Source organism: Mobula hypostoma, chromosome 9 (genome assembly GCF_963921235.1).
Source record: "Mobula hypostoma chromosome 9, sMobHyp1.1, whole genome shotgun sequence".
NCBI lineage: Eukaryota > Metazoa > Chordata > Chondrichthyes > Myliobatiformes > Myliobatidae > Mobula > Mobula hypostoma.
The window spans coordinates 47602623-47814239 of NC_086105.1; the positions used below are offsets into that span (position 1 = coordinate 47602623).

The 211617-nt window shown below is 40.1% G+C and overlaps 2 protein-coding genes across 10 annotated transcripts; both read right to left on the reverse strand.

The window, feature by feature from the left end:
• Positions 1-252: 252 nt before the first annotated feature.
• ipo8 (importin 8) lies at positions 253-134514 on the reverse strand. Of its 3 annotated transcripts, none has more exons than XM_063058236.1 (25): positions 134356-134514; positions 92399-92480; positions 90376-90532; positions 85701-85859; positions 79479-79635; positions 76732-76821; positions 74865-74959; positions 61014-61098; positions 56118-56252; positions 55441-55540; positions 54935-55011; positions 54195-54311; positions 52917-53006; positions 48469-48634; positions 46932-47092; positions 39934-40059; positions 38004-38070; positions 33805-33930; positions 20180-20277; positions 19008-19103; positions 13629-13849; positions 10899-11104; positions 9206-9418; positions 8395-8511; positions 254-2867 (listed from the first exon to the last, which is right to left on the reverse strand). In XM_063058236.1, exons 1-25 carry the CDS (start codon positions 134437-134439, stop codon positions 2770-2772), a joined length of 3123 nt encoding a protein of 1040 aa, XP_062914306.1. In that variant the 5' UTR covers positions 134440-134514; the 3' UTR covers positions 254-2769. The 3 variants fall into 3 exon arrangements, with proteins under 3 accessions (XP_062914308.1, XP_062914306.1, XP_062914307.1); XM_063058237.1 differs by having other exon boundaries at positions 90376-90581; positions 134356-134386; XM_063058238.1 differs by lacking the exons at positions 74865-74959; positions 76732-76821; positions 79479-79635 and having other exon boundaries at positions 253-2867.
• A 19410-nt stretch (positions 134515-153924) lies between these two features.
• Positions 153925-208751, reverse strand: caprin2 (caprin family member 2). Of its 7 annotated transcripts, none has more exons than XM_063058244.1 (20): positions 208355-208751; positions 207237-207296; positions 200476-200562; positions 199483-199721; positions 198851-198933; positions 198556-198705; positions 195622-195668; positions 192806-193174; positions 192688-192729; positions 190951-191082; positions 189195-189276; positions 187120-187169; positions 186556-186663; positions 180658-180771; positions 178624-178704; positions 176583-176769; positions 176197-176382; positions 165439-165533; positions 160589-160655; positions 153925-154820 (listed from the first exon to the last, which is right to left on the reverse strand). In XM_063058244.1, exons 1-20 carry the CDS (start codon positions 208553-208555, stop codon positions 154234-154236), a joined length of 2967 nt encoding a protein of 988 aa, XP_062914314.1. In that variant the 5' UTR covers positions 208556-208751; the 3' UTR covers positions 153925-154233. The 7 variants fall into 7 exon arrangements, with proteins under 7 accessions (XP_062914314.1, XP_062914310.1, XP_062914313.1 ...); XM_063058240.1 differs by having other exon boundaries at positions 178570-178704; XM_063058243.1 differs by having other exon boundaries at positions 178624-178707; positions 208355-208750.
• Positions 208752-211617: the final 2866 nt, after the last annotated feature.

The window sequence follows — 211617 nt, forward strand, 5'->3', positions numbered from 1 at the left end:
CTGGCACAACCTGAGGTGCAGGACTACATGATGAGGGAATAGTGAAGACTGCCAGAGAAATGCCACAGTTTGGGATCCTCTCATTGCTGGCCCTCTGAAATAGTTTCTCAGGCATATTGCTAATGAAATGTTTGGCAATGAAAACCTTATACCCTGTTAACAATGTGAATGTAGTAAGTAAATACGAGGATTGCACGTTGAAGGATGACAGATGGATGTCCTGTATTATACATTTGCAATTTTACAAATAAAGTATCTTTGGGGGAAAAAGTAAATTATTTGCTCAGTAATGCTACAAAGTAGCTTCATTTAACCGAAGAGGTTGAGTTCTAACTGCTGAATAAAGACACCAGTTATGTTTTGACATTCAAAATTGGTTTCTTTAATAGCTGCTACTGAGTAATCCACTGTTAGGCCATTCAATTAAATAATGTACCATGACAGGTCAGTAATACAAATCAAGAATAATGAATTCTCGATAAGCACTTTTGGCCATTGACAACTACATACACACCTCATACAGAAGTCTTTGGGAGCCAACATTTTGAACATTTAAGGAAGTGCATCAGTCAATCAAAGTCTCACAGGAGTGTATTAATTACATAAGAAGAAAATGAGCAGCTGTGATAATTTATTATCCATCTCTGATAATTACATGTTTCATGTTTAGTTATGTTCAACTCAATTTCAGGAACATTACCTATAATTTCACACTACGCAGTGCCTTCTTTTTTGCTTTTATTTTATACTGTCAATTGATCTCCGTTAGCACAGATCAACAAGGCTGTTTTCTCTTCAATCAACAATTCTCTTTATTTTCATATTTTCTTATGAAGCAGAAAGAGGCCAGTAAGCCCATCAAGCCTCCGGTCTCTCAGAACTATCCCATCAGTCCCATTTTTCCACTGTAAGATACTCTTTTTCACTTGCCTGCCAATTCACCCCAACTCTAAATGCAGAAGAAAAACCAATCTAGACCCATTCCTAGTGCCAACCACAGATCACCCGACACACACTTAACCAGAAACCAAGATGAACTTTTCTTAAAACTTTGGTGAAATTTCAAGAAACCAGGAAGTAGAAATACAATTATGCACTGTGCAAGTACAACAGAAATTGCTGTTTCATTATAAAAAACGTAAAATGGAAGGAAAACATATATGACAGCATTCCATAATACATTGTTTGAATTTAATGAGAGACAATGCAAATCAACCCAGGCTTTGAATAATTTGGAAAGACAAAAATGCTGCATCAATAACTCTGAAGATTTGTGATTTAATACTTTCTATATGATGCCTAGCTCAAGGTGGATAGTAATGTCAACAAGCAAAATAAAGCAAATTTGCTTCACTGCATCAAGTCTGATTTGTCTTAACTAAACTAAATAACCCACAATGTACAAGGTTTCAGCTTGGATACGTTCATGAATACTCTAATGGGGTAATTATTTTCAGAATCAGCATACGTTTGAAGCCCATTGTATTCTGACTTCTCATCACATACTTCCTTGATTTTCACCTTTGTTGAATACTTCTGATCTTGAGAAATTGGATTTACTGGAGTTTCTGAGTTTAATCATTGTTGATTACTTTCTAAAAAGTTGGAAGAAAATTTATATTGAAATTATTCAATCACCTTTAAGATTCAGAACTAATCTATCATAACTGCATGAATTCATGTGTAACCATTCCATTGGCAATTTCCTTCATACTGCATACCACAGACCTCAGATTCTTAAAATAAAAACATAAAATTCTGGAAAGAATCAGGTCAGGCAGCATCTACGGTTAAAGAAACAGAGTTAATGTTTCCTTTCTCTTTGCTTACTTGAAGCTTCACAATGACATGCACCATATCAATGGTCACTAAGTTTCAAAACAAAATGCATTTGGACAAATATGTGCTCAACCAAAGGCTTTATTGAGGCATCTAACAGCTGAGAATGAAAGCTCACAAGCTCTCTCAAAGAACTGATGTAAAAGTACAGTAACCAGTGGTGACAACTGTTTTACTTGGTTGGGCATTCATTCGATACTTTATATAACATAAACAAGAAAATAATTTGCATCCTAAAATCTAAAGTTCTCCTGAATTCTATTCAATAGTTAAACATACTGCCAGAAAATTGATAATTTTCCACTGTGCACAGTGATTAAAATCTGCCTCCCCTTTCAGATAAAAGGAATTGTTAGTGTCCTCCAAGTCTGAGTTGTGAATTTCCACTTTTCTAAAGTTGCAATTTCTTTAATTTTAGGCTACCACTGCCATCATAAACCACAGAAACCTAGAGGTTTATACCAAGGATAAATATTTTAAATGTTAAAATAGTTACCACACAGAAATTTAAAAATAGCAGAGCTGGAATAAACAGATTTTGTTTTAAATCTCTGGTAAATATTTAAAAAAATGGTTACTTTTCTTTAAAATCATGCTACTTCTTTCCAAACTAAAATCTGAGGCAATCGACGTGCGACAGAAGGCACTATGTATCTGTATTAACCCGTCAAATGCTTGTGTATTGGGAACCTGAGAGGTGGTGGCCAACCAAACCTTTCTCCATACTGCCTGCAGAGGGGGGAGGGCAGATGATTTTCACTCAGTTTGAGAGAAAAGTAAAGAAACTGACAAAACTCTCAAATGATAATTGAGTGGAGATCCAGCGCTGGAAGAGTTCGACTCTAATCCCGAAGGTCTCTCAACAGCTTCCATAATGATGGATGAAAGATTTTTCTCCATGATGCCCTGAATTTTAAGAAAATGCCATGTTCAGTTGCCCCCTGGAGTTGCTCCAAAACTGAACATTGTTGGGACTGGTGTAGTCATGTCAAACTTGTAGCCACCTTGTCCTTCAATTTTCTTGGATTCTAAGAAAGAATAAAAGAAAGTCATTGCCATACAGCACAGAAACAGGTCCTTTGGCCCATCAGCAGCTCCAATCATGAAACATCTACTTACACTAATCCTACATTCATCCTATTTTTCATTCTCTTTCCATTCCCATCAACTCCCCTCAGATTCCAGCACATCAACACACATGGGGAAATTTACAGTGGTCAGTTCACCTTACAACCCACTCATACTTGGGATGTAGGAGGAAATGTGTAACAAATGGAGAATACAGTTTTCTTACAAAATGTCACTGTGAACATTGCATTGGTCTAGACTTAAAACCATATGCACAAAAAGAATATAATCATTCAAAAAGATTTCACGGTTTGATTCAGTCTACTTTTAATGGCAGTCTGAAACATCACAAATCCACATCATCAGCACGTCCACTGTTTGCTTAATGGTGAGTAATCTCAGCCTACAGTTTGCCTCCAATAAATGTGTATAAAATAGATAAGCTCATGTATGTTGCTTACTTTTAACCTTGGATACCCCCAATGTGTAATCAAAGAAACTGAAGAAGAAAATTTTTAAAATTTAGTCATTTAAAGGATTGCACATTGATCTACAAACTACTGCAATGGAAGTTTTCTAAGCTGTTGTTAGTGATATCTAAAATAATTACATTTGAATTTCCTATGGTCTTTCATAACCCATTTCTTAAAAATTGAAAGTGCATAACATGAACTAGCTTCATAATACAATTTTAAAATAATTTATTTTCTGCAATTTCCAAGATATTACCCCTTTCTAGAAAAAATAGAAACATACAACACAATACAGGCCCTTCGGCCCACGAAGCTGTGTCGAACATGTCCCTACGTTAGAACTACCTAGGCTTTACCCATAGCCCTCTATTTTTCTAAGCTCCATGTAGCCATCCAGGAGTCTCTTAAAAGACCCTATCGTTTCCACCACCGCCAGCAGCCCATTCCACGCAGTCACCACTCTCTGCGTAAAAAACTTAACCCCGGCATCTCCTCTGTACCTACTTCCAAGCACCTTAAAACTATGCCCTCTCGTGCTAGCCATTTCAGCCCTGGGGAAAAGCCTCTGACTATCCACACAATCAATGCCTCTCATCATCTTATACACCTCTATCAGGTCACCTCTCATCCTCCGTCACTCCAAGGAGAAAAGGCCGAGTTCACTCAACCTATTCTCATAAGGCATGCTCCCCAATCCTTGTAAATATCCTCTGCACCCTTTCTATGGTTTCCATGTCCTTCCTGTAGTGAGGTGACCAGAACTGAGCACAGTACTCCAAGTGGAGTCTGATCAGGGTCCTATATAGCTGCAACATTACCTCTCGGCTCTTAAACTCAATCCCACGATTGATGAAGGCCAATGTACCGTATGTCTTCTTAACCACAGACTCAACCTGCGTAACAGCTTTGAGTGTCCTATGGACTCGGACCCCAAGATCCCTCTGATCCTCCACACTGCCAAGAGCCTTACCACAGCTCCTCCCATGGAGGGTCAGACACCCTGAGCTAATAGACTGGTCCTGGACTTATTTTCCATCTGGCATAGTTTGCATTTTAGTGTTTGATTGTTGGGGTTTTATGTATTGCTATATTTACGCTCTATTCTTGGTTGGTGCGGCTGTAACGAAACCAAATTTCCCTCAGGATTAATAAAGTATATCTATCTATCTATCTATCTATTAATACTATATTGACATCATATTTGACCTACCAAAATGAACCACCTCACACATCTGGGTTGAACTTCATCTGCCACTTCTCAGCCCAGTTTTGCATCCTATCAATGTCCCGCTGTAACCTCTGACAGCCCTCCACACTATCTGCAACACCCCCAACCTTTGTGTCATTGGGAAATTTACTAACCCATCCCTCCACTTCCTCATCCAGGTCATTTATAAAAATCACAAAGAGCAGGGGTCCCAGAACAGATTCCTGAGGCACACCACTGGTCACCGACCTCCATGCAGAATATGACTCATCAACAACCACTCTTTGCCTTCTGTGGGTAAGCCAGTTCTGGATCCACAAAGCTATGTCCCTTTGGATCCCATGCCTCCTTACTTTCTCAATAAGCCTTGCATGGGTACCTTATCAAATGCCTTGCTAAAATCCATATATACTACATTTACGGCTTGACCTTCATCAATGTGCTTAGTCACATCCTCAAAAAATTCAATCAGGCTCATAAGGCACGACCTGCCTTTGACAAAGCCATGCTGACTAATCATATTATGCCTCTCCAAATGTTCATAAATCCTGCCTCTTAGGATCTCCTCCATCAGCTTACCAACCACTGAAGTAAGACTCACTGGCCTATAATTTCCTGGGCTATCCCTATTCCCTTTCTTGAATAAGGGAACAACATCCACAACCCTCCAATCTTCCGGAACCTCTCCCGGCCTCAATGATGATGCATCACAGAACACTACAGCACAGAAACAGGCCCTTTGGCCCATCTAGTCTATGCCAAACCAATAATCTGCCTTGTCCCGGTGATCTGCACTCGGATCATAGCCCTCTCATCCATGTATCAATACAAATTCCTCTTAAATGTTGAAATCAAACTTGCATCCATCTCTTGCGCTGTCAGCTCATTCCACACTCTCACCACCCTGAGTTCCCCTCATGCTCCCCGTAAACTTTTCACCTTTCATCCTTAACGCATAACCACTTGTTGTATCCGCACCCACGCTCAGTGGGAACAGCCTGCTTGCATTTACCTTATTTATACCCCTCATAATTTTGTATACCTCTATCAAAACTCCCAACAATCTTCTACATTCTAGGGAATAAAGTCCTAACTTATTCAACCTTTCCCTATAACTCAGGTCCTCAAATCCCAGCCACATCCTTGTCAATTTTCTCCGTACTCTTTCAATCTTATTTACATCTTTCCTGTAGGTAGGTGACCAAATACTCCAAAGTAGGCTTACTAAAGTCTTCTACAATTTCAACATAACACCCCAACTCCTGTACTCAATATATTGATTTATGAAGGCCAATGTGCCAAAAGCATTCTTCACAACCTTCTCTACCCGTGACATCACTTTCAAGTAATTACGGATCTGTATTCCCACATTGCTCTGTTCTACTGCATTCCTCAGTACCCTACTGCTCACCATGTAAGACCCACCCTAGGTGGTCCTCCCAAAATGCAACACCTCACACTTGTCTGCATTAAGTTCCACCTACCATTTTCTAGCCCATCTTTCTAGCTTGTCCAGATCCAGTGTATGGCTTACACTTGCTTTCCAGACTCAGCAGGGGAGTCAAGATGATTTTTTTTTAAGTCATCAAGTAATGATTTATTTGAAACATAAAATGAAGATGTGTTTCTAGATTTGCTTCCAGCTGTGTTTCATCGGGTCTATCCTACCTCTCTGTCATTAGTACTATGAAGTGGGAGTCAAGATGATTGTAAATAATTGTGTCATAGGATTTGGAATACAATATATAAGTTAAAGAGAATTGTTGACATTTGTTTTAAGGCATCTAGATGAAACTTAAGAGTTTACACAAAAGTCAAAGGAAGAGAAATGCAGGACTTTGCTTGGTGTTTTCCCACCAGGATTGCACACACTTTCTATAGAACATTGTGTAAAATGCTTGCCTTGCTATGAAAATTGCATGAACTAAATCTTTCACATCAAACCTTTCCTGTCATTTTAACATTAAGGATGCAATAAATATTTAAGAATAATGCTCGTCAATGTGTGAAGATCAGACAGATTCAAAAAAAGTATTCTGGCTACTATCACAATAAAAGACACAAGAATGTCAGTAACTCGTGCTATTACTGTCAATCCTTTCCTCAGAAAAAGATACTCTGAACCAAATTTTGCAAAAATCAAAGCAAAGAAAACAAGGCGGCTGTTAAGAAAATTAAGCTGCACAATGCAAGTCTACTTTAGTTTCATTTGAATACCAGCCCTGCTCTCTTTAATGTTCAAAGTGCAAAGCACATTTATTATCAAAGTATGTATACCATACACAACCTTGAGATTCATTTTCTTGCAGACAGCCACAAAACAAAGAAACAGAATAGAATCCACAAAAAAACCCACACAATAAAAACCATCAAACATCCAATATGCGATAAAAAGAACAAATCATGCAAACAATTAAGAAGTGAATAAATAACACTCAGCACAGGATCCGCAGAGACCCAAAAGTGAGTCCACAGCCGTGGAGCCAGTTCAGCCCTAAGGCAAGTGCAGCCAGTCAAGATTACTGCACCTCACAACTGTTGGTAGTAGCGAGAAGAGTGGGAGATTGGTCAGATGCAGGCAGATGGGACAGGCTCAGGTCCTGGATGACCCGGAGTAGTGAGCTGATCAGCCGTTTGTCCTCCATCCTCAGCGTGACGCCTTAATCTTTTTAATCTGGCTCAGTGCTTAAATCAGCTTGAACATCAGTTCGTTTTCACTCTTGCGCTGGGCTCCACCTCTTCAATTCTGCCTGAAGCTTCAATCTGGTCTGAAGTCTGTACCAGCAATGGCCGACATGGCTGTAACTGCATTCTCACAAATCCAGTTCACCAATTCCTTCAGAATGCCGCAAAAAGGCCAGATCATTCAGATGGTTCAAAAGCACAACTCCCAAGGAGAAAATACAGGATTACGGTGATCGCAGTCCAAAAAAACTATATTTAGAATAGTTAGTAATTTTGTTAGCTGCCAGTAAAATGTTGCTGTATATCACCAGCGCCATCTTCTGTTTCAAATCTCACATTTCACATACTTATTATTTTCACTGATGCTGGATATTAACTTGCAGGCTAAATTTTCGGTCATGACATGGCAAATTTGTTAGAAACAGCATACAATTTCTTTATGGATGAAGCAAGCATATAGAAAAGTTGAGGCTAGTAGACAGTTTTAAGGGGAAGTTATACTATAGGGTAATATGGATGACAGATGATATACATTGTTCATAATAGAAACTATTAAGAGTTGTAGTGTTTACTTTAAGAGACAGTCAGTGTAAGACGTAATAATGTCAGTGTAAGGCGACCGCTTTTGGTTTGTTAGTAATGAAAGTACAGGGCTACGGCTTTTATTAAGCACATAAAACAACTCTTGCATGTTTTATTCACAAAATCCTACGATAAAACCATGACAGAAAACAAAATGGGTGCCTGTTGGTAGGGAAATATACTCATGTGGAATACAACTAGTGATAAGTCACGGGGATATTTTTGTTCTATATACTCAAGTTTCAACTTTTTGTTCAAAACTAAAATGCAATTTGAGCAATTTTGCTGCATGTGGCAGAGGCATGCACATTAATTTAAATTAATAATTTGAATGCTTCCAATGAATAATTTGAACTAAAAATATATATGTTATAATATTGGTTCCGCTGATATTCAGAGGACATGCCAGTCCCCTAGTGACATCAACAGGTGAATACCAGTACTGCAGGTAAGATAAAGCGAGGAATATGCCAAAATCTGAACATATTCACTGGTGCCGTTTCCACTTAAAGAATATTGACCCGTATGTTTAGCACTAACCTGCTGCATTTTTCCTCTGTTCTGTCAGCGTGAAGATCTCCTGCAACTGTTTCTTCTGGTCCTCACTCAAAGGGGCAGTGAGAGTTTGGTACCAGGCAGCATCCACACTCTGTATTCCTTAACAGAAAGCAACCCCAGAAAGTAGAGCACAGAAATCTTACATGTCTGTAAATGCACCTTTCTAAGACTGCAATGCATACATTGACACAATACAAGTTAGTACTGTTATACATACATCGCTTAACGTTTTCAAAAGGGAAGTCAACTACTGAAATTGTTTTAAATTGTTCTATCCTATTTCTAAGCCATTCAAATTTTAATGGAATGGACCAACAAAATGTGATTTTCTGCAGAAACACAGAATCACCATATTTTGCAAATATTGGGTCTTTATTTCCCTTTTTCTCAGTAGCACTACAGTGTCAGCTGTATAGAGGTATGATGGAAATGGCAACGTACTTGCTACTGTAACTGTTCCCTCTGAATTCCTCTGTGACAACATTTAAATAATGAAAATATCACAGTATCATTGCTTACAGGCATTTGTGTAACAGTGATGTCTTCAGTTCTTGAAATGTCAGTCATTACCCTTACAGACAATAGACCTTGAGCTTTTATTTTTACTTATGTTGGATTGATCTGGTATCCTGACCCAAGAAAATAATCCACAATAGTTCAAAATAGTTTAGAAATAATCTATAAGTTTATATATATTAACTTTCATACTTAAATAAATTATACAATTAAATGGTTATTAAAGAAACCAGTTTCAATATTGGCATATGGATGTGTGCATTGAATGCAAACATACTTAATAGAGCAGATGTAAAAATCTGATATTCATCAACATTGCTATCTTCATCTAAAGGCGTCGAGAAACCTTCCAGAGCAGTTTCTTCTAACCCATCTTCATCCCATTCATCATCATCGTCATCATCATCTTCCTCTGTCTGGTGTTGCTCCAGCATATCCAGGTACTGCTGACCTGCCTCGCGAATGTCATCTTCATCACTCGGAATCTCTTCTGAAATTGAAAACTCCTTTTTAAGAAAGAAAATATATTTATCTAATGCCTATTTTTGGAATAATTGAACCGGATATGAAAATATTAATACAAGAGCTTTTTGATAAAGACTTCAACCAATTGCTCAGCCATTAAACTACAAAGCAGCCTTTAATGAGATCCAAATTTTGTTTCCTAATTTTTATGACTGATCTCGGCCGGGGGTGTGGGGAAGAGAGTGACTGAGACGAATCGAGTTGAGTTGAGTTGCGTGAGAGTGGGGGAGTGGGGAGAGGGGGAGAGTGAGAGAGAGAGAGCGAGAACGAACAGCTCGTGTGTGAAACTTTTGCACAGTACTGTAATAATCCATGTGGAGCGGAGAGTGAGTTTATAAATCAGGCAAGAGCAAAGTATGTTGGGAATGGTGAGAGTGGGCGCTCTCAATACACACACACACACACACACACACAACACAATTGCACAGGACTGTATGAAAGAAATATTTCACAGTTCACCAGCCTTATTAGAAAGTAAATAGCTTTTGGCATCTTTTTCTTTTAGTTTGATGCCATGCCTTTCAGTCTCACTACCATTACTTGTTTAAAGCTTATGCCCAAATCCTGTCAAAACTATAAAACAATTCTATTTCCTGTAAGCTTCTGCCTCTCCAAAGTGAAGCTATTGAACAACTCCGGATACAAAGCACAGTGTGGATGTAACTGTATTATCAATTTTAGCTGCATTCCTCCCAGCCAATGCAAACAATTGTATATTAACTTGTAGCCTAATGCACAACATACCAGAGAAAACAAACTCGTGTGGAACTGTCACCTACCAGTCAACTCTTAGGAAGTAGGAAGAAAATTTGTAAGGAAATTTGATCAACTACACTCAGTGGCTACTTTATTAGTTACCTCCTGTACCTAATAAAGTGGTCACGGAGTGTATGTCTGTGGTCTTCTGCTGCTGTTGTCTGTAGACTTCAAAGTTCAACATGTTGTGCACACAGAGATGCTCTTCTGCATACTATTGTTGGAATGCGTGATTATTTGAGTTACAGTCGCCTTCCTGTCAGCCTGAACTAGTCTGACCTCTCTCATTAACAAGGCATTTTCATCTGCAGAACTGCTCCTTGCTGGATGCCTTTTGTTTTTCACACCATACTCTGTAAGCTCTAGATATTTTTGTTCCTGAAAATCCCAAAAGGTCAGCAGTTTCTGAGACACTCAAACCACCACATCTAGCATCAACAATCATTCCACAGTCAAAGTCACTGAGATCACAGTTCTTCCCCATTCTTATGTTTGGTCTCAACCTCTTGATCATGTCTGCATGCTTTCATGCACTGAGCTGCTGCCACATGATCAGCTGATGTGTTATATACATTAATGAGGTCTACAGGTGTACCTAATAAAGTGGCTACTGAGTGTACATTAGCATGAAATCACAGAAGAGTCAAGGTTCAGTGGAAAACTAAATGCATAGTTTGAAAAGGACAAACCATTTTCTTCAGCATCCTCGTTTTCCTCTTCACCATTCTCGTTCTGCTCATTGGTAACTTTGCTTGCATAGGCTCGCTTGAGGCCAAGAAAGAGGAGTAGTAATGAGGGCAGAATTTGAGCAGCTACAGCATCCACTGCTTCAGGTCTGTTTTGCATTTCCATTAGTGTGCTTAGACCAATAATACAGACTTTCCGATCATGAAGCCTAGCAATAAAAGAGTAATTATGTCAGAACTTTTAACCAGTTCTAGTAAACATAACACATCTTGCATTCAAATTTGTTTAGATTAATATTACTGAAAGGAATCAAAGAATGAAAAAAAAGAGGGCAATGAATTCTCTGGTACCAAAGTCTTCTGATCCTCAATTTTAGTTATTTTATTTATTTATTTAGCGATACAGCATGGAAAGGCCCTTCTGGCCCACTGAGCCACACCACCCAGCACCCATCGATTTAACCCTAGCCTAATCACAGGAAATTTTACAATGACCTATGAACCCACTAACTGGTACATCTCTGGACTGTGGGAGAAAACCAGAGCACACAAACACACACGGGAAGAAAATACGAACTCCTCAAAGATGGCACCAGAATTGAACTCCAACATTGTAGAAGCGTTGTGCTATTAGCTCCGCTACGTGGTGCCCTTTTAATTATAATAGTGACATATCATAATTAAAGACTGTCAAAAATTAGATTAGATTAGATTATGAGGACACGCAGTCCTCTTTTATTGTCATTTAGTAATGCATGCATTAAGAAATGATACAATGTTTTTCCAGAATGATATCACAGAAACACATGACAAACCAACTGAAAAACTGACAAAAACCATATAATTATGACATATAGTTACAGCAGCGCAAAGCAATACCATAATTTGATAAGAACAGACCATGGGCACGGTAAAAGTCTCAAATTAACTATGATAGAATCAATATAAAATAATTTCTAGCATCTGCAGAATCTCTGGTATTTATAAAATAATTTTCTTGGTTTGCACTGAAGATAAATAAAAGCATGAATAGCCCAATCGATCCATTGAGCCTGTTCCATCTTTTAATAATATCATTGCTGATATTCCACCTTACTTAATTAGAGTGGAACTACCAGTATAGGGATCAAAACACTGCAAATATATAAATCTGAAATACCACGTGGCTTACTCCTGATTAATATACTAAACACCCAAACTTAAGAATAGTATATTTCAAAAACACAGTATGGTTAAGAAACAAATATTCCAGCAGCCTTAACTATGATGACTGTTGAGGGTTTGTTAAAAGTCACAACTGAACCTGAAGTTCATTGACTTTCCAAGCTAACCTTCACCTTGCCATTATTGGCACTCTGACAGACACTCTAATCACCCAAGTCATCCATTCTGTTCATTTCTTTCAGTTGCACAGAATTCATGAACATCATGGGAACCCCAATTGCTAAGCCCAGGCGAATTATGAGAGGTCATGTCTCCAGGCCCCAAAGGATTTGTAGGAGAGTCTGTTTCATTGCAGTCATTTAAAGAATTGCACAATACACAAAGGTATCTGCTGTATTTTTTAAACAAACATATTTTTCTTTTTTTCTCCTTTACTTAAAAACATGCCCTGGACCATCTCCTAGCTTTCTCTGCTTAAGTCTCAATATCTGCTTTTGCCATAGCAATCATTTCTCTACCTCAACAATAATTCCTGTAGATCTACGACGAAAACAAATGTGAGGCATATTTTCTGCATGGATCTGCAGAAATCTGTTGGCAGATGCACCTGTAAGTGAGCAGTTCCAGGCTGCAGCACAATTATCAAAGTTTCTTTCATAACTATCAGACAGCAGGGTGCCTTCCAGCCATTGGCCATAGGACACTTGGTAGACCCCTCCAGGAGTCCAACAGGACAACACAGGTGCCCACAGCTTTTCCAGTTCCCAAGCAGGAGACAATGTGTCGTCAGAGCTTGATTTACCCGGTGCAGGTACAAAGGTCTCATTGAAATCAATGGAAGTAATTAGCTGTTGGGATAAAAGTCAAGTAGGATTAGGATTAGTGTGAAACAGAGGTAGGAGTAGATGATTCAGCCTTTAAGCCTGCTCTGCCATTCAATATAATCCATTATCTCCATATTATATTCTCACTCTCTCTCCATATCATATGATTCCTTTTGTTAGGCATCTATCTTCTTCAGTATATTCAGTGACCTGCATGCTTTGCTGTCTTTTAATTTTTAAAAGCTTTCTGTCATAACTATAATTTTTCAACTGTATTCCATAATGGGAGATTTTGAAACATCCTTAGTACCAAAGAGCCACAAACATTCAATGTAAATGTGAATTCTGGCAGCCAGAACCTAGAGCCTATTTCCATAGCCAACAAACCCATTCCAGCAGATTTGATGGCTGTCTGTGCTGTCTTGGGCCTCACCAGCAATAAGGCCAATCAGCAGATAACTGCACCACAGGCCACTTTGAAAGAAGCAGCTTGGTCACAAGTGCAAGCCACCTGTGATCTCTTGCAACTGTCCATCTGCCTCAATTTATCAATGACTTGCATGTCCTTTCCACACTGAGATGTTAAACATTGCAATTTCTTTAACTGTAAGTTTACTAATGCATCTTGTGCAAATGCATATTACATTGAGAAAATGTTTACAAAATCTACGACATTGGCCTCTGAGTGCTCAATCTCATGTTGGGATTTGAGAAGGGTCCGTAATGAAGTACCTTGATCACTTACCCAAGAAAACAATCTGTGTCATTCATCCACTGATTAATAAACTGTGCTGTGATTGGCTCTGCACTGTGCGAAAAGCGAATGTTTTCCAAGGTATTCACAAGCAGCATGGGGCTGTAATAAAGTGCTGCAATGGCCACCTGGAGACACATGGTCCGAAGTTCACTTGTTTTAACTCCACGCGTTAATCGTTCCAGGACTGCTTCAACGAACAAGGGAATACACTAATGAGGGAAAAAAACAGCTATTTATAGGCCCAGAAATCAGGGTATTCAAAGTCAATTTTTTTCATGGTCTGGGCATCACTAGCAAGACCAACGTTCATTCCCATCTCTATATACCCTTGAATAGTAACTGACAAGCTCCTTCCCAAACTGATGCAATCCTTCCATTGGAGAAACTTCCAGACCAGTCGGCAAGAGAATTTAGGGTTTAGACCAGGTAATGATGAAGTAATTGTGATCCATTTCCAGGGCTGAAGGATGCGTGACTCAGCAGGGATTCTCTGAATGGTTTGTATGGACTGCTGTGGATTACAATGAGCTTGGATGTGAAACTGTCAATGACAACTTGACAATGACATAGCCTTCAGCCATTGTGAAGAAAATAACTGATCAGGGTGTGGAATAGGTGGCTAGTTGGGCAGACCCAGTTGAAAATGATTTTTATCACACACCTGACTTCTACCTTGAAGATATTGGAAAGACTTCAGAGCATCAGGAGAGAAGTCATTTGCTGCTGGATGCCCAACATCAGATCTGCTCTTCAATCATTTTTTTTTATATACAAAGTGGTTCCTTTGAGCTTCTGTACAATGACGACTCTCAGGATATTCATCGTTTGGGGCTTGGCAATAAAAATATATGCCAAGGAGAGGGAGTTGGCTTTTTTCTTATCTAGAAGTCAACATGATTCATTTATAAACAGGAGAAAATCTGCAGATACTGGAAATCCGAGCAACACACACAAAATGTTGGAAGGACTCAGCAGGCTAGGCAGCATCTATGGAAAAGAGTACAGTCGATGTTTTAGGTCAAATACCCTTCGGCAGGACTGGCGAAAAAAAACAGGAGTAGATTTAAAAGGTGAGGGAGGGGAGAGAGAAACACAAGGTGATAGGTGAAACCTGAAGAGGGAGGGATGAAGTAAAGAGCTGGGAAGTTGATTGGTGAAAGAGACAGAAGACCATGGAAGAAAGAAAAGGGGGAGGATCACCATAGGGAGGCAATAGGCAGGCAAAGAGATAAGGTGAGAGAAGGAAAAGGGGATGGCAAATGATGGAGAGGTAGGGCAGGGAACATTACCGGAAGTTTGAGGAATCGATGTTCATGTCATCCAGCAGGAGGCTACCCAAACGAAATATAAGGTGTTGCTCCTCCAACAGTGGCCTCATCACAACAGTGGAGGAAGCCATGGATGGACATATCGGAATGGGAATGGGAAGTGGAATTAGAATGGGTGGCTACTGGGAGATCCCACTTTATCTGGCCGACAGAGCACAGGTGCTCATCGAAGTGATCTCCCATTCTATGTAAGATCTTACCGATATACAGGAGGCCAAATTGGGAGCACTGGACACAGTAGATGATTCCAACAGACTCACATATGAAGTGTCGCCTTAACTGGAAGGACTGTTTTGGGCCCTGAATGGTAGTGACAGAGGAGGTGTAGGGGTAGGGTGGCACTTGTTCTGCTTGCAAGGATAAGTGCCAGGAGAGAGATCAGTGGAGAGGGACGAATGGACAAAAGAGTCGCATAGGGAACAATCCCTGTGGAAAGCAGAAAGTGGGGGGGGGGCGGTGGAGGGAAAGATGTACTTGGTGGTGGGATCCTGTTGGAAATGGCGGAAGTTTCAGAGGATTATATACTGGACGCAGAGGTTGGTGGGGTTGGGGGTTGTAGGTGAGGACAAGAGGTACCCTATCCCTCGTAGGGTGGAGGGAGGAAGGGGTAAGGTAGATGTGCGTGAAAAGGAAGAGATGCGGTTGAGGGTAGCATTGACGGTGGAGGAAGGGAAGCCCCTTTCTTTGAAAAAGGAGTGTTCTAGAATGAAAAGCCTCATCCTGAGAGCAGATGCAGTGGAGACAAAGTAATTGAGAGAAGGGGATAGCGTTTTTACAAGTAACAGGGTGGGAAGAGATATAGTCCAGGTAGTTGTGAGAGTCTGTGGGTTTATAATAGACTTCAGTGGATATGCTGTCTCCAGAGGTAAAAAAAGTAAGATCGAGAAAGGGGAGGGAAGTGTCGGAAATGAACCAAGTAAATTTGAGGGCAGGGTGGAAGTTGGGACAATATTCATTTTCTATGTTGCTCTGCCAAGCATTGTGGATGTGCTACGTTGGCACCAGAAAGTATGGCGACACTTGTGGGCTGCCCTAGTACATCCCTAGGTTGTGATGGTTGTTCACACAAATGATGCATTTCACTGTACGTTTTCATCAATATATGATAAATAAATCTGAATCTGAATTTTATTGTGGCACAAATAGTACTTGCCACTGATGCCTGAATGTGTTTTGATTGCTCCTCATGAAGGTATTTGCTGAGAGGAATGAATGGAATAGAACATGGTGCGATCCTCAGCTATCACCTCCACCTCTAACATTATGATGGAAGGTATGTCTTGAAGGTAAATGAAGATGGATACCACCCTGAGGGGCTCCTGGAACAATATCCAAGGGCTGGAATGATTGACATCCAACAACCAAAATCATTTTATTATATGCAGTTACAATCTGTTTCTTGCACGATGTCCATTAACTTCAGCTTCACAGAAGTCACTAATGCCTTATTAGGTCATATACTGTCTTGCTCTGAAGGACCGCCCATCACACAACAATTCAGTACTTTGATCCACATTTAGACCAGTCGGTGATGAGGTCTACAGCTCAGTGTTTGAAGCAAAATACAAACAGCAAGCAAGAGACTGAAGAGTATATTCAATTAACAAGTTCCACGACACATGCCGGTGATAATAAACCTGATTCTGATTCTGAATTCAGCCTATTGAATTTCCAAGTCAGAATCCTGTCAGTATTTAATAGTCCATCACCCTTTATATGATGACACTTGGCAGGAATATAGAACTTTCATCTGATTTGTTGGTTGTGGGCTCTCATTAATGCATTGTTTTTGCTGTTTAGTAGGCATATGCTCCTATGTTGCAGCTTCATGAGGCAGACACTTCATTTTTGGGTGCACCAATGCTGCTGCCAGCAAGTTTTCATTCTTTATTGAACAAGAGTTTGATTTACCTCAGTGTTAATAGGTGGATAAGGGACATGCCAGTTTACAAGGTTACAATACATGGTGAAGCTATATACTTCTGCTGGTTATAATGGTCTAGAGTTCCAGGATGCTGTCAAATCTGTTTTGAGGCTATAATGAACTGTAGTTCCCCAACAACATAAACAAGGATGTCCTGGGTGAGAAGAGAGAACTTTGACTCCAAAAACACAAAGTAGTGATCATTTCTACCAGTACTATCATGGACAAATGGTTCTACCCCACATAGACTGATGATTTTGTTTTCCAGTGGCAGTAACAAAATCTATTTCTGAACCAAGTCTTCGCTAAGCTTTTTGTGTCTACCTGAACTTGTAATGGAACATAAGGATAATGACGCACCTGAACAGATTGTAATAAAGCATGGATATAATGGCCCACTTGAACAGATTATAATGGAGCATGAGGATAATGGCCCACCTGAACAGATTGTAATGGCCCACCCGAACAGATTGTAATGGAGCACGAGGATAATGGCCCACCTGAATAGATTGTAATGGACCATGGGGATAATGGCCCACCTGAACAGCTTGTAATGGAGCATGGGGATAATGGCCCACCTGACAGACTGTAATGGAGCATGGGGATAATGACACACATTATGAACAATTGAATAGAATATTGGATTACAATTTCTGTGATGCAATGAAACATTGAGCTCCCATTACAAGGTTTGATGACTAAGTGTAAAGACTAATGTAATACAAAAATGTTTCCACTTTAATTTTTAATCTGCTGAGATAGCTCCCAGCCAATTCAGCCGTGAGAGTACTTTCAGTGTCAGTACCCAGGAGAGAGAAAAATACCCTTTCTAATCTCCATTTCTTCTCGAAAATGTATATGTAGATGTCAAGTAAATGGAGGATTTGCTTCAAATGCAATTTCTTTTGCCGTCAGATATTCTGCTGACACAGACTTGCACATGACAGGGTCACCATTTGACAGAGGTACCTATGGAAATTCAAGTAACTGCTCTTGAACCAACACAGAAGGGAAGATAGAACAATAAATGCAGGAAAAAAATCCAAAGTAAAATCAACAGTGATACAGCAACAGATTACTGAGTAGAACATCTCTGAAACCTAATGGGCATTATGGATTACAGCAGTGTTTAGAAGATAGGTTCAGAGCACTTGCACTGTTAATGGCAAACAACATTTCAGGAAGGGAGTGTAGTGGTGCAAGATTGACAAACAAGCTAAGTTTAGAGCAAGAGTTGAAATCTTAAATCAAAAGCATATAGAATGATGCAGAGATGTGACTTGCACACTGAATCAATTAGTTTTCAACTAACAGTCATAAGAGCTGCAACTTAAGGTAAATCATGAGGAAAAAGGTTGCAAATTTTACAAACAGACGAAGTCAATTTCATATGAATGCAAAAATGGCTCCCTGCATCTTGAGAACACATGCTGTTGAAGGGCTGAAACACAACTCAAATTCTATTTATACATGCTCATATAGTCACAAATCTTCAAATGTTCTGTCTTGAAACATTTTTTAAGAGCAGAACAATGCATTTTGAAGAAATCAGACTATCACAGCTGAATCATAATTAGTTGTTTACTCACACCATCTAAATTCCGGTTCTGAATTGGATGCAGTGAACAAGTTAAGAGTATCGTCAAGACAGTTAAGCAACATTTACAAGAAAAAGCAGGTTAAACTTGGTTCAGGGCAGCAGGCAGGCCCTTTGTACTATCTTCAGTCCAAGCACATAGTGCATGAGTCAAGATATTTGTGAATACATTATAACAACCAGACAGGGTATTGTACAAAACTGTGGTCCTCACGGACTCTGTGACACTGAATGCCATGGGTGCATGGACAGGGAAACTATTTTTTGTATGAGGATACAAATGAATTACTAGAATACAAGCCTGTTCAGCTTGTTACACACAAACATGCTGATCTTGTGCTAAAGAAACCCATGACTAAATTAATCATCTCCATAATTTATGGGAAGTTTGAGTCCATCTAAAAGAAGCTGATCAAACCTCTGCAATGAGATACTGACTGGCCAGTCACTTTGGCCTCCTGTTTTTGAAATTCAATCATTTTATCATAAGATGAATGTAAGTAGCTCTGTTGTATTACCTGATCGATGCCTTTTCCCTGACACTGAAGAATGATCACTTCAAGCAGCTTTGCAGCATGGCACTCTGCATCTTCTCCTGCATCCCCTGTCAGGACCTAGAAATGCAACAACAGTTATCAGTTTTCTGAAAGGACATCACATAGAACAGTATTGCATAGGAACGGGCTCTTTGGCCCAGAATGTCTGACTAATGAAATTAGTATCAACTGCCCACCAAACCAATTCCATCTGCTTACACAAAGTCCATATCCTTCCATATAGTTCACATTCACGTGTCCATTTAAGCACCTCTAGAACACCCATATTGTTGTTTGCCTCCGCCATCACACCAGGCACCCACAACTCTCTGTGTAAAAAAACTTGCCCGGCACGTCAACTTTGAATTTATCCCCTCTACCTGAATGCATGACCTTCGGTATTAGACACTTCAAACCTGGGAAAAAGATACTGGCTGTCTACTCTGTCTAAGCTTCATAATCTTATAAACCTCTATCAGATCTCATTTTAGCCTCTGCCGTCCCAGAGAAAACAAACCAAGATTGCCCAATATCTCCTCATAGCACATGCCCTCTAATCCACGCAGCATCTTGGTAAACCTCTTCTGCACTCTTTCTTCATTTGTTTTATATAAGAAGGAGGCATTTCCCACCTCCACTTTATATTCCATAACATATAGAATTTTGGACATTGACAAGCAATCCTCAATTTACATAATACTTCTTTGATACTCTGAGATTCAATCAGACCCGGTAATTACTCGCTTTCTGTCCTGTTAATTCTCCAGCACTATTTTAATCAGTATGAATGTCTTTTAATTCATCCTTTTCCACAGCTTTTTAGAAGTGCTATTTTTATGGGATATTAAGCTAAGATTATCTGTTCAGGTAGACATAAAAGATTCTGTGGCAGTAATGAGGAGAAAGCAGCTCTGTATATTCAGTGACTAACATTTATCCCTACAGCAACTTCACCAATGACTAAATGGTCATTAATCTTACTGCTATTATGTAATCTCTCTGTAAATTGGCTCTTGTCTGCTCATACCTTACAATAACGACTAGAGTTCAAAAGTAATTAATTGGCCATGAAGCACTTTGCAATGCTTTACAAAGTGAAAACAACTACAAAAAAAAAGATCTTTCTTCAGGATTACCCGGTTTTACTAACTTACCTTTTTACACAAGTTATATATGATCTCCACATTTTTAGGATTAGACAGAAAAGCATCTGTGTCTACAGTCACATAATTATGCAAGAGAGGCATCATGTCTGAAAAACAAAATGATCAGAATTTCTATGAGTGTTTTACATAGTGGCTGTATTTGTTCTTATTTTGTTAGCTCTACACAATACTGTCCAGTTCTCATCTGAACACACAATATCCTTCACCACCTGTGTTTTTTAAGCATATGGTGAATTACAAATTTCTTCACTATTGAGCAATAAGACCATACGACCATAAGACAAAGGAGCAGAAGTCAGCCATTTGGCCCATCGAGTCTGCTCCGCCATTTTATCATGAGCTGATCCATTCTCCCATTTAGTCCCACTCCCCCGCCTTCTCACTATAACCTTTGATGCCCTGGCTACTCAGATACCTATCAGTCTCTGCCTTAAATACACCCAATGACTTGGCCTCCACCGCAAGAAATTCCATAGATTCACCACCCTCTGACTAAAAAAATTTCTTCGCATCTTTGTTCTGAATGGGCGCCCTTCAATCCTTAAGTCATGCCCTCTCGTATTAGACTCCCCCATCATGGGAAACAACTTTGCCACATACACTCTGTCCATGCCTTTCAACATTTGAAATGTTTCTATGAAGTCTCCCCTCATTCTTCTAAACTCCAAGAAATACAGTCCAAGAGCGGACAAACATTCCTCATATGTTAACCCACTCATTCCCAGAAACATTCTAGTGAATCTTCTCTATACCCTCTCCAACGTCAGCACATCCTTTCTTAAGTAAGGAGACCACAACTGCCCACAGTACTCCAAGTGAGGTCTCACCAGTGCCTTATACAGTCTCAACATCACATCCCTGCTCCTATACTCTATTCCTCTAGAAATGAATGCCAACATTGCATTCGCCTTCTTCACCACCGACTCAACCTGGAGGTTAACCTTAAGGGTATCCTGTACGAGGACTCCCAAGTCCTGCTGCATCTCAGAATTTTGAATTCTTTCCCCATTTAAATAATAGTCCGCCTGTTTATTTCTTCTGCCAAAGTGCATAACCATACACTTTCCAACATTGTATTTCACTTGCCACTTCTTTGCCCATTCTTCCAATCTATCCAAGTCTCTCTGCAGACTCACCATTTCCTCAGCACTACCGGCCCCTCCACCTATCTTCGTATCGTCAGCAAACTTAGCCACAAAGCCATCTATTCCATAATCCAAATCGTTGATGTACAATGTAAAAAGAAACGGCCCCAACATGGACCCCTGTGGAACACCACTGGTAACCGGCAGCCAACCAGAATAGGATCCCTTTATTCCCACTCTCTGTTTCCTGCCAATCAGCCAACGCTCTATCCACGTATGTAACTTTCCTGTAATTCCATGGGCTCGTATCTTGTTAAGTAGCCTCATGTGTGGCACCTTGTCAAAGGCCTTCTGAAAATCCAAATATACAACATCCACTGCATCTCCCTTGTCTAGCCTACTTGTAATTTCCTCAAAAAATTATAATAGGTTTGTCAGGCAGGATTTTCCTTTAAGGAATCCATGCTGAGTTCTACCTATCTTGTCATATGCCCCCAGGTACTCTGTAACCTCATCCTTGACAATCGACTCCAACAATTTCCCAACCACTGATATCAAGCTAACAGGTCTATAATTTCCTATTTGCTTCCTTGTCCCCTTCTTAAATAGCGGAGTGACATTTGCAATCTTCCAGTCCTCCGGAACGACTTCAAGTCCTTTCCACTGGGAAAACCCAAGTGACAGTCTTCAGAAATACATTACCAATTGGCAAACACAATCATTCTCCAAACTCCACCAATGACAAATCTTTTTTTTAAATATGGGTCAACTGATCTAACTAACACAAGAAATTCTGCAGATGCTGGAAATCCAAAGCAACATATACAAAGTGCTGGAGGAGCTCAGGATGTCAGGCAGCATCTATGGAAATGAATAAACAATTGACGTTTTGGGCTGTGACCCTTCTTCAGGAATAGGATGGAATCATCAACTGTTTATTCATTTCCATAAATGATGCCTGATCTAACTAACTGTTAGCTTGCATAATAATAGTATGAACAATCACTGACACTTTGTGGTCATATTTCCACTAATATTTCAACTAATACTGTGACAAACAATACTGTTCTAAAATCTCAAACAACAGGAATTCTGCAGATGCTGGAAACTCAAGCAACACACATCAAAGTTGCTGGTGAACGCAGCAGGCCAGACAGCATCTCTAGGAAGAGGTACAGTCGACGTTTCAGGCCGAGACCCTTCGTCAGGACTGTTTAAAAATCTCCTGTGCCAAACTACAGGGGGGGGGGGGCAGAGAATATCCTGGGCCTGATTTTGATAGGAGTCTGGCAGAATGGCCTATCACAATGCATTTGTAATTATGTCAATAGAGGGAATACAGTGAAAATTCACCAGATTGAATCTTGGGATGGCAAATTCATCAACTGGGATGATAACTCTTTTCAGTTTAGGTTGATCAGAAATAATCTCATTGGAACATAAAATTCTTTTTTTTTGTTTTTTTTTAATTTTATTTTTATTTGGATAAGGAGTTCACAATTATCATGTACTTTTTTCACACATATAACCTTTTCCATTTTTTTATATGTATAAAACTACAATTATTTATACATTCTTAAGTACACATTGAGATGATATAAAAGCAAAATAAACATTTAAATAGATAATTATGTACTGTGGTAAATCTAACCTATTAGGCTAAGTAATGAAATTAGTTGTTAACAAAAATGGTAATAATAGTTTCCATACAACCCTTCTGGACCATTTCCACTGGTCCAAAATGTTGCATACAAGCCTATATACCAACCATTGTAGGTGTTTATATCCCAATTTGTTCGTGCTTGTTCCTGCCCGCAGACATAATTATCCAATCCCTATGTACTTATTTACTTAATTTTTTCATTTTTTTTTATCCCTTTCCCAAATCTTTCCCTTTACTTGTGTTAATTCTCTATTTTCCAAAAAAACACAACAACAAACATTTAGACTAGGGGTGCTTACGTTAGCAATATTACTGTGTTGATGAGAAGAGCAATATAAATCATTGGGAGAGTCATCTAAAGTCTGCTCGCATTGGGGTTATATATTCAATCCATTTATTCCAGATTTGATAAAATGTTTCTTTTTGCGTTCTCAGGGAGTAGGTCAACTTTTCCATTTTAAATATTTCCAAGATAATTTCGTACCAATCTTCTAATGTAGGTGTTATTGGATTTAGCCATTTTCTAGTGATTGATTTCTTACTTGCCGCTAAGAGGGCCTGCAGCAACTTTATATCTTCCTTCTGTTCAAGGAACAATACATGCCCCAAATAGAGCGTCTCAAAGTTCAGAGGTATCTGGGACCTAAGTACCTTAACTAATGTTCTATGAATACCTTCCCAAAATAGACTTAATTTAGGGCAATCCCAGAAAATATGAAAATGATTTGCCTCCTTAGAGCCGCACCTTCTCCAACACATCACATTTGTATCTTTATATTTTTCCTGATATGGGGTCTTGAAGTATCTTATAATGTTTTTCCAACAATGTTCTCTCCAAGTCAAAGAATTAGTCGAGGACCATTGAAAGCTGCAGATTTCCCCCCAAGCCTCCTCTGAAAGTACCAACCCCGCTTCTTTCTCCCACTTCTCTTTAATATACAGCCTATTTACATTTTTAGCATGGGAGAGTGCATTATATAGGCGAGAAACTGATTTACTAGGTATTGAACTGCAAGCCGAATTCAGAATCTTGAAAAATTCTAATTCTACTGTTGATAGGTCTGTATATCTACAACTCTGGTTAACATAGTTTCGTATTTGAAGGTACCTAAAAAAGTCATTATGTTCTAGGCCATGTTTGTCCTGCAGGATCTGGAAACTTTGTAATACTCTTTTATCTATAAATGAGAGGTAGGTTGTAAGACCTTTCTTTATCCATAGCTCAAATCTTTTATCTCCTCTGTTGGGAAGGAATTCGGTATCATATGCACACCATCTAAAGAGTTTTAGCATGTTATTAATTCCACATGAATTAACCACCTTCTGCCATACTTTTAATGTAAGATTTATCCAAGCATTATTTAATTTTTCCAACTGGGCCATCAATCCTTTGTCAGCTATTGAGGCCTGAAGAGGAAAACTGTCAACTAATCCAAATTCTATTTCCTTCCATCTAGCCTTATATTCCCTATTACACCAATATAACAGAGGGGTTATCTGTGAGGCATAAAAATAATTTCTCAGGCAAGGAAGAACCATACCTCCTCTTTCCTTCCCTAACTGTAAAGTGTTATATCGAATTCTAGGTTTCCTTCCTTGCCAAATGAAGCGGGAAATCCATTTGTCCCATTCCCTGAATTGATTATCATCCACCTCCACTGGTAAAGTACGGAAAAGATATAATAACCGAGGAAGAATATTCATTTTTATAGTATTTATCCTTGAATTTAAACTTAAAAAGGGGATAAGATTCCATCTATGCATATCTGCTTTTATCTCTGAGATTAATGGCCCATAATTTACCTGTGACAGTGTTGAAAGATCCTTCGGCAGGGTTATTCCTAAATATTTTAATGATTTAGCTTCCCACTTAAGATCGTATGTATCCTGCAATTTTTTGGATGGTGTATAATTTAGGGACATAACCTGCGTTTTCTTTACATTTATTTTATAACCTGATATTTTCCCAAAGTCATCCAACAGTGTAAACAATCCTATAAATGATTTTTCTGGTTCACTCAGATAGACCAAAACATCATCTGCGAATAACGCCACTTTCTGTTCAATCCCTGCCACCTTGATACCTTTTACGATTTCGCTCTGTCTTATTAGTTGGGCAAGTGGTTCAATATATAGCGCAAAAAGGAGAGGAGAAATTGGGCATCCCTGTCTAGTGCCTCTCTCTAAAATGAGGGAGTCAGAGAGGTCCCCATTTATCTTAATTCGGGCTGTTGGGCTGTCATACAGAGTCTGAATTACTTTAATAAACCTTTCTTGAAAGCCGAATCTTCCTAACACTCTGTATAGGAATGCCCAACTAACCGAATCAAAAGCTTTCTCAGCGTCCAATCCTACTACCATTGTCTCTGTCTCGTTCTTATTAACCTGTTCTAATATGTGCAGAGTTCTCCTTATGTTGTCCTGTGTTTGTCTTTGTTGAATAAATCCAGTCTGGTCTAAATGGATTAGGCCAGATAAAAGCTTTTCCAATCTACGCGCTAATATAGATGTAAATAGTTTGTAATCTAAATTAAGAACACTAATTGGCCGATAATTGCCACATTCTAGTTTATCTTTACCCTCTTTAGGAATAACTGAAATAATCGCTTCTCTCCAGGAAGGTGGAGTTTCTCCTCTCTGCAAGATCCAATTAAAGGTGTTAAGTAGTAATGGGGCTAACTGTGTCTTCAGGGACTTGTACCACTCTGAGGTAAACCCATCAGAAGGACTTTCCAGCCTTTAACCTAGAGATGGCCACGTTCAGTTCTTTGACAGTTACTGGTTCTAATAAACTTTCATTTTGTAAATCTGTAAGTTTAGGTAGATCTAAAAAATTCAATACACTGTCTATATAGGGCTCATTGGGGGCCCGGGGTTGGGAGTACAGCTCTCGATAATACGTTTCAAAACTCTGTTGAATTTTCCCTATTGTACTCTCCACAAGCTTTGTCTTTGGATTCTTTATTTTATGAATTGTATTGTCTGCTTGTTGTTTTCGTAATTTATATGCTAATAATCTAGCTGATTTACCTCCTACTTCATAATTCTTTTGTCTCAGGTAAAGAAAATTTCTTTGAGTTTCCAACGTATAAATATCATCAATTTCACTTTGCAATTTCCTAATTTCCTGTTTTCGATTTGAATTACTTTTGTTGCTATCTCCAACTTGAAGTTGTTTTAATTTTCCTTGAAGGTCTGCTAATTTTTGTGCATTGATTTTTTTCATGTGAGTAGTAATGGAAATAATTTTCCCTCTCAGTACAGCTTTCAATGTATCCCATAAAATCACTGGTGATGTTTCTCCCGTGTCATTGTCTAGATATTCTTTGATTTCTCCCCTTAATCTCTCCATTACTTTTGGGTTATTAAGTATATGTGAGTTTAGCCTCCATAGTGTTTTCCTCATTTTCCTTTCCAGGATTAGAGACATAGAGACTGGGCTATGATCCGACAGATCAATTGTTGCAATATTACAGTTTTTTATCCTGAGTCTATCTGTATTAAAGATAAAGAAATAGTCTATCCTTGAATAGGCTGAATGAGGGAAAAGAGTAATATGTATAATCTTTACTAGTAGGGTGTAATTCCCTCCAGACATCTATAATTCCCAACTCCTCCATCAATGAATTCACTTTCCGAGTCAGAGGTTTATTCTGAGTAACTATTCTTGAAGAATCTAATATAGGATTTAATCTAATATTAAAATCCCCTCCACAAATTACTACCCCTCGAGAACTGACCATTAGGTCAAAAATGTGTCTATAAAATGACCATTCACTACTTGGAGGAGCATAAACATTCAGCAATGTTATTTCTGTACCTTCTATTCTTCCTGTGATTTTTACAAACCGTCCTTCTTTGTCTCTAGTCTCTGAAATATGTTCATAATTAAGAGTACTTGATATTAAAGTAGCTACCCCTCTTTTGTGACTCAATTTATATGATGAATAAAATACATGCTTATAGCCCATTCTTTTTAATTTTCCATGTTCAGATTGGCTCATATGTGTTTCCTGGAGGAAAGCTATTTGTGCCCTCTCTTTTTTCAATTTAGACATAATCTTATTTCTTTTAATTGGATTCAAAACCCCATTAACATTATAGGAAATTATTTTTACCAATTCAGTTTGCATTTTTCTCTAGTAGAAAAAAAGCACTCTCCTTTTCTAACCAAACAGTAAGCAATCCCTTCTCAACAGTAAACCAAGACATATAACCACACCCTAGACATTTCTGAACGTATAACATTTGAAAATTTTCCCCAACTTCCCACAGTGAGGCCTGAGCACCGACCCGCCTCAGTTCAGAGGGATAACCTCTATCTTCACCCTGTGTTAGAGGGCCCTCAGCAGTTTGAATAATCATAGAGAATTTTCTCCTATTTATGTCTCGACCATATTGCTATCATTCAAGTTATTCCGCCTAGATTATTTTCAATTACCAGTTTTCATTTTACTTTTAAGTCCGATTTACTCTTTTCAGTCATTTCTCTTAATTAATCTTATTCTCTGTACATTCACGTCTGAATATTTGCAGCTTTTCCTTGTAGTTTGACACTCTGGTTCGAGTGGAGCGTCCTCGCCCCACTAACTGCCACGACTTCTGCCGAATCCTCTCCAGTAGCGACTCCGGTTGGGTGATAACTTTAATAGGTAGTCCCCGGTCCGCCAGGTCCGACGTTACCTCCTCCACCGTAGCGTAAGTTTTTGTCCCTTCGTCGTAAAAGACTCTCAGCCGAGCTGGATACAGGGTCTGGAATCTGATGTTGTTTTCCTTCAGGACTCTCCGTGTTTCCGTATATTCCTTCCGTCTGGCAAGAATCCCCGGTGCGTAGTCGTGGTCTAAACTGATTTTACAGTTGTTCCACATGAACCCTTTCTTTTGCCATGCTCTTTTAAGCACCTCTTCCTTCGTTCTGTAACTGAGAAATCTGATCAGAATCGATCTGGGCTGGGCGCCTGCCGGAGGCTGTGGTGCCACTGCGCGGTGAGCCCTTTCTATCTGTAGGTCTTTTGCGGCCGGTATATCAAGGTTCTCTCTAAGCAGCTTCTCCACGAAGGGAATCATCAATCCGGGTTTACCTTCGGTTCCTTCGGGAACTCCGTAGATCCTCACATTTTCCCTTCTCGAGCGGCCTTCTTGATCTATTAGTTTCCACTGGAGTTGGTCTTGTAGCTTCAGCATTTCTGCTATCACTTCCTCGGCATTTTGTAGCTTCTCTTCAATTCCAACAATCCTCGCTTCGGCTTCATCTATCCGCGAGTTAGTTTTTAATATTTCTCCTTTAATATCTTCCAGCTGTTTGCTGTTATCTTGTCGGAACTCGCGAATCTCTCCGAGAATCAAAGACAGTGTCACCGATTCCCCCTCATTATCTCCGTCCTGGCTTGCCGTGGGAGAGCTAGGCCCTTCGCCTTGCTGCATCTCTTTATGTTTATCAGCCTTCGAAGCGGACTTTTTATTCTTGTTCTTAGACATCATCCTTGCCCCTTTTATTAATATAGTTATGCAATATTAAGTATTTGTCTAAATTCGATTTTGGGGCAGTTTACCTTCTTTTTTGTCGAGAGACCTTTTCCTTACGCCGCCATTCCCTTGATGACCCGGAAGTCCCCCCGGAACATAAAATTCTAATGGAGTATGCAGGTAAATACAACTGCAATATTTAAAATTTTCAACGTTTGCTTTTCCTCAGTTTATTGATAAGGAACTAAAGACAGGGCATTCAGCAAGATTTATTGTTTGCTAAAGACACAAATTATATACTTGTTGTTAAATTACTATTTGTGAAAGACTGATGTTCACAAAATTGTCTGCTGCATTTTGTATAACATAACAATAAATGTTGAAGCTCTGGTGTATGCAATTTGGGCTCCTTCCACGCTACATGCGGCCACTAACCCTGTATGAAGTTCCAGTCTCGAAGGTGGAAAAGCTGGAGAGACGTTTCAGCTCATATGTAAGGAAGTGGCTTGGCCTTCCCAGGTGCCTCAGCAGCATAGGGCTCTACAGCAAAGAAGTCCTAGAGCTACTAATTTCCAGTCTTTCAGAGGAGTACAAGTGTGCCAAAGTAAGACATGGAGATGATGTTAACAGAGGCGAGTGATCCATCTGTAGCACAAGCTGCCCACATCCTGGATACTGGGAGGAAATGGACTCCATCAGAAGCAGCCGAGCAAGCAAAGGCAGCACTCGAGCACAGGGACATCGTGGGGCGAGTGCAGCAAGGGGGGGAACGGTCTTGGCCTTGGGGACAGTACACCAGCCTGGAACAAGGCTGCTCCGTCTCAGAGACACAGGCTCGTGACGCAGGAGATACGTCGGTAAGGTGCGCAAAGGCCACCGCTCAGGCAAGGCAAGGGCAATGGATGAGATGGGAGGGAGTGGAGAAAAGAAAGGTCTCCTGGAAGAAGCTGTGGGAGACGGGGACATTCAGAGCGAGCTTCACCATCAGGGCTGCCTACAATGTCTTGCCATCTTCCATGAATCTCAGCCAATGGTATGAAAAGGTATGCTCTCGCTGCCCAACTTCAGCTACACTAAAACACATTCTGGTGGGCTGCAAGACCAGCCTTACTCAAGGCCGATTCACCTGGCAGCACAACCAGGTGCTACGGTGTCTTGCAGCAGTGCTGGAAAGTTGGCGGATGAGCGTCAGTGCTCTTCCTCCCCCTTCATCCCGCTGGCCGTTAGCAGCATTTGTCCGGGAAGGTGAGGGTCAAGCCAGACTCGACACATTGAGACCAAACCATTGGAAATTAATCAATTTCCCCCGGGATCAATAAAGTATGACTATGACTATGAAACACCGGGCGGCTAGGCGGGGCACGTGATTGGAAGATGGTGGCAGACTTAGGCCAGAGGCTCTGCTTCCCAACTGAAATCACGGACACCAACCTCAGAGCAGACCTTGTGCTATGGTCGGCCTCACTCCATCTCGTTTACATCATCGAGCTTACAGTGCCTTGGGAGGATGCAGTGGAGGAGGCCTACGAGCGCAAGAAGCTGAGGTATGCTGAGCTTGGAGCTGATGCGCAACAACGAGGCTGGAAAGCAAGGGTCCGACCGGTCGAAGGAGACTGCAAAGGATTTGTAGCCACATCAACATCAAGGCTACTCCGGGAGTTGGGAGTTCAAGGGAAGACACACTGACAAGCAGTCAAAGACCTCTCCAGAGCTGCTGAAAAGGGTAGTCAATGGCTCTGGATGAAGGGAAAGGATTCCATCTGGGCCCCCTCGTGAGTGAAGGGCATCTAGGGGGTGAGCCTGGGATGCCGGGATTCACTGCTGAACCCTCTGGAGGTGTCGTGGGCCTATCAGCGAAACACTGAGGAAAGACGGCACCCACTTAATAACCCAGAAGATGCCACCACTCACTTGGCCACCCCACAGAGTCTAGGCAGCATGTCTCAGGAGTGCAAATAAGGGATAGTAACACCTAGTCCTACATAACATACCTTCATTCTTTGCAATCTATTTTGAATGTGCTGAAAGAGATTAAATAATGCCATATTAATCGTGCATTTCCAAAGTCATTTCAGTGCATTTTAATACATTTTTATCTTCTAGTAAGATAGGAAAAAATAGTGAATTACTTTGAAAAAATTCTGACATATCATCAATTGCGTTTAAGGAAACAAGGTTTTAAACGTCCTATACCAACCATCTTGCTGGCAAATGTGCAGTTTCTGATGAATAAAATCAATGATCTCAGAGCTAGGGTGCTGGGTGCTGTGTCCCTAGTTTCACGGAATCCAGGTTAATCCCTTCCATACCGGATGCAGCAATTCAGATTGACGGGTTTACTACACACCGTCAGGACAGATCTATAGAGTCTCTCAAAAGCAGCAGTGGTGGAGTATGCCTCATGATCAACTCTTCTTGGTGGACAAATATATCAGTGCTGTCCCAATTCTGCTCACCAGACATGGAATATCTAGCAGTTAAGTGCCGTCCTTTTTACCTACCACGGGAGTCCTCAGAGGTCATTTTGGTAGTGGTATACATTCCACCTCAGGCCAATATCAATCAGGCTTTAGATAATCTGAACAATGGGATCAACATGCAAGAAACAGTGCATCCTAACGCCTTCACCATTGTTTTGGGAAATGTTAGCCAGGCCAGTCTGAAAAAAATCACTAAGCAACTACCATCAACAGATCATTTGCAATACTTGAGGAAGCAATACACTGCGCCATTGCTACACCACTATCAAGAATGCCTACTGTGCTATTCCACACCCTCACTTCGGGAAGTCTGATCACCTGGCTATACTTCTACTCTCTGAAGATTTTACTTGCTTTAGCTTTCGGTCCAATGGTACATTTCCTTTTAGCTGACAAACACAATTTTTCCAATTGTTCAACACTAGTTTAATATTTTAGCTAACCACCATAATCATGATGCTCTTTTCAGGTTATCTGGAAATGTATACATTCGTGAGAGTGGAAAGAAGGCAAGGAGAGGGGAACCATGGTTGGGAAAAGGGGAAGGAAGAGGAGAGGAGCAGGAAGCACCAGAGTGACATTCTGTAGTGATCAATAAACCAATTGTTTGGAATCAACTGACCTTGCCTGGTGTCTCAGGGCTGAGTGTGTCTGCACCCGCACTACCCCCTACCCTTGGCACTCGCTCTCTGCCACCTGTTCCACACCCTTCCTGCAGTAATCCATGCTCCTTATTCCCAATACCCTTTGCTCCCGCCAGATCTACAAACTTGCTATCCACTCCACGTTCACACATACAGTACTGTGCAAAGGTCTTGGGCATCCTAGCTATATATATGTGCCTAAGACTTGTGCACAGTACTGTCATTAACTGACTTTAAATTACTCTTCTGCATGCTGAGATTTGTGTTTTTCTCTAGATTATTAGTCCAGGCCTGTAGTCCAGTAACATAATCATTCTATATATATAAAAAACCTATCAGATATGATAGATATTTCATTCAGAATGATATTTCATTCTCAATAACTGTCTGCAGTCTCTTACAAATGATACAAATTATTGAAATATATATTTAAGCATATCTGATGGGTTTTTTATATATATATAAAATGATTATGTTACTGGACTACAGGCCTGGACTAATAATCTAGAGAAAAACACAAATCTCAGCATGCAGAAGAGTAATTTAAAGTCAGTTAATGACAGTACTGTGCACAAGTCTTAGGCACATATATATAGCTAGGATGCCCAAGACCTTTGCACAGTACTGTATGTGTGAACGTGGAGTGGATAGCAAGTTTGTAAATCTGGCGGGAGCAAAGGGTATTGGGAATAAGGAGCATGGATTATTGCAGGAAGGGTGTAGAACAGGTGGCAGAGAGTGAGTGCCAAGGGTAGGGGGTAGCGCGGGTGCAGACACACTCAGCCCTGAGACACCAGGCAAGGTCAGTTGATTCCAAACAATTGGTTTATTGATCACTACAGAATGTCATTCTGGTGCTTCCTGCTCCTCTCCTCTTCCTTCCCCTTTTCCCAACCATGGTTCCCCTCTCCTTGCCTCCTTTCCACTCTCACTCTGAGACCCATACCAGAATTAGGTTTATCATCACTGATATATGTCATAAAACTTGTTTTGTTTTGCGGCAGCAGTACATAAAATTGGTGCAAAAGTCTTAGGCATTCTAGCAATTAATATGTGCCCAAGACTTTTGCACAGTACTGTAAATAATCAGGAATAAAAAGTTAGTATTGGTATTGCTGACTATAAAACTTGGATTATGTGAGTGGCTGTCGGTCACTAGTGGTGTCCCACAGGGGTCATTGTTGGGACCGCTTCTTTTAACGTTATATATGAATGATTTGGATGATAGAATTGATGGCTTTGTGGTCAAGTTTGCGGACAATACGAAGATAGGTGGAGAGGGAGGTAGTGTTAAGGATGCAAGGCGGCTGCAAAAGGACTTGGAAAGATTGGGAGAATGGGCAAAGAAGTGGCAGGTGGAAGTTTGTGGTAGAAAGAATAAGAGGATAGAATATTTACTAAATAGGGAGAAAATTCAAAAATCCAAAGTGCAAAGGACTTGGGATTCCCTGTGCAGGATTTCCTAAAGGTTAACTTGCAGGTTGAGTCAATGGTGAGGAAGGCAAGTACAACGTTAGCATTCATTTTGAGAGGACTAGAAAAGAAAAAGAAACAATTATATAAAGCTGAGGCTTTATAATGCACTGATGAAGCCTCACTTGAAGTATTATGAACAGTTTTGGGCCCCTTATCTAAGGAAGGATGTACTGACATTGGAGAGGGTTCAATTGAGATTCACGAAAATTATTCCAGGAATGAAAGGGTTATCATAGGATTACCCTTGATGGATCTGGGCCTGTACTTACTGGAAATTAAAAGAACAATGGGGGATCTCATTGAAACCTATTGAACATTGAAAGGTCTATCTAGAGTGGATGTGAAGAGGATGTTTCCTATAGCAGAGGAGGCTTGGACCAGAGGGCACAGTCTTTGATTATAAGGTGTCTATTTCAAATGGAAATGAAGAGGAATTTCTTTAGCCAGAGGGCAACGTATCTATGGAATTTGTTGCCACAGTCAGCTGTGGACGCCAGGGTGAAGGCTGATAGGTTCTTGATTAATTATGGCATGAAAGGTTACAGGAGAAGGCAGAGAAAGGGCTCGTGAGGGAAATGGATCAACCATGATGAAATGGCAGAGTAGGCTCGATGGGCCGAATGCTCTAATTCTGCTGCTATGTCTTATGGTCTAAGTGGAAGCATTACGTCACTTTGAGAGTGAATTTGCTATTATCAGGATTCAATTGTATTGGATGTCTTCAAATTATGTTTACAGTCATGTTTTTCATTGCAATGCGTCACCTTTTTTAAAAAGACAAAGGAATAACTGGCAATACCTGTAAAGTACTCAAAGCAGTCTTGCTGAAGAACTTCATAAAGAACACCTAGAAGTTGCCACATATTAGGAGAGATTACTTGGCACGTTAAACTGTATGCTAGAGACAAAACCTCTTCATAGAATTCTGGAACAGAAAAAAAAGCAGACATTATGTCTTAACAAACATCATACAGAGGAAAATGTAATGTACAGGTACCTATTAATGAAAATAATTTAACAACAAAGTGAAATTACAACAAAATTTTGGATGGTTTCATACTACCAATATAGGAATATAAAAATGAAAATTAATAAGCAGCCTAACAATCACTTAATAATGTGTCACTGAATCAGAAAGCTTTTGTAGAATAGTTGCAGGTAAACTGAAAAGGTCAATGTTAATATTACTAGTTGAGGTTGTGGTATCACCTTCATTTTACTCAGAACAAAATTTGAGTTGAATCTTCAGTATAATACCAGGAAGCACAAATCATTAGAGAGTTAATGTCTCGATAAATAGGAGTTTAGCACAGGTGCTTTTGTTATCCCAATATTCCAGTGTGTAGGGCCAGAGAAATGGCATCCACCATGGACCTATTAAGGTGGTAGACAAATTGCAAAGAGTCGAAGGGAGGCTGGAGTTGAAGAATGCCATCACCAGCCTCTTGAAGCACTTCATGGTGATGGATGTCAGAGCCAGCAAATGATAGTCATTAAGACACGTTACTTTATTTTGCCTCAAGTTCTGGGCAATCAATAACAAATTAAAAGAGAATGGTCTAAAAGCTAATTTGTTTCCAAGTTTCAGCATTAAAACAGCACCATATACCGTACTTTAGTCATTGTCTAAACACCATATACTTTCCAATCACAATCCAATTACAAAATATCATGACATTTTTTCCCCCTAAATACTTGCAAAGGAATTTAAGACACTTGCTGGCATTTAACACACAATTGTATTCTCAACAAGACCTCAGCTCTTAATAAGACCTAGGACCAGTGCAGTAGGGAATTCTGTGGAAAATACCCCAAGAGAGAGAAAGGGAAGGCAGTGAACCCTTCATTTCACAGGATGTGAATCAGAAATTTTAACGCAAGACATCAACACAGAGTAAGTGATTCTTTGGATCAGGGAGCCAAGAGACCAACTGTGAGGTATGCATGGCAGGAAATGGCACCTGAACTGACCTCCATGAGTAACATGGAGCAATGCACAAAGAAGAAGCAAAACTCCACAAAATACATCGTTGAGATTTGTCACTGAGATAGTTTTTGGAAAATATTCATTCAGCAATCTGTTGGTCTCCCTCTTGCCGTGGAAAGGGTGACATCTCTTTGTCACTTGTTAGTGAGAAAGAGCCTGTGGCATGTCAAAGTGCTGGACTGTATACGGACTGTAGTTTTTTGTTGGGAGTTCAGATCACAGACTCTCTGGGGGCTTGCTATTGCTGGCTTGGTGGATGGTGGGCATTGATGCTTCCTGCTAGACAAGGTGAGGGGGGGAGGTTAATACTTTGCTGCTGCATATGTGTAGGAGGGGATGGGGGCCTTTAGGATTCTAACGTTTTTCTGACATTTATTCTTTGGGGTTTTTTTTCCTGTTTCATGAATGTCTGCAAAGAGAAGAATTTCAGGTTGTATGCTATATACATTCTTTGATATTAGATGGAACCATTGAAGTAAATAGTGCAAAAAGGAATAATAAGGTAGTGTTAATGGGTTCATGGACAATCCAGAAATATAATGGCGAAGGGGATATATGGTGACATTTTGCAAGCAACTCACAAAACTACTAGATATACTTTTTTTGAACTATGATCGCTGCAAGCTGCAGCTTGTAATTTCCCTTTAAGAAGCATACTTTACAACAATCTAAATGAACTAATGATTTTAGGATCTCTTGAAGGACTCAGCAAACTTGGCTCTCAGGAATACAGTTACAACACCTTCAAGCAGACAAAGTTCAGCCATCACCAGAAGAGTGGGTGAGATGGCTGGGATGGATTTCAAGCCAGATTAGAGCGTTAAGGCCTGAAAGTAGAAAATGAACTGGTATTCAGCCCTACTGCCCTGTGCCAGCCACCTGAGCCTGTCCTGTCTGCCTCCATTTGACCTATCTCCCTCTCTTCTCAGTGCTAACTCTGATGGAAGCTGCAAGTGTCTTGGGTCCCATGCTGCCAGTTTCGGGATCAGTTATTGCCCTGCAGCTATCGGGCTGCTGGACTGGCTTCACTCGCCTCAACGTTGAACTGACTCACTTTCGGGGACTCTACAGCACATGTTCATTGTATTATTAATTTATTTTTTAATTATCTGTACGATTTGTCCTGTTTTGCATATTGCATGTTTGTCAATTTTTGTTATGTGTGGTGCTTTGTCGATTCTATTGTATTTCTTTGTTTTCTTGCAAGTGTCTGCAAGAAAATGAATCTCATGGTTGTACATGGTATACATATTTTGATAAATTTACTTTGAACTATGAGCTTTGAAGAGGAAGAAACTGTTCCTAAATCATTGTGCAAGGGTCTTCAGGCTCCTATGCCTATTCCCCAAAGGTAACAAGAAGAGGGCCTATCCTGGAAGGTGAGAACCCTTAATAACGGATGCCGCCTTCTCCAGACACTGCCTCCTCATGACGACCTTGATGATGGAGAGGGCTATGCCCATGGTGGAGTCTGCAAGCCATTGCAACCTCTTGTGATTCAGTGCATTGGAGCCTCCGTATCAAGCTGTAATGATACCATTAGAATGTTCTCCACTGTACATATATGGAAATTTGTAGAAGTCGTTAGTGACATTTAAAAAACTCCTAATGATGGTTTGCCTTCTTCACAATTGCATCGATGTTTTGGCCCCAGGATAGATTTCCTAGATGTTGACACCCAGGGTCTTGAAGCAGCTCATGGATCAAGCTGTTAATGGATACTGGTATGTGTTCTCCCGACTTTCCCTTCCCGAAGTCCACAGTGCTGACATTGAGTGCAAGGTAATTTTGTGATATTACTCAACCAAATGATTTATCTTACTCCTCATTGCCATCTGAGATTTTACCAACAACAGTGGTGTTTATCAGTGAATTTATAGATCGTGCTTTCAGTTATGCTTAGTCGCACAGTCATAAGAGAAGAGAAAGTAGAGTAGTGAGTATCCTTGAGGTCCACCTATATTGATAGTTAGTGATGAGGAGATGTTACTACTTGTCTGCACTGACTGTAGTCTCCCAATAAGGAAGTCACAGAGGGAGGTACAGGTTTTTGAGTTAGGTCGTTAAGTGCTGAGGAAATGAGAGTGTTGAATGCTGAGCTACAAATGATAAATAGTAGCCTGACGTGTCTTGTTGTTGTCTAAGTGCTCCAAATCAGATTGGAGAACCATTGAGATTGTGTCCACTCCATGCCTATTATGGTGAAAGAGAAATTGCAGCAGGTTCCAGGTCCTTGCTCAGATTGGAGTGAATTCTAACTATAACCAAACTCTCTAGGCACTTCATTGCGGTATGTATGAGTGTTGCAGCTCACCCTGCTCTTCTTTGGCCCTGGTTTGAAATCTGACCTTTTGAAGGAGGAGACACCCCAGACAGCAGCAGTGAGAGGTTGAAGATGTCCAATCCCTTCAGTAAAACAGAGAAAATCAAGCATCCACTAATGGGTCTAAATCCTTACGCCCTACCGAACAGAATTTAAGAAGCATCTTTCCCACAGGAAGTAGCAGTTTAAGAAAGTGGATAATTACAATTTTTGCAATGACTTATCATGATGAAAAGTAAACGGTGACCCTACCAATGATGTCTGCAACTTAAGACATGAATAAATAAGAATTTCCAGAGAGATATGAAACAATGAGGAAATAGTTCTCACATTTCTCTATAGGAAAATATATTCATTTGTGCAGTCCTGAAATAAACACTACAGTAAAAACAGATTTCCTGATAATCCTTAATCATTTATCTCAATGCCATTTGTGTAAGTATGCTGTGTGCAAACTGACTTTTGCTGTTTCTTCTCTTACAACAATGACCAGACTTTGCAGAGCCAATTCATTGGATATCGAATGTAGATATAGAGTTATTTATGAACGTCACTATATGTATGAAAGTTCCCTTTTAAATATTCTATTCATGTTCACAGGCTGAGAATTACAAACACTTGTACAGCTTTGCCAAGGCCTTATTTTGATTTCATCTGTAAAAGAGTGAAAACAGAGTTTACACTGTACCTATTACATGTTTCTGAAGTACTAGTCCAATGACCTGCAAACAGATCCCCTCGAGCTGCTGTGTAATCTAGAGAATGGGGAGGAAATGGAGGGAAAAATGCTTAGTGTTACTCTGGTACCTAAACAGGTGAGCAAACAACAGTGCTATTTACTCAATATTGCTGCCAGAAGTTTAAAGATCCAAATCAAGTCAAACTCTTCAAAGATAGAAATGAAATTTCCCAAATAATGCAACTTGTTTTATTATGAATCCTTAAGTTCTTTAAGAGAATAAAAGCCTCCTCCATCAATTAGGATGTATGTAGCACCTGAGTTGTAACACAAAAACAGTTTGCATAATCAACTAATTAACAAAATCTCCTGCAGCATGTGTTTGTTAAAATTATTAAACAGCTAGAAATTTATCAATGAGGACTGATAGAGATACATAGAAATCTACAGCACATTACAGGCCCTTCGGCCCACAATGTTGTGCCGACCATATAACCTACTCTAGAAAAAAGAAATACAAAGTCAATCATATAGACTAGCTTATAAAGTCAAGTTCCTCAGTGCATTAACTGAATGCATATTAAGAATCAGGTACAATCAATATCAAAGTTCATTAGTCAACAAAAAACACTTCTCTTGAAAATTTTCCTCTTTCTATTTTATAAAATAATCTCTGGTTCATTCACTTTTATCACAAAATGCTAGAAAGCAGGCTAGATACTAGGTCACATTCTGGCCTCTCTGTAATGTGTAGTTGGGAAGGTTGAGGAGGGGTGGGGAATGGAGGCTGGGCAGGGAAAAAAAAATGAAAAAGTGCCTTTGCATCTTTAAACTCAGTAGCATAAAGCCTGAGTAAACATATCAAAGGGAACTGACAGCAGAAAGATATCTGCTGCAGAGAAAAGCAAAGTCCTGTAAGTGAACCCAATTGTGCTTTTGTTTTGGAGACAAATTGGTAGATTCATTTTATCTTTCTATGGAACAGCCGTAAGTATTTTTGCACGGAAAAAACTCAGAACCAGCTGTGAAATGGCACTATCTATCAATGAGCATCCAATATGTCACTGAGATTGACATTATTTTGATGGAAACAATCAGGCCTCTGAGCTTGATTATTTCCTTCCAGTCAGTGACACTGTTTTAAAGGTGGTTAATACCTACACCTTTACATTTATTCTCACTCTGAATTTCAACATATGTTCTGAGTGTCATTTCAAATCACCCACTTCAGTACTTTTTGAATTGGTTTGAAGGACATTTGACCTAAAATATTAATTCCCATTTTTCTCATTTTATAGATGCTGCCTGCATGTTATCTCCAGAAGTTCCTGTTTTTATTTCAGATTTCCAGCTCCTGAAGCTTTTGAACTTCCCCTGATATGTCCTTTGTTTCTCTTAATAGGTACAGAGGGGATGTCAGGGGTAAGTTGTTTTTTTTTTTACGCAGAGAGTGGTGAGTGCATGGAATGGGCTGCTGGCGATGGTGGTGGACACAGTTACAATAGGGTCTTTTAAGAGACTCCTGGATAGATACATGGAGCTTAGAAAAATAGAGGGCTATGGATAACCCTAGGTAATTTCCAAAGTAAGTATATGTTCGGCACAGCATTGTGGGCCGAAGGGCCTATATTGTGCTGTAGGTTTCCTGTGTTCTATATTCTAATTCCCCATTCCCAAGCAGCATACTTCCACTCCCAGTTCACTAAAGTTTGTCCTGCAAAATGTCCTGTCCCTTCTAAACAAGCATCAACCCCAGCTACACTACCAGTGATTCTTTTCAACTTACCCTTCTAAACAAATGTGCCCCAGATATGCTTCCGTTGTTGGAAGGATATTGAAAACGTGTTTTGGTGCGTGGGCTTTTGTTTGGCCAATGTGATGAAGCTAAACTTCTCAAGATTACATGCTCTTAAAGAAAATTCCTCGTGAAGTCACTGACCTCCTTGTGATCTTCCACTACAGTCAAAATGGTGTCTATCGTGTTCAGGATGCCCATTGCCATTACAGTTTTGTCCTCAACTTCTTCATAAGCATCACTCTGAAGGACTTTGCTGAATGTCATTGCCTGGGAAGGAAAATAACAAGCCTTGTTTTAACATTTACAAATTTACTCTGATCAATTTGTTTGGAAACATGCAAGCACCCATGCTATTTAATAAAGATTTAAAAGAACGCTTATTTCAGTGTATTTTATATATTAAATATAGCAAGAATAATGCCAAAGGGCAGGAGGAATACCTTAAACTAATTAATACAAATTCAGGAATGAGGGTTCTCAATAAAGCCTGAGCTGAACACAGATGCTGCCTTTAACCCATTGCTCTAACCACAGTGGGGGGGAGATATACTGACACGTATATACCTCCCCTCCCCCTTCCACAGCTCTCTAAAAGCAACCTCATTAATAAACCTTTGGTGCCTATTCTAATATCTCTTTTGATCTGGTATCAATGATTTTCTAACCATGGTCTTGCATTTACTACCTTGCATGGGAACATAAGAAACTGCTGGAAGTTGTGGATCCACCACAAAACATCACAGCACACCCCTCCTCACCACTGGTAGTATCTACAGGTTGTGCTGACACAAGAAGGCAAAATGTATCAAAGATCTCTTCCAACCCCTATCAAGGCCATGCCATCTACTCACAGCTATCAATGAGCAGGAGGTACAGAAGCCTGAAGTCTCACACCACTAGTTTCAAGAACAGCTATTTCTCTTCAAGCATTCATTCTCCTCTTGAACCAATTGGTACAACCCCAATCACTATACTTTAACAAACCTATGACCACAGATCATTTTGCACTAAAATGAATCTTTCTTGTCATAATCGTGTACTTTCTTGTACAGAATTGTTTATTATGTATGTTCAATTTATTGGCTTCCTATGAGTGCTGTTTTATAATGCTACGTGTCTGTGATGCTGCTGCAACTAAGTTTTTCCACTGCGCTTATATGACAATAACTTGACTTTGACTAAAACCCTGAAAGAAATATAAATTGTCGTGACTATGTTTATTGAAAGCTTTTCAGGAATGAAGCAATTTCACCTCATTTAAATGTGGATTAAAAAGTGGTCAAAGATCTGAGGGATGTCTTCAGGAATTATTAAATGGTAGTGTGAATTGCTAATTGGATTGATACCATATGCAAAGGAGGGTTTGAATTTTATATGGGTCTCCAACAGATCATCTTTCAGAGTCTGAGCATTTTATGAGAAAAGTGCCTGAAGATAACTGTATTCAAGCTGCCAGTTGGGTAACCAGTAAAGTGACATCTTAAGTGCTTTGCTGCCCTCAAAAGTTCCACAGGGATCAGGTCACTTAAATTCAGATGTAGTGGTGTCAATACAACAATCTCATGCATTGTAAAACTGTTTCTCAGTGGAACCAAAGCTCACTTTTTGTTGATGTTTCTCCCTCATTCTTCTTTTTAATATATATATGATGTGGGGTGGTCCCAGTTCAGAATAAACAGTAGCCCCTGCTCCAAGTGAACTGTGTGCAAATGCCTCACTCATTCAAAGAGTCACAATATTGAAATGTGTAAAAGCCACATGAGAAGCAGCTCAGGTGTTGTGTGTTGGCCACCATGACGTGAGAAATTCATAGCTACATCTTAACAATCCAAACACATTACATCTGGATACGTGGTGGGCCTTACATTTTTCTAGTTGTGTTTATTCAAACTAAGAAATACACACAAATGGATAATCATTCTGATGAAGTAACATTTCTGTTATGTTGAAAGGAGAATCAATATGCAAGTGATTTCCATAGTTATGTACACATCTCCTATATCTGCGATAATATATTATCCATCTTAAATCCTGAATTAGTTTGTACAACTCGATTTAGTAGATGCACGTTCATCTCAGAATCCAAATTTTGTGGGCACAAACCTAACCCCAGAAATTTTATGGATAATCTAGATAACACATCAGTGCATTATTGTTCAGGGCTATTTGAGATGCCACTTTATCATATAAGGGCATACAGTATTCTGAGGATGTCAGTCTTTTACAGACTTATGTAGTCCAAAGAGACTATTAGAAGAGGTGCAGGAAACATTGCTCCACCCGATTAAGATGTTGTTGTTCTTTTCCGCGCCTTGTGGTGTATTGGGTGGCAACCTTGTGGTTTCTTTAGCACTTTTGTCTGTTTTTACAAGGCTGAGTTGCTAGCTCGATGCTCAACCCAGCACGGATGGAAAGTGTGCAAGGAACCAGCTGGATTTGAACCCAAGACCACTTGCCTCCAAGTCCAGTGTGGATGCCATACACCACCAGCCAGCTACCCCTATCAAGGAGTAGTTGTTAATTTACTGAAATTGTAATCTTGCGAATTACAAAATGTTTAATAACATACTAGCTTACCTAAAGAGAGTGTTTCACCTACAAAGTGCTTTAATACATTTCCTTCTTTACTTTCCATTAGGACAAGTATTCTGATCAATGACATCAGATCACAGAATCAAAACTGTTACAGTACAGAAGAGGTCATTCATCCTATTGAGTCTATATAGCAGCTAGAAGAGCAATCTGGTCAGTCCCATTCCCTATAGCACTACTGCATGAGAGTTTATAATTTATTTATTCCTAATTTTATTCTGAATCTATCAGAGATTATTTTTTTTTGGAAGGAATTCCAGAAGAAACAGGAATAAGGATGTACATGCTAACATTTGAGGTTGGGAAAGTTTAAGAATAAGAAAGATAATCAAATAAACAAAAACGGGAAAGAACTGAAGAAAGTCTCAACTATCTGCTCCATGTGCATTTTAATTTGGAGTATGGGATATTAATGACAAAAAGTGTTGCAATAAAGTTCAAAATGACCACAGATGGGCAATAAAAGACACATTTATGGAGCACCCTTTTGATCTTGGAGTATCCTAAGCACTCTATATCCAGGAATATTATTGAAATACGCTGCTGTAGCAATCTAAATGATAAAGCAATATTTTGGAACACATGAATAGCAAAAACACAATGACCAGATAATGTTATTTTAGTAAAGGAGGACACCGGACACAACTTCCTTCTTCAAAATAATGCCATGGGATCTAATCTTACACAATAAGGAACAAAAACAGAGAGTGAGAACAAAGGAAAAGAGGGACAGATAAATAGCAACATGAGTAGGATACAGTGAGAGCCAACAGCAAGAATAAGGGAGTGGAAAAAAAATAAGATACACCACACAAAAGTATATAGGAAAAAAGAATGGCTGTCTGATTCACATTAGCCCACGGGAAATGGCTGGCTGGTGGGTCACTACTGAGTGTTTTTGTTTTTAACCTCCATTCATTTCAGTTCAGTGGATTAATCTAATAACTAAAGATGTGTGGCTGGGCATCTCAATTGCAAAGAATTTGCATTCTGTGTCAAGTAGGAACTCTGCAATGTTTCCAAGTCCTGGACAACTACAGGTAGTTGAAGTGTCATCAGACAAAGGAGCTCAGGCTCTGGGTTTTGAAGCTGATATCACCACAGCTTGTCTATGAGGTCAAATAACATGGTTAAGGAGATGATCACCCTAGAACTCAAGAGAATGCAGGTTTAGAGAAAATGAGTGAGTGCTACACAGACAAAGAACAGGAAGAAAGTGAAGAAATCGGTATTCAATTTTAAATACCGATAGGGCAAAGTTGTTTCCCTGGAGAATGCAGGCAGTCTTAAAAACACAGCACCATACTGATACAGCAAGCAGAGGGAGGGAAAGACCAAAAGAGGAATAGCTTTTTGAAGTTCTATAATTAAGGGGCAGACAAGTGTTTCTGCAGTCATAAATACAATTCAAACATGGTATGCTACCCACTTGATGCTAGAGAAAAGGATATTTTTGACTGCTTTCTGGTCATCCCAGATAAGCAATCAAAGGTTGTAATCCATACTGATATCCATAAACTAAATAGTAAATCAGATTAGATTCTACAGGAAGATTTTCAGGAAAGAGCTTAAGAAGTAATGTATCAAAGAAATGAGCATAGAAATAAGAGGATAGTACGGATGAACCCACATGGATGGAAAAATCATACAAGATTAATTGTTTTAGATTCCTGTAGAAGGTGAGATCTGTAGAGGCTACAAGAGTTGCTGAAGCCAATATTCTTGGTGGCTGATTTGCTACAGTTTTTGGATAAGGTTTAAAATAACATCAGAGAGGTATAGGAAGTCAAACATAGATTCAAAAAGGAGAAGAGCAGAAAGCTGGAAGGGAGGAAACTGGTGACAGAATTTGGATGATAGATCAGAAACCTGGCTGTGACTCCTGGTATATACCAATTGCAAAGAGTAACCAAAATAAGGTAAATAACTTGAAAGCTTAGATGGATGTTTGGAAGTATAAACGCAAAGAGATTCAGTAGGTGCTGGAAATCCTGAGCAACACACATAAAATACTGGAGGAACTCAATAGGTCAGCCAGCATCTATGTAGAGGAATAAACATTCGGCATTTCAGGCAGAGACCTTTCATCAATCATGAGTTCGTGTGTGTGTGTGTGTGTGTGTGTGTGTGTGTGTGTGTGTGTGTGAGTGAGTGAGTGAGTGAGTGAGTGAGTGAGTGAGTGAGTGAGGAGGGGGGGTGTGTGCGAGCATGCGCACGCTGTTTGAAAGTATGTTATTTAGCCATTAACTAAACATGACTAACAGCAACTTAATAGATAAGATGATTAAAAGGAGGGTGGGAAGAGGTGGCAAAATTGGTTAAGAAACATTAACAACAATGATAAGGAATATGTCATAACTATTAAGAAATACATTAAACTAAATAATTAAGATAGGGTAAACACTACTGGAAGTTTACAGCTGGCTTCAAAGTAATTGAAAGGAGATAGGAGAGCAAATTTCTAACGTGCAATAACAAGAATACAGTAGTAGTGAGAGACATCCATTACCAGATGTTTAAGTTCCTGTACATTTAGGAGAACTCTGTTGGCCATTATGCAGGGGAAGGTTACCAGGTCAAAAAGTGAATATCAAAGGTTGACTAGAAATTGCTACCCGAAGGTAAGACAATCACTATACATTAAGGTGCTTTAAGGGAAATGTAATACAAAGGGAAGTGTTATGTGACGCAGAGAGTTTAGTTCTTCAGAAAGCCAAGTACAGGTAAAATTAAAATAGAGATTAGGTGTGCCCTAGAACGTAAAAGATTGAGGGGAGACTTAATAGAGGTATACAAAATTATGAGGGGTAGAGAGAGTTAAATACAAGCAGGCTTTTTCCACTGAGGTTGAGTGAGACTACAACTGGAGGGCATGGGTATAGGGTGAAATGTGAAATGTTTAAGGGGAACATGAGGGGAAGCTTCTTCACTCAAGAGGGTGGTGAGAGTATGGAATGAGCTGCCAGTGAAAGTGGTGGATGTGATTTCAATTTCAACATTTGAGTTTGGATAGGTACATGGATGGAAAGGGTATGGAGGGCTGTGGTCTGGGGGCAAGGAAGAGGCAGCTTAAATGGTTTGGCAAAGACTAGATGGGCCAACGAGCCTGTATCTATGCTCTAGGTTTCTTTGACTTCTATGACTCTAAATGAGGGCTTGAATAAAAAGAGCTAAAATCAAAGAAAATCCGAAGATTTATATGTATAGACAAATAAGAGACTAAATAAAAGCTGGACCTATTAGAGGCAAACATTTTCTTTAGTAATGTTCCAAATGAACACTTTGAAGACATGTTTACAAAGGAATAAAAAAGGTCAATGCCAACACCATAGTGAAATAAAGAGTATGAAATATTAGATGGGATAACCATTGTAAGAAAGTATGTATGAAGAAATAAGCATTTTTGAAAATGGACAGATCATTAGACATTGGTGAAATATATATCCCAGGGTAATGGAATTTAAAAAAATGGAGGATGTAATTTTCATTTCATCAATCCTCCCAAATACAGTGTGCCAAAGTATTGGAAGATTGATTACGCTATACCATTATTTAAAAAGAGAGGAAGAAGAAACCAAGTGAATGCTGATCAGATGGTTTATGTTCAATGGTGGAAAAAATATTGGAACCAATTCTGGAACTTTTAGCTCATCATACCAATTTACTTCTTGAATTTAGAAAGGCACAGATCAATTAATTAATTTATCTTTCCATTGACGCCTGCTGATTTGCTGAGTGTTTCCTGCATTTTCTGCTTTATTTCTTTCAGTTTTCCAGTATCTGCAGAGTTATTAGAAGGAAATATTTGACTAACCAGAATGATGACTGACGAGGGTAGCATACTTGATGTAATCTATATGAATTTAGCATTACTATTAACAAGCTCTAATATGATGGGCTGGTCAACGAAGTAAAACCATGCAGGATCAAAGGAGTGGCAAATTGAGTACCAAATTAACCCACTGTTCGGATGTAATGGTAGTACGTTTGTGAATAGATCACTTTTACTAGTAGATTTCCAACAGACATTCTTCGTCTCTTATCTTTCATTGTATATATTATTGAATCAAAAAAATGTAACAAACATGGTGAAGAAGCCTGCAGATGTAAATAACTGGCCATATTATTAATAGAGAGAGGAAAGCTTCAAACTGCAAGGAGAGATAGATGATTGAGTGACATCAAAAGTGGTGAACAGAAAGGATACAAAGGACTAAAATATTTCAGCTATGACAAATGGCTTCCTTCTGTGTTGCATATCTTCTGTGATATCTAGCTAAGAGGATAAAAACACATCCTCAGTTTAACTCATCTAATATATGGCATCATACATAGTGCAGTCGTGGTTCACCGGGAACATCAACCTGGGTTGTGTGTTCAATTTTCAGGACTAAAACAGGAACCCATACTCTTTAGACTAAGAGTGAAGACTACCATTGCTTGGTCATATAGTTTTTTTCCTAAAGCGTCAAAGTTGCTCAATGAAAAGATCAAGACACTGGACTCACACTGTTACAAACAAATCCCAGTTTCCAGTAAATACTTACCAAATGTTGTGTCATATCAACAGCAATTGTAGTCATCTCCTCACTGTATTCACATATCATCTTCTGAATGACATTAGTGAGATCATCATTCTCAGTTTCGCGGACCACATGGAGCAGCTCCTGCATCACTGGTCGAACTGATGGCTTTATATATTGTTTAGCTGTGGAATACATATTAGTGTGCAAGCTTCAAAATGCCTAGCTGGCTTTTTCTTCCCCACCCCCTGCTCCAAGCAGAAATTGTTGCACTTTTTTCCATTTAGATCAACTGGATTGCATAATTTTCTGAAGACTTAGGCCAGCAGGAAGAAATATATGTAGGGCAAGAAGAGCTTCCCCAAGTAAACCATTTATTTCATACCCACTCTCAATACAGCAATCTTGAATGAGAATCTACATTTCATTACCAAGTGGAAGCTCAAGAAGAAAGCACAATTTATATTTTTAGCTTGTGTTTATCACAAATATATTCTAATCTTACTCAGAGCAGTTAGCTCAAAGCAGTGCCAGCTATACAGTCCAACAGGACAATTCCAAATGATTATGTCCAATACATTTTGAGACAATTAATCTGCCCAAGTAGCTCCTTCCCAAGTGAAAGAGAGAGCACAGGGGGCCAGCAATGTTAAGTCTTCTACTTAGTTCCCTTGCCCACCTCCATTTACCACAAGCTTCTTTCATTGCTGTGTTTGTCTTGTAATATTTACCCCAATTCCTTCTGACGAGAGAGCCATGTTCCAATCAGTGGATGGAAAGGCCCACATGAGGCCGTGACGGCACTTTGCTTCTTATGCCATTTGTATACTGATTTGCCAAGCCCAACACTACAGGAAACAGCAATCTCAGTGCTCGTAAGAATAAACAACAGAAAGACAGCACAGTATTTATATTTGTATGTGATGTATATTTAGAAATACAGCATAGAAACAAGCCCTTCCAGTCCAATGAGCCCATGCTGCCCAATTACACCCATATGACCAATTAATCTACTAACCCACACGTGTTTGGAATGTGCGAGGAAACCAAAACACCAGGAGGAAACCCACATTGTTATGGGAAAATGTAGTACACAAGCTCCTCACAACAGCAGAATTGAACCCAGGTCACTGGCGCTAACCACTATACTCCATACCGCTCACCACCCCCGTACCTCTGATGTTACTTGTGTTTTGCATTTTTTTGCTGGTTGGAATGGAATAAGGATCCTCTGTCCTTTTAAACTTCAGCCACAGCACTGAGTCTGATTACTCTGTCATACTTTCTATCAAGGTGACTCTGAACAGGATGCAACAGTATAGCAACACTGCCCAAATTATAAGACTCCAATATACTTTTAAATACAGAAACTGGAAATTAATTTAATCAGGTTACAGTGTTGTTATAAAGCTTTTTTTTACTTGGCATCAAGAAAAAAGCAGCAGTCTGATTTATATGGAATCCAATATAAGGTCAAGGAGATGACAGACGACATATAAAGGCATTAAATAATTCAAGAATCACAGGAAGTATTTGAGTGAAAGTTCTCACTTAAACTCACCATGATCTTGATTACTTATATATGACTGAAGAGCTATGGCAGCTTCAACTTTGACTGGCATCTCTTTATCTTCAATTAAACTCTTCTTCACCAACTCAACTGCATTTCTTAAGTTGAGGTCATTTGTGAACTTCAGTTTGCAAAATGAATGAAGAACCCAACATGCCTAAAATCCAAAGTGAGAAACAATAATCAGCTTTATTAGAGAATGAATACATTGTATTTTAAAAGAAAAATGCTTGTAGTTTGCTCATTTTGGAACAAAGGATTTGAAGATAGTGGTAGTCTATAAAAGTGGTAGTGTTTTTCCAGAATACCCCAAGAAAACATAATATATTTTATTCAGTCTCCTCATCCACAGCTGTCAAGGATGTTAAAGGTGAAATACTTTCCTGCAAAGAAGTTTTGCAGAACTGGTCATTAAGCATTGCATCTTCAATTCAACAGAGACTACTTCCTGAACTTATATAAAGTAAGCTTTCAATAAAATGTGTCCTCGTAACCATCTCCCAGCTCTTCAGAACTTTCAAAATTCAGAGGCAGATAGCTGAATTCTACTACAGCATTTGAACAACAAGTTACATGGCATATGCCAGTGATATTAAACATGATTCTGAACTGTTATTGCTCAAACTATTATCAGAGATTAAGTTGCTTCAAGTCACATGAAGGTTTATACTGTTAAGGTTTAGAAATAAATCTTTCCAAAGACTTTAGAATATTACATTGAAAAAAATAGGGCATATCCACTGCACTTTGAGGCAATAAACTGATTGACATATGGATTATGAAGATGGGTAAAGTACACATTTACTATATAACCATCACATCTTACAAAATTGTCAAGAATTCACCCTAAAATAGTGGATTTTAAATCAGTGGACTCCAGTGAATTGGGACACATCAGGACCAGTACATTTTGGCCCAATTAAGCAGCTGCCCTAATTAGCCAAAATTTCATGGAAATGGTTAAAAAGGTATTATAAAAGACAAACTAAGTAATAAATTATGTATCTAAATGAAATAAAGGACAAATTACAATACAACCTCTAACACCACAGTATCATAAAACTGATTATTACTTCCTAATAGTTATCTTTGGAGGAATTCATCCAGTGTACACCATGAACAAAATTAGTGCAGATATCTAGTGCAGATAACTGACTGCATTCATACAATGCTATCGTCAATTGCATCCTCCAAATCTTCATTTTCATTGTAACATTCAAGATGCTTACCCATACCTTCAACTTTTTGGAATTCCTGACTTGTTGAAGTCCTGAAATAATTCAATTTTCATTCCTGGCCATTTCTGGCATCTCCAACCTTGAAGGTTTGAAACCGCATTGAGCAAAACAGTTCTGAATTGTCTTACTGCTTACTTCTCACCAACTCTCAGTGACAAAAATCACTACTTTTTGAACACAAGCACACACACCGACATTGTTTAAAAACTGTTTGCTCTAAGCATGCTGTAGCATCTAATGGCCACACCAGTGAGTGCAAGATTGACACAAATTAGAAGCTGTTTGGCAACAGTCTCCTGTCCCAATTAAATGGCATATTAACCAAAATAAATAAAGGAAATCTGACAAATTTCTCAATTAGGCTTTATTCTTTTAGAGTTGTCTCAAGTAACCGGCTGTCCTGATTAACCAATGGCCAAATTAGCTGCAATCCACTGTAGTTACATCACTCTTCACATTGCAAGACACTAACTTGTTAAAGATTTTTGAAAAATAATGGCAATAATTCACGTTAAGTGTTTAATAAAAGGAGTAGTTCTGATTATAAAAATGTGCCATATGTACTTAATCTGGTCAGGGATATGTGCATAGTTTAACTGCAGCAAGGTAAAGTTTATAGAAGGCCTCCTGCATGAAAAATATCATATCTCACTGTAAATAACTGATCACAGTATTTACAAATGTAATTTTTCAGACAATTACAAATAACTTAATTAAAAGACCAAGCATGATACTCTATATAATGATAACACATATTTTTGAGATTTATTGCCTTGAACTTTATAGACCACAACAGTAAGAAGTGTATAGCAATTTGGTGAGACCACTTATTTATGGGCAGATAAAAAGGCCTCTGAAGTAATCAGCAATGCTTCACTCAATTAATTCCTGAGATGAAAAGGTTGTTGTCAGAGGAAAGATAGAGTAAACTGCCATATGCTCTCTGGATGAGTAAAATTTTATTGCCCACATCTACATTAACCTTTTGAATTCGTTCTTACATATGCTGTCAAGCTTAAAAGCAGAGGTGTACAGAGTCTGGTGCTAAGATGGAGGAACAGTAGGAATCAGGCAGCAAAATGGAATAGAGGCCTAAAAACAGATCAGCTGCAACCTCATTGAAACAGAGTTGTAAAGGCTACTTCCACTCCCATTTCATGTGTACTTAAATCGCATACCTTTAAGTAGTTACCCTGGCAATTCATGTCAGACTAATATGGCCCAATGAGCTAATTTTGATTACTTCAATGCTCAGAAAAAAAAATCTGCATTTTGCTAACTGGCCTCGAATGGCCTCCAATAGATAACATCTCCTATGACATAGTAAAAGTTTGTCTTGAACACTTACAAAAAAAAATGCATCAAAAGGTCAAGTTTTATCTGAGAATATTTCCATATATCTACCATCTGACACTTGTTTCAGTGTTTAATTAAAATGGATATTAACTTTAATGCTATCATTGGATTTCCTATCTATTTTCAAATCTTTCAACTAGCTGACTACAAGTTAGCCACTTCTAGCTCTCCAAGACTGTTCCATGTTTGCTGAAGGGAGGGTCACACCAGGACTCCATGCACAGTACTTTGCCATTGCTACACTTGCTGATGGGCACTCCCATCAACTGTAGATATGCAGTATTTTCAAATCACACAACTTACATCCCATCAGTCCAAAAAGGGAGAGACAACAGATGGCACCTCTTCTTTTAAAAAGTGTTTAGGTGCTTTTATATCAGTAAGCTTTATCTATGAGAAAAGATTGGATGCACAAGGATTTTTTTTCCAAAGAAAGAAAACTGAAGAAAGGCATTAAAATTTTACATTAAGATGGTATAAGTTACAAGGCACCTAGCCAGAGACAACATTCAGCAGCGGAGTTACATCACAGAGTGTGGGCATGTGGCCAAGTGGTTAAGGCATTCGACTAGCGATCTGAAGGTCGTGAGTTCGAGCCCCAGCCGAGGCGGCGTGTTGTGTCCTTGAGCAAGGCACTTAATCACACAGTGCTCTGCAACGACACTGGTGCCAAGTTGTATGGATCCTAATGCCCCTCCCTTGGACAACATTGGTATCATGGAGAGGGAAGACTTGCAGCATGGGCAACTGCTGGTCTTCAATACAACCTTGCTCAGGCCTGCGCTCTGGAGAGTGAAGACTTTCCAGGCGCAGATCTATGGTCTCGCAAGACTAACGGATGCCTTTACATCACAGAGCAAAATATATTTTTAAATCGAGGAAGAGGGGGAAGGTAAGCAATCTTCCTCTCCCCCAGGGTGGTGAAGGTCTGAAAATCCCAGTCAAGAAGCTCAACACCATCCAGGACAAACTAACCAGATGAACAGGAATTCCACAACATTTGCAGGATAACTAAGTGGCTGTCCACCCAGTCTCAGCCAAGTTCCAAATATATCAGGACCACACAGACATTTGAACAATATTAAATGACAGAGTGGAAAATGTTCAACTGGACACAAGTTAAAAAAACAACACACAAACACGTAAGTGAACTGGAAAGGTATTATTTTGATTTTGATAGACAGTCCTTTCTGCAGAACTGATGCCAAGATCTGACAGGAAATCAGAAGCATTAGAAGATAACATAAGTGATGGTTTCAGAATAATAGTGCCTCCATGAAAGGAAACAGCATGGGAAACTGCAAAGAACGTAGTAAAGGAATCCACCCAGCATGACAATTAAGAACAGTAGCATTCTGGTTTTAAACACTGAACAAGAAAACTAGTCTTGACTTCTCTGCATATAGAATTTAAAACTCAGGAATTAAAGATTTCCTTAAATTGCTAATACATGATTTATAAAATTTACATATGCGTCTTTTGAATTAGGCACCTTACAGAGGTAACAACCCTTTATACCTTCCAGTATTAATAGGAGAAGGTATTGGCCATATTCCTAGCTTCAACATTCCTTAATAAGATCATGCCTGATCTGACATTGGTCTAAATTTCACTTTCTTGCCTGGCATATTTCATGCTTGATTGCCTAAAAGTTTTCACGTCGTTCAGCTTCAAAGAAATCTCTGTGCTAACCACTCTTTAAAGATGCTGGAAGACATAGCTACTTTTGATGCAGGTCCTTTGAAGTTTCTCCAGTTTATATGTGTGGATCATATTATTTCAAGAGAACAACGTAGAGAGGAAAGAGAAGATTAATAATTACAGTGACATAATATATGGCCTTACCCTCGCTCGTAGATAGCCCAACTCAGAGTTAAAGAGTGGAAATACATAGCTCTGAAGCATCAATTCCATTTGTCCCTTGTATATATTTTTCTGTTGGTTTAAGCACAAGCTTAGTTTACTAGATGAGGGGAAAAAGCACAATAATTTGAGATAATTGTGAGAAGAACATTACAAAGACTGAAATTGGTTGGCTTGTATTATATATGACCTTACATATTTAAAATCTAGGCTTAAAAATAACGTTGAACAAATGAACCATATGAACCATTCTCCAAAATGAGTTTAAAAATCTTAAGATGCATCTGATGGGCATGAACACACACTACGAAATACATGATGAAGCTGGCTATAAGAGTAGCAACTGATGTAGCCAACAAGTGTAGAATGAGTTTTTCAAAACTGCAATAGATAGTGGATGGCTGGGCAAAATCTCGGGAGCTGTACATTTTATTGAGCAGTGTTAGTACTGAGTAGCCTACGTCAGTGATGAGCAAAAAGACATAATTTTCATTGTTCAAAAAAAAATACAGTTTAAAATTGGAATTTATGTGAGAGGATACAATATGCGTTCCTAATGCTAGACATCATTATTAACAGTTCAATGGTAACATCTGGCTGCAATTAATTACTTATATATACTCATGTCCGAAACCAAGTCTAACAAAAACCAAACTGGATGCACACAATTTTTCTGTTGTGGATCAAGAGGATCTCAAAAATTAAAAAAGATCAGGCACACTCACCAAGATAGGAAGAAGTAAGGGATCACCTTGGAATTTGACACAATGCATCCAAATGTTACTTCAGGGATAATATTACCAATGCTTATGAGCAATTATTTACCTTTTTCTTGTCTAAATAATAATATTCCCAACTTGTCTAAAATACTGAAACCAGGGGGAATCTTCAGACAACATGATTCGAACAAAGCAGTGAAGGCTACAGATATTTGTTCAGGAAAATAGCTGCCAAGGTCACTCGCACCTCCCACAAATATAACGCGTGCATTTTGGTAAATGTCATGGAATTTACAGAAACTTGATCGCAGAAGAAGGCCATCTGCCCCAATATATCTGCAGCAGCTCCATGAAGAACTGCCCTCAGCTCTGTCCCCTAGTGTGGTACTTGTGGAGTCCAATTCTTTTTCTAAAAGAAAACAGCTAACTCAGCACAGGCTGGGCCCTAAATCTCCAAACTTCTGAAGACAACAATACAGTCTTGTACTGCCTATGCCATCAAAGGAAGTTCTGTACGATGCTCTACAATTGTTCAACTTACTTTTAGCAGAATATCTGCAAGGGACCCAATTACATGTAGTGCTCCATCCTTCTTGCGAGGATCTCCACTTGGGTTTGTCAAGATCTGGTAACAAAAGCTCATCATCTTTGGCAAAACCTACAGAAATCAAACCAGTCGAATCAAATCAAAAATCAATCAAATCAGTCTCATTGTACAAGTTTTTTCATCAGCTGCAGGCAAATATGAAATGTTTGTTTGACAAAGTACAATCCCACCACACCCCAAACTCTAATTCTTTACTTGCCCTTCATAAATTTCACTCAGCTTCTTCATTGCCAGCAAATAGCAAGTTGCATATTATAATAATCCATTCAAGGTATCTGCCTTTCTATATTGGGTGAAATGCTTTAATAATTATGATTATTGCTACAAAATATGTATTGAGCTATAAAGAACCCCGCTGCAGATCCTGAAATTGGCAGTTTCATAACACTTATGTAAAGTTCCTGATGTAAACACTTGAAGTTGCTAATGTGTTGATGAATGTTGTGCAGTACCCTGCTACCAATGTAACTTATGGTACAGAAATGACAGTCAGTCTTGGCAGATGAGGAAGAAATCCAGGCTAATTACATTGTTAATTACATCAGTATGTCTAACTTTCAGAATACAGGTCAAGGCATCAGAAACTGACACTATTTGTTTTCGTCAGAAACACACAAAAGTTTGACAGCTACAAATTTGATCTGAATTAGAGCACAGAGGAGGTTTTTCCTCACCTCCTTTCTCTTCTTGGCTGCAGTGTAAAGGAAATTCTGAGCTGCAATGGTTGGAGAGACATGGTCCTCAAATACATCTGAAAAATATTTCAATATTACCAATAATCAACTGCTTTATTCACATATAGTAAGTAACAACTAATGGTATATGGGCCAAGTATAGCAACTAGCTGATTTTATATGGCTACAAAATTAAATACAATATAATAATTTTCTTCTTAGAACAATAGACAGTGATTAGAAGTCACTGAAGATATGCAATAGGACAGTCAGTATCAGAATTTTCATGTTCTGAGTTCTGATGCAAGGTTTTTAACCTAAACTCTTGTGTTTTCTCTCTTCAGAGGTAACCTGGCCTACTGAGTATTTCTGGAATTTTCCATTTTTTAGTACCTGTAGGTTTTTTTTGCTTTGTATAGAAATTACTGTCAGATTCTCGCTAAAGTTAATAACACACAAGAAAATCTATGAAACAATCAAAACCAGTGATATTTCGTGGAGCTCACCAAATTTCATCCGAATGTACTCATATGGATCCTCCTGCCAGAGCTCCTCATCTTCATCTTTGTAACACATCAGAGGGAAGACCACTTCTTCAGAAATGCTCTGTTTTAATAGTAAGTTAGTGGAGGAGAAAGAGTGAAAGAACACAAGAGGGTCAGAGAAAAAGTAAGAATTTTGGGGGGATAAGTTTCAGGAGCATGCATACATTTAAAAGTGACCAATAGATCAAGACTTACAACCGCTAATGTGCAGTCAAATGATCAAAATTAATGAATAGGTTAAAGAAAGACAAGCCAAGAAGAATAAATACCAAGTTATATTTCTGCTTTGCATTACTGCAAAAGAAACCTTTCCATTAAGATCATGGCTCAGACTGAGTCAATTTTTAAGTTTGGAAGGATGATTTTGGAGACAGACAGGAGAATTTGAAGTCAAGTTAGTGTTTAGGGACAGGGACTTGGGGGAGTCAGAGGTCAGGTCTCCCCTCCAGGCTGGAAGTCGAGCGATGTGGACAGGTAATGAAGGATTTCCAGAGTCCAGGCTTCTGCTCTGTACTCGTAGTCCAGCAATGTGGACATGGGATAAAGGCCAGCTGGAGTCCAGGCCTCCACACGACATTCAAAGGCTAATGATGTGGACGGTGATGAAAGCAGGCAAGTTAAACTCAAAGGATGCTTACCTGAATGTGGGGCTTTATTTGTTTCCATGTGAGAGAGTGATTAACACCTTGGTTCAGATAGTTAAGGATTTGTTGCAGCACACGAGGCGCAACATATTGTTTCTGACGGTGCTGATCCACCAATTTCAGCAACACCTATGAAAACAGAATACAACTAATGTCCTGAAGACCATCAACTGGATATGGGAATGTGAAAACACAAGCATTATTTTCACTTCAATTGTTTCCAGAGCTTTAGTCTAACAAAATGTGTTGCACTGCTGAAACATTTGAAAATTCCTAAGCTTTTTTAAGTCTCAATAGTTGTCTGCAGTCTTGGTCTGAATATTATTATCAGCAGAAAGTGTCACTATCAAATCTCATGGTCCAATGAGTAACGCTTTCGTACAAAATCATACGGACCAGAATTTTGCAGAGGAGTCAATGACCACAGAACTCTGGGATTAGGATGAACAAGAAATTGTTCTAAAAGCTATTCAGGGAGCTTCATTTGGACAACATCCAAGAACAGATTTGGGCTTGATTCTGATTGCTCATATAGTTGAATAATTGCAAACGCTTAGGCCTTGATTTTAAATTTTTGTCAGCAGACATAAAGCATATATTTTTTTACTGAGAATTTCTGACCGATTCTGAATATCCTTACGTAAAGTGTGCTTGGTCATTTGGCACTGTGCTGCAGGGTCAAAAAACAGTTGAAACAACAGAACTTTAGTAATTGTACTGTGCCACTAAACAGGACATTGAACTAAATGGTAGATTTCCGTAGATAAATCCAATTCTTTGATGCTATCATTGGATATTGTCTTATTTGACTTACAACGACGGAGGATGGAAAGCAACACACATGGTGGGGAGGTGCATGTTGAGAAACAATTAACTGAATAATGTTACATGACATAAACTGCTATGCATTTCACAATAAATTGGTTAAACCCCGAGGTAAGATGTTGTCCAAGAGAAAGTTCAAGTTATTGTACATATACTGGATAGCCAATACCTTGTGCCAATATTTATATTATGGTCTGGCTACATTGCCCATCTTTAATGAATAGCAAGGTCCTACATCAACTCTGCTTGCCATAAAAGGCAAGATTTCTTGGTGGCCACTAAGCCACTAATTACAACTTGATTTCTCATTCCAACATGTTGGTCAATGGCATTCCCTACTACCATGATAAGGTCACACTCGGGCTGGAGAAGCAACACTTCATATTTAGTGGTGTAGGCGCCAACCTGATGGCTTGAGCATCAATTATCAATGTCTCAAACCTGGTTATTTCCATCCCCCCCAACTTATTTCTCTCTTTCTACATTCTCCATTCTGGTTCCCTCCTCACCACCTCCTCTTCTCCTTACCTGCCCATCACCTCCTTCTGATATTGCTTCTCCCTCCTTTTCTCCCATGGTCCACTCTTCTGTCCTATCACATTCCTTCTTCTTTAGCTCTTCACGTTTTCTACATGTCACCTCCCAGCTTCTTACTTTATCTCCCCCTCCTCCACTCCCCCACCCCTTCACTTGGTCTCACTTATCACCTGTTAGCTTGTACTTTTTCCCTTCCCACACCATCTTGCTCTGGCTTCTTCCCTCTTCCTGACAAAGGGGTCTTGACCCAAAGTGTCAACTATTCATTTCCCTCCATAGATGCTGCCTGACCTGCTGAGTTTTCCAGCACTTTGTGTGCACTGCTCAATATTTACAGCATCTGCAGAGTCTCTTGTGTATATAAAAGATTCTCTGGAATGGAATTACTTGAAAAATGTTGAACCTATAACCTGTTGAATAGATGAGGGATTGTAAAAACTGTCAATTCTACTCAAAATGAATACAGTGAGCAGCTGTTAATGTTATGTTAAACTTACACCCCAGTAAAAGACCATTTGGTCAAGTCACACATTCCATTTCACACTCCTTCATTCTCTCCCCATCATCCAAATCCATGATCTTACTATATTCCTTGTATTCTGTACTACATTCAGATGTATTTTTTGGTCACCGCCAAGAAAAGAAAACATCTTCACTGCACTTATCCTACCAAGTGACCTGTAGGCTTTCTCTTTTCAAGAAAATTTTGTTCATGGATTTACCCTCTTAGTTTATGGCAACTTTAAGTCTTCTTTCAATTTAATTTTTTATATTCTGTACATGAATGGAGCTTCACAAACTTGAACCCAAGTCTGGGCCAAGCTGTTCCAAGACAAGGCATTCATTATATTCAAGCCATACACAATAGATCTACAGAGAGCGGCAGGAATATCACCCACAGAATATCATCCAGTACACATCTGTCCAACTGTTGCTCATTTTTTAAAGCAATATGTAAAAAAGTTGAACAACAGAGCTTTACTACACAAGGTCATTTTATCCCAAAAGCAAATGATCTGTTCATTCAGGATACCTGATGCACCGTAAGGATGCTCCAATGCCACAACTCATTTGCAATAGAATAGCTTCATGCACTGTGACCACTCAGGCATGAAACTGTGTAACCTGTGCACTGGTTGGAGTCTCTATGCATAAACAAAGCACATCACCATGAACATCAATCACGTCAGCCGTTGTTGCAAAATACAGCAGAACAGCAGGGTGCTAAACCTGGAGAACTTTTCCTGGGTGTTTGATTTCGCAATCAACTCAGAGCAATGGAAACCAAAAATATAAAACAGGGGCTTATGTAAATTACTTATCACTGTGCTTTTGATCGACTTCCATTTACAATTATTTATCTATGACAACAGTGTGTCAATTTATATAATGCTTTAGCATTAAAAGACAAACCAAAATGATTCACAAGAATGTTATCAAACTAAGGTACAGATGTCCAGAAGGTTGTTTAGAATGGCAGATTGAAAGAGATGTCTATGACAAAGAAAGGACCCGAGAACTCCAAGGATACTCCAGAGAGCATGGAAGTAGTGATGCAAAATGTGATCATTAATACAGAGTTCTGATGATGAGGCAGTGTGGTCATATGAAAAAGTATCACTACATTATATACCGGAAGTGCACTGTGAGTGGTAAGTGTAAAGGAGTTGGGTGCTTACTATTCTGGTTAACAACAGATGGTGCAATCCGGGTCATATTACAATCGAGGAACGTGTTTGTAGACCGGATATTGAACTTTTTACTGTTGGACTTCGGCCACATTCCACCGTGATACAACACTTGGTGGCACGGGAGATCGTTCCTGCCTGTGGCCATTGAACGTGCAGCTCCTCCTGTAGACGGTCAGACACCCTGAGCCAATAGACTGGTCCTGGACTTATTTCCCATCTGGCATAGTTTGCATTTTGTTGTTTGTTTGTGGTTTTTGTATTGCTATATTTACGCTCTATTCTTGGTTGGTGCGGCTGTAACGAAACCAAATTTCCCTCGGGATTAATAAAGTATATCTATCTATCTATCTTCTTTCCTGACACCAACTCCTCCCCTTCTGACTCTGCCGAATAACTTTTTTACCCAACTGTAGGTGTTTGACCACCTGTAATACTTTAACCCTTGGAGTTTTCTCCTCTGCCTTTGGCCTGCTGATAATTTGTGAATTGCAATGCTCCATTTGCATACATGCATTTGAAGGCCAAGGTTATACACTCTAGAATATCCTTAGAGCTCTCTGCTTCTCTTTTGTCTTAAGATGTCCCTTTCAACCTACCACTGTCAACAAGTTTTTGGTCATCTGTACTTGTATTCTTCTATCCCTTGGTTTAATAACACTCTTATGTATCATTTTGGCCTGCCTTGCAAGCTCAAGTGCCAACAGAATGGGCTTTACTATTTCCTCACAAGGAAATCAAGTGATAAAATGAATCTTAAAATGTATTAATTCAGGGTTGCATACCAGGGTAATAAATGTTTTATTTGAAGGCATATTTAAACAAATTGCAGTTGACAAGAATAAAAATGTTGTGCACCACAGCAAAGGCATTTTGCTCACAACCTTTTCTTAATATGATACTCAACCCGCAGCTTCCTGTGAGCTGCAGATCCAGGCTATGGAAGAAGGCAGAGACATTATGGTTGGCTGGGGTGGAGGGGAGTGTGAAGGAAATTCTTACGATTCACAATTCTGAGATCATCATCCCCAGATCTAAATATTTTGAATAAAGGAAACAACTGCTCAGATCTGCCCTGTTAAGCCCACTACGAGATCCATGCCCAGTGAATAGAAGAGGCATTTATTACTCACATGTATTTATTTTCCCTTTGCAAAAGAGACTAACATACCAGTTACTTGCCAATCAGGTAATGGCAAACAACATACTTGAACACAATTAAACAACGTTTATACACTTAATGAAGATTTCATTTTTAACAAGCTTCCTAATGGTCATGTGGATAAACGCATAAAACAGTGTGACATTTGCTCAACTGACAACTTGCAAGTCTAGGTGAGAAGATTATGATGTTAAACTATAAAGAAGAGGTTAAGTGCAATGTAAAGTACCATTTAAATATAGTACGGTGGGAATGCTGCATTGTGAACAAGTGTGCACCTTCAGATAAACATAAAAATTAGTTCCACTCAAAGTGAAACATAGTGTTTGCTATTAACTGAAGAACAAGCCAGTTCTCTTTATGACCTGGTCAACAATTCCTGTCACAACTAATGGCACTGACGCAGGTTAATAGATCACTTATTGCATAACTTTTTATGACAGGATGCTAACATAGAATTGCTGCTGTGCTTTCCTACATAACAGCCACTGCATTCCGGAAATTATTTGAGGCTCAAGTACTTCGGGGCACAACAAGGGCTCATGGAGAACGCAACTATTATTTTCCTGTTTAATGCAGGTGGTGGCTCAATGATGCAAAAGTGGTGGCAATGTACCAATTCTGCAAAGCCTATAATGAACTTTAAAATCAATTTCAAAGCACTCATTGTGTTCTTACCTGCTGAATGCCTACAGCATATGTTGTAAAGAAGAATTCTGAAAACTCAGTGTACTCTTTTGTTACATTTCCAGGACTTCCATACCTGCAGAGAAAGCAGTATTAAAAAATAATGGTCAAATTACAAAAAAAAAAAATGAATAGGCAAAGATTCTGTTGGTTGCATTTACCCCTTATGTGAACATCAATCAATGTTTTAGAGGTCAATGCAATTTTGCAATGAAACTTATGGAATTACTTCTGAGGTACTGCAGCACAATCATTCAGCAGAACTTACATCTTTTATACGACGATGATCAGAAAAAGCAGAAGCCCTGTGGCAGTCATTTTATCATTCTGACATAATCTATTGGTGAGTAAAGCAATATTGGTCAAAAAGTGTAATTTATCGCTTCCCATTTACTCAGGGGAAATTATTTGGGGAAAGACCCATAAATGTCATCAGATAATGAACTGGAAAATATTTACTCCACTTGTGAGAAATTTTATTGAGGCCTTTACACATGTTGCTTTATATTGGAAGATATTAAAAGGGAACCTATGGCTAACTAACCCTCAGTACAGCCAATGGAAATCACTGACCTTCACTCAGGATCTTCCTCAATCAACAATTTTGGACTGAGAGCTTACACCACATGGAATCCCTTCTATTGTTTACCATCCGTTCCACAAATATTAGATATTAAAAACAGTTAGTTTTTCAGTGCTAGTACAATGAAATAAAAACGAACAACCAAAGTACATGTGCACAGTATTTTTTGGCAGTTTGCCTTTTTTTGCCCATTGGTTGTTTTTCTGTCTTTTGTGTGTAGTTTTTCCATTGGTTTTCTTGTATTTCCCTGTTCTACTTTGAATGTATGCAAGAAAATGAATCTCAAAGTAATATATGGTGACATATACGTACTTTGACAAACTTTGAAACCATCAATCATAAATCTGTTTTAATCTTTAAAGTACATGTTCATCAGGTGTTAATAATATTTCGTCAAATTCCTTCCTCCACTTAAATGCAATCCACATTTCTCCTTACGAGTGTGGTCCCCAATTCTCTGTAGATTATGAAAAATCATAGGCATTGCAGAAATTAGGGGTTTTTTTGTATGCCTAACAACCACTCCCATTTCAACAACTTATCATCTTATTATTTCTTCACTTTTTATTAATGAACTAGTTGATAGGTATAATTATCAGTGAAGATAATTCCATGTCTATGAAGTTGGTGAGACAAGCATCTTCAAAAGCAGTAGGATCACACAATACAGTATGCAGCTGAGGCATGCATACCAGACAAATCCCAAGTCAAGTCAGATCTTGTGTACAGTCAACTGATCTCAGTAGGAGTGAAAGCAAATACGCTCTAAATTATTCAGATGTAAATTAGCAATTCCTACTACAGATCACTCTTCAATGGCCATCACATATATACAAATTGGAAGAGGAATGCTTCAGCTATAACTCATTCTGTGCTCATGAAGGTAAATGGCAACCATCAACAATCTACTAAAACTGTTACAGTATTTGGGTAAAGTGCCTTAGAAAGTATCAGTCCACAAGGTGGCGTGCTCTAACAAACAAAAATCAATATTGTCAGAAGGTCAAGGAAAAGTCTAGAGGAGACTTTTTTTTGAAAATAAAAATATAAGCTTCTTCAAACATGCTTGACCAATCAGCAAGGTTATGATCGATTTTCAGCCTCCCCCACTTCCCTTCACGTTTATAGCACCTTTGGATCTTCTCTATATTCCAAAGGGAGGAGGAAAAGACTGCCACCAACCGCTATCAACGGCTCATAGACGCACACACAGGTGCAACAAAGAGTTTGCCTACTGTGAAGCAAATCAAGAAGAGCCAGATCTCGAAACATCCTGACATCGTTGCAGCAAGAAGTGCGGTCAATGCTTGTCATGCCAAACTTAGAAGGAGTGGAACAGAAGACCTAAGAGACAAGTTCAAGACGGCAAAGAGTCTCTTTGTCACCTACAACCGACTGAAGGAAGAGGAACTAGCTGAGAAGATTAGAGAGGCAGAGGCTGCTAATGAAGACAAGCAGCATGGAGAAGCATTTCGCCTAGTCAACAAGATCAGCAGACAGAAGAAGTCCCCATCAGGTCAAGTAAGTAGTAAAACAGCAGAGTACCGTGTCCAGACATGGTTTACCCACTTTAAGAACCTTCTGGGAAGCCCTCCAATGATCATAGAAGAAGAAGAGGACATACCCACAATACTAACGCAAGTCGACATCGATGACGGCCCATTCACCACTGAGGAACTGAAGGCAGCCAAATATGCACTCAAACAGGGCAGGAGCGCTGGACCAGATGGGATATCACCAGATATCCTGAAGAACTGCAACCTGGACGACATCTTGCTGGACATATCTAATATGGCACTGATGAAAGGCGACAAACCCCAGAACAGTGGTCACTCTCAAACATTATCCCAGTCCTCAAGTCTTTCTTTTTAAATCTTTTTATTGAATAAGTATACAAAAAGGTAAGCCATATAGGCACTAATACAGTGTTAGAATACAATAAAATTACAGGAGATATTAATACAAATTTTAAAAAATGATACAAACAATGTAATTTAAACATAACATAATAAGGTAACATAATAGTATACTAATTTATATATATATATATCTCAATAGAGAAAAGGAAAAAAAAACCCCCAAAAAAAACCCACCGTGCAACTAAACTAAAAGCAAAGCAAAGCAATGGGCTAACTTGGAACCAAGTAGAGTTAAAGAACTTAAAATCATGTCCTCAAACCCGACCTCCATTAAAAACAGTAAAAAAAAACAAGAAGGGACAATAAATATGGAGTAAAAAAAAGAGAAGAAAAAAAATTACATTAAATGAAAATATTGAATAAAAGATCTCCAGGTCTGTTCAAATTTAAGTGAGGAATCATAGAGATTGCTTCTAATTTTCTCCAAATTCAAGCATAATATCGTCTGAGAGAACCAAAAAAAGGTAGTTGGAGCATTAAGCTCTTTCCAATGTTGTAAGATACATCTTTTCGCCATTAAAGTAAGAAATGCAATCATTCTACAGGCTGAAGGAGAAAGATTACTGGAAATTTTAGGTAATCCAAAGATAGCAGTAATAGGGTGAGGGGAGATATCTATATTCAATACCTTTAAGATAATATTAAAAATGTCTCTCCAAAAAGTTTCCAGAGTAGGACAAGACCAAAACATATGAGTTAAAGAGGCTATCTGCCCCGGACATCTATCACAAAAAGGATTAATATGAGAATAAAAACCAGCTAATTTATCTTTGGACATATGTGCTCTATGAACAACTTTAAATTGAATTAGGGAATGTTTAGCACAGATAGAGGAAGTATTGACTAATTGTAAAATCTGCCCCCAGTCATCCACGGAAATGATAGAACCCAATTCCTGTTCCCAATCTACCCTAATCTTATCAAATGGAGCTTTCCTAAGTTTCATAATAATATTATAAATCATAGCCGATGCACCTTTCTGACATGGATTAAGGTTAATTATAGTATCTAAAATATATGTAGGAGGAAGCATTGGAAAGGAAGAAAGTATAGTACTTAGGAAATTTCTAACTTGTAGATATCTAAAAAAATGTATTCTTGATAAATTATATTTATTAGGTAATTGTTCAAAAGACATAAGGGAACCATCTAAAAATAAATCCAAAAACCGTGAAATACCCTTAGTCTTCCAAATTTGAAAAGCACAATCTGTGAGAGAGGGAGGAAAAAATGTTACCTAAAATAGGAATCGCTAGCCCAAATTGGTTAAGATCAAAAAATTTTCTGAATTGAAACCAAATACGTAAGGTATATTTAACTATCGGGTTAGAGACCTGTTTAAGGCGTTTCAAATCAAAAGGAAGAGAGGAACCTAAAATAGAGCCAAGTGTATAGCCCTGAACAGATTGTAATTCCATTGCTACCCATTTAGGAATGGATAGTATATCCTGGTCAAGTAACCAAAATTTCATATGTCGAATATTAACTGCCCAATAATAGAATCTAAAGTTAGGTAATGCTAAACCTCCATCTCTCTTAGCTTTCTGTAAATGTATTTTACCCAGTCTCGGGTTTTTATTTTGCCAAATAAATGAAGAAATTTTTGAGTCAACTTTATCAAAAAAAGATTTTGGAACAAAAATCGGTAATGTCTGAAATATATATAAAAATTTTGGCAGAAAAAAACATCTTAACTGCATTAATACGACCAATCAAAGTTAAATAGAATGGAAACCATTTAGATGAAAGTTGAATAATACGGTCAATTAAGGGTAAAAAAATTAATCTTAAATAAATCTTTGTGTTTACAAGTAATTTTAATCCCAAGATATGAAAAATAATTATTAATCAATTTAAACCGAAAGTTATGATATAAGGGAAGTTGTTTATTAATCAGGAAAAGTTCACTCTTACTAAGATTTAATTTATAACCTGAAAAAATACTAAATTGTGCTAATAAATCTAAAACAGCAGGGATGGATTTTTGAGGATTAGAAATATATAGAAGTAAGTCATCAGCATAGAGTGATATTTTATGGGATTTTAAGCCCCGAGTTATCCCAGTAATATTTGGAAATTCTCGAATGGCAATTGCAAGAGGTTCTAATGCAATATCAAATAATAAAGGACTAAGAGGACAACCTTGTCGAGTACCTCGAAAAAGAGGGAAAAAAGGTGAGCTTAAAGAGTTAGTACGGACCGAGGCCACAAGAGAATGATACAACAGTTTGATCCAGGATATAAATTTCGAGCTAAAATTAAACATTTCAAGCACCTTAAATAAGTAAGGCCATTCTACTCTATCAAAAGCTTTCTCAGCATCTAAAGAGATAACACACTCAGGAACATTTTGTGAGGGGGTATAAACAATATTTAACAGTGTGCGAATGTTATAAAAAGAGTAACGACCTTTAATAAAACCCGTTTGGTCTTCCGAAATAATAAAAGGAAGTACTTTTTCTAATCTGTTTGCTAATAATTTAGAAAAAATTTTAGAATCAACATTTAATAAAGATATTGGTCTATAAGATGCACATTGAGCAGGATCGTTATCCTTCTTTAATATTAGAGAGATTGACGCTCTATTGAAAGATTCGGGAAGTTTACCAAGTTTTAATGAAGCCTCGAAAACCCTACAGAACCAAGGGATTAATAAAGGTGCAAAACATTTATAAAATTCTGCGGTAAACCCATCAGGGCCAGGAGCTTTCCCCAGGTTCATAGAGGAAATAACATTCTTAATCTCATCAGTGGTAATAGCAGTATCTAGCATAGAAGACATATCCTGTGAAATCTCAGGGAAATCTAGGTTATCTAAAAAATCATTCATATATTTAGAGTCTCGAGAAGATTCTGATTGATATAAGGAAGAATAAAAATCAAAGAAGGTTTGATTAATCCCCGCATGATCAAGTATCAGTCGATCATTTTGATTATAAATCTGATTAATTTGAGATTTAGCATAATTAGACTTCAATTGGTTAGCCAACAGTTTGCCAATTTTGTCACTGTGTACATAAAATTCACTTCTTGTTTTCTTTAATTGGTTTACAATCGAGGACGAAAGTAATAAACTGTGTTCCATTTGAAGTTCAGTTCTTTGTTTATATAACTCCTCAGAGGGAGCTGTAACATATTTCTTATCAATTTCCTTAATCTTGTCTACAATTACCAACTCCTCCTGCTTCAGCTTCTTCCTCAAAGCAGCAGAATACGAGATAATCTGACCACGAATATAAGCTTTAAAAGTATCCCAAAAAATGTTCATAGAAATATCCTCTGTATAGTTGATTGTAAAAAAAAGATCAATCTGTTCATTCATAAAGTTAACAAAGTCCGAGTCCTGAAGCAACAGCGAATTAAAACGCCATTGTCTATTATTTTGTGTATTGGCCTGAATTTTAATAGAAAGCTTAAGTGGAGCATGATCCGAAATGGTTATAGAGTCATAATCACATTTAATCACTGAAGAAATAAGACGAGAGTCAATAAAGAAATAATCAATTCTTGAATAGGAATGGTGAACATGTGAAAAAAAAGAAAAATCTTTTTCCTGAGGATGCAAAAAACGCCAAATGTCCGTCGACCCAGAATCAGAGAGGAATGAATTAATCAAAGTTGCAGATTTATTAGGTAAGGTCCGTAGAGGAGTCGAACAGTCCAAAGCTGGAGATAAACAGGTATTAAGATCTCCGCCCCAGATCAATGAAAACTCATTCAAATTCGGGAACTGATTGAATAATGATTTATAAAATTCCGGACAGTCCATATTGGGAGCATAAACATTAACCAAAACTACCTTTTTATTAAATAGTAGACCACTAACCAGTAGAAATCTACCATTCGGATCAGAGATAATATCATGTTGTATAAAAGTAACTGAGGAGTCTATAAAAATAGAGACGCCTCAAATCTTAGCGTTAGAGCTCGAATGAAACTGTTGTCCCTTCCAGAATTTAAAAAAATGTAGTTTGTCCCCCCTCCGCACATGGGTCTCTTGCAAAAATAGAATTTGTGCTTTAAGCCTCCGGAACACTTTATAAACTTTTTTCCTTTTAATAGGATGGTTAAGACCATTAGTATTCCAGGAGACAAAATTAATAATAGACTCCATAAACCCTAAAGTCAACCCACAAAAAGGAGGATTGACAATAGGCTCGACCCACGAACCCGGAAAGGGAACAGCACAAATGAGATACCGGGGAGGAGAACGCAACCAATACTTCAATAGTGTAAATAGCCCAAGAAAAAAAATAAAACATGAAGCCCCTCCCACCACCTCCCACCCCATGACCCCAAGGCTAAATCTAAAACAGACCAGCCGAAAAGAAGCAAGCACTAAAATTACCCCCATGACTTCTGATAGACGCTCACTAAAAAAAAGTGTAAATATAAAAAAGATCAGCTAGTTATAAAACCCAGTCCTCAAGTCTGGATCCCTCACGAAGACAGGTAACTACCACAGTATCAGCTTGACCTGTATCTTAGCAAAGCTATACAATCAGATGATCTTGAACAGGATTCGCACCGCCACTGACCCTAATTTGAGATTCAATCAGAATGGTTTTCGGCAAAAGCGCACAACAGTAATGCAAATACTTGCTCTCCATAGAATTATCCAGGAAGTCAAGAAGAACAACCTACCAGCCGTGCTTACTTTCATCGATTTTCACAAAGCTTTTGACTCCATTCACTGAGGTGAAATGCTGAAGATTCTGAAAGCTTACGGAGTGCCAGACCATCTACTTAGAGCAACACAGTCCAGCTATACCAAAACCATGGCGAAAATTGTATCACCAGACGGAGAAACAGCAATGTTTGAGCTCCTAGCTGGTGTGCTGCAAGGAGACACTCTGGCACCCTACATCTTTATAATCGCCCTTGATTACGCTCTACGTCAAGCTACCAAAGATCATGACAAGCTTGGTTTTACCATAGAACCAGGACTAACCAAAACGGTCAGACCAGTTACGCTCACAGGTCTCGATTTTGCAGATGACATAGTCCTGCTCTCTGACCAGATGGAGGAAGCACAGCAGCTACTGACAAAAGTGGAAATTGAGTGCAATGAAGTTGGACTTCACCTAAACGCTAAAAAGACAGAGTACATGGCGTTTAACTGCAACGAAGGTACTCTCAAGACCTTAAAGAATGATACCATTAAGAAAGCCTTTGACTTCAAGTACCTCGGGTCAAGAATGATGAATTTGGAGAAGGACATAAAGATACGGAAGGCGCTGGCATGGAGGGCTATGAACGACATGAAGGAAATCTGGAAGTCGTATCTGACCAGGGGGCTTAAAAAGAGGATCTTCTTAGCAGTCATAGAGTCCATTCTCACGTACGGATGTGAGACGTGGACACTCACCAAGACTATGCAAAAGTCTCTAGATGGTTGCTACACACGAATGCTCTGGATGGCTCTTGACATGAGTTGGCAACAACACATGACGAACGTCGAGCTCTATGACGACCTACCGATGCTCATCACTAAAATCAAGGTGAGAAGACTGCAACTAGCAGGGCACTGTCTACGCCACCCCGAGCTACCTGCCAGCCTAGTCATCATATGGGAGCCCGAGCATGGGAGGATGAACCCTGGGAACCTTCCCAAGACTATAGTCAACATGCTCCTAGAAGACAGCGGCGCGGCTAACGTAGATGAACTAAACACACTGATGAGGGAGAGGGAAAAGTGGAGAGCCCGTCATCGTGCCCGACGCCAGCCCCCTAGGCCTAAGTCGATGTAGTAGTAGTAGTAGTAGTAGTATATTCTAAAGTATATTCACAATCTTCTAGGGTACAGAATCTTAAAAATTTGCAATACAGGTTTCCCCCGCCATCCGAAGGTACAGTGTTCCTATGAAACGGTCTGTAAGCCAAAATGTCGTAAAGCGAAGAAGCAATTACCATTTATTAATACGGGAAAATTTTGTGAGCGTTTGCAGACACCCAAAAATAACCTACCAAATCATGCCAAATAACACATAAAACCTAAAATAACAGTAACATATAGTAAAAGCAGGAATGATATGATAAATACACAGCCTATATAAAGTAGAAATACCTCTCTACAACGATTGCCTGCACAGATCTCCGTAGCAAAAATCCCACGCAAGCGCTCTCGGCAGAAAATCTCACGCAAGCGTTATTGGCATAAACGCGCTCTCCAGTAACCTTTAAACTATGAAGCTGCCAAATCTACCAAATAACACGTAAAAATACACAGCCTATATAAAGTAGAAATATTGTATGTACAGTGTAGTATCACTTACCGGAATTGGGAAAACAGCGCCGAGCACACTGATGATGGTGTGTTAGACTGAGTCGTCGCAGGCTGGGTAATGCAGTGGCCCCCACCCTCCAGGCCGCCGACCCGATACATTGCCGCGAAGGACGCAGCGGTAGCCGGGAGGTACACAGCACATCGTTAAGAAAAAAGCCGAAATAAACATGCTAATTAATTAGGTGCTGCCCAGCACGTAAATGTCAGTGCAGATCAGAGGCGATTGCCGATTGCATCGCCTCTGATCTGGGCCGACAATTACGTACTAGGCAGCACCTAATTAATTAGCATGTTTATTTCGGCCTTTTATCTTAAAGATGTGCTGTGTGCCTCCCGGCTACCGCTGCGTTCTTCACTAATCGGTTCGGTATCTGTCTGGGGCCCAGGTGTTGGGGTGGTGGGACACGGGGGTGTCATCTCATCGTCGATCAGGGCAGGCAGCTCATCTTCTCCTATGACTGCCCGCCTCGATGTCAAAGGTCGAGGTTCGTCGTCTGCTGTGGAAGGCTTGCTTGACTGCTGAGCCTTGCGCATTTTTCTATCATACAGTTGTTTGTAAGCACTCAAACCATCCTGCAAATATCCCCTAAACCTATGTACCCTTTCAAAATTAAAGTCGTACTTTATCATTGCAGTGAAAATCTCACGCAGTTGCTTCACTTTCTGCATTCAGTTTCGATAGTTATCCTTTCCTCTTCCAATTGCACCAGCTCTTCATCTATCAGTTCTTGGTCATGGGATGCCAAAACCTCTTCAACATCATCTTCGTCAACTTCCACAAGCCAAACTCACTTTGTCCTTGCTTCGTTCACCACGATCGAAACGCTTAATAATGTCTAGTCTTATGCTAAGTATAACACCCTTACTCTTGCAGGCTTTTCCGACACCTTAGAACTCATCTTGCTAAAGGCTGCTCAATGTAACGTGTTTAAGCAATGCCGTTCCCAATCCAGGGCAGAGCGGCTGCTCGGGGCGCGCGCTGCCTTTCTTCGTAACAGTGAAAACAGCTTCTGAAAGCGGGGGACACCTGTACTCTGGGCAATCAATTTTTCCTCATTGTAGTTCTATAATCTACCTGGTCTGAAAAGAATTTCTTCCCTGTCAGAACATTGAATAAAATTGGATGCAACTGAAAACTTGAAGATTGAGAATTATCACTGAAGTATTCAACTTTTTAATCACAGGACCATCCACCATCCCAGTTATCAATGTACAGTGCATTCATTCAAAGGCAAGTATATCCTGCCTTATTTATAGAGGAAAAATGCACACAATACTTAAAGAGGGATCACACCAAAGTTCTGTAAATCTCAGCAAAATTTCCTTTTGTACTCTGACCCCTTTGCAATCAGTGCTAACATGTCAAACACCTTCCTAGTTGTTTCCTATTAATGTGTTTCTTTCTGCATCTTACAGACTAGCTCACTTAACTTTTTTTTTTACCAATACTCTGTCCCTGCTAATATGTTTTCCCCAACTCCACAAGCCTTCATTTGATGCAACAACCTTTTACAACATTCACTGGTTCTTACTTTATTTTCACCATTCCCACTACTCTGTAAGCAGAGGCTGATAAAAATGTAAGCTATTTCAAAAGCAGTTTGTCTTTTAAAAACATCCTGATTCAGCATATTTACATAATTTTCTAGCTCCCCAGTTACTACTTCCTCAATGATTGCTTTCAATGCTTTGCCAATAGGTATCAGCCCAACTGGACTACATTACTGTGCAAAAATCTCAGGAATCCTAGCTATAACTACATACAAACGTTTGTTTTTTATATCTGCCTATCTATCTATATATATATAACACCTATGCACAGTACTGTACATTTTCTCTCCGAAAACATTCCGTTCTCTTCCACTTTGGCTGCATTTATTGTGCCTTCTTCACTGATGATAGATACAAGATATTTGTTCAATGCCTTAGGCATTTGTTTGTTCATGGTATTTTGCTTCACAATGGATTTTGTATCTGTTAGGAACTTTGAAGTATTTCATTAAAACTTTTGACATTTTCCTACTGGTAACCTCAATCTAATTTATTAATCTAATGCCTATTTGTGTCTCTTTAGAACTGGATATAAAATTCTACCATCTACAGAATCCCGTAAACAATGAGTTTACTAATTTGATTTGCCTGAAATCTAAGAATGTTAAGATTATCAATAATTTTGTAGCCTACCACTATTGAAAAAAATTCAAGAAGATCTTGACAAATGGATGATACTACCAATAACATTTGTAGGTAGAGTCAATGTTGTAAAAATGAATATATTTCCGAGATTACAGTATTTGGTTCAAACATTACCAATACAATTGCCACAGAAATTTTTTCAAGAGTTAAATAAATCTGTGAGAAAATTTCTTTGGAAAGGTAAAATGTCAAGAATATCATTGAAAAAACTGACATGTATATTTAGGTTAGGAGGGTTACAACTTCCAAACTTTAAAAATTACTATAAAGCAAATCAACTTAGATTTATTGCATCTTTTTTCGATGATCAAAAACCAGCATGGATTAAAATAGAACTAGACAAGATAGGAGAAAATAAACCTGAAGATTTTATATATAAATGGGAATCTAAATGGATACGGGAAAAGAAAGAATCTCCTATATTAACACACTTGATTGATCTATGGAATAAGATAAATGTTGATAAGGAAACACAGAAATCTCTATTAGCAAGGAGACCTTTGTTTCAAAATAGACTTATTCCTTTTACAATGGACAATCAACTTTTATATAATTGGTACCAAAAAGGGATTAAATTTATAGGAGATTATTTTGAGCGAGGTATATTGATGTCATTTGAACAATTAAAGGATAAATATAAAATATCTAATAATACTTTCTTTTGTTACTTTCAGTTAAGGGCTTACTTAATAGGTAAACTGGGTCAAACAATGTTTTTGCCAAAAGCTAATGAAATTGAAATTTTAATTCAAAAAGGGAAAATTAAAAAATTTATTTCTTGGATGTATAATTTGATTCAAGAACAGACAGTTAAACAAGGAACCCATAAGTCAAAGCAAAAATGGGAAACAGATCTGAATATTAATATTGATGAAATAAATTGGTCAAGACTTTGTCTGGACAGTATGACAAATGCAATAAATGTTCGACTTAGACTAGTACAATATAATTTTTTACACCAATTATATATTACGCCACAAAAAATAAATAGATTAAATTCAAATCTATCTGATAAATGTTTTCAGTGTAATCAAGAAATTGGTACTTTTTTGCATTCTACTTGGTCTTGTTTTAAAATTCAACCCTTTTGGATAAATTTAAGAGTCTTATTAGAACAAATTACTGGAATTCAACTTCCACATAACCCTGTATTATTTCTATTAGGTGATACTGAAGGGATAAAACCGAAACTTAAATTGAATAAATATCAGAAAGAATTTATAAAAATTGCATTGGCAGTAGCTAAGAAGACTATAGCAGTTACTTGGAAATCTGATTCGTGTTTAAGTATGGATCGTTGGAATAATGAAATGGCTAGTTCTGTTCCACTTGAAAAAATTACTTATAATTTAAGAGATAATTATGTAACATTCTTGAATATTTGGCGCCCTTATTTACAAAAGATAGGATGTCATATTTAAGTGCTCCGACAAAGAATTTGGTTACTTGGGGAAAGTAACGAATAATTATACCAAATTTATTTTGAATCCCATGGAGCGTGTGGAAACCTTCCAATACCCAGGCGGCTCTTTTTTTTTCTCTTTCTTTCTTTTAGGTAGGACTATATATATGGGGGGGGAGGGTTAAGGGGAGGGGGGGTGGGTAGATTTTATCTTTTCATGTATTCTTTTTGAAAATTTAATAAAAATTATATTTAAAAAAATAGTAATTTTGTAGCCATGGACGTGAGTTTTGATCAAATTCTTACTAAAAACAAGAAGGAAATAACTATTAACAGATACAAATCAAAATCCTGGAGAGAAATGTCATGGATTCCACGCCAATGCCCCATGTACCTGGCCTCTCTTGGACTCCATCCTATCACAGACATTCCTTTTGTTCTCACCACTCTTCACTTCATAGCATCTCTGCTTCCTAATTTGAGTTAGTTATGATGATATGTCCTCAATTTGAAACATAAACTGTTTTTGTCTCTTCACAGACTCTGCCTGATTTGCTGAGTATTTCCACTATTTTCTATTTTTAATTCAGATACTCAGCAGCTAGTTTTTTTGCTTTTTGATTACAGGCACTGGTTTTATTTCAGTGATGGGTTGGTTCATCATTTGCAATGCAATTAACCTACACATTGAGATGTTAACATGGGATTTCAACATGGTTTTGAAACAGAGGTCCCATCTCATCAACTTGATCAAATCCTTTAATGAAATCAGATGGTGGATTCCGGTGAATACTGAATACCTAGTCAAGGATGTGTACCTGGAATTTCAAGAAACCTTTAACAAATTACTATTTAAAAAGGATTGGGCAAGTTGCCATGGCAATAACGTGAAATTGAGCAATGAAAACTGACATGAGGTTAAGCTTGAATCATATTAAAATTGTATAAGGTTTGCATTTATAAAGGTTATCCTATGATACCATATCTCCTCTGATTCACAACCGCTATAAAGAAGAAATTTTTTAACAAAGGTTTCAGTGACCACTTGGAGATCTCTGTATCACCTTCATGGGAAGGAATTTTTGTGAGTTACTTCCTTAACTTAATTAAAGGTGTTTTGCTCACTTAATATCAGGATTAGTATGAATGCAGGGATGGGGAATGATGGCAATGGTGTGTTGGTTATTACCCGCTGGACTGGTGAAATGCTGCAGGGGAAATCAATAAAAACTTTCCTTTGTCATTGGTTTGGTTGAAACAAAATTATTGACATTTTAATAGGGGCATCATCAACACAGGTTCAAAATAACAAAGCAAAATACTTGACTGGCACTTGAAAAACATCTCTCCTGGAGCAACCTATTATGTCAGAACACAGAGTCAAAAACATTATGACCTCCTGTTATTGATGGTCTGACCAACTTGACACTTAATTCTCTTGGGATTTACACAATACCTTTCAAAAAGTCTTGTAACCAAGTGCAAAGCCCACTTCTTACACTTCCACCATACCAGTTCAGGCCTGTCATCTTCATCCACTTGCAAGGTTTCCTGAAAATTTGAAGAACCAGTTAAAATGTTCGTCCCATCTGCTGTACTGCACATAACATATTGCACTTTTCTCTGCTCTGGTTTGCAGATCAGCCAGACTGGGCTAGGATGGTGGATTCCCTGAAGGGCATTAACAAACCTGACGGATTTATTTTACAAACAACACACATAAAAGTTGCTGGTGAACGCAGCAGGCCAGGCAGCATCTCTAGGAAGAGGTGCAGTCGACGTTTCAGGCCGAGATCCTTCGTCAGGACTAACTGAAGGAAGAGTGAGTAAGGGATTTGAAAGTTGGAGGGGGAGGGGGAGATCCAAAATGATAGGAGAAGACAGGAGGGGGAGGGATAGAGCCAAGAGCTGGACAGGTGATAGGCAAAAGGGGATACGAGAGGATCATGGACAGGAGGTCCGGCAAGAAAGACGGGGGGGAGGGGGGACCCAGAGGATGGGCAAGAGGTATATTCAGAGGGACAGAGGGAGAAAAAGGAGAGTGAGAGAAAGAATGTGTGTATAAAAATAAGTAACAGATGGGGTACGAGGGGGAGGTGGGGCATCAGCGGAAGTTAGAGAAGTCGATGTTCATGCCATCAGGTTGGAGGCTACCCAGACGGAATATAAGGTGTTGTTCCTCCAACCTGAGTGTGGCTTCATCTTTACAGTAGAGGAGGCCGTGGATAGACATGTCAGAATGGGAATGGGATGTGGAATTAAAATGTGTGGCCACTGGGAGATCCTGCTTTCTCTGGTGGACAGAGCGTAGATGTTCAGCAAAGCGGTCTCCCAGTCTGCGTCGGGTCTCGCCAATATATAAAAGGCCACATCGGGAGCACCGGACGCAGTATATCACCCCAGTCGACTCACAGGTGAAGTGTTGCCTCACCTGGAAGGACTGTTTGGGGCCCTGAATGGTGGTAAGGGAGGAAGTGTAAGGGCATGTGTAGCACTTGTTCCGCTTACACGGATAAGTGCCAGGAGGGAGATCAGTGGGGAAGGATGGGGGGATTTATTTTACCATCACTAAGTAGAGCTTTTTTTAAAATTAAATTTCAGATTTATTTATTGATGAATTTAAAGACCTCAGATCTCATTCCAGGTTTTCAACTCTTCATAGTCATGGGTACTATTTTTGTAACTAATCTTGAAGAGACAATGGTAATTTTGGGTGTTATAAAAAGTATATCTTGTAAGTGGTTAAGTGGTTTATCAAATTCAGTGAAAAGGCAGTCAGATTTAGTACCTATAATTTGTAACCACAGTGATATCTTATATTTGCATGGAAATTATCTAGACTAAAAAGAAGTCTGTTAATCGTCTTCGTATCAGGATTATGCCAAGAGACAAAAAGATGGATAGGTCAAATGAAAGTTGGATAAAGACACACACAACTTTAAGAGAACAACAGATAATTAAAGGCAACTGCAAATAAGGAAGGCATTGTAGCATAGTGGTTAGCGTAACACCAGCAACAAGATTCAATTCTGCTGGAGTCTGTACAAAGTTTGTACGTTTTCCCCACAACCGCATGGATTTCCTCTGGGTGGTCCGACTTCCTCCCACATTCCAAAAACATACAGGTTAGTCAGTTAATTGGTCATATTGGTGCAATAGGACGATGTGGGCTCATTGAGCCAGAAAGGCCCGCTATCGTTCTGTATTTCTCAATAAATAAATAAGGAAAGAAGACTTAGAGTAAGGTTTTCTCCCCACAACCTTTCCAATGAAATACAAACACATTCAATGCAACAAAATAAACTTGTTAGAAGTACACTTACAGGAGGTACATCACGGTCAATAATTGTCCTGAATATCTCCATCCATTGAGTCATGGTTTGTTTATTTACCAGTTGCAGTGGTAGTGCATACTAGAAAGGAGAAGCAAGAAAAAATGACCTAAGAGAAAAAGATCTCTAAAGAAAAGAGAAATGCCAAGAAATTGTCAATTAAAAACACAGTCCATTCCCTTAATGTAGTTCATGGTTACTAAGTGTAGCATGGCAGCACAGTGGTTAGCACAACACTTTATAGTACTAGCAATTCCTGTCCACAGCCTATAAGGAGTTTGTATGTTCTCTCCATGACACGGGTTTCCTCTGGGTGCTCAGATTCCTCCCAAGGTCCAAAGATATACCAGTTGCTAGGTTAATTAGTCACTGTAAATCGCCCCATGATTAGACCAAGGTTAAATTGAGGATTGTTGGGTAGCGTGGCTCGAAGGTCTGAAAGGGCCTATTCCGCACTGTATCACAATAAATGAATAAAATAATAAAGTGGTTTAGCAGGCTCACTCAAAATGCTGAAGATTCAAACGATTTGAAGTAATTGAATGATCCGAAGGATATATAAACCCCATTTCCAGAAAAGTTGGGATATTTTCCAAAACACAATAAAAACAAAAATCTGTGATATGTTAATTCACGTGAACCTTTATTTAACTGACAGAAGTACAAAGAAAAGATTTTCAATAGTTTTACTGACCAACTTAATTGTATTTTGTAAATATAAACAAATTTAGAATTTGTTGGCTGCAACACACTCAAGAAAAGTTGGGACAGAGTTAAAATAAGATTGAAAAATGCACAGAAAAGTCATGCTACTGTGACAATTATCGCCACCTGGGCTCGGGAGTACTTTGGAAAACCATTGACACTCAACACAGTCCGTCGCTGCATCCAGAAATGCAACTTGAAACTGTATTACGCAAGGCGGAAGCCATACATCAACTCTATGCAGAAATGCCGGCGAGTTCTCTGGGCCCGAGCTCATCTCAGATGGACCGAAAGACTGTGGAACCGTGTGCTGTGGTCAGATGAGTCCACATTTCAGTTAGTTTTCGGAAAAAACGGGCGTCGAGTTCTCCGTGCCAAAGATGAAAACGACCATCCAGATTGTTATCAGCGAAAGGTGCAAAAGCTAGCATCTGTGACGGTATGGGGGTGCATCAGTGCCCACGGCATGGGTGAGTTGCATGTATGTGAAGGTACCATTGACTCTGAGGCGTATATTGGGATTTTAGAGAGACATATGTTGCCATCAAGGTGACGTCTCTTCCCGGGACGTCCATGCTTATTTCAGCAGGACAATGCCAGACCACATTCTGCACGGGCTACAACAGCGTGGCTTTGTAGACACAGAGTGCGTGTGCTTGACTGGCCTGCTGCCAGTCCAGATCTATCTCCTATTGAAAATGTATGGTGCGTCATGAAGAGGAGAATCAGACAATGGAGACCACGGACTGTTGAGCAGCTGAAGTCTTATATCAAGCAAGAATGGACAAAATTTCCAATTACAAATCTACTACAATTAGTATCCTCAGTTCCAAAATGATTAAAAAGTGTTATTAAAAGGAAAGGTGATGTAACACAATGGTAAACATGCCTCTGTCCCAACTTTTGTTGAGTGTGTTGCAGCCATCAAATTCTAAATTTGTGTATGTTTACAAAATACAATTAAGTTGGTCAATAAAACTATTGAAAATCTTTTCTTTGTACTTTTGTCAGTTAAATAAAGGTTCACGTGAATTAACATATCACAGATTTTTGTTTTTATTGCATTTTGGAAAATATCCCGACTTTTCTGGAAATGGGGTTTGTACATCTTAACGATGGGAATGGAAAACGTCCTTAGAAAATCTGTTTGTCTATTCCTACCCAAAGAGAAACTTCTCCTGCCACTCAGCTAGGGGTAATTTCCAGTGGTCAATTAAGCTAGCAGCATATCTCTAAGCTATTAGGGAAACTGGAGCACCAGTCATCATCAAGTAAACATGCAGCTGCTGAAATCAGAATGAAACCCGGATTACTGGAGTTTGTGCCAGCAGTACTCGTGAAAGTAGTAATGTTGCTAAATCATAACACACTAAAAGTGCTGTACTCTACCTCACCTCAAAAAGATAAAGTTGAATTCTGCAAAGCTTCACGAAATTGAATAGGTACAAAGATAAATCAAAAGAGGCATAAACACTGCATCAGCATTCCAGTGGACAAGGATGCGCTTGTGTTTAAATCAGCCATCAACCTACAATGTTCAGGCAATGCAAGATGACAAACTTGGGCAAGTACCTATGCATTAGCAAAGGTCAAAGCCTTTCAAGGGAAAGAAACACTTGCAACTCAGTTGTCCTTCATAACATCAAGATGTCAAAAAGTGTTTCTCAGGCAGGTACTTTTGAAATAGGTCTGGCTTATCTGACTTCCCAAAAGATCATTTGGGTTTAAGACAAACTGATAACATGGTTACTGTTATTCATGTCAATATTTTACTTCCAGAAACTGTACATTCAACTTAAAATTGCAAACTGCCATGATAGGATTTGTTCCCTGACTTATTGAGCTCTTTTGTACTTCTTGCACAGTAACGCAGCCACTATGCTACTGAAACTCGCTGGATCTGATAACTCAGCAATCCATTTCCTAACCTTTAAACTAGTTCTGTTTGCATAAACTAACCTATTAAATGAAGATAGAGAAGGTACCTTAGATATTTAGACATACAACTTTATTGTCTTAGATGGTGTTCATACCTGAACAAGGGCATAGAAGATTTTTAGGATCTGTTTCTGGATCAACACTGAAAATTGGGTTGAGTCAGGCAAAAGTTGAATAATTTTGTGCTGAATCCGTGGTAAAAATATTTGCATCGCTGCTATCAGAGGATCTCGCTCCTCTGCCTTCTTGAACCTGAAATAATATATCAGAATTCTCAATAATTTGAGCCTACTCTCAACAAATGCAAGCTGCAGAGAAAAAAGTTCATTTGATGTAGTTGACTACAGGCTTGGATAAAGTTTCAGGATATGCAAGCAGCTGGAGGAGGTAGTAGAAGCAGATAAAATTACAATGTTAAGAAGGCTTTTAGACAGGTATTTGGCTAGTTAAGGCATAGAAGTATATGGGTCTAATGCAGGCAAATGTGATTAAAGTAGATAGGCATCAGGGTCAGCACAGTCAAAATAGGAGCCATTTCTGTGCTGAACAACTGTATCATTCTTTGAACCTTTAGGGATAACAAACCAATCTATTCAATTACCTTTTAGGATGACTTGTAAAACAGAAAAAACAAAATAATTTTTGAGCACTACAATCAGTAACACTATACACATCACATATCAAAGCATCAAGATTTAGAAAAAATTATAAAGTGACATATTATAGCATTTGAAAACTGACCGGAGGTTAGAAGGGGAAAATAAAGCTCTCTGGCTTAAATATTCACAGTACATCAATAGATAAACATCTGAGCATTTGCAAGCATTTTTCTCTGACAAGTTAAATTTCAACTAATCTTAGCTCTTGCAGTTAAATGCAGCAATTTGTATTGTAACCTTAAAATGGCATTGGTCAGGGTAATAAGCCCGCACTTTGACAGCACTATAGTGGTACAAATTAAAAATTTAGATAAGTTATTCACTGTCAGTAGATTTACAAGAGGGGAAAAAAGTGAATAATATGAAAGAAAGTGGCCTTTTGATTCCTTAGGTACTGGAATCACTATCAAGGGAGGTGAGTTCTGTACAAACCAGAAAGATTGTAAGACTACTGTTGTGAGGAGTTTGTTTTGGGGAGGTAGCATGAACAAAGGAGCTTTGCAGTGCTTTGTGGTATGTCATTCAATCCAAAGAAGTAAGGTCAATAAACAGATAAACAGAGTCCAGATTGATGCACTGATTTGCAAAATAGCTGTGAAAGAAACGTTGCTTAAAGGACAGCAGAATCCTACGTCAATATTTATGTTTAAAGTTTTCAGATGAGACAGGAGGCATAAAAGTCAGCAGGAAAGATTCAAAACCAATGAATAAAGAAACAACGCTGTGCAACAGGATGATATGCTTGGGATTGGCAATTAGGACTTTAGGTGATATGAAGATCAAAACAAACACAGACATCCCACCCTGCAAAAGCTCATTTCAGGGAGGGAGCACCCTACCATTTCAGGGAGGTAGCACCCCCGCCCCCCGCAACCCCATATCACCCCTCCCCCCCTCCCCGGTTGACCTCCAAGGATGTATGTAATACTTTGTTTGGTGATTTTGTCTAATCTGTAAACCAAGTTGGGTATATGCAGAAAATGTGACATTAAAATATGTACTTATATTATTATATTATCATGTTTATTCTATTACAACTTTAAGCAAGTCCACAGGAAGTTTGGCCTCATCAAGTAAGACAGGGGTCCCCAACCTTTTTCGCACTGCGGACTGGTTTCATATTGACAATATTCTTGCGGACCGGCCAACCGGGGGGGGTGGGGTAGGGTTGCCAACGTTCAAGAGTAGCAGTCAAATACGTTGGGTTTACCCTGAGAAAGACTACAATGACCATGAAGCCTTGCGTGGGTACCAGTGCGCATGCATTTGCGTGCCGATTTCCTAAAAGTTGTTTTTGCCGATTCTGTTGGCGGCGGCGGCGGGGTGGTATGTTAATCACGACTGGAATATAGGTAATAAGTGGCTAATACACTCAATTTCATTTCTAAAAGGGTTTATCTAATGAATTTAATATTAAACACACAGCGCATATTTTCCTCGCATGAATATAGCGATAAGACAATTATCAGGGGAGGACAGGGGAGCTTGAAGTGTTGAACAAACTTCCAGTAGAAGTGGTAGAGACAGGTTTGATATCATCATTTAAAGAAAAATTGGATGGGTATATGGACAGGAAAGGAATGGAGAGTTATGGGCTGAGTACAGGTCGGTGGCACTAGGTGAGACTAGCATTCGGCACGGACTAGAAGGGGCGAGATCGCCTGTTTCCGTGCTGTAATTGTTACATGGTTATATAAGTCACTTATAATAGCATCATAACATTTTAAGTAACGTTTGGATATCAAACACATAGCGCATATTTTCCTCGTATGAACATATAAAATCATTGCAATGCACCAATATCGCTGAATCAGTGGAAGCCCTGGGCTTGTTTTCCTGCAACAAGATGGTCCTATCGAGGGGTGATGGGAGACAGTGATACTCAAAGGGGGTTCCTTATGTCCAGTCTATTCCGCAATTTAGTTTTCGTTGCATTCACTGCAGAGATATGTTGGAAATGGAAGCAACGTTTTCAGTGCTTTCCTGACTATCTCAGGATATTCAGCCTTGACTTTGATCCGGAATGACGGCAGAGATGTTATGCCAAACATACTTTTCAGCCCGCCGTCATTTGCAAGCTTGAGGAGTTGATCTCCTTCCCACGCTGACATGGATGACGCGCGGGTAATGACCTCGCGTGCGTTCAAGCTCAACAGTGGGCGTGACAGGGAATGAGGAAAGATGCAGCTGACTCCTATCGCCAAATCATATCGTTTCCTCGCGACCCGGTAGCGCATGCCTTACGGCCCGGTGGTTGGGGACCGCTGAAGTAGGACATCAATAGTGTAGCTCCTTAGCAGCCAGCCAGCTAGTTTAAATAACGTTAGCTATGCTAATGAACAAATGATACCTGTTAAACTCACCCCAACATGTCTTTTACATTTTAACCCACCATGGGCAATAGAAAAGTCACTGTTGCAAACAGTGCAGCGAGCAACACTGTCATTATTTTTGAGTTCAACGGTAAAGCCCGCCCACAGAGAAAACTGATAGGTCTACTTAGCAGGGGTCCGCAATCGTTTTTGCACCGCAGACCGGTTTAATATTGACAATATTCTTGCGGACCAGCCGACCGGGGGCGGGGGTGTTAATCACAACCGGAATATAGGTGATAAGTCAATCGCATCATAACATTTTAAGTAACGTTTGGATATTAAACACACAGCGCATACTTTCCCCGTATGAACATATAAAATCATTGCAACACACCAATATCGCTGAATCACTGGGAGCCCTGGGCTTGTTTTCCTGCAACAACACGGTCCTTTCGAGGGGTGATGGGAGACAGCGATACTCGAAGGGGGTTCCTTATGTCCAGTCTATTCAGCAATTCAGTTTTCGTTGCATTCATTGCAGAAAACTCTGCTTCATAGAGATATGTTGGAAATGGAAGCAACGTTTTCAGTGCTTCTGTGGCTATCTCAGGATACTCAGCCTTGTCTTTGATCCAGAATACCGGCAGAGATGTTATGTCAAACATACTTTTCAGCCCACCATCATTTGCAAACTCGAGGAGTTGATCTTTCTCCTGCGCTGACATGGATGATTCACCGGGGACATTCACAAATGCGTCACGGACCCATTCCTTTGCACGTCTTGGGTCACTGATGACCTCGCGTGCGTTAAAATTCAACAGTGTGTGACAGGGAATGAGGAAAGGCGCAGCTGACTCATATCGTTTCATATCGCCAAATCATATTGTTTCCTCACAGCCCGGTGGTTGGGGGCCACTCTTAGCACGAAGAGAGACCAATCAGAATGCTTGCTGTCCCTCTCCTTCTCCCGCTCAAAAAAACCTATTTCCGGGATATTGTATATAATTTCCAGGCGTCAGGGAGCCACTATCAATATGCGGGAGACCCCCAGAACTTCAGGGAGAGGTGGGATGTCTGCAAACAAGCATTCACACTTCTGAGTACAAAAACAAAGGGGAACAGAAGAGAAAGCACACATCTCAAATATATGTTTGTAATGGTAGGAAACCAACTGCACGAATATTAACTCCGACCATCATTTGCTAATCTACTCATGTTATGGGTGAGGTCCAAAAGAACTTTACCTTCTAGTGGGGATAAAATTAGAATATAGGAGAGGAATGAGAGGCTAAAGTATTAGTGCAGGAGGAGCTGGCTTAAGATTTTTGGCTCACTGAGATTTCTTCTGGGGCAGGGTGACCTGTAAAAGAAGCATGGATTGCATCAGGACTGGAGAGGGACCAATACCCTTGACGAGGTTTGCTAGTGCTGCATGGTAGACCAGTGAGGCAGATCCAGAACGGCAGTACAACAGGTGGGGAGGGTGACTCATATGCAGAAAATAGAACAGGCAAGTCTAGTTGGAAGCGTGGGGAGAGACAGGAAGGGAAGTATGAGAAGACTGCTGGCATTTACTTTAATGTAGGAGTTTTATAGGTAGGAAGAATGAGCTGAAAGCATGGATCAGTGCATGGAGTTAAGATATTGTTACAATCACAGAAATGTGGATGCGGGAACAGGAGGATAATGTATAGTAGTTTCAGGCATAACGGGTTTGCAAAAAAGCAGAGGGTGTCGCAATGCAGATCAAAGACAGCATTATGTTAGTACTCAGGGAGGATATCCTGGAGCAACCAGCAAATAATTTATATGGGTAAAATTCAGGAACAAGAAATGGGCAGTCACATTGATGGGGCTGTTTATAGGCCTCCCAATAATTCACAGGAATTTGAAGAACAGATATGATGGGAGATTGCAGAAGGGTTTTTAAAAAATACAGTAGAACAACCACAAGCAAGAGAAAATCTGCAAAAGCTGGAAATCCAGGCAACCCACACAAAATGCTGGAGGAACTCAGCAGGCCTAACGAAGAGTCTCAGCCTGAAATGCCGACTTTTCCATAGCTGTAGATTGGCCTGTAGAATTGTTCCAGCATTTTGTGTGGGCTATAGTAGTACGGCATTTAACTTTCCCTATACTGATTGGGATTGCCTTAGTGTAAGAAAAGAATTCATAAAGTGTATTCAGGAAAGTTTTAGAGTAGATGTAGAGTCCTACTTGGGGGGGGGGAGGGGGGGGCCTTGTGTGACCTTATCTCAGGGATAGGCAAGTGGTTGACATGTCAGTTGATGAATCCTATGGAAATTTACTGAAAAAGATAAGAATTGGTTCTTGAGTTCAGGCCCAAACTGGGGGAGGTAGATTTCCACCATGTAAGGCAGACCCTAGGAAAGGTAGATTGCGAGTAGCTGCTGAAGAGGAAAACCAACATCTGATCATTGCGAGGTGTTCAAAGAAGAGATGGTAAAAGTTCAGAGTTATATATGCCTGGATGAGGCAAAGATGTCATGTTTAAGGAATCCTCTTGGTTGATGAAGAATATTGAAGGTTGGGAAAGAGGGAAGTGGCACATTAATAACTCAGAAGAAGAAAGAAGTGCTAGAAATACTGGGGACATTAGGGTGGATAAATCCCGAGGTATCTATCTCAGGATACTATGGAAAGTGGATGCTATGGGCACTATAGCTTTATTTGATATTTCATGTTTTCCTGCCATTCAGAAGTACACTAACCAAAAAGAGGGTAAGTAATTACGTACCACAAATCACTTCACAAGACCAGACTGACCACTGCTAAAGTACAACTCAACCTTCCCCAGCTAGGTAGCATCCATTATCTTGAATCCTCTCACGCTCCTAATTTATCATAGACTGCTCTTGCCTCTATCAAAACCTCAGATCATTACTTCTCTCAGTTATTTTGTCTCATATAATTAATCATCTGCAGTGTCACTGGAAGTCCATTTGTAACTCTGATTTGCTTCGGGGAAAATGCTGCAAGATCCTGCTCCACATGGGTCTTACAACTGACATTACAGAAGGGATTTAAAAAAATGACACAAGTATTTCATTAGGTACGGCATTTTATAGTTTGGATTATTTGTTTATACATAGCTGTTCAAAGTAATATTACATTGTAAATCAAACTGTTATACGCAAAAGCAATGGCTTCATCATCTATTTTCCAGACATCAGCTCTACTTCTTTCAAAATATGGTTTTGCATCAAGGTTCTATCACAACAGCTTTCATACTTGCCCATTCACTCAAGCCCACTTTTATTTCATCACCTTTTAAACTTACAGTCATCATGTTCAGAAAAGCACACACGCAATAGATACTCACTCATAGGTCCTGACCAGCTGGTACAGACACATCAGGCTGCCAAGCCAGCTTGCATTATTTGGAGATTGCAGGAAAAAGCCAATTTTGTCCACCACCGCCGTCCAGCGTCCAGGAAAGTCATATTTGATTATGGCACGAAGACACACAGCCAGCTGAGTCCTTCATAAATGACATTCATATGCAATTAGTCAATTTTCTGTGAAGTAGAAACCTTGTAACTGTATGTATGAGATACTTAAGAGTATTCAAGGAAGCACTGTGCATCTAAGTGGAAAATAATCAGCAACATAATGCAAGATCAAAGTTTCCACACTACACAAGTAAATCAGTCTAATTCTGAGTTCAGTGAGGGTCAAGATGTTAGTGCTGGTTAATGAATCTTCTTTTATTCTTAGTGCCTCCTCACGGTACTATGGGAGGATGAGGAGTTATGACAAATAGCAAAATCAGGAGAGAGAGAAAGGTCAGAAATTATTAGAAGACGTCTTCTTTCACCACTGACTCATATTGACATCAGAATTAATGAAAGAACGGGATTACTCCAATTTTCCAAATTGATGTGTTACAAGGGACTAATTCATCAACTTTCAGACGAGCAGCACTGCAAGTCTCAGGTTCTATAGGGGCAGCAATTCTCTTCATTAATTCAGAAAATAGTACAGTTATATTCCTTAAGCGTCTTGGCCTGAAACAACTGTTTATATTACTCTACAGATGCAGCCTGATCCGAGGAGTTCCTCTAGCATTTTGTGTGTGTGTGTGTGCGCATATGTGTGCTTACCCTTCATGCATTTATCTGTCTCATTAATTAAAGATTTTTGTCTCTACTGTACTAACTTGGTGTCTGCTTGTTGGGAGTGGTGATTGCTTGCTATGAATAAATTCTGCTCAAGATATACTAATTATTCCTTTCCAACTGCTCTTACACTGGAATTCAATAAAAAAAATACAAGATCAATAAGAAATACAAGATCAATGAGAAGTAGATCCATAATAAAGGGACAGTTTTTTAAAGACCTGGTATTCTTTTGGAAATTAAAACAACAAATTATATTCCATCCATACTAACCTGCTTATTGTTTAATGCCTGAGAAAATAGTATTTTGTAAACTTATCAGTAAGAAAGTGGGTTATATTAAAAAAAAATTTCATTTCATCTTAATTAGGAGGGGGCATGGAATTCCTTAAGTACACAAATAAAAATTCCCCTGAAGTCCCAGATAGAAGTGATCTGCAGTGAATGTTTCTAATAGTGGAAATGTCTAGGACCAGATGGTACAGCCTCAGAATGGGACATTCCTTTAGAACAGAGATAAAGAGGAACTTCTTTAGCCGGGGGTAGCGAATCTTTGGAATTTTGGAATTCATTGTCACAGATGGCTATGGAGGTTATGTTATAAGATCATAAGACCTTAAGTTATTCAGCATATGTAAAGCATAAGTTGATAGGTGATTGATTTGTAAGGACATCAAATATGAGGAGAAGGCAGGAAAATAGGATTCAGAGGAAAGATAAATCAACCATGATTTAAATGGCAGAGTACACTCGATGGGCTGCGCGGCCCAATACCGCTCCGATGTCTAATGGTTTACGGTCTAAGTGGTACCTAAAAGAGTCTCTTTTCCTAATGCTTAAGTTGTCCAGATAAGAAACTCACTTCAGCTCTTCTTGCTGGGTTTGGGAAGGGCGGGGGTGTGCATGGGGGAAAAAGAATGATTCCCATCTTTCTGGCATGAAAAAATAAAGAGGGAGAAGATCCTTCAAAACAGAATTAGAAAAACAGTCAAATATTAATACTAAATTGCTGAAGGAATCCAGAAGCACCACCCCCAACACCTTAATTAAATAAAGTAGGATAATCCACTAATATCAGTGATCTTGTAGACCTTTATATTATGCGTCAGCTTATAGGTAAATTACTTAAATTGAATGCATGAGCAATCACTGCTCTGGAAACTATTTAGCTTCATCTCACAAAGCATTCTTTAGACTGCCACCTGACAATTGAAGAACTAAATATATGATAAAGACTATAAAAATATATATGCAGACATATTACAACCCTAGGTCAAACAAGCAGATACATGGCAACAGGATGTTAACAGAGGTTAAATGGCACAAAATAAATATTAGTACAAAATGTCAGAGACACTCTTCAGGCCAGGTCACATTATAGAAAGGGAAATAGAGCTAGCACTTTAAACCACAGATCGATCCTTCAGCTGAGCTGGGAAAAAGATAAAATAAGATATTTTTAAATTACATATGTGAGAGGAGTGGATACGACAATAGGAATATCTGCGATAGGAAGAGGCCATGTGAAATGAAAGTACTGGAGCAGTTACAGGCTGATCCTACTTCACTGTCTGTGTTGTGTGTGGCTAATAGCTTTGCCCAGGCACATGCCCAGCAGGTCAGGCTGTACAAGCCAAAAGAAAAAAAAAATCACAGGTATATGATTCCTACTCAAAAGGGAGCTGGATAGGTATCTGAAAGAAGAATTTGCAGAGCTGTGAGAAGGAAGAATTAGACTAAGTGGACTGGTCTTACACAGAGCCAAATGGACATTGGGCAACAAAACCTCATTCCATGCTGTGAGTCTTTTTCAGATTCCTTGTATCCACAGGAATTTGCTAGAGGTTTTTGTGCTTTTGACACATTAAGTTTTCTTGATTTAACTTCAGATAAAAAATATGCAATGTATCAAAGTAGAACATCAGAATAATTTAATGACTACATTAGCATTTTGACAGATTTTTCCATTCCAATCAACATCAACATAGAAATATTTATCAAATAAATAAAAAGGAATTCAAATGACCTTTGTCCATCTGATTAAAACTACTGTATTATTTTGAATGACGTTGATAATCCACAACTATTGGTTGCTATTGTAAATGTTCCAGGCAGAAAACTAAAGATAACTGACATGGATGTGGAAGAAGTATTATCATGAAACCAGTATTCTCATAGGTGTCTTTTTTCTCCGCCCCCCCCCCCCCCGCCAGGCTACTCTCCCCACCAAGATTTACATAGAAATAAACCATTTGGTACAAACTTGTCCTGTTTCTTTAACCTCCTTGTATGTCCATGAATCATAATTTAAGTTCATATATTCCTTTGCTCCTGTTTCCTCAAATGACTCATTTAGCCTAATAACCCTTAATAAATTTCTATTCATTAATTTTGTCAGAGAGAAGGTTGCAAGAGTGCTAGAAAACACTTTTCAAGTGTCTCTTGCTTTCTGTTCTAAATAGCTTAGAATCAATCTGCAATTAATTCATCTCAATGCATTCATCCTCATGCACCAGAAATCATCCATTTCTTCCTAATCTTAAACTGCCAAACAACCCCACTCTTTGAATAAAATAGTTTGAAATTATTCTTTCTGTTTTGACACATTAAGTGAAATTTTAGTGAATCAGACACTAAAATTCCACAGGAGGTAGATTATGTATGCTTCACTGGAAAAATGACTTTAATTGGATCAGCTAAGGAAGAGAAGGAGTCAAAACTAGACATCACATTAAGTCTACAGCCAGGTTGAACTGTAGACTCCTTAGAGATCAGTGACCCCATAATAAAGGCTATGGTTCATGCAATATAAGCTGAATTACTGAAGTCCTTCGAGAAAAAGCAGAATCTGTTTCTGGTGGAAAAAGAGATCATATTGTGCCAAAGTTAAACCTGGATGTAAAGCAGGTTTAGATGAGTTTTGATTAAAGAACAAAAATGGAGTTTTTCGAATTTGAGAGTCCCGGATTATCCAGCATTTTATTTGGCATTCCACCTCTCCTAAAAATAATTATAAGTTGGAAAATAAAACTTCTAAGGAAAAACAGTACTTATCAAAAGTAACATACATCAAAGTTGCTGGTGAACGCAGCAGACCAAGCAGCATCTATAGGAAGAGGCGCAGTCGACGTTTCAGGCCGAGACCCTTCGTCAGTTAGTCCTGACGAAGGGTCTTGGCCTGAAACGTCGACTGCGCCTCTTCCTATAGATGCTGCTTGGCCTGCTGCGTTCACCAGCAACTTTGATGTATGTTGCTTGAATTTCCAGCATCTGCAGAATTCCTGTTGTTTGCTTATCAAAAGTAGGTGGTCTTTTCTTCTAGATTTTCATACTGTCTGAATATTCTTCATTTAGAATGGAATCACTGTATTCCAATTATTGCCCCACCAAGGTTTTATAATGCTTTAATAATACTTCCCATGTTTTATATTTAGTATGCAATGCCATGATGACAGTAACATCCGATTTCACTGTTGCCTTGACAATTCAAATACCATTCATTCTAGCTCAATAATTAAATCACATCAAACAGAACAGGACAGAGGTCTTGTAAGCATTGTTATCCACATGCAGTTACTTTCTGAAGACTCCTTTCTCACTCTTTCTCCAGTGCCTCTCTAGAATGTTTTTTTTTAAACCTGCTTGTTCCCTAATGGAACAATCTACTTGCTCCTTATGTGGTGCTCTGTTAAAGGCTATCTGAATATCCTTAAACATATCATCCACTACATTTACCTTGCATCTCCCCAGTCTTCACATATATTACCCAATCACTGACAATACATATTGTGTTTTCTTCTCTGTTAGCAGGTAACTTGGCCTTTCATATTGGTAGATAGCAACTATGAATTTTATTGTTTGTTGTTTCTAATTATGTACCTGATTAGATCAGGCGACTGAATAATCCCCTCCACAATGTTGTCACGAATCTTCTGTCGATCATTTTCATGTATGTTGAAAGGCAACATAGCTTCCCCAGGAGGAGCTTCACGATCTGGCCAGTACTGTGTCACCATATTCTTCATGTAGATTGCGGCTATACATTGATTTAAAGGAAAACGAGAAGCTGAGTTTGAAGAATGGATCTACAAACAAAATATTTTTAGTGTGTTAAATTGAAATCAAATGGAAGCTAAAGTTAAGATGGCTGAGTTATAAGAATTTGGTCTCACATATAATTTCTTATACTTCAAGCATTTTTATAACAAGTTGTTAAAACAGAATGATTAAGAGCTTTCATGGATCCATATTTTTCAGAATAAACAAGCCAATATATTTATCACATTTGCCTTCATAGCTTAGGACAGAGAAGACTAGAACAGGGACATTATGTTGCAACTTTACAAATCAGTAGTCCAGCCTCATTCGGAATTCTGTCACCACATTACTGGAAAGACATAACTGATCTGGAGAGAGTGCAGAGGAGATTCCTTAAGATATTGCATGGATTGGAAGAATTTATTTATGGAGAAAGAATGGATAGCCTGAGCTTTGTTCTGCGGAGGAAAGGCGGCTTGGGGGTTTCCTGATAAAGGTGTATAAGATTTTGAGAGATATCAATAGGGTAAACCACAAAGAATGATTGATACCTGGAACTTGTGTCCACCAGAGGTACGGAATCAGATATTCTTACTACATTTAAGAGGTATTCAGATATGTTATAGGCAAGGTATAGAAAGATACAGTCCCAATACAGGCAAATGTGATTAGTGTAGATGAGTAAAAAGGTTGGTATGGAAATGGTGGGCAAAAGGCCCATTTCTGTGCTAAAAACTTGGTCATTGTCTTGCCTAGACTATTATCTCATGCACTGAAACACTAAATAGACTCAGTCACCTCCATTAGGCAAGCCAGTCTGACACTAGACTCTCCTAGGAATTCTGAAATGGGGAAGAGACAAGCATTTAGAAGAGGAAAGCATTCATGGATTTTATCAAAATAATCTTGAAAATTCCTTTCCACCATCCCTTGGGAATTCCTGACCCATAATCACTCAAGAGGGAAGGAACATTCAGGATGGCACTGAGAACTATCAGACCATGTGCCATCAGGAACAGCCAAAAATCTTGTGAAAAATAGAGGAAATATATCACTTCCCAAACTATCAAACTGCCAAGCACCTCCTGCCCCAAGTAAGTCTTACATTAGCGTCATCAGTTACCTTGGACTAACAAAAGCAGAGCAACCTTAATTCCAAGAAGAAAAGGTTGCCAAATGGTAGGTTCTTTGTGGTCATCATTTTCAAAATCTCTGCCTTTCTCTCCATTCACCCACATTCCAACAAGAAACCAACACCCCAACAACTAACTACTCCTTGTAGGTAATTGAGGTATAATGCTTAGTCAATCCACAATGCATCCGCCCTCTCACTCCTTGGTATTCTCATATTGTAATATTTTACATTGGGCTCAGCAAAAAAAAATGTTCCATTACAGTTTTGCAGTGAAACTAATCCCATAATTATCCTCTTTAAAACTCCTTAATATCTCTTAAGAAAAGTGACAGTATGTTTTCTGCTACTACAAGAGTATCCATTAGCAGAAATGAGTTTTTCCTACAAATTCTTTTGTATTTTGGTGATAACAATGCACTCCCGGAACAGATCTAATTATGATCAAATGTTATTGATGGGATGGTGAATCTGTAACATTCACTGTAGGGCTACAGTGCCTCTGTCACTGGGTTCATTTGATGTAGGGATCAATGGATTTCTGGATATTAAGAGAATTAAGGGATATGGTGACAGTGAAGGGAGATAGTGACAGCAAAAGGCAATGGAACAGAGATAGCAGATTAGCCATGATCTGGATAATAGCAGAGTAGATTTGATAATCCATGTGGCCTACTCCTTATTATGTATGTTTTCAGCTTCATATTTTAGGAAAAGATGCCCCGAACTCACCGGCTTGTCTAACTGGAAATTCAACCTGATCAGATACAATGATTTGAAGTAACGTGGGAGCAAAGTTTATGATCTTGTAAGACTGCAAAACAAAAAAACAGAAATTAAGTTGTGTAAATGTCAAGTCAATTTTATTACACTTCACCAGAAACAGACACTTTGCAAATTACACATCTTTGAAATAACTAGCTGTATTTTCAAAATGAAGTCTGTGCATTAAAATACGGAACAGTTCATCCTGCTTCTTTTCCAAGGCCATCACAACTCGAATCCTTTTTAACTACTTCAGGACTGTTGAGTCCTTCTACGCAGCCAGCAAACAGCAGTGTAACAGACAATATATTAAATAAACCAAATTGCAACTGGTGCAGATCAAAAATATGGTACATACTGTGGGTGAATGATGAGTTACTAAATTCAACAGCAAGTTCCTTGAACTTGCTGGTCACTGAGACTGGCTGCATTTAGGTTTGCAAATAGTAAATAAATTCAGAAGGTATTCATCTGAAGTCTGTCAAGTCTGCCTTAAATATTTGAGTGAAATTTTAATTTCATATAATAGAATTTTATGTTCATCTCTTGTTAAGAAATTAGCTGAACTTCATGAACACTGGCGGGAGCAAGTTCTCCAATTGGCATAAGATAACAAGTAGCATCCCGCAAGGATCTATATTGGGATGTCAACTCATCAACCTAAAAATTATCAATTCAGAGAATATAGAAAGCCATTAATCCAAACTGAACCTGTACACAAAGATTGAGAACACTGTAATCAGTATAGATGGACGCATGAAATTGCAACAATGTATTAACAATTCGATCAAGTTGTGTCAAGTGGAATTCTAAGTGAAGCTAAAGGAGAGTTTCTCACTGGACCGAAAGAACAATGAAAAAGTATTTTCTGATGAAACATCAAATACAGTGGAGCTCCAAAGAAGCTTAAAGACCCATGTATGTAGATTAATGAAATATTATGAACATGTTCACAAAATCATAAAAATTTAGGTTGCAAATAAGTACTACATTCCCTGAAATTTAGAAGATTAAAAAATGAGGTAGCAGAACAAGCTTGAAGTGCTGAATGGCATACACAAGTTCTCAAGTTCTACTTACCATCTGTAAACTGATTGTCAGAGTAATAAGCAAACTCATGATGACAAGGGGCAACTCAACACATCCAAGATCACCCCCTCAGGACATCAAGTTTCCAATCATAACAACAAAAAACTTGAGGGCATAGATTTATGGTGAAAGAGATGTTTAAAGGAGATCCGAGAGGTAATTTTTTAAATTTCTCTGTAGAGAGTATTTGGTTCCGGAATGAGCTGCCAGAGGTGGTGGTGGAGGTAGGATACTAACAACATTTAAGAGGCATCCGGACATGTACTTGAATATACAAAGAAACAAAAGCAAGTGAGATGAATACAGGCAGGCAGAAATACAGTGGGCTGGAGAGCCTGCCTCTATGCTGTACATGTGATATCCATTTCCGTTCAACAATCACACCCTGTTGCTATGATTAAGTCAAACTTCACAACAGAGCATAAGGAAGGCACTCTGATTCTGTATACCCTAAACCAGCAATATTATTGGCTGGCTGTGACATGGAGGCCAAATGAAAAACCGTGTTTGAAATATACCTGTATTTTACATCTTCGCATATTTTCGATCATCAAACTTTGCAATTTAACAAGATTTATACTCTCTAATATTAAGTATATTTAACATAATAATCAGAGTTTTATTTCTACTGAATTAAAGAATATAGTTAAATAAATATTATTTTGTTATTACATCACAGTTTACTGAATCTGAAAATTCATGGAGAGATTCTGCAGTTGCTGGTAATTCACAGTAACACACACTAAATGCTGGAGGAACTCAGCAGATCAGGCAGCGTCGACGGAAATGAATAAAGTCAACATTTCAGGCCCTTCATCAGGAAACGTCAACTGTTCATTCGTTTCCATAGATACTGCTTGACCTGCTGAGTTCCTCCAGCACTTTGAGTGTTACTGAGTCTGATTAATTATTACAGTCTTGAATTACTTTTCTCTATTGTTATTTCTTTTAGTAAAATGATTGACTCTTTTGAAAACAACCTGAATAGTCTTCAGCTTTGACATCATACTTGCCTATCTGATGGACAAGTAATTATTATGTGCATGTTGCTGCATTCATTCAGCAAAAAATATCTACTGACAAAAAGTGAAAATGCACTGTTAATGACTCAAACCCTGAAATATGTGTCTAATTTCTATCCAGTAGCTTTGGACTGGAGACTGACTGAAAAAAATGCAGAGTGGTCATCATTACGGGTAAGAGAAGAACTAAGACCTCTGCTTAAATTATCCACTTTCCTGTTGCACCAGGAAAATGTAAATATTTCCCAACCTGCCTCAATTTCTCTCCATTGCTATTGATTCCAGTTGGCATCTGATCATGCTGAAATAGTCCCAATACTTACAACCATACCCTGGCACTCAACTAAATGAACATTTTTAAATTTAAATCAGGGTGGGAAATGCTTGCAAGCTACACAATCAAGGTGATAATAGAACAAGTAGATAATAGAACAGCTACTCCTTTACTTGCATCTTCAGAAAAAGTTCTATTTCCATCCTTAATATCTCTATTTTTCCCTCTCGGGGTTCTTTTGAAGACCCTGACCTGGAGTTACACGCTGACTTCAGTTCTTTGCAGGAATGGGACCAGCTCTTGGGGTTTCACGACTGGCCTTTATTCGATATGCCAAGGATGCAGCCTAAGAGATCAGCTTGCCTTCGGAGTTCCGGGATCTCGTGGCTCTGGAGACGGGCGGACTGAAGGTCAGTGTCTGGGCAGATCGGTGTGTCGTGGGAGATGGAAGATCTCCGGCTGTGTGCCCAGAGACCCGAGATCTTTGGGCACAGAGCTCAGAAGAAGCGACACAACTGACTTTTAACATAGTAAATCAGCAAGTTGTTTGTTATACTTCCCCTCTTGCTGTGAAAGAGAGATACCTCTTTCTCCCTTATTAGGGAGAGAGAGAGCCTGTGGTATGTCGTATACTGGGTGAACGAGTAGTCTTTGGGGTGCTACAAGTTTGTGTCTGTGCTGTTGCTTTGTTGCACACTTGAGTGCTCAGTGGTGGGTGCCGATGCTTCTATTTTGCTGGTGGGGGGGGGTCGTTGCTTTGCTGCTGTTTACGCGTGGAAGGGGAAGCTGGGGGGCTGTGGGGTTCTAACATTTAACTGTCATTCATTCTTTAGGGCACCCCTCTGTTTTTGTGGATGGTTGTGAGGAAAAAAAGCATTTCAGAAAGTATATTGTATACATTTCTCTGACACTAAACGTACCTTTGAAAGTAATGATCCTAACCTCTGCGTATAACATAGTGCTGACTGAGAGTCTAAGCTCTGAAGGGGATGCAGAGAAGCTCCAGTGTGATTTGGGCAGTTGAGGGAGTATTCAAATACATAGCAAATTTAATACAATGTGGATAAAGATGTAATGCTGAAGCCAAGATGTACAATTAGAACAACAATAGACTGGTAAAGAGGGAGGTGTAATAGGACTTCTAAGTTTTTGTACAGCAGTTTATGAAAATATTAACATGGAGATGCAACAGGCAACTAAGTAAGCAAATGGTATGTTGGCATTCATTGCAACTGGATTAAAGGAGCCATAGTGAGACACACAATAAGTTTTGTGTGCGGTTTTGGTTTCTTTATCCGAGGAAGGATGTTCTTACTGTGGAGGGAATACAACAAAGCTTCACCAAACCAATTCCTGGAATGGCGTTGGTTGTATCTATAATTCCTAGAGGTCAGAAGAATGAGAAGGAATCTCACGGAAACCCATAAAATTCTAACAGGACTCTTAAGTCCATATGCCCAAGAAGGTGGGAGGGTGAGGAGGGGGAATTCAATACTGGGGGGTCACAGCCAAGGATAAGCAGTAAATACTGTAAAACTGTAATGATAAATTTCCTCATCACAGTGGTTAATGAGTGGAATTTTCTACCACAGAAAGTAATTGAAGCCATTAAATATTTTCATGGAAGACTAAGTTATTAGAGCTAATAAGAATAAGGGATAGGATGTGGGAGTGAAAACAGAAACATGGTACTGTCTGGATTACCAGCTGGGATCATAATAAATGACAGAGCAAGCATGAAAGACCAAGCTCCTAATTTCTATGTTTCTATGTTCTATTTCCAACTGAAAATGAATGGGTTTGATCTAGAACTCAATCGTTGGCCAATATCCACATACCTTGTACAGAGACATTAAGATCTAGTGTATCACACTAACTTAGGGCAGCTGACTTGAAAGATACCCTACCTTCCCTGAGAAAAAGGGAAGGATTACCCACTCTATTATTTTAGAAATGTTTCCTTCAAAGATCAAAGTAAATTTATTATCAAGGTACATATATGTCACCATATACAACCCTGAGATTCCTTTTCTTATGGGTATACTTAATAAGTACATAAAATAGTAATAACCATAATGGAATCAATGAAATTCTACTCCAATTATATGCTCAATCGGTGTGCAAATAAATAAGCAATAAATATTGAGAACATAAGATAAAGAATCCTTGAAAGTGAGTCCATAGGTTGTTGGAACATTTGAATGATGGGGCAAGTGGAATTGAGAGAAGTTATCCCCTTTGGTTCAACAGCCTGATGGTTGAGGGGTAACAACTGTTCCTGAAACTGGTGTTGTGAGTCCTGAGGCCCCTGGACCTTTTTCCTGGTGGTAGCAGTGAGAAGAGAGCATGACCTAGGAGGTGGGGTCTCTGATGATGTATGCTGCTTTCTGCAACAAAGTTTAATGTAGATGTACTCAATGGTTAGGAGGGCTTCACCCATGATAGACTGGGCTAAATCCACTACTTTTTGCAGTATTTTCTATTCAAGGACATTGGTGTTTCCATACCAGGCTATGATGCAGCGAGTTAATATACTCTCCACCACACATCTATAGAAGCTTGTCAAAGTTTTAGAAGTCGTGTCAAATCTTTGCAAACTTCTAAGGAAGCAGAGGCACTGCTGTGCTTTTTTCGTAATTGTACTTACATGTTAGGCCCAGGTCAGGTCCTCCAAAATGGTATCACAGAGGATTTTAAAGTTGCTGATCTTCTCCACCTTTGATCCTCCAATAAAGAATGGCTTATGGGCCACTGGTTTCCTCCTCATGAAGTCAATAATCAGCTCCTTGGTATGCTGACATTGAGTAAGAGGTTGTTGGTGCAGCACCACTAGGTCATACCTTCAATCTCCCTCCTAAATACTGATTCGTCACTACCTTTGATTTGGCCAATGATGGTGGCATCGTCAGCAAACTTGAATATGACATTGGAGCTGTGCTTAGCCACACAGTCATAAGTGTAAAGTGAGTACAGCAAAGGGCTAAGCACACAACCTTGTGGTGCACCTCTGCTGATGAAGATGGTGGAGGAGATTTTGTTGCCAATCTGAACTGACAGGGGCCTGCAAGTGAGGAAATCAAAGATACAGTTGCACAAGGAGTTATGAGGCCAAGGTCTTTAAGCTTATTGATTAGTTTTGAGTACTGAATGCCAAGCAGTAGATAAAGAGCATCCTGATGTATGCATCTTTGCTGTCCAGATGTTCGAGGGTTGAGTGAAGAGTCAATGAGATTGCATCTGCTGTGGACCCGTTGCTCCAGCAGGCAAAATGGAGTGGATTCAAGCCATTTCTCAGGCAGGAGTTGATATGTATCATTACCAACCTCTCAAAACACTTCATCACTTTGGATATAAGTGCCATGGGGCGATAGACATCGAGGCAGGTTATCACGTTCTTCTTAGGCATCAGTATAAGTGAAGTCTGCTTGAAGCAGATGGGTACCTCAGACTGCCAAAGCAAGAGGTTAAAGATCTCAGTAAAAGTTCCAGCCAGTTGATCAGCACAAGTCTTAAAATACTTGGCCAGGTATCCAGTCTGGGATGGATACTTTTGGTGGGTTCGCACGTTGGTCTCAGAAGACTTAAATCACAGGATCATTGGGGCCTGTGGAAGATCATGATGGTTCCTCTATATTTTGAAGTTCAAAGTGAGCACAGAAGGCATTGCGCTCATCTGGAAGCAAAGGCCTGTTGTTGCCCATGTCGCTTGATTTTACTTTATAAGAGGTGTAGAATTTGAGTGCTGCCGCAACTGTTGACTACCTTCGTTGTTTCAAATTTAGTCCAGAATTGCCACTTTGCCCATAAGATGGCTTTCTGGAGATCGTACCTGGACCTATTGTAACTTTCCTGGTCACCGGGCTTGAATGCCTCTGACCTAGCCCTCAGCAGATTGTGGATCTTATGGTTCATCCAGAGCTTCTGGTTGGGGAAAACTGAATGATTTTGTGGGGTCACGCTCGTCTACAACTGTCTTAGTAAATTCAGTGACAACCATGGTATATTCATTCAGATCCACAGATGAGTTCTTGAATACAGCCTGATCCACCGTATTGAAGAAATCCCGTAACCACTCCTCTGTCTCCTATGACTACCTCATTGTTGTCCTAATCTCTGAAACTTTATTGTTTAGCCTCTGCCTGTATGCAGGTAGGAAAGGATAGCCAATTGATCAGAGTTACTGAATTGCGGTCTGGGCATGGAACAGCAAACAATTCTTATCCAAGTATAACAGTGGTCTAGTGTGTTGGGACCTCTGATGCTACAGGTTATATGCTGCTGACAATTGAGCACGGTTTTCTTCAGACAAGTATGGTTGAAGTCCCTGACTATGATTTGAAATGTGTTGGGGTGGACTGTTTCTAGTTTGGAGACAACATCATGCAGTATCTCAAGTGCTTGATTATAGTCAGTCATTGGTGGTGCGTAAACTGCAGTAAGGATTATGGAGAAGCCCCTAGGTAAATAGAATGGACAGCATTTGACTATTAGGTGTTCAAAGTTGGGGGAACACCAGTTGGACAAAACAGCCACATTGGAGCACCACGAAGAGTTTATCATGAAACACTTCCACCATTTGCCTTTCTTTGTACCATCAAAGATGGTTCCTTTAGGTTGTCATAGCCAGGGAAGGTAATGAGGTATGCCTCCACTACCTATTAACTGCTCTCAATAGTGTATGCCTCAAATAGCCTCTGACAACCACGTATAACTCCTGGCCTTTACATGTGGCTTAGCTACTCAGCCTGGCAGAACCAATTCTATTGACAGGAGAAGGGGCAAAGGTGGGTTACTGGTGCCTTAAAGCCAGTTGCTTTGGGCAGCTAGCGCTTGTGAACCATGGTGAGCAGCTCATCCTGGGAGAAAGAAAACTCTGAACTCAAACCTCCACTGCCTTGCAGCCATACGCACTCATGGCATCCCTAAGGCAGTCCTACGCTGAGTTCAACGCTGACTAGCAACTCCTACAACACCACTGGTGCAAATCTGTATCAGTCTGCCATTCCTTTGGATTCATCAGCCGTGCAGAGAGGAGGAACCTGCTGGCTCGCCATATCATTGCTCCAGCTTGCATATCACGTAGACAGCTAGGGCACAATATGCCACGGTCAACCCCTACCAACTGAAAGCTTCAACAAAGATCTAGAAACAAACTGAAAGATGCTCAAGATGATGTTGGAGAATGAAGACTCTTTGTGTGCAGCTCCGAAGGGAATCATCAAATCTTCCTGTTTCGGACTACTACAGCAGAAATCTACAGTCACAATTATATGTACAGTACTTCAGTTATCATTGTTTTAAGAAGATGCTTTTTAAAAAATCTATCACTCTTCAAATTCAGCAGATTCCAAACTGCAGATCACCAAGTAGTGAGAGTGGTTTCCCTTCAGAAAACAAAATCAACAGGCTGACCGCAGTAAAAATGGAAACACAGCACCCCAAGGTTCCCATTCCTTTCCATCCTCCTGGCTAATGTACAGTCTCTGGTAAATAAAATTGAAGACTTCCTAGCAAGATTGCAGTATCAGAGGGACGTCATGGACTACTGTGTACTTGGCCTTCCCCCAGCACTCCAGACATAGCGCTTCTTCAGCCTGAGGGCTTCAACTTCCACTGCATGGAACAGACAAAGACATCAGATAGAGGCAAGAGGTGGTGGCATTTGCTACATGATTAACTCATCATGACAGATCTGTCTCAGTCCTCTCCCCCAACCTGCAGCATCAACAGCAGTCAAGTGTCATCCATTCTATCTGCTGTCATCCTAGATGCAGTGTACGTTCCACACCTGATCAGTGTCAGGGAGGCACTGGAGAAGCTGAGAACTCCGGGTACAACTACGGAAGGCTATCTTCAGAGTGGAAAAGCCATTCCGGGTGAAGTTAGAAACAAAATCCGATGCGTACAAACTATGGTAGGGTGTGCAGGCTATAACTTCTTACAATATGAAACCTAAATGACTGTGATGCTTCAGTCTCTGAGGAGCTGAACAAAACTGTACCTGTGTGAATCCCTGCAGCATCTGGTGACCCTGTGATCTCTGTCTCGGAGGCCGAAATTATAACACCTTTCAAGAGGGTGAGGTCTCACAAGGTATCAGGCCCTGATGGTGTATCTGGCACAGCACTAAAAACCCGTGTCAACCAACAGGTTGTAATGTTCACAAACATCTTCAATCTCTCACTGCTGCAGTCAGAGGATCCCATCTGCATCAAAAGGCCATTAATTTTACCGGTGCCCAACAAATCTGTAGAGAAATCGCAGACTGTTGCAAGATACATAAGGTTATTACAGTAAATGATTTTAACTTTCCACGTATTGACTGGGGCTCCAATACTGTAAAAGGTCTAGATGGGACAGAGTTTGTCAAATGTGTTCAGGAAAGTTTCCTTAATCAGTACAAAGAAGTCTTAACAAGATACTTGATCGCTTATTAGGGAATGAGACGGGGAGGTGACAGAAGCTTGTGTCCAGTGATCATAGTGCCACTAGTTTCAAAGGAAATATAGGAAAAGATAGGTCTGGTCTGCAGGTAGAGATTATAAATAGGAGAAAGGCCAACTTTGATAGTACAGGTGTCCCCCGCTTTTCGAACGTTCGCGTTACGAAACCTCACTGTTATGAAAGACCAACATTAGTACCCTGTTTTCGCTTTCAGAAGGTGTTTTCACTGTTACAAAAAAAAAATCAGTGCGCGAAAAAATCAGTGCGCGCCCCGAGCAGCCGCTCACCCCGGATTCGGAACGGCATTGCTTTAACATGAACCTGTGAGCAGCCGTTAGCAAGATGAGTTCTAAGGTATCGGAAAAGCCTAAAAGAGCTCGTAAGGGTGTTACACTTAGTGTAAAACTAGACATAATTAAGCGTTTCGATTGTGGTGAACGAAGTAAGGACAACATAGTTTGGCTTGTGGAAGCTGATGAACAGGATGTTGAAGCAACACACATCAAAGTTGCTGGTGAACACAGCAGGCCAGGCAGCATCTCTAGGAAGAGGTACAGTCGACATTTTGGGCCGAGACCCTTCGTCAGGACTGTTGAAGAGGTTTTGGCATCCCATCACCAAGAACTGACAGATGAAGAGCTGATGCAATTGGAAGAAAAAAGGATAACAATCGAAACTGAATGAGTAATGATAAAGTACGACTTAAATTTTGAAAGGGTACGTAGGTTTAGGGGATATTTGCAGGATGGTTTGAGTCCCTACAAAGAACTGTGTGATAGGAAAAAGCGCGAGGCTCAGCAGTCAAGCAAGCCTTCCACATCAGCCGCCCCAGTGTCCCACCACCCTAACCCCCAGGCCACGGACAGATACTGATTCGTGGAGAATGCAACGATAGCCGGGAGGCACACAGCACATCTTTCAAGAAAAAAGCTGAAATAAACATGCTAATTAATTAGGTGCTGCCTGACACATAAATGTCAGCCCAGAACAGAGACGACTTAATCGGAAATCGGCACTGATCTGGGCCAACAATTACGTGTCGGGCGGCACGTAATTAATTAGCATGTTTGTTTTGGCTTTTTTCTTAAAGATGTGCTGGGTGCCTTCCGGCTACCACTGGGCCCCTGAATGCTTCATGGCAATGTGTCGCTCGGCGGCCTGGAGGGTGGGGGCCACTGCACCACCCAAATTCCGGCTCAGCCTAACACACCATCATCAGTGTGCTCGGCGCTGTCTTCCCAATTCCCGTAAGTGATACTACACTGTACATACATTATTTCTATTTTATATAGGCTGTGCATTTTTACGTGTTATTTGGTATGATTTGGCAGCTTCATAGTTTAAGGATTACTGGAGAGCGCTTGCACCGTGTTTTTGCCAACAGCGCTTGCGTGAGATTTTCTGCCGACGGCGCTTGCGTGAGATTTTCGCTACGGAGAATGGTTCTGTAATGATTGTGGAAAAGTATTTCTACTTTATACAGGCTGTGCATTTATCATATCATTCCTGCTTTTACTATATGTTACTGTTATTTTCGGTTTTATGTGTTATTTGGCATGATTTGGTAGGTTATTTTTGGGTCTGTGAACGCTCACTAGTTTTTCCCATATAAATAAATGGTAATTGCTTCTTCGCTTTACGACATTTCGGCTTACGAACCGTTTCATAGGAACGCTCTACCTTCCGATGGCGGGAGAAAGCTGTATCAGAAAGGATCGGGCAAGTGTGAACTGGGACAGACTGTTTCCCGGCAAAGGTGTACTTGGAAGTGGGAGGCCTTCAAAAGTGAAATTTTGAGAGTACAAAGATCGAATAAAAGATAAAGATAACATGTGAAGGGATTTTTGGTTTTCAAAAGATATTGAGGCCCTGTTTAAGAAAACAGGAGGTGCACAGCAGGTATAGGCAGGTAGGACAAATGAGGTACTTACTTTGTATAAGACAAGCAAGAGAACACTTAAAGAAATCAGGATGGCTAAAAGGAAGAATGAAGGTTCCCCTACAGACAACATGAAGATTCTATAGATATGTTAAGAACAATAGATTGCAAGGGAAAAAATATTGTTCCTCTGAAAAATCAGAATGGTAATCTATGCGTGGAGCCATAAGACTTAGGAGACATCTTAAATTGGCTGTTTGCAGCTGCACTTACTTGTGAGGCAGTCACAGAGTCTATAGAAGAGAGACCAAGCAGCAGTGAGGTCGTAGACCCCATACCGATTACAGAGGAGGAGAAGTTTGCTGTCTGAGGCAAATTAGGATGGATGAATCTCAGGGCCTGACAAAGTGCTCCCTCAGACCCTGTGGGAGGCAAGTGCAGAAACTGCAGTGGCCCTAGCAGGAATTTAAATCATCCTCAGCTACCATGGTGTACCGTGGATTGAGGATAGAAACATAGAAACATAGAAAATAGGTGCCGGAGTAGGCCATTCGGCCCTTCGAGCCTGCACCGCCATTTATTATGATCATGGCTGATCATCCAACTCAGAACCCCGCCCCAGCCTTCCCTCCATACCCCCTGATCCCCATAGCCACAAGGGCCATATCTAACTCCCTCTTAAATATAGCCAATGAACTGGCCTCAACTGTTTCCTGTGGCAGAGAATTCCACAGATTCACCACTCTCTGTGTGAACAAGTTTTTCCTAATCTCGGTCCTAAAAGGCTTCCCCTTTATCCTCAAACTGTGACCCCTTGTTCTGGACTTCCCCAACATCGGGAACAATCTTCCTGCATCTAGCCTGTCCAATCCCTTTAGGATTTTATACGTTTCAATCAGATCCCCCCTCAATCTTCTAAATTCCAACGAGTACAAGCCCAGTTCGTCCAGTCTTTCTTCATATGAAAGTCCTGCCATCCCAGGAATCAATCTGGTGAACCTTCTTTGTACTCCCTCTATGGCAAGGATGTCTTTCCTCAGATTAGGGGACCAAAACTGCATACAATACTCCAGGTGTGGTCTCACCAAGGCCTTGTACAACTGCAGCAGTACCTCCCTGCTCCTGTACTCGAATCCTCTCGCTGTAAATGCCAGCATACCATTCGCCTTTTTCACCGCCTGCTGTACCTGCATGCCCACTTTCAATGACTGGTGTATAATGACACCCAGGTCTCGTTGCACCTCCCCTTTTCCTAATCGGCCACCATTCAGATAATAATCTGTTTTCCTGTTTTTGCCACCAAAGTGGGTAACTTCACATTTATCCACATTAAATTGCATCTGCCATGAATTTGCCCACTCACCCAACCTATCCAAGTCACTCTGCATCCTCTTAGCATCCTCCTCACAGCTAACACTGCCACCCAGCTTCGTGTCATCCGCAAACTTGGAGATGCTGCATTTAATTCCCTCATCCAAGTCATTAATATATATTGTAAACAACTGGGGTCCCAGCACTGAGCCTTGCGGTACCCCACTAGTCACCACCTGCCATTCTGAAAAGGTCCCGTTTATTCCCACTCTTTGCTTCCTGTCTGCTAACCAATTCTCCATCCACATCAATATCTTACCCCCAATACCGTGTGCTTTAAGTTTGCACACTAATCTCCTGTGTGGGACCTTGTCAAAAGCCTTTTGAAAATCCAAATATACCACATCCACTGGTTCTCCCCTATCCACTCTGCTAGTTACATCCTCAAAAAATTCTATGAGATTCGTCAGACATGATTTTCCTTTCACAAATCCATGCTGACTTTGTCCGATGATTTCACCGCTTTCCAAATGTGCTGTTATCACATCTTTGACAACTGACTCCAGCAGTTTCCCCACCACCGATGTTAGGCTAACTGGTCTATAATTCCCCGGTTTCTCTCTCCCTCCTTTTTTAAAAAGTGGGGTTACATTAGCCACCCTCCAATCCTCAGGAACTAGTCCAGAATCTAACGAGTTTTGAAAAATTATCACTAATGCATCCACTATTTCTTGGGCTACTTCCCTAAGCACTCTAGGATGCAGACCATCTGGCCCTGGGGATTTATCTGCCTTCAATCCCTTCAATTTACTTAACACCACTTCCCTACTAACATGTATTTCGCTCAGTTCCTCCATCTCACTGGACCCTCTGTCCCCTACTATTTCTGGAAGATTATTTATGTCCTCCTTAGTGAAGACAGAACCAAAGTAATTATTCAATTGGTCTGCCATGTCCTTGCTCCCCATAATCAATTCACCTGTTTCTGTCTGTAGGGGACCTACATTTGTCTTTACCAGTCTTTTCCTTTTTACATATCTATAAAAGCTTTTACAGTCAGTTTTTATGTTCCCTGCCAGTTTTCTCTCATAATCTTTTTTCCCCTTCCTAATTAAGCCCTTTGTCCTCCTCTGCTGAACTCTGAATTTCTCCCAGTCCTCAGGTGAGCCACTTTCTCTGGCTAATTTGTATGCTTCTTCTTTGGAATTGATACTATCCCTAATTTCTCTTGTCGGCCATGGGTGCACTACCTTCCTTGATTTATTCTTTTGCCAAACTGGGATGAATTGTTGTAGTTCATCCATGCAACCTTTAAATGCTTGCCATTGCATATCCACCGTCAATCCTTTAAGTGTCATTTGCCAGTCTATCTTAGCTAATTCACGTCTCATACCTTCAAAGTTACCCCTCTTTAAGTTCAGAACCTTTGTTTCTGAATTAACTATGTCACTCTCCATCTTAATGAAGAATTCCACCATATTATGGTCACTCTTACCCAAGGGGCCTCTCACGACAAGATTGCTAATTAACCCTTCCTCATTGCTCAAAACCCAGTCCAGAATAGCCTGCTCTCTAGTTGGTTCCTCGACATGTTGGCTCAAAAAACCATCCCGCATACATTCCAAGAAATCCTCTTCCTCAGCACCTTTACCAATTTGGTTCACCCAATCTACATGTAGATTGAAGTCACCCATTATAACTGCTGTTCCTTTATTGCACACATTTCTAATTTCCTGTTTAATACCATCTCCGACCTCACTACTACTGTTAGGTGGCCTGTACACAACTCTCACCAGCGTCTTCTGCCCCTTAGTGTTACGCAGCTCTACCCATATCGATTCCACATCTTCCCGGCTTATGTCCTTCCTTTCTATTGCGTTAATCTCTTCTTTAACCAGCAACGCCACCCCACCTCCCCTTCCTTCATGTCTATCCCTCCTGAATATTGAATATCCCTGAACGTTGAGCTCCCATCCTTGGTCACCCTGGAGCCATGTCTCTGTGATCCCAATTATATCATAATCATTAATAACAATCTGCACTTTCAATTCATCCACCTTATTACGAATGCTCCCTGCATTGACACACAAAGCCTTCAGGCGCTCTTTTACAACTCTCTTAGCCCATATACAATTATGTTGAAAAGTGGCCCTTTTTAATGCTTGCCCTGGATTTGTCGGCCTGCCACTTTTACTTTTCTCCTTAGTACTTTTTGCTTCTACCCTCACTTTACACCCCTCTGTCTCTCTGCACTGGTTCCCATCCCCCTGTTATGAACTAACCTCCTCACGGCTAGCTTCTTTAATTTGATTCCCACCCCCCAACCATTCTAGTTTAAAGTCACCTCAGTAGCCCTCGCTAATCTCCCTGCCAGGATATTGGTCCCCCTAGGATTCAAGTGTAACCCGTCCTTTTTGAGGATAGCTAACAATGTTGTGCTGTTCAAGAAAGGCTCTAAAAATAAACCAGGAAATCATACACATGAACTCATTAGGGATAGTCAGAATGGCTTTGTACATGGTAGTTAATGTCTAACCAAAATTACAGAGTTTTTCGAAGAAGTTACCAGGAACATTGATGAAGGCAAGGCAGTGGATGTTGCCTGCATGGACTTTAGTAAGGTATTTGACAAGGTCCCACTGCGAGGTTGGTCAAGAAGGTTCAGTTGATTGGCATTCAAGATGAGGTAGTAAATTAGATTAGACCTTGGCTTTGTGGGAGAAGCCAGAGAATAGTAGTAGACGGTTACCTCTCTGACTGGAGGCCGATGACTAGTGGAGTGCCGCAGTGATCAGTGCTGGGTCCATTGTTGTTTGTCATCTATACTAATGATCTGGATGATAATGTGGTTAACTGGGTCAGCAAATTTGCGGATGATATCAAAATTATGGGTGTAGTGGAGAGCGAAGCAGGCTATAAGAGTTTGCAACGGGATCTGGACCAACTGGAAAAATGGCCTGAAAAATGGAGAATTGTTAGAAGTAGTCAGGGTGGCTCATAACAAAATTATGAGGGCTATAGATAGGGTAAATGCAAGCAGGCATTTTCCACTGAGGTTGAGTGGGACTACAACTAAGTCATAGGTTAAGGGTGAAAAGTTTAGGGGGAACATGAGGGGAAACTTCTTCACTCAGAGGGTCGTGAGAGTGTAGAACCTGCTGCCAGCACAAGTGGTGCATACGAGCTCGATTTCAACAACACTTAAGAGAATTTCAGGTAGGTATATGGATGGCAGGGATATGGATGCTATGGTCCAGGTCCATGGGACTAGGCAGTTTAAATGATTTCAGCATGGATTAGATGGGCCAAAGTGTCTGCTTCTAATGCTGTACTTTTCTCTAACTCTATAACTGTAAGAGCAAAGTGAGCTGCCTCAATTATCACCCAGTAGCATTCACATATATTGTGATGAAATGCTTTGAGAGTTGTTACGGCTAGAATTAACTCCTGCCTGAGCAAGGACCAGGACCCATTGCAATTTGCCTATCACCACAACAAGTCCACAACAGATGCAATTTCACTGGCTCGCCACTCGGCCTTGGACTACTTGGACAGCAACAATATCAATGTCAGGCTGCAGTTTGTTGATTACAACTCAGCTTTTAACACCACATCTCCTCAATACTAATCAGCAAGTTTCAAAACTTGGGCATCTGTACCGCATGTGCAACTAGGGTCTTAGCTTCCTCATCTAGAGACCACAATCAGCCCGGATTGGAAATAACACCTCCTCCTCGCTGACAATTAGCACAGGCACACCTCAAGGATGCATGCTTAGCCCAACGCTGCTTCTCTCTCTGCTCCCATAACTGTGAGACTATGCACAACTCAAATACCATCTATAAGTTCACTGATGACACAACTGGTTATTGGCAGAATCTTAGAAGGTCACAAGCAGGCATACAGAAGTGACACAGATCAGCTGGTTGATTGGTGCTGCAACATCAACGTTGCACTCAACATCAGTAAAACCTAGATATTGATTGTGGACTTCAAGAAGGGGAAATTGGGAGAACACACAGCCATTCTTCCCTCTAAGCTGTGTGGGCAGACAGCTGAGCAGTAACTGAAATGCTCCCATGCATTTAGCCGTTGTTGCTACACAGATGAAATTATCTTTTATATAATGTTAATATTAAAGTGCCACACATTTTTCAGGCCATGTAAAATTTCCTGCTCAGAACAATGGTTGGTATGCGCAACTGTAAAAGGAATTAGAGAAAATGTTACACACAGTAGTTCTCATCAAGGGGCGAACAGTGGAAAGGGTGAGCAGCTCCAAGTTCCTGGGTGTCACTATCTCTGAAGACCTATCCAGGGCCCAACATACTGATGCAACCACAAAGGCTGCATGCCAACAGCTACATTCCATTGGGAGTTTGAGGAGATTTTGTATGTCACCAAAGACTCTGGCAAATTTCTACAGATGTACCATGGACAGCATTCTGACTGGTTGCACCGCCATCTGGTAAGGAGGCACCAATACATACGATTGGAAAAGCCTGCAGAGTCATGTAATCTCAACCAGCTCCAACATGACCATCATCAAGAACATCTTCAAAAGGCAATGACATAAGAAAGTAGCATCCATCCAAAAGGGCTCTTACCATCCAGGGTCTAATCTCACTACTACCGTCAATGGTGTAATGGATCCTGAAGGTACACACTCAACATTTTAGGAATAGCTTCTTCCTTGCCACCACCAAATTTCAGAATGGTCCATAAATCCATGCACACAACCTCACCAAGTTGCAATATTTATTTATTGTTTTATATATTCTCATTGTAATTAATATTTATGTATTACACTGTATTGCTGCCACAAAACAACAAATTTCATGACCCATGTCAGTGATAATAAACCTGATTCTAATTCTGAACAGGGCACCATCATTTTTAAAGTACAAAAGATAAATCACTCAAGAAACAAGAGTGAACAAAACTGTGTTGTCAACTTTAAACACTTTTCTCATGAATTGAACAACTTTCATTATTTCAGAGATTTACTTAACCTGAAAGTTAAGAGGAGACAAAGTAACTTCAGTTTAAATACTTCCAATGTAAATTCATCAGTAGCACGAATCTGGCAAAGTACATTCCTCCTTCACAAACCAGATAATTATCTTAACTCAACATTGAGGCAATTAGCAAACCTACTAGAAATATTACTTGATGTGTTCCATCTGGACGTTGATCAAGAAACTCCTGTTGACCAACTATTACTAATCATCACCGAAGTTTCTTGCTTTATAAGTATAGATGGCAAGTTATCCAGTGTAATTCAACCAATGCAGAGAATTCATGGAATGCATTCATTACTACAGTTGAGACAGGACAGCTTTAGCAACGTCCTTCCTCAAATACTCATTAGTTCCACTAGGGCACAATCCATCTACAAAGAAATAAAAATTCCCTAAGCAACTTAGAATTCATTCCAAACAGCATAAATAATGCCTGAAAGCACCTCATCAATCTAATTGCACAAGTGCATATGAGAAAGATAACATCCACCATCAAGGAACCCTACCATCCAGGCCATGCTGTCTTCTCACTGCTACCATTGGGCAGGAGGTATAGATAGATAGATAGATAGATAGATAGATAGATAGATAGATATACTTTATTGATCCCAAGGGAAATTGGGTGTTGTTACAGCCACACCAACCAAGAATAGAGCATAAATATAGGAATACAAAAACCACAAACAATCAAACAACACAATGCGAACTATGCCAGATGGAAAAAAGTCCAGGAGCAGTCTATTGGCTCAGGGTGTCTGATCCTCTATGGGAGGAGCTGCAAGTTCGATGGCCACAGGCAGGAACGACCTCCCATGCCGCCCAGTGTTGAATCTTAGTGGAATGTGGCCAAAGTCCAACAGTAAAAAGTTCAATATCCGGTCTACAAATACGTTCCTCGATCGTAATATGACCCGGATTGCACCATCTGTTGTTAACCAGAACAGTAAGCACCCAACTCCTTTACGCCTACCGCTCTCAGTGCACTTCCGGTCAGTCGGAACGGTCTGGAAGCCGTCCATGGAGAAGTTTTGATCGGGTATGTCCTCGTGTAGCCCCGTTCCAGTGAAACAAATAACACTGCACTCCCGAAACGTTCTCTGACGCCTGGCTAGCGCCGTGAACTCGTCCATTTTATTACCCACCGAACTCCCCTTCTCCATAAGTCTCTGCTGTCTCGACCCAGTCCTCTTTCCTCGACTTTGTGATCCCCCTCTGCATCCTGTGTGTGTTTTCCTCCAGATTTCAGCAGGGGTGTCCGCCGCTCTGCTCGCTAAACCAGCCGGCATTAGCGCAAGCAGCTGGTTCCTGGAATGAACAATGCGATCATGCTTCTGTCCCGCGTGTCGGGATGTAACTATTTCCAGCGCTAACCTCCAGGTTCAGGAACAGTTATTACCTTTCAACCATAAGGCTCCTGAACCAGCATGGATAGCTTCACTCACCTCAGCTGTGAACTGATTCCACTGTCTATGGACTCACTTTCAAGGACTCTGCAACTCATTACCATCTATTGATTTAATTATTTATTTATGCGATGTTCGTCTTCTTTTGGTTGTTTGTCAGTCTTATTTCTGTGTAGATTTGCATTCATTCCATTGTATTTATTTGTTCTATATTTGTTCTACTGTGAATGCTGCAAGACAATGAATTTCAGGGTAGTACATGGTCACATATTCGTAGTTTAATAATAAATTTACTTTGTATTTTGAATAGAAAGGAGCATCATTTATGGCAACCACGTCCTATGATAATTTTCATGAGGAACAATTGGCATTGTTCCACTGCAAATACAAAAAAAAAGCTGGACCTTTTTATTACAAAAAAATCTTAGCTGGACTGGACTCAACATTTACTTTCAGCGAATATTTCACCTAAAAAAATTTTTAAGGTTCCCACTTTTGACTGCTATCTAACAATCCCTGGAATTTTATCAGCAGAGTATGATAAAGTTGTTGATAGCCAAGTAGAAATGTCAAGCTTTAATACTGAACTTTCTCTTACTTTTCCTTTGTCTCCTTTCTTGTATTTTGTTGGAATCTATCAAAATCAAAAATATTGGATATACTCAACAGATTAGGCATCTCCCTTCTTTCTGAAGGGAGAAACAGTTATATTTCAAGTTCATGATTTTTCAGAACAGGGAAGAGTTAGAAAACATGAATGTTTTAAGTTATGGAGTTGGCAGAACTGGTAGAGAGAGTGGAAGGGAATGTCTATGAAAGCATGGAGACAAAGAGAGTTGACATAATACAAAGGAAACTGGGTGACAGTCAGGAAGGGGAAAGGGGTTAAGGAGCCAGTGCAGAGTAACCCTGTGGTCACCTCTCTCAACAATGGGTATATCATTTTGGATACTGTCAGTGGGGATGACCTAACAAAAGAAAGTCACAGTGGTAAGGTCTCTGGCACCGAGTCTGCCTCTGTGACTCAGAAGGGAAGGGAGTAAAAGAGGCTTGCTATGATGATAGGGGATTAGTTAGTTAGGGGAATGGACAGGAGGTACTATGGGCGAGAACAAGATTCCCTTATGGTATGTTGCCCCTCACCTCCACCCCACCCCCACCCTCGTGCCAAGGCCTGCATATCCTGGATCGAGTCCTCAGCATTCTTAAGTCAGAGGGTGAACAGCCAGAAGTTGTGGTCTATGTATGTACCAATGACATGGATAGGGCAAGTGACGAGGCTCCGCATAGGGAGTTCAGGTGCCAAGTTAAAGGGCAGGACCTCCAGGGTTGTGATTTCAGGATTGCTACTCATGCTAGTGAGGCTAGAACCAGGAAGATTATACAGTTTAATATGTGGTTGAGCAGTTGGTGTAGGAGGGAGGACATAAGACTTTCGGATAATTAGGCTCTCTTCCAGAGAAGGTGGGACCTGTACAAAGGGATGGTGTGCACCTGAACTGCAGGGGGACTAATATTCTAGAGGAAAGGTTTGTTAACGTTGCACGGTGGGGTTTAAACTAGAGTTGCAAGGGGATGGGAAACAGAATGCCCAAAAAGTTTGCGCAGATTGTGGAGGCAGACATTGGTAAAACCTCAGACAAAGTTAGCTGTCAATATGTTGAGCATGGTGCAACAAAATCAAATAAGGTCAATACAGGACTGAAGGTGTTGTATCTGAATGAATGCAGTACATGGAATAAAGTAGATGAACTTGCAGGACAGTTGCAGATTGGCAGGTATGATGTTGCAGGCATCCCAAATCAAGATTATAACTGGGAGCTTAATGTCCAAGGATACACACTGCATCAAAAGGAAATGCAGAAAGGCAGAGGAGGTGGCATTGCTGTGTTAGTAAAAAGTTAAATCAAATCATTAGAAAGAGGTGACATAGGGTCAAAAGGTGTTGAATCATTGTGGATAGAGCTAAGAAACTGCAAGGGTAAAAAGACCCCAATGGGAATTGTATTCAGATGATTCAACGGGTGACTCACTTTTGCGTAGCCTTTCAAAACCTCTGATAGTAACTACAGAACCGGAGGAACGAGCACAGAGTGCTCACAGTCTGGGGTCTTGACCAAGTGGTATCCGCCTCGATCTTAGCTGGGTGTGTACCTACCCCATCTTGTGAGACTAGGTGCCCAACATAGCTAACAGACGTTTGGCAGAAGTGGCACTTGTCCAGGGAAAGTTTTAACCCTTCAGCTTTCAGACAGCCCAGCACCTTCAGCAGCCTCACTTCAGGTTCTTCCAAGGTGGATCCAAATACTATGAGGTCATCCAGATATACCAATACCTCGAGCAAGTTCATATCCCCCACAGTCTTCTCCATAACCCGCTGGAAGGTTGCAGGAGCTCCCGAGATGCCCTGAGGCATCCTTTTGAACTGGAAAAATCCCAGGGGACATATAAATGCTGTTTTCTCTTTGTCAGCCTCACTCATGGGGATCTGGTAATTTCCACTCCTCAAGTCCAGCACACTGAACCACTTCGCATCACTCAGGCAGGCCAGCGCGTCTTCAGTCCCCGGGATAGTATACTGGTCAGGGATGGTGCGCCTATTCAGAGTCCTATCGTCCACACACATCCGTACCTTCCCATTCTTCTTTCGGGCCACCACTATTGGAGACGCATAGGGGCTTCGGGACTTGGTGATGATCCCAGCTTCCTTCACTTACACAAATGCTGCCGAACGTCCTCCACCTCTGCAGGGGCCAGTCACTGAGACCCTTCTCTGAACGGGGTATCCTCAGTCACCCAGATAGTGTGACATGTTCTCTTGGAACAACCCACATCAAACTCATCAGTGGAAAACACACCTTCCATCTTCAACATCTTCTCTACCAACCTCTTCCAACCCGCAGGAACCAGGGAGTCCCCGAAGTTGAATGACTAAGCGGTCAACTTTCCCCATTTTTCTAATAGTTTCTCCCCAGCTTGTCTCACAGGGACACTAGATGTTACCGTCACCGGAAACAAATGCACCTGGGGCATCCCCTGCTTGAAGATGACTTCCCTCTTCGTAGTGTTCCTGACAATCACTGCTATCCTCTAAATTCGGTATCCGGCCTGATGCAGCCACGCACTTCCTCAAAAGCATCTCGAAACACCGGGTGCATGGACAATGTTCCCAGAAAGCTCTCACCAGCCTTCTCCTTGCAGGCCCCCATGAGCCTCTTCACAAGAAGAGTGTTGGTCCCCACCAGAACTGAAACGCTGCCCTTCTCAACAGGGTCCAGACAAACCAGCACTCATGTATCAAGGACCTCAGACACTCCCACATCGGACTCCAAGAACTCCAACTTCACTGACAAATAACCATCGTATGGATAATCACTAGCATTAAGCCCCCAGATCTCCAGTGCACTGAATGGTGTCAATGGTAAATACTTAAGATACTGGTTGCAAAACGAATGGTACAACAACGTGACCTGCAGCCCGGTGTCAAGTATGGCTTTAACATAAATACGCTCTATTTGTAGTGACACACTGGAGCATGGACCCACTAAGCCTTCAGGAATTGGGCCTTTCTCTTTCGAGGGTTCCTTGGTACATTGCTGGGAATGTGTTCCCCCAAACACCAGGCCATTCCCTCAATGGATCTCCTCTAAGTTTTCCTAACGACTCTCTCCGGTTAAGTACCTGGGGGCTCACTCTCTTTCTGGCGTGACACCTGCTGCCAGCAGCCCTCTGCATTGTTTGTCCCCTTGGGGAATCTGCCCCACCATCAGCTCCATCATATGGGGGGGGTTCAGACCCGAGGATAATAGGTGACATATCTCCGTTCTCAGCTCTGCCACAATCTCCTCTACCACTCCCAGGGTAGACTCTCTGTGGTCACTTCACCGCAGGGGACTACTACTGAGGACTGCACCCTGCTGACGGAGCCCTCCTGCGCCTCCACCGTGTTCTCCTCTTCCTGTACCTCTCTTATCAGCTCAACAAAAGATGGGGGGGGGTGCGTCCTACGAGACCGTCAGAGACCCCAAGCAATCAGGTCATGGGACTGGGCATCCCTGGCTATCTGGTCAATTCTTAACTGATCCACCTCAGCCACCTGAATGACCCCTCTGCACTGCAAGCAATTTAGCTGCCTCTCTAGCGGAAAAATAAAAGCAGAAAGCTTCTCCCCCTTCACCTGATGCATGTTCTGAAACCTCACCATGAGCTCCAATGGGCTTCCTGTCGGGCCAGAAGCACTGTCCAATGCTTGCAGATAATTGACAGCTGTCGCTACGGGAGACTGCAACCTGATGGTTCTTGTCAGCCCATTCAAACTTTCAACCAATCTCTGTTGCTTTACATCAGAGCACTACCACTCATCTAACAACTGAGGGGTCCGCTCCACCCAAGCCTCATACTCCTCCTCCCTTTTAGGGGTGGGCGTTATTCCAGAGAATAGGCGGAGCCTGCCATAGCTGAGACTTTGAATCTGATTTTCCCATTTATTCGCCAGATAAGTAAGGGCGGATACTTCAGAATTCTCACTGTTCACCGCGGGACGTGGACTAATTAGTCATTCCAAATCCGACCACTCTTTCACCTCACTTGTCAGAAATGACTGAACCCCCGTCTTCGAAATCTCCGCCCCCAGCTACTGCTACCTCAGTGCAGGTCCGCATTAAAATGACAGCTGCTCCAGCCATTTTATCAAACCTCTGCCCACAATCGCAACTTTAACAGTACTTAACAGGCGAATTAACAATTCATCTGGAGTACAACAATCTGCCCCCCGGTTCATTGCTTAGGGTATTCACACAGCATTCAAAGGAATCATTCCCGGACGAGCCTCTATAATTGTAACTCTCGTTTCAGCTAGCAGCTTAATACAGGGGGTGATAGCCCCCAGCCCGGCCAAACTTAAGAAATCTCGTTTGGGTGGATGCTGCGTGATGTGTCCCCTGTTACAAGTCAGTGCCTACAAATAACAAACAGTACACAATGTGCAATTAAACGATTGAGCTTTATAATTCTTACTTTGACTATATGGTTAGTAAAGAAAACAAAAAAAAAGAAAAAGGGCCCATTCTCATGAAACAGTCTATTGCGTAACGTCGGAGCTCACTGATAAGCCGGTCGTCCACCATCGAGCTCTTCTGCTCATCGCTGACCTTCGGCCCTAGCTCCAAGTCCTCTCCGTCCGGCAGTATACCAACTCTCTCCATTCGCGCCTTCTCTCCTCATTTCTCCCCAGCAAAAAACCACAAAGATCTCTCTTCCAGACTCACAAGAAAGAACAACATTTCTCTCATTGGATAGCCCCACATTCCAAAACCCCGTTGCCTCTAGTTGTAACCCAAACATTTCTGCTACAGAGAAACCATTACCTCAGCAGTGAAACATTACAGAGAGGCCATTACATCAGCAGTGAACCTTACAGCATGTTACGGTTGTATCTAGAAATAAGGGAGAAAGCAATAAAAAAAATCACAACAGATCACCAAGTATTAGTGAAGAGACACAAGGTGAACTAACATAATAAATTAAAGACCGTTCATTAGAAATGGTCAGTTCTCATCCAAATCCAAAGTTGCCAAATTCAGTACAGGTTGACCTTCACTAATCCGGCACCATTGGCACCTGAGGAGTGCCGGATTAGTGAAAATGCCGAATTACAGAAGGATCACATTAAGCATAATCAGTGCCGGATTATCAAAGGAACCGGATTACAGGTAGTCGGATTAGTGAAGGCCGACCTGTACTTAGTTATGAGAATTTTAATTTGTCAGGCTGTACAATGAGATGCTATTCCTCAACAGACACAAAATGCTGGAGGAACTCAGCAAGACAGACAGCATCAATGGAGGGGAATAAACAGTTAACGTTTCAGACAAAGAAGGGAGCAGAAGCCAGATTAAGAAATTGGTTGCGGGGGGGGGGGGAAGAGAGAGGGGGAGTGGGGGAGGGGTAGAGGAAGGAGTACAAGCTGACAGATGATAGATGAATCCAGGTGAAGGGAAAGGTGGGTGAGTTGGGGGGGGGCAGAGATGAAGTAAGAAGCTGGGAGGTGATAGGTAGAAGAGGTAAATGTTCGAAGAAGAAATCTAATAGGAGAGCACAATAGGCCATGGAAGAAAGAAGGAGAAGGGGAACCAGAGGGAAGTTAATGAGAAGAAAAGGGCTGAGAGGGTAACTGGAATGGGGAATGGAAGAAGAGAGTAAGTGGGGGGAGGTGAAGAGTAATTACTGGAAGTTAGAGAAATCGATGGCTTATTGGAACAATACAAGAGGCCAAAAGCACAGCCATGGAAGCTAATAGGTTGGACAGGCTAGATGCAGGAAGATTGTTCCCGATGTTGGGGAAGTCCAGAACGAGGGGTCACAGTTTGAGGATAAAGGGGAAGCCTTTTAGGACCGAGATTAGGGAAAACTTCTTCACACAGAGAGTGGTGAATCTGTGGAATTCTCTGCCACAGGAAACAGTTGAGGCCAGTTCATTGGCTATATTTAAGAGGGGGTTAGGTATGGCCCTTGTGGCTAAAAGGATCAGGGGGTATAGAGGGATGGCAGGTACAGGGTTCTGAGTTGGATGATCAGCCATGATCATACTGAATGGCGGTGCAGGCTCGAAGAGCCGAATGGCCTTCTCCTGCACCTATTTTCTATGTTTCTATACAACAGGAAGCCCAAGTTTACCCCTATGAACTGAACAGAGGACTTTGGCAAAGTGGTCATCTGATCTCTTAATCTGCATTTGGTTTCTCCAATATACCAGAGAAAGCATTGTGAGCACCAAATGCAGCACAGTAAATTGGAAGTAGAAGTAGAAGCAAATCTCTACTTCAAGTGTAAGGGTCTGTGGATGGTGGGAAAGGAACAGGAAAAACATCTTTATCTTCTGACTACCCATAATTTCAAATAATTTGTTCTGGCTAATCTGATGAAAAGTAATCTGTAATATTAACTCTTGTTTTGCTCTCTACAGATACCACCAGAACAACTGTTTATTTTTCACTATTCCCTTTACAGCATTTGCAGTACTTTGTATCTCACAGAACCAGCACTGCTCAATGCCCCGCTTCTGTTTTCATCTCCTCCAGTCATACCAACTACAATAAACAACCTCACCCTCTGACAAAGGAGCCTCAACAATTGGGCCTTGGGTTTGGTCTCGACCTTCGTTATTGACCTCATGACTCATTGATCACAGGACTTCGAACTCCGAACCTCGAACCCCAACTCACAAGGGCTTCCAACACCTAGACTTGCTGACTTGGAGTTCTCAGTCTCATAGGCAACAGACACCAACTCCCAGACATTCAGACATTGGACCTTGACTTCTGGGCTCATCAACCTCAGCTTTAACCTTCAGGCTTCGACCGCACAGACCTCTGATTCTGGGACCTGATGACCTGGGAAGACTTGCCGACCTGGGGGTAACCTACCCTTGTCTATGGGCTTGCCTCTATTGGTCATTAACCACAGGGATCACTGGCCTTCCTCTGAGCACCTATCACTGACATCTGTCCACGGGGATAACTGGCCTTCTATTGCAGAGCTCTCCAAGCTGGACTTCCTGTTCCCTAATTCCCTGTTCCCTAACCTTTAACCTGTTCCCTAATTCCCTGTGCTGCCCCCAAAAGCATCCTCACTATAAAACAACAGTCTGAGACATGACCTTGACAGACACTGCAGATCGGTGCCGTCTCTTGACCAGAATCTCATCATTGACATATAATCTATACTTCTGCCTAGATTTCATTCCAGCAGTCTCACAGTATCTTCCACCAATATTAAAATAATCTGGGCCAAGAAAATGTTATTCTCCAAAATAAGTCTTAGTGCCCCAAGGACTATACTAAGTAAAAACGTCTAATATTGAAAGCCTAGTTCTTAACCTATCAGCAGAAAAAGATCATTTTTAGACGCTCAGCAAATTCATACTGGAGTATCCCTCAAATTACCAAAAATCTTATTTAAACAGTTAATTTTTAAAAATCAATATTAACTACATTAATCAAATGTAATTACATTCTGGACTGTTTTGTTTTAAACCACTCTTGATATTGCAATAAAGCCTCAAACCCAGATACAGAATGCATTGTCTGTTAACTTGAAATAAAAGTACTGACCTCCATAATTCAGGCATTATGCTCCACAACATCTGATCAAACTGCACTAGATATGTGCACTTTAAACAAAATAACAAATAGTTTAGCCACAAACAACAGGAATTCTGCAGATGCTGGAAATTCAAGCAACACACATAAAAGTTGCTGGTGAACGCAGCAGGCCAGGCAGCATCTCTAGGAAGAGGTGCAGTCAACGTTTCAAGCCGAGACCCTTCGTCAGTTTAGCCAATATGGAGAACTATTCATACTTTGCACAATTTAAAAGATTTGTGGAGTGTCAAAATTTAGCATAAAATTCACTAATCAGCTTCAAAACAAAATCACTCTCATTCATAGTGCTACACGCAAATTTACCATCAAAGTGTTCCTCCCACAAGAAAAACCCTGGACTGTTCCAAGGCTCAATCTGACCCATAACAAACCTATTTTGTTGTTTGAGAATTTACGTAAGTATTGAAGTGCAATACATTGTTCAGCAACAAAAACAAGCCACACCGTTTGCTGTTTTTTTCTTTAAGACTGTGTATGAGGTGTGGTTCCACAAACATGAAGAGCCCTTCAGCAGTTCACCCAAGTAAATCATTTTTATATTCCAAATGTTGGTAGAAACTGACACATACTGCCAAGGAAAAAGTTCTGGACAATAGCTTGGAATAGGAATCCTGCTAATTGTTAGTTCAAATTTCAAAGTAACCAGCAGCTGTTCCAGTTATAGTTAGCCTATTCAGTACAAAATCAGGACTTGGTATTTTAAACTATGTGGCTCAGACCAGTAATTCAGAATTCTCTTTAGTTGTTACACCAATCGAAGAACTTGTCAAAATTTTACCAGCATTCTTAATTTACTGATTCATAGAATTTTTTTTGCATGGAAAGAGGCTATTTGGCCTGTTAAATCTACAGAGACTCTACCTACGCAAAAGCAATCCACATACTACCACTCCCATGCCTTCTCAAAAGTTGTCCAGCTTATTTATAAATGCTATATTGAATATATCTCCATGAGTGCCCTTGGTGTGTGGTGGGGGGGGGTAGAAATTCCTTTTGTCAGTTTACCTCTTTTCCCTACCACCTTCAAGCAATATTTGCAAATGCTGATTTTTCCAATACAGGGAACAGGTACCCCCTCATCACAGTGCCACCTAACAGTTTTTACCTGTACAGAAGTTGAATCATATTTTCCTATGCCAAGGCCAATTCAGCATCTTCTTCTTTGCTAAGGATTTATGTAAAGAACACATTTAGTACATCTTCCATGCACTCTGTATTCACAAGATTTACTGTTGAGCCTCACCTGTCCTCTTACAACCTTTTTTTTTCAGTTTACATGTTTGTAGAATATTTTGGACCATGTTTGCTAATGTAATCACTCTTTACATTCCCCCCCCCCTTTTTACTTCCCTTCTGACTTTGGGTAATCAGCCTGGTTCTCACTTGTGCAACATCCATATGTTCTTTTTTCTCCAACTCTATTTCAGTCTCTAGACTTTTAATTATCCAGAGAACTCCAGCTTTTCTTTATCTACACTGCTCCTGCATGGGAATGTCCCTGGACTGTTGCTGAAACATGAGCAACAAACAATCTGCTGGAATGAGGTCAAACACCATCTATGGGAGGAAAGGAACTGTTAACATTTTCGGTCAAAATACTGCATAAGGACTGACAGCGGAGAGGCGAGATGAACATGTCCAGCTTAAAGGCCTCACACTGTTCAATTATAGCTTTGATTCCAGTTTACCTGGGTCAGATCAGTTCTCATCTCTATGAAACTAACTCTCGATGGCTATTTTTGCCTGAGAATATATTTTCTTATCCATTGCTGCACTAAACCTTTTGATATTATGTTTACTGCTTCTTAGATATTCATCCATAAAGGGCAAGGTTGAATAAATTAGGGCTTTATTCGTGAAACGTAGGAGAATAAGGGAAGATTTGATAGAGGTATAAAAATTACAAGGGATATAGATAGAGTTAATACAAGCAAGTTTTTTCCCACTGAGATGGGGTGAGACTAGAACTATCGGTCATAGATTAAAGGTGAAAGGTATAATATTTCAGGAGAGCCTGTGGGAGAACTTCATTCAGAGCTTGAAGAGAGTGTGGTACCAGCTGCTGGCGGAAGTGGTGGTAGAAGCAATTTCAACATTTAAGCAAAAATTACGTAAGTATATAGATGGGAGGGGTATGGAATGCTACGGTCCAGGTGCAGGTCAATGTGACTAGGCTGAATAGTTTGGCATGGACTAGGTGGGCCAAAGGGTCTGTTTCTCTGTTGTAGTGCTCTATAACACTATTCTTCCACTGCCACTTACTCTTTTCCCAGAACCAAGTACAGCAGCACCCTTTTCCTTGTTTGGTGTGAAGCATACTGATCATGAAAGTTATTTCTCCCACTACATGCCCTCATATATAGCCATCTTAGTCCAGCTGAAGTCTCCTGTTGCCACTCATATATTGCTTTTGAGCATCTCAACAATTTCCTTGTAAATTTACTGCTCAATATACTTCCTACCAGTATGTGGCACATAGAATAGAACCAGTAAGTATAATTGCATCTCTATATTACGTCAGTGACTACATTTCAAAAATACTTAGCTGGTAGTAAAACTCTTGAAGGTAGTTCAAAGTCATGAAAACACAATCATTAGAATTATTTTTTTTTACGTGGGTGTCATCCTTCAAAGAAAATAATTGGGGGAAGAGTGCTTTGTTGCTGTCGGAAGGTGAGTTGAACAGAAGAATCCATATGCTGATGAAGATCCTCCCTAGCTCACAAATACCTAATTTATGTACAACCCATAGGTATCAACAAACCTCTGACAGAGAGCAACAATGTGGCTTCACCATCTGCTGTGGAGCTGCAGGCATCTTCATTCATTTTGGTTCACAGCCAAATTTCCAATTTACTGTTTCAAATTTTGAACAGCTTACAGGTGTAGAACCCTGTTGTAACCTGAGTATGACCTGCCAAATGGTTCCTTGAAATCCTTTTTTTATATTCTTCCAATAGAAATGCATATTGTTGGCAAGCCCAGCATGAACTCTCTGACTTGAATTTTCCTTGAACTTAGTTACTTGCTCCGTCAGTTGAACATCAACCATATTCTATTGGTTCTGGGGTTACATACAGATCAGTCCAAGTAAGGGTGGCTAAGTACTTTCCCTGAAGGATGATCCATAGATTCATGCTCACTGTAAATTGATACTGGCCTTTTCCCCTATATTTAATTAACAATCTCAATCTACTAGCTGTCATTATAAGATCTGAGCTCACTGCATGGTGACACACCTAAAAGAGTTGTTGCTTCACAGCTTCAGTGACCTGATTCACTCCTGACCTTTTAGAGCTGCCTGTGTGGAGTTTGCATGCTCTCCTTTTAGCCACGTGTGGTTTCCTCCAGGCACAACAATTTCCTCACATTTCCCAAAAGCATGCCACTGGGATAATTGGTCACTGTAAACTGGTGTACATGTGTACAGTGGAACCTGCAGGGAATTGATGTGGATGTGACAGGAATAAGAAGGGATTTGAACAATTAACGTAAACAGATGAATTAATGTAAACAGATGCTTGACAGTCTGCCCATATTTGGTGGGCCAAAGGGCCTGTTTACATGCTGTATAATTCTCTATGACTAATTGTGGCACTTCAGATCACCAATCCAAGACTCTAGATTTCTAATCCAACCACATAACCACTACATCACCATATCCCTACTGACTGTACCATGTTCTACTGTAACAGTTAGTTTTCCTAGCTGTAATTGCTCAGGGCATGGACTATAGCACCCAAACCCTATCATTCAATGACTTAGATTTTGTCATGAGAACTGCGTTTCTCCCAGCACAGTAAGTACGAATTTTCAAATAAAGTTCTTAGAAAATTCATGAGATTGTTCTCACAGCTCTTCACCAAAATGTATTGGAAAATTAGCATTCACAAGACTACTAAATTCCAAAGCACTTTATGTCAAATATTTTGTATTGATATTAATTTGACATGATAAGAGTTATATGTATTGGGGTGCCACAGAGCATAGTGGTTAGCACAATGCTATTACAGCTCAAGACGTCAGGGTTTAGAGTTAAATTCCAATGCTGTCTATAAGGAGTTGGTACATCCTCCCGTAGAACGTTTGGGTTTCCTCCAATTTCCTCCCACAGTTGAAAGACGTACCGGTTAGTAAGTTGACTGGTGATTGTAAATGGCTAGGGTTAAATAGGTGGGTTGCTAGGCATGGCAGCTCACTGGACCAAAACAGCCTATTTTGTTCAGTGTCTCTAAATAAAATAAATTAATTAATTGTAAATCTTACAGTACTGCACTTTGTCATTGGGTTTTATCAGGATAAGTGCACTGTATTACGTGTCACATTATATTTTTGGATATTTGTACAATATATTTTCTACAAGTTAAACAGTGCAACCAACTGGCATAATTGTATCTTACACAATCCACTATGAAGAATGCACTCTTTCCCACTAACATGTGTGGTTTAAACAAAAGCGAGATCCAAGAATAGATTGAGTCGGTTTCTCTTTCAACAAATTATGCCTTTCCTGACTAAAGTTTCTTATATTTCCCATTTTCATTTCATATTTCCAGCATTTGCAAGTTTTAAAAATTACTTTCCAATCATTAAGATTGAACATTTTTTTCTCACTGCAGACATAAGCCACTTCCAATCACACTGCCTCCATATGAGTAGATACCTTGGGCAAGCAAGTTTAAGCACTTAGAACCTAGCATAAAAATAATTATTAAAATAATTCAGATACTGCGAAAATAAAGGAATGTGGTTCACTTGTAAACCACAATTTAGTCCGTGGCTATGGCAGAACTATTTCAAAATTGTTCTGCACATTTAGACTACAAAGTCCATTGTTGAAGATGCACATCCTGGAGTCAGAATACTGCTAGAGCTATAAATATGTAAATCTGCTTTTTCATTCAGCTCCAAGTTTGTAGAAATGAGTGTGAAATAACTCCCTTCCTTTTTTTAAAACAAGCTGCAGAAAAGTGAGATAAATCTTCTCTAAACTCTAGCATTTTCCGTTTGCTCATGACAGCAGTGACCCTTGCTGGGAATTTCCACTGGCAACAACTGTTATCTCATTGGTAGATATACTTGACATTTTGATGGTATCAGCAGCCACACACAGTAACACAGCTGAATCTCATCCTGCTTAAAACTGACACAGACAGCAACTTCGACTGGAATGCATGCACAAGAACAAAAAGCAGGAAATTGGGCTAATTTTCCCCTTCACCATCCAGAAATGGTAACGGCAAATTATGCCAGCAGCTCAAATGAAAACAACTAAATCAAAATAAACGAATTAAATTTGGGACCTGTGGTCTGTCTTAATAAAGGTGATTAGTGCTATGAAATCAAAGAGTTTGTTGCATGGCCTGAGATTTTTATAAGAAGGAATAACAGAATATTTTAATTATACATGTGATAGTGTACAAAGTGCCAGTGTACCCTATTAATCAGGCCATCATGGTGAAAATGTATTTATACTAATCAAAATAAAAATAATAAAAACAGATAGTTGAGCATTCAGATGTCTCATTAACTCACAATAACGAAATAAGACAATTTGCGGCACACAAGTGATATGGGATTGATGTTAAACTCTTGTACATTGGCAGCAATTACATTACTTTACTGAACAATTCTGCTTAGAGTCTATCAAACCTTATTAATTGGGAATAAAGCCTCCGTCAAAAAATACAGACTTTTAACTGTGGATTAAAGCAAAACACAGTCCCCAAAACAACAATGGAAAGAATGATTGGATTTTGGATTATCTTGATTTTGATTTTAAACAGGAACACTATCACAAAGAATCAGAAAACTTATGGCACACAAATGCTTGAACTGGTGGCAGGGATAGATGCTCACACCACAACACTTCAATTGCCAAGGGATCAAAGGAAAGGGGGGGGGGGAAATGTCAGAGGCAAGTTCCTTATGCAGAGAGCGGTGAATGTACAGAATGCCCTGCCAGGGGTGGTGGTAGAGGCAGATACATTATGGGCATTTAAGAGACTCTTAGATAGGCACATGGATGATAGAAAAATGGAAAGTTACGCAGGAGGGAAGGGTCAGATTAATCTTAAAATAAGTTAAAAGGTTGGCACATCATTGGCTGAAGGGCCAGTACTGTGGTAGAGTGTTCTGTTACTCTCCGTAGAATCTCACACAAGTTGACATCACCAGTTACATGCAAAATCCAGCCCATCACTACATACCAATATATAATGTACAACCTCCATGATAAACCATGACAGAGTCAACCGTTCAGCACACTAACAACACTGGTTTTCGATATTTTGCTATTTTCATTGCCAGTACTCATGTTCCTGTTGCTCATATTCTACAAAGCAAGAGCAGCAACTAATTATATTATTAAAACAATGAATTATAAAGATAGAAGCAGATGTCGGGTATTTTCTAGTCCAACAGCATCTGTAGCACTGAATTTAATTCTGATTCAAACATTTAAATTAATCACAACCACTAAATCCATCAAGGCAGGCCAGTAAACATGTTTATAAATCACAATACGGGAAGGGATAGGATTGCACTACACTCTAATTTATACACTTGGAAAATTCACATGCACAAAATGAATAAGGAGAAAAAAAAAAGCAGAAAGATTTTGCAATCAACTGACTTCAACTAGATCATTCTGCACTACAGTGAGCACTGCAGGGGTATCAATGAACCCAAGCAACTTCTGATATGCTAAGAAGGATGCTGATACTAAATCACATAAAAGCAGGAAAGTTAACAAGTTTTTCAGATGCAGGCAAAGGCTTTGATGAAAGGACCTACAATAGAAACATTTATCTCCTTTCATACTGCATTGGCAGTATTTTAAATTTCAAATCACTAGTCCTTGCAGTTTTCTTTTTTAAATGGCCCAGATCTTCCAACAATTGCAACACATCCGTCATTGTCACCTGCCTGCTCCAGCTTCTGCTGGTTTTCTAAACAGAGCACAAGCAGCAAGTTCAGTAATGAACCAGACACCTAGGGCAAGCAAGACATGAAGTGGCAGCACAATGAAAATTTGAATCTATACTTTAAGCTCAAATGCGTGTCTATGAGTTCAGACCTTACCGTTGCAGGAGATTATAAACCGATAATCTGAAAATATATTATTGATCTTTATCTTGATGAATTAGGAAAACAGAACATTTTGAATCATTTGCCTTCCAGCTCATGGGGTGAATGAATACTGCAAACATCCGTGCATATCAAGTGATTAAGTGATACAGAGACCTTCCTGGAGAAGATGGGAATGAATTGTCTGTGAATTACTTGAACAATAATTTATGACAAATTGAACAACGGTCGATAATAAAGTTTGATAAATGGCAAGCTGGAAGAATAGCTGAGACAAAAACCAGAAACCACTGGATGGCTTAGATAGAGACCAAATACCATGGCAGCTTCCAAGCAGGTGGGACTTTCCAGGCTATTAAGGGATTCACAGCTTCCAAAAAAATTATGATTTATACAGGGGCTTGGAAAAGTAAATTAAATTCTGAAGACAATTACATTAATTAAATGGGCTATGAACACATGGTATTACAGTAATAAAACCAAAACACCAGTATAGGAAGTGATTACAAGAATCTTTGATACTTAATCTCTGCGACAGCATTACATTTTTAACAACTGCCAGACCTCACAGAGTACAGCCCAAACTCTGTGGTTACGCAAAGCAACAGCATTCACTGTTGAGTTTTAAGAAAGCTGCTCACAAAGATCTAACCACCTCAATAGATCTATAGCATAGACTTTCCCTTTTCTGCTTCCTAACAGGTATCAGATCAACAGGAGCCTTGGTAGCTGGGAGCTATAAAGTCAATAATGTGCTTGACTAGCCAACCTTAGTGAAAAAATCTCTGACTGCAAGCAATTAAAAAGCATAATTTTATCTAAAATTTTAAACATTTTACATAGCACAAAATAGACTGGAATACACAGGACATTGAAATATCACAAACTTTTAAAACATTGCATCTTAAAATATTTAGCAAGAAGCATGATTACACACAAATATAAATTCCTTTTAAGTTTCCTTGCATAGGATTTAATTAAAAAACTCTCGCATCTCATACAAGGGCTAACAATATTCATGTTTTTGTATTACAGCTCTGAGATATATATCAAGTTCCTGATTCTAGAAAAAGCTACAAAAAATGTGTAGTCTGTGGAGAAGCAGAATCACGAACAGCAACCTCTATTTTAACTGTATGCTTGAACTCCAAAAATTGCTGTCGTCTTCAAGCATAAAAGTGAAGGCCAATGAAATCCACAACACCGACAGAGCATCTGGAATCTTATTAATGATGTGCTCTATAGTTTATCATTTGAAACAATGAAATTTAAAGTATATAGAAAGAAACAGGTGGCATGATAGTGCAACAATTAATGCTTCTGCCCAACAACTCCTGCACCTCAGGTACTTTCTGTCTGCAATTTGCATATCCTCTCTGTGATCACATGGGCGTTCACTGGGTGTTTTGGTGTTTTTCCAAATCACAGAGAAATGCTGTTACATTAATGCAATTATTCCTCAGTGTGTGTAAATGGCAAAATAATCAGAGGGAAATTGGTGGGCTTGTGAAAGAAAACAAATTGAAGAGGTACAGGAGAACAGAATTAATGTAATTTTTCTGCTGAGATCCAGCATGTGTCAAATAGCCTCGTTCTAAGTAAGTAAGAGAGTCAATATTGAAAAGAAAATTTTTAAAAACTTCTTTAATAGCACCCATCATAACCTCAGAACATTCCAAACTGCCTTTCTTTTGGGAACTATTTTCTGTAGTATAATCAGAATTGCAATGTAGATAACACAAGAAATAATTTCTGCACACCCAGCCTCTATAAACAAAATACTAAGATAATTTCAGATGAAACTTCTAAAGAACAATTCTGATTGCAGGAAACAAATTAGCTGGGTCAACAGAGATAACACCCAAATTCCCCTCCACTTTCGCCCTTCACTCTCTGCACTCAGTGTATCCTCATCCAACAATTCCAAACTACATCTCAACCTTCTCTCTCCGTTCAGTTCATTGCTGTTCTTTCCTGTATCTTTCTCCTCCTATACTGTAAACTCAACCATTCTCCTATCAATTTACTAAATTACAGTCTGCCCTTGTCCTCATTAAAACCTTTACTTCTGCCATCATGTTCAGTTCCTGTGGTGTTGCCCCTCCTCCATTCTCCCACCCTATTCCTCCTTGCCAGCCGTTCTCTCCACCAACAACTTCCATTTCCTATCAGAAGCCCTTGTTTTCTGTTTTTGTTAATTTATTGTCTCCCATAGCCATCTTCCTGCAATTCTGCATTTTGAATTTTAGAACAGTGCTAAACCCGATATTACCAATTTCTCATATGACAATCTTTGTGGCTTTGACTATGGCCAACTATCCCTATTTTCCTTTGAAAACATCAACAACCTCTGGTAAAATCGATCACGCAATTGTCCTCTAATTATCCTCTCCACTGTCTAACTGGTGAAACTGTCCTTATTTTGTTTTCTTGTCTATCAAATCACATCCAGAGGATCACCTGCAAGGCGTTCTCATCTCTCTTGTGCCCCATTGTCTAGATAGCCTTCTTGAAACTACCTGTAGCCATCTATTTCTAATACACATACTACTCTTCAGAGGCATCATGCAAAGCCATAATGTCAGGTCTGCACACAAGATAACATCATATTTATTTCACTTTTCTGGATATCAGCAACAGTTCAGTGTATCTTTCCCTCAACAATTATGGGAAATACTGAATCCATCTCTGGATCTCATTACCATGGGAGCCTTCCCTGGAAAATAAGCCAAAATTTAAAAATGTGTTGTGCTAACAGAGACTGAATGACACTAAGGTTGCATATTTCCAACTCTGTAAAAATCATTCAACTCCACCTTCCCTCAGCTCATTTGCTACTGAAACCCTCACCAATTCCTCTGTTGTCTATTCTTATGTTCTCCTGACTAACCAATAAATTCAATAAGTAGTGCAAAAAACAGTAAAAATAATGAGGTAATGTTCATGTGCTGGTTCATTATCCGTTCAGAAATCTGACGGCCAAGAGGACGAAGTTGATCCTAAAACATTAAGTGTGTGTCTTCAGGCTTCTGTATTTCCTCCATGATGGTAGTAATGAAAAGAGGGTATGTGTTGCGTGGTGGGAGTCTTTAATGATGGATGTCGCCTTTTTGAGGCAGTGACTTTTGAAGATGTCCTTGATGGAGAGGAGGTTAGTGCCCACGATGGAGCTGGCTGAGCTTACAACCCTGTTCAGCTTTATTTGATCCTGTGCAGTGGCCCCTCCATACCAGACAGTGATACCACAGGTCAGAACGCTCTCCACAGTACATCTGTAGAATTTTGCTGGAGCCTTTGGTGACATACCAAAACTCTTCAAACTGCTAATGAAATATAGCCACTGTCATGCCTTCTTCTTAACTGCATCAAAATGTTGGGCCCAGGATAGATCTTCAGAGATGTTAACACCCAAGACCTTGTAACTGCTTGCCCTTTCTACTACAGATCCCTCGATGAGGACTATGTTCCCTTGACTCCCCCTTCCTTAAGTCCACAATCAACTCCCTGGTCTTACTAACATTGAGTGCAAGTTTGTTATTGTGACATCACTCAACCAGCAGATCTATCTCACTCACTCCTGTATGCCTCCTCATCACCATCTGAAATGATATCAACAGTTGTAGCATCAGTGAATTTACAGATGGCATTTGCACTGTGTCCCGCTACACATTAATGGGTGCAGAGGGAGAAGAGCAGCAGGCTAAGCATGCATCCTGGAGGTGTTGATTGTCAGTGAGGAAGAAATGTTATTTCCAATCTCCACTGACTGTAGTTTCCCAATGAGGAAGCAATGATTCAGCTGCAGAGGGAGGTACAGAGGCTCAGGCTTTAAAACTTATTGAATAGTACTGAGATGATGGTGTTGAATACTGAGCTGTAATCAATAAACAGCAGCCTGACATAGGTATGACTGTTGTCCAGGTGGTCCAAGACCAAGTGAAGAGCCAGTGAGACTGCATCTGCTGTAAACCTTATTGTGGTAGGCAAAATACAGCAGGTCCATGTCCTTGCTTAGGCAGAATTTAATCCTAGTCATGATTAACCTCTCAAAGAAACTTCATCACAGTTGATGTAAGTGACAAAACATGTCCTGCTCTCCATATCTGAAACTCGTTCATTCTTGTGTTTGTTAACTTACTCTGGATCACATACCATAAAACATCAATTTTAAAATCTTACTCTTGGTGTTCAATGCATTTGAAAATACATTCACTTCCAACCCTTAAAATTGTAATCTCACGGTTCTCCATTCTTGTGCATCTCAGATTTTAGCTGCTAAGGCTTCAGCTTCAGAGTTCCCTTCCTAAACTTATCTCCTTAGTCAAGTCTTAATCATTAGACTGATGTCATTTTATATGGGTTGATGCATTTCTTTTTCTTGGACACTGTTCCAGAATTAAGATTTCTCAGTATGTCAGAATTGCTAAATAAATACAAGTAGAATGAAGCAAGGAAGAAAGTGGATTAAGAGAGAAGACCGAAAGAAAAAAAAATTCTGAGTCATGCTATATTCAAAAATTACCTTCTGAAGAAATCTAATTTCTTAGCATTAAACCAACTAGCAGTTCATAAATGAATGTCTACTGAAACCAAGTTTAATGGCCTGAATGATACAAAATTACTTTTGCTAGTTTAAATTTTAATTTAATTAATCTGATGTGGAAGTGATTCCAGTTTGTTTTGTTCTCTTCATAGGTGTTCAATTTTATATTGCACCTTAGAACAGTGACTTATGACATGAACTGTACTGAAATACCAAAGACCAAATTAATTCAGACTACTGTGTAAATCCAGCAATTCCAATGGAGAGATTTATGTCAAGGTTTCCATTTTCCTATTCTAAATTAAACAATCTTGTGAAGGATGCCATGATGGCACAGTGCAACTCTATTACAGCTCCGGGCGTCAGGGTTTGGGATTCAATTACAACACCTTCCCATGTTTGTACATTCTTCCCATGCACATGTGGGTTTCCTCCAGGTGCATTCCAAAGCCGTACTGGTTATTAGGTTAATTGGTCAATGTAAATTGCCCTGTGATTAGGATATGGTTAAATGGGCGCGGTGCTGAATGGAGTGGCTCATTGGGCAGGAGGGGCCTATTCCATGCTGTACACATAAATAAATAAATAAAGGAATATTGCTATTCATGAAGTCTCTTATTTGCCACAATCTTGCAAGATCTTTGAAAATTAATAATGCCAGGTGACATGCACAAATTTATATAGCAATTTCTAGGTACACATATCAACATAGTGAAGTGTTTTAAACGTAGTACAACAGTGATCAACATTGATATCAATTGGCCAGGCTATGACAATAGTACCATATTTATTAGGTGGTAGCAGGTGGAAATGTGCTCTGCTGGATATTTCAAGCATTCATCCAATCAAACATCTTTTTTCCCTCTAGAAACCTATTGAAATCTGTGCCAAAGGAAACAAAACAGGACCTTGCTTAAAAAAAACGGAAGCAACAGCTGAGACTTGAAGAGAAAGAAAAAGAGTGGAACAAAAGTAGAGTGAATTCAAAGATAAACAAAATTAATCAAAATTTCAAGAGTTGGAGGAAAAGAAGGGTTGAATTGAGTTTTCTTAAATCTCTAATAACTGTTTATTATCTACTGGAATGAACTCCATAGATTAAACTTCCTTACTCTAATTGGGAGAAGGTTTACTGGTACCAAATTTGTTGCAGTGAATTTTGCTAATGCTTACATTCATCATCTTTCTGAAGCTTTGAGTTTGAGCCCAGTCTCACATTATGCTTGGCTCACGATTCATTGCACTTTGATTCCAGGAATGTTCATGTCACAGAAGCTCAGTTCCTCTCTCCAAACATGAGAACTGAGAACACAAGTTGCAGAGTCCATGAAAGTGCATCTGGAAGTCGTAGAATCAATTCAGGGTGGTGGTGAGTGAAGTTATCCTCACTGGTTTAGGAGCCCCAATGGTTGTAGAGTAAAAAATGTTCCTGAATCTGATGGTGTGGGACATAAGGCTTCAGTACCTCGTGCTCAATGGTAATGAACAAAAGGGCACTGCCTGGGCGGTGGGGGGTCCTTGATGATGGTTAGTTTCCACAGATTATAGTGGCAAATATGATCCTACTCATTTAAAGGAGAAAACTGACTGATTAGCCTAACACTAATAGTGTGGAAATGCTGTGGGCTACTGAAAAAAAGGAGATATTAAGACAAATGGAAAGTATGAACGGGATTAAACAAAGTCAGCAAGATTTTCTGGAAGGAAAATTAGATAAATTTACAGCAGATTTTTGGAGGTGTAACTGATAGAAGATATAAGGGAAAAGAGTGGAGGTAGTATATTTGCATTTTTATTTGATAAAGTCCACAGAAAATGTTAAGGTGTAGTGAAATTTAGTTGACAGAAATGAAACAGTAGGCGAGTTTCAGAGTAGCAAGCAGTGACTAGCGATAGAACAATTTGGATGAGGGAACAGAATGTAATTTCTTCACAGCTGCCAATGACATTTAACTGGGTGGGTTGTGAATCGTGAGCAGGATGCAAAGTGGCTTCAAAGTGACTTTGACACATAGTGCAAATGGAAAAAAACAAAAAACACGGCAGATGTGGTATAACATGGTTTAACTGGAAAGAAAAAATGGCAACATACTATTTATTAGCATGATACTGAAAAGTGTTGATGTAGAAAGAGAATTTACTTATTTTATTTAGAGATACAGCGTGGTAATAGCCTATCCGGTCCAACAAACACGCATCACCCAACTACATCCATGTGACCAATTAACCTACTAACCTATAAATCTCTGGGACGTGGGAGGAAACCGAAGCATGTGGAGAAAACCCACACAGTCACCGCAGAATATATCAAACTCCTTACAGAGAGCAGCAGAACTGAACCCAGGTCACCAGCGCTGTAACAGCGAAACACTAAGCACTGTGCTATGTTCAAAGAAAATTGTTCACTTTAACAGTAAATAATTGATGGGTCAAACTTATATTTTCTTTAACCTCCAAAACAAAAACTTCTCTTGCAAATACGTTGTCTGATCTGTGGAGTACTTCCAGTTATTTGGTTTAATTTTAGATTTCTTGCATCAGGAGCTTTCTGCTTTTGAACTTCATTCAAGAATTTCAGATATCTAGTCCTTACATTCAACAATATCATCAACCTGTAAAGTCAACTCTATTCTTCTCTCTCCACAGATACTACCTAGCTTATTAAGTACTTCTAGCATTCCCCTTTATTTCAGATTTCCAACATTCTTGGCGTTTTGTATCCCACAGTACCATCAACACTCTTTCTGCTCACTCGTTTGTTTCCATTCATCTGCTTCTATTAACATCAAATAGATCAGCAGAAGTTAACAACCCTTACTAACTTCTGTCTGCAGCGTCACTATTTGCATCATTTAGCCTCTCTTGATCTCCATCCTATCACAGGCATCCCCTTTGTTTTCTCTACCCCTCCCTCCTCTTCTCTGCAACTTAAAATACGCAGAAATATTAACTATATGAGTCTCATCACAAATACATTACTTCCAACATTTTCTGTTTCAAATCAACTCGTGGCAGTGAAGTTGCGGGATAACACAGAGATTAAAAGTGTACAATATTTAACTCTTTAATGGCAAAATTTATGTCATTTATTTACCTCGCACTGCTTACAACGGATGCTTAATAGCAGCATTTACGTCCCAGAAAAGGAAAACAATAGAACGCCACCATTCAAGGTGCGCTTACTGGGAATCGCTTCGGTTTAGCACCCTTCAAGGGTCTCTGCATTATTACAGTGGTGCGAATACCCAAGAAAATCTCAAACCTGTTAATACACTTTCCCGGTACTTCTGAATGTGGCTCTAAGCTTAATATTGAATAGTCAAATATAAAATCACTGGGAGTTGGATAGGAGAACTCTAGGTGTCTCATTTAACCGACACTTTATGCTGGAAATCGCTCTGCGAGGACATGAATGATGCTATATAAATGCAGGGGTTTTTTTTGTTAAAGCATGTGCTCTCCTTTAAATTGTATATCCATGCATGGAACACCCAGTACCATTTGTCGATGTACAATGCTTGGAACTAAGGCGCAAACGTCCTCTCCTGCCCCGGCCCGGTGACCCGCCTCCCCTCAACCCACGGCCCGAAGCTCAGGCCAGGCCTCGACCACGGAGACGAGCACAACTAAACCCAAGCCCGGGCCGACAACCCGAAAGCAGAGGAGCGGAGAGCTGGATGCCCTCACCTGATTGAGCTCGGTTTCTGCCGCGATCCTGAGGTTGGGGTCGATGGTGCCTTTAAGCGCCTGTATGATCCGGTTAGGATCCATTTTGTTCGGCCTCTACCTCAGCCGCCGTGCGGGCGACAACGCCACTCGGCAATTGATTGCGTCGCGTGCGCTTGGTGTTTTGTGTGTGTGTGTGTGTGTGTGTGTGTGTGTGTGTTGTTTTTTCCTCCCTCCGCACTATCGCGTCACCGTGCGTCACTCAGAGGAGGCGCGAAACACAACATTTAACCGGCTGGTGCCCTCCCACAGACGCCAACCCCGGTCGCCCCGGTAACGTGTGGCCATCTTGCCCCTCCGGCGGGTTGGCGTGACGTCATTGCGGGGCAAAATCAAGCGTTTGGCGACGGGCGTCTGACAGGCGGGTCAACTCTTTTTTTTTGAGAAGAATGTTTGTGGTCTCGGCAACAAAGAGCACCCTGCAGGGCACCCGGCAGATAGCCAGGCAAGTTCCTGACTTCAATCATAAAACATCGACGTTTTGTTCATGTCCATGGATGCTGCCTAAACAGCTCAGATCTCCGTGTTGCTTTGGATTTCCAGCATCTACAGGATTTCCCCTGTTCAATAATAGTTGGTATTTCCAGCTGACTTGTGCGGGAAATGTTGTCATATATGGTTATGCGTAAGTGGGAATCCTACCACTTCGCCTGAGGAATTTAAATCGATAATAATCTGGAATATTACCTTCAAAGGTTGCTCAAAGCTACGACTGTAGCGTGGTACATAGAAGGCAAAGGTGACCATAAGACATACGAGCAGAATTAGGCCATTCAGCCCATCGAGTCTGCTCCGCCATTCCATCATGTGTGATCCCGGTTCCCACTCAACCCCATACACTCCTTTTAGACTGCAGTGGAACTGAACCTGGATTCTGGTGCTGTAATAGCGTTACATGAACCACTATGATTAACAGAGATGTTCCAGAAAGTAGTCACTCAACTTGTGTTCAGTTTCTCCAGTGCGGGTGAGATCATGTGTTGAATACCCAGTGTAATGCACTCAACAAGAAGGGAGTTGCAAGTGAACTGCTGCTTCATCTGGAAGGACTAAGTCCCTGGATGGTGAGCAGGGTAAAGATAAAAAGGGAGATGTTGAATCTCCCAAATATCAAGAGAAAATGAAGATGGAAGCGTGAACTGGGACGTTGAAAGGAAACAGCCTTTTCTGGACTCCAGTTTTGGATAGAGTTTGAGCAGGGTGGGACTTTATTGACTGGATCTTTGAAGAATGAGGGTGATATCATAGATGTGTATGAGTTCATGAGGGCCTACAGTCATTTTCCCAGTGTGGGAGAATCAACTAGAGGGTTGAGGTTTAGGATGAGTGGAGAAAGATTTAGTAGGAGCCTGAGGGGCATCTTTTTCACCCAGAGAATGGCTAGTATATGGAATGAACTGCCAGCTGCTGGTTGAGGCAGGTATATTAACAATATTTGACAGATATATGCGTGGATAGGAAATGTTCAGAGGGATATGGCTGACCCCAGGCAAATGGGACCATCTTACAAGGGGCAACACCTCATTTTCCATCCATCTGCATTGATGCCCTCAGTCTTAATATTGAAATTAATAATTTCAGATATGGCTGTGCTTTTCTAATTCAACCTGCTTTTTTTCTGTCTCCAACTGGCAGTTTTCAAAGTAATTTTACCTTGACATCATGATCTACAGTCTATCTTAAATGTTTTCCCTCATAATATGAATTCTAACTCCTGTACATTAACCTATGAAGCACCTTTTCAAATGTCTTCTAAAATACAAATACACTACCATTTACAGATTCCACTCTACTGACTCTGCTTAATTACACCCACAAAGAACTCTAGCAATTTTGATTTGATTATCTTGAACTTCTCTGAATGACCAACAATTTCTTCTTTATTAAGCTCCAGCACCTTTTCAGTAGATATGAAGATAAGTATCAATTCCATTTCCCCTCTTCTTAGTTGCTTCTTCATGCTGAACATTTGTAGCATTTACTCTAGTTATAGATTTCCAGCATCTGCAGTTTTTCGTGCTCCCATAATCTTATGATTCCAGCCCTATAGATTTAGCAGTAAACAGTTGGAAGGTAATAGTCCCAGGAGTTTTCAATTATGACTTTAAACACGATGAAATCTTTGGACTTCAGTTCAAATATGGACATGGAAACCTTGTGCAATCTTTTACCTGCCCCTCTCCATCACCTGATGAATCAGCAGTCCTTATTAAATGTCATTTGGTAGAAGTACATGAAAATAGCTACCTTATATAGTTAACCAATTCAGTTACCAAAGGAATTCTAATTCAGTAAATAATGAAATACAGCATTTGTTGTTTACGTAAGAAATAACCGATTTCTTAAGGAATTCTGCAGTCCTATCATAAAAAAACCTTGAAATTTACATCAACTCCAGGACAACTTTAGTCTCTTCACTTCTTATATGAAAATGGTGGAATATTGACAATCAATGTATTCACTTATAACCTGCTAAGATGAACTTTATCAGACAGCCAGAAATTTAAACTTGTGAAGTCCCAAAATTTAAAACAATTATCCTTGGGCAAACTGTTTATACTACATTATGTAAATAGTTAATTGACCCAAGCATAAAATGTCTGAACCATATGCTCCCATTTACATAATATTGTAAACTTGTTCTGAATTGAAAGTTTTAACCCAAGCTGTTTGAATTCAATGTACACACAATGTTTTATAATATTTTCATGGATGTTACAATGGTGTTGTGGGTCATCTCATATTATATGTTACATAAAGCAAAATTTTCAGTTGTACTATTTTCAAAACAGCATTTTTTGGGTTTCCCTATATAACAGCAAACAAACACTCACGGCAGATTGGATGCCAATTAAGAGATGCTTTGTCATGAATGGTGTTAAAGCTTCTTAAACATTGTTGGAGCTTCATTCATCCAGGCAAGTGGAGAGTATTCCACGTCACTCCTGATATTCTTTGTAGATGGTGGAAACGCTTTGGGATGTTGGAAAGCGAAGTACTGGCGGTTTGATGTTTATTTTTAGAAGCTTTTTGTATGACGCATGACTCCGGGGTTGTACACCTAATGGGTTCTTTTTTTCTCTCACTTTTCTGCTTAGTAGGTTTTTTTTGTTATCACAAAATTTTTTTCAATCTTTAAGATAATGTCTTTTTTGAGACATTGTAAGTGTTGTTACTTCAATGTACTCGTTATTTTTTTCGGTATATAATAATAAGAAGATTTGAAAAGAAAAGTGAAGTACTCAATGCAGTACAGCATGCCTTTGCAACGCAAGTCAGGCAGTTGCTGTTTTGGGCCGAGACCCTTCTTCAGGACTGGAACGGATGACGCCAGAATAAAAAGGGGGGGGGGGGGAAGAGCTGGAGGGTGATAGGTGAAGTCAGGTGGGTAGGAAAGGGGCAGGAGAGGAAGGATTTTAAATTGGAGAGGGATCATAGGAGAATGGGAAGAAGGGGAGGTGATAGGTAGGTCAGAAGAGGTTAGAGGCCAGAGTGGGGAATAGAAGAGGGGAAGGGGAGGGAAAGCATTTTTCACCAGAAAGAGAAATTGATATTCATGCCATTAGATTGGAGGCTACACAGATGTGATATAAGGTGTTGCTCCTCCACCCCGAGGGTGTTCTTGTCTCAGCACAAGAGATGTGACATGTCGGAACAGGAGTGGGAATCAGAATTAAAATGTTTAGCCACTGGGAAATTCCAATTTATGATGGTTCTCACCAACGTAGAGGAGACCTTATTGGGAACATCAGACATAGTAGATGACCCCAGCAGATCTGCAGGTGAAGTATTGCCTCACCTGGAAGGACCGTCTGGGGTCATGAGTGGAGGAGGAGGTGAATGGGCAGGTGTAGCAATTTGGCTGCTTTGACCTACTCTTATAACCAGCATACCCATGTGGCTGATGCAGTTAATTTCTGGTCAGTAGTAATTCCCAAGATTGTTAAATGCTGAAAATGACTGGGTGTAGGCCACTACCCTGAGGAGCTGTTGCAGTAATATTTTGAGGCTAAGATAATTGGCCTCCAATCATCATAACTATATTCCTTTGTTCAAAGTACAACCCCAGAGACATTACTGTTGGCTTAGTTTTATAATGATTCTTTTCTACCCACTCTGACAAATGTTGCCTTGATTTCAAGGGAATTTACTCAACTTGCTTCAGAATTTACTTTATTTATCCAATCCTGGATCAAGGCGAAAATATAACCAAGATGCAAATGGACCTGGTGAAACACAATTAAGCAGGTTAATAGTGAATAAATATTGCTTTAATTTTCCATAATTTTGCTGGTGAAAACGAACTGTGGAAGCGCTTGTTTGCTCGACTGGATTTGTCCTGATGTTTTGTGGACAAGACATTTCCAGGTAACCTCACATTATTGGATAGTTGCCAATGTTGTGACTGCAATGGAACGTTTTGGCTACAGATATGCTTGTTTTGCGTTAAGTCTCTAACACCACAGTTTGGATATGTCCAGTCACATTTCTTTGTTGAACCTGCACTTCATACTATTTCCTGGAGTGAATTAAATCAACAGATTTCTGTGAGTCATTAATCTTAAGAGGAAGCCAGGATGCATTATCCGCTCAGTACTTTCAGATGAACACAGTAGCAAATGTTTCTGTTCTTAGGCACTAGGACGAGAATGTTCTTGGAGACTTCTTCCAGTTAGCCATTAGGGAAAATATCATGGAATATGTTTTCAGAAAGACCTATCTTTTTGACGAACACTGAAGCAAACCTCAACTCTTCAACTCAGGTCTGCTTACATGTGAAAGGCCCAGGCCCGATTCCACTTTATGCTCTATTGTAAAATAATTTAAATTCTTGAAGTTAAAACAATAGTGTTTTTTCTGCAATCATATTTTGATTCTAACAATGAACTATATTTGTAGTTTTAACTATGTGTATCGAATCTGACATCATCTTTCCCATCTGCAGAGTAATGCAGCACAGATACAAGTTCTTTAACCGAAGAGTCCATACCAACCAGCTAGCCCAATTTCCTGCATTTGGCTCATATCCCTCTAAGACTGCTCCTCTGAACTTTTTTCCATGTACCTAACAAAGTGCTTCTTAAATGATACTATTGTACCTGCCTCAACCACTTCCTGTCAGCTTGTTACATATAGTCACCAACCTCTGCATGAAAAAAGTTGGCCCTCAGGTCCCTTTTAAATCTTTCCCCCTCACTCTAAATCTATGACCCCGAGTTCTGGATTCCTCTACCCAGTTACCATCAATCTTTTCTATGCCTCTCATAGTTTTAAACTTTTATATAAGGTCACTCCTCATTCCCCTTTCTCCAAGGTATAAAGATCTATCGTGGCTAAACCTTCCCTATAACTCAGGCCCCTTAACCTGGCAACATCCTTCTGAAGCTTTTCTGCACTTTTTCCAGTTTAACCAGATCTTTCCTATAACAGGGTAACCAAAACTGTACACATCACTCCAAGTGCAGCCTCACCAACAACTGCAACATCTGTCCTAACATCTGATTGTCTTTTTCACCACCCTGTCTACCTGCAACACTTTCAACTAATCATTTGTACTCCTGGGTCCCTTTGTTCCATTATTCTCAAAAGTGCCCTACCATTCATGAGATTAGCTTCATTTATCACATGTACATCAAAATAATACAGTGAAATGCATCATTTGCATCAAATCAGCAATAAGATTGCGCTGGGCAGCCTGCAAGCGTTGCTGTGCTTCAGGCAACATAACGTGCCCACAACTTACTACCCCCAACCATAAATCTTTGGAATGTGGGAAGAATCCCGAGAATCCAGAGAAAACCCATGCAGCCACAGAGAAAACATAAAAACTCCTTACAGAAAGCACCGGAATCAAACCCCGATCTTACAGTTGGTGCTGTAAAGCATTGCACTATTAAGCTACCGTGCCATCGTTTGTGTTCATAGAATCATAGTTCCCAGCATGTCCTTTATGCTGGTTTGACTTTCCAAAATGCATCACCCCACACTTAGCTGTATTAAAATCCATTTGCCTTGCTCTGGCCCACTGCCCTAACTGATTAAGTTCCCAGTGTAATCTACAGTAACCTTCTTCACTATTAATACCACCTCCTAATTTTGTATCATCCATTATCTTTCTGTTCAAACCTTGTGCATTCACATAACAAAATAACAATGATTTGAGCACCAACCCCTGCAAAACACCTCTAAGTCACCGGCTTTCAACAACCTTCAACCATCACACTCTGCTTCCTACCTACAAGCCAATTTTGAATTCATAAAATTGAAGACTTGCAGAAATCAGGCACAAATCGTTGATAACTTTGGTGCAAGGCTGACACTGAAATGTACTATTCACATCCAACATGTTTTTAATTGTAAGCTACGGCTCGTGGAGAGGACTACTTCTGGGCAACACAACCTACTGTTAACATTAATTAACAAAGATGGGAGAGAGTGAGCATTATATTAAACATACCAAATACTCTGCAGATGCTGGGGTCAAAGCAACACTCACAACACATTCACCTTTCCTGCCTATACCCTCCATCACCCCTTTATCTTTCCCCTTACTGGTTTTTCACCTGGCACCAACCAGCCTTCTCCTTCCCACCTGCCCCCACCTTCTTTATAGGGCCTCTGCCCTTCCCTCTTCAGTCCTGACGAAGGGTTCTGGCCTGAAACGTTGACTGATCGTTTCCACTGATGCTGCCCGACCTGCTGAGTTCCTCCAGCGTGTTGTGCATATTAAACACACCTACATTTATTCAGAAAGGGGAAAAAAATCATGAGGTGATTAACAAAAATGTAAACTGCAAAAATTTGACACCTAGCTACAAGAGTATCAGAAGGGGTGACCAAAAGTTTGATTTAGTTTGAGTTTTAAGCAGCATCTTCAAAGAATGCCAGAGAGCTAGAGTTTCGAGAAATGATTTGAAAACATACAACAAGAGCGGTGGATGTATGGTTATCGTTGCTGAGGCACTTAAAATTGCAAATCCTAAGTAACAGAATTGAAGCAATCATAGATCTCATTGGTTACAGCACTCTATGAGTTATAGTGGTCAGGGAAGGGAGCCAAAGGCAATGACTTAATTTCCCTCTACTTCATTTAAGGACATTTCTGATTTAGTATCAGAAACAGTGTGGATAGAGAGAAAAAAAACAAAGACAGTGTAAGAGTTGAGAGAGGTGATAAGGAGGAGTTAAGTATGGTTGGTCATTGTAAATATTAGATTTGCAAATAATCTCACTAAAGGGCAGCATGTAGATAAGAAACAGGAGATTCAAGAATAGTTCTTTGGAGGCAGGTGTAGTTGGGAGGCTTCAGAGGCTTAAGTGGAAATGGAATTCACTGACTAGAATTCAAATGGAAAAGCCAATATACCTAGCTAGATTTAAGAGGAGATGTATTAGGAGGTTATCTGTTGTATTCAACAATGACAGGACACCAGTGCGAGAAGGTTTTTAAAGTGGTAAAGCTATGCACTGGGGCAGTTCCACTCGCTCAACCTCAGGCGTCCGAGTCCAATGGTACGATTAGTCATCATAACTGGGGTCTTCCTTGGTTACCGTGGATGACCACAACTTCTTCTGTGCCTTGCTATGCCCTTCACTCAAAACAAAGTGCCGAAGAACTGCCTTCTTGGTTGGATCTCCGATGATCTCATCTGTGCAGTTGGCCGGAGCTGACTTCCTACGCTAGGACAGGCATGTCTCTACTTCATTGGAGTATGACACCCACCCAGCCACCCTCACCTGGTTTAGCCTGCTAGTTGAAGTGGTGTACTGGGGTGCGGCTGCTGTCGCCTGCAAGCAGCTACTTGGAGCCACAGATGAGAGCTGGGTGTCTGGTGGGATCCAAAAGTCAATGAGGTTCCCCGGAATGGACAAGACAGACCCCTTCACTGGAGGTGCTACACCTCCATGGACATCCCATATACCCCCATATTAGGAATACAGTGTGGTTAATCCAATCAAAGCCTGAGGAAGAGAGATTTTGCCACGGTCACTGCCACACAGAATATCAGTGGTGATAACAATAAAGGTCATGTTGGTACTAGGGTGCAAAACCAATTGAAGAGCATCAAACATGAAGTTTTTAAAAAGTTACATATGGATTTGGAAGACAACATGTTCTCAAAACGAGGCAAAAAAAGAGTTGAAGATGGGGTGGTAATTTAGAACGACTGATGTCAGGGCTGGGTTATTTTTTAATGGATATGTAATGATGGCAGAGATAGCTATTGTGGCAAAATTTAAAGGACAAGAGATTGCTGGAAGTGAGAGTGAGGAAACAGATATATATCAAAAGAAAGTGTTCAACGTAAATACAGCAGCAGATGAAATTGAATCTAAAGCCATCATAATATTCTCGTCAGAGAAATTCTAGTCCTGAATTACCAATTTACCTTTCTCAGGGCATTGTGCTCATTATGTTTAAAGAATCTTTGTGGTAAATCACTTGTCATTCTCACCTTGAAGATTAATTCTGCCTTACCAGACAAGGTCCAACAAGTAACAAAGTATCAAATTTGTACTAAATATTAGGCATCTGAAAGTATTGCTCAAGCCTTAAGTACAGTTGTGTTCATAGCTAAACCTGCCCAGTATGCCCAGAATGCTGCAATATTTAGCATTATATTAAGATGAAGAATCTTATGCAATTTTTTTTATTTTAATGCAATTGTAATTATGACTGCTAGATTTACTTGAGATGAAGAAATGTCTGAATTGTTCAGCAGGCAGCAAGACACTGTTAGCGGCACTCAGCTAATTTGTTGGGGAAAGTATATTAGATTGTCAGACTAGTTTTGCGAAAATGAAGACCATTAAATTCTCTCACTTAATGGATGCTCTTTGTAGCCACCAGGTCAGTTTTCCCTGTCCCGAGGATAGCCCCTAAAATTAAAGCAAAGCCTTTCAATATTAACATCTGAAGCCATTTTCACACATAAAAAATGGAACTTTACACCATTTTTCTAGCTGATTTTTTGAGATTAGGTTAATAGGGAAAAAAATCAAAAATGATATTTCTGGTCTTTTGCTAAGCAATCATGTCAAGACAAAGAAATAACACTGATGTAAAGAGCAGTTATAATCTATTTTAGTGGGAGGTGAATAACCTATATAATTTATTCCCAAAAAACAAAAGTGTGTCATATTTGTGTTGTATTTAATTTTTCAGTAATATTTGAGTAATATTGTAAATATATTATTTGATTAACTATTTTTGTTTAAATAATTACAGGTTTTATGTAAATGTAAATGGCATACATCATCACACCTCCATGTCATATGCGTGTGCCTTGCTTAAAGTAAAAACGAAGTTAGACCTGCATTTCTAGCTTTGTGTTTCCTTTCAATTAGTTTTTATGTTTTGGAGTTACAAAACATAATCTTTTGGATGTAATTATTTTTGTTTACTTATCCAAGAATAAGTCCTTACTCTAATTTGACATTGAGAAGAATCACACAAAAATGCACACGGGTAATTACACACAGCTTACTGGATCTCCGCACCTGCAGCAGACAACTTCCTTCATTTTCAAAGGCACTTTTCAGTACGGAAGATAAAGACAACAAAAGGGTGGGTAAGGCATACGTTTGAGTACTTCATTTACCCACAGTACCCAAATTTTGAGAGAATATTTTATTGTCTTTTTCTGACATACATTTGAACAGTGGTAAACAATATATATTTCTATCCAGGAAACAGCAAATGGACTGCTTCCTGTAAAAATCTAAGATGTCTCAACAGTCGAAGATTACACCCCTTACATAAGGCAAGATTTACACTGTATTTCCGTTCCAGTTAAACAGATGATGGCAGGGATCGCATTCTTCAGAGGAAATAAAGTACGAGTTGCAACACAAAGAACATTGCACCTTTAGTCATACTAGTTTGAGTAAAAATACTGTACAGGTTTAAATGTAAGCAAGGCATCAACAGTGAGGCTGTCATACACAAAACATCTCCACAATATGTACTTTGAACACTTGAGTAATGGTTGTACCTCATACAACTGGCATGATAATCCATGCACCCTCAAGACACCATGTTTTACTTTAATTTCCAAAACTTTCACCAGATGAAGTTCAATTTCCCTCAGAATAAAAATGTGCCCTGTATATCCTTTAATGACATGGGAGAAGGCATGATTAGTGCCAACAAAATGCTGTTTGTTTGTCTATTGTATCTCATTGTGGGAAGTGTATACTGTAAACTGTAAAACTATGCAAACTTGATTGTGGTGGTAATTTATTCATGCGTCTTTCTCATTTGTGGTAAGGTGCCATGACCTGCAAAAAGAAATGAGCCGGGTCAGTAAATTTGACTTTTCTGCTCAAAGCCCCTCGTACAATGTACCAATTCAAAGGCTCCAGTTATCAGGTGCAAATGGCAGAATATCTGACTGCTCTGCTGTCATACCATTGTAATGTATAATGAAAATGAATCTAACTGAAGGTTGTGGGTTCAAGTCCAACTGCAGAGATTTGAATCAATGGTTTGGGACAACACTCCAATGTGGTGCTGGGGGAACGTTGCTTTAGCACAGATACAAGTCTTTCAGAGGGGATGTTAACCCACCTGACCCACTGCAACTTGTCTACTACTAATGCAGGTCCATGGCCGACATCATCTCTGAGGACCTGCACTCATCTTTGGCGGGCACCATCTCTCGGGACCTGTCATGTTTGGCGGGCACCATCTCTCGGGACCTGCACTCATTTTTGGTGGACACCATCTCTCTGGATCTGTACTCATTTTTGAAGCATCTATATAACAAAGACACCTACATCAGACTGCTATTTATGGACTGCAGCTCTGCCCTCAATACCATAATTCCAAGCAAACGTACCTCCAAACTCAATAACTCCTTTTGCAACTGGATCCTTGACCTCCTAAACCACAAACCACCATCAGCAAGGCCTGGTAGCAACACCTCCACGTGATTATCCTCTAAAATGGTGCCCAACAAGGTTGTGTCCATGGCCTCCTACTTTACTCACTATACACTCATGACTGCATGACAAGATCCAGCTCTAACTCCATCTACAAGTTCACTGTCGTGGGTCAAATCTCAAATAATGATCAGTCGGGAAAAGGGAGGCAATGGTGAGTCACGTGACATGGTGTCATTAAAACCACTTTTCTCTCAATGTCGGCAAAACAAAAGAACTGATTGTTGACTCCTGTTTACATAACGATGCTGAGGTGGAAGTGGTTGAGAGCTTCAAGTTCCTGGGTGTCAGCATCTCCAGTAGCTTGTCCCGGTCCAACCACGCAAATACAGTGGCCCCTAGGGCGGCACGGGGCATGGTAGCAAAATGGTTAGCACAACGCTTTACAGTACCAGCCACACAGGATCAATTCCCACCGCTGTCTGTAAGGAGCCTGTACATTTTCCCTGTGACCCTGCTTGTTTCCTCTGGGTGCTCTGGTTTCCTCCCATAGTCCAAACATGTACCAGTCAGTAGGTTAATTGTTCGTCATAAATTGTCACGCGATTCGGTTAGGATTAAACTGGAGGTTGCCTGCTAGGTGGCATGAGTCGAAGGGCCAGAAAGGCCTATTCTGCACTGTATCTCAATAAATAAAACAAAAGCCTACTAGCACCTCTCCTTCCTCAGGAATCCGATACCAGAGTGCCTGCACGGTGATACGGAACACTGCAGAGCTCAGCGTTCCCGTGCTTACTTCCCCTCTGTACAGTATTCCTGCTTCCATCTACTCTGGTTGCACCAGACAGCATCAGCACACCCGGAAAGTGGGAAAATCTGTCGGGGAACTGGCTGGATAGGAAATGTTCCTGTTTACCCACCTTTTCAGCGTTGTTCACTCCAATATTTAAGCTACATTTTGCACTTTAAGTACATAATAATCCCTTGCATCAGCTCACCTAACTCTATCCTGATTTAAGACACGATGTCACTCCACACTTGTCCATTGTGTTCCACTCCTACCTTGTCCTCAAGCATGCTGTTCCCCTTGATAAAAAAAACATGCTAACTCTATCTAATCCTATTATTTCCCAATTGCACTCTTCCATTTCCTTAGTAGATTGAAGGAGTTTCATTATAACGCAAGTCAGGCTAATTAATCTGTAGTTGCTCGTTTTTACTCTCATGTTCTTTTATCTTTTTTGGAGTTATATTTGCAATCTTATAATCTGTGAAAATTGTTTTCAAATCTGTGGAATCTGCGAAGGCATATCTCCAACATCTATCACCAACACATTAAAGGACCTCAGGACACAATTCATCATGCCTTGAGGATCTATTAGCTTTCAATCCCCTTTCTCTAATATTATTTTGAATTATTAACAATTCCCTTTCAGTTCTGCACTACCTTTGGACCTATTATTCTCCATTACTTCTTGGAGGTTTTCTATAATTTATATAAATTCACAGAATATATTTACGCCACTGCCATTTCCTCATTACTCTTTTTAGTGTTACTCCTCAATGGATCCACATCAACTTTTGTAGAGTAAAATATTTTAAGTTTTTCTGATTCTGTTAGGTATGTTTGGTACTCTCCCTTATTAGTTTCTTCACCCTACTATGCTGACTTATTGTGTTTTCTCAACTGTCCACTTTGCTTCTCTTTTTTGGCAAGATTATGATCTAATATTATCTTTAACTCCTCTTCTTCAAGACCTTTTAGAATAGATACCATCATATACCACAGCAAACTTGTGCTTCATCCTTATAATTTGCTTTATTTAGATTTTTAAATTAAAATTGTAAATAATTTCATCCATGTTATGATCATGCTTCAAGAACCCTTAACTGCAAGACTCCATTATGACCAAATCTTAATTTCACAATACTAGATCTAGAAAACACCTCTGCTGTTGGTTCTTTAAAATACATATTTTTGTTTACTTGTTTATGTTAAAGATCATTATGACGTCTACATTATCTGTCTACACCTGCTACTAATTTTCTGATTTTACTCTGCCCTACATTGCCACTCCATCTGAGGACCTATTGAAGACTCTTACAAATGCTGGTTTCCCCTTAGCTCCACCCATACTGATGTAACCCACTGATTTTCCACATGAAGGTCATTTCTCTGCTACCTATATCCCATTCTTTTACCAGTACTATCTACCTCTCGAAATGTATCCCGGAATATTTATCTCCCAACCTTGTAAAACAGCTATTGGGCCATATACATATAGAAATAAACACGTTGCAAATTTAACTATATTGTTATGAATGCAATATGCCATCAAGTTTTTTTTAAGAAATACACTTCCCCAATCCTGAATATAATTGGGAGGTATTAAGTTTACATGCACTTGATGCTAGTCATCATTACATATTTTGTTCCCCTGTATTATCACCTTGTTTTCTCTTCAGCTTTCTAAAATTTCCCTCACTTGCATGAGCCTCTCACCACTATCTAGTTAAACTCTTACTGAAACTCATTATTGGTCATTTCATCCCTAATTCAGTGAAACGAACCCAACAAACCCACAGCTCCCATTTTTCCCCCCCAGATGTTCTGCTTGAACCTCAAATTGAAGCCTCTTCACCCACACCTTCAACTGTCTAATCTAACTGGCTCTACTAATTCGTATATGTATTTGTAATTCAGAAATTTGTGGTTCTGCTTTACAGTTTGGGTGCCAGCCATTTAATTCTTCATGGATCATGACAGAATATTTTCAAAAGGTAACTAAACAAAGGTTTTTGAAAATAGTAATATCTGACTGGAGGCATGGAGTTCATTTTCTCCATTATTTGCTGGTCACAGACATTGCAATAACTTTATAGCCAGTGATCCTGAGGGCAGTTTCTTGTTAAGATCATTCAAAGACAAGAGTGACCACAGCATCAGGAAGACCCCAAATACTGCAGGGCCAAATCAATCAACTGGAAGAGAGCCTTCTATTAAGAGTGACGACAAGCAATATGGTCCAAAAACTTCCTAGTCATCAGAAGATTTGGCCTAATAATATGTATAGATACAGAAACAGTATACATTGATTATTAGTTTCCAACCTGTTCCTTCCCATTCAGTACCATAGATTAACAAAGAATTCAAGATAAATATTAGCAATGGTATCCTTCAGTTAGTTACCAAGGACTTCAAATATCTGAAACATAGGGACACTACCGTTTATCACAAGGCCCTGGTTGCACAGCCCATTGATTGTTCAGCAGATACATTCTGTAGTCGAGGCAAAAAAATGTACAGGGGATGTTTACAAGAAAAAGGATATGTTGATTGGATGAGATGGAATGATAAAGTGTTTAAGTAAATGTGCAGAACTTACTCGTACCCATTTCTATAGAATAAATGTGATGTTAGATTCAGTAGGTGAGTGATTCTCAGCACTAGCCAGGCACTATGAACTCATTTACTGCTGAAATTAAATCATCTCCGGTTGCAAATTTAAAGCCATGTTTATTGTAGAATGAGAACAAAAAGAGAAAGAATGAAGTAACAGAATATGAATAAAGTCAAGGCTTCATCTTCAGCATTATGCTTTTATTTCTGCCTTCCAGCATCTGGAGTATTTACTTTCAGTGTAAAACTGGATTTAACACTTGTCAGACCTACAGAAAGCTGCAAACTGAAAACATTGTTGCATGAGGAAATCACAACTTAGTAGATCTTTCACTCTCATTTCACAGCATTCAGCATCACAACTTAACAAATTGGCTTTGACCAGAACCGAATACTGTATAGAATTTGGTAAATATCAACTCGTGGATACAGTGAAGCTTATTAATGAACTAATTGGCCTTGCCAGTGAACCAGACTGTCCTTCGTGTCTAACAGTCAGTAACATATTCCCAAATGAAGAGGATGATTTTTCATTCCAATTACATCAGATTGTTGTGGTAGTGTGAAAAGTTAGACTACGTCACTACATTACCTCTTACTACATTAATTCTGTTAAAGTACTTCTTGTGCCTCTTTAAATCAAGAAAATATCAATTTGAAACCTTTGAAGTTCAGTCTGGTTAAGAAAATTGACATGCAGTGCCATGCCCCAACCAACATGCTTTATGAAAGAATAGCGTAACTGCACATTCTAAAATGAAATCAAGTATGATACCAGGTCTAACATTATCTGGAGAGAAAGTTAATATTTAAATGGCCTTTTCATTCACCCTACCTTTGTCTCTAGGTGATGCACTTTTTTTGTTTTAGTTTCAGAAAACAGTTGTAATTTGCAAATTTAAAGTAAGTTTTAAAAACAGAAATGGAAACTTATGTTTCAGTCTGATCAGTATGGATAGTGTTGTATCAATGACACAACTAACAGATGGAAATCAAACACACAAGCCCAGCACCCAAAGTCACATCTAAAATCTGTTCTTCCTATCTAATAAATATTAAGCTGCCTTTTGGGAGAGAACAGATGCTGGGTTGTTTAAATTGTCTCCTTTTGCTTTAAATATCTTTACACCTTTCATGGTTCAACTCTTTCAACTGTATAGCAATGGAGAGGAATCCAACGATAGCTACCAAGCTAAAACAGGATTTAAATTGCTCATTTGCTGCTTTATTGAATTTAAATTTGAGAACATGGAATATTCAAGAACAGTCCTAAAATAACTAAGATTTTTTAAAAAACTGCAGATGCTGGAAATCTGAAATGAAAACGAAATACTAGAAACACTCAAGGAAGCAACATCCAAGGAAGAGAAACAATAGTTAATCTTTCAGGCCAAAGATGCCATCAGAACTGATAACTGGTCACCAAGCTGAGAAAAAAGGATTACTGTTTCTCTTTGCACAGATGCTGTGATTTGCATTGTGTTCCAGCATTTTTGTATTTTAGCTGTAAATCAGCGGCTTAATCTTAATTCAGACCACCAAGTTCTGTTGGTCATGTGTTCAAACAACCACAAACTTAAATTTAAGCGAATGTTCTCTAATGAATGAGAAGACACTTCTGGATGTTAGGAGACCAAAAAGGTATCGACACAAAATGATAGAACATAGAATAAACAGTACAGCACAGGCCTTTCAGCCCACAATGTTGTGCTGATTCTTTAACCTGCTCCAGGGGTTCCAAATTTTTTTTGTGCCATGGACCAATACTATTAAGAGGTCTGTGGACCCCAGGTTGGGAACCCCTGACCTACTCTAATATTGATCTCACCCATCCATCCCACATAACCCTCCATTTTTCTTTCATCCATGTGCCTATTTAGTAGTCTCTAAGTGTCCCTAATGCATCTGCCTCTACCACCATCCCTGGCAGCAGGTTCCATGCACGACCTGACATATTCCCCATAAGCAGTACCACTGTTTCTAAACAATCTATCAATTTGTTTTAAGCAGTTAGACTTCCGCTTGAAAAATTAATCTGCTCTCCCCAGAGAAGATTACTGTATTTTCTTTCATTTGGAAACTGCACTCAGTAAAAAAAAACATCAATAGTGAGTAAATGTAAGTATTTGTTCCAAACAAACTCAATGATGTTTGTTTCATCTCAAGTTATAGACTTAATAAGCAATGTTGCTAGCAACTAACACAACCAAACCACATGCAGCAACCTTCTGTTACACAATCTACCACATAATTGTCTTCTACTGCCAAAATCCTAAATTATTTGAATCGGGTTGAATTGATTTCCATTCATTCTCAATTTTTGTTAAAATCAAGAAACACATGAACAAATTGCAAAATAACTACTCAAATAACTACCATCATTCACAAATAGCAACAACTATACATCTTCAATAAACTAAAATCTCCCAAGGCGTACCACAGGAGTATTAAAACTTTGACAGAACAGGAGGGGCTAGGATAAGCTTCAGAGAGACAGGTAAAAATTAATTAAGGCAAACATCAAGTTATCAAACATTGATGGCAAATTCAACATTGATATAGAAAGCAGACCATATCAATGGAGATACCCCTCCTTTAAAAACAATACATCACAGGCTGAAATTGAGAAAATGGAATGGAACTCAAGACAACATTTTTAAACTAGTACAGAAGAGTTACACCTAAACACAATCTAGTTTAAACCTGAGAAGCTAATGAATTCCAAGCTGCCAAACTGGAATTTTTCCAAATACTTAACTCAAATTCTTTATGATTAATAGTCTAGTGGATAAGAACACTTTGCATCCACCACTGAATCACTTCACAACTTGTAGGAAGAAGTTTAATTCCACTGACAACTTGAAAGCACATACAATGAACACTGCTCTGATTTGCAATGCTCTTGCATTTTGGATTTATGCTATTTTGTATGATTTTTGAAAGTTCCCTACTCAAAGAGTATCCAAATGGGACACTTCCATCTCATTAAGGCATGATTACTTCATTACAAAGTTGCATCCTTCCATAAACAGGCATTCTGGTTCTAGATTAGATATTGGACAAGTCACTTTTCATCTTTTGTGAAAGATTATATGGAAATCTTATCATGGCAACTCTAGCTCTAAAAGTAGAAGAGCCAAGGTCTCTCTGGGCCACACTCAACTGAAGATTTCAAGTGAGATGTTGAAATAGCTTAAAAAAAAGCTAGATGATTTGCATGGAAGGGAAAGAGAACAGATGGGGCAAAGATCATTAATTATATTTACTCAGTCTTAAAACCTGGTTTCAGAACTACCTAGCTGGACACATTTGGATACACCGCAAAGATACATCTGTAAGTGTCTGTCATTTTAGGAGCTAGTTCATAGAATAGTAAAATGCTACAGCTTCCACTTTGGTCACCATACCATTTTACTTTTGGAAGTTAAACGGGTGTTGGGGTAAGTTGAAGAAAAATCGTTTAGGAATGAGCTACAAAAGATGGTGATAATGCAAAAGCTAGGTTTGGCCTTATAATCTTTAAGCTTCTTTGAAGGTGTAAACTATATTGAATGTATTCTCACCCCTAGGACGATTATATACCTTATTAATTTATTTGTGGAAACATTACATTGTTTTGAGAATTGTATGTACTGTGGTGTGCACCTTGGTCCCAAGGAACATTGTTTCGTTTGGCAGGATACAGTTGAGATGAGAATAAACAGAACACCTTAAATCAATGTAAAAGATTCTGATTAATGTCAACAATTTCTACAGAATGCAGCTTTCTCTGCAGAGCAACAACTACTTTATATCTATATATTTTACATACATAGAATGTTTATTATAAATCAACTATGGTGACTTTTCATTCACCAGATTAGGGCTTCAACCATCTTGCTGGAGGTGGAGTCTGGTTGACTAATAGAGAAGTAATACACCATTAAAACAGACACCTTGGTTCAACTCATCCATACTGACTAAGATTCCCACCAAAACTAGTCCCATCTCCCCCCCCCACCCCGTTTAGCCTACATCCTTCTAAACCTTTCCTATTTAAGTGTTATCCAAGTGTCTTGTCAGAATTTAAAGAGCAGGTTACCTTGTTTTGGAAGAATATTGAGGTATCTAAGAAAAAGAACCATTTTAGACTGAAGTCTGGAATGAATTCCAAAACTAACAAAAATTGCATTAAAAGAAAAAGTCATTTAGTTCAGGTTAAATTTCCTCCATTTAGCACTGGACAGAGGAGTAACAAATCGTCTCTCTCCCCACCAGAACGATGCCTACTGTGAGATCATTGAAAAAGGAGACAGGCCTAAATCTCCAGAGGGAAAGGCATTCTAGAACAATCCTATGAGGAGGCATTCCATTAACACATCATTCTGCAGAACTTCCATACATTCTTTAGTGCACCTAAACTCCTCTGTTAGCACTTTCCACAGGCAGCCAACTCCAAAAATAATGAGCACGTCATTGAAGGAGCAAACATCTGTACTATTTGGTCAGAAAAAAAATGTCAACATGGAATTAAAATGTCACACTCAACACAATTCACCAAATATAGCAAGTACACTTGCACCTGCAATCCTAATTCCTCCTGTGTTGTGAGGAATTGCAGATTGTTTAAAATTTGAAGTGGAAATTTTCATGTCATGTCAAATGTAAATTATTCACACATTTGAAAGTTAGATTTGACTACTGAAGGAAAGCTTTCTCACCCATCAGATTAGGTATGTTCTGCAGTCTGTAGGGTGCACAGAAATACAAGCTAAAAGGCAACAGGCAAGAGCAAGATAGGTGCAAAAGTTAGAAAGAACATGTTTCATATATAAATGTTTGAAAACTATTCTTTCCAAATTTATCAAGTCAGAAACCGATTTCCTCAGAAAATGTCCCGTTGAAGTACTTAAGTCAGTTTAATTTGTAGCATCAGCTACAGATTTAGTGAAAATTCTGATTTTGCATATGCATTTTTTTTGTGGAGGGTGGTGTTGTTAAGGAAGAGGGGATGAATGTTTTATTTAGAAACAACTAGAAAAGTGACTAAAGATATCATTAGCACTGATGGCCCCAGGAAGAAAGTAGAATACTACTTTGGGCTTAACAGTAAATAGTCAAGATGGTTTCTCTTTAAAATACATATTGCTTTAGATCTGCTTGATGCTCTAATTGTTTAGAAGCTTCACAGTGCAAAATTCTGCAATTCTTCATACCCAAAATATAGCAACAATTGTCCATTCAAAAACCACCAATCAACAGTGCAGAATAAATATCTTTATTGAGGCACCATGAGGCATTGTAAATAGCAGGATCTCTTGCAAAGGAAACCTATCCATTCAATGTCACATAAATAGTCTCAGATGAAGAAGTGCAAGACAAAATTCTGTAACAAAATATATTTGCAGCTCTACTAGCAAGGCATCACAGGTTAAAGTGCCCAGTCAGTGCAAACCAAAATCCCAGAAAACTATCGTGACATTTTAACAAGTCACCCCCTGGCAACTCACTTCAAATTGTGACCTTTTAAGTTACAGAGATCAGAGTGCAAAGCATTTTAGCTACTAGAGCACATTTCAGTCCTGATACAAGAGGTATCCAGAAAAGGTAGAATACTTCCAGCTGCTACCATAGATGGCACCTCTGTGCAATCGCAGCCAGATCTGATCTCCTTGGAAAAGCTGCAGAACAGCATGATTGCTGGCAGTCTCATGATCAGGGGCACCATCATTAGCATAAGCAGAGCACAGGACTTCTTCATTCTTCATCAAATTTACATACAGAGGCACATTCACAGCCAGCTTTAGCATGTGAAAGATGAAGACATAAGTGCCATTCACAGGGCAGGTAAATCGCCCCAACTGGAAATCAAATGTTTCTCCAAGGTTACTAAGCAGAAGATCAAAGATAATGGGCTGGTCCAGAGACCCAGGAGTAAAGTTAGATGTCCTTGCTGTAGAGAAGGCCACTCTCATCTGTTGAGGAAGAGGATAGACGTGCACGGGCAAGAGGGTGGCAGCTTGGCTGGTCACTGGCATATCCACTGGAGTAATGTTTAGTGTTTCACCTTGGCCAGAATCCCCCGTGTTGACGTGCTCGTTGTCTCGCTCTGGACTGCTCACTTGAGATGAATCACTCCAGCCAGCTGTCAAGTAATTAAGACCTGTTTGGGTTGAGAAATCTTCCACTCTGCTCAAAGTAGTATCACATTTTCTGATCAAAACCATTAAAACTTCTTACCCATATTCTGAACTCCAAAATAAAACCACATGATTACAAACTTTTTTCAAGGCAGCTTTAGAAACCAATTCTGGCAAGTGTTCAAACAGCAAAGCTTTGCAGGACATACTTTCAATGCCATTTCTTCAAAATTGTTCCTGTTGAGCATTCATGCATCATTCTACAACTTTATAATTAACCATCTGTATTAGCAAAAGTTGTAATACTGGGAAGGGATTAAGCTGGGTAGCACTCAATAGGCATAGACAAGATTGGCCAAATGGCCTTGCACATTTAAATTTGAGCCTTATTGGTATCAAGGGATTGAAAGGATGTGCTGATAAACTGAAACAGTGGGATATTTGTGGTCAATGGTGGCTTTATTGTGGGATCAGAAGTCAAAGTCAGATTTTAAAAAGTAATGATTTTAATGTGACAGTGCCTCAAGGAGCAAACCATCCAGAATATATTTTAGAATTAAAGTGACTTTTGTACCCCATACATCCTTCCGTTTGGAAGAAAGGCCAAAATCTGTGCTTGAAATATATGAGCACTTCCACTAGAGCAAAAGTACTATTCTAGAAACACGCCCTGCCTATACCTATAGACCATTTAGCAATTAAGTCAACATTGCTTTATAGCTTCACTAGCTATAGCTTAGGTGATGGTCCAACAAATTGAGGGAAAATTAGTTCTGTGGATTGAAATAATGTCACCTGTTTACAAGTGCTTCAAGAAACTATGTACAATTGATTGAAGGGCTAGTAAGGGAATGTTGTTTCCAAGTCAAGGCAACTTAGATCTGCAAAGATTAAAATTGAAATCATTTCCAAAAAATAAAAGTACACTTTTAGCACTTTACAATTCAAATTCTCCAACAACCTGAATCATGAGCAACTCAAGTACATTTCTAGAAGACAACATTGCAATAGTCTCTTGCATCAATGAATCATCCATTTGACAATTACCAATTTCTCTCACCCAATCCCTTCCAAAACTAGGGTGCTTAATCAACGGGTTGTATCTCTCTGCTATTCATACACATGTAATCCTCTGAAGCAACCTTCACTGATCAGCTAAGTACATTGCAAGATCAAGTTTTGCATCCCTAAGGGGATTTGATAATTCCGCGCCCATTTCTTTTGAAAGAAGCATTGTATGGGGCAAGTCACACTCAGTGGTATTACAAATTTTGAGTGGACAGAAGCTTCACTTTGAAGTGCAAAAGATTCTCACGTTTATGGCTGAAAAAAGAAAACTATGAACCCCAGGTTTTGAATCAATTTTGATCAGAGTTCATTCATGATTTAAAGTGCAAAATTAGGGCACAATACTATCAGTTTGTCATTAAGGCAAAGAAGATTGGTTGCTCATGGAAGCAGGCTGAATGTATAGGGCAGCGAGTTTAAGATTAATATGCATTTTAAAAAGGAATGGACTGATTATCTCATCTTCCATTACTCAAAAGGAAATTCACATCTAACCTATCCTTTATTACAATGTCAGCTTTCTGGTATGGTGATGCACATATAGCATAAATTTTAGGTTAGAGGATGAGCTGACAAACATTTCAACTCATGTATGTGGAAACTTGTCATCAGATCACATCATTAGCCACTGTTCTTAAAAATCCATTGACTGCTTACAAGATTTTGCTCTAGATGGGAAAAAAAGTCAAATTTGACTGCTTTGTCAAATCCTAACTACAAAATGTTTTGCATTGGGGATTACTGTGGGGAGGAAGTGGGGGTACAGAGATTTTGGTACCCAAGTGTTGGTAGGAAGTTATAATTCTTTTCCAAATAAAAAGAGCAGTTAGCCAACATCTCTTCTATACACACTTGTGAATTCCCAAATTACAATAGCTAGGCTTAAAATTGTCTTAGAGGATAAATGGATTAAAAACAAAAAAAAAAATTAGTACTTCCTATCCTGATATTCACAAAAATGTTAAGTGACAAGGAAAAAAAACAGATCAGGCATTTAAGTTTGGAAGCTATGGGCACTGAGGACGAAAGGTCACAGTTGCACAGCTAGCAGTGCCACTGCCTTGCAGCATGACACCCAAGTTGAATATCGACCTCAGATGCCATCTGCAGAGTATGCACTTTTTTTTTTGCCTGTGACCACACAAATTCCCTTCCACATCTCAAAGGAGTTGGCAAATCTAATTGCTTCTTGTGTTGTAGCAAGGGGGAGCAACATGGGGAAAAAATGGGATTAATGTAGCATTGGGGAGGGGTTGATAGTTATTATTCACTATGGGACCATTTCCATGTTGCATTCCACCATTACAGAGCCACTTTAATGTTGTCATTGGACCAAAACCTGTGATGTCCATATGGTAGATAGTGTGCAACACCTACCTCATTGTTAAAATAAGGAATACTCATCTTCCCTCAAAACTAGACTGGAATTAAGTTATCCGCAACCTCAGCAGCAGCTAAGATCATCTCAACATTTCACTTGCTCAGTTCCAGAGAGGTACGGGCCAGAGAGGAGGAACTCCAATGGTGCTGGTAAATGTGCTTGGTTCTGCATTTGGAATTAGATTCTGGAAGGAATGACAATTGGAGGACAGCAAGCTGCTAGTAATATCTGCCTTGTAATGCAGAGCAAAAGCTTGCAGCTGAGATTCAGCACCACCAAAGTGGAATTTAGGTTTAGAATATCTGGAGCTTGTAGGTGGTGATGGGGATGGGGGGGGGGGGTGGAATACATGAGAAAAAGATTCAAGTCAATCAAAAATTGAAGTGACTGAGTAGGACATTAAATAGCCGTATAGGGGGCGGGGGGGGGGAGGAGAGAAGAACTGAAGTATCGCGAATTTCAATTCTGGAATAACTGTCAATAGTGTATCAGCAGCCAAGTCACAGCAACTTAATATGACCAAGGTGAGACAATTCCAATACTGCTTCCATAAAACTAAGCAAAAATAAGGAGAATACTTCAAGTGTGAGACTGGAAAAATGTGTACGGAACCGGAGGAGATAGCAGAGGTACTTAATGAGTACTTTGCTTCAGTATTCACTATGGAAAAGGATCTTGGCGATTGTAGGGATGACTTGCAGCAGACTGAAAAGCTTGAGCACGTAGATATTAAGGAAGAGAATGTGCTGGAGCTTTTGGAAAGCATCAAGTTGGGTAAGTCACCAGGACCGGAGGGGGTGTACACCAGGCTACTGTGGGAAGCGAGGGAGGAGATTGCTGAGCCTCTGGTGATGATCTTTGCATCATCAATGAGGACAGGAGAGGTTCCGGAGGATTGGAGGGTTGCAGATGTTGTTCCCTTATTCAAGAAAGGGAGTAGAGATAGCCCAAGAAATTATAGGCCAGCGAGTCTTATTTCAGTGGTTGGTAAGTTGATGAAGAAGATCCTGAGAGGCAGGATTTATGAACATTTGGAGAGGTATAATATGATTAGGAATAGTCAGCATGGCTTTGTCAAAGGCAGGTTATGCCTTACGAGTCTGATTGAATTTGAGGATGTGACTAAACACATTGAAGGTAGAGCCGTAGATGTAGTGTATATAGATTTCAGCAAGGCATTTGATAAGGTACCCCATGCAAGGCTTATTGAGAAAGTAAGGGGGCATGGGATCCAAGGGGACATTGCTTTGTGGATCCAGAAACTGGCTTGCCCACAGAAGGCAAAGAGTGGTTGTAGATGGGTCATATTCTGCATGGAGGTCAGTGACCAGTGGTGTGCCTCAGGGATCTGTTCTGGGACCCCTTACTCTTCGTGATTTTTATAAATGACCTGGATGAGGAAGTGGAGGGATGGGTTAGTAAATTTGCTGATGACACAAAGGTTGGGGGTGCTGTGGATAGTGTGAAGGGCTGTCAGAGGTTGCAGCAGGGCATTATTAGGATGCAAAACTGGGCTGAGAAGTGGCAGATGGAGTTTAACCCAGATAAGTGGAAGGTGGTTCATTTTGGTAGGTCAAATATGATGGCAGAATATAGCATTAATGGCAAGACTCTTGGCATCGTGGAGGATCAGAGGGATCTTGGGGTGTGAGTCCATAGGACACTCAAAGCTGCTGCGCAAGTTGACTCTGTGGTTAAGGCGGCATATGGTGCATTGGCCTTCATCAACCATGGGATTGAGTTTAAGAGCCGAGAGGTAATGTTGCAGCTATGTAGGACCCTGGTCAGACCCCACTTGGGAGTACTGTGCTCAGTTCTGGTTGCCTCACTATAGAAAGGATGTGGAAACCATGGAAAGGGTGCAAAGGAAATTTGCAAGGATGTTGCCTGGATTGGGGAGCATGCCTTAGGAAAATAGTTTGAGTGAACTTGGCCTTTTCTCCTTGGAACAATGGAGGATGAGAGGTGACCTGATAGAGGTGTATAAGATGATGAGAGGCATTGATTGGGTAGACAGTCAGAAGCTTTTTCCCAGGGCTGAAATGGTTAGCACAAGGGCACAGTTTTAAGGTGCCTAGCAGTAGGTACAGAGGAGATGTCAGGAGCAAGTCTAAAAAAAAAAAAAAAAAGCAGAGAGTGGTGAGTGCAAGGAATGAACTGCTGGCGGCGTTGGTGGAGGCGGAACCGATAGGGTATTTTAAGAGACTCCTGGATAGGTATATGGAGCTTAGAAAAATAGAGGGCTATGGGTAGACCTAGGTAGTTCTAAGGTACAGACATGTTCAGCACAGCTTTGCAGGCCGAAGGGCCTGTATTGTGCTGTAAGTTTTCTAATACAAAGTACTAATAGACCACCTACCCTTCAGGTCAGCCCTGGCATTCAATATCATAGCAGGTGTGTGACAGATATCAACTTCCTCTGTGCCTGAGGCTCACACCCCTTAGTCCCTTATCATGTAAAAATACCTACACTTTAAATACTTGGTGCACTAGCTTCCACAACTCACCACGAAATTTCTACAGTCCTTAGTTTAACATGTCTGGCCCCTTATCTTGGCATCATTTCCTTGTTTAATATTGCCCCCACTCATTCTACTAATCTTCAAAACAGTGAAACTGATCCACAGGAAAAAAGAAACACTTACCAAGAAACCTGTACTTATTTAGCTAGAAACATTCAGCAAATTGAAAAGCCTACCAAGCTACATTACTGGCATATATACCCATCTTAGTTCTGCAATTGCAACATTATAAGACCAGTTATTCCACTTTAAGCTACCAACCACAAAACCTCACTGTTGTAGCTCACTTTAAGATGCAAATACAATACGGAAACTTGTAAAATTTCTACTTTCACATTAGGAAACTGAAGCATAACAAAAGTGAAGTGGGTAATTAGATCAGTTCATCTGAAGTTCTCCATCTCTGCATGTATCAAAATATTCAGAATGTTATGGTAGAATGGGATCTATAAACAAAGCCAACATCCAGATTCAAAGGGTGTTGGGAGAAATCTTGAGATGAAACACCTTGTTCCGCCATTCCCAGAAGCCGTGCAGCTCAAGTCAGCAATGCAGCTCATGGAAGCACAATTAATTTGCACTGCAATGTGCTTCATCATGTACCCATTTATTCAGAATTAGATGCATAACATCCAGCCAACAAAAACAATGGAGAAAAGAAATGAGAATGCAGCAAGTCAATAAAAGGAAAAAAAGACAAACTGTTCTTCCTTTTTTGGAAAGACTGTACATTACAAAATCTATAACTCTTAGACACAATTTATTGAGAATATGGTTCCAAACTTTATGGTCCCAAATAAAGATGTCATTAGATAACTACCTCCTCTCATGGCTCCACGAGGCCCAGCTCCTGCACCACGTTTGTAGTTCTGCTGGTAACCAGATTCCTGTGAAAACACAAATGACACTTGTATAAGATGCTCATGAATCAAGCCATCCATATTGTGCAGATTGGGCACAGGTAAATAGCAGTTGAGGAACCTGTCCACCTGTATTCACTCATCTAATTTTACTCTCCAGCTGACATTAAACAGCACAAGAGCAGCAGGGTTGCATTTAATTCTTAGTGTAGTACCAAGTACATCTAGTGATTTCAAAATCTGATAACTAGCCACAGCCATTAATGATTGCATGAAAGGCAAATGCATATTATATAGAATATATAGAATATTGTTTATATAGAATAGAACATCATGACATTGGAGGTTTTTGCTTAAATAGTAAAGGACATGATCAGCAAGCCATGTAGTGGGCATAATATTCAGCAACATTAGACATAGTTGCAACAATACTGATCAGTTACAACAATTAAACTTAAGAACTACAGAAAAACTGGAATATACATTACAAAAAAGTTTAGAATATTTTTAAACAGTTCACGTTATTGAATTCAAAGGAAATTATCAAAATACAAATATGTCATCATATAAAACCAAGATCCATTTTCTTGTGGATACACTCACTCAATCCATAATAGAATAAATGAATCTATTATTCAGTACAAAAGGCAAACTTCAAGTACAAAAAGAAATAATGAATAAGCAATAAACATCAAGAACATGAGGTGAAAAATCCTTGAAAGTGAGACCATTGGATGTGAGAACAGTTCTGTGATGAGGCAAGTGAAGTTGAGTGAAGTTATCCCCACTGCTTCAAGAGCCTGATGGTTCAGGGGTAGTAACTGCTCCTGAACCTGGTGATGAGAGTCCTGAGGCTCCTGTACTTTCTTCCTGTTGGCAGTTGCGAGAAAACAGCATGTCCTGGGTGGTAGGATTCCTTGATGATGGATGCGGCTTTCCAGTGACAAAGTTGTTTCTTGTATTTATGCTCAAATGGTGGGGAGGGCTTTACCATGATAGACTGGGCCATATCTGCATCTTTTTGTAGTATTTTCCATTCAAGGGCATTGATATTTCCATACCAGGCTGTGATGCAGCCAGTCAATATACTCTCCACCATACATCTATAGAAGTTAGAGTTTTAGATGTCGTGTTGAATCCTGGCAAACTCCCAAGTAGAGGCACTGCTGTGCTTTCTTCCCAACTGAACTTGCACACTGGGTCCAGGACGCTGCTACAAAACAATAGCACTGAGGAATTTAAAGTTGCTGACTCTCTCCACCTTTGAGGACCTCTGGTTTCCTCCTCCTGAGGTCAATAATAGCTCCTTGGTCTTGCTGACATTGAGTGAGAAGTTCTACAAACAGGAGAAAACCTGAAAGTGCTGGAAATCCAAAGCAAAACACACAAAATGCTGGAGGGACTCAGTAAGTTAGGCAGCATCTACGGAAATGAATAAACAGTCAACATTTCAGGCTGAGACCCTTCATCAGGACTGGAAAAAAATAAAGGGGGTCAGAGCAAGGTGGGGGAGAGGGAGGAAACAGCACAAGGTGGCAGGTGATAGGTGAAACCAGCAAAGGGGGAGGGGTTGATGTAAAAGCTGAGAAGTTGATTGGTGAAAGAGATAAGGCCTGGGGGTGGAAGGGGGGGAAATCAGATAGGAGAGGCTAGAAGATAATGGAAGAAAGGGAAGGAGGTGGTGCACTAGGTGGAGGTGATGGGCAGGTAAGGAGATAAGGTGAGAGGGAAAACGGTGAAGGGGGTGGTAGCAATTACCGAAAGTTCAAGAAATCAATATTCATGGTATGAGGTTAGAGGCTACCCAGATGGAATACAAGTTTTTTCTCCTGCAGTCTAAGTGTGGCCTCATCATGGCAGTAGAGGATGCTGTGGACTGACATTGTCAAAATGGGAATGGAAAGTGTGTAATTGAAATGGGTGGCCACTGGGAGATCCTGCTTTCCCTGGCAGACAGAGTGTAGGTGCTCTGTGAAGCGGTCTCCCAATCTACACAGTGCCACACTGGCAACACTGGATAGAGTAGATTACCTTAAACTCACAGGTGAAGTGTCACCTCACCTGGGAAGACCGTCTGGGGTCCTGATTGGTAGTGAAGGAGGAAATACGGCAGCAGGAGTGGCACTTGTTCAGCTTGCAAGGATGACTGCGGGGAGGGAGGTGTGTGGGGAGGGAGTGGTTTAGGGAGCGATCCCTGCAGAAAGTGAGGGGTTGGGGTGGAGATTGCTTGGTGGTGGGATTCTGTTGAAAATGGCAGAAGTTATGGAGAATTATGTGCTGGACATCAAGGCTAGTGAGTGGTAGGTGAGGTCAGGAGGAATTCCATTCCTGATGTGGCAGTGGGAGGATGAGGCGAGGACAGACGTGCGCAAAATGGAACAGATGCAGGTGAGGGCAGTGTTAATGGTGGAGGTATGAAAGCCCTCTTCTTTGAAGGGGACACTTCATTAGATCTGAGAGCAGATGTGGTAGGGATAAGGGTATGAAAAGGAAATGATACTTTTACAAGTGACAGGGTCGGAGTCCAGGTAGCTCTGAGAATTAGAGAGTTTATAAATGATATCAGTTGATAGACAGTCTCCAGAGACAGATTAAAAAGGAGGAATGTGTCAAATGGACCAATTGAATTTGAAGGCAGAGTGGAATTTGGAGGCAAAGTTGATGACGTCAACAGGCTCAGCATGGCTACAGGAAGCAGCAACAATGCAGTCATTGCTGTAACGGAGGAAGAGTTTGGCAGCAATACCACTGCATCTGCTCTCAGGGTGAGGCTTTTCATTCCAGAACTCATGAGATGTCCTCCTTCAAAGAAAGGGGCTTTCCTTCCTCCAACATCAATCCTACCCCCAGCCACATCTTCCATTTTGTACCTTCTACCCTCACCCCATCCTCCCACTGCCACACCAGGGATAGGGTTCCTCTTGTCCTCACCTACCACCGCACTAGCCACCACATAACTCTAACTTCTGCCATCTCCAACAAGAACCCACCACATCTTTCCCTCTACCCCTACCCCCCCCACCATAGGAATCACTCCCTACATGACTCCCTTGTCCATCCATCTCCCTCCTGGCTCTCATCCTTGCAAGCGGATGAAGTGCCACACCTGCCCCTATAACTCTTCCCTCACTACCATTCAGGGCCCCAAATGGTCCTTCCAGGTGAGGCGACACTTCACCTACAAGTGTGTTTGGGGGGCGGGGGGGGGTGGAAGGATCATCAACTGGTGTGGCCTCCTGTATCATCGGTGTGACCCAACATAGATCAGGAGACCACTTTGACGAGCACCAGAATAAAAAAAATGGATCTCCTGGTGGCCACCCATTCAGTCCATGGTCTTCTCTACTGCCACAATGAAGCCACTCTGGCGCTCCTCCTTCCCCTTCTCTCCCATCCTATTCTCCCTCCTCCAGCCCTCACCTTTCACCAATCAAATTCCCGGCTCTACTTCACCTATTACCTGCCACCTTGCACTTCTTCCTGCCCTCCCCCACCTTCTTGCTCTGACTTCCCATACCCCCCCCAACCAACCAGTCTTGAAGGGTCTCGGCCCAAAGCAGCAACCGTTCATTCATCTCCATAGATGCTGCCCAACTTGCAGAGGTCCTTCAGCATTTTGAGTGAGAGGTTGTTACGGCACTACTCAGCCAGATTTTCAATCTCCCTTCTATATGCTGATTCATCACCTTGATTTTGCCTACAACAGTGGTGTTACCAGCAAACCTGAATATGGCATTGGAGCCGTGCTTAGCCAACTTTTAAAAATCAACAGGGGTCACAAAGTCCCAACTCAATGTATGTATTTACACTTTATGGTGTCAGAATTACTAGATTTACCAATTACAGATGCAAGCAATGCACTAGTAATCAAGCAGTAGCAAATGGACTGAAATAATGAGCAACATTTCTAAATGTGCAACCAAAGATTACACGAGAAGAAACAGTCAAGAGTAATTTAGCAAGTGCAAAATTTAATTTTGAATTGGGGCCTGGGTCCATATGCAGAATAAAATGGATGTCAAAAGTTTAACTGGTTGCAGTCTGGACACAACTGTTAGGAAGCAAATTCACTGAAGGAATAAATAAATTTCCAGTTTAATAAGAACACTTCATATTTTGGAAAGTCATTCAAGTACAAGTAATTATGCTCAAGTACACTTCCAGAGGATTAGATCAAATTTGAAACCAATTTACAAAGCTCTCCAGCACTAGTGTGTTCTTTCTTGATGTCAGGTTTAATCTACTGGTAAAATAATTTTGCCTTAGCAACCGCTCCCACCCCCCGCCAATGAAATGATTCATGTCTAAATGACATGAATCATTTAGAACAGGGGCTCCCAGCCAGGGTCCACAGGCCCCTCAGTTAATGGTAGGGGTCTAAGGTACAAAAAAAGGTTGGGAACCCTCAACTTAGAGGTTGGCAAACTTCTAAAGCTTCCATAATTGCAATATACAGTAATGAGAGTGTTGGTGGTGGAATAAAAAAGTTGGGAGCAATTTGAAAGCAAGCAAGAGAACAGGGAAAGTAACTCATTGGACCTTACCTGAATTAGTAATAACTGGAATTCAAATCAAAATTTACCAGGAAAAGGCAAGAGATACCAGGATGTGGGTTGGTTGGTTCATTTCAGATGTGTACTATCACTTTCAATGCTTGTAGGCATTCTTTGGAAGTAAAAGTACTTGACAATTTTTAATTCAATGCACCAGAAATCCTAATCAAACTGACAAGTCTTGAACCAGTTCAAATTTGATCAAGCTGGTGTAATTAGTTTTGCCACTGAAAATGGATAAATTCACTATTCCTTACCCTTGGAGTGTATGGCATCCCAGGGTATTCTCTATTTGGAAAAGGTCCATATGTTCCATTGGCCGGAATGGGAATTCCTCTGTAACCATCAAATCCTGATGAAAGGAAACAAGGATTCAAGCTCCAAGTAAATACAGCTGACATCAATGATGGTAAAGACGCAGGCAATTTCACTAATCTTTCCAGCTTCTTTAAAGAGTAACTGACCATATCTATCAACAGAGTTATGGACGAATGCTTCTACAGCTACTTAAAAGCTATTCTAGCAACCCTTTTCAATGGGCTCAAAATGTACTGGCCTGCTGCAAAATAAAAAATACATTGCAAAGATACAAAAGCTATAACTGCATTCATTAGTTCTGAAGTTGCAAACAAAAAGCAACTCAGGCATCTACCTTAAAACATGGAAGTCAAAAAGCACGGGAAATACCTCCACTAAAGCAACAGTGAAGTGAAACTTTCTAGTTTTGGTGAATAGTCAACCCAAAATGTTTGTTTCCAACCAATTAATGGCAAGCACCTTAGCCACCAATCCCACCCCTTTCTCTGCATGCTAGAAGCTACATTAAGTCACTTACAGTCTTAACCAAAACCTTCATTGATTATCTAGACCAACCATTTCTCCCACAGGTGTAGATTGCCCTACTCTCTGCTTCTCTTCTCGAATTTATTTATTCTTTTAAATGGCAAGGTGGGTTGGGAAAACAAGCAAAATAAAAGGCCTTTGTTAGCCCAAATAGGAACAGGTCCTGACAATAGTTTTTCCTTAAACTAAATGGTTAGCAAATCCTAAACCGAACAGCCTTCATTTTCAAAAAAAAAAATCAGTAACTCGAGGCTATTCAAGGCAAATATTATTTTCAGAAGTCAGTTAATTATAAAGGATATCCTGAATGCAGTATCCTGAATCCAGGTCATTCTCTTCTCCTTTAACCTACCATGGCCAAATTATACCACTCCCAATTTTGGCTTAAATTCTAGGGGATTAAGTTCAAGAGCGAGGAGCCAACAGGAAATTAAAGTAAGGCAGGGGCAAGCGCAGCAGCCATCTTGAGTGGATGGAGTCAGAGTGGTGATCTTGAGGTTTTAAGCTCTTCGAGGCTTCAGACAGAGAACGCAAAGGAAAGAAAAGCTCAGGTTTGTTTTTCCTTCCCTTCTTTATATCTGCTCAGCAACGCCAGTAGAGATGCCAAGCAGGATAGTTGAATGCTCCTCTTGCAAGATGTGGGTAGGCAGGGAGACCTCCAGTATCCCTAATGACTTCAGAAGCAAGAAGTGCATCCAGCTGCAGCTTCTAACAATCTGCATTAAGGAGCTGGAGCTGGAACTGGGTGAACTCTGAATCATTCAAGAAGCTGAAGAGGTGATAGATAGGATGTATGGAGAGGTAGTTACACCCAAGGTACAGAGCACAGGAAACTGACAGTCATAAGGGGAAGGGGTTAAGGAGCCAGTGCTAAGTACCCCTGTGGCCATCCCACTCGACCACAGGTACATCACGGTTGGGGAAGGGGAGGTGATGACCTAACAGGAAAGTCACAGTGGTCGAATCTCTGGCACTATCTACCTCTGACCTCGGGGGGGTGGGGGGGCGGAAGAGGAGAAAAGGCACACTGTGGTGATAGGGGATTCGTTAGTTAGGGGAACAGCAAGCGATTCTGTGGGTGAGAATGAGACTCCCAGACAGCATGTTGCCAGGGTATCTCAGGTCGAGTCCTCAGCATTCTTAAGTGGGAAGGTGAACAGCCAGAAGTTGTAGTTCATGTAGGTACCAATGACATGGGTAGGATGACTGATAACGTTCTGCAAAGGGAGTTCAGGGAGTTAAGTGCCAAGTTAAGGGCAGGACCTCCAGGATTGTGATCTCAGGACTGCTACCCATGCCACGTGCTAGTGAGGACAGAAAGAGGAAGATTATACAGTTTAAACACTTGGCTGAGGAGTTGGTGTTGGAGGGGAGGGCATAAGACTTTTGGATCATTGGGCTCTCTTCCAGGGAAAGTGAGACCTGTACAGAAAGGAGTTTGCAAATGAACTGGAGAGGGACTAATATCCTACTGGGAAGGTTTGTTAATGCTGCACGGTGGGGTTTAAAAAAAAAAGTTGCAGGGGGATGGCAACCAGAATGCCAGAACAGTTAGCGGAAAGGTTGTGGAGGCAGATGTTGGCAAGACCTAAAATTTAGGAATCAAAGGTTGAGCATGGTACAACTAGTGTCCTGAGCAGCATACATTTCAATGCAAGTAGTATATAAGGAAAGGCATATAATAGTGCAGAAGATAAGGTTCACAAACAAAGGCAATGTGCAGGGAGGAGAGGCTGTTGATAGGACAAAATTACAGTCAACAGGGCGAATTGCATCGTAAAAGGACAGATGAAATCAAAAAAGGGTGCATACAGGACTGAAGGTGTTATATTTGAATGCATGCAGTATACGGAACAAGGTAGATGAACTTGTAGCACAGCTGCAGATTGGCAGGTTATGATGTAGGTATCACTGAATCATGGCTGAAAGGTCATAGCTGGGAGCTTAATGTTCAAGGATACACACTGGATCAAAAAGGACAGGCAGAAAGGCAGAGGGGTAGGCATTCCTCTATTGGTAAAAAAATGAAATCAAATCATTAGAAAGTAGTGACAGAGGGTCAGAAGGCGCTGAATCATCATGGAGAGAGCCCAGGAACTGCATGGGTAAAAAGACCCTGATGGAAGTTGTATACAGACCCCCAAAACAATAGTGGTTTACAAATTACAAGAAGATAGAAAATACAATGTTGCAATAGTCATGGGAACTTCAATATGCAGGTAGGTTGGGAAAATCAGGTTTGCGCTATATTCCAGAGGGGTAATATCTAGAGTGCCAATGAGATCTACAGTAGCTTATGGCTGATTGAGCTCACTAGGGGATCATCCATTCTGGATTGGGCATTCTGCAATGAACCAGAATTGATCAGAGACCTTAAGGTAAAAGAGCTCTTAGAGACAAGTGATCATAATATGATAAAATTCACACTGAAATTTGAGAAGGAGAAGCTAAGTCAGATGTATCAGTATTACATTGGAGTAAAGGGAGTTACAGAGGCATGAGAGAGGAATTGGCCTGAACTGATTGGTCAAGAACACTGGCAGGGATAATGGCAAAGCAGCAATGGCTGGGATATCTGGAAGCAATTTGGAAGGTACAGGATATATACATCCCAGAGGAAGGAATACTCTAAAAGGCAAGATGACACAACCGTGGCTAACAAGAGAAGTCAAAGCCAACATAAAAGCCAAAGAGAGCATATAATAGAGCAAAAATTAATGGGAAGTTGGAGGATTGAGAAGCTTTTAAAAACCAGAAGGTAACTAAATAAAGTCAATCAGGTAAAAAATGGAATACGAAAGTAAGCTAGCCAATAATATTAAATAGGATACCAGATGTTTCTTCAGATACATTAAGTGTAAAGGGGAAGGCAAGAGTGGATAGCAGACCACTGGAAAATGAAGCTGGAGAGGGAGCAATGGGGGACAACGAAATGGTGAACAAACTGAAGTAGTATTTTGCATCAGTCTTCACTGTGGAGGACACTAGCAGTATGGTGGAAGTTCCAGGTGTCAGGGGTCATGAAGTGCGTGAAGTTACCACAATTATAGGAAGCTTCTTGGAGAAACTGCAAGGTTTGAAAGTAAAAAGGAATTCTGCAGATGCTGGAAATTCAAGCAACACACAAAGTTGCTGGTGAACGCAGCAGGCCAGGCAGCATCTGTAGGAAGAGGTGCAGTCGACGTTTCAGCCCGAGACCCTTCGTCAGGACTAACTGAAGGAAGAGTGAGTAAGGGATTTGAAAGTTGGAGGGGGAGGGGGAGATCCAAAATGATAGGAGAAGACAGGAGGGGAAGGGGGAGATCCAAAATGATAGGAGAAGACAGGAGGGGGAGGGATAGAGCCAAGAGCTGGACAGGTGATAGGCAAAAGGGGATACGAGAGGATCATGGGACAGGAGGTCCGGGAAGAAAGACAAGGGGGGGGGGGACCCAGAGGATGGGCAAGAGGTATATTCAGAGGGACAGAGGGAGAAAAAGGAGAGTGAGAGAAAGAATGTGTGCATAAAAATGAGTAACAGATGGAGTATGAGGGGGAGGTGGGGCCTTAGTGGAAGTTAGAGAAGTCGATGTTCATACCAACAGGTTGGAGGCTACCCAGACGGAATATAAGGTGTTGTTCCTCCAACCTGAGCGTGGCTTCATCTTTACAGTAGAGGAGGCCGTGGATAGACATGTCAGAATGGGAATGGGATGTGGAATTAAAATGTGTGGCCACTGGGAGATCCTGCTTTCTCTGGCGGACAGAGCGTAGATGTTCAGCAAAGCAGTCTCCCAGTCTGCGTCAGGTCTTGCCAATATATAAAAGGCCACATCGGGAGCACCGGACGCAGTACATCATCCCAGTCGACTCACAGGTGAAGTGTTGCCTCACCTGGAAGGACTGTTTGGGGCCCTGAATGGTGGTAAGGGAGGAAGTGTAAGGGCATGTGTAGCACTTGTTCCGCTTACACGGATAAGTGCCAGGAGGGAGATCAGTGGGGAGGGATGGGGGGGGTCTGAAAGTAGATAAGTCACTTGGACCAGATGGTGTACACCCCAGAGTTCTGCTGAAGAGATCGTGAAGGCATTAGTAATGAACTTTCAAGAAATCACTAGATTCTGGAATGGTTCCGGAAGAGTGGAAAATTGCAAGTGTCACTTTACTCTTCAAGGGAGAGAGGCAGAAGGAAACTACAGGCCAGTTAGTCTGACCTCAGTGGTTGGGATGATGTTGGTGTTGATTAATAAGGATCAGGTCTCAGTACTTGGAGGCATATGATAAAATAGGCCATATTCAGCGTGGTTTTCTCAAAGGAAAATCTTGCCTGATAAGTCTTTTGGAATTCTTTGAAGAAATAACAAGCAGGATAGACAGGAGAATCACTTCATGTTGGGTACTTGGATTTTCAGGAGGCCTTTGACAAGGTGTCACACACGAGGGTGCTTAACAAGCTATAAGCCCATGGTATTGCAGGAAAGATTCTAGCATGGATTAAGCAGTGGCTGATTGGCAGGAGGCAGAAAGTGGGAATAAAGGGGTCTTTTTCTGGTTGACTGCCAGTGACTAGTGTATGCCCTCTTTGGCTTTGCCAGAGACTGTCTGACAGGGGTCTTTGTTGGGACCAATTCTTTGTTATATTTCAATGATTTGATGATGGAATTGATGGCTTTGTTGCAAAGTTTACAGACAATGTGAGACAAGTGGAAGGGCAGGTAGTTTTGAGGTAGAGTTGCTACAGAAGGACATAGCTTGGAGAATGGGTGAAGTAGTGGCAGATGCAATACAGTGCTAGGAAGTGAATGGTCATGCATTTTGGTAGAGTAAACCCTTTCATTTCCTATTTTCTAAATGGAGAGAAAATACAAAAAAAAAGGTACAAAGGGACTTGCAAATCCTTGTGCAAGATACCCTAATGGTTAATTTGCAGGTTGAGTGCAGTGAGGAAGGCAACTTCAATGTTAACATTCATTTCAAGCAGACTAGTACATAAAGCAAGGATGTAATGTTGAGACTTTATAAAGTACTGTGGAGGCCTCACTTGGAGTATTGTGAGCAGTTTTGGGCCCCTTAGAAGGGATGGGCTGACACTGGATAAGGTTCAAAGGTATTTCATAAAATGCGGATGGCACGAAGTTGGGCGGCAGTGTTAGCTGTGAAGAGGATGCTAAGAGGATGCAGGGTGACTTGGATAGGTTAGGTGAGTGGGCAAATTCATGGCAGATGCAATTTAATGTGGATAAATGTGAGGTTATCCACCTTGGTGGCAAGAACAGGAAAACAGATTATCTGAATGGTGGCCGATGAGGAAAAGGGGAGGTGCAACAAGACCTGGGTGTCATTGTACACTAGTCATTGAAAGTGGGCATGTAGGTACAGCAGGCAGTGAAAAAGGCAAATGGTATGCTAGCATTTATAGCGAGAGGATTCGAGTACAGGAGCAGGGAGGTTCTACTGCAGTTGTGCAAGGCCTTGGTGAGACCACACCTAGAGTATTGTGTGCAGTTTTGGTCCCCTAATCTGAGGAAAGACATTCTTGCCATAGAGGGAGTACAAAGAAGGTTCATCAGATTGATTCCTGGGATGGCAGGACTTTCATATGATGAAAGACTGGATCGGCTAGGCTTGTACTCTCTGGAATTTAGAAGATTGAGGGGGGATCTTACTGAAATGTATAAAATTCTAAAGGGATTGGACAGGCTAGATGTAAGAAGATTGTTGCCAATGTTGGGGAAGTCCAGTACGAGGGGTCACAGTTTGAGGATAAAGGAGAAGCCTTTTAGGACCGAGATGAGGAAAAACTTCTTCACACAGAGAGTGGTGAATCTGTGGAATTCTCTGCTACAGGAAACAGTTGAGGCCAGTTCATTGGCTTTATTTAAGAGGGAGTTAGATATGGCCCTTGTGGCTAAAGGGATCGGGGATATGGAGAGAAGGCAGGTACAGGGTTCTGAGTTGGATGATCAGCTATGATCATACTGAATGGTGGTGCAGGCTTGAAGGGCTGAATGGCCTACTCTTGCACCTACTTTCTATGTTTCTATGATTCCAGGATTCAATGGCTTGTCATATGAACAGTATTTGATGGCTCTGAGCCTGTATTCACTAGAATTCTAAAAAATAACAGGTGAGCTCATTGAAACCTGCCAAATGGTGAAAAGGCTTTGATAGAGTGGATGTGGAGAGGATGTTTCCTATGGTGAAAGAGTCTTAAGGCCAGAGGACACAGCTTCAGGGTGTCCTTTTGGAACAGAGATGAGGAGGAACTTCTTTAGCCAGAGAGTGGCAAGTCTGGAATTCTTTGCCACAGACAGCTATGGAGGCCAAATCTTTATGTACGTTTCAGGCAGAGGTCAACAGATTATAGATCAGTCAGGGCATCAAGGGATTCGGGAAGAAGGCAGGAGATTGGGGCTGAGGGGAAAATTGGATCAGTCATGATGAAATGGTGGAGCAGGCTCAATGGGCCAAATGGCCCAATTCTGTTCCTACGTCATGGTCTTATGGTAATGCTGCAGCTCTATAAAACTCTTATTAAACCACGTGAAGTATTATGTTCAGTTCTGGTCACCTCATTATAGGAAGAATGTGAAAGTTTCAGAGAGAGCGAAGAAGAGTAATTGGAGTGTACAGGAAATAAAGTGTTTTCTGAATCTCCTAAAAGAACCAGAATCGATAGTTGGCTCAATAGCTTTTATCCCCCCCTTGCAATGTAATGACTTGGTAGATGTGCATAATGAAACCACATATGAACCAGTCAACGAATCAAAACTTGTTCAGTCATGACCTTGTTGTATGGATGTACAAGTTTTTCCTCAGCTCATCTCCACATCCTTCTTGTTCAATTGGTTAAATTTTGTGTATTTTGAATGCACAATGACAGCCTCCATATGGTATTAAGTTCCATGGAAGGAAAACAGTCATTCAGGTGAGAGGAAATGAAGCTTTTAAGTTGAGAGGAGAGAGTCATAGAAAAGTACAACACAGAAACAGGCCCTTTGGCCCATCTAATCCATGTGAAACCATTTAAATTCCCATCGACCTGCACTAGAGCTCTGAAAAATAACGGGAGAGCTCATTGAAACCTACCAGATGGTGAAAGGCTTTGATAGAGTGATGGGTACTACCTTCCATGTACCCATCCAAATTTCTCAAACATTGAAATCAAACTTGCATGCACCACTTGCACTGGCAACTCAAATCTCAAATGCTCCAAGTAGTTTCCCTCATGTTCCCCTTGAATTTTTCACCATATCACCCTTAACCCATGACCTCTAGTTGTAGTTCAACCCAACCTCAGTGGAAAAAAGCCTATTTACATTTACCCCATCTATACCCCCCTCAGTTTTATATACCTCAAATCTCCTCTCAATCTTCTACATTCCAAGGAATAAAGTCCTAACTTATTCAATCTTCCAACACAACTGAGTCCTCCAGACCCAGCCACATCCTTGTAAATTTTCTCTGAACTTTTTCAAACTCACTTGCATGTTTCTTGTAGGTAGGTGACCAAAACTACACACAATGCCCCAAATTAGGCCTCACCAATGTCTTATACTTCAACGTATCCCACCTCCTGTACTCACCGATTTATGAAGACTAATGTGCCAAAAGCTTTAAGACCCTATCAATCTGCGACTCCACTTGAAGTTCTACCACACTCCTCAGTGCCCTACCTTTCACTGTACCATAGCTGGTCCTAACAAAGTCCAACACCTCATCTCACACGTGATGTAGGTGAGGCAGAGCTACTATGGCACTCAACGGAGGTTCCATGTTAATCTAAAAAAACAGCTCAATTTCCGCCTTTGATGCCTCTCCTTTTCCGGGTGGTTGGGGTTCTGTTGAAGGCCCTGACCTAGACTTTGGTTCTTTGCAGTGATGGGACCTGCTCCTGCGGGCAACACAACCAGCCGCTTTTCAACATCCCAAGGGTGCAGCCTAGAAGATGAGCAAGTCTTCGGGGTTTGAGCTTTCGCGGCCCTGTGGATGGGCTGATTCTAAGCCAGTGTCGACAACTAAAGCATTATGGGAGAAATTGGAACATTGGGAACAGTGTATCAGTTGGAGGCTCTGTACTTGGCGAATTGCGCTCTCTCCCTCTTTCTCATTGGTAGGGGAAGAGATTGTTGCCGATTCTCCAGGCAGAGAACTCAGGAAAAGAAAAGCGGCGCAAGAGACTTTTAACACAGCAAATCAGCAAGTTGCTTTGTTATGTCTCCCCTTTCCTTAGGGGCAGAGAGCCTGTGGTGCATCCAATTGTTGGGTGAACGATTAGTTTTTGTTGTACTGCAGACTGTGGTCTTTGCTATTGCTTGCTTGGTAGGTGCTGATGCTTTTTTGCAGTAGTGGATGGGGGTAGGGCAGGGTCATTGCTTTGCTGATGCTTGTGCGTGAGAGGGCGAGTAGGGGTGCTTTGGAGTTCTAACACTTGTAACTGTCACTCATTCTTTGGGGACACATCTGTTTTTGGGGATGTCTGCAAAGAACAAGAATTTCAGGATGTATATTGAATACACTTGTCTGAAAATAAATGGAACTATTGTCTACATTAAATTCCACCTGCCATTTTTCAGCCCATTTTTCCACTTGGTCCAAATCCCACTGCAAGCCATGGTAGCCTTCCTCGCTACACCCCTATTCTCTGCGTCATTCGCAAATGTTGATGTGGTTCAGGGACAAAGTTTGGGATTTTACATGTTTAAATATTTAACTCAGGCCTTTGGAAAAAGTCCAGATGCTCCAAGGAAATTCTATCAAGAGTCGCTCCATGCATTTCAGAAAGTCCATCTGGGAAGAAAAATATCTAAATGCCTGAAAGTTGTCACATTTTTTCCCCATCATGATTATGCATTGGCTGTTACAATATTCAAAATTTGTGCAGATTGTGTATTCCAATGACAAAGCCTGGCTTTTAGAGTTTTATTGCAGTTCATTGCTCATGAAACTAGCAAAGCTCATGTAGCGATTCATTACTAGGATGATATTCATTTTAGTCAAGTGCTGAGTTCTCATAGCTGGTGTCAAGAGACAGTATGCAACATGCTCAAGTCTTTGCAACAAGTGTAGTTGCAGTTGGCCTTTCAAAGTTGAAGAACACAGAGGACTATGAAGACTAGAGCATGTTGGATGCATTCCTTCAACAGCACATCCAATTATGGCAAAATTTCATGGGGCATTGTTGGAAATCCACGGCGCAAACAGACATTTACATCTTGCAAATGCTCCCAAAGAATCCTACCAACTTCAATAGGCAAGGAAAACAGCAAACTCTTTAGTTCAAGTAGATAAGTAATTGTGCTGATTTTCCCCAAAGCTAAGGGGTCAAGTACTCATTTTTTTTGTTTTAGTACTTTAAATGGAAACTCTGATCTTGAAGACTGTTGATCTGAGCTTAAAAGGCATTCAACCCAGTTTATTCCTCCACTGATTTCAGACATCAAACTTTTACCTCCATAACAAGGAACTTGCATATGCATAGAAGTTAATGTGCTACACATCCCATTTGGAAGTTTTATTGGAATTCTAGTATAGCTTTTGGTTTGACATCATAAAATATATGGACAGAACTAGAAGCAAAACCGTATCAAACCTTTCCGGGTATCTTCAATTTATCCAGGTAGTAAAACAGTCAGGTGATACTTGTGTGAGGATTTCCCAACCAGCTACTAATATCTAAACTTGGAGTAGTTGTCACACTAGCTGACCACAGGACGCATTCAAGTGATGAAAACCCATTAGGATTCAGCAGGACTGAGTAATCATTGCCAACTCCAAAAATGGTTTTCAACTCAATGAAGACTGCACCAAATAGTCTTTGCAGACCATCTCAGCACCAAGTCAACAAAAGCATTGAAACAGGCTACTTAAGTTGATTAGAACAGACAATACTTGTATCCTGAAACAATTACTACAGCTCAAGACAATTTCCAAAACAGGGATTTTCTACAACAAATGATAGAGGAAGTGCCAGAACTGCCAACTTTGTTACCTCCAGCCAAGAGCAAACCACCTCAGTCAAACTTCAGCTGAAAGATGGTACCAGGTGTAGCATCCTAGCACTGGCAGCCTCATCTTTGTTAGGACTTGACCTAGTTCCAGCTCAGAAGAAAATATTATTGAACAACCCACAGCTAGCTCAAGTTTCATTTCCCAAGAATACCCATTTTTCTATCAGGAATATTTAAACTTACCTATTTGTACACCTTTGTATCCATTGCTAGAGCTGCGGTAAGCATTAGCAACTCCTCTGCTACCTCGTGAAGTCCCCCGCACAGCACCTCTGCTCCCAAAATAGGCTTGGTTTGGTCTTGGCAAAGTACTTTGCTGATTGTGAGTTAAAAATACTGGGGTCCCATTGGTTACAGTTGTAGTTTCATCTATGAAACAAAATAAACGCAAATTCCAATTCTAGTTTGTCATGACTACCAGGACAAAACATCTAAGACTGTACAATCTACCACTTCAAACTTGGAAATATTTTCCTTTCAAGCCATTGACGCACAAAAAGTAGATTCAAGATTAGTAGAAGCCAAGGTGTTCATGTACACTTCAAATAGTAATAGTACAATTTCAATACCTGGCAAAGAATCTTGAGTCAGTGCATTTTGCTCCACTATATATGTAGAAGGTAGCGAGATAGGCTGGGGTGGTGTCTGAGTACTAGCGGTAATCAAACTTTGGTTGTAGACAGGAGAATACGGACCTTCAGATTTCACTTCCTGCTGATCACCTCGTGGAGGCAGAGGGGCATTAACTTTGAACACCTGAAAAAGAATGAAGTAAATTCACTCAATACAGTATGTTAACCTTCAATTCAACATACTACTCTGGACACCGTTAGCAGGATCTTCAAAGCCCTGTCAAATCCTCTACCTCCTCCACTCTACAATTCAAAGGGGCACAGCATATTTAGATCCAGACAATTTTGTGGGGGAACCTTACAGGCTAGACAGCATCTGCAGAGCAAAGCCACTGAAATTTATGGTTCGAGTCCTGCATCAGGCTGATACAGTAACAGATGTTGCTCATGCTGGTGAGCTCCTCCAGTAGATTGGTTTTCGCTCTTGATTCAAGCACCTGCTGCTTCTTTTATCCCCAAATATTTAGATCTAGTTTGATTGTGTAAGTGGCCAAGTCCTCATGTGTACCCCGATTTATTCAGGTAATCAGATTTTCTCTGCTGCTAGACAGAAGCCCTAACATTTGAAAATCTAGCAAAGTATGACTTTAAATGTGGGCGATACTGCTTCTGCAAAGGTTCCATAGCTAGGAGATTTGAAAACTTAAAACTCTGGTAACATCAAAACCATTCTGATCCAAGTCTGCCAAGTCCCACATCTGTCTATCCCACAACCTTTCCCGTTGGTCTTTACCCTTGAAAGCTCAGTTTAAGAAAAGCTAGAGGTTTGTTATAAGTGGGCCATTTCATTTCAAATTTGCAGTTTAGTTTAATAAGCAAAGCAGCAAAAAAAATAAAAAAATAAAAAAAATTTTTAAATCGCCATGGTCAGTGAAGTGCCAAAACATTACAAATTCTGGGCAAGACTCAAAATGGGGGTGATCATCAAGCACCAATACAAAATTACAATCAGATAAAACTGGATCAAAATTTACAATATGAATCAAGTGGTTTAAAAATACAAGTTAAATGTACTGGATTCAGGAGGATACAGTTACTTTCAGTTACAGGAACAACTCAAGTTGTTTGAAATTTACTCTTAAAGCTTGTATCACACTTTGATTGCATGCTTTATGCTACAAACTTGATATGAAATAATAAACTTCATCTTGTTGCTATTTAAGACAGGACTAAAGTTATACTACAACTCAAAATAACCAAAATGAATTTCTTATTGCCAAATACCAAATCAACAGACAAAGAATGTAAGTTGCTCAGTTGGACAGCAATCTAACTTAAATATGGAAAATCCTGTCCAAAGACAAACTCATTAACAACAAAGAAAGCTCCCTCTACTGCTGAAGCTGCAGAAGTGCCACCTGATTCAGTCAATACCAGCCTTTCAAAATAACAGGAACATTCAATGTTTCATACTCAAGTCAGCTTGCAAAATTTGGTTTAGAATACTGACTCAAATGCATGCCCTTTTCCACTTTGGGAACCCAATTATTTCATTTTGCTATATATCATTTGCTAACAATGATCTTACCAAGCAATTAACAAGCTTTGGTGATTTGTAGAACTGCAAAAGCAAACAAGTTTGGTTGGACTCCTCATGAACTTGATCTAAAACTATGCTTGATTTACTTTTAAGTAGAAAAGAACATGCAAAATGAACATCTTTACTTTTAAACAGACATACAATGGTACAACTATCATTATTGTAACAAGCTAGTAGAAGTGCCCAATGGCAACTTAACATTTAGCTTCATTTGATCAACCCAAATGCCATGCTTTTTAGGAACTCGGAGGTATCATCTCCAAATACGGAATAGATGCAAGACACCATTTTATCCCAAGCATCCCATATACAACAAATTGCCTTGGCAAAGGAATGCCAAGACAACAAGATGTCAGCAAAGTTAAACCAGTCTCAGTCACTCACAGTGTGCATAGACTGAAAGGGTGTGGTCTTCACGCTAACTGGAGAACTGCTTACTGGAGTCTGCTGTACTTGTCCTTGGGATGCTGGAGTTATTGCTGTGCTTGAAGTGGTCTGGTCACTGGTCAAAGAAGTCACCTGCTACAGTTGATAGAAGAGGAAAACTGAATCAAAATAGCCAGTGGTTACTGGTTTTCAAACAGACAATTGAATATTTGCCAAAGATAACTGGTCAACATGCAGAGAATTAGTCCATATTGACCACAAACATACAATTTGCTAATTTAATGCCTTGGTGGTTTTAAAAGTAGATTGCAACAATCAGAAATAAGAAAGTGGTAGCAGTAATGTTGGTTAGGTGCAAAATCAATGCAAGAAAGTAATCATTGTTTGGATTTAGACCTGCAGCCAAAATCCTCCCTCAAATCTAAGCATGAAAAATAGAATTGCACATGCTGGGATTTGAATTAACAGCAAATGCTAGAACTCTAGTAAAGCAGCATCTGCTGAAAGAAATCAGTTAGTGTTTTGGTTCAGCAATCCTTGGTAAGAACTAGGGAACTTGAAGTTACCAACTGAAACATTGACTGGTTTCGCTTTCCACAGTTGCTGCCTGACTGGCTGTATTCTTCCCAGTATGCGAGTCAAGAATAGTAATCTCCTGTGTAATAACATCCATTTGTTATTTTAACACATTTTAATGTTTCAGTCAAATCATATTCCCCCTATTTGTCCTGCAAAGTTGAAGGCAATGATTCTCTGCTTCCACTTATGCTGGTTTCATTCTTGGATATTTAACTATTTTGCTTTGCAATTTATCATACTCTTAAATATCTTTCCAAGCAAGTCTGATGTTGTAACACTGTACTACTCTGCTGCAGTTAGATATTTCTAAATAATATTTACTGACAGCAGTGATGTTATTTTCCTAAGGTTGTGACCAATTTGAAAATCACTCAAAAAGCTAGAGTTGAAATTACAAAACTGCCAAGTTTACAGAAATTTACATAGCCCAATACCAAATTTTAATTGTTACACCCATTATGAAAAGTGAACTTGCTGAAAATTTTGATCATCTTAGTCTTATGGCTTTAAAAGCTCATGGCAATTGGGATTTTTGGAAAAAAATTGGATGCATTCTGTGCACAACATTAAAGAGAACTAATCTCACTAAGGTTTTTTTAAAAAAAACTGAAGTGATACATTTTAGAAGGTTGAACTTGAGACACAGGGTTAATGGCGGGACTCTTAGCAGTGTGGAGGCACAGAGAGATCCTGGGGTTAATGTCCATACCTGAACTAAAGTTGCTGTGCAAGTTGATTGGGTAGGTTAAAGTATATGGTGTGTCGGACTTCATCTGTCAGGGTATTGAGTTGAAGAGTTGCAAGGTAACATTACGGCTCTAAAACTAGTTAGATCACTGAGTATTGTGCTCAGTTCTGGTTGCCTCCAAGCTTATGAAAGCTTTACTGGAATGCTGAGGAGATTTACCAGAATGCAGCCTGGATTAGAAACCATCTCAATTGAGGATAGGTTGAGCAAGCTAGGGCTCCCCCTCACCCCCTGCCCCAACTATGGAGCAAAGGAGCAAGAAAGGTGACTTAATAGGAGGTGCAAGATAAGAGGCATTGATCAAGTGGACAGTCAGTGCCTTCCCCCCATCCCCAAGGGCATAAATGACTAATACAAGTGGGGCACAATTCTGAAGGTGACCAGAGAGAAGTATAGGGGTTTGTCAGAGGTAATTTTCTTTTATTATTATAAAACAAAGTGCTGGGAGCATGAAGGCAAAGACATTAGGGAGGTATAAGAGACTTAGATAGGCAAATGAATTCAAGGAAAAAAAAATGGAGGGTTATGTTGAAGGGGAGGCTTATACTGATCTTTAATTTAAAAGGTTGGCACGGCATCATGGCTTGTATTGTTCTATATACATGTTGGTTTTCCATCCTAATATTGATCATGTGATTAAAATCCCTATTATGTTTAATTAAAGTTGTTGCACTGTTTAATAAATATAGTTGTCCAGATATTCAGTTTCCACACAATTCAGTAACTTGTATTTCAAATGGTAAAAGCAGAAGCCTCACCTGATTTGATTTCAGTGATGATTGTGTTAAAGATTCAGTAATGGGTGTACTGGTTTGGTATACCTGGGATGTAGCAATGAATGCTTCACTTTTCGAACTCGGTGCATTAGAAACCTGGTAGAAAAAAGTTCAGAGCCATTGACTATTTCAAATAACAGCTGGAGTGAATTTGTTCAGCTACTTCAATTTCACACCCGTCTTCTGAAGCTTATTCTGTTTAACAAAGATGAGGTAGCAACTATACTACAACTCAAAGTAACTTTTCTCATCCTGTTTGTGGAACAGCAGCCACAGCTTTCAATATGGAATGGGAGAGTGGGGAGATGAAGGAAAGAAAAGCAAGTTGTGGCAATTTGGTTGTGCTGAAACCCAACATTTTGGATAAGCCAACCTCCAGAATCATCTTTATTAACCCCTTGAACAATTTTTAACAAAATCTTTTCATATTGGATTTTAACTTCTTAACTGATAACTATAACCAATAAAATAGTTCACTGGATGCATGAAGTTGCAGGTATGATCACATGCACACTGGAATTGAGCCACTGTAACATTACATCAATTTAGTGCTTTCCAAATGAGTTTAGATCAGGGATTGAATGCCAAAGTATTACCACGCTGGATGGTGTCTTTTGTAATAGATTATAATTGTAATATTGTAATAGATGTTAAAATTGTCATAGAAATGAAGTTGAACTAATTAGTTTTCTTCCATCTTACTCCTTTCACCAGGGTCACTATTTTAAAGCCATTCTAAAGAGCTTTTCTCTTACAGATGAAAACAAAATCAATAGGGTCTTTTGTTGATACAAGAAAATGGACTTCAGTGGAAAGTATTCTATTCCCAGCAGAAACCAACTGTTAAAAATGTGGGTTATGACCAAAGAAAAAGTGGCTGAAGTTACTCAATTGCAAACAACAGGAATTCTGCAGATGCTGGAAATTCAAGCAACACTCATCAAAGTTGCTGGTGAACGCAGCAGGCCAAGCAGCATCTATAGGAAGAGGTGCAGTCGACGTTTCAGGCCGAGACCCTTCGTCAGGACTAACTGAAGGAAGAGTGAGTAAGGAATTTGAAAGCTGGAGGGGGAGGGGGAGATGCAAAATGATAGGAGAAGACAGGAGGGGGAGGGATAGAGCCAAGAGCTGGACAGGTGATAGGCAAAAGGGGATACGAGAGGATCATGGGACAGGAGGTCTGGGAAGAAAGACAAGGGGGGGGGTGACCCAGAGGATGGGCAAGAGGTATATTCAGAGGGACAGAGGGAGAAAAAGGAGAGTGAGAGAAAGAATGTGTGCATAAAAATGAGTAACAGATGGGGTACGAGGGGGAGGTGGGGCCTTAGCGGAAGTTAGAGAAGTCGATGTTCACGCCATCAGGTTGGAGGCTACCCAGACGGAATATAAGGTGTTGTTCCTCCAACCTGAGTGTGGCTTCATCTTTACAGTAGAGGAGGCCGTGGATAGACATGTCAGAATGGGAATGGGATGTGGAATTAAAATGTGTGGCCACTGGGAGATCCTGCTTTCTCTGGCAGACAGAGCGTAGATGTTCAGCAAAGCGGTCTCCCAGTCTGCGTCGGGTCTCACCAATATATAAAAGGCCACATCGGGAGCACCGGACGCAGTATATCACCCCAGTCGACTCACAGGTGAAGTGATGCCTCACCTGGAAGGACTGTTTGGGGCCCTGAATGGTGGTAAGGGAGGAAGTGTAAGGGCATGTGTAGCACTTGTTCCACTTACACGGATAAGTGCCAGGAGGGAGATCAGTGGGGAGGGATGGGGGGGACGAATGGACAAGGGAGTTGTGTAGGGAGCGATCCCTGCAGAATGCAGGGGGGGGGGAGGGAAAGATGTGCTTAGTGGTGGGATCCCGTTGGAGGTGGCGGAAGTTACGGAGAATAATATGTTGGACCCGGAGGCTGGTGGGGTGGTAGGTGAGGACCAGGGGAACCCTATTCCTAGTGGGGTGGTGGGAGGATGGAGTGAGAGCAGATGTACGTGAAATGGGGGAGATGCGTTTAAGAGCAGAGTAGGTGTATCAAAAATCAAACTTACAAAAGTCAGTGCAAAGAGTGAGGAGAAAAATGCCAATATCTACAAGAACACAATAATAGCTCCATACTTATTTTTATTAAGTACAAGCTCCTGGCAGCCCATACGGAGGGCAATGAGCTCCTTTTATTTGGCACTAGTACATACAGTACCATCTTTAATTACCCAAGAAGTTAACAAGACTACACATGAATATGTATCCCATGGAGTAGTTACAACCATATTACAAAATAAGTATCCACTTTAGATACAGTATACAAACATATACACTTACATGTCTCCATTACTAAAGAATTGGAATATTCTGCCGTGTATGGCGGGAAAGACACCATAAAACCAACCCGAGCACATCAGATGCCACGCGACTGCCAGGACATGACAGCGTGGAAAGCAGAAATGTTCAACACAGTCACACAAAGTACAGATAAAGAATGAAATTATACTGAAGTATGGTGTCCGACTCTGAATGCATGTAGCAATGCTGCGGGAAGCCAGTGGGTTAATTATGAGACTAAACCAGGGAGGACATTGAAATGCATACACTCACTGCAACAATGCAGAATGACAAGGCAATGTTTGAGAATGAATAAACATGTGCAAGTGTGTTTACTGAGTGCTCTCTATCACACCAACTATTTTGGAAAATTCCCCTTTTGAATTTCCTCCTCACCCAATAATGATACAATGCACTTAGCATTATAAGTTCCTCTTATTGGAGAGAGGCCCGGCAAAAGCTCCTTATGGAGTAATAGTTTCAACACTGCAGTAGTGAATTAGTTAAAACAGCAAAGAACACAAGTTTAAGTGCAAAAACCAATCACCTTAACTGACCTTTGCCTTAATGTGTAAGCTTGGATTTCTGGGGTTACCAATAGCAGAATAGGGAGAGCAACTGCTCAGCAAACTACTGGGGACCCCCAGCATGGTTGAGCCCTACCATTGCAAATCCACAGACTCCCCAAATACTGCAATCAGTTCAAGTCCAGGAATGAAGCACATTTCAGTTGTCAATAGAGGCCAGCAGAATTCAGCTATTGGCTAAGAAGCAGCAACACTAACTTTTCCAGCAAGTTTTAAATAAAAAAGTGATAACGACATTGATCCACAGTGAAGCACAAATTAAAATGATAGGAAAAAAAAACTTCATCTGGTATCTGGACACTGCACTGTCATAATCCAAAACTGACAGATTTTTTAAAGAATCACTTGCGCGAGAAGAGCACCTGTCGCAGCCAACTCAATTTGAGCAAGACAATGACGAGTCAATGTGAAGCATCAGAGCAAAATTAGTGATAATTCCTTGAAATTTCAAAGGCAGACCACACTGAGCAAAACAGTAAGTGAGAATGCATAGTTTGAAAGGGCAGAGTTGTTGGAAGATAAATAGGAATGGTAGATGGTGAGAATGGTACTGCTGTTCTTGAACAAGAGCAGTGGGTTATGAAAGCAGGCATCATGAAGCAGCATGGCAGCTGGATGCAGTAAGCTGTTTGATGAGTAAGGACAACTAAGTGAAGGTGCTGAATGGTATTAAGTACAAGGAAAACAGATCAGGGACCAACTGTATAGAACTAGATGAAGAATGGAAGAGGCAAATAGACATAGTTCCAGTTATTACAAGTTCTTGTTCATTTGTCTTGACATTTCGTGATGCATTGTTGACCAAAGCAAAATTATAGGCAGAAGTTGTTAATAGACTTCAGTGTAGAAGCTGGTGAAACTTGACTGACTGGGGTAACAGCATTGATTATAGATTTGCCAGTTGTTTTCAACAATGGAAAATCCAGCAGAAATTAAATAAGCTGCTAATGTTGGTACAGCAAATGTTGGAATCATAGGTTCTGATGAAGGGTCTTTGATTCATTCCACAAACGCTCATTTTATCTGCTGTGTTTCCAGTTCCAAAACAAGGCACAAACAGGCAATCATAACTTTACCCTGGTTATTATTTAAGAGCACAAGTAAAATGATGGAAGCAAAAAAAAAAAAAAATAAATAAATTTTTTTTAAATAAATTAATTTAGACAAGGGAGGTAGACCACAGCTGGTAGACACTTAGTCATAGTCATACTTTATTGATCCCAGGGGAAATTGGTTTTTGTTACAGTTGCACCATAAATAATTAAATAGTAATATGTAAATTATGACAGGAAATAAGTCCAGGACCAGCCTATTGGCTCAGGGTGTCTGACCCTCCAAAAGAGGAGTTGTAAGGTTTGATGGCCACAGGCAGGAATGACTTCCTATGACGCTCTGTGTAGCATCTCGGACTTAAGACCAGAGTGAGCTAAAGAGAATGCTTTAGCGTAAGATTACCACCACTTTTCCCAAGAAGCATTCTTTCTTCCTTCAGAGACTTTCAGTGGAAGATGGAGCTTGACTGAATTCATCCCATTCTGATCTCACGACACACAAACTCCCAAACAGTGACAAAGCAAATTTGTTCTCACTTTCCACCCAGTTTTGACAGTCATCAAATCTGTTTCTTCAGCATTCAAAACCTTCTGCCCAATACCTGGTTCGTGCAATTAACCCATCTAGTGCAGAACAAACTAATGCTACGCTCCATCACAGCCCCATTTTCTGAATAAATTAAGCTGTACTTAATCCAATGGGCTATTTGCTGATCTTGTAGTCTTCTCCGTGGCAAAGAAGAATGAAAAAAAAAATCTGCTATTAGGCATGTATGTAACTAACTGGCATTGTAATTAGCAGTTTTGAAGTGCTGCCATCAATTCTACCACTCCTGCAGAAACTTATCTCTACTTTATTTCTGCCTCAGGGTATATACTCAGGATTTTAAACCAACACATCTAATCAAAGCCTGATTAATATCATTGCCAATACATTTCCTCAATCTGTCACAAATGTCACATCTCACACTCAAATTTCCTTGAATTTTATTTGCACACCAAGTTTAACCCAAGTCATTTTGAATTCATTCACCAGAGAATGGCCCTTGCACTTAACACCTGTGCAAAACAGTTCTCTACCAATCTGCTTCAACTGAAAACACATCCTCGAAAAATAAAAAAGGTCAAGGTAATCTAAGAAAGGGTTTATTACTTCTCAAAAGTAAACTCAAAGGTGTATTAAAAAGCATGACTCCACTGAGGAAAAGACTGAAGATCCATAGTATGCTACAGATCTCATACACTGATCCTCGCCTTTATATTGAGACATAGACTACCTGTACCCAGACAAAGAGTAGCTACTACCAGAATTAGTGTCCACAAAATTCCAGAACTGAATGGCAGAGTAAACCAACAGCCCTCTTTCAACACGACACCCCCAGTATAGAGACCATCAGTCATCTCAATGGCCAGACACCAGATTTTCCACACACTAAGCTCTGTTATGGAAATCTCCTGCCATGACAGAGCTGAAGACAAACCAACAATGTTCTCAGTCTTTATTTTTAAAGTTTGAAACTGTGACTGCTCAAAATACAGAAGCGACATTTGAGATGACACTGGGAGAGAAAACAAGTTCATGCATAACAAGCACACAATACCTCCTCCCAAATTACATAGCCATCAAACACCTGTCCCACCAAATGGGTGGCATCTACAGTTCAATACTGGGTTCTGAAGTGGTCATGAGGGTAAAGTAAGCAATCTTTGAGAACAGGCGATCCCAACCATTTCTATGCCATGGACCCCAAGTTAAGAACCCCTAATCTAGAAGGACTACCTTTCCAAGAATTCCCATCTTTAAAAATATTTCAATTTAATCTTTTTTAAACTAGGATTTATTTCCCCACCTCTCCTTTACTAAGTGCACTTAAGCGACACCTGTAAACTCAAGTATTGAATACATTTCATTGTTAAATCAGCTCACCTGTGTAACTTGTCCTGAAAGATCAGTTGTAGAATCAGACAATGAAGATTGGTCATCAGAACCCGAACTAACCCCAGTACTGGCAATGACACTTAATTCTGCTGCAGGCTGAGAAAAGAAGTGACAATTTATTTCATGTGAGCTTTAAGTTTTTGTATGGGGGGGGTGGGGAAGAGGGGGTAGAGAGAAACACAGATGGATGTGAAATAAAACATGTACTCTCAAACTTTCCCTTGCAAAACCATAGGGTTACAACGATAGTGGGAAACTTAAGAAAATGCAGAATTAATCAAAGCCCAACTCCTTTCACAAGGCAAGATCTCAACTTGGGTATCCCAAGGCATTTACTAATGTGGTATATACTGCACCATGATTACTCCTGGAACAATTTGCCAGTTTTAAAATTAAGTAAATTCTGTATACCATGTGCTATAGGCACAGATTATAGTTTGATGTACAGTCAGCCATTGACTATTCCAGGTATGTCAATTTGGACATTTCCAAGTTAGACCAACTGCCATTGTAACCAGTAGCCTTTTAGTATTTAAATGTCATAGTTCTTACCTTGGGTGATGATGGAACAATTTCAGTCTTTTGTTTCTGTTCTTTTAGAGCTAAATCAAGAAAAAAGTTAAACCAACAGAACAGACCATATAAACTGTCCAATAAGCATTGTTACTCATGAAAAAAAAACACAAGGTAATAGAAACTCAAGATTGCATTCTGGCAATCTTATCTTAAGACCAAAAAGTGTGAACCATCATCTTTACTACCACTATCATAAGCAAAGTAGCCAACATTTCCTGTAAAAGTATACTTCAAACACTAGCTGGGAAGCATTTAGGGCAGAAGTCATGCAAGGCACAAAGTACCCTCCACCTCCACAATAATGTGGCATAATAGATATTGGAATAAATTTAAAAGCAGCATATTCCCCTGCTTCCTTCTTGAACTAAGATATTTCAGAATTTTGATTGTTTGCTTTTAAATTTGCTACACAAGATTCACAATCTTATCCAATACCATTAGGTTTAGAAAAATTCAACCTCATTTGCACAATTACCAAGATCCTCAAAATACATCACACTGAGACAGATCAGTCCATCTACCTCACACATTAATTTTGCAATCCTACTTTATATTCTATGTAAAGCTTACAATAATTAACATAAAAAAGATACATTTTAAAAATAATCAGAAGCTATTTAAAATTTATGTTCTTGGTTAGTGTTATGCTGTCAAATAATGCAATTCAAAATTAGTTTTTATATAAAGTGCAAACTGGAGAGCCTTGGCATCAACTCAAAATGTAGTTCCAAGTTCCAACATGCTCAACAAGAGCATAAAAAGTCATTACATCAACTCATTTTAAAAAAGACCTTGTAAAAGCCAAGCTACAATAGTTCTAAAAATAGAGTTAAAACACAGATGGCTGCAAATTACAGGGCTTTGTGCACAATGGTATCAGCCATCAGTGGACCAAATAGAAATGTGCCATCTTTGAGGCCAGGAAAAAAAGCCACTTTAAAATGCATCCCAAGGAGGTGTCAAATCAGCAATCAGATAAAATGTACATTAAGGCACAGTGAAGATACTGAAGCATCTTGCCAAGGTAGGAAAAAGGCAATCACTAATTAGGTTATGAATCAGAAAAAGAAACAGCATTCAGTGGAATGCAGCTATTTGTAGCAAAAACAACAGGAGATAAATATGGATTCTGTGGGCCATTATTGATTCTCTACTCAAGGTTGGGTTTTGATATTAAAAATAAACACTTCAAAGTATTAGAAATTATGAGGCATAGTCAGTCAATCATTTTTCAGTGCAAGTGCCAGGTACTAGAATACATGCATTTAGGGAGAAGTTCCAAGGAGATAAGACAATCAAGTTGTTTGACACCGCCATCCCAAAGAGAGGTAGGTGCCTACAACACACCATCATGGGGTGGGGGGGGGAAAGAGAGAGATAGTGGAAGCAGAAACAATGTTTTAGAGGCTGTTAGAAACACAGGAACATGCATGAATGGAAGGTTATAAATTGTGCACAGGCAGAAGAGATTTAATTTAGCATCATGATTGGCACATATAGGACTAAAGGGCCAGCTTAAATCTACTTTCAGTTGGAGAGCTATAAAATGGCATTCTGGCAACCAAGTATTCTGGAAACAACCCTAGGGCTTGGTGTACAACACAAAAGTGCTTCCTTCTGGAAAGTTATTTAACCTTACAGTAGCTGATGTTCAAGACAAATAACTTCATTTCAATTTCTGAACTATGTTCTGGCATGCAGAATTTAACTGCAGTAACCATTTACTTTACCCTCCGTACTTTCAGGAGAACCTACATTAACAGGGATAAAATGGCATAAAACATGCCTCTATTTGGTCATGCAATACAATTATTACTTTTACTCAGACTACTTTGGTGCTGCTACTCCATTCCCCACATTAGATTTGCCAGAAATCTATTTACAGCAACTGCTAACAAGCTTCTTCACCGAAGCCACAGTATGCAACTAATTAGCTCAACTTTTAATCTGTTTTAGATTAGAATGGACACCTGCTTTTATCTTCCAATGAGCTTAGTAAGCATTATCACTGTGCTGTATTAGCCTTGGCAAGAAGTAAATAAGCCTCCTACCTGCTGTTTTGAGTGATAATACAGCAGGCTTCTGTGATCCAATAGCACTTTGTGAGGTGGCATCAGAATCTAGCATTGAATCCTGAGTTTAAAAACCAATTTTTAGTTGAATAGTTACAGATCTTTCCTACTGACCAAATTGTTTCTAGCTATTCAAGTAAATATACACTTGACAACATCTGAAAGTACAAACAGGCTGACATATTATGATCACTCAACTTCAACTACAGTCACAAAAAAAGGGAGCAACTGGCAACTAAAGCAATTCATTTAAATGATTACACACAAAGATAACTTATTCACATTTCTGCTAGTGAATCATTGGAGAAATAGTTCATAGTAAAACAGAGTGAGCACATAGAGCAATGGATGTGTTCAGGATTAAAATACACAGCATATTTTACTACAGAAAGAATCCAGATAGACCATATGAAAGTGGAAATGTAAACTGAACATACAAGGTATTGCCACATGCTCTTAATGGTGGAAAGAGGATTAAAGAGGCACTATTTGGCCAACTGACTAGTGGGCTCCAATTAGTCCAACTTTGTCAGTATATAAAAGCATTTACCACCACCAAACCCACTTTCCTTCTATTGAGTGCATTCTAGATGGTTCATGTTAATAATGTAGAATGATCAGCCAGGAGTGTTGAAGGGCACAAAATCCAATTGCTACTGGGCCAACTCCCATTTCCATGCATGCTCCATGTTTAAAAATTCCAGGCACCATGGCATTTTCTATCGGCCACTTCCACAATCTGTCCCTATACCCCAGACATAATTCTTACCTAAAGCTTATTTCCTTGCATTCTTTCAAGTAAACCTTTTTTACTTCCCTGACAAATGTTGATGCCGTGCCCCCATACCTTTGTTAGGTTTGTTCACATTCCCATCTCTTCTCCCCCTCCCCCCCAAGTATTCACAACATCGAAATACCTTGGCATTGATAACAGCAGCCTCAAGCTCAATCTACAGGAATATCCAGATACATTTCCTTCTTGTCTATACAATATACACCATCTACAAATTGTACTGCAGCACCAATGCTTTTATATGATTAATTTTTTTTCCAAAACCTGGTACCTCTACTACCTAAAAAGGAGATCAGGTGCACAAGAACAGCCCCTCCAAAGTTAGGATCCAAGTGTACTGATCATGCAAGATTATCCTACTGTGATGTGGTTGCAGTCTTTGGAAATAAAGGCAATCCAACTGCCAAGCAGCAAATAATTTTTGTAGTCAATTTCAAAACAGAGTGCCTTGCCTACACTCTAGACTTGAAGGACCAGAGGCCAAGAGATAACCACCAATTCAGGAGGTCCACAAGCACTGACTCAGGTCCACTGCCTGGATCACTGGTAAGAGCCCATATGCCAACTCAAATGCCAGAGGAATCCATGATACAGCAGAGGGCACTACAGGATAGAGGGAGGCAAATTAGGTCACAAGCACCAGTTCTTTTGCCACCCCACCCTGCCCCCAAATTTTACAGCAGGTTAGTCTTTAAGATACACTTACATAAAGAGCCACCGATTGCAGGGCTCAAGTCCCAGCAACAAAACCAAAGTACAACATTGGTGGGGGGGTGGGGGGGGGAGAGAAGGAGGGGAGGAAGGACCCCTCAGTCTGCAGCAATGCTACTGCAGTTCTTCCAATTCCATGGGCAAGTTTTATTTGGCCTTCCAAAGTCAATACTCTCAACACAAAGTTCAAGCTGAAGTGACCAGATAGGAACCCACAAGTGACTGACATACCTGAATGAAGTGACATGTGCCTTGTATTTGGGACATTAGGTCTTGAAGCTCCTTCCTCCTGAGTTCTGGGTCATTTGGTAGAGAAGATGTTGAGCAGAACTCGACAGCCGCTTGCTGCACCACTTTTGACACCTAAGGGGAGTTAAACCGTCACTCAGGATCAGTTCTGCCTAAGGTTAACAGGATTTTTACTGCTTCGTGAGAACAATTAGAATGTACTCTAATTATTAAGACAGATAATTCTGAACAGTTGGTGTACATTCATGTTAAGTTACAAGTTAAATAGAAAGCATACAATTTCTTTTCAGGCAATATTGTGCACTACAATGTCAAGTTGCTGTTGTGTCAAATTAACTGGAGTCCAAATTGTTAGATCAATGACAAAGAATATTTGACCCCCGTCTCACCATTCAATAAGCTCATGGTCATCTTTCACCTCAATCCCACTTTCCTGTATTGTGACATTGTCACATGTCACAGAAGGGCGGATGAAACACTCAAAGGTCTATTCTGCTTGGTGAACAACCAGTTTTAACAGGTTTACCATTTTGAATAGTCCACCCTGGATTTACAGGTTTTGATCACTTAACCACAACTATAAACTATGGATCAAAGCCACTAGTCTATAGGTTTAGCATGATTCGTGAATGGTGATCCAGAACCTTATTTCCCATGTCCTCAGCTTTGCCTCTCCACAACTGACCCACAGATCTTCCAGTTTTGATTTGGCAACTATTGAATGGTCAACTCCAACTGAATGTACCAATCTCAAGATCAGCCATTCCTGCTCAAAGAGAGGCCTGTCACTGAAGTTCTCACTTGTACCATATTTCAGCCCCAATCCCCCGATATTATGACAATTTAAAATAGTATGTAATGTAATTACAATAGCATATTGACATTTCTTCCTCATCCCACTCACTGATAATGCAATGTAGCTTTCAAAGATCAAGTAGCATTTAAAACAATCTAATTGGTTCAAGATGCAAAGATTATTCTACTTATGTAGCCTTATAACTATTTTAGTCACAAGTTTAGAACTGCATTTATTCCTTCCAGAATTCTGTATTCTTCCTTTGTTATAGTGTATTAACTCCAACTGGTACAGCTAGACAAATACAATTGCAGTCAGAGGCAATGTTTTAGTGTCAACGATGGCCAGCTGCATCTCCGCAATCTGTAAGCCACAAATTAGGAGCACGCTGTTTGTGCAAATGAGTGCAACAGGAAGTGGCGGGACAAGGCAATCCACTTGACAGGTAATCTATCCACCACCAAACTTTTAGTACCCACCCCCCCCAACCGACCCCAAAACAGTGACTGCATTATGTGCCCCCTACAATTAGATGCACCCATTACCTGCCTAGGTAATTTCAAGGGGACCTCCCAAACCTACAACCTCTACCACCAGCAAGGTGCAGGTTCTTTAAAGATAAGAAAATAAACTTTTCCATGTAGAACACAACTCAAATTTCTCATCCATTCATGATTGTTTAGCCTAAATTTCCAGACATCATTCTGCAACTGGGATGAGTTCATTCACCTTCAGTACTGTAGCACATCAAAATAACTCATGACTTTCTCAAGATCATTAAGGGATGGGCAATACATGTTGATTTTGCCAGCATTCTGATCCCAGGAGGGAAATAAAGAAAACTCCTACACTAGATAGGATCACCCAAGTTATTGTGCCACCATGTACCATTTGTGCTCAGAAGCCAGAAATATTTTACCCACTTGTTTTGCTTCGCGTTTTGGTTTTGAACCACGATCACGTTTCTAAATGGAGTAAGGGGAAAAGTGTCAGCTGGATTTGCAGTCATGTTGAGGCCACAAAAGCAATTCGCATTCTTACCTCTTTGGCCTCAGGCATAATTCTCTTTAGCTCAGTGGTCTCCTTTGGGACTGAACCTGGATCCCACCTTTTAGTATCTTGAATATCAGAGTACTGGGTGTCCCATTTTTTTGGCTGTTCCTCCTGCTTCCTATTGACATATTCCACATCCCACTTTTTAAGATGTTCCTTGTCCTGTTTTCTTTCAATGAACTCTTCATCCCATGTTTTAGGAGCAGCGTTTTCATGTTTTTGGCTTACATAATCAGCATCCCATTTGCTGGGGACTGCCTCTTGCTTCCTGGCAAACTCTCCTTCCCAGTTTCTTTGCTTTTCAGGCTGCTGTTTCACAGAGTAGTCCGTTTTGTTCATGTATTGCCTGTTCAAAAACTAAAGAGGAAATTAGTGTTAGCAGCACAAATAGGTCATGTACTTAATCATCTTCAGTAGTGTACAATAGCATGCTCCTGGTCCAATTATTGTCCAGCTTTATACATGATTAATACAAAGCCACAAGAAACCAACAGTCAATTAAACAGTACTACTGTGAAGCAGATTTCCAGAAAAGTTAAAATGTGACACTTAAGTATACATGAAATCTAGAAAATCAATACCAAAGTCTAATTATAGAGACTAGTTGTTAAGTGTTCAAAAAGTCAGATTTACTCAAGTTCGTGGACATTTCAAGTAGATAGACAGGTCTTTTCCCAATCCCACCAGGTGTCCAAATTATACTAGACCAATCCTTTCATTGGGTTGGTATATTAAAAACAGTATCTGTTGCCCTTCACACAAGAGTGGGTGTACATCAGGAAAAAAATAATTTTGACAAAACTGTTAGAAATATACAGGGCAGGCAGCATCTATTTCAGGAGAAAGTCAGTTCCAGATCAAAGATCTTTTGTTATGACTGGGAAGGAAAGTTATATTTTAAGTTGTAGATATGGGCAAGAGAACTAAAAAAGGTCACAGCTGTGATTGTTTGGAGCAAGGTTACCATGGACAGTTAGATGGTAACAGAGAAGTATGATGGCTGCATATCTGGACCCATTTTCAAATCCCAAACAAAGTTAAATCTCAGTCCATTCATCTCACTTCCAAAGCTCCCTTCCACCTCACAATCACTGACTTTCCAATTCCCTCATCACAAGTAGCTCATCTTCACCATGCACAAACTCTTCACCTTTCACTAAATACATTCACTTGGCTGAACTCCTTTCACTGAATAAATTCCACTCACTTTCTGCAAATTAACAATGCAGAGGTGGCCAAGCTAAGCTTGTTTTGTTTTCAAGGGATATGTAATATACTTTGAGTTCTGTTTGGATCGACACCCTTAACTCCTGGTAGATCAATTTTCATTAGTAAATGGGGAAAAACGCAAATGCTGGGAAATGAAAACATTAGCACTTCACTTTTCACTGATGCAGAATACCGATTCATTTTTCCCCAGCTAATTTTCACCCTGCCCTCATCAACTCAAACTTTGCTGAACCTCACTGTCTCCAAGGACAGGCTGGCCACAAACTTTCATTAGAAGCACAGACTTCGATAGCTACTGTTTCCTCTCCTCTGCCTCGAAGGGGGTCATATTCCATTCTCATGGTAAATGAGAAACTGGGAGATTTTGCCCCAATTAAACTTACTACATTGCTCCTGAATCGTCTTTTCAGGACCCGTGATCTCCCTAGACCTTGAGGATAAAAACCTTTTCCCTTTCTGAGCCTCTTTTCCCTTTCTCCTCAACCCTCCCAGTGGGAAGTATTGGATACAGTTCCCCTGGTCCTTACTTTCCACACCAGCAATTCAGTTATATATAGTTCAGTTTTCACCAGTTCGAATAATATTAGAGATACCCTTCCTTTCCATCTCAGCATTCCCCAAGGGACTATGCCTCTGTCATCCTGATCCTGCTCTATTCCCACCAACCACAGCACTAATGCATCACTTATCCTTCTGCCACGCTGCATCCCACCATCTAGCTGAAGCACCAATTCACTTGTACTTCTGACCCTAATCTACATCTATAGTGTACAGTATGATCCTCCACAAATTGAAACTCAAACCAGACTGGGAAACCACTTCTCAGAGTACAATCACTTTGCAGGGGCAGCCCCAAGCTTTCCATTTCAGTTGTCCATCCTATTCTCACTTCATTTTCCCCACGCTTACTTGACCTCTTGCAAGATGCTCAAACCAAAGTCAGCAGTTTAGGCATATTTCAACTTCCCAGATACCATGCAGCATTCTCCAGCTTCTGGTAACCCATTGTTAGGATCAGAGCTGAATATTTTTGCTACAATGCCATGTTACATTGGCTCAATTTCAGTGTTTGCACCGATGACTAATAGTACTTTGTCCCAAACTTCTGGTAACTCACTGTTAGTATCAGAGTTGAACACTTTTGCTGCCAACTCCATGTTATACTGGCTCAATTTCACCTTGTTTGCACTCATGACTGACAGTGCATTGTCATCCTCCAACATCCCAGAGATTCTCTTCACCCTGTTGAAGCTGTTTCAACCCTGACACACTAAGTTACTTCTTTCTCGTTTCAAGAGAGAAAAAAAACCTTTGACCCATGAAGGTCAACCCATTCTGCATGGCTTGACCATTTACAACACTGGATGTGCCCGCAGATTTTTTTGTTGCATTCACTTTACTAGAAAAGGCATGTATAGAGAAAGCCAATGTGTCTAAATCAAGCAGCTAAAAACATTCAGAAAATCAAAACTTAACAAGATGCTACAAGTCACATGGAAAAAATAAGCATTTAAAAAGCTATAGTCCTATGCTTCAAGATTATAAACACAAAAAGCTTATTAAGGTCATCTTACCTCTCTTGGCTGCATTTCACTTGAGCACAAAAAATGCAAGTCAGATTCTACAATGCAAAAAAGTTTAAGAACCAATAAGTAACTGAGTCACAATTTAATTATTTAGCATGTTCAATTAGGATAATCAAGTATTTTTTACCAGCTTTCCATGCACAAAGTTTGCTCTACTGCTCATTACTGCTATCTTTGGTCAATTCATGATGCACCTGTTTGTAGGGAGAGGGTTCACTGGTTTTGGCTTTCAGTTAACCTTGTATTTACTTGCACAATTTGATCATAAAGTACAGGATCCTCAGGACTCACCACCAGGTTCAAGAACAGTTACTACCCCTCAACCATCAGGTTCTTGAACCAGAAGGGATAACTTCTCCTTTGCGCCATCACTGAAATGCTCCCACAACTTTCAAGGACACTTCAGCTCATGTTCTCAATTATTATTATTACTTTTTGTCTCTGCCCAGATTGTTGTCTTTTGTACACTGTTGAACACCCAAAATTGGTGCTGTCTTTGGTTCTACAATGGTTAATAGTCTATTATGGATTTATTGAGTATGCCCACAAGAAAATAAATCTCAGGGTTGTATATGGTGATATACATGTACTTTGATAATAAATTACTTTGAACTTTAAGCAATCCCAAAGGTGGTTTTGCATTTAATTGAAGATTTCTTCTGTATTCCCAAAAAAAAACCCCAATATAGTCTATTTTAATCACTGCATTGTTTGTACCTCATTGTGGCACAAACTACAATTTATTCTATAGGAGAAAGATGTCAAAACAGTTGCAAAAGTTTTAAAACAGCTGTGGCTTTTTAAGTGGAGAAAATGATTATGAGCTGTCATTGTCAGAGCTCGACACTGACACTCAATTATCAAAGCCACGTTTGCTCTGCACAAGGGTGCTCAGCAAATTGAAGGAACTCAAAGGCCTAGAAAAATCTGAACGTTTCTGAATTACAAGTTAACAATGTGAAACACTGATACCTCTAGCCTCTCTTCACCCACATCTGGTTTGCAATTACTTTGTTAGTACACAAGATGACCAATTCACACCAGGTAGTAGTCACATTTTATTTTGCAATAAATTTCAGCTTGCAGGGATTTTTTGCCTATGAGTATGGGGTCATTGCTTACAAATTTGAAGTACTTTGAAAGGATAGGAGATCAATACACCGGAATGTGAACAAGATTTTTCAGGACTGTCACCTTTCATTTTTTCCTCCCAAAAAAGGGAGACTTGTGCCTCTAAAACAAAATTCTGCTACCTAGGTAGTTCCTCCAGAAGCTCTACTATTTCTCCACACCAGCTGATCTTCCATCAACAACCACCCCCCTCCCCCAAACACACACACTTAATTTGTAGCATTGCCAAAATGCAAACGCAGGCCAAGTAAAACAAAGCTTAAATCTAGTGAAAAATTCCACTTGCACAAAAATGCTAACAATACAAACCAAGTAGTAATGATCAGAGAATAACAATGACAGTGGGCACCATTCCTAGATTACAGGATACTGCTGCATCAAGTTAAAGCTTCCATTTCTCAAGTAGAAGCAGATACGACGCACTTGCTAGACAGTGGGAAGGGGGGGTAAAGTCAGAATCAGGTTTAATATCACCAGCATATGTCACGAAATTTGTTAACATAGTGGCAGCCAAGTGTCATGGAGACTGGGTGAAGTTGCACTTAATAAATTACAGAACAGTACAGGTTGAACACGTTCAGGATACAACTATCCTATTATCTTTAAAGCAAATTCTCCAGTGTTCTAGGCAGTGTAGGTATCCTGTTACCATTTCAGCTGAGCAATGCAGCTGCAAAAAAAAACACAACAACGCTACCTGTTTTGCCCTTTTAATGCAAACACCAGTGAATGCCCCTATTACTCCAAGGCAACTAAGGTGGTCATACTTCACAGCTTACAAGGAACAAATTTCAATAGCTTCAAATGAATAGCCATGGTCCAACCCCATAAATCATTGTGGTTAACAGTGGTACCAATGGATCTCAATGTATACAACTTAATTTATGTTAGTAATCTGAAAAATTATTTCTGTAGAATGGATGTAAAGGACATCAAACCAAGTTCTCTCCTCAGGTTATCATCCTCAGGGTTTTAGTCCAATTGTTCGTTTGTTAATTGCCATGTCGTATGACATAGGCAATCATGGTCTTTCCATGACCATGATTGTTCTTGGCAAGCCACTTCTGTAGAAAAATTTGCCATTGCCTTCCCCTGGGCAACATCTTTACAAGGCAGGTAACCCCAGCCATCATCAATACTCTTCAGAGGTTGTCTGCTTGGCATCAGTGGTCACATAACCAGGACTCGTGATTATGCATCATCTGTTCGTACGACCATCCACCAACTGCTCCCACAGCTTTGCATGACCCTGATCCGGGTTGGGGGGGGGGGAGGGCACCAAGTAGGTGCCCCCAACAATAACCTGCAGGCTAGTGGAGGGAAGAAGTACTTTACACATCCTTTGCTAGAGATGTATGGTTATCCTGCACTCAGTCGGTCTCATAGGGCAATAAATAAATAAATAACTAGTATTCACATTTGAGTTGTGAAATTATGTGTAATTTGGTCATACACAAGCAGACACCATAACCTTGAGCCTTCAGCCATCTAAACAATTCCAAAAATAAACTGCTCAATAGCCAGTCCTTAAATAGTCAAAAGTATGCAACTGTATTTAATGCAAGAAGGTCATCTGTTGACCAATGTTTTTTACTCCAGGTACAAGAATTTTAATTGTTAAATTTAGAACTCTTTAATTTTAGACCCTTGTATTCAAAAATAAATTTCTGCTTCACTGTCGACTGAAGGAAATTGTCAATTAGTACCTATACATGGATGGTTTAATACCAGTCATGACCACAAGAAATTCAGCATCAAACAGGAAGAGCTTCTTGGCTAGAGGTCACTTACCAGATTCTTTTCCAGACAGCATCTGAGGTTTAGAGGTCATTTGCACCTCTTGGAGCTTATCATCTTCCTGCAACCCATTGTGAGGGACTGGAATATTATCAAAGTAGGAACACTTCAGAAGTCTGCTTATCGTCTCCTTCAAGTGTTTGTCTAGAAAAAAAAAGTGTGCATGCTTATAGTCAAGAAGGCCAAAATTCACTGTTAAAGTAAGCTTTTGTCAAAAATTAGATAAATCCATGATTCAGCTCTCTGCAATTTCAATAAGTTCCACATTCATTTGAAGACTTCAACTTACAGGTACTACCAACCACCATCTTGTCTACTCCTTCCACAAGGTCCCACATTTGATTTGACACCAATTCCATTTGATCTTCAAGACTAAAGAGAGAAAACAAAAAAACACCAAGACCTGTGCCTTATTGTACATTTCTCCCTTCTCATTAGCAGCTAGGACAGTGCTAGAAGAGACAGATCAGAATTATCACACACTAATACCACATCTCAGTCAAAAGCAGAAAACATTAGGTTCAATAAAATAAGGCTGCAGGAGAAAGGACTTCTCCAAACAGCATTTTCCATATTTCCAGGTGATAAGAAATTGATTTTCCGTTAGTACATGCTAGGATCTCAACCTAAAGTTACTTTCAATTCAAAGGCAGCCTTCTAAACATTTATACTTACTCAGAACCCAAGTTTAACAGAATGTATACCACACTTTAAAGCAGAATACTGATAAAGTTATCAATACCCAACTATTACACTTTAAACTTTAGAATGCTACAGAAGAGCTGAATACTTTCACAAGGACTGCAATTGTTCTAAGGAAGCACCATTTGCCTTCTTTAAAGAAAGACAGGGCTACTAGTCATGGTTACCAAGGACAAATTAAAGCACTGCAAGATGTGGAAACTGCATATCATCACTTACGATACATTTTCACTCCTTTCAGGACAGACAAGTTTACAGAAGTCCTTCAGGTACCCAATTTCCTTCCGAGAAATAATAAATGCACCATTAATGCCATCTCTGAAGTCATTTTGAACGTGTTCCTGATTGAAATTGTCCAGTATATATTTGACGTGCAATACAGTACAAAGTCGCTTTTTCTCCATTTCAGTCCTCAGAATTTGCTCACGTCGCAAAGTTTTCTTTTGTGCTTTTAAGAGCTGTTTAAAAATAATGCAAATTAGAACAAGTCTGGAATTCAAAGTTTGGCGCTCATCCATGATAATGAGGCTACTGTACATTATTCAAGACCGTTCAATCTCTAATTGAAACACAACAGCAAAATCCTTCATTATATTTTAGAGGTAGAATCAGGTGATATATAGAAGCAGTAATAAAAACACGTAGCTAAATACAAGTCTACCTTTGTGGGACATACAGTACTCAAATGGATATTGTACAGTTAAAATGGGCTGGTGAACAACCACAACAATCAAAGGAAAAGTTGTGAAAAGAATGCGGACCACACTGAAATACAGTGTGGTCGACATTCGCAGTTACTATGTCCCATTAACATTCGGGAAGAAAGTGACAGAAGTTGAGAAGCAGTCCGTGAAAGGCAGCCATTATGGAATGATTGCCAATTCTTTTAAATTTAAACAAACGTGTGCAAATGCTGATACTAAATCTGCACTGCCAGCATTCAGACAGCACAACTGCCCAGATCATGTCTGCATTTGTTTTTAAATAAAAGGTTGCACAATAGTCCAGACTGCCAAACGAGTTACTATCATTGAAACCACTGAGGATTCAAATAGATGGAATTAGTAGCAATGTTAATTCAGCAAAGTTTAGTCTGCTTCTCAACAGTGCTAAGTTTAATTTCCAATACCCAACTTTAAGAGGCAAACAACTCAACATGACATTAACTTCCAGCACTGACTATTCCTGAACTATTAGCAAGTCAGAACTTACTTCTTGGTTGAGTGCAGAAAAGGTTTTTTGCAGCTCCTTAGCAAATTCTAGATTGTGAATTACTTCTTCATATTTTTCTACAGCATCCTGTGAAACATAGCATTAGTGCACCATGGTCTTTTTAAGATGTTTAAATTTAAGACTTCCTTTCATATTTAGCATTGAAAAAGAAATTTTGGCAAAACAATGAATTCAAGTAGTTTTTAAACTTGGTGATTAGACAGCTTTCACATCCATCTTTCCAAGCACAAATTCTCATCCACAAAATGGCATTTACTAGAAATTAAAACAGTTATTTTATGATACCAGTGATCACCAGTTCCTTGTCTTCTGAAAGACGAGTGTCCTGGAGAAGCTACCTTTTTTGCAGTAATATTTACACAACTGTCTGCTACAAGGAAGAAAATACAGAAATTGTAACTAAACAAGGCTATGGGAGCATCATGCTTAAAATTTTAAAAATTTGATGTGCAAAAGTCACTCCACCCTCGTTTTTCTTTTTGCAATTTTGTTACGTCTCTTTACCCAATCCAGAAACTCTCAAGCAAAAACTGCATGATTGTCAATAGAGTACTGTAGTCTTGTAAAAAAAATCTGCAAATCTAAAATGCTTTCAAAACAATGAAACAAAGTTTCTAAATATCAAAAAATACTATAAAGAGTAGTAAACAGTAAAAAAAAAACACAAAACAATATTTGGTGTGATCACCCTTTGACTTTAAAAGTGCATCAATTCTCCTAGGTACACTGTTGTGCAGTTTTAAGGAAATCAGCTGGTAGGTTGTTCCAAGCATTTTGGAGAACTCGCCACAGTTCTTCTGCACAGGTCAGCTGTCTCGCTTGTTTCCGTCTCCCCAGATAATCACAGTCAGCTTGATGTTGAGATCAGGACTCTGGAGGCCATACCATCTGTTGCAGAACTCCTTGTTCTTTTTGCTGAAGGCAATTCTTTATGACCTTGGCCGTGCTTGGAGTCATTGTCCTGCTGCAGAATGACGTTGGGACTAATCAGATGCCTCCCTCGCGGTATTGTGTAATGTTTGAGAATCTGCTTATACTTCTCAGCACTGAGGATTCCTTTAATTCTGACAAGGTCACCAACTCCATTTGCAGAAGTGCAGCCCCAGACCTTCCACTGTGCTTCAATGTTGGCTGCAGACACATCCATGTAACACCCTCCAGCTCTTCTACAAAGTGCCTCCTGTTTGAGCCAAAAATTTCAAATTTTGACTCATCAGTCCAGAGCACTTGCTGCCATCGTTCAGCACCCCAACCCTTGTTTTTCTCCATTGCAAATCCCTTGACTTTATTTCTACTTCAGAGGAATGGCTTTTAGGCAGCAACTCTTCCATGAAAACCACTTCTGGTAAGACTTCTCCAGACTGTAGAGGGGTGTACTTCAGTTGCAATACACTCTGCAAGCTCAGAGCTGACAGCAATGCTGGACATCTTTCAATTTAGGAGGGATGTCAGTCTGATGCATCTCTCATCCTCTGCACTAAGTTTCCATGGCCAATCACTGCATTTCTGGCCCTCAGTCTGGCCCACTTCTTTGCGCTTCTTCAGAAGAGTCTGAACAGCACATTTTGAAACTTCTGTCTGCCACAAAATGTTTGCTTGAGGAGACCTTACTGATGCAGGACATCCACTTTGTATCTTGTTGCTATACTCACTCTAGGTATGATGCAAGAATTGATGATCTGGAGGTTAAAATGTCACATATGCTACACCTTCACCTTTTAGTTTGGTTGTTCTTCACCCAGTTTGGTTCCTTCTACACCCATTTCTGTTTCAGTTAATCAGTTTAGTTCATTCAACTCTGTCATTGATCATTAGCATCTGTTTGTTATACTTGTTCAATTATGCACTGAGCTATATTCCTACAAAGTAATCAAGTTTTCACTTGAAAAGTTGTCTATTATTTAACAGGTTACTTTCCTTAAGGAAATACAAACATTTCTGTAATATTTGATTTTGGAAAATTTATGTTCAGAAATTAACATTTTTCTACTGACCTGCTAACACAGAAGACAAAAATAAACATCTAAAACAAAACTTATATTAAAAAATCTAGGGTGCCAAAGATTTTAGCACAATACTGTATCACAGCCAACTTTCTTACCCCTCACATCACACAAGGCAAGAAAAAGGGAAAATTACACAAAGCAAGACTACATCTGTATTTCATATTCCAACTATGAAGTACTTTTGGTCACTGATAATACAGTTCCATGCAAACAGGTGGTTTAAGATTAGCAGCAGGAAAGCGCATGGTTGGGATTGGTTTATCAAATGCAACAATTCCACATAAAATGCCACTTGACTTGAGCTCTCAAAAGCCATGCAATACATTCAGGGCTAAAGTACTCATTGGACAAATCCTGCAACTAATCTGGATTAATATCAAGGTAACTAACTGGTCTTACTTTAGCTTCTGCTAGGAACAAACAATGGGATCAAGGACCATTCCATATGGAAATATTACCCAATTTGTTTATGCAAGAAAATATTAAAGGTGATTTGATTACCAATAAAAACAATGCATCTAAACAAGCACATTAAAAACTAGAAAAAAAACAAAATGCTCAAATTTACACAAAGTGATGCAGAACCTAGTTCCTCAAGGTTGTTATAGCTAGGGGTGGTAATGGGGCCAAGCTCCTACTACCTATTAAATATTTCCAATGGCGTGCATCTCAAATAGCCTCTGACAACCAAGTCTGGCTCTTGGCCTTCATGTGTGGCTTAGCCACTAAGCTTGGCAGAAGCATTTCTACTGACAAGAGGACAGGCAAAGGCGGGTTACAGGCACCATAAAACCAGTCACTTTGAGCAGATGGGGCTTGTCAGCCACAGTTAGCAGCTCATCTAGCAGGAAAACTGATCTCAAATCTCTGCTGCCTTGCAGCTATACCCAATTCATAGGGAAGGCTTCGGGAGTAAACCCCCAAGGGAAATATCTGGAGCTGGAGTCTCCAAGACAGTCCTACATCGAGTTCAACACTGCTGGTGCCAACCTGTACCAGTCTCTGCCATTCCTTTGGGTTCATCAAATAGCCAGGAAGGGGAAGCTTGCTACATGGGCAACAGCTCACTCTCCATATTGTATTGCCCAAGCTTGCTTACCTGGACCGTATGGATACGTATGGGTTTTGAGCAATGAGGAAGGGTTAATTAGCGATCTTGTCGTGAGAGGCCCCTTGGGTAAGAGTGACCATAATATGGTGGAATTCTTCATTAACATGGAGAGTGACGTAGTTAATTCAGAAACAAAGGTTCTGAACTTAAAGAGGGGTAACTTTGAAGGTATGAGACATGAATTAGCTAAGATAGACTGGCAAATGACACTTCAAGGATTGACGGTGGATATGCAATGGCAGGCATTTAAAGGTTGCATGGATGAACTACAACAATTGTTCATCCCAGTTTGGCAAAAGAATAAATCAAGGAAGGTAGTGCACCCGTGGCTGACAAGAGAAATTAGGGATAGTATCAATTCCAAAGAAGTAGCATACAAATTAGCCAGAGAAAGTGGCTCACCTGAGGACTGGGAGAAATTCAGAGTTCAGCAGAGGAGGACAAAGGGCTTAATTAGGAAGGGGAAAAAAGATTATGAGAGAAAACTGGCAGAGAACATAAAAACGGACTGTAAAAGCTTTTATAGATATGTAAAAAGGAAAAGACTGATAAAGACAAATGTAGGTCCCCTGCAAACAGAAACAGGTGAATTGATTATGGGGAGCAAGGACATGGCAGACCAATTGAATAATTACTTTGGTTCTGTCTTCACTAAGGAGGACATAAATAATCTTCCAGAAATAGTAAGGGACAGAGGGTCCAGTGAGATGGAGGAACTGAGCGAAATACATGTTAGTAGGGAAGTGGTGTTAGGTAAATTGAAGGGATTGAAGGCAGATAAATCCCCAGGGCCAGATGGTCTGCATCCCAGAGTGCTTAAGGAAGTGGCCCAAGAAATAGTGGATGCATTAGTGATAATTTTTCAAAACTCGTTAGATTCTGGACTAGTTCCTGAGGATTGGAGGGTGGCTAATGTAACCCCACTTTTTAAAAAAGGAGGGAGAGAGAAACCGGGGAATTATAGGCCGGTTAGCCTAACGTCGGTGGTGGGGAAACTGCTGGAGTCAGTTATCAAGGATGTGATAACAGCACATTTGGAAAGCGGTGAAATGATCGGACAAAGTCAGCATGGATTTGTGAAAGGAAAATCATGTCTGACGAATCTCATAGAATTTTTTGAGGATGTAACTAGTAGAGTGGATAGGGGAGAACCAGTGGATGTGGTATATTTGGATTTTCAAAAGGCTTTTGACAAGGTCCCACATAGGAGATTAGTGTGCAAACTTAAAGCACACGGTATTGGGGGTAAGGTATTGGTGTGGGTGGAGAATTGGTTAGCAGACAGGAAGCAAAGAGTGGGAATAAACGGGACCTTTTCAGAATGGCAGGCGGTGACTAGTGGGGTACCGCAAGGCTCAGTGCTGGGACCCCAGTTGTTTACAATATATATTAATGACTTGGATGAGGGAATTAAATGCAGCATCTCCAAGTTTGCGGATGACACGAAGCTGGGTGGCAGTGTTAGCAGTGAGGAGGATGCTAAGAGGATGCAGGGTGACTTGGATAGGTTGGGTGAGTGGGCAAACTCATGGCAGATGCAATTTAATGTGGATAAATGTGAAGTTATCCACTTTGGTGGCAAAAATAGGAAAACAGATTATTATCTGAATGGTGGCCGATTAGGAAAAGGGGAGGTGCAACGAGACCTGGGTGTCATTATACACCAGTCATTGAAAGTGGGCATGCAGGTACAGCAGGCGGTGAAAAAGGCGAACGGTATGCTGGCATTTATAGCGAGAGGATTCGAGTACAGGAGCAGGGAGGTACTACTGCAGTTGTACAAGGCCTTGGTGAGACCACACCTGGAGTATTGTGTGCAGTTTTGGTCCCCTAATCTGAGGAAAGACATCTTTGCCATAGAGGGAGTACAAAGAAGGTTCACCAGATTGATTCCTGGGATGGCAGGTCTTTCATATGAAGAAAGACTGGATGAACTGGGCTTGTACTCGTTGGAATTTAGAAGATTGAGGGGGGATCTGATTGAAACGTATAAGATCCTAAAGGGATTGGACAGGCTAGATGCAGGAAGATTGTTCCCGATGTTGGGGAGGTCTAGAACGAGGGGTCACAGTTTGAGGATAGAGGGGAAGCCTTTTAGGACCGAGATTAGGAAAAACTTCTTCACACAGAGAGTGGTGAATCTGTGGAATTCTCTGCCACAGCAAACTGTTGAGGCCAGTTCATTAGCTATGTTTAAAAGGAAGTTAGATATGGCCCTTGTGGCTACAGGGGTCAGGGGGTATGGAGGGAAGGCTGGGTTCTGAGTTGGATGATCAGCCATGATCATAATAAATGGCGGTGCAGGCTCGAAGGGCCGAATGGCCTACTCCTGCACCTATTTTCTATGTTTCTATGTTTCTATGATACAATGCCGATGGTTGACCCTGACAGCTGGGACACAACATCCTTGGTTGACCCCAACCAATGGAGACCTCACTAATGCAGTACCCATATAAGTTCATTAAAAATCTGGCAAAATAGGTTGGCAAAAATCCTGTAAAGGAGAGGCTGCTGAATGGCTAAATTTGGAGGCAAGAGAAGCTGGCAAGCAAACTAGATACAGAGGACTGAGACGTTGAAACAAGCAGGAGGAATTTGTTCACATGACTCCTCCTCAAGAACCATTTTCCTTGTCTACAATCTTCCACATGCAGCATCCGGAAACAGGTATGCCAGTGACAATCAGCTTACACCCACTGATCAATGATCACGAATTTCACATTAATCACAGATTTAAGCTTGGGCACTGTTAATTTCCATCCCTCTGCCAGGCAGACCAAACCAGATTATTTACAAATCTTGGATTTTTTAAAACCCCAATAGGCTCATTTGATTACATCAGCACTCCTTCCTCAGGAATGTGTTGAATGACAAAAGCTTTTGACATTTCCAGATTCTGCTTTCCACTGCTACTCAGATCATCTCTTCAATAGGTTAAACAAAATCCATCAATTCATATCACAGCACCCCTGGTTTGTTGGTAGCGCATTATATCAGCACGAGTATTTAAGTCGGCATTTAATCATTTTCACACACTTTTGTGGCCACCTCCTACAGGAGCCCAACCCAAAGAGTGTCCAATTAAGTTTTGCTGAAGTTTTCCACCGGACATTAAAAGAGAACCAAGCAAATCTATTGTTAAAAATCGGCAGCAGAATCTTCAACGGGTTTCTGGCAGGTGGCAGGTGGAAAGTGGAATGCAGCCAGCCAAGGGTAACACAAAGTTAAGAGTAATTTCACATGACAGTCCCAAGCACTTGCAGTTTGCATTTGAAGACAAAACAAACTCTGGATGTCAGGGTTTTGGGATAAGCAGGGAATGGGGCTGACTGGATGGAGTCTTTGGAGAATCAGAGCTACTAAAGCTGTTACAGCATTGAAACAGGGATAAGAAGTGACCTTCAACTGCTTGTTTCACTTTTAAAGGTTTAGACCAGCAAAACTCTCCAAACAAGACCAAAATAAATTCAGCTGTCAAAGTAAAATGCACAAAGCAGATGATGCAAAATAAATAGGGGGAAAATGTTTTGTAGAAGAAAATTACCCCTTCACGGTCACAATTAGGATATTCTGTGGAAACCAAAAAAACCAACAAGGATTGATCAATTTAAAGAAATACTTGCCAACTGGTCTTGATTTAGTTCTTCTCTTTTTAATCGTTCTTTATAGTCATCCAGTTTTGCCTTCAAGATATAAAAAAAATACACGAGAGCATGGTCATCAATGATCACACTGCACAGTAATAAAATCCACACTGACCCCATCAATAGCCAAGCAAGTCAGATATTGAATAAGCAATACTGTGTATTTAACAAAGTATTGGCATCCCTTTGTGTTAAGGAAACAATTCTCTTTCAAAAGAAATTAACAAGTTTTGCTTTGTGTTCTGGTTCGAATTTTACTTTAGAATGCGCAGGGTTAGGTCAATTCTTGAGTGGCATGCAACAGGACAAAGGCCTAATTACACGTTTCATTTCGATTCAAAATCAGTTCGGGCGAACAAATTTAATTATTGCGAAATTGAACGTTTACAATCTCTCCCATTCCCCAAAAATATGATGCCTAGCTTAATCTCTTCCACCACCCACCCAAATACTGTCTTGCGCTTTATATTTTCAAAAATTCGGCAGTGCGAGGATGACAAAGCATGGGGGTGGGGAGACAGAAGCAAACTAAAATATTACATGCACAAATTAAATCTGAAATCAAAATACTAAATTATTTTTAATAAAAATATTTCCTTTCTTTACAAAGCGCAAATTGATTTCACATTCATAACTGAAGCAACGAATACAAATGAACTTGCGTTTCCCATCGCTTTAAAGTGCTCCAGTCTTGACCAGCGTACCATTCGGTCTGCCACTATTTCAACCTTCAGGCATTCTATTTGTCGGGAAATGGGTAGCGGGCGGTAAATGAATGCGCAATTAGGGCTTTTCCCCATCCTAGACAGTAAGATGAACTGAACGAAAAAAACTGATGTTTAATTTTGGGAAGGAGGACGGTCCCAAACTCACATACGCGCTGCATAAAATTTACAGAATTTCTGCGAAGTCAGTAATACAAGGTGGGTGGGGAAAGACATTTACAAAACGTGGAAGTTCGGAAGTTGAATCTTTGCACCGATGGTGTCCAGTAGAAATGAATGCATTGCAGCTGGAATGCAGAATCTGGCACTGCAGAAACCAGGTACCATTAGGAACAGAGCAGAAGAGAAGGACGTAGGGCTACCAGACATTACCTTTCTCTTCTCTATGTTTCTGATTTTATGCTTGAGGCAGATCATGCCGTTTTCCAAGTATGTCTCGTAAGCCTGATATTGGGTATTCGCCGCCGCCAAAGCCTGGATAAACGGGGCAGGTCCTTGGGACACGGCGGCGCCTCCACCTCCTGCGACGCTGCCGCCGCTGGAAGGGGACCTCTTCTCGGCCTTCATCTTCATCGCTGCTGCTCCTTACACCGGGGAAATGCGGCGGCGGCGGCGACCGGAGAGAATAGCCAAACCCTCAAAAAGCGGCTATGCCGCCACAGATAGGAGCGGGCAGAGGGCGTGTTTTGCAGTTTTGTTCGGCACCCTCCCTGATCCCACCGTCCCTGACACTGTGGCGCCCCCTCGGCCCGCCGCCGCTTTTATGTCACCGAATTCCATCAAATTTCGCCGACACCACGTTCCACTGCGTGCCCCGGCGTCTCGATCAAACCGGGCGCACACACCCTGTGCGCATACACACTCTTGGATTTTAAACGTCATTTAGTACAGTTTGGGAGTTATTTCTCGTAATTAAAATGAATATTTGCAATGTAATTCAAAGTCTACGAAAATAACTTGAAATGCTTGCAACGTAATTATATGCATAGTAATAATAACTAGCCTGAATTAACGTAATTAAAACACTGACATTTAATATTTGCTAAGTAATTAACTTGCATATATTAATATATTCAGAAACATTACAATAGACACAACATGTTATAACATTTACTGAAGAAATATCAATTCTATTCTAAATATTCATTTCGTGCATGAAATATAATACTAAATAATATTACAGGTATTCTAATATGCATATTCAAAATATATTTACAGATTGCAAATTCTAAATTAGACTGCAAACAAATTAGTCATTTTGATTACTTTGTAAATATTTTATGTGCATTAACTACATTGCATATTACTATATAGGCGTTTTGATACGCATGTCAGCTATATTACAAATATATATCAGATATTTAAAGGTTCAAAGTAAAATTATTATTAAAGTTTCAAAGTTTAAAGTTTAAAGTTATTAAAGTACATATAAAAATAATACTGAGGACATGAGTTGTAAACAGCCCTTGAAAGTGAAGCTGTAGATCATAGAATGGTTCAGAAAAGTGGGGAATGAAATTATCCACAACAATTCACAATGGCAATATAATTAATATGCATATAAGCTATAATAATTAAAAATACAATGGTAATGTACTGAATATTTGCAACATAATATGTAGAAATTAATATTCAAAAGCTAATTGAAATGGCTGAAGCAATATAAATGTACATGTATATACAGTAAATAAATTTACAACTTAATTGATACAGTTGTAATCAGTATTTGCAACATAATTAAAATGTATATTAAATATGTCATAGAATAATACTGTGCAGAAACAGACATGTCAGCTAACCCAGTCTGTGCTGAACAGTAAGCACTGATTTATTCTTCTACATTCCATTCATCTCTCCCCAGTTTCTAACACTTTCTTACACACTAGGGCCAATTTACAGAGACCAATTAACCCACCAACCCACACATCTTTGGGATGTGGGAGGACTCCAGAGAACACAAAGGAAACCCTTGAGGAGATATGGAAAAATTGCAAACTCCAGACAGTAGCGAAGGTCAAGACTGAACATGGGTAACTGCACCATTGTGCCACTGCTTCACAGCCGGTCTAGAACCGCCGACAAGCACCCAGATACACTAATACTCCACTGATCCATTTGATTCGTCCCACATTCCAATCAACTCCCCCTCTTACCACTCATTTGTTACCATTTACAGTGGCCAATTGACCTACCAATATCTTTCAGGCATGGGGGGTGGGGGGAGACTGCAGCGCCCAGAGAATCCCGTGCAATCACAGGGAGAACATGCAAACTCCAAACAGAGAGCACTCGAGGCAAGTAATTTCCATGCGAGTGAAGTGCTTACTGATGAACCCTTCTAAGAGATTTGAAATGCACACAAATATTAATCTATAAGCAAACTGGGTGCTTGCAGAGCCATTTTATGGAGTCATACAGTGTGGAAACCATCAAGCACCCATTCCCATTAATCCTGCATTAATCCCTTTTTGAATCTCCTTTTTTGCATCTGGTTTGCAAATTACATACATTTAAATGTTGTTTGCCTTGCAAAAGGATTTAACTGGGCCGGGGTGCCTGGCCTTGTACTTTTCACTCTGTCACTTCCAACAGGTTTAATTGCTGCTCCAGTCAGCTTCAAATCACAGTGGAGTTGTAGTGGGTAGGTTACCAGACTAATAACAAGGAGGTCTGGGCTACCAATCCAAAAACAGGAGTTCATATCCTTCTGTGATAGTTGTGGAATATAAACTCAGGAAAAACGTTTACCAGAAGCCTGCTTCACAAATGTCTGAAGTGAAGGAACTATCCTGCAGACAAGTCAAGCAATTTGCCAGGATAGCTCATTCACAGTGGCTCTGCACATCCTGTCTCATTGCACGGCCAGATCCTCCAGACTGGGGAGCACAGTGATATACACACTATATCCTCCTCATTCTCTGACTTACTATCCACAGATCTGGGTACTCATGATGTACTCATCAGAGCATGGATCAGGAGGGAGACAGCACATCATAGAAATTTTTGCAAAAACTTCTCTAGGCGAGCAGTGGAGAATATCCTGACTGGTGGTATTATGGCCTACTATGGAAACACCAATGCCCAAGAACAGAAAAGCCTACAAAATGTGGTGGACGCAGCCCAGTCCATTACAGGAAAAGCCCTCCTCACCACTGAGTACATCTACAAGGAGCGGCATCCATCATCAAGGACCCCCACCAACCAGGCCATGCTTTCTTCTTGCTGCTGTCATTGGGAAGGAGGTACAGGAGCCTTAGGTCCCTTACCACCAGGTTGAGGAATAGTTATTACCCTACAACCATCGGGCTCTCGAACCAGCATGGATAACCTCACTCACCTCAACACTGAACTGATTCAAGGACCTATGGACTCACTTTGAAATACTCTTACAACTCATATTCTCAGTATTATTTATTTGTTTATTTATTTATTTTTATATCTGCACATTTTGTCTTCTTTTGCACATTGGTTGGTTGTTATTTGTGTGTAGATTTTCATTGTATTGTATTTCTATGTTGTACTGTGAATGCCTTCAAGAAAGTGAATCTTAGTGTAGTAGAGTACATGATGACGTATGCATACTTTAATCATGAACTTACTATGAATTTTTGAACTTTGAGGTTGTCCTCAGGCAT

Coding starts and splice junctions, on each gene's coding strand:
- ipo8 (XM_063058236.1), bottom strand. CDS start 134,439: ATGGATCCTAACCGGATCATACAGGCGCTTAAAGGCACCATCGACCCC. Junction 48,635..52,916: donor TGGGCTATCTACGAGCGAGG/GTAAGGCCATAT, acceptor TTTGGATTTTAG/GCATGTTGGGTTCTTCATTC. Junction 11,105..13,628: donor GACACAGATTGTTTTCTTGG/GTAAGTGATCAA, acceptor TTTTATTGCTAG/GCTTCATGATCGGAAAGTCT.
- caprin2 (XM_063058239.1), bottom strand. CDS start 208,555: ATGAAGATGAAGGCCGAGAAGAGGTCCCCTTCCAGCGGCGGCAGCGTC. Junction 200,563..207,236: donor AACTAAATCAAGACCAGTTG/GCAAGTATTTCT, acceptor TATGTTTCACAG/GATGCTGTAGAAAAATATGA. Junction 165,534..176,196: donor ATACAAAGGTGTACAAATAG/GTAAGTTTAAAT, acceptor TCCTTTCATCAG/GATTTGATGGTTACAGAGGA.